The sequence below is a fragment of the Coregonus lavaretus genome, assembly GCF_964263955.1.
Source record: "Coregonus lavaretus genome assembly, chromosome: 14".
Taxonomy (NCBI): domain Eukaryota; kingdom Metazoa; phylum Chordata; class Actinopteri; order Salmoniformes; family Salmonidae; genus Coregonus; species Coregonus lavaretus.
The window spans coordinates 30,881,277-31,129,975 of NC_140001.1; the positions used below are offsets into that span (position 1 = coordinate 30,881,277).

The 248,699-nt window shown below is 43.3% G+C and overlaps 7 protein-coding genes and 2 pseudogenes across 20 annotated transcripts in view; 5 read left to right on the plus strand and 4 right to left on the minus strand.

Annotated features, from left to right (window-relative positions):
* LOC311141411 (ceramide transfer protein-like) overlaps positions 1 to 24,994 on the minus strand; it is a 42,392-nt gene extending 17,398 nt beyond the window's left edge. The window contains exons 1-7 of one of the 7 annotated variants that reach the window (XM_084176733.1): positions 24,522 to 24,994; positions 22,399 to 22,533; positions 14,052 to 14,298; positions 5,407 to 5,514; positions 4,286 to 4,421; positions 4,035 to 4,121; positions 1,854 to 2,011 (exon numbers count right to left, since the gene is read on the minus strand). In XM_084176733.1, coding sequence (XP_084032859.1) covers positions 1,854 to 2,011; positions 4,035 to 4,121; positions 4,286 to 4,421; positions 5,407 to 5,514; positions 14,052 to 14,054 — 492 coding nt within the window. In that variant the 5' untranslated portion in view covers positions 14,055 to 14,298; positions 22,399 to 22,533; positions 24,522 to 24,994. Of the gene's footprint in view, positions 1 to 1,853; positions 2,012 to 4,034; positions 4,122 to 4,285; positions 4,425 to 5,406; positions 5,515 to 14,051; positions 14,299 to 22,398; positions 22,534 to 24,521 lie in introns of those variants that run through there. The other 6 variants (XM_084176729.1, XM_084176728.1, XM_084176731.1 and 3 more) reach the window with 6 other exon arrangements.
* A 6,007-nt stretch (positions 24,995 to 31,001) lies between these two features.
* Positions 31,002 to 43,207, plus strand: LOC311141414 (DNA polymerase kappa-like). The gene is made up of 15 exons (XM_084176737.1): positions 31,002 to 31,067; positions 31,255 to 31,406; positions 31,612 to 31,731; positions 33,851 to 34,003; positions 34,457 to 34,588; positions 34,687 to 34,849; positions 35,393 to 35,596; positions 35,866 to 35,990; positions 36,123 to 36,289; positions 36,411 to 36,443; positions 36,547 to 36,643; positions 37,607 to 37,778; positions 39,445 to 40,719; positions 41,882 to 41,930; positions 42,108 to 43,207. Exons 2-15 carry the CDS (start codon positions 31,275 to 31,277, stop codon positions 42,190 to 42,192), a joined length of 2,907 nt encoding a protein of 968 aa, XP_084032863.1. The 5' UTR covers positions 31,002 to 31,067; positions 31,255 to 31,274; the 3' UTR covers positions 42,193 to 43,207.
* Positions 43,208 to 44,637: 1,430 nt separating this feature from the next.
* On the plus strand, positions 44,638 to 50,391 carry LOC311140979 (uncharacterized protein). The gene is made up of 15 exons (XM_084176243.1): positions 44,638 to 45,062; positions 45,775 to 45,875; positions 46,244 to 46,342; positions 46,516 to 46,614; positions 46,858 to 46,962; positions 47,094 to 47,198; positions 47,316 to 47,414; positions 47,548 to 47,646; positions 47,836 to 47,934; positions 48,083 to 48,181; positions 48,418 to 48,516; positions 48,626 to 48,721; positions 49,255 to 49,456; positions 49,738 to 49,869; positions 49,967 to 50,391. Exons 1-15 carry the CDS (start codon positions 44,783 to 44,785, stop codon positions 50,020 to 50,022), a joined length of 1,770 nt encoding a protein of 589 aa, XP_084032369.1. The 5' UTR covers positions 44,638 to 44,782; the 3' UTR covers positions 50,023 to 50,391.
* Positions 50,392 to 50,521: 130 nt separating this feature from the next.
* Positions 50,522 to 78,350, minus strand: poc5 (POC5 centriolar protein homolog (Chlamydomonas)). Of its 3 annotated transcripts, XM_084176240.1 has the most exons (14): positions 78,184 to 78,350; positions 60,562 to 60,671; positions 59,016 to 59,099; positions 58,304 to 58,457; positions 57,292 to 57,399; positions 56,886 to 57,112; positions 55,907 to 56,083; positions 55,608 to 55,712; positions 54,839 to 55,018; positions 53,543 to 53,714; positions 52,065 to 52,201; positions 51,577 to 51,678; positions 51,091 to 51,273; positions 50,522 to 50,951 (listed from the first exon to the last, which is right to left on the minus strand). In XM_084176240.1, exons 2-14 carry the CDS (start codon positions 60,622 to 60,624, stop codon positions 50,814 to 50,816), a joined length of 1,830 nt encoding a protein of 609 aa, XP_084032366.1. In that variant the 5' UTR covers positions 60,625 to 60,671; positions 78,184 to 78,350; the 3' UTR covers positions 50,522 to 50,813. The 3 variants fall into 3 exon arrangements, with proteins under 3 accessions (XP_084032366.1, XP_084032367.1, XP_084032368.1); XM_084176241.1 differs by lacking the exon at positions 60,562 to 60,671 and having other exon boundaries at positions 78,078 to 78,340; XM_084176242.1 differs by lacking the exons at positions 60,562 to 60,671; positions 78,184 to 78,350 and adding an exon at positions 59,798 to 59,912.
* A 9,531-nt stretch (positions 78,351 to 87,881) lies between these two features.
* On the plus strand, positions 87,882 to 113,719 carry LOC311141556 (synaptic vesicle glycoprotein 2C-like; the record flags this gene model as incomplete). Its single annotated transcript, XM_084176918.1, has 12 exons — positions 87,882 to 88,488; positions 101,904 to 102,084; positions 103,890 to 104,041; positions 108,877 to 109,010; positions 109,759 to 109,848; positions 110,475 to 110,585; positions 110,706 to 110,794; positions 111,288 to 111,452; positions 111,749 to 111,882; positions 112,105 to 112,311; positions 113,226 to 113,385; positions 113,536 to 113,719. The coding sequence occupies 12 exons, from the start codon at positions 87,882 to 87,884 to the stop codon at positions 113,717 to 113,719; spliced, it is 2,214 nt and encodes a 737-aa protein (XP_084033044.1).
* A 16,093-nt stretch (positions 113,720 to 129,812) lies between these two features.
* LOC311141553 (ras GTPase-activating-like protein IQGAP2) lies at positions 129,813 to 222,784 on the plus strand (the record flags this gene model as incomplete). 4 transcript variants are annotated; one of them, XM_084176913.1, is made up of 39 exons in its annotated part: positions 129,813 to 130,095; positions 141,767 to 141,866; positions 169,629 to 169,785; positions 170,325 to 170,402; positions 171,330 to 171,406; positions 175,374 to 175,441; positions 176,285 to 176,398; positions 176,663 to 176,841; positions 177,534 to 177,621; positions 177,967 to 178,130; positions 178,367 to 178,454; positions 178,596 to 178,759; positions 178,993 to 179,153; positions 192,328 to 192,452; positions 192,887 to 193,050; positions 198,971 to 199,061; positions 199,979 to 200,146; positions 201,008 to 201,153; positions 201,374 to 201,544; positions 201,688 to 201,771; positions 201,939 to 202,010; positions 202,242 to 202,311; positions 202,475 to 202,683; positions 203,005 to 203,145; positions 203,232 to 203,395; positions 203,730 to 203,954; positions 206,818 to 206,958; positions 207,904 to 207,988; positions 208,226 to 208,458; positions 209,088 to 209,220; positions 210,382 to 210,484; positions 210,718 to 210,859; positions 211,195 to 211,282; positions 211,495 to 211,707; positions 211,832 to 211,992; positions 212,259 to 212,402; positions 213,937 to 214,045; positions 214,313 to 214,447; positions 222,701 to 222,784. In XM_084176913.1, exons 1-38 carry the CDS (start codon positions 130,050 to 130,052, stop codon positions 214,424 to 214,426), a joined length of 4,980 nt encoding a protein of 1,659 aa, XP_084033039.1. In that variant the 5' UTR covers positions 129,813 to 130,049. The 4 variants fall into 4 exon arrangements, with proteins under 4 accessions (XP_084033039.1, XP_084033038.1, XP_084033040.1 ...); XM_084176912.1 differs by lacking the exon at positions 222,701 to 222,784 and having other exon boundaries at positions 214,313 to 216,796; XM_084176914.1 differs by lacking the exon at positions 222,701 to 222,784 and having other exon boundaries at positions 201,011 to 201,153; positions 214,313 to 216,796.
* On the minus strand, positions 194,431 to 195,995 carry LOC311141563 (proteinase-activated receptor 3-like; annotated as a pseudogene). Its single transcript has 2 exons — positions 195,908 to 195,995; positions 194,431 to 195,496 (listed from the first exon to the last, which is right to left on the minus strand). The product of its transcript is annotated as a proteinase-activated receptor 3-like (transcript).
* Positions 222,602 to 223,767, plus strand: LOC311141115 (proteinase-activated receptor 1-like; annotated as a pseudogene). Its single transcript has 2 exons — positions 222,602 to 222,606; positions 222,701 to 223,767. The product of its transcript is annotated as a proteinase-activated receptor 1-like (transcript).
* A 17-nt stretch (positions 223,768 to 223,784) lies between these two features.
* Positions 223,785 to 233,153, minus strand: LOC311141568 (uncharacterized protein). The gene is made up of 6 exons (XM_084176936.1): positions 232,964 to 233,153; positions 230,997 to 231,139; positions 230,726 to 230,790; positions 230,040 to 230,150; positions 229,453 to 229,554; positions 223,785 to 224,523 (listed from the first exon to the last, which is right to left on the minus strand). The coding sequence occupies exons 1-6, from the start codon at positions 233,072 to 233,074 to the stop codon at positions 224,180 to 224,182; spliced, it is 876 nt and encodes a 291-aa protein (XP_084033062.1). The 5' UTR covers positions 233,075 to 233,153; the 3' UTR covers positions 223,785 to 224,179.
* Positions 233,154 to 248,699: the final 15,546 nt, after the last annotated feature.

A 248,699-nucleotide genomic window follows, 5' to 3' on the forward strand; every position in this document is an offset into this window, starting at 1 on the left:
ATTAAATTGAGCGCCTACGAAGAGACCGTAATGTCAAATAAAATAAAATTTTATTTGCCACATGCGCCAAATACAACAGGTGTAGACATTACCGTGAAATGCTTACTTAACCAACAATGCATTTATTTCTTAATAAAAAAGTAAAATAAAACAACAACAAAAAAGTGTTGAGAAAAAAAGAGCAGAAGTAAAATAAAATAACAGTAGGGAGGCTATATATACAGGGGGGTGCCGGTGCACAGTCAATGTGCAGGGGCACCGGCTAGTTGAGGTAGTTGAGGTAATATGTACATGTGGGTAGTGTGAGAGATTTATTATTTTCATAATTGATGGGATGACTAACTTAGAAAGAATGCATTCTTGACTGGGCTAATGTAGGTTGTGACACCTGGCAAGCTGTGATTGATGTGAAGAGCTGTTTTAGGGGGTAAAGGGAGATAGGGATTTGTGTCTCCAGATGCTGGAATATACTGGTTCTTTGTGATCTGTGAACCTTCCTTGGACGTAGGAATGGTGTCTAAGGGAGCTGGCTCTTCTCACTATGACAGGTTGTTATGATATGGACATATGCCTGGTAACAGAGATGCATCAACGGATTGGCTGAGTAAGTCTAAACCACGCTCAAGTCTACTCTAATTGGTCAGCAGAGAGGTGGGAAACTCTCTGTCAGAGTATTTGAGTATTGAATCTGAAACAATGGGTTAGTTCTCTGGGGTGCCCTGCGAGGTATTTCAGAGAGCCCGTATATACGAAACATCATATTTACCATTGAAGGTTTTTGCATTAATTAAAATAACTAGTATATCTTAGAAGTCGTGTTGACCTCTTTTGTTCCTAATGCCAGATTTGAATTGACGCAACTTTGACAGTAGAGTAATATGTATGGCTAGCGGTGTTTTTGTACTGTACAATGTAGCCTACATGTGATGGCAGAGTTTTCTAAACAAATGCCCTGCGATTGATACAAATCATCAAGATATCATTCTGCCAGATAGGCCTACTTTGCTGTCTATATTTAATTGGGAAGGTTTTCTTGGGAAAGACTTTAGAAATGTTCATTCAAACAGTGCATGACTGAATTTCGCATCGCAAAGATTTAACCAAGACATCGGACCAAACTTTTTGAATAACTGGTCTGCATACTCATCGTTGCATACCCATTGCTGTTTGAATAAATCTTGATAATAAAACTTTAAAAAGTAAATTGTGAACCAAAAACTAATGTGACCAGCTACATTTCTTCACTGGCACCCTATCGACCAATAAAAAATTGGTGTCGCACTGCCAAGTCAAAGGCTCAAAATGCGAGTGTTTTTGTCGCAGTTTTGAGCCTTGGCAGCTGAAGTGTGGTTTATTTCATGCATTGTCTAAATAAACAGTCAAACTCTACCTTCAAAAGCAGGAGTGTCTTGAAAGGTGTTTAACAAGTGCCTTCACTACAAAGTGCTTTCAGACAGAATGTCAATCTGGCCATGTTTTGGTCATTCAGTGTGGCCAATCAAGACGGGGTGGGGCATTGAGGGGATCCACCAATCACATCCAGTTACAGACAGAAAAGGCTCTTGAAGCAACCATTTGAGAGACCACACCCACAATAGACTGGATCTGCCACCTCAGGTTAGACAACGCCTCCGCTGTACCTTGGCAGGAGTTGTGTACGGTCTGCTCCCTGGCTAAAACCATAAACACACCAGTCCACTTCTATTTTACCCGCCATGTTGATTGACAATGAGAATGCATACTCTTCGGCAACAACAACCTGACTGGGGAAGAGTTTCCATGAGAGGTGGGGTTGAATGCTTCCAAGGCCCCAGTGACCTTGGCTAAAGAAGACGTGATTGGCTGTGACATACCTTGTCCAGCCTCTTCTGCCAGCTGTCCTCCCTCTTCACCATAAGCTCGATGCAGTGGGACAGGGTGGACAGGATCCCAGCTGTAGTGGCCTTAAACGTGATGGCCTCACCCTTAAAATCAATCCCATTAACGCCCTTAGGACTGGCAGGGAGAAACACTGAGAAAGAAAGAGCGAGAGAGAGACTGTTAGATGGAGAAAAATACCTGATGAAAATATTTTGATGCACAACACACACATACATTTGGGACAAGCACAGGGTCATCCACAGTGCAGCATCCCTAGAGCTATATTAGGGGTCAAGAGCCATCAAGGGAACTGCTACGTGTAGTATCAACTCCAGTAGTAGTTACTATGAGTGTGATTATATACCAGGTAGTTTGGTTCCTGAGTGCTGATTGGCTGAAAGCTGTGCTATATCAAACAACATACCATGGATATGATGCAAAACGACTTGTTTACTGTTCAAATTATGTTGGTAACCAGTTTATAATAGCAATAAGGCACCTCAGGGTTTGTGGTATATGGCCAATATACCACGGCTGTATCCAGGCACTCCATGTTGCGTCATGCACAAGAACTACCCTAAGCCGTGGTATATTGGCCATATACAGTGCATTCGGAAAGTATTCAGACCCCTTCACTTTTTTTTGTTACGTTACAACCGTATTCTAAAATTGATTGTTTTTTTTCCATCATCAATCTACACAATGACAAAGCAAAAACAGGTTTTTTGACATTTTCAAAAATGAAATATGACCTTTACATAAGAATTCACACCCTTTACTCAGTACTTTGTTGAAGCACCTTTGGCAGCGATTACAGCCTCAAATGTTCTTGGGTATGACGCACCAAGCTTGGCACACCTGTATTTGGGGAGTTTCTCCCATTCTTCTCTGCAGATCCTCTCAAGCTCTGTCAGGCTGGATGGATGGAGAGTGTCGCTGCACAGCTATTTTCAGGTCTCTCCAGAGATGTTTGATCAGGTTCAAGTCCGGGCTCTGGCTGGGCCACTCAAGGACATTGAGACTTGTCCCGAAGCCACTCCTGCGTTGTCTTGGCTGTGTGCTTAGGCTGTTGGAAGGTGAACCTTCACCCCAGTCTGAGGTCCTGAGCGCTCTGTAGTAGGTTTTATCAAGGATCTCTCTGTAATTTGCGCCGTTCATCTTTCCCTCGATCCTGACTAGTCTCCCAGTCCCTGCCGCTGAAATACATCTCCACAGCATGATGCTTCCACCATGCTTCACCGTAGGGATGATGCCAAGTTTCCTCCAGACGTGACACTTGGCATTCAGGCCAAAGAGTTCAATCTTGGTTTCATCAGATCAGAGAATCTTGTTTCTCATGGTCTGAGAGTCTTTTAGGTGCCTTTTGGCAAACTCCAAGCGGGCTGTTATGTGCCTTTTACTGAGGAGTGGCTTCCGTCCTGACACTCTACCATAAAGGCCTGATTGGTGGAGTGCTGCAGAGATGGTTGTCCTTCTGGAAGGTTCTCCCATCTCCACAGAGGATCTCTGGAGCTCTGTTAGAGTGACCATCGGGTTCTTGGTCACCTCCCTGACCAAGGCTCTTCTCGCCCGATTGCTCAGTTTGGCCGGGCGGCCAGCTCTAGGAAGAGTCTTGGTAGTTCCAAACTTCTTCCATTTAAGAATTATGGAGGCCACTGTGTTCTTGAGGACCTTCAATGCTGCAGAAACTTTTTGGTACCCTTCCCCAGCTCTGTGCCTCAACACAATCCTGTCTCTGAGCTCTACAGACAATTCCTTCGACCTCATGGCTTGGTTTTTGCTCTGACATGCACTGTCAACTGTGGGACCTTAAATAGACAGGTGTGTGCCTTTCCAAATCATGTCCAATCAATTAACTTTACCACAGGTGGACTCCAATCCAGTCATAGAAACATCTCAAGGATGTTCAATGGAAACTGGATGCACCGGAGCTCAATTTCGAGTCTCATAGCAAAGGTTCTGAATACTTATGTAAACAAGGTATCTGTTTTATATATTTTTTTTTATGTGCAAAAATGTCTAAAAACCTGTTTTTCGCTTTGTCATTATGGGGTATTGTGTGTAGATTGAGGCTGTAACGTAACAACATGTGGAAAAAGTGAAGGGGTCTGAATATTTTCCGAATGCACTGTACCTCCTCGGGCCTTATTGCTTAAATCTACACTGTTACTCACGCTTCTCTTTGCTGCCGTTGTTGTTGTGAAGGCAGTCACCATTGGGACGCGTGCTTGTGGGAAAGTCATCTTCATCCTCCTCCACTACTGGAAATGACAAACAAGACTCCATCATTGATCTACCACCTGGGTAGCCACTAGTCAGTTGTGGTATTTACACCATAGAAATACGGAGCAAATGTATATATGTGTCAGTTTTAATGTTCACGTACAAGAATTATCATTGAGCAGATATTGAAATCCATTTGTACCTCTGTCCCTCTGGAACTCGTCCTTGGAGACGCCGTCTGCGCAGCCGTCAAAGTACTTCTGTAGCGTGTCCACCTGTCTGCACAGGATGTCTCTGAATGTCTCCATCTCCGCCAGCTTCTCCCGCAGGCTGTGGCCCTTCTGGTCCAACACCACACACACACACACACAAACACAGGGGTTCACCGTTAAACGTGAACATAATTATACAATCATGCATTGGGAATGAACGGGAGGGCTGTCTGCACTAAATTAAGATTTGGCCTTTGGTCATTAATTAATGAATAAATTCAGCAGCCTACATCAGTGCTTCCTAATCCTGGGCCTGTAGTGATTAGGATAGTTTTGATCCCACTGGAAGGGTAGATTCAGGGTGGATTTAGAAAGGTGAAAGGCTCTACAACCAAGAAATGTCAACGTAACTAAGGTGAGGTTTAAAAAACGTTCTTACAATTGAAAAACCAAAGGTTTTGACTGCAATATAGGGATGTGGTCAGTTGTTATCTTGAGAAGTGTCAAATAAATGCATCTACCTAGTTATAAGTGATATGCAGGCTCTATTATTTGTAATTAAGGTAGCTTTATTCATGTAGTTTACTCATCTCTGTTTCCCTATGACAGTGTAGAAGTACTACCACAACCTGTCCAGTAGATTGCAAGGTGTAGGCCTGTTCAAAGCACTGAAAATCCGGATTCTGTGATCTTGATATTGTGGTATCTGGATCAGAATGATCTTATCCGTTTATTTTCTGAAAAACTTGCTCAAAAATAGCCAGATCGATCTGATACTGGATAGCAAAAAAGGAGGATTACAGAATCCGGATCATTCTGATCCGATTAAACTTTTTGAAAAACTGGACCCAGGGGACCCAAAGGGTTGTACATTTTAGTTTTTGCCCTAGCGCTACACACCTAATCCACTAATTTAAGGTTTGATGATTAGTTGATTAGTGGAACCAGGTGTGTAGTGCTATAGTGGAATCAGGTGTGTAGTGCTAGGGCAAAAACTAAAATGTGCCCCCCTTTGGGTCCCCAGGACCAGGATTAAGAAACACTGGCATAGACCTTTCCAGGGGCTGTAATTTTCAAACAACAGATTGAAAGTGTTGTGGTGGTAGTTTACCTTGAAGGAGGAGGTGGAGGTGGCGGAGATGCCACTGGCAGCGGACGTGAGAGACAGCATGGAGCCATGACGCCTCAGACTTGACTCTGAACCATACCCCGACTCCGCCTGGAGAAAGGAGGGGAGGGAGGGAGAGATAGGATAATACCTCAGATCAGTCTGCAGAGTAATGAGAAACAGAGGGGAGTAAATCAAACCCAGAGAAACAGTATGTGTACAGAGACAAATAGGCCTACATGAAAGAAGAATGGCTTTTAGTCCATTAGGGAGTAGAGACATGGGGATCTATTGAAGGGGGGGGACAGGAACACCCGACTATGCCTAACCCGTGACCCAATAGGTTTGGAGCAGGCTTTCCGTTAGGAAAACCTGGCGCCGGACAACGTGACCGGCAAGATTTTAATTTACGGGCATTTGAGAAATGTATCAGACATCCATATGTATTGGGTGCATAACGCATTAGGGTGCCCACCCACGGTGCTCAAAATCCTATTTAGATTATTGTAATTTATTTTAACAGAATAGAAATTAGCCTGTAAAGTTAGAATGATGTTCTTATACCAACATGACAGATTTTATTGAAAAGCAAAACATTGCTCGTTGTGTCTTAATCCCTGCTATAAATCATAAATGAATATAATAATTTAAAAAATACAAAAAACATTTTGCCTAGAAGAACAACAGTAATAAAACAACTTCAAAATATAATATTTGCATAATATAATTTGCGAACGACTGGTCCTATGGGCTATTTGTATTAATGTTTTTATTAATAAATAACAAAACACAGCTGTTTTCAAAACTAGGCCTCTCTAAGTTAATTTAGCCTAGGCATGAGTATTTGAATTAGGCCTAATAAATAACTAAACATGGCTGTCTACGAACACCAGGTCGGCAGGTCATGGCTAGAACGGATTCAGCTATTGTTAAATTAATGTCCGATTTGACTTTTCGTAGCAGGTTAGGAGAACATATGCAGCAGGTTAGGAGAATTAGGTTAAGGTTAGGAAAAGGGTTACGGTTAGCTAAAATGCAAAAGAAAATAAATCTACTTTTGGTATGTTCATTTGACAAAAGCTCGATCCCTTCTAGCCATGACCGGGCCGGCCCGTTTAATGTTATGTTTATTGTAATTTGAACTATCGTGAGGTCGTGAATTGTGTCATGTTTGATATCCGTGGCTTATTGATAACTCTGTTTCCTACTATAGGCACTGTGTAGCTCAGTTGGTAGAGCATGGAGCTTGCAACGCCAGGGTTGTGGGTTCGATTCCCACGGGGGGCCAGTATGAAAAAATAATGTATGCACTCACTAACTGTATGTCGCTCTGGATAAGAGTGTCTGCAAACGACAAAGAAAATGAAAAAATGTTTTTTTTATTTTTTTTTAAAATAGGCAGTTGGCTGCCTAGTGATTGCAACACTAACTCTCCGATGTGAATAGTTGGCAACGATGCTTCGTTTCCAATTGCTACTGAATAAGCTCAACTGAAACGCACCAATTGTGCATGGTACACATCATTACTCTAGTCGATCAATCCATTCCAAATCTTTATACTATACATGACACAGGAGTGGCATATGTTGATCTTGCCTAGGGCGGCAGCAGAACTGCTAGGACCGGGCCTGACGAGTACAATAATTTGCCTCCAATTTACTTGCGTTTGCGGCAGACCTTGCCTGCTCAAAGTGAGCCGCTGCTGTTGGGAAGTCAAAACTGTCCAACTACTTGGAGAAGCTTGCGATGAGCATCAGCCTCCTTACTTTGTCCTCAAGAAGGCACGATCTTGAGGCCATCTGTTTTGGAGAAAGAATCCCCTCTCGGCGGGCACACTGGAAATGGGGATAGGTCTAATCAACACAATCGTCGCCAATTTTGCCCAGTCGGGGTACACTTAGCTGAAGTCCCTTATGAGGACCTCCCGTCTTTTGCGTGAGTACAAATAGAAACAAACACCCGACACTAATGTCCAATCAGCTTGAGGATTTAGCCTATGAAGTATATTTGCCTTTGAAGTTGGAGCACGTCGACTGATATTTTTCTTTTCTCCCAGACAATTTGGCCGGCAACAATTTTATTGATCTGCTTTTCATATTATTTTCTAATCAATCAAAAGCCGGCATTTACGAGCTAATGGAAACCCTGGTTTGGAGGCCTATAGGAGGCTTGGTCAGGTGCATTGTATGCCTTGAAGAGGAAGATGACACACACCTCAAGTTTTTCCTGTTTGTTCAACCGTTTTCATCCGTTACACTCATCAACAGTCAGGATGCAACATGTCAATGCCTGTCCTGACTGTAGACTAGAGCACAGTTCAGCTCAGCGGAGTGAGGAGTTGAATAATAGCACATTCCTTCAACTTCAACAGTACTTCATTTCTCTCTGCTGTGATGGAAAGTCTTCTTCTGCTCTGCTCCCAACCCCTTGTTTGTTTGTGAAGAGTACAAGGTCAGTCAGCCACAGTAGAACACTCCTGAAGCTATTTTAGGGGTTAATTGCCTTGCTCAAGGGCACTACGACAGGGGATGGTAGCCTGCAATACATGGGATCTGAAAGCAGCAGCCTTCCGGTTGCCACTTCATCTCCTGCTTGTTAGTATTTCTTGGCCCTGGACTTGAACCAGCAACCTTCTGGCTACTGGTCGGCCTCTCACCCATTACCAGCAGGTGTCACACGAGCATATGACAGCAGCTAACACATTCCTCTGATGGAATCTACAGTAAGGTGACGTACATGGGAGAAACATGTAGCCTGGCTTACACGCAGACCCACATGATAAACAGCGACAGGAGTCAGTTGCTTTTGCCAGACAAAGCAACAGCTACACAACAGCAGGGAAAGAATATCAAACTCAGGTATTCAGGAAGTTGAGCGAATGCACATTACCATGTTCACAGAGAAGTGCATCATCAATCTTATCATGACAATATCCTTTGATGGGAGTAAATGGCATGCAGCCCTGTAGGACTCTCATACCATGACTAAATTAGAGTAAACTTTCACCTAACTATTCAAAAGCACTCCTCTCTATTTGTCATTTATGTTCTATTCCCCTATGCCGGAGTTTGGTCCTGGAAGTAGTAACATGTTACAGGTATAATCCATATGGAACAAAAAGTCAAGAACCCATAGAAAGGTCAGACAGTGGCAGAGAGAGCTGACAGAAGTGTCCACACCACTGGAACATTGGTTACATAATGGTATATTATGGTTTTATACAGCATTAGAATTAACTTATAAACTAACATACTGAGAAAAAAGACAAATGTGTAAAACAAAGGCTTGAAATTAGGCATTCAATATTTCCTTCTCCACATTTATCTATGATATTTACATTTAGCCTTATATCTTTAAAAAGATTACATAAAAAGCACAGTCACAAGAAGGCATTATCTCAACTATAAACCCATTCAGTCTGAATAATAGTTTTGCATTAACCACAGCCCTCCCCCTCTATACAATGACTATACACACACGGACCAATGAGACAATGTGCTTGATAATGAGGAGTAGCATGCAGCAGGCTAGCATAGCATGCTTATGCCGACACCAATGTACAGTTGGTCCATCATGAACCATTAAGCTAGTAGCTAGTGCTGTGGCTAGTGCGATAGCATGCTAACATCACACATAGTATGCATGTGAAGAAGAGATGAGAAAGTTTTGGATCTGAAGCAGCCATCATGCTAACAAAGCTCCATTGATGAAGTTATTGATTGATTTGCTGGCAGCATGCTATACATCGTGCCCACCATTCGGCCATTCCAGCAGCCAAAGCAGAACAGGACTCTTCTGCTGCAGTAGTCCTGCCGGCCGGACGGCCTCATCATGGCCCCGCCTGCTGCACCTTCACACAACGCTCCCCCTCTTCCTGCTATTCCTAGGATTGTATCCAGTATTCCCAGACAGTGCCCTGCAGACAGGTTTCACTGTGGCACAGAGAGGAAGAGGAAGAGATTGAAGAAGATGAGAAAAGCAGCAGCTCAGCTCATAGAGCAAATGAGAGGAGGAGCAGCAGGAACAAAGGAAAAGAAGAGGGAGGGGGAAAAGGCTAAAAGAGTTGTTCCTGAGGAGGACTAAAGAGAGGAGCGAGGCGCTGGTTTCTCCTGCTTGATAAGCAGACGGAGTGAGAGAGAGTGGCGAGAGAGAGTGGCGAGAGAGGGTGAGCAGAGGAAGAGACCAGCCATGCCCAGATTGTGTATAAGTGAAAGTGGAATCGTTCAAACACACCAGGGTTTTCTGTTAGCCGGCTTTTCGCCCATAAAAACGTTTAAAAGCCGATAAATAAAAATCGATGCTGGCCAATTGTCCGGGAGAAGAAAAATCCCATTGCGAAATAATGCTTTTTAGCCTATTCATGATGGAAACACATTTGACTGGTCATGCTTATCAGTCTAGGCAATTTGCATAATTTAGTGGAATGAAATTGTATATTAGTTTGTATCTTATTCATTACAAGCATACAGCATACAGATACACAGCCTTTGAATGGAAAATATGTCAGACAGCATGATAGCTGCAGCATCTCAAACATAGGCAACGGAAGGCAGGCTTCATCAGCACGTCACACACCACTTTGCAATGAGCTGGAGGCAGTACGCATTTTGAAAACATATACTTCATTGATTGAAACCTGAACATTTTACTACATATTATGAGGCATGTCTTACCTTGCTTCAAAGTAGCCTAGCCAAACTCAAACCATATCTGTGGAGGAAATTCTTTTATAACTTTCGTTCATTGTCCAGTAGCCAAAGGCACAATCCTAGTCATATTAGCCACCCATGCTAGTTGTTGCATATTAGATCTCCCCTCTTTCTTCATTTCAAAAGGATATTTTCATCTCTCACATGAAACCACTCACATGTGTGGTGCCCTTTTGACAAGGTATTGTCCAGCTAATTGCATTATGGAACGAACATATGCAGGTAGACTACTGCCTTGTGCTCATTGCTGTACTTATAATGTTAAGAAATAGCTTAGCAACATTTTAAGCTAAACGTTCTGATCTGTTGCATCAGACTCATTGCTTTTTAACTATTTGTTTTTTATGTAGCCTAGGCCTACTGGTTGTATGAATTTGTGATCCATCATTCCACAACTGTCCCAGAGTCTGTTTGGAATAGGCCATTTCTTTCTCGACAAGCTGACCAATACAACAATAGGGTAAAGGTTTCTATTATGGGGGATAGTAGATTGACAGGGATTTTGCTGCTCGCTACTATCAAATCAAATCAAATTTTATTGGTCACATGCGCCGAATACAACAGGTGCAGACATTACAGTGAAATGCTTACTTACAGCCCTTAACCAACAGTGCATTTATTTTAAACAAAAAAAGTAAGAATAAAACAACAACAAAAAAGTGTTGAGAAAAAAAAGAGCAGAAGTAAAATAAAGTGACAGTAGGGAGGCTATATATACAGGGGGGTACCGTTGCATAGTCAATGTGCGGGGGCACCGGCTAGTTGAGGTAGTTGAGGTAATATGTACATGTGGGTAGAGTTAAAGTGACTATGCATAAATACTTAACAGAGTAGCAGCAGCGTAAAAAGGATGGGGTGGGGGGGCAGTGCAAATATTCCGGGTAGCCATGATTAGCTGTTCAGGAGTCTTATGGCTTGGGGGTAGAAGCTGTTGAGAAGTCTTTTGGACCTAGACTTGGCACTCCGGTACCGCTTGCCGTGCGGTAGCAGAGAGAACAGTCTATGACTAGGGTGGCTGGAGTCTTTGACAATTTTGAGGGCCTTCCTCTTTTGAGGGCCTTCCTACTAGTCTTGTTGGCTGAGGAAAAGTACATGTGGACAGTTATTCTAACATCTTCAAAGTGCACATCAGAATTCGGTAAGAAGGACTGCACATTGTTGCATCCTCAACTTGCATATTCTGTTAATATGAATTACCATAATCAAAATGTGATTTCTGTCATTCTGTGCATCCTGGGTGGACACCCTAATCAGGTTACACACCCAATGCATATGGCCGGTCAATTTCTCAAATGTCCGATAAATTAAAATGCTGCCGGTAAGATGTCCAGCGCCACATTCTCCTAACGGAAACCCTGAAACACACCGCGTCTATCTGGCCAATCAGACCACACACTGACATGAGAATCCTTCTCTTCCTGCTGTCTGCACCGCTGAACAGCATCCATCTCTGCCGAAAGACAAGCTAACGTGTGTGTGTGGAGTGAGAGAGCGATAGAGTGAGTTACTGGGTTAGAGGGGCATGGCTATAACAGGGTGTGTGTGTGTGTGTGTTAAGAGTTTTAGCAAAGCAGAGTGCCAGGTGAGTAAGCGTACACGTGTGTGTGTGTGTGTGTGTGTGTGTGTGTGTGTGTGTGTGTGTGTGTGTGTGTGTGTGTGTGTGTGTGTGTGTGTGTGTCAAAAGCAGGTTGTTAGCAGGGCGGGGTGGGAACAGCAGCATCCTCCTGGAGCTCAATGTTGTCTCTGGCTCCTCCTCCTCCTACTAGGCTACACCTCTCTTCCCCCCTTCCCTCTCTCTGTCTTTTTCTCCTTCTTTCCTTCTGCTTGTTATGCTTCATCTGGGGCAGGACTGTGCTAACAACCTGTCTAGATGAGGGGTGGTGTGTTTCCGCACCCTTTCCACCCCCTATCCAGTGCCTGCAATTGGAATAGTCCTGTCAGTGAAAGCACTGCTAGGCTCAAAGTGTAGCCCTGACTATGTTGTGTGCGGTACCTCTTGATATCTGCGATTGTGTCGGATGGCTGACTACAACACATGCATTATTCATCAAGAACTGCAATTCAGAGTAGTAAAATGTCCGCCCAGGACCATACACACCTTTAATGCTATGCAAATGAGGTGTCCTTGGTGTTGTTGGTCACTATGGACTTTTCAAAGCTGACAACACTTGTTCTTCCCAGAATGCAAATTAAAAGTGCTTAAACAAAAAACCTCGTCCACCAAATGGAAAGATGTGACCAGAAGAGTTGAACAATGTCCATGTTGACAACTAAGAAAGGGTATAGGCCCTACAAGTTTGGTCAAATGAATGACATAACCTAACTCTTCTGTTGAAGTACAGTGGTTTCAATATAGCATGACCCACAGAGACAACAATGACAGTGGTCTCTGTAGGTAATTTAGTTAGTACCGGAATGTATTAGTCATCACCCCAAATGACTCTAGTCACCACTACCAAAGAGCTCCTGCAAAGCAAACACCTTGTATTAGCCCCCACCCAGCGGAGAAGCTGACACAGCACAACAACCCTTTTAAATGGCTGTCTAGTATCTACTGTTACAATATATTACTCATCCTTTGTGTCCGTGGGGTGATGATGTAGAGCGTAGCATAAGCTACACCCAGGATCTGTCTGAAATCTGGATCAATCCCACCACACTGAACCATCACCACACACACCACAAGAGAGTCAAACAGCCTCTGCAGAAGTCAGGGCATTTCTACTTCTTGCGCTTCACTGAGCAGAGCTGTTGTGAAGGAAGTTGTCAAGGAAGTGAGTTTGTGTTTATACAGGGCATCCCGCCCTCACCTACCGTCAACCAATCATGTCAATGCGGAACCCTCTGCATTGTTACAACATTTGGGAGGCGCACGACGATGCGGTACGGAGCTCATTTTGGCCTCTGCATGCCTCTGGAGGCTCAGCGATTGTGTCACACCCTCCATACGGAGCCGCTGACCACATTTTCGGATCAAGCATAAATTAGCTTTTACTGTTGGTTAGAGACCAGGCATAAACCCTCTACTACACAGTCTCTAAGACACACTTAACCAGTTCCTGTTGTCACTCACACTCAGTTTCACACCACCTACACCAGCAACCAAATGCACAGGCAGATGGTTGCAGATACACGATGCAGGCCTCGCTCTGTTTGTCTCTAGCATCACTTCACAGTGTTACTGCTACTTCACTGTCTGTACCAACCTGAGGTCTAATACTTTCCTTGTAGGATTTCTGCTCCTACCTGAGCATTCAAGACACACTCCTTAAACAAACAGACCAAAGGTAGCTGATATAAGGTCAAGGACTAGATTACATTGAATGGATTCTTGGTAGTCTACAGTTGATTGTGGTTCATTCACTTCCATTTGGCCATGTGGAGAGCACTGCTGAAATGAACCCCACAGTCCTCTTGTCCTAACCAGGAGATCCCTTCACACAGACAGTGTTTAATGTGTCACAGCCTGTGGATCGTCTGGTCTCTGCCCATATACTGCACACAACACGTGTCAGTGTTAAGACAGTTTGTCAGCATAGTGCTGGCCATGCAGCTCAACTCGAATACACACACAATGCATACACACTAAACAAGAACTCTTGACACACACACACACCCCCAGCAATGGGACTCACCCTACGTCAGGTGGTCATGCCATCAGTGTGTGAACAGCATGCTCCCCCCTTTGGCCACTCCCAAGATTCCCTGCATTCCCAGGATGATGGGTTGTGACCCCCCACATTCCCCGACTCCCCTCCCTTTCTGTTCACCTCACTGAGGGATACCAGGCCCTTCTGTTGTTCTATTCTAAATCAACCCCTAGGCTAGTACATTCTACCCCCAGTACTAGTCAATCCCACTTATTGTGTAGATCTGAAAGTAATATGGCCAAAATCAGATCAGAGCAACAAGGACCGTATAGACGCAATGGAACATTACCATCTAACCTGCTGCACTCCCTAGACATGTCAGTTGACTTCCGTCCAAGCCCCAGCACATGACAAGGGGAATACCTCTGGTATATCTCAGTTCTGTGGAAGACAGAGAAAGAGAGATCATTTAGTCTTACCTTGTGTAGTTCGATGGAGTCAATCCATTGGAGCCGGTGCTCCGGGTCCTCTGCCCGTAGGTACCACACACTGTCGTTCACACTGATGTCAATACGACACTCATCAAACTCATGGGGCTGCGGAGAGAGAGAGAGAGAGGACACTTGAGGGACTAGGCTTACACTAGGAGACCTCAAACCCTACAGCAGAAATGACTGAAAAGTGAAGTGTGTTTCCCATTACCATTTTAAAACAAACATGAGTGGTCAATAGCATGTCAATAGATATGTTCACTCTTTCAGAATCAACTCAAGGTCAAAAATAGCCAACGATAGACTATATTATTAGTCCCTTCTCATCACTCTCCTCCTCCTCATCCTCCTACTCCGATCCCCACCCCTCCCCGGCTTCAGGAATCCAAGCACGTGCACCAGGAATTCCACAGCTTCCTTTGGGATTGGGTCCGTTTTCTGTTTTCAAAATTACACCTCCTCCAATAGAAATGGCCCGCTGATGCTAGCTGATGTTGCCCTTGTTTAATCAACTTTACTAATTAAGCTCCCTGTTTAATTTTCTGTAACCTTTGTCAACAAACTGCAGTGCCCCCACACCACTGTCTCTGGAACACACATGTAATGCCCACATAATTTAACGCAACATTGAGCTTGTTAAATCATAAAGCTAAAACAATCCCCATATATGTTTAATTTCATATGTTAAGCTCAACTTCTGACGTGGTGATGACGAGGGAGGGCTGCTAGTTTCTCTTTAACCTCCTGTACCAACCAGTGCCGGGTAGAAGTACCCAAGCACAGATCTGTAATCAGATTGCCCCTCCCCCAAACAATATCAACCACTGGAGGGAATAAGACAAATCTGACTCTAGATCAGTATCTAGGAGGCAACTATCTGCATTGACCCTTTTTGCACTAACTCTTGACTCATCACATATGCTGATGTTACTGTTTATTATCTATCCTGTTGCCTAGTCACTTTATCCCTACCTATATGTACATATCTACCTCAATTACCTCGTACCCCCGCACATGGACTCGGTACTGGCACCCCGTGTATACAGCCAAGTTATCATTACTCATTGTGGATTTATTCCTCGCGTTATTCTTCTTCCATTTTTCTATTATTTCTCTGCATTGTAGTGCTGAGCGATTAACCGAAATGTCGGTTATTTTTCATTTTTTAAACAACTGATTGATCAACATGTTCAATTATTTGATATCCATTTCGTTCGTTTTTTTCCTGTGAGCTCCATGCTCAGTTTCTGTAGAGATAAATCAGATCAAGTCCGAACTGTGCGATGTAGTAGGGAGGGTGTACTTTCAAACAGGCCAACATTCTACACAGTTTAGTGCAGAAAATGTGGTAATTAACCACAATGACCATAATCCATTGGGCGCCCGCTTACTTGTCCGGTCTGTGTGGAGCAGACAGAGACCTCGTTGAAAGAGAGAAGAGAGAACGTGCGAGAGGGATAGAAATGAGTTGCTTTGCGAGGTATCTCTCCCTGAAAATCCATGATCTAAGACTGATAGTTGGTATTCAGCAGTCATAAAAGTAGGCCTTATTTACTTTGAAGGAAGCGCAGGCAGCAGCTCGATAGAGATGATGACTTGGAATAAAATAATAAAGTCATCAAATTAAACAAATGGAATTTAGACAAAATATTTTATAAAATGTAAAGTAATGTGAATAAATGATGGTTAATAAGTGATAAGCAGTAATGGACAGTCACTACCATCATGGGACTTTTATTAATTGTTTATTCTGTGTTAAAGCATTCAACCCACATAATGCATAGCGTATGTAATGTCCCCCCCCAAAAATAGTCAAAACCGAAATCAAAAACAGTGATTATTTTTTAATAATCGAACAGACCTCAAAAAGCACTAATCGCTCAGCACTACTGCATTGTTGGGAAGGGCCCGTTAGCGTTTCACTGTTAATCTACAGCTGTTTTTTACAAAGAATGTGACAAATAAACATTTTATGACTTCTCCACCCTACTCCAATCAAGCATTCCTTTAAGAATCTCTGTTGTCTGTGTGACTCATAGGAAGCATTAAGTCCACTGGCAGCAGGCTGTATCAGACATGGCCCATAAAGCCTGGCTTTATTGTCTCTCCTTTAAAACTGTTCCTTCCCAAGGAGCACAGTGTATTGCCATCCATCGCTCTGGGTTTGTGTGTGTGGAGATCTGATTTAGAACACTATAGCTGCCAATACTGCAGTTGCTTCGCTTGTTGGTTCTTTGGTTGTTTTGAAAACATTGTTAGTATTGTTGACATTATCAATAGTAGTTCATAATATAATATTATAATAATATAATAATATGCCATTTAGCAGACGCTTTTATCCAAAGCGACTTACAGTCATGCGTGCATACATTTTTTGTATTTTGTTCATCATTAACATCATTATCAACTCTTTAATGTGAAAATATTTTACATTGTACTTGAATATAAAAGTAACAGAGAATACAAATCAAAATACATGTACTGCATGAAAAGAGCTTTGCTAGAAGCACAAGATACTGAACAACTGCAGAAGATATTTGGGAGAGCAATGTTTAAACAGTAGCCTGCAGTGCCATGTCACAGCATGAGGTTGAGCCATAGCCTGAGGCACAATCATCTGACTGTTGCATTTCCATGTGTGTGAGGTCAGCATACTGTACCGAGTCTATGGTGTATGACCTAACTGTGATGTTGGTTTCTATTGAGCAAGATATTAACCAATGGATAGTTTCCGCATTCCTCAGACCTCACATACCACTGATAGAGGAGTCTGTCAACAGAGAGCTCAGGCTTTGGGATATTTGGAAAGAGGGCAGAAGGGGATTGCGTCTCTCTGATATTCCTTTCATACGAAGACGTTTTTCCGCCAACTTTACCATACCGGCAACTTTTTTCAGGCTTTTCCTTATATCTGAAAGGGATTGCCGGTATCAAAGTCGAAACTTTTATTTACGCCTAACGACTTAGTAATCATCTCGTAAGCTTCTGCCTATGGTTTAGTATGAAACGTAGCCGTAATGCTGAGGCGGCTTTTGGCACGCACTACACTCAAACTCTTGATGGTTGCTAGGCAGTGCCAGTTAACTATCCTCCTGGCAGTTGTAAACTTTGCGAGGCATGTCACTTCTCCCATCTCTTCACATAGCCCACCACTAAGCATGCATGTTTTCTTAAGCACAATTGGATGGATCCATAAAGAATTACTGTGGGATTAAATATTAATGAATGACGAAAATATTGTAAGAAAGTAGGCTAATGCAGTTGAAGGCATTCTGTTGCTTACTGAAACTCCCAAAGTCATCCAATCGTTGTAATAATTTTGAAGCAATAGCCTACCTGCGTGTGGTCAACTAGATTATAATTTCAACACCGTTTTGGGACAGCGCCATCGCGCTGCTTTGAGACAAGTGTGGGGACTCGTCTTGATAAAATCAATCATGTCCGATTTTTGTTTTCACTGAATCTCTGTTTGGATATTGGTTAGGCTACAATTAGGCTGGGGAAATGTTAGCTAAGTTGAGGTGAGTGCTACTCATAATCATCTTGTCTAGTTGTTGGCTCATTTATTAGAACATTTTGCCAGCATGTTATCTTTATTTAACTAGGCAAGTCAGTTAAGAACAAATTCTTTATTTACAATGACGGCCTACACTGGCCAAACCCGGACGACGCTGGGCCAATTGTGCGCCGCCCTATGGGACTCCCAATCATGGCGGGTTGTGATACAGCCTGGAATCGAACCAGGGGGTCTGTAGTGGCGCCTCAAGCACTGAGATGCAGTGCCTTAGACCACTGTGTTAGTTTAACAAGTGGATGATGTTGCTCTTCACTCGCAGTCGTTAAGTAGCCTAGGCCTACTCCAGACCAAAAGCCTGACTTTGTTTCCCTGAATCTCCGTCTGTATAGGCTATTTGGTTCATTGGTTTCTGGTTGGGCAAATACGTGGAGGTGGTATAGCTCATCTATCACTGATCAGAAACATTTAGCGCAATAATGTAGGCTAAATCAAGTGTAGGTCTATTATTTTGCTTGATCGCGTATAGGCATCTCCAAAAGCCGGTGGAGGTTGTGAAATATGTATATGAGACTCGCATATTTTAGAAAATAGGATTGCTATTATTTTCTAAATCGGTATCATGAAGAATATACTTTCAATGTAAGACCCTACGCCTGCTCCCTAAAAGTGGAGTGAGTGTAGGAAAGAGATGAAACTTGGATTTTAAAAAAGCATGGGCTTCGTTTCAAAATATCACTTTTTTATGACAGCGGTTCCACACGTTCCCGTGACAAGCTGTGTGGAATAAATATTATTTGTATTTTATTCTGTTATATTCCATTATATTGTTACTACAAAATATGTGTTTTAACTGTGATATCTTCTCTGTTTAATTGACAAAATAATGAACTATTCATTTCATTCATTTGGAGGTAACATAATTATACACAAAATATGCCATTCTATTGTTTTGAAAATACATTTTATTAGTCTTAAGTTTCTTAGGACCTGCCTAAACGAATTAATAATGGATTTCTTTTTGATGGTGTATGTTCAATGGCTTTATTGAAATAGAGGCCCACCCACATCAGCACACCACCACCACCACTACTAGTCAACAGCATGCAGCTATGTGCACGGGAGGTATAAAAGGCATATGCAGGCAATAATGTGGTAAAAATTGGCTTGTTTGTAAGGGGTCATATAAACATTGCCCCAAAATACTGTAAATCCTATGTGAAAGCAGTAGGAGTCATTATTACAGACTGAATGCCACCGACTGGGTGGGTGTGCTGCTAGTATTAAAACCTTGTAGTCCTCAGAGTTTCATTTACCTAGAAAAAAGGAACTAATGCTCTCTCAAGAGCACAAAGACACCTTTGCAACTTCCTTCAAACTGCATGCAGAATTCATCTCACTCTGGGGAAGTAGATACAGGGCCTCATTACCAAAATCCAGAAGTATCCCTTTAAGGGAAATTGCAACAACCCATATTGTAGTGTTAATCCGACTTGATCCTTTAATCCTATTGCACAAATAGCAGTAATACCATTTGTTTGGCCTTTGTATTGAACCATGGTATTTTCTGAGAGAAAATAAAATGTTTAACCAGGGTGTTGGATTTCAGCTTATCTGACCAACAGGAGGCCTGCCTGAGGGAAATAAAGTGTCAAATGGCAAGAAACAGAACCTGTCCCATAAATGATAAAGAGTCCAAATGAGGATGTGTCCAGCATGGTTGATATGAGTGTTCAGGCTATGGGTGACACAATAGAGAATTACATTTCCCACAGAACGAATACCCCTTTTCGAGCCAAATCCACCTTTTGTCCATCCAGATACAGAAATCCCTCCCTAGAAACATACTGCAGATTGGTGGGAAAAGATGTCTCAGATTCTGAATAAGAAATTAGAATACAGATTCTACAAAAATCTCCCTAAAGAACAGAGACAAGTATTGGATGATTAAAAAAATTATTTTTACTTTGATAGTGCGTAATGCTGACAAGGGTGGAGCTGTGGTGTTGTTAAACCGTGATGACTATGTGAATGAGATCCGGGGTCAATTGAACACCACCACTTTCTATCAGAAATTGTCACGTGACCCCACACCACTGTTCAAAGATGAGATTCACTGCAAGCTGAAGTGTCTTGTGGAAAGTGGAGACATTATGCAAAAATAAGAGTTCATGAAAGTAGACAATCCAATCAGGATCGTTATTCATGCCTTACCAAAAATCCACAAACGATTGGATAAGTCACCAGGGAGACCTAATGTGGCCTCCATTGGCTCAATGACTGAAAATATTTCTGCTTTTGTAGATTCTATGGACATGATTAACACCCTCAAGACAATGCACAATATCAATGGGGAGATGCTTATGGCTTGCTTTGATGTTGAATCCCTGTATACTAATATCCCCCACCAGGGAGGCCTAGAAGCCATGGCACACTATCTTAGTCAAAGACCCACTCCCTACCACTAACTGTGTTGTTGAACTTGCTGAGATTGTTCTCACTAAGAACTTTTTCATGTTTAAAAATGACATGTTCATTCAACAGAAGGGAACTGCTATGGGTAGTAAAATGGCACCGAATTACAGCAATCTGTATGTGGGGTTGTTTGAGAATAATGTGATTTTCAGCCCTAACAATCCATTCTTGCGCCATATCAAGCTCTGGAAATGCTTAATTGATGACGTATTCCTTCCATTTCAGGGCACAGCAGAGTAACTTCATCGATTCCACTCCATCAATACAAGCAGTGAACATTTGAAATTCACCCTCACCTTTGATGCGCATGAAACAAGTTTTCTTGACATTTTGATTAAGAAGGGCTTAAACATGGACCTATGCAGGAAGCCAACGGACAGGAATTCCCTGTTTCACAGAGACAGCTTCCACCCTACACCTCTAAAAAAAGAGCCTCCCCATCAGCCAATACAGTCGCATACGCAGGATTTGTAGTACACAGAGGGACTATGAGAAACAAGCCGACAATCTGGATGAGCGATTCAGACACCGGGGTTACCCAGAGGAATGGCTGCATGACGCAAGGGAACGTTATAAAAATATGAGCCAGGATGACAGCCACACGCCCAAACCTCCCCGCCCTCCTGACCAACGCGTTCAATGCTTCCTTCATTACTCCTCATTGGTAAACAGGTTGACCACATCATTAAAAAACACTGGCACATCTTGAGCACTGATCCACAACTGGAAAATCTGTTTAAAGAACCCCCGCGGGTAGTCTTCAGACGCGCCCCCAACATCAGTCAAATGGTGGTGAGGTCTGATCTTCCACCAGTGCCACGTAGTACCTTTCTAGACAATGTGCTGGAGGGTAACTATAGATGTGGCGGATGTACCCAGTGTAACTTTACGAACAAATGAACAATGTTCAATCACCCTATTACGGGCAAGGCCATTAAGATTAAGGGCATCATTACATGTTCCACAAAAAACGTGATATACCTGATCAAGTGTATTTGTGGTCTATGCTATGTAGGAAAAATGAAACGAGCTCTGAAAACAACGATAGCAGAACACTGAAGTAATATCAGGACCCTTGACCAGAGATCCCCCTGTGGCTGCGCATTTCATGGAGGCTCGTCACAACATTAGCTCTCTGAGATACATTGGTAACGAACATGTTAACACTCCTAGGAGGAGGGGGGGGGGGGGGATAGTGATAATCTATTATTGAGAAGAGAATTGTATTGGATTCACCGTTTGTGTACCATGTCTCCTAGAGGTCTGAACCAAGAGTTTGATATCAGACCATTTCTTACATGAACATGTCACTTTGATTTGTCTTGCCTTCCAGGTCTCCTACTTGGTCATTTTGTACATATATATTATTTTCTGGAACTACTACATGTGCCCATCTCATTGATATCAAATTATTAGATACACAAATTGTTTTGGCAATTTGTGTATCTCATTGATATCAAATTATTAGATACACAAATTGTTTTTGCAATTTGTGTATCTATGCGTCATGTGAGGTGAAATGTGTATATTTTGGGATGTGAACACTCAGTTTGTTTGTTTGACCTGACGAAGATCCGTTTCGGATCTATATGTTTTCAATAAAGCGGTGAATTGGGAGCTTTAACAGTGTGCCGGCCTTCTTGTTCTATACTAGTATTCTTTATTAGCCCAGCACCTATGTTTTTAAGGATGTGCGTATGACCACAAACATTTCTATAGAAGAAACAGAAGCATGGCATACAAAGGCTAACAGTATGTGGCCAAAGATTACATTTCAAGACGAAATCAGGATTTCAGTTGCCTAATAAAGGACTATGTATGTGTGTTTACAAATGGTTCTCCTTGTAGTGTCAGTATGCCCTTGTCTGATAAAATACTGCTCTCTATCCCCTACTGTGCACTAACAGCCTCATTACTGGTTAATGTTTAGCTCTCTGGGTCAGAAAAATGTGGACCCAAGGAATGACACGTTATTGCTCAAAGTAATGATAGAGAACATCCTAACATTGTCTGCATTTTAGGCAAGCATTTCACTAGGACATTTTCACCTAATCTTTAAAACCAGTAGAACGGGACTGAGATAGTCTTTTGAGATAACCTTTACTTTCCCTGCTGGTATGATGGAAGTCTTGAAGTCCATTTTGTTGTGACAGGTGCCATAATAATGTGCCATAACGCTGCTTTCTGAGAATAAATGAACCTTTACTCTAACTTACTGTGATGAAAGCCTTGCTGAGACACAGAGAGCCCCTGCAGCCGTACTCCCGTTCATCCTCTGACTTATAGTAGCTCAGAGTGTTGTTCTTCAACACTACCCACCGGTTCTGCCATCCATGAATGTAGTTTGTCCACTGTCAACAAACATAAAGGCAGATAGTCAAGGCTACAATTCTCCTAGCAGTGCATTTACAGTAGGAAGGTAATGTATTTAGTTTCACACTTAAGTTTCAAACAATCACTAAAGATGATGATGATTAGTTTAATAATTAATTGAAAGAGAAGTGGGTGTTGGTGGCCCACAAAGATGCCATACAAAGCAACTGGGCCCACCTTGTTATTAGTAGCTGGGGCAGTTTGTTTGTGGTACCTATTGTCTGATAGTAGGCCTAATTGAGATTGATCAAACATTTTCAACCTAATCCAACCATTGTCCACAATAGGGAAGTGCCCACCATAGGGAAGTGTAAAACAATTGACTATCAATCAGTCTCCTGAGTGGCGCAGTGGTCTAAGGCACTGCATCGCAGTGCTAACTGTGCCACTAGAGATCCTGGTTCGAATCCAGGCTCTGTCGCAGCCGGCCGCGACCGGGAGACTCATGGGCGGCGCACAATTGGCCCAGCGTCGTCCAGGGTAGGGGAGGGCATGGCCGGCAGGGATGTAGCTCAGTTGATAGAGCATGGCGTTTGCAACGCCAGGGTTGTGGGTTTGATTCCCACGGGGGGCCAGTATAAAAAATATATATATATATTTATTCACTAACTGTAAGTCGCTCTGGATAAGAGCGTCTGCTAAATGACTGAAATGTAAATCACAACTCATACACCAGCTTGAGTGCTTTGAATCAAAAACTAGCAGCTAGCTATCTACACTGAACAAAAAATAGAAACGCAACAATTTCAAAGATTTTACTGAGTTACAGTTCATATAAGGAAATCAGTCAATTGAAATAAATTCATTATAAAAATCTATAGATTTCACATGACTGGGAATATAGATATGCATCTGTTGGTCACAGATACCTTAAAAAAGGGTAGGGGCATAGATAAAAAAAAACAGTCAGTATCTGGTGTGACCAACATTTGCCTCATGCAGCGCAACAAATCTGCACATAGATTTGATCAGACTGTTGATTGTGGCCTGTGGAATGTTGTCCCACTCCTCTTCAATGGCAATGTTAAGTTGCTGGATATTGGCGGGAACTGGAACGCGCTGTCGTACACGTCGATACAGAGCATCCAAACATGCTCAATGGGTGACATGTCTGGTGAGTATCCAGGAACTGGGACATTTTCAGCTTCCAGGAATTGTGTACAAATCCTTGCAACACTGTGCATTATCGTGCTGAAACATGAGCTGATGGCGGCGGATGAATGGCACGACAATGGCCCTAAGGATCGCATCACGGTATCTCTGTGCATTCAAATTGCCATCGATAAAACGCAGTTGTATTCGGTATCCTTAGCTTATGACTGCCCATACCATAAACCCACCGCAAACCATGGGACACTGTTCACAACGTTGACGTCAGAAAACCGCTCGCTCACACAACGCAATACACGTGGTCTGCGGTTGTGAGGCCTGTTGGACGTACTACAAATTCTCTAAAAATAAGTTGAAGGCGGCTTAGAGAAATTAACATTATATTCTCTGGCAACAGTTGGTGGACATTCCTACAGTCAGCATGCCAATTGCACCCTCCCTCAACTTGTTACATTTGTGGCATTGTCTTGTGTCACAAAACTGCACATTTTAGAGTGACCGTTTGTCCCCAACACAAGGTGCACCTGTGTAATGATCATGTTGTTTAATCAGTTTCTTGATATGCCACACCTGTCAGGTGGATGGATTATCTTGGCAAAGAGGAAATGCTCACTAACAGGGATGTAAACAAATTTGTGCACAACATTTGAGAGAAATAAGCTTTTTGTACGCATGGAACATTTCTGGGATCTTTTAATTCAACTCATGAAACATTGGACCAACACTTTACAGGTTGCGTTTACATTTTCGTTCAGTGTAGTTATTCTAGTTGTATCCTAGCAGTGTTTTTGAGAGGATCAAGCCCTCATTAGCCATTTTAATAAAGATCCAATGTTGTTTGTTTTTTAGGACTTACCTTGCTTAGGACGCCACCGAGTTCAACAAGATGCCCAGATTCGGGATCAACATCTTCATCGGAGCCCGACGAGTTCGAACTCTTCTCCGACATTTAGCAACCAAGTTGTTGGGTAACGTTAGCTAGGTAGAGGCTAGCGTTTCTCACGAGAAAATTAAAATACACAAATTGATAAAGACGTGGCGAAGCGAGTATTGCCAAATCGATACGACTGCAAACGTTGTGGCAAAACATGAAACAATCAGGAGTGGCTTGCTTAGCTGCCGTAGCTAGTTAAGACTCTGGCATGCAATCTAAATCCACAATCTCTTGCGGGATGTGTGTTTCGATAAGCAACACGACAAACGTTAGGTAGAAATAGGCTCTGCAATGCAATTAGCTAAAGCTAGTTAGCTGGCTAGCAATCCAGTAAAATGCAGCAGACAAAACAGTCCTGTTCAAATGCGCCATATCCTCTACGATCAAATACACATAATCCTTTCAAATGGCTCAGAAACTACGATAGCTAGCTAGCTACCCCCCTAGCGCCCTCTGGCGGACCTTGCAGCTTGCGACCATAGAGATGTATACATTTCGCCTTTGTAGTATTTGTCCCATTAGTTTCAGTTTCAAGATTTAATGTCAGATGCACAAGTACAGTGAAATGCCTTTCTAGCAAGCTCTAACCCCAACAATGCAGTAATCAATAACAATGTAATACTAAAAATAACAAGGTAGAACAAAAACACACAAGATATAAAGTAAAAAAGAAGAACACGATAAAGTAAGTAAGCATACCATATTCAGGGTCAGTTCCAGTACCCTATTTACAATGTGTAGGGATACTGGATCGATAGAGGTACATAAGTATAGGGGAAAGGTGACTAGGCATCAGGATATACACTACATGACCAAAAGTATGTGGACACCTGCTTGTCGAACATTCCAATTCATCCCAAAGGTGTTCGATGGGGTTGAGGTCAAGGCTCTGTGCAGGCCAGTCAAGTTCTTCCACACCGATCTCGACAAACCATTTCTGTATGGACCTCGCTTTGTGCATGGGGGCATTGTCATGCTGAAACAGGAAAGGGCATTCCCAAAACTGTTGCCACAAAGTTGGAAGCACAGAATCGTCTAGAATGTTATTGTATGCTGTAGCATTAAGATTTCTCTTCACTGGATCTTAGAGGCCTAGCCTGAACCATGAAAAACAGCCCCAGTCCATTATTCCTCCTCCACCAAACGTTACAGTTGGCACTATGCATTGGGGCAGGTAGCGTTCTCCTGGCATCCGCCAAAACCAGATTAGTCCGTCGGACTGCCAGATGGTGAAGGGTGATTTATCACTCCAGAGTCACTCCAGCCGACGCTTGGCATTGCGCATGGTGATTTTAGGCATGTGTGCGGCTGCTCGGCCATGGAAACCCATTTCATGAAGCTCCCGACTAACAGTTCTTGTGCTGACGTTGCTTCCAGTGGCAGTTTGGAACTCGGTAGTGAGTGTTGCAACCGAGGACAGATGAGTTTTACGCGCTATGCACTTCAGCACTCCGCGGTCCCGTTCTGTGAGCTTGTGTGGCCTACAACTTCTCGGCTGAGCCGTTGTTGCTCCTTGACGTTTCCACTTCACAATAACAGCACTTACAGTTGACCGGGGCAGCTCTAGCAGAGAAGAAATTTGACAAACTGACTTGTTGGAAAGGTGGCATCCAGTGGAGGCTGCTGAGGGGAGGACGGCTTATAATAATGGCTGGAATGGAATGGTTTCCATGTGTTTGATGTATTTGATACCATTCCACGTGCCCGTCCTCCCCAATTAAGCTGCCACCAACCTCTTGTGGTGGCATCCTATGACGGTGCCACGTTGAAAGTCACTGACCTCTTCAGTAAGGCCATTCTACTGCCAATGTTTGTCTATGGAGATTGCATGGCTGTGTGCTCGATTTTATACACCTGTCAGCAACGGGTGTGGCTGAAATAGCCGAATCCACTAATTTGACGGGGTGTCCAGATACTTTTGTATATATAGTGTATGATAAACAGAGTAGCAGCAGCGTATGTGAAGATTGTATGTGAGTGGGTGTGAGTAGAGTCAGTAGTAATGTATGTGCATATTATTTGTGTGTGAGCAAATTATGGAGTGAGTGTTTGTTAGTGTGTTGGAGTATCAGTCTGCGTAGTGTGTAGGGCCCTGTGAGTGTGCATAGAGACAGTGCAAACAATAATAAAATACAACAGGTTTTTTTTGGCTTCTGTGAGCGCACAGGCAGCGCCATTGTGGCCATCTCCATTTTTAAGTAGTCCATTTTTTTTCTTTATTTTTATTATTATTATCCACCACCCCCCCTCTTCGGAGGACACATATCTTGTTTGTTTTTTACAGCTTTTCTGCTACATATACATACATTTTACATAGACATTTTACATAGACATTTTACATAGACATTTTACATAGACATTTTGCAAACACATTTGACATACATACTTTAATCCCACCCCTCAGCCACTCTCAGCCCATCCCACCTATCACCATAGACCATCCTCATTTGGTTTCCATGTGCCATATATTTTTCAATTGTGCTGTGATGTTTTACATAAATGTTGAACCTTTCTAATCGTATAGTATCCACAAATTGTGAGCTAAAGTTGAAAACCATTCCTACGAGTATTATTACATTATTTATTGACTGACTATAGCTTTCCAAATCGCCCAATACTGCTATTTGTAAGGATAATTATTCCTGAACCTGTGACCAGAAACAAGCTACAGTGAGGGAAAAAAGTTTTTGATCCCCTGCTGATTTTGTACGTTTGTCCACTGACAAAGAAATGATCAGTCTATAATTTTAATGGTAGGTTTATTTGAACAGTGAGAAACAGAATAACAACAAAAAAATCCAGAAAAACGCATGTCAAAAATGTTATAAATTGTTTTGCATTTTAATGAGGGAAATAAGTATTTGACCCCCCTCTCAATCAGAAAGATTTCTGGCTCCCAGGTGTCTTTTATACAGGTAACGAGCTGAGATTAGGAGCACACTCTTAAAGGGAGTGCTCCTAATCTCAGCTTGTTACCTGTATAAAAGACACCTGTCCACAGAAGCAATCAATCAATCAGATTCCAAACTCTCCACCATGGCCAAGACCAAAGAGCTCTCCAAGGATGTCAGGGACAAGATTGTAGACCTACACAAGGCTGGAATGGGCTACAAGACAATCGCCAAGCAGCTTGGTGAGAAGGTGACAACAGTTGGAAGAAACACAAAAAAACTGTCAATCTCCCTCGGCCTGGGGCTCCATGCAAGATCTCACCTCGTGGAGTTGCAATGATCATGAGAACGGTGAGGAATCAGCCCAGAACTACACGGGAGGATCTTGTCAATGATCTCAAGGCAGCTGGGACCATAGTCACCAAGAAAACAATTGGTAACACACTATGCCGTGAAGGACTGAAATCCTGCAGCGCCTGCAAGGTCCCCCTGCTCAAGAAAGCACATATACAGGCCCGTCTGAAGTTTGCCAATGAACATCTGAATGATTCAGAGGAGAACTGGGTGAAAGTGTTGTGGTCAGATGAGACCAAAATGGAGCTATTTGGCATCAACTCAACTCGCCGTGTTTGGAGGAGGAGGAATGCTGCCTATGACCCCAAGAACACCATCCCCACCGTCAAACATGGAGGTGGAAACATTATGCTTTGGGGGTGCTTTTCTGCTAAGGGGACAGGACAACTTCACCGCATCAAAGGGACGATGGACGGGGCCATGTACCGTCAAATATTGGGTGAGAACCTCCTTCCCTCAGCCAGGGCATTGAAAATGGGTCGTGGATGGGTATTCCAGCATGACATGACCCAAAACACACGGCCAAGGCAACAAAGGAGTGGCTCAAGAAGAAGCACATTAAGGTCCTGGAGTGGCCTAGCCAGTCTCCAGACCTTAATCCCATAGAAAATCTGTGGAGGGAGCTGAAGGTTCGAGTTGCCAAACATCAGCCTCGAAACCTTAATGACTTGGAGAAGATCTGCAAAGAGGAGTGGAACAAAATCCCTCTTGAGATGTGTACAAACCTGGTGGCCAACTACAAGAAACGTCTGACCTCTGTGATTGCCAACAAGAGTTTTGCCACCAAGTACTAAGTCATGTTTTGCAGAGTGGTCAAATACTTATTTCCCTCATTAAAATGCAAATCAATGTATTTTATTTTTGACATGGGTTTTTCTGGATTTTTTTGTTGTTATTCTGTCTCTCACTGTTCAAATAAACCTAACATTAAAATGATAGACTGATCATGTCTTTGTCAGTGGGCAAACGTACATAAACAGCAGGGGATCAAATACTTTTTTCCATCACTGTAGGGGCAATACCAGAATAAATGATCTAGGGATTCTGTCTCTTCGCAGAAAGATCTACAGAGCTGAGATTGTTATATACCCCATATTTATAGCATTCTGTTGGTGGCAAGAATATTGTATAACAATTTAAATTGAAAAACTCAAAGTATTGAATCAAGTGTTTTTTGTACCAGTTCATAAACCACGTGCAATGAAATCGGTATATCGAAAATCTCTTCCCATTTATTTTGCAACCTGTATGGCGCAGCTGTCAACATTTTTGTCCTCAAATGAAACTGGTATATTTATCTATTTATGCCAATTCCTTTCAGCCAATTTGTATCTTTAATATATGGCAGACAAACAAGTTCCCTACCTTCTCCCTTTTCCACAAGCCTCCTCCATTTTTGTGGTAATGCTGCAATCAGTTGGTTATAAGTTTGGATTGAGCAGACATTCCCATATATTTTTGATAGCTGCATATGTGACATAACTCCACCGTTTATATTCATAATATCATTAATAAATATAATACCTTTTTTATTTGTATCCATAAAGAATGGTTTTTTATTCATCAGTATATTTGAGTTTAACCATAACATTTGTTGTAATATTTGTTCTCTCTTTTCTGGAGGATAAAACTGAAATTGTAACCAGCTTTGTATGGCTTGTTTAAGAAAGGGCGATACTTTAAACAACATTTCATTTTCAATTAGTTGGAAATGAGAAGTTGTAATCTGTATAAAGGCAAAAAGGCAATTTTTGAACAAAGGATGAGCCTTTCTTAATAATCTACTGTAGAACCATTTTGGGTTTAAGTATAACTTATGTATGAGTGAAGCTTTTAGTGAGAGGTTTAAAGCTTTAATATTTAATATGTTTAGCCCCCCAAACTCATATTCATTATATAAATAGGCACGTTTAATTTTGTCTGGCTTAGCATTCCAAATAAAATGAAATATTTTTTGCTCATATGATTTAAAAAACGAGTCGTCTGGAGTAGGCAGCGCCATTAGTAAGTAAGTAAACTGTGATAGGACCAAAGAGTTATTCAATGGGATTTTTCCATAAATAGACAAGTATTTAGCTCTCCATGGTTGCAGAATCGTATCTATTTTTGCAAACTTTCTATTGAAATTGATTGTGGTAAATTAATTTATATTTTTTGAGATGTGAATACCAAGTATGTCTACTTCACCATCCTCCCATTTTATTGGTAAACTACAAGGTAGTGTAAATACTGTGTCTTTTAACGATCCAATACGTAATATGGTACACTTGTCATAATTAGGTTTTAGTCCAGAGAGGCTAAAAAAGTGATCAAGATCTTCGATATTCTTCTTACTACTGCTATGAGTTGGTTAACAAACTAAAAGGGTGCTTACTGCCACCTGGAATGTGTTGTTTGAAAATGTATAAAGCCATGGTTGGTGATTTACTGCCACCTGCAGTTATGGAATGTTTGCTCAAGAGTATAATTAATTGACTGATCCCTCCTGATGACCTGGATGGAATGATGTGATCCTTCCTTAACCCGTAGGAAGTCCCACCCAGTTGACTACTTAAAAATTGTGAAAGTCCTCAATGACGCTGCTCATGCTAAATAAGGTTTTGGGCACAAGAGTCCTCTATACATCTCTATGGGGACGACACAAACCTTGGCCTGTGGTTGTTAGGTCAGAGATGGTAGAGAAAGGAAGAAAATTCCTTCATTATCTCTGGATAGGACATCGCAGCTATGCAGAAACTGCGCAAAATACCTGATGTCTATATCAAAATCCCTTGATACGGTTTGTGATATTTAATTGTTTTAATAAATTAATTACATCTACATTTTTGTCATTTAGCAGACGCTCTTATCCAGAGCGACTTACAGTTAGTGAGTGCATATATTTTCATACTGGACCCCCGTGGGAATCGAACCCACAACCGCCATGCTCTACCAACTGAGCTACACGGGACCTGGATTAATATCACGTTACGTAGATCATATTCATGAATCATAAAACATTGGCTCACTTGTTTGTCAAGAACATATTAATAAATCAACAACATTGGCTCACCTGTTAAACGTTTGTAGCTGCATTTGTTTCATCAAGGTTTTGTTTATCTGCGCCGTGCGTGGTCTACATCTGTAAACAAGGAAACTGCACCTCCTCCAAATTGACGTAGAATGCGGAAGCAAATTCAGAACTCAAGACTGAAGAGGCATAGGCAAAGAAGATACTTTTACCGTAAACAAACAAAATATTATTTATTCTTGGCATAGACAGTTGGAAACTAGTGTTACTAGCTGTTAAGCTTACTTTACATTGTGGAACCAACTTGTATGGATGAATACATATTTTGCTAGCTAGCAAGCTAGTTCACTTACCATAATTATTCGTAGCAAATTTTGCTTGGTTTATGTATTCAATGCAGGGTCTCACTTGAGGTGAAGGATGGCGACAGGGGGGACCTCCTCTTCCAGTGGGGAGGGCTTCCTCTCCAGAATGGCCCTCAATGACAACAAGGCTGGAATGAAGGGCCTTGACAGGGACAAGATAAACAAGATCATCATGGAGTCCTCCAAGGTACAGGTTGAGAACTTCTGTCTGTTTATTCAAACACCTAAACTAACATCCTAGACTCTGAGTCAATACCCTAGCTAGTTACCTTACTCTAATTGCACAGGAACTGACAAACCCACTTGTGTTGAGGTCTAGTGGGTTCTCTTCTCAGTGTTCCATGACCTGATACTGGAGGTCATCCGCCTCTCTGTTTCCCTCTCTCCTGCAGGGCTCCAGGTTCTATGAGAACGAGCTGAAGAAGGAACAGCAGGTGAACCAGCGCATTGAGAGGATGAGGCTGCAGAAAGCACACATCACTGAGCAACAGCTGAGCAAAGCTCAAGCACAGGTACAGGGCTATACTCTCTGACACACAGATACAGTATAACTTATACAGTATACAGTACCAGTCAAAAGTTTGGACACACCTACTCATTCCAGGGTTTTTCTTTATTTTTGCGATTTTCTACATTGTAGAATAATAGTGAAGACATCAACACTATGAAATAACACATGGAATCATGTAGTAACCAAAAAAGTGTTAAACAAATCTAAATATATGTTATATTTGAGATTCATCAAAGTAGCCACCCTTTGGCTTGATGACAACTTTGCACACTCTTGGCATTCTCTCAACCAGCTTCATGAGGTAGTCACCTGGAATGCATTTAAATTAACAGGGGTGCCTTGTTAAAAGTTAATTTGTGGAATTTATTTCCTTCTTAATGCATTTGAGCCAATCAGTTGTATTGTGACAAGGTAAGGGTGGTATACAGAAGATAGCCCTATTTGGTAAAAGACCAAGTCCATATTATGGCAAGAACAGCTCAAATAAGCAAAGAGAAATGACAGTCCATCATTACTTTAAGACATGAAGGTCAGTGAATCCGGAAAATTTCTTAAAGTGCAGTCGCAAAAACCATCAAGCGCTATGATGAAACTGGCTCTCATCAGGACCGCCACAGGAAAGGAAGACCCAGAGTTACCTCTGCTATTAGTCACTTTAATAATGTTTACATATTTTTGCTTTACTCATCTCATATGTATATACTGTATTCTATTCTACTTTATTTTAGTCTATGCCACTTTGACATTGCTCGTCCTAATATTTATATATTTCTTAATTCCATTCTTTTACTTTTAGATTGTGTGTATTATGAGTATTGTTATGATTTGTTAGATATACTGCGCTGTTGGAGCTAGAAACACAAGCATTTCGCTACACCAGCAATAACATCTGCTAAACATGTATATGTGACCAATAACATTTGATTTGATTTGCAGAGGATAAGTTCATTAGAGTTAACTCCACTTCAGATTACAGCCCAAATAAATGCGTCAACGTCAACTGTTCAGAGGAGACTGCGTGAATCAGGCCTTCATGGTCGGATTGCTGCAAAGAAACCACTACTAAAGGACACCAATAAGAAGAAGAGACTTGCTTGGGCCAAGAAACACGATCAATGGACATTAGACCGGTGGAAATCTGTCCTTTGGTCTGATGAGTCCAAATGGGAGATTTCTGGTTCCAACCGCCGTGTCTTTGTGAGACGTAGGTGAATGGATGATCTCCGAATGTGTGGTTCCCACCATGAAGCATGGAGGAGGAGGTGTGATGTTATGGGGGTGCTTTGCTGGTGACACTGTCGGTGATTTATTTACATATTTACATTTTAGTCATTTAGCAGACGCTCTTATCCAGAGCGACTTACAGTTAGTGAGTGCATACATTATTTATTTTTATTTTTTCATACTGGCCCCCCATGGGAATCGAACCCACAACCCTGGCATTGCAAACACCATGCTCTACCAGCTGAGCTACATCCCTGCCGGCCATTCCCTCCCCTGTGCCACTCGGGAGGTTAGAATTTAGAATTCAATTAACCAGCATGGCTATCACAGCATTCTGCAGCGATATGCCATCCCATCTGGTTTGCGCTTAGTGGGACTATCATTTGTTTTTCAACAGGACAATGACCCAAAACACACCTCCAGGTTGTGTAAGGGTGATGGAGTGCTGCATCAGATGACCTGGCCTCCACAATCACCCGACCTCAACCCAATTGAGATGGTTTGGGATGAGTTGGACCACAGAGTGAAGGAAAAGCAGCCAACAAGTGCTAAGCATATGTGGGAACTCCTTCAAGACTGTTGGAAAAGCATTCCAGGTGAAGCTGGTTGAGAGAATGCCAATAGTGTGCAAAGCTGTCATCAAGCCAAAGGGTGGCTATTTGAAGAATCTCAAATATAAAATATATTTTGATTTGTTTAACACTTTTTTGGTTACTACATGATTCCATATGTGTTATTTCATAGTTTTGATGTCTTCACTATTATTCTACAATGTAGAAAATAGTAAAAAATCAAGAAAAACCCTGGAATGAGTAGGTGTGTCCAAACCTTTGACTGGTACTGTATATTTAGTTATTATTTGATTGAAGCTGTCACCTCTTAACGTCTTGTTGTAGGTGGAGAAGATGACCTCTGACCTGGAGAGGGGTCGTGACCTGAGCCGTGTCATTGTGCACGTGGATATGGATGCCTTCTACGCTGCGGTGGAGACGAGAGACTGTCCTGACCTGATGGACAAACCCATGGCTGTGGGCTCCATGAGCATGTTGGTGAGATTCTATAAGCCATGAACAGGACTGTTCATTTGCTAGCAAAGTATATAGTGACCAACAGTCTCAGAAGCCAAGGCTTCTCGTGAACGAGACAGGATTTAGAAGGCTGGCCACGCAAGACTATGACCAACAAGACCTGCTAGAGACTAGACAAATAATGTAGATAAGTGTAGTGGTTGTTTTGTTTGATTGTCATTCATTCGTGATACCAATTGTCTCCAGTTATCATGTGATGTCAAAATAAGAAAGGCAAGTCTGTTGAATTTCTCATCATTGCTACCCAGAGGGAGGTTCATATCTGGGGATCTTTCTCCTTCACATATGAACTGGTTTATGTTCTTCTAACTGGATCTGAAAGATGTCCTTTTATTGCACTACAACACATATCCCATATTGAACCCCAGGTTATGTATCTCTACAAATTGTATGTGTTTTGTCCACTCTCTTCAGTCAACATCCAACTACCATGCCAGGAAGTTTGGGGTCCGTGCCGCCATGCCTGGCTTCATCGCAAAGAAGCTCTGCCCAAACCTGGTTATTGTTCCAACCAACTTTGACAAATACAGAGCAGTGAGCGCTGAAGTAAGGATCTGACACACACACACACACACACACACACACACACACACTATATGTATAAATACTCCCCAAAGAGACAAATCATCCAAAATCTCTGCTAGGTCCGGGAGGTCTTTGCAGACTATGACCCTCACTTCCTGCCCATGAGTCTCGACGAAGCATTCCTGGACATCAGTGAGCACCTTGAGCAGAGGAGGGGCTGGCCAGAGGCCCTCCGTACCCACCGTCTCCGTCTCCACACCAACAACACTGGGGCAGCTAGAGGTAGCTAGATCCATGCCAGTGCTAGGTCAGGAGTCAGTGTCTAAATACAGTGGATTATTGTGTAATAACTGAGAGTTATGGTCGTTTGTTACACTGTTGGATAGCTTTTTTTTTAAACCAATATTGCAGTTGTAGTTTACGGACTGTGATAAAGTTGTCATTTGTAAGACAACTTTGAGAGTAGACTGTAAGTAGTTTGAATGTAATATAAAGGCAGATAAATGTTATATGGAAGATGTAACAAAAGGAGAGAGGGTTACTAAGAGCTTAATAGCAAAAGCCTCATGTAATTCTTCCTCTATTTTCTGCCTGACAGAGAAAGTGAATTAGAAGGGTTTAGAACTATGTCTGTGTATTCCCTGTCTCTTTCTCTTATCTAGTTCACTTTTGCCACCTGTCAAGCATAACGAGTGACAAGGGGAGCAGAAGATAAGAGACATGGACAATCAGCTGTGAATCATCTCTCATTATCTCACACCTTCTCTCCACTTCTATTTCTGTCTCCCTCCATCTCTCTCTCTCTCTCTCTCTCTCTCTCTCTAGTTGAAGAGCATGGTGATGGCCTACCTGAGACAGTAGGGGTAGAGGGTAGGTCTCCTGTCCTGTTTGAGGACAGCCCCAGCTCCTCCCCCTGTCTGCAGGATGCTGCTGGGGGAGACGTGGTGGTGTTTGGGACCTGTGCCGAGGAGGCGGTGAGAGAGATGCGCTTCCGCATCGAGCAGAAGACCTCACTAACTGCCAGCGCAGGTGAGAGAGACGCTGTGTGTTCATGTTCCTTGGAGGACACATTGTCTGAGTCCCAAATGGCACCTTATTCTCTATGCATTCTTTTTTACCAGGGCCCATAGGCGAATAGGGTGCCTTTTTGGACACAACTGAGAGTTACATAGTTAGTTGTGTTAAAATACCTCAGGGAGCCTAACTTTATAATCATATTCTGTGTGTAGTCACATCAAGCATGTAACACATTTGCCATGGGTTTCTTTTTTTATATATATATATTTTTTTTCTTCTAGGCATTGCCCCAAACATGATGCTGGCCAAGGTGTGTAGTGATAAGAACAAACCCAACGGCCAGTACAGACTCCCCTCTAACCGACAGGCTGTCATAGACTTCATACAAGACCTGCCAGTCCGGAAGGTAGGCTGCTGTACGCCTACCCATAAACCTAGACAGCCTATCTTAAGGGATGCATACTCTAGGAGATTGTTTATGGACCAGGTTGCTGGCTGATGACCTACAAATAAAGATGATGGTCTTTTGGTGTGCCAGGTCTCAGGCATTGGGAAGGTGACAGAGAAGATGCTGGGAGTTCTTGGTATCACCAGCTGTTCCCATCTTGGCCAGGAGATGGCGATGCTGACCCTGCTGTTCTCTGAGACGTCTTGGCATCACTTCCTCCACATCTCCCTGGGCCTGGGCTCCACACACATCGAGAGGTTCTGGCCGGGCAAGCAGAGGGGGGTGGGCAGAGAGGAGAGGCGTAACTATACAGAAGATTAATCCTTAAAATTAGTTCAAGTCATCTGACTGAGTCTCTGTTTTTGTATTTACTTACAGGGACGGAGAGAGAAAAAGCATGAGTACAGAGAGGTGGTTGTTTTTCTTTTCTGACAACATATATGTGAAATACATAGATAAATAATGGTACATACTCCCCATATCCAACATCTCAATCTCCCTCATTCTCTGTTAGGACGTTTGGAGAGATGAGTGCATTAGAGGAGCAGTTCTCTCTGTGCAGGGAGCTGTGCCAAGACCTGGCTCAGGACCTGCAGAAGGAGGCTCTTAAGGTACTCTACAGCACAGTTGATTACAGTACACTATTAGTAATAGTATAGGTCATTACTAGCATAGATTCCAGTTGTATAGCACATTTCTCTTCCTTAGAGTATATTCTTAAACACAAAATCACTGTCTGATAAGCTATTGGCAGGTAGCTTAGTGGTTAAGAGCGTTGTGCCAGTAACTGAAAGGTCGCTGGTTCTAATCCCCGAGCCGACTAGGTGAAAAATCTGTCGATGTGCCCTTGAGCAAGGCACTTAACCCTAATGGCTCCTGTAAGTCGCTCTGGATAAGAGCGTCTGCTAAATGAAAAAAAAAATCAGACAACGATTCTCTAGGATTTGTATTTTTGTGGCTATTGTGTGAAATGCAGAGCTGTTCGACAGTACATAACGCATGGAACTGTTTGTTGTGGCTGGTGTTAGTATTCAGCACCATTGTGAACAGCCATTGCCTGACTGCCTGCCTCTTGCTCTGTGCAGTGAGATTGCCTCAGATTACTCTTTCCTCTGGGGAAGAGAGAGCAGAAAAGGGTTATTGAACAGAAAGTATATTTCTATAGAGAGGGTATTTTGGGGTCTTAAAACATTGCAGCGCTAGTGTTGGCTCCCATACTCAATCTGTCTCTAACCAGCATCTCACACAATTACCAGAGCATCTGTTCCCGTCCCAATCGATAGAGAGAGCTGGCTTGGCAGGGCCATCACCCCCTGACTGTGCCCTAATATACTTTTGATACCTGGAGGAAATGGAGAGCCATTATGGAGACTACCAGGGACCAGTGTGAGCCTCAGCCTGCCTGTGGAATAGGCTGCTTGGGAATGATCATCACTCTCCTAGGAAAATGCCTTTGACCCTTCTTCACTTAGTGTCATCTATCAGTCAAATCAATGTCTGTTCTGTCCTTTGACTCCTTCCCCAGGTCCAACCAGATTTATTCTGTACTTGTCATTTGCTCTGTGTTCTTCCAGGGCAAGACGGTGACGTTGAAGCTGAAAAATGTCAACTTTGAGGTGAAAACCAGAGCGTGGACGTTGCCGTGTGCTGTTGCTACGATGGAAGAGCTCTTTGCTGTCGCTAAGAACTTGCTGAAGACTGAGATCGACAACGTCAGCCCCCAGCCACTGAGACTGAGGCTCATGGGTAATCTTACCTTACCTTCTCTCACTGGTTTAAATGTGGTGTCCCATTGGCAAAAAAATACATTAATAATATCACCTTTCATATACACTGCTCAAAAAAATTAAGGGAACACTTAAACAACACAATGTAACTCCAAGTCAATCACACTTCTGTGAAATCAAACTGTCCACTTAGGAAGCAACACTGATTGACAATAAATTTCACATGCTGTTGTGCAAATGGAATAGACAACAGGTGGAAATTATAAGCAAATAGCAAGACACTCCCAATAAAGGACTGGTTTTGCAGGTGGTGACCACAGACCACTTCTCAGTTCCTATGCTTCCTGGCTGATGTTTTGGTCACTTTTGAATGCTGGCAGTGCTTTCACTCTAGTGGTAGCATGAGACGGAGTCTACAACCCACACAAGTGGCTCAGGTAGTGCAGCTCACCCAGGATGGCACTGCGAGCTGTGGCAAGAAGGTTTGCTGTGTCTGTCAGCGTAGTGTCCAGAGCATGGAGGCGCTACCAGGAGACAGGCCAGTACATCAGGAGACGTGGAGGAGGCCGTAGGAGGGCAACAACCCAGCAGCAGGACTGCTACCTCCGCCTTTGTGCAAGGAGGAGCAGGAGGAGCACTGCCAGAGCCCTGCAAAATGACCTCCAGCAGGCCACAAATGTGCATGTGTCTGCTCAAACGGTCAGAAACAGACTCCATGAGAGTGGTATGAGGGCCCGACGTCCACAGGTGGGGGTTGTGCTTACAGCCCAACACCGTGCAGGACGTTTTGGCATTTGCCAGAGAACACCAAGATTGGCAAATTCGCCACTGGCGCCCTGTGCTCTTCACAGATGAAAGCAGGTTCATTTGGGGGGCCGCACAGCCCTCCATGTGCTCGCCAGAGGTAGCCTGACTGCCATTAGGTACCGAGATGAGATCCTCAGACCCCTTGTGAGACCATATGCTGGTGCGGTTGGCCCTGGGTTCCTCCTAATGCAAGACAATGCTAGACCTCATGTGGCTGGAGTGTGTCAGCAGTTCCTGCAAGAGGAAGGCATTGATGCTATGGACTGGCCCGTCCGTTCCCCAGACCTGAATCCAATTGAGCACATCTGGGACATCATGTCTCACTCCATCCACCAACGCCACGTTGCACCACAGACTGTCCAGGAGGTGGCGGATGCTTTAGTCCAGGTCTGGGAGGAGATCCCTCAGGAGACCATCCGCCACCTCATCAGGAGCATGCCCAGGCGTTGTAGGGAGGTCATACAGGCCCGTTGAGGCCACACACACTACTGAGCCTCATTTTGACTTGTTTTAAGGACATTACATCAAAGTTGGATCAGCCTGTAGTGTGGTTTTCCACTTTAATGTTTGAGGGTGACTCCAAATCCAGACCTCCATGGGTTGATACATTTGATTTCCATTGATAATTTTTGTGTGATTTTGTTGTCAACACATTCAACTATGTAAAGAAAAAAGTATTTAATAAGATTATTTCATTCATTCAGATCTAGGATGTGTTATTTTAGTGTTCCCTTTATTTTTTTGAGCAGTGTATGTTGTATATAAGAATAATATATGAAGTACATTCTACTGATTCTGTTAATAATTAATATATTTGAACTTGAAGCTTGATTAAAACAATTGACTGCAGTTTTAAATCAACGCTTGCGTGTCTGCAGGCGTTCGAGTTTCCAGCTTCGCCAGCGCTGATGACAAGAAACCCCGGCAGAAGAGCATTGTGGGATTTCTCCAAAAAAATGGGGCTGACTCAAGTAGCCCCTTCCAGATCTCCTCCCACAAGCCTGTGATAGAGCATCAACCTAAGCCTCCAGGCCAGACCAAGCCCTCTGCCTGCCCTTCCCTGGTACAGCAGAGGCAGGGGCAGGAGGGTCACTCCTGGGTACCCAGCCGGGGAGGGGTGGAGGTTGGGAGGACTGGGGAGACCTTCCAGCAGTCCTTCTTGCAGAGAGCTCACACCCAGAGGCAGCGGCTGCAAGTTGAGAGAGAGGACCCACCAGAGAATGGAGATTGGAATGGCTTAGAGACCAGACGGGGCCCAGCCTCATCGGCCACCAACACCAAAGACACACAGACACATACTCAGAAGAATACAAATACATCAGCAGAGACACACATCTCTATGAGTGCATTGACAGCTTCTGACAAAATGACACATGCACCTACAGCCAGCACCACAGAGGCCCATGCATCTACTTCATCATGCTGTTCAACAGAGCCAGAGTCAGGGACAGACAGTCTGACCTGCCCTGTGTGCTTCAGGGCTGTAAACACCACAGACCTGACAGTCTTCAACAGACATGTTGACCAGTGTCTCGGTGGGGTTACTATGGGGCAAAACAACCACACAGACACAGAAATAGAGAGAGGCCCCAGTGTCTGTGAGGAGGAGGTGGAGAGAGAGATAACTGTAGGGGAGAGGAAGCGGGAGGAGGGGGTGATGGAGAAAGGTAGGGAGCTACTCCGTAGGTGCATGTTGGACTCAGTGGGCCTTCGATTGGACTCTAGTGCAGGTGATCATATAGAGGACACTACAGGACTACTTCTATATGAGACTAGTACAGCTAATATTTCACTAAACACTGTGGGCCTGAACCCTGTCTGCCTTAACACTTGTCCAAATGGAGGTGTATCTATATGTAGAGGTACAGACCCTAACACCCTGAATGGTTCGTCTCAAAGTGACCCTCATGTTCGGGTTTGTCTGTTGTCCCCCGGTGGCCCTCGGCCAATGACTACGCCCAAGCCTGAGTCACATGACCACAGAGGCCCCACCCTCACCTGTCCAGTTTGTCTGGAGACCCAGGACACCAATGACCTCATCCTTTTTAACCGACACGTTGACCTCTGTCTGAACCAGGAAGTCCTGCATGAGCTTGGGGGACTGGCGTCTATGGACCGCACCCCCCACAATGCACCACCTGCTGCCCACAAAGGTCAGTGTTTCAGATATGTTTTATTTACTGTATGATCATGCATTACTGCCATTGTCATTAAAATAGACCAGGGACTTTTCCACCCTGTTTTTCTTATGTGCTGCCAATACCAGTCTCATCCCCAGTGCTTGCATGGGTCCTGTTTCTGCCTCTATTCCTACTCAATATGTAATCCAGGAGATTGTAAATTGAGGTGGAGTATATTTTCTCCAAAGAAAGAGTAAAACTCAGGGTTTTTTTCTAGATCAAAAAGAGACCGGTGGTGGGTGTGTCGGGGTGCATAGAGATTCTACACATTTTGGTTGCCTCTGCCAGGAGGCTGACATTTTCCGCAAATGGATCTTCCAGCAAGACAATAACTCCAAGCACACATCAAAATCCACAAAGAAATGGTTAATTGACCACAAAAGCAACATTTTGCAATGATCTTCTCAGTCTCCGGAATTGAACCCCATTGAAAACCTGTGGTTTTAATTGAAAAGGGCCGTCCATAAGTGCAGATAAAGGATATCAAAGATCTGGAAAGATTCTGTATGGGAAATGGTCTAAGATCCCTCCCAATGTGTTCTCCAATCTCATAAAACATTTTAGAAAAAGGCTCTATGTCATTATCCTCACAAGGGGAGGGTGAAAGAGTATTGAAAACGGGTGCAGTCTTTTTTACTCATCTTTATCAAGGGTGCCAATAATTATGGACCTGACTGTAGGCCAGTTATCTTTTCTACATACTTCCTGTCTGGTTATATTCATTTAAGTTTACACTGAAAGCCATTTTCCATCCCGAAAATGAATTACACTGTTTGGACTTGAAAAAACACTGTCCTGAAGTCTTATAGTTAAAACTTGAAGGATTTGTTTGGTCAGTGTGAGGTCAGTGCTGTCTGTGTATTGATTCCCTTTGAGAGAAAGAAGACAACTCATTTCACCCTGTGGGGGCTGTCCTGCCATGCTCTCTGCCACTGGTAAATCACTTCTTCACCCATTCAATCCTGACAATGGAAAGACGGTCTCTCCCAGTTTCTCCTTAACTATCCTGCCTGGGAAATTAGTCTTTATAGCTTTGAAATTAACACAAATGACATGCCGGACCTAGACAGTCGTCATTCTGTTTTTAGCGGCAGGTAGGATAATCTGATGGAGTTTTTCCTGTTTCCCTCCACAGAGAGAGAGCAGCCCCTGCAGAGAGCGCCACAGAAAGGCAAGAGCAAAAGGTGAGACTACATCTCCTTACACATATAAGAGAGCGAGAGATTAGTTTGAAAGTCAGCACATTCACAAATGAGTTAAACGTTGTGTGGTACGTCAAAATAAGATGGTTGCAGATACTGGTGCAGACAGTGAGAATCCTGCAGTAAAATGTGCTGTGTTTTGTTCTGCTACACTTCCAGGAGAGGCTTGTCTCCCCCACCCCCCTCTAAGAAGGCCAAAGCCCTTGGCCCAGCTAGGAACACCATTGACAAGTTCTTCAGGTGACGCACCTCAGGTGACAACACACACAACTCCCAGAGGATCCCGTGTATGACGTCTTATGCTCAGACAGTGATAATGACTGACTGTTACCTGGATCTCAGGTGAATGGAATGCTGGTGACCTCACTAGCAACCATCCCTACCTACCTAGTACTTCTGGGATTGCTGGAAATTTGGATTGCTTACCACAAGCATTGAAGATGCACTTTCTTCTTTCAATAATATGAGTTTTTATGTCTTTTGTGCCGTCTTTAAAGTCATAATGGTCATAAGTTTGCAGGCAAAACCTTTGCAGTGGTTTTAGTGAAGGTAGTTGATGCAAACTAACCACTTGCAAAATGCACTCATTAAAAATAACCTCTGTGATCACCATCTTGCTAGCTACTATTTTTGTTTTTATTCAAACGGATAAGGTAGTGACCTAGGCAGTGACATAGTTCCTCTATGCCAAACTGACCTTCTATTACTTACAGAGGTGTTAAACCGGAACATTGAAACCACAGGCAGCAGGTGGCACCTTAATTGGGGTGGAGGGGCTCATAGTAATCACTGGAACAGAATAAATGGAATGGTGTCAAACACATCAAACATGGTTTCCATGTGTTTGATACCATTCCATTTACACCATTCCAGCCATTATTATGAGCCGTCCTCCTGTGATTTGAAACATTGTGGGAGGCAACCCTGGTGTCTAGAGAGACTACTACCTTCTGCTAAATGAGGGAACTCTGTGTTTTTGCATCTTGTGTTTTGCACCATTTTAAATGAAAAGAATAATAAGCATTAATAGAGTTGATCCTCAGTCTTTTAAACACATACTGTGCAGTATGGATGTGAAGAAGAGGGTTGTGAATAGAATACCAGTATGAGATTGCATTATTTTTGCATAAGTTAACTGAAGTATAGGCTATTTAGTAGTTTTTTAAATATTGTATTCAAATATGTATTTCATAGGCTATTTTTCTTATGGAAAATAAAAGTTGCCACCACTGTAAATGTGGCTCAATGAACGAGTAAGCAATACATTATTCTCCTTGTGTCATTGTGATGAGTATTTAATGTGTACAGTACAAATTAGGATATTACGATAGAATCGTCTATCGATGATGATTGGCGGCCATCGTCAATGGTGACAACATCATGATGTGACAGACGATGGTTTAGCCTATTTGAACTTGACTGACGCTGCGCGTCAGGGCAGCACACGAGATATTCTGAGTAATCTGCCTATTCCTATTTGCTATAGCCTATTTCAGCGCAAAATGTACAGTCAGAAAATATTCTCTCTGTCTCTCTCGCTGTCAGATGCATGGGCCTTATAGTCTAAACCTATTCATTTTTTATAACGGACACTCCTTAACTATATTGTGTCTAGCTGTTTAAAAAAAACGTAGGCTATATTCCCTTGTCTCTCCATTCTATATGACTATGAGTTTGGGGTATAGTACGCTTTCATCATTTTATGCATGCATTCTCTACCGATCAAACAATGAGTTCCATCTCAAAAACCTGTTTAAATGGCCTAAAAATGTAAGGTAGCCAGGGGACTAATAAAGAGAGCGAACAAACAATATCAATGGCCTATAGAAAAATATAATGACAAGTTTAAGCTTATTAATTAAGAAATAAATTATCCATGTGGGCAGAAAAATCCATCCATGCGAGGTAATTAACCAAATGACCAATAATATATCCTCCTACTAGGCCTATCATGATTTATAACCTAACTCACTATGGTAAGAAAGCCTGTTCCTTATCAGTTGACTGTCCATCATGTGCGCGAGACACACACACACACACACACACACACACACACCTGTTCCGTGGCATGCTGAAACTCTAGCGCCGTCAAACTTAACTCTGGACCTCGAAGCCAGTTCCACTGCATTTTTTCATTGTTCCCCTCTAATCAGGGACTGATTTAGACCTGGGACACCAGGTGTGTGCAATTAATTATCAGGTAGAACAGAAACCCAGCAGGCTCCGTCTGGACCTCGTAGTGTAAGAGTTGAATACCCCTGGGGGTGGGGGGGGCAGGACCGAGTTTGGGAAACCCTGAGTTAGTCTACATCTGACATCGCCCAACCCTAGCTAGTACAAATCCATTTAAACACATATATGGCCTAGACTACTGTTGTAGTTTAGATTGGAGCTTAGATTCATAATTATATAATGATCGTCTACTTTACAAACATATAGGCCCTTAGTCACTAATCAAATAAATGAATGACAAGATGGGATTAATTAATCTGCACTCATACAGTTTATTCCAATCTTAGACTGCAGGTGCAGGTAGAGCATTACATAATATTTATCATGCACTCACTGTGAGTGTCTGTGAAGGGTGTGAGCTTCTAGAGTAAACAGACGTCAGCCCTCCTGCCCGGGGAATGTACATACATTGCTCCATTCCCACACCAATTTGTATTCCTTATGCAGGAAGAGCTTCAGTGTATGATATGCACAGAGAAAGGGTTACTAGACTGTTGTGTATTTGACAGTGCTGAGTTCTCTTTAGGTTCCTCAGTATCGACTGCTCCAGTGAAAAGGTCCAGTTCCTGACCAGACTGTCTGCATTTATTCAGTAATTCTACATGGTTGTTTGGCAAGGCAAGTATAAAGCAGAGAAGCAGAGGTTGTATAAAGCAGAGACAGACTGGGACCCAGGAAGAAGTCACCAGATATTCACTATGGAGAGAAGGTCCTTGAAGGAGATAAAGTTTCTGAAGGAGAGGATGGGGGCGCAGCTGAAGGAGCTAAACCTGAACCCTAAAACACGAGAAAACACGAAAAAAGCAGTGAAGGGATTCACAGACTTTATACAGAACAAGGAGACGGAGGAGACAGACAACAGCTACGATAACAAAGAGATGTGTGAGTACCAGGTTTGTGTGTGTGCTTACGCATGCGTGTGTGTGGGCACGTACATGTAAATGGATGAGTGACTGAAAGCCTGTTTAGATCATTTGAGTAAACACTGACAACTAAGGTGGTAGGTTAAGGTCAAAATCAAAAGTAAGAATTATAGCCTGAGGCAACAGAGCCTGGCAATTGCCCTGTTTGACAGGATTGTAAAGTGTGTTCTTGTAATTATGGTATCACATGTTAAGAAACATTTTGTGAATATTCAATGCTAGCAAATTCTTATATAGACCAAAGCAAGCAATGAATATCCTTATCCTCTTGATTATAATGACCAAGCATGGAATCTGTTTTGATAATATACTGTAGAAATGATGATTGCTCATGACCAAACCCCTGATCATTCCTATGGTTGAATCCATGTTGGAAAACCTTTCTAAGGTGTGTTAGGCATACCCTATATGCTCTTTGCACACTGGGTGTTCACATCCAGTCAAATCATTACCCATGACAGATAAATGCTCTACAAACACAGCAAAGAGCTGTGTTTGTATAGGGCACACACACAGACACACACACACACACACACAACTCATTCCACCCTCATATTATTCAAAGTAACTCCAATTTCACACGCTCTGAAGAAAAACATTTTCTCTGAAGAAAAACATGCATATTGATGTCTTATTGTGAAGCACCTTGTGTGTCTGTTGTGTGTTTGTAGTGTTGGCGCTAGAGAAGGAGTACATTGACGCAGCAAAAATAAATGATGTACAGACCATGAAGCTTCTGGGGAGGGCGGTCAATGTCGACGCAAAGAACTTGGTGAGTCAGTCCTCATATCCATGGAACACCAAAGGTCAAATAGGGGGTGCTTATATTTGTCCTGTTTCACCCATGTGTGTAGTATGAAATGGAAATGTGTTTTTTGCATATCCCCCTGAGAGTGGGGTCACAGCCAGGGATCAGCCATTAGTGACCATGGAGCAATTAGGATTAAGTCCCTTGCTCAAGGGCAGATCAACAGACTTTTGACCTAGTCGGCTCAGGGATTCGAACTAGCAAAATTGTTGTTACTGGCCCAACACTCTAACCGCTAGGCTACATGCAGCTAGCCACACTGCAGTTAATATAACCATATATTCTGTTCTGTGTCACTTGTTTGAATAACTTGTCCCATGCATTGATCTCAGCATGATCGTACTGCCCTGCACTATGCAGTAGCTGGAAAAAACATAGAGGCCGTCCAAGTCATTCTACAGCGCAGAGCAAATCTCAATCAAGCGGACAAGGTAGGAAGACAACACTTTTTCATTGTTACTGATGGTGAAATTTTAAGCTTGTCCTCTTCAACAAACAATCAGACATGTGAAGAGATTGGCCATGGTTTGTGAAAATGAAACAGCTCCACTCTCTCTATATATCTTTCTCTCTCCCCCTATTTCTTCCATACATACTCACATAGCATGGAGTGACAGCCATCCACCTGGCTGCCTGGTTTGGGAGTGTACCCATCCTGAAGTTGCTTGTGCAGGGTGGTGCTGACCCAGGTGTTCAGAATGTGGTAGGGAGCCTCTGTTAAAAACATTCTCTTTGAATCCAGAAGGCCTTGAATGTGTCTCAGAAATCCCTTTCCTTGTCCCGCTGGTCAGACCTAAGTTGTTCTCTGACATCTCAGACATCTGGGATGTCAATTACAATAAACAACCATCGAGCCAATTTCTACATAGCCAATGGAGAATCCAATATGTCAAATTGTCTTGAGGTGTCATGTATGGAGATGGTGAGTTGTATTATCTGTTCTCAGGTGGGAATGAACATCCTGCACTGTGCTGCTATCAACAACCACACCGACATAGTGACGTTCATTATCTACGACTTGATGATGAAAGAGCTGGACAAAGAGGACCTGGTAACTACATAGACATACAGTATCAGTAACCATTACATCCATTTCAAATGTTGGTTGGGCTGCCTTTGTTCAGTAAGCTGACCTTTTTTCATCCTCTCCTCTTCTCTTCCTCCGCCTTCTCTCTTTCTCAGTCTGGACACAGGGCGTTTGCGTTGGCAGCAGAGCATGGCTCTGTAGAGATGCTGCAGATGTTGATGGAGGAGGCATACAATATGGCCACCATGGAGGAAGACCAGGTGTGTGTGTAGGAGGCTGTATGACTGTTCCACTGTTTCTCTATCTCCCCTTCCCGTTTACTGTGTTTCTCTCCTTTCCTCCCAACCTCCTGCTTTTCCTCTTTCTCTAAATGCTAGAATGGGGACACACCTCTGCACTTGGCTGCCAGCAATGGCCATTTGGACACCGTTCAGCTACTGTTGAAGAGCTTTGATACCCGTGATGAAGTCAATATGGTAGAGTCCCACTGGAAACACTGTCTGAAGCTGTTTGATTGCCAGCATGTGTGACTGTGTTTGCTCAATGACTCCACCATACTGTAGCTGCTTTAGGTCAATAGCTGATCAATGAGTGATGTATCTGGGGCAGGTTGGGGAGACAGCTCTGTACCTGGCTGCTGACGCTGCCCATGAGGACTGTGTCCAGGCTCTGTTGGAGGCAGGCTGTGACCTAAACATTGTCACCATGGTACGCCAGCAAACCACACCAACCTCACACTCCAACCAGTCATTAAAATGGACACCACTAGGCATAGTTACTAAATCATTAAAGGAAGGATCCCTCCAGACCCAGTTTGGAGGGGACCCCCCACCACACCACCACCACACACACACACACACCCACCATTCAATGGGAACCTCTCCACTCCTCTCTTAGAGCCAAGGCTCTGCTCTACACCCTGTCTCAGAGAAGGGCCACACGTCATTGGTGAAACTCCTCATAGAGAACTCGGCCCAGATGGACTTACAAAACCAGGTGAGAGTGAGCATAGAGAACTCGTACTAAGTCTTGGTCAACCATGAATACAGCCAACATGTTATCCTAGTAATTACTCAGTAGTAAGTGACCTGACATCAGAGAGTTTCTATCTAATGGTCCATGTTGGTTGTGTCTCTGTTGGCAGCACCTCCAGGCTCCTCTCTACCTGGCAGTGAAGAACTGTCACATCCCTGTCATCCACACACTGCTGGAGGCTGGCTGCAACATCAACATCACTGATCACGTATGTACAACGCATGTGCACTCAGTCCACATCAATGTTGTAATCATAACTAATGCTATTTTGAAATCATCAGTGCATCCCAAATGGCACCCTATCCTCTGCTGAATAGGGTGCATTTGGGATGCAACTAATGATTTAGAGACATTGTAATGGTTATGGGTTTGAGTTTGGTAATCTGACTCTAGATCTGTGGTTAAGGGCAACTTGTACCTTGAGCTCCTGTCTGTCCTCCTTAGAGGTCCCAGACTGTCCTGCATGTAGCAGCAGAGCTGGCCAGAGTGGACATTGTTGACATGCTTCTGAAAGCTGGGATGGACCTGACCCTCCTTGACAAGGTGAAACATGGACAACCACAACTATGATCTAAACCTGAATTGGCTAATTTGACCCCTCTCCTCTTCACTGCAACTTCCCACTCAGTATTTTCTGCCTTGTTTTGAGCAGCAGGGTAAGACGGCACTGGGTGTGGCAGCCCGAGCAGACGAGGTCATCATCGTGGACATGATCATCAAGGCAGAGAGATATTTCACATGGAGGAGGGTAATAAAGGACCATAATGGAAATAAATCACTTCATTGTGTGTTTATCTTATATAATTGTGAAAGAATATAGACCGTGTACTGTTATATGTGAGTCCTCCCTATAAGTGATATGGCTGTATGTGTGTTTTTAAATGATCAAATGCGGTACATTCAATCAATCAATGAGACTAATACGTTGCGGTAGTGGATGCACTGTCCATGCACTGTCCAATCCATGCACTGTAGTGGAGCTGGAAATCAATGATTACATTCATCACAGATTATTAATTTCCTATCACAACTCCAGATGAATCCCTGTAATACCATTAATGCTGGCTGTGGAAAAAGGATTTGTGCTGAAATGCTTGACAACCAATTTCAGTGTCAATTTGATTATGTTTCTTCCATCCCCAACCTTACCTGACAGTCAAAACAAGTGGCTCTGGCATTCAATAAGCATGGGCCTGCGTGTGCTTGTCTCTGGACACTGTGCTCAGTGTGTGAAGCTTGTGTCCTTTCTCAGGAGGTGACTTAATGTGATTACCCTTCCAGGCCAACACTGAGCTTAATGAGAACCTTCACAGCCAGTGTCCGCTGACGTTTAAAATAGACCATCGCGCGGAGAGCAAACAGGTCCGCGGTAAGGCCTGGCACCTGGCCTACCACCTGCTGGAGCCGGGTGACTGGAAGAGGCTGGCGCTGCACTGGAACTTCACTGAGCAGCAGGTGGCTGCCATCGAGGTGCAGTGGACAGGTGACACAACACCGCTGGCTCAGTGTTGCCCAGGGGTTAATTGTTCACAGGAATATCAGAAAATATGAGAACTCATTAACTGATTACAAATACAACATTTAAATATATGGTAAGAGGGATTCTGATGTATTTGTTCTGTAGTTACTTGGCATTGTGTCCCAAAAACAATCCACTTAACAAGGAAAGCTTTAACTACACTAACTTTATTTGATTAATGTTTCCCTTATTTTACCAGGTAAGTGGACACATTCTCATTTAGTCTGTTCACTGTTTGTGTGTAGGGAAGCGGAGCTACCAGGACCATGGGAACAGGATGCTGTTGATCTGGCTCCATGGGTCAGAGCTGGCCCAGAGGAATCCAGCTAAAGAGCTCTACCAGGGCCTGCTTGCCATAGGCAAAAAGACTATAGCAGGTATGGGGTGTCCATGACCATTACCCCATAGAAAAATATTACATTAATGTTGAAGCCATAACAGAGAATTATAGATGGCTGTTTGGTTGTTTTGCAGATAAAATACGAATGGACACAGAGGAAGGAGACATTAAGAAATGCATCCTTTCATAAAGGGTGTTGAAAGTGTCTACATGTACGGACAGACGTTCAGTCAACGAGATTCTATATTTTTCCAAAGGAGAGCATTTGTGTGGTTATTTTTCAATGGATCTGTAGTAGTACAGTACACATTTCCATTTATATCTATTTAGTGAATGGTTTATTATTCTGAGAACATTTGCAATTCATGTTTTATTCATGTTCCATCAATTTACCGTAAAGGTTTATAGTGCAGATTTTGGCCAAAACCTTAACATATGGTCTTGATACAGTCCTGGAAACTTGACCACAAGTGTTGTTCTCAACACAACATCATCAATGCAATATTATTTAAAATATGCGATTTCACACAACAGTCAAAGACTTGACTTTCCATAATTTAAAAACAACAAATAAAAAAATTGAAGCAAATACAAAAAGAGTTCAGTCATTCACAATTTGAGAAGTAAAACTAGTGAAAAAGTAATTATCCAAATGCTCTGAAAAGACAAGACGGTTCCATCAGTCGCCATTCTACCTTCCATTCCAGAGTGTTATATCAGGTTTATTGATTGCATTTAAAAAATAATTTTCTGTAATCCTAAACTTAGTTCTCACAGAAATGGTTCAGGTCCTTCATAGATCTCTCACAGTGTGTGTGTGTGAGTGAGGTGTAGCGTATATGTAGAATATTTGGGAATATTCAATTGTGCATGTGTATCAGCTTGACTAAGTTATGTATGGGAAGACTACTTGTATTTGCATATAAGGTAGTGGAATTGTCCTATGTGAACCATACGTGATATGGTTTTGCGTGTGTGTGTTTACTCAACCACTTTGATAGAGTGTATGTGGTAGGCGGAGTGTGTTCTGGAGGAACTCTTGCTGCTGGAGGGGCCCTGGCCCTGTTGAGAGGAGGAGGAGCGGGGGAACTTAGCTGCTGTGGCCTGACCCACCGTGAGCTAGGAGAGAGAAAGAGAGTGATAAGTGAGACAGGTTGAGGCCTGCTCAGCGAAGGTGTTTCTACAGATCATAAATCAACTTGTTGTTTGGTTATTTTGGTTAATCGTAAAATAGACATGTTTGGTGATGATGGTGTACCTGTGTGACGGGGTGATGGCGCTCCACGATGACAGAGCTCATGGGAGGAGCCACACCCATGACCTGGAGGTTGCTGGGAGCACGGACGGAGCTGGGAGCGCGGAGGTCGGCACGTGCCGTGATGCGAGCGGTCACGGTTTTGGAGGCTTTCTGTTGACCCGATGTGATCACCCGTGTACTGACCTGATACAAATGATGATCATTAAGGAACAGTCAATAAATACACGTGACCTTTCACATTGTTTGATAAAGGGTGAGAAAAGGTAACAGTAACCAGACAGTAGTTGACACCCTTTTCTCAAACACTTCCCATCATGGATTTAACAATGGCTGAAACTCCCTCTAACCAATGATTACACCAATCTAATGATTGTACATCCATGACAGAAAGTGTGCAAGTGCACACTTTAGGAGCGGGGTAGAGAATCAGGACATAGCCATGATAAGCTCCCAGTGCAATAGACCATCATCAACGCTAGTACTAACCTGTCTGTGGGAGCTTGCAGTGCCCCCTGGTGGTAGGGTGCTGTGGACCACCGTGGTGGAGGGGAACACCCCAGCCCTGGAGACTGGAGCACTGGAACCCACCTGACGGAGAGAGTGAGTGAGTGGGCAGATATTAAGAGTGCGGGCAGAAGCCCATACACAGGAAAGGAGATGAAGGAATTAGACAAACTGAAGCCCTGTAAATATAACAGGTCTATCCATTGTATCACACAGTGGCCTCGTGTGTGTTTGAGGAGTCAGCAGTCATAAACCAGTAACTCCAGACAGGCTGTGACTGAACATTGTGTAGAGGTAATTATGAAATACTGTTAGTGAGAAAATGTTTAGTCTTGAGAAAGAATAAATACAATGGCAGCAACTGATGTGACAATATGATGTTTAATGATGGTGGAACCTGATCCATAGTAGTAGTGAAAACCATTGCATATATAGACTGTAACCAGGGTGTGTGTGTGTCAGCGTCTCACTGTCTCCTCTGCATCACTCTGGGACGGTGGAACAGGGGGGTCAAAGTGGACCGGGCTGAACCGAGTGGAGGAGGCAGGCCTTGGCTGGAGACGGGCCAATGAGCCGGTGCCAGGATCATCCCGAGGGGGTGGAGCATCTACAGAGGAAAGACCAATAAAAACAGTAATATAATAATCTGTACACAGGCTTATGTTCTGAAGCCAGACCAGCTTCATGACTGGACACCAGAAAGCTGCTAATCAAATAAACCCAGTAGAATCACATCTGACCAACATAAATCACATTCTGTCATTTGCAGACAGTGGCCCTGTCAGTTGTAAAATAAGAGACAAATTACCGTATGACATTCCAGATTATTCCGATGAGAAAATGTGAATTAGATTACCCCCCCAAAAATGACAAAACTCAATTAATACACAGATAAATGTATGTGTTGAAACAGAAACTAGAACCACTCTTTTAGTTCAAGCGGAATCCCTAAAATCTCATACATGCATTTGTGGACGACGACCGCCACACCAAGGTTACAACCTCCACAGAGCACCACTCAGTCAGCATTTTCTAAGATTTACCATCATCACGCAAGGAGCCAAAGTGTCAATAACAGCAGACTGCACAACTAGTGTCTGTGTTTTAGGGTAACAGAGCCTAACCAATAGGCTAATAAACTGAATGTGTGGCTTGATCAGATACAACTGGGGGAGGTGATATAATATAGGGGTGGGCATTAGACATTTATGGACTGTTCGAGTACTCGAATGGGGAAAAAATATATTTTTATAACACAAGGCCCGCACTGGAAGAAAATGTGTGCATTTATCTATATGCCAACAGTGGGCAACAATGCCTAGTTAGATCATAACCATTACAGATAAATCCTAATTGCTAAATGCTCTGCAGCAGAGGTAACTCTGGGTCTTCCATTCCTGTCACGGTCCTCATGAGAGCCAGTTTCATCATAGCGCTTGATGGTTTTTGCGACTGCACTTGAAGAAACTTTAAAAGTTCTTGAAATGTTCCATATTTACTGACCTTCATGTCTTAAAGTAATGATGGACTGTCGGGGTGGTATAATGCATTAAGAAGGAAATAAATTCCACAAATTAACTTTTAACAAGGCACACCTGTTAATTGAAATGCATTCCCGGTGACTACCTCATGAAGCTGGTTGAGAGAATGCCAAGAGTGTGCAAAGCTGTCATCAAGGCAAAGGGTGGCTACTTTGAAGAATCTAAAATACATTTTGATTTGTTTAACACTTTTTTGGTTACTACATGATTCCATATGTGTTATTTCATAGTTTTGAAAAAAAAAAATCATAATCTCTGGTTAAAGATTGAGTTTTGACGTCCGTTCGGGTACTGGATTACTCTTGCCCATCCCTAGTATAATTAACTTATTTTAACAATCTGTTCTATGAATTAAAGTGTCAGGAACATAGTTTTTGTTGACAGAGCCGTGTGTGCGTGTTACTAACCGTGCAGGTCGTGCTCCGTGCGTCCCTCTCCAGTGTGGAACATGCTGAGGGCCTCCATGTTGAGGGCACACACGCCCCTCATAAAGGCCTTCTTCATGGACTCCTCATAACGCTCCTTCTCTGAGTGCAGCCTCTGGATCTCAGCCTGGGCAGCATCCACCGCTGCCACGTGCTACACAGAGGGCGAGGGAAAGGAAGGAGAGAGAGGGAAGGAGAGAGGAGGGGGGGAGAGAAGGAGAGAGAGGGATTCATTAATTTATCATCACTGTTAACCGTACTTTAATTAAAATGCAAAGGTCACATTGGGGAAAACATAATTAAGAGGACTGGCTAGATTGTAACTGAGGAATGAGGTTGAATGGAAGCTTGTTTCACATCTCTAACTCTAAACAGACCACCTACTCTCTCTGCTCCTCTAAGCTGCAATTCCTCTCTCTCACTGTAATAACCATCTATCTCTCTCTGTGCTGAGATAGGCTGTGTTCTGTTCTAGCTCTACTCTTTCTCTGCACGTCTACAGTTCTGCCAATAACTCTATGCCATTCCTCTCTCCCACTCCAGTATCCCTCTCTTTATCCCCTCTCTCTTTTTGCTAGGCCTATGAGCCTTTCCTACACTGTCTCTACACCACAGGAGGTTGGTGGCACCTTAACTGTGGAGAACGGGCTCGTGGTAATGGCTGGAGCGGAATTGATGGAATGGTATCAAATACATCAAAACCCATGGTTTCCATGTGTTTGATACCATTCCATTTGCTCCGTGCCAGTCCTTATTATGAGCTGTTCTCCCCTCAGCAGCCTCCACTGCTCTACACATCTATGGAACTGTCGATATTCCTCCCTCTCCCTCCATCCCTACCTCCCCCCTCTCTCTCTGCGTGCTAGGCCCACTCGCTGCTCTAGCTCCTCTCTTTCACTGGGCTTTAACTGCAGCCTCCATCAATCAGGCTCACTCACTGCTTTAGTGCTGCAATTATTCATCATTATTAAAATCTCTTCACACAGCCCGACTTCCAGAAAAAACTTCAAAAAGGTATATTTGCCATTTAAAATGCTGAAAGGTGTCAGGTCTGCAGAACTATGCAGTATAGTGAATGACACTATTTATGTAAGACAATGTTTATTCCGTTTCTCGGTTGTCCAGTAAGTGTAGCTAGCTACTGTTCTGTGCTCATGTGAAACTGTCTTCTTCTTTTCAGAGTGCTGGAACCAGAGATCATATGTAATTGTATGGTTGGAACTGTATAGGCCTACTCTATGTAGTAACCTGTGTGTGTAGCTCTTCCTTCCTCCTTACCTCTGCCATCTTGTCCTCATAGTCAGCTGACAGGCGCACACAGACCTCCTCTGCCCGGGAGCGGCACGCCTTCTCCACCTTGTCCTTCCAGCTCCCCTGGACCAGGGCGTGCCAGCCTGCCCACACCTTCCTCTTCAGCTGCAGACGGTAGTGCTGCTCTGCCAGCTGGGCACTGTGGGCCTGGAGAGAGGGGGGGGGGACGGGACACATGGGACAGCAGGACAGACAAGGGACAGGAGGAGGAATGCTTAGAATGACTCTGCTACACACAGGAATCAAACCTACACATTTTAACAGGAAAGAACTTGGGATTTTCTACACTTTAGATATTTAGTGAAAAACGATGTATTAAATACTGTCACATGGATGCAAATATCACTTATTTAACCCATGAATATCAGGCACCGGACCAATAATACTACACGGAATAAAGAATCATAAGTGGAAAATCTACGTGTGAAAACGTAATGTATGCATGTTCAATGTGATATGACATGGTAATGCATGTGTCAGTTAACCATGCAGAGATTCAGGATTTGCATAACCCTGCTAGAGTACTGTCAACGCTTAAAGGTACAGTTCACCAAGGATGCTATGACATTCATTTCACAGATAAGATATGTGTAACTAATTCCGTGGTTAAAGTAAAGGGGTGAAAATAGACATTAAGATGCAGTGTGCCGTATACGTGTGTCCCGTACCCACTGCTCCCCATCTCATCTACCCCCTAGTATCCTATGAGGGAGAACCCTCTCCCCCTGTCTCTCACCTCCTCCCTGGCTTCGCTGTGCTGCAGTCTCCAGTGGGTGAAGGTCCTCATCAGCTCCAGCCTCTCCCTCTGTCTGTCCACCGCCTGGCTCAGGTTCACTATCACCTACAAGCAAAACAATAGAAGTCACACACACACACGATGCCTCACACACTCAATTCATCATAACACACCAACACTGTTGAAGACAATTGTATGACTGTCTTTACATAGGTAAGACCCTACCTGTAGTGTGTGTGTGGTGCAGAAGTGAGTGTGGTATGATATGTGTGTGATGCGTGTCTGTGTAGACTGCGTACCTCGTCCTTCCTGTGGTTGGAGGTCTCGTAGGTGTGGAGCAGTTCCTTCAGGCTGTCCATTTCTGCAGTGAGGCCTGCTATACAGGCAGCATGCTTCTCCCTCTCCTTCCTCACCTCCAGCTTGTGCTGCTCCATGAAGGCCAGCTTCCACTTCCTCAGCTCCATCAGCACGTTGGCCTGGGGAGGAGACAGGGATGGAATGGTTTAACAAAGAGTATCACGAAACATACCAGTCCACTTCAATGACACAATACAGATACTGAATCACAAATGACAAATCAAGAATCAGATGAGGAATTCCTGTTCATTTAGGAAACACATCACTGATAGGGACATGACATCTGATACGCACTATAGATGCGGTAACGAGGTCAATGGAACGCAGACCGTGGGGGATAGAAGGATGGCGGATTGGCGCACATTCAACAAATCTGATCTAACAGTGGATATTCGTCATGATTGATGTATTGTTACAGGCCCACAATATGGTTACTAAAGTCAAATTTTGATATATTTGGCTGTTTTCGCTGCATAACCCTTTTCAGGTTTAGAAGTGACTGCTAAATTCTACCTCCAGTTTGTACAAGTGGGCAGCATAGCTAGCATAGAGAAATCGGTGATGGTAGTCTGTGTTTTTTAACTGTAATGCAGTTGATTGGTGACGATGACATGAACATGTTATTGGGGTTGACATCAATACAAGTATTATACTCCAATTTATACCTCAACATAGTGTGAAATACACATATAAACACTAGCCTAAATGTAGGCTAATTTTGCTGGAGGGAAATTAGGAGATTCGGGATCTTTCCCCCATGTGTTTCCATTGTTTTGGTCGAGTACCATTGACCTCTTTACCGCATCTATCAGGCCAACAAAATATAATCCTAGAACACAGCCTCATAAGGATCTATTCTCGCCAAGCTAAAATACATCTCCAGACATTAAATAGACAGACAAAGAGGCAGGGCAGGCTAACTTTGAGCTTGTCACTCCAGGTGTCCAGGATGTTCTCCATCTTGTTCATGTTCTCCTCAGAGATAAACATCTCTGTCACCATGGTGACCAGGGGGTCTGGGCTGCTGTGTCTGGAGCTCTCAGACGGCGTCTGCAGTCTGTCCGAGTGTCTGTCTGAGTGAGCGTCTGAGACAACAGATGACCTGCCAGCCATCTCTTCATTACCTGGTTTATTTTCTGCACACAAACCTGATAAAGAACCACAGTTGTCAAAATAATGTTTGATGCTCTGGGAGCATCAAAATAGTATACTATCATTTTATATATCCCATGCCTGTTCAGTCTCATGGTCTTTATAATAATGCTTTTTATTGGACTAAGTATAGTTACAAAGCATATGGCCCTCTGTGTTGGCTGTGTGTATTTACCCTCAAACGTGTGTGAGTGTGCCCTGGGCTCCACTATAAAAGGGGAGGCCCGTGCTGACCTCACTCCCCTGCTAGAGCGTCTCCCATCTTCAGCTTCAGAAACGGAGCCTGAGAGGCAGAGAGAGCCAGAGATAGAAAGAGTGAGAGAGAAACAGAGAGAGAGAGATAGAGAGAGTGTGTGATGGTAAGAATGCTAAATAAGAAAACTCTGTCTCTTCATCCAGGAATGCATTTATGTCAATATCTTAATTAAATCCTGCAGAGAGAAGAAAAAAAGTCTGCACTCTAAAGAGCAGTTTGGGCAGGATGCCAGCATGTCATTACCAATCAGGCACACAACATCCTGCCTGCTTTTCCATCCCAGTGCACTACTCCATGACAGTTTAAGCTCTACAACTGAGAATGCCGTGGTCTGGAGAAAAGACAGATAGACTGTTTGTAAGCTGGGTGTACGCTTGCTTGCGGAAGAGAACGAATGGTTCTTCTGATCTTAAATAGAGTACCTAGTACATTTTACATTTTAGTCATTTAGCAGACGCTCTTATCCAGAGCGACTTACAATTAGTGAGTGCATACATTTTCATACTTTTGTCATACTGCCCCCCCGTGGGGATTGAACCCACAACCCTGGCGTTGCAAACGCCATGCTCTACCAACTGAGCTACATAGGGCCGTAGTAGTGTCAATGCCTCTCAGTCTGTGTTTTGGGACAGGTCTTGGCTATCATCAAGCAGTTCATCTCTCCATGTCAAGTGTTTGGGTACTTGTGAAATACACATGGAACATTCAACAGCTTGTTGGGCTTGGTGCAATCGAGGCTATGTGTGCTCGGGTTAAAAGACTGCGACAGAGAGAGGAGCATTTCTTAACAGAAAGACGTAAAGCACGACAGAACCCAAATCCTTTATGACAGTTGATCATTTGAAGGGAGCAATGTGGAGTGCCTCAAGCTGTGTGTCTGTCAGAGCGGCTTAGTGTAACGAGTGTGTGGGTGAGCAGCGGCCCACTGTACCTGCTGAGGGATGGAACCTTGCGTCATCATTTCCACGGGAACTCTGTCCATCCGCAGACAGTTGTGAGGCGCTCAGAAGCTGCAGTTGAGCGGCGGGCTGCGGGTCATACTTAGGAGTGACCACTGCGTAGCGGAGAAGTTCTTCATATTCATCCTGTCCATAATATGCAAAGAGACATTGAATTGTGAATAAAGTGCTCCTTGCATAGGTTGTCACTAGTTACCACAGCCACAAAGTCATAATTATCGCTAAACATTTTACATTTACATTCTAGTAATTTAGCAGACGCTCTTATCCAGAGCGACTTACAGTTTAGTGAGTGCATAAATTTTTTCATACTGGCCCCCCGTGGGAAACGAACCCACAACCCTGGCGTTGCAAATGCCATGCCCTACCAACTGAGCTACACGGGGCCACCTATTTCAACAATTTATCTTCTTAAAATCTGATTTTGAACCTACCTTAACCACACTGCTTACTTTATTGCCTAACCATAACCTTCAATTAAGACCAAAAAGCTAATTTTAGTTTTCATGCATTTTTACGATATTGACTTTGTGGCTGTGGTAACTAGTGACAACCGTGTATATACTGCATGTTTCCATTGCAACCTCATCAAAACAGTCGACTGATGAGTTTTTAAACATGAAGTCCTGTATTTCCCTTTATGAACACCTCTCCATAAATCTGTAAAAGGAAGTGCTTTGTTACCTGCAGCTCAGAGGAGACCGAGCTGCCCTGATCTGAGTCCCCTGGCAGAACTGGACTGCTCGGATCCCCTTCATCTGAGGACATCTGAGGAAAGATTAATTAAAATGCAACTGGTTGTTTTAACAGGAACAGCACTTGGAATGGTCCTGTTCTGATGAAGTCAGATAGCATGATGACAAATACTACCTAGCTCATTGACATGTAAAACAACTAGATAACTATTGTACTACATTCAAAGATTCAGCCTAGAAGGGGCAGGAACAACATAAAGGTAGCTAAGGTGAGGGTAGTCTCGCGAGGACAGCCTACAAAATCTCGTTTGGTGATTGTCAGGGTCCGTGCTATTCGGAATTCTTGTAAGGAAGTCCCTACCCGTTGAAATGTAAATGGTTACAGTACGGATATGGGTTGGGTAAGGCAGGGTTTCCCAAACTCGGTCCTGGGTCACGTTTGGGTTTTTACCCTAGCACTACGGTCCGTGCTATTCTTGGGACGTTACCCAATTGAAGTCGACATTTTAAATGGTTAAGGTTAGGTAAGGTTTACGGTAGGGACGTCCCAAGGATCCCTGATAGCTCAGACCATGTTTAATTTGATCAACAGTTTTTTAGGCTAGCTAGCTGGCGTTAATTTAGCTAGCCAGTAACAGTTCGCTAATTTAGCTAGCTAACGTTAGCGTAGTAAACATAGCTAGCTAACATTAGCAAATTAGCGTGTCCACACACGATGCAGCTTTGGAACGAATTTGTCTTATATCATGTCCACATTTGCAAAATTGTTACCTTAGTGCTTTAGAGTATCTCGAACTGGCTTCGTCTTGCGTTTGTTTTGTGTTATCAACTTGTTGATCTTGACAGTTTCAAATCGCTTGCCTTGGTTTGTATTTCAAACTGGTCTACTTTACAACAAGGCGGAATTAGATTGGTTACTGAGTCGAAGGTCCACACTAAACTACTTTTGATTGGGCAGCGTGTTTCTCTGGTAACAGTAAACGGAAACAACGTTGAACTCGATGTCGTCAAAGATGATGGTCATGTATTTTTGCGTGTCATGTTGTAATAATCGGATTTAAATAGCTAGCTCACTAGCTAGCTGTAGTAGCGGCATACGTTTACAATACTAGCTAGCTAGTAGGTTATGATCTCGCTGTATCGAGCCAGATTATTTGATGACTATTTTCAATGGATTTTACTCCATATTATTGGGATTATCTGCCTAATCTCCTGCGAGATTTGGAGCCAAGTGGCCATGCTGTAACGTTAGCTAGCTAGCTGCTGGTATTATTAACTGATCAGATGTAGGCTACTGTAATATTTAACTCCAGCTAGTGAACATCTTGTACTGTAACGTTAGCTGTGTTGCCAGTTGAAATTAATCTGTCAATGTTCATTTGGCATTAAGCAGGGCAAAACACCTTGCGTGTGTGTCCATTCTTTGATAGTATATGGCAGTGGTGGTAGCAGCACTGGTTACTGCTGGTTTGTTAGCCTGCAGACCATTGCCTTGGTTAATGCATTAATTAAAACAATTAATCAGTCCCACTTACCTGTCTGAAGTAGGTATACGTCTTTGGTGAATACCACCACCCTGAGAACCTGCCTGTTGACATTGTTGTGTCTGTCAGTCGGGCAACTACTGACTCATAGCTAGGTTCACCTGTACAAACGAAGACGAAAACGCCTTTGAGGTCATAAACCTCATGCTTAATGGCATTAAGCCCCATATGTTGCAGAGGCCTGGCAGACTGGAATGGAGGCGGGACAGACTCAAGACAGCAGAGACATATGGTCCCTCTTGGCCATGGCAGAAATTCCTGTTACTCTTGGACTAGGACCTCCTTACCACCTGGATTTGCAGTGAATAGGCTGCTATGGCACTGTCAGACACAATGCTGGCAGCATTGATATGATACTTGTGGCATTTATTTGAATTAGATGCATTAGGGAAAACACTGTGTAATGCCATACAGTTGAAGTCGGAAGTTTACATACACTTAGGTTGGAGTCATTAAAACTCATTTTTCAACCACTCCACACAATTCTTGTTAACAAACTATAGTTTTGGCAAGTCGGTTAGGACATCTACTTTGTGCATGACACAAGTAATTTTTCCAACAATTGTTTACAGACAGATTATTTCACTTATAATTCACTGTATCACAATTCCAGTGGGTCAGAAGTTTACATACACTAAGTTGACTGTTCCTTTAAACAGCTTGGAAAATTCCGGAAAATGATGTCATGGCTTTAGAAGCTTCTGATAGGCTAATTGACATCATTTGAGTAAATTGGAGGTGTACCTGTGGATGTGTTTCAAGGCCTACCTTCAAACTCAGTGCCTCTTTGCTTGACATCATGGGAAAATCAAAAGAAATCAGCCAAGACCTCCGAAAAAAATTGTACACCTCAACAAGTCTGGTTCATCCTTGGGAGCAATTTCCAAACGCCTGAAGGTACCACGTTCATCTGTACAAACAATAGTACGCAAGTATAAACACCATGGGACCACGCAGCCGTCATACCGCTCAGGAAGGAGACGTGTTCTGTCTCCTAGAGATGAACGTACTTTGGTGCGAAAAGTGCAACTCAATCCCAGAACAACAGCAAAGGACCCTGTGAAGATGCTGGAGGAAACTGGTACAAAAGTATCTATATCCACAGTAAAACAAGTCCTATATCGACATAACCTGAAAGGCCGCTCAGCAAGGAAGAAGCCACTGCTCCAAAACTGCCATAAAAAAGCCAGACTACGGTTTGCAACTACACATGGGGACAAAGATTGTACTTTTTGGAGAAATGTCCTCTGGTCTGATGAAACAAAAATAGAACTGTTTGGCCATAATGACCATCGTTATGTTTGGAGGAAAAAGGGGTAACTTGCAAGCCGAAGAACACCATCCCAACCGTGAAGCACGTGGGTGGCATCATCAGGCTGTGGGGGTGCTTTGCTGCAGGAGGGACTGGTGCACTTCACAAAATAGATGGCATCTTGAGGAAGGAAAATTATGTGGATATATTGAAGCAACATCTCAAGACATCAGTCAGGAAGTTAAAGCTTGGTCGCAAATGGGTCTTCCAAATGGACAATGACCCCAAGCATACTTCCAAAGTTGTGGCAAAATGGCTTAAGGACAACAAAGTCAAGGTATTGGAGTGGCCATCACAAAGCCCTGTCCTCAATCCTATAGAACATTTGTGGGCAAAACTGAAAAAGCATGTGTGAGCAAGGAGGCCTACAAACCTGACTCAGTTACACCAGCTCTGTCAGGAGGAATGGGCCAAAATTCACCCAACTTATTGTAGGAAGCTTGTGGAAGGCTACCGGAAACATTTGACCCAAGTTAAACAATTTAAAGGCAATGCTACCAAATACTAATTGAGTGTATGTAAACTTCTGACCGACTGGGAATGTGATGAAAGAAATAAAAGCTAACTGACCTAAGACAGGGAATTTTTACGAGGATTAAATGTCAGGAATTGTAAAAAAAAACAAAAAAAACTGAGTTTAAATGTATTTGGCTAAGGTGTATGTAAACTTCAGGCTTCAACTGTATGTGTCTGTGTCATTGAGATTAAACTGACAAAGCATCTAGACTATTCTGCCAAGGAGGAACAGTAGTGCCAAAAAGGAGCTTGACAACTGATCCCCTAAGTGGCTGAAAAGGAAGTGTGGATATCAGGTCACTATAACATATGGTCCAGAAAACAAGTCGATAAGACATGATAAAGTATGCAATGAAACCACATAGATCAGATTTCTATGAACAGTTAATCAAATAGTGACCCGGACTATTGCAATTACCCCCTTTTTTTTCTCACTTGCACTGGCTCTATGCAAACCCACACACTCACACATACTACACTGACACTCCAACACAAACATAAACACACACATGCATATTGACGCCACACACACTCACACAACCTCTCTGATTCAGAGGGGTTAGGTTAAATATGGAAGACACGTTTCGGTTGAATGCGTTCAGTAGGGGTCCCCTGTAGCTCAGTTGGTAGAGCATGGCGCTTGCAACACCAGGGTTGTGGGTTCGTTTCCCACGGGGGGCCAGTATGGAAAATGTATGCACTCACTAACTGTAAGTCGCTCTGGATAAGAGTGTCTGCTAAATGACTAAAATGTAAATGTAGGGCAACTGACTAGATATCCCCTTTCCCCCTTTTCACACTCTTCACATACGCTGCTGCTACTCTGTTTATTATCTATATTGATTGCCTATTTACTTTTACCCCTACCTACATGTACATATTACCTCAACTACCTTGTACCCCTGCACATTGATTCGGTATTGTTATATTATTGTGTTCATATTTTCTATTTTTATTGAGCACATTTTTCTTACTTTTTAACTCAGCATTGTTGGGAAAGGGTTCGTAAGTAAGCACTTCACGGTAAAGTCTACAGCCGTTTTATTCGGCAAATGTGACAGATACAATTTTATTTTATTTTATTTCATCATTTTGCATCTTGTTCTGATGACAGAATTCAGTAGCTTCACACAGATTACCTACAGTGAGGGAAAAAAGTATTTGATCCCCTGCTGATTTTGTACGTTTGCCCACTGACAAAGAAATGATCAGTCTATAATTTTAATGGTAGGTTTATTTGAACAGTGAGAGACAGAATAACAACCAAAAAATCCAGAAAAACGCATGTCAAAAATGTTATAAATTGATTTGCATTTTAATGAGGGAAATAAGTATTTGACCCCTCTGCAAAACATGACTTAGTACTTGGTGGCAAAACCCTTGTTGGCAATCACAGAGGTCAGATGTTTCTTGTAGTTGGCCACCAGGTTTGCACACATCTCAGGAGGGATTTTGTCCCACTCCTCTTTGCAGATCTTCTCCAAGTCGTTAAGGTTTCAGCCTGACGTTTGGCAACTCGAACCTTCAGCTCCCTCCACAGATTTTCTATGGGATTAAGGTCTGGAGACTGGCTAGGCCACTCCAGGACCTTAATGTGCTTCTTCTTGAGCCACTCCTTTGTTGCCTTGGCCGTGTGTTTTGGGTCATTGTCATTGTGGAATACCCATCCACGACCCATTTTCAATGCCCTGGCTGAGGGAAGGAGGTTCTCACCCAAGATTTGACAGTACATGGCCCCGTCCATCGTCCCTTTGATGCGATGAAGTTGTCCTATCCCCTTAGCAGAAAAACACCCCCAAAGCATAATGTTTCCACCTCCATGTTTGACGGTGGGGATGGTGTTCTTGGGGTCATAGGCAGCATTCCTCCTCCTCCAAACACGGCGAGTTGAGTTGATGCCAAAGAGCTCGATTTTGGTCTCATCTGACCACAACACTTTCACCCAGTTCTCCTCTGAATCATTCAGATGTTCATTGGCAAACTTCAGACGGGCATGTATATGTGCTTTCTTGAGCAGGGGGACCTTGTGGGCGCTGCAGGATTTCAGTCCTTCACGGCGTAGTGTGTTACCAATTGTTTTCTTGGTGACTATGGTCCCAGCTGCCTTGAGATCATTGACAAGATCCTCCTGTGTAGTTCTGGGCTGATCCCTCACCGTTCTCATGATCATTGCAACTCCACGAGGTGAGATCTTGCATGGAGCCCCAGGCTGAGGGAGATTGACAGTTCTTTTGTGTTTCTTCCATTTGCGAATAATCGCACCAACTGTTGTCACCTTCTCACCAAGCTGCTTGGCGATGGTCTTGTAGCCCATTCCAGCCTTGTGTAGGTCTACAATCTTGTCCCTGACATCCTTGGAGAGCTCTTTGGTCTTGGCCATGGTGGAGAGTTTGGAATCTGATTGATTGATTGCTTCTGTGGACAGGTGTCTTTTATACAGGTAACAAACTGAGATTAGGAGCACTCCCTTTAAGAGTGTGCTCCTAATCTCAGCTCGTTACCTGTATAAAAGACACCTGGGAGCCAGAAATCTTTCTGATTGAGAGGGGGTCAAATACTTATTTCCCTCATTAAAATGCAAATCAATTTATAAAATTTTTGACATGCGTTTTTCTGGATTTTGTTGTTGTTATTCTGTCTCTCACTGTTCAAATAAACCTACCATTAAAATTATAGACTGATCATTTCTTTGTCAGTGGGAAAACGTACAAAATCAGCAGGGGATCAAATACTTTTTTCCCTCACTGTATTTCCGTTTTACAGATGCACCATGTTTATAAAGCTTAAAAGGATATGTTTCTCACGATGTCTCTTTGAAGATGATTTTGTCATCAGAGCTTGCTGTGGCAGCTTCCCTGCCCTTTATGATACCATTAGTGAGCAACTGCTCATTTGGTATGCTGGTCTGCAGTGGTAAAATATAACAAAACAAGGCATGGGTACATAAATAATCATTACACAGTGTGTGTGTGACAGGAGTGAACTAAGGAAAAGAAACCGTCACAATGACAAGAGACATGAAGCCGGAAATGCACCTCCACCCCCAATCCAAGACTGTATGTCCTGTTTCCAACCGACGATGTGGTTCAGGGATTAGAATCTACAGCCACACTATGACACTCATGTCATCATCGGATACGATGGATTACTAGTAAGCAAGTGTGTGTTTGTGGGTCAAACAATATCACTATTATTCACTGTTCCTATGGTACACATTCATTTCTACACATGGAATAGCTGATATATTTTCCCTGTGGTAATTGCTGTGTTTTGATCCTTAGAGGCATATCAAATCCAATTGTATTTGTCACATGCGCCAAATACAAAGGTGTAGACCTTACAGTGAAATGCTTACTTACAAGCCCTTAACCAACAATGCAGTTTTAAGAAAAATAAGTGTTAAGTAAAAAATAGATAAGTAAAGTGACTATGCATAGATAGTAAACAGAGAGTAGCAGCAGTGTAAAAAGAGGGGGGGACAATGCAAATAGTCCGGGTAGCCATTTGATTAGCTGTTCAGGAGACTTATGGCTTGGGGGTAGAAGCTGTTGAGAAGCCTTTTGGACCTAGACTTGGCGCTCTGGTACCGCTTGCTGTGCGGTAGCAGAGAGAACAGTCTATGACTAGGGTGGCTGGAGTCTTTTACAATTTTGAGGGCCTTCCTCTGACACCGCCTGGTATAGAGGTCCTGGATGGCAGGAAGCTTGGCCCCAGTGATGTACTAGGCCGTACGCACTACCCTCTTTAGTGCCAGGCGGTGATGCAACCAGTCAGGATGCTCTCGATGGTGCAGCTGTATAACTTTTTGAGGATCTGAGGACCCATGCCAAATATTTTCAGTCTCCTGAGGGGGAATAGGCTTTGTCGTACCCTCTTCATGACTGTCTTGGTGTGTTTGGACCATGATAGTTTGTTGGTTATGTGGACACCAAGGAACTTGAAGCTCTCAACCTGTTCCACTACAGCCCCGTCGATGAGAATGGGGGCGTGCTCAGTCCTCTTTTTTTTCCTGTAGTCCACAATCATCTCCTTTGTCTTGATCACGTTGAGGGAGAGGTTGTTATCCTGGCACCACACGGCCAGGTCTCTGACCTCCTCCCTATAGGCTGTCTCATCGTTGTCGGTGATCAGGCCTACCACTGTTGTGTCGTCAGCAAACTTAATGATGGTGTTGGAGTCGTGCTTGGCCTTGCAGTCATGGGTGAACAGGGAGTACAGGAGGGGACTGAGCACCCACCCCTGAGGGGCCCCCGTGTTGAGGATCAGTGTGGCAGATGTGTTGTTACCTACCCTTACCACCTGGGGGCGGCCCGTCAGGAAGTCCAGGATCCAGTTGCAGAGGGAGGTGTTTAGTCCCAGGATCCTTAGCTTATTGATGAGCTTTGAGGGCACTGTGGTGTTGAACGCAGAGCTGTAATCAATGAATAGCATTCTCACGTAGGTGTTCCTCTTGTCCAGATGGGAAAGGGCAGTGTGGAGTGCAATAGAGATTGCATGATCTGTGGATCTGTTGGGGCGGTATGCAAATTGGAGTGGGTCTAGTGTTTCTAGGATAATGGTGTTGATGTGAGCCATGACCAGCCTTTCAAAGCACTTCATGGCTACAGACGTGAGTGCTACGGGTCGGTAGTCATTTAGGCAGGTTATCTTAGTGTCCCTGGGCACATGGACTATGGTGGTCTGCTTGAAACATGTTGGTATTACAGACTCAGTCAGGGACATGTTGAAAATGTCAGTGAAGACACTTGCCAGTTGGTCAGCACATGCTCGGAGTACACGTCCTGGTAATCCGTCTGGCCCTGTGGCCTTGTGAATGTTGACCTGCTTAAAAGTCGAAAATGTATGCACTCACCAACTGTAAGTCGCTCTGGATAAGAGCGTCTGCTAAATGACTAAAATGTAAGTCTTACTCACATCGGCTACGTTGAGTGTGATCACATAGTCATCCGGAACAGCTGGTGCTCTCATGCATGCTTCAGTGTTGCTTGCCTCGAAGCGAGCATAGAAGTGATTTAGCTCATCTGGTAGGCTTGTGTCACTGGGCAGCTCGTGGCTGTGCTTCCCTTTGTAGTCCGTAATAAACTCAGCAAAAAAGAAACATCCCTTTTTCAGGACCCTGTCTTTCAAAGATAATTTGTAAAAATCCAAATAACTTCACAGATCTTCATTGTATAGGGTTTAAACACTGTTTCCCATGCTTGTTCAATGTCATTAAGACACTAACAGCTTACAGATGGTAGGCAATTAAGGTCACAGTTATGAAAACTTAGGACACTAAAAGAGGCCTTTCTACTGACTCTGAAAAACACCAAAAGAAAGATGCCCAGGGTCCCTGCTCATCTGCGTGAACATGCCTTAGGCATGCTGTAAGGAGGCATGAGGACTGCAGATGTGGCCAGGGCAATAAATTGCAATGTCCGTACTGTGAGACGCCTAAGACAGCACTACAGGGAGACAGGACGGACAGCTGATCGTCCTCGCAGTGGCAGACCACGTGTAACAACCCATGCACAGGATCGGTACATCCGAACATCACACCTGCGGGACAGGTACAGGATGGCAACAACAACTGCCCGAGTTACACCAGGAACGCACAATCCCTCCATCAGTGCTCAGACTGTCCGCAATAGGCTGAGAGAGGCTGGACTGAGGGCTTGTAGGCCTGTTGTAAGGCAGGTCCTCACCAGACATCACCGGCAACAACGTTGCCTATGGGCACAAACCCACCGTCGCTGGACCAGACAGGACTGGCAAAAAGTGCTCTCACTGACGAGTCGCGGTTTTGTCTCACCAGGGGTGATGGTCGGATTCGCGTTTATCGTCGAAGGAATGAGCGTTACACCAAGGCATGTACTCTGGAGCGGGATCGATTTGGAGATGGAGGGTCCGTCATGGTCTGGGGCGGTGTGTCACAGCATCATCGGATTGAGCTTGTTGTCATTGCAGGCAACCTCAACGCTGTGCGTTACAGGGAAGACATCCTCCTCCCTCATGTGGTACCCTTCCTGTAGGCTCATCCTGACATGACCCTCCAGCATGACAATGCCACCAGCCATACTGCTCGTTCTGTGCGTGATTTCCTGCAAGACAGGAATGTCAGTGTTCTGCCATGGCCAGCGAAGAGCCCGGATCTCAATCCCATTAAGCACATCTGGGACCTGTTGGATCGGAGTGTGAGGGCTACGGCCATTCCCCCCCAGAAATGTCCGGGAACTTGCAGGTGCCTTGGTGGAAGAGTGGGGTAACATCTCACAGCAAGAACTGCCAAATCTGGTGCAGTCCATGAGGAGGAGATGCACTGCAGTACTTAATGCAGCTGGTGGCCACACCAGATACTGACTGTTACTTTAGATTTTGACCCCCCCTTTGTTCAGGGACACATTATTCCATTTCTGTTAGTCACATGTCTGTGGAACTTGTTCAGTTTATGTCTCAGTTGTTGAATCTTGTTATGTTCATACATATATTTACACATGTTAGGTTTGCTGGAAATAAACGCAGTTGACAGTGAGAGGATGTTTATTTTGTTGCTGAGTTTAGTTTGCAAGTACTGCCACATCCGACAAGCGTCGGAGCCGTTGTAGTGCGATTCAATCTTAGTCCTGTATTGACGCTTTGCCTGTTTGATGGTTCGTCGGAGGGCATAGCGGGATTTCTTATAAGCGTCCGGGTTAGCGTCCTGCTCCTTGAAAGCGGCAGCTCTACCCTTTAGCTCAGTGCAGATGTTGCCTGTAATCCATGGCTTCTGGTTGGGGTATGTACGTACGGTCACTGTGGGTCGACGTCATCGATGCACTTATTGATGAAGCCAGTGACTGATGTGGTGTACTCCTCAATGCCATCGGAAGAATCCCGGAACATATTCCAGTCTGTGCTAGCAAAACAGTCCTGTATCTTAGCATCTGCGTCATCTGACAACTTCTGTATTGAGCGAGTCACTGGTACTTCCTGCTTAGTTTTTGCTTGTAAGCAGGAATCAGGAGGATAAAATTATGGTCAGATTTGCCAAATGGAGGGCGAGGGAGAGCTTTGTACGCGGCTCTGTGTGTGGAGTAAAGGTGGTCTAGAGTTTTTTTAACATGCTGGTAGAAATTAGGTAAAATGGATTTAAGTTTCCCTGCATTAAAGAGAAAGAGTTAGCACAGCTATAGCCTGAGAAGATAATGCTTACCACAAGCATACAGTGCCCTTTCTCAAAACACTCATTATTGTAGTGGAAAGAGGTTATAAACGACTGTTGATAGGGCTGAGATTAAACTGTGTATTACTGCCCAACCCCCTCACTAGATCCCGTTTGTAAATACCACCTTCATTTGAGAAAGGAAATGCACCTGGGCCTGTGTTGAAATGGGATGCAGCTCACATCCTTCTCTTCTAGCCTGTACGAGGTTCAATCTGTTCCAGGACAATAATCACAATCCATTTGACTTTCCTCCCCCTGGTATTTTAGCTCAGGTACGTAAGACTATTCAGGACCTTGAAATGGTAGACAGTAGAGAAATTAGAGAATAATGTTCTGGGCTAAAGCTGATTGAAAAAGTATTATTCAGGTTTTGGCAGTTTATTGCTGATGTTTGATTGTTTAATTCTGTATGTTGACAAAAAATACATACCTTTGTTTATACCTTAGGCAGATACCAAGAACCAATGTAGATAGAATGAGCTGGAGAAGACTTCTCAGAACAGAGTGCCATGGAGAAGAGTCATCGATGGCCTATGCTCCCAAATGAGCGATGGGCCTAAGTAAGTAAGTACGTTTGTTTATACCTTTCGCATACCTGATGCATGTACGTATCTGTACAATGTACAGCATTTAGGTCCTATAATTACATTTGTTATACTACTGTAATAAACGGTAAAATAACATAACTTTCTACAAAATTGCTGCTGCTGCTGCCTACAATCGATTTTCAGCAGACTCCTGACAACAACAACAATGTGCTATCTTCAATCATAATGATATCAACCCATTTTCTGCTCAAATCCGACAGTGATGACCTCTCATACAAGACAATGGTGATAATAGTCAGGGGAGCGCTTTTCTTAGCTTCCTGCTGTTTTCATGTTAGTTTTGATTACATGTTGGCGATATTGGACATCCCACTCAGGCTACAGTCATCTATCACATCACTACGGCAATAACACCAGTGTCTTTTTGCATTCGTGATGCTCCTTTCCCATATAATCACTGGGGTTGGCTTCACGGTCTTGTGCCTGTAAATATGACAACGCTGTCTCCATTCATATAATGTAAGTATACACTCCCTGGCAACTGTGTAAGAGAGGGCTAAAGGTCAGCTGACCAATAACTAAGGTAGGAGAAGAAGAGAGGAAATGAGGGAGTGGAGAGGGGGGAGCTAAGTCAGTTACTTCTACCACTAGGCAAAAACTATTATCATCAATGTCTAAATTGCTGTCTGTACAAAGATAAGGCACTTTATGACTAGACTCCTGCACTAGTCCACCCCCACTATAACTCTTGATTCGCAGATAATGGCTGCTAATGTGCATCTCTGTGTATCTACGTGTATGGGCATGTTTTGCGTAAGTAGGATTCTTTGAAATATGAATACATATGTGATAAGATGATGTGTGTGTGTGTGTGTGGCCAATGGCCATGTGCGTCAGAGCGTGTGTGTGTGTGTGTGTGAGGGTCATGCTGCTCACCCGTACATTAAGCTAAGTGCTCCTTGGCTCTCCAGCAGTAGTAAATGGAGTCTTATGGCCCGAGGAGGTTTTGTCTTCCAGCTCTGAATGAAAAGCAGAGACTGTCCCCAGCCTCAGGTCACCACTCCTGTGAATCATCCAAATCAGAGGACAAAGAGAGATGCCTCTCTTTTGTAAGTGTGTGAGTGAATGTGTCTGTGCCAGTATGTATGCATGTGAGTGCATCTGTGTGTATAAATGCCTTTCTGCATGTGGGGTCTTTCTGTGATGGTATTTAATGCACGTACAGGATATAACCTGTGTCAGCACTCTTTACATTTCTTGTCATTCAAACCAAAGAAATAAGAAATATATCAACATAATACCACCAATTCCTGGCAGTATTACCATTCCAGTGCTACCATCTACACCTCTGCATTTAGCTCAAACTGCTGGAATCCATTTTAAATGCAATTCCTTTGATAATCATATCTTACAGTGGCTTAAATCTCATATACAACAAGAGGTAAACCCCACAGAGGAATATAAAATGGGATGTTTTGTGCAGATAATCATCTCTCTGCAGTGGATCTTGTTCCTCTGTGGTACTGCTGCAACGGTTTGCGGTCTTTAATGATGTGAGTACTGTATGGCTGAGTGTGCTGCCGCTTGCATCAGTCCCTCACTTTACTCTCTGACCATCTCTCTCCACAGCTTGTGGGTTTGAGAAGCGCTAGGATTTGACATAACAAGCCCAGCACTCACTGTCTCACACTTCATCTGAAGAGCCTACTTATCTCTGGTTATGTAATTATATAGCAGTATTATATAATCTTTGTGTGATATTCTGTCATATGTAAGAATTAGAATCTGTGTGATACTGTATTGTGTGTATAGAAAGAAAGAAAATAAGCTCTTAGCTACTTTTGAAGTGTCTCTTTCTTTTCATGACTAGACTGATTGCAGTCACTTTCATCAGCTAAAAATATACTGTATAGTCAACTGTATTATTCATATTCAATGCTGAAAGGGAAACACCTTACAAAACTGTAAACATTGATCACTATGCCCTCAATGTTATTGTTCTGAGAAGAAGGTGCAATGACCTGGGAGCGGTGATAGACCAGGATGATACTTTGAAACACTTTGACTAAATTAATCACATTCATTCAATGTTCTGCCAAGTAATTATGGGTGCCATCATTATAGATATGGAAGCATGAGACACGCATGGCATCATGTTTATTGATTATCAGTCAGTATTCTTCTGGTGACTAACACCAGATTTGGGTCATGGACTCCCCTGCATTAGGTTGCATGACATTACTTGGTGCAGGTGCAACCTACAGTGTATGTTTGCAGAAAGGGAGGAACTGGTATTAATATCTCAATTAAAATTCTGTGTTGGCGTGTAGTGAAAGCAAATCCCATGCTTCTCACTAAATGCCAACACAGAATTTAAATTCTCCATTATGCTGATTTAATCTATTTGAATGATCTTCTCACTGTTTGTCTTAGATTATACTTGAGCAAAAGCCTGATCTATGGTTAAGAATGGTTACTCCAAGAATGGACCAGACAGAACGCTTCACTGAGACACAAAAGGAAATGGATGTAACCTACTAAGGTAAGGCTTAAATAAGTAGGTAAGTATACATATACACTGAGTATACCAAACATTAGGAACAATAATAATGAGTTGCACCCCCCCCCTTTTGCCCTCAGAACATGGACTCTAGGTGTCGGAAGCGTTCCACAGGGATGCTGGCCCATGTTGACTCCAATGCTTCCCACAGTTGTGTCATGTTGGCTGGATGTCCTTTGGGTGGTAGACCATTCTTGATACACACAGGAAACTGTTGAGCTTAAAAAACCCAGCAGCGTTGCAGTTCTTGACACAATCCAGTGTGCCTGGCCCTTACTACCATACCCCGTTCAAAGGCACTTCAATCTTTTGTCTTGCCCATTCACCCTCTGAATGCCACACACACACAATCCATGTCTCAATTGTCTCAAGGCTTGAAAATCCTTCTTTAACCTGTGTCCTCCACTTCATCTACACTGATTGAAGTGGATTTAACAAGTGACATCAATAAGGGATCATAGCTTTCACCTGGATTCACCTGGTCAGTCTATGTCATGGAAAGAGCACGTGTTCTTAATGTTTTGTATACTCAGTGTATATATATTTTTACTTGGGTCAACTTGATGAATGCATACTTGTAACTAAGCAAGCACAAAACAATGTTACTTGTAATGTATTTAGTGGAAGTTAAGATGTTAAGGACTGTATCTCATCATGATTCAGCCATTTATTTTATTGAGAGAAAGTGTGTTGTGGCCTAATTCACTGAATTGTCTGAAGACTGCCTGCAATAGAAAGGTAATCAATAATGCATGTATCCAGTGTGTCATATCCACCAACAGGTATGTAGCCTAGCCTACCAGTGCTGGTAGTAGTAAACCGTGTTGCACGTAACAGTACCATTTTGGACCTGCAGAAAACTGTTGGAGTAAGTAAGTAGGCTATTCTTCATTCTATAGTAGACTAGTAGCCGGCGCTGAGCTAGGGAAAATAAATGTATTACGCTGGATATAAGGTGTTCCTCACCCACACAATATAAATTAGCACAAATCAGTGCATTTAAACCAGCAATGCGCCTGAGAATGTACACACACACACACACACACACACACACACACGGTAATAAATGGATTGTTAAGGCGCAAGTTCAGCCCTGAAATAATTTCAGGACCGTGGACAGCGGCCATTCGCCGAGAATGGCTTTCAAGGCCATGGACAGCGCCGTATGAAAATCTGTTGTCGCCTAGTTGGCTTTACGTGGTTACAAACAATTTACACAGAGCCTAACGCACTGCCGCTGGAAAGACTAGCCTACTTTGTTTTCAACATTATACCAGCCATGGTCTACATATGTTTTCAAATATTTAAGAAAGATAATTACTCCTTTTTGTCAAGTGAACGTGAAACATTGCCGTAGTGTTAATTGTGTTTTCTTTAGCCTACACTTCACGCTGTTGGAGACTAGCGGGAATTATAATTTGGCACAATGGTTTGCAACTGGTCGAGCTGTTGGAATTTGGAACGATGCCGGATAGAACAAAGCTGACTCCATTAAACACCAATGAGCAAGACACTGCAACATAAACACAAGGCTATACTGCACAAACGTTAAAGCACATACAATACGTTTTACAGCACCATTCATTTGCCTTTCAAATGGAGCCATTTATCTTCAGCCTGTCATCTGAAAGATATGACATTTATAAAATGCATTTGAAGAATAACATGAGTTCTTAAATCTGTAGAAAATGTGTTTGTTTAGAGTCATCTAAGAACTGTCTGTTACAGAGTCCTGCTCTGGAAATCAAAACCTAGTATCATATCGCAATAGTGATTTCTTATCAGAAGCATAGCATTGCCTATATAGGCAGTGCTTGACTTAGGATGAAAGTGCACGAGCTGTCTTTTTCCAAGTCGGTCCATTAGACCATGTTCACCGAAATTCACATATGACATAATGCTATAGAGACCTCTGATTATTCACTGTTAAGGGTTCATACACATTTTACATGACTTCTCCATGACTTTTAACCACATTTTCATGACTATTATTATAGCCTACATTAAAAAGTAAGCATTATTGACACTGGAAGGTTGCTGTGTCTGATCCCATGAAGGCCTACCATCTCCTGCCATTGTGCCCTTGATCAAGGCACTTAACCCCCCACAAAGTAGAACTGCACTGTTAGTCACATGTTGTCAACCCTTCATCTGGAGAGCTCCTGGGTGTGCAGGCTTGGCTTTTGAGCCAGCCCTGAAAAGTCTGATTATCAAGGTCCTGTTGAGCAGCTGCTGTTTAAGCTACAATGTGGTTGGACCAGGGCTTGAACAAAAGCCTGCACACCAAGTAGCAATCCTGGGGGATGGTTGGCCACCCTTGATATAAAATATTTCAACATTACAACCAATTACTTTTGTCTTTATAAAATGATTAACTAATTCAATGAATCAGGGATCAAATAGATACGGTAGGCTACTTCAAAGCAAGGTATCTAACTAGACATGTTAATATATAAGGCTAAAATATTCATATTTCAGGGGAGATCAATGCACAGCAAGTTATTTGTCAATTAGGCTATTCTTATAATATTTGTAACGTTATTGCAATTACATGACTACTGGGGCGGCAGGTAGCTTAGTGGTTAAGAGCGTTGTGCCAGTAGCCGAAAGGTCGCTGGTTCTAATACCGAGCCGACAAGGTGAAAAATCTGTCGATGTGCCCTTGAGCAAGGCACTTAACCCTAATTGCTCCTGTAAGTCGCTCTGGATAAGAGCGTCTGCTAAATGACTAAAATGTTAATAGAGGGGAATCCTAGTTTTCCAACGGTGCAGATTTATTTAGGCTATCTACAGTCCCGGTGGAAAGGCGACAACTACTCTAATGTTGAGCTATATCTATAGTTAAATAGCGAGATAACTGCTACAAGTTTTGTTTTGGATATCTAATTAGTCTGTCTGTCTTGTAATTATTTTATACTTGCTGCTGAAATGTCGCTCTCTCCTCCGGCAACGGCCCACTCGCACTGGCACACACGCAGCACACACAGACAAGCACTGAAGGGTCATTCCGATAATGGCTGATATGTAGAATTGTAAGTGATTGATAATTTAAAAAAGTGTGCCTTCATGAATTACATTAACAAAAAATATTTAATTTATTTCCATGACTTTTCATGACCGTACAAACCCTCATTTGACATTTTGGAACAGTACATCATGTGCATTCAGGTTGGCGCATTTTTTATCTGCACAATCTCGAACAGCCTGCTGTCACTTACAGATTCACAGACAAGCGACAAATAAACTTGAACAAAGTGGGAACAGGAAATGAATGCCCATTCCCTATTGCTATTCAATGCAGATCCGGTACGCAATCCCCCCCCCCCCCCCCCCCCCCCCCCCCCCAAATAGAAGTGCCGGTACGGCGCTCCCGACAGCTCCGGCCAAAGTCAAGCGCTCCAGTCCGTCGCAGTGTTTCACGTCATGCTCCCTCTAACTACATTTTTCCATTTCACGGAATTGCCGGCACCACTCAATGAAATACAATTATTGATTGCACTCTCTCCTAGCGCTCCCCTGTCCCTCCTACTTCTCTCTCTCTCTCTCTCTCTCTCTCTCTCTCTCTCTCTCTCTCTCTCTCTCGCTCTCTCTCTCTTTTCTTTCCTGAAGTACTGCAGAGAGAGAACAGCAACTACCTCAGTTCTACAGCGGGATACCAGCACATTTAGATTCATAAGACACAAGCAACTCGCCTGGTGCAATGGCTAACAACCAGCGCAATCCACTTTTCCTCTCTCCTTAAACAACGGTAAGCGGTTTGATTTCTTGAGGGAAAGCTGAGATTGGTATTTTTCAAGAAGGCTAGCCTACAGTGTTTCCTTTATTGTTTCATATAGACTTTCTAGGAATGCAGAATAATTTTCATTATAGGCTAAGTGCAACGTAGGCTAATGTAGCAAAATACACTTTTTGATATTGTTAAATGCAAAGTTCCATTGCGTAATTCTAGGCTGCAGTGCAACTGTGAGGAGGATGTTGGCAGGGATCCCCACTTTATTAATAATAAAAAGCTACTGCTTAATCTCATTCATAGCCTACGTCTGAAGTTGACCAGTTTTTTCAGTTGCATTGCCTTTGAAACTATACTGACAAAAAAAATTGTGCTCGATGTTTTTGGACGAATGGAGTGTTTATGCTTTTCTTTAGGCTATGCATAGTCCGTGCAATAAATGTGCTTCAAACCATCCAGATACATTACTATAATGTAGGTTAACATCAAAGAGAAAAGTTTGGTTTTAGTCATGTAACATTGCGGCTACACCTTTACAGACCCACCAAGTAAAGTCATGATGTCCATGATATATGTTTTTTATTACATTTTATTTAAATTGAAGTCGATAGTTGTTACAGTGTCAAATCTCTGCAAGTCTGACAGGAGCTCTCGGCTGCGGTGAATGAGCAGGCTATCACATGGCTGGTTGCCCCGAGCGCTTAAAGCACTCTGCATTACCGCCAAAAAGAGCGTGAGGCAGCGTGTACAGTAGCGTGCTGGGTACTGAGTCATCCGTGGACTGCACCTCAGAAAAGGCAACGATTGATAGGCAGGCTACCGAAGATCATGGCCAGTGAACCGGAAATCTGCATCAAAGTCCTTTGTAGGAGAAACATAGGCAGGCTTGCTTGGCAACATTTCAAAGGTAGGGAGCATACACCTAACCACATGTAACATATGGATTTGCATTAGTATATGCATCAAAAGTCCCAATGCAAAGTTACACCTCACTTTTCTATTTTTCGACTTATTACAGAAAACTGATCAGAGTTCCTAAGAATACCTAAGTCATGTCAGGGTGTGATGTAATATGGAGGACCCGGCAAGCAAGCCTATTCCCTATAATGTAAACTCCAACAGAAATAACTTCAAATGTGTAATTTCAAATTAAACCAAATTGTTTGCACTCATGACTACTGGTTTCAATAAAAATTTCAGCCAATTTACAAGCAAATACTTTATGAATGTATTGTTACAAATCAGCTTGCAAGGTTGCTAGCAAACTAGCCTGCTAATGTTAGCCCTACTAGCCTGCTAAAGTTAGCCCTACCAGCCTGCTAATGTTACTTTAGCACTGCATTAGTCAGCCAGTTGCTATCAACACCTAGCTTACAGCTACATTGAAGTAAAGTAACCAGTTATCAAATAATGTTACCGGTATTTGCAGTTATCTTAGTCAAAAAGCCAGACAGCTAAAGTTAGTTATTTTAGCCTGCTAGCTAGCCTAGACAGCTAACTACCCTAGCTAACCAACCACCACGGTCAACATAGCTAAGTAGTAGGCCAGAGAACAACTAGTCTAGCACAGGTAGGAACCCACAAAACACACACAAATAAGCCACCATATACAATGTAGAGAGAGTGGAGAAATACCGATTGACGGCTGATTTAGCTACCAAAGAAGAGCAAGAGAGGCCTTCAGAGGGAGTGGCCATTTCACCGGCCGAGGGAGAGTCAGCTAATCCAATGCGATATAATGAGGTAAATCCACATTGAATTTACCCAGTTCATCTACATCACTGCTGAAACTCGCGATGTACCGGTAGGTCGGTAGGAAACAGGTTGCAGGCTTCACATTCACGCATGGCACAGCACCTGGTTTCAGTCAGTCTCATTCTGAATCCTGCCTTCCACTGGTTAAACTAAGCCATCGAAGTCCTCCGGGGTGAAATGAGCACTGCATACAGTAGACATGCGCACGGTTCCCTTACTTCAATCTGCACACTTCAACCGGACAAACCAGTCCCACTTCAAAGCTAGCTTCTCATTTTTGGGCCACAAATTAGTCGTAACCCCGCCCGTGTGGGTATTACTGCACTATGTGGGTATTACTGCACTAGCTACGGATGACAGAAAACGAAATCAACACTCGCTAGCTCGACCACTGCCAAACGCACAGAACAAGAGGAGATGCAGTTTTTTGCATGCATTTACAGTGCATTTGGAAAGTATTCAGACCCCTTGACCTTTTCCGCATTTTGTTACGTTACAGCCTTATTCTAAAATTGATTAAACCTTTTTTACCCCCTCATCAATCTACACACAACACCCCATAATGACAAAGCGAAAACAGGTTTTTAGAAATGTTTGCAAATTCATAAAAAATGGAAATATTACATTTACATAAGTATTCAGACCCTTTACTCAGTACTTTGTTGAAGCACCTTTGGCAGTGATTACAGCCTCGAGTCTTCTTGGGTATGACGCTACAAGCTTGCCACACCTGTATTTGGGAAGTTTCTCCCATTCTTCTCTGCAGTTGCTCTCAAGCTCTGTCAGGTTGGATGTGGAGCGTCACTGCACAGCTATTTTCAGGTCTCTCCAGAGATGTTAGATCGGGTTCAAGTCCGGGCTCTGGCTGGGCCACTCAAGGACATTCAGAGACTTGTCCTGAAGCCACTCCTTCATTGTCTTGGCTGTGTGCTTAGGGTTGTTGTCCTGTTGAAATGTGAACCTTCGCCCCCGTCTGAGGCCCTGAGCACTCTGGAGCAGGTTTTCATCAAGGATCTCTATGTACTTTTCTCAGTTCATCTTTCCCTCGATCCTGACTAGTCTCCCAGTCCCTGCCACTGAAATACATCCCCACAGCATGATGCTGCCACCACCATGCTTCCCCGTAGGGATGGTGCCAGATTTCCTCCAGACGTGACGCTTGGCATTCAGGCCAAAGAGTTCAATCTTGGTTTCATCAGACCAGAGAATCTTGTTTCTCATGGTCTGAGTCCTTTAGGTGCCTTTTGGCAAACTCCAAGTGGGCTGTCATGTGCCTTTTACTGAGGAGTGGCTTCCGTCTGGCCACTCTACCATAAAGGCCTGATTGGTGGAGTGCTGCAGAGATGGTTGTCCTTGTGGAAGGTTCTCCCATCTCCACAGAGGAACTCTGGAGCGCTGTCAGAGTGACCATCGGGTTTTTGGTCACCTCCCTGACCAAGGCCCTTCTCCCCAGATTGCTCAGTTTGGCCTCGCGGCCAGCTCGAGGAAGAGTCTTGGTGGCTCCAAACTTCTTCCATTTAAGAATGATGGAGGCCACTGTGTTCTTGGAGACCTTCAATGCTGCAGAATTGTTTTGGTACCCTTCCCTAGATCTGTGCCTCGACACAATAATGTCTCGGAGCTCTACGGACAATTCCTTCGACCTCGGTTTTTGCTCTGACATGCACTGTCAACTGTGGGACCTTATATAGACAGGTGTGTGCCTTTCCAAATCATGTCCAATCAATTGAATGTACCACAGGTGGACTCCAATCAAGTTGTAGAAACATCTCAAGGATGATCAATGGAAACAGGATGCATCTGAGCTCAATTTCGAGTCTCATAGCAAAGGGTCTGAATACTTATGTAAATAAGGTATTTATTTTCATAAATTTGCAAAAATGTAGAAAAACCTGTTTTCACTTTGCATTATGGGGTATTGTGTGTGAGGAAAAAAATGTATTTAATCCATTTTAGAAAAAGGCTGTAACGTAACAAAATGTGAAAAAACTCAAGGGGTCTGAATACTTTCCGAATGCACTGTATTTGGTTTCTTCTTCGTGGATGTACATAGTATCTCACCAATGCCAACAGTTGGTCTTGAATGCAATAACATTCTAGCATTGCTAGTAGCTAACCGGTTCGCCATATGACGAAGATATCCGAAAATAAGTTCATAAATATTTAAAAACCCCAAAACATAACAATTTTTGGAGTTATTGTTAACCACACCGTGACTACAACTAAGTTACTAAGTCTTTGACCATACTACTTTGTTACTTTGGTGAGTAAAAACACATGCTGCCTACCCTTTACGTTGTCTTCAAAACAGCTTGACAGATTTTAATGGGCGGTGTTGTCTGTCTGGAGTCAGTTGGTGGAAAACAAGAGACTATTTTGTTTTATCCTCACTTGACTTTTAATGGTGTTGACAGCTATATTAAGCCATGTGTAAGCTATGGCTTTCAGATTCAGGAAAAAGCTCCTGGAAGAGGAAAGGGAATCACCAATCAGTTAACCTATCAATCACCAATCAGTTAACCTATCAATCACCAATCAGTTAACCTATCAATCACCAATCAGTTAACCTATCAATCACCAATCAGTTAACCTATCAATCACCAATCAGTTAACCTATCAATCACCAATCAGTTAACCTATCAATCACCAATCAGTTAACCTATCAATCACCAATCAGTTAACCTATCAATCACCAATCAGTTAACCTATCAATCACCAATCAGTTAACCTATCAATCACCAATCAGTTAACCAATCAATCACCAATCAGTTAACCTATCAATCACCAATCAGTTAACCTATCAATCACCAATCAGTTAACCTATCAATCACCAATCAATCCCGAACGTTATAGTTTTGTCACTCAAATCTAAACCCATATAGTTTTCTCCCAGGTGGACCATACACTCTAGCAACCCCTCTCGACTCAAAGCTACATCATTGAGAGAGGTAGTTCATTGACACTGGCCCAATGACAATGCAGTAAAAGTGGATGCCTCCAAATAGACCCAGTGCGTCAGCCATGCAATAACCCTGTCTAAGCACTAAGCAAATGAACAATTTGCAGATAAATCATTTGTATATCTGGGATGATTGAACCTGGTAATGTAATTACTTGGCATCGTACAATAATGTTATTCAGCCACGGCCTTTGAACTCCACTTTCTATCTGCAATTAACATTTGAACCACAGAATTTCCCCCTTGTTTTTCGTATTACTATTTTTCTTGGGATACCCACAGTATTATTCTTTATCAGAGCAAGATTGTTCTGCATAAATTCTTTAATCTCTTCACACATAAATGTACATGTGTCTCCATTTTCACAATTTTCTCTCTTGATGTAATTTGTGGTGGTACAAAGAAGAGTCAGGCTGGTGAATCACTGCCAAAGACTATAGTGTAAAAGCCGCATCCAGCAGCGAGTGGCGTGCTCTCCGTCTTCTCTGTTAGAGCTCTCTGTGTTTCCTAGCTCTGCAGTGAGGGGCTGGCATGGCTGGGTGACCATATGTCCACCGCTCAGATCAAACAGGAACCAGTGTGTGTCCACTGGGAGCCAAGAGACAACACATACAGTACACTCTGTTTGGATCCTCCCTCTCTCCCTGACTCAAATGTGACTCTGTTAACTATAATGTGACATAGTAATAGTAAACGGGAACTAGGTGATGTTGTAATACAAATCCCAAAGATGAACAGGGTGCAGTTATCTGATATCCCATTGGCCATTATACCCAATATCCTTGTGAAGGTTGACTCTGCACTACAGAGCACTATTGAAGCAGGTTTCTTCCAGGTGTAATCTGTGTACCCACATGACTATTTTGCCTTAGCGCTCTTCCATTCCTCTCACACTTTATTTACTCTCCTTTAATCTCTCTCACTCATCCCTCTCATCTCTCCCTTTAACCCTCTCTCTTTCTTTCCTGCAATCCCCTCTCCTCTTTCATCTCAACTCTCTTTCCCCCTCTCCTTCTCTCCCCATCTCACCTCCATATCTCTCCTCGCATCCTCCTGTCTCCATACCACTCCCTTTTCCTATCCCTCTTTATACATCCCTCTTTTCTCTGTATTCCACCATTCTGCCCTCTCTCTCTCTCTCTCGCTCTCTCTCTCTCTCTCTCCCGTCTCTCCAACCCCTCTCCCCCCTCCACTCTCAGTAATGGCATCAGTGTCTGATGAAATCTCCTAACTGAAGACATCCCAGTCCCAGGCTCTGTCTTGCAGATGAGGTCATGCGCTCTCCGTTTTGATGCTGATGGAACAAACCAACTGCCAAACCGTCCATCCACGCTTGTCTTTCAAAGGGTAGGACACTCACAAGTCAAACATGACTAAGACTGAATATAATGAATAATTTCAGTTTAAATAGATTGCCTCCCCTACATTGCTATCATATCCACCATAGGATGTTATGATCTCATGAAAATATATGAGGTGTTTACAGTAGGTGTGGGTCAGGAAACCTGTAAACTCCTCCTGTAACAAGGTAGCTTTTGTTTTTCATTCTAACCACCTGCTTGTAAAGGTAAAATGGCCTTGTGATCTGTGTCAGGAATTCAGGCCAAGTAAGCAATATATTGTGATATACAGTGGGGGAAAAAAGTATTTAGTCAGCCACCAATTGTGCAAGTTCTCCCACTTAAAAAGATGAGAGAGGCCTGTAATTTTCATCATAGGTGCACGTCAACTATGACAGACAAATTGAGAAAAAAAATCCAGAAAATCACATTGTAGGATTTTTAATGAATTTATTTGCAAATTATGGTGGAAAATAAGTATTTGGTCACCTACAAACAAGCAAGATTTCTGGCTCTCACAGACCTGTAACTTCTTCTTTAAGAGGCTCCTCTGTCCTCCACTCGTTACCTGTATTAATGGCACCTGTTTGAACTTGTTATCAGTATAAAAGACACCTGTCCACAACCTCAAACAGTCACACTCCAAACTCCACAATGGCCAAGACCAAAGAGCTGTCAAAGGACACCAGAAACAAAATTGTAGACCTGCACCAGGCTGGGAAGACTGAATCTGCAATAGGTAAGCAGCTTGGTTTGAAGAAATCAACTGTGGGAGCAATTATTAGGAAATGGAAGACATACAAGACCACTGATAATCTCCCTCGATCTGGGGCTCCACGCAAGATCTCACCCCGTGGGGTCAAAATGATCACAAGAACGGTGAGCAGAAATCCCAGAACCACACGGGGGGACCTAGTGAATGACCTGCAGAGAGCTGGGACCAAAGTAACAAAGCCTACCATCAGTAACACACTACGCCGCCAGGGATTCAAATCCTACAGTGCTAGACGTGTCCCCCTGCTTAAGCCAATACATGTCCACGCCCGTCTGAAGTTTGCTAGACTGCATTTGGATGATCCAGAAGAGGATTGGGAGAATGTCATATGGTCAGATGAAACCAAAATAGAACTTTTTGGTAAAAACTCAACTCGTCGTGTTTGGAGGACAAATAATGCTGAGTTGCATCCAAAGAACACCATACCTACTGTGAAGCATGGGGGTGGAAACATCATGCTTTGGGGCTGTTTTTCTGCAAAGGGACCAGGACGACTGATCCGTGTAAAGGAAAGAATGAATGGGGCCATGTATCGTGAGATTCTGAGTGAAAACCTCCTTCCATCAGCAAGGGCATTGAAGATGAAACGTGGCTGGGTCTTTCAGCATGACAATGATCCCAAACACACCGCCTGGGCAACGAAGGCGTGGCTTCTTAAGAAGCATTTCAAGGTCCTGGAGTGGCCTAGCCAGTCTCCAGATCTCAACCCCATAGAAAATCTTTGGAGGGAATTGAAAGTCCGTGTTGCCCAGCGACAGCCCCAAAACATCACTGCTCTAGAGGAGATCTGCATGGAGGAATGGGCCAAAATACCAGCAACAGTGTGTGAAAACCTTGTGAAGACTTACAGAAAACGTTTGACCTGTGTCATTGCCAACAAAGGGTATATAACAAAGTATTGAGAAACTTTTGTTATTGACCAAATATTTATTTTCCACCATCATTTGCAAATAAATTCATAAAAAATCCTACAATGTGATTTTCGGGATTATTTTTTCTCATTTTGTCTGTCATAGTTGACGTGTACCTATGATGAAAATTACAGGCCTCTCTCATCTTTTTAAGTGGGAGAACTTGCACAATTGGTGGCTGACTAAATACTTTTTTCCCCCACTGTAAACTAACTGTGGGGCACTAAGATCCATTTGCATGCAACACTCCTGATGACACACATGGCCAACGCTATACATTGAATGTAAAACAAATGTTGTGAGCTAGTAGCTATATCTCTTGAGTCTTGACTCCGATGGAATGGAGTGCAGGAACTCCTGACTCCGTGATATACTCATCTAATCATGGTCCCAATGGATCTGTAGCTCTTAGCATTGTTGATCTCAGCCAACCCAAAGTCTTCATTAACACCAACAGTTATAAAATGGTGATTTAAACACTTTTTTCCATTTGTGAAAACTTTTGTATAAGTGTCAGAAGCCATGTCCTGAAAGCACATCTTTAATCTGGTCACTTATCTGTGGATTAATGCAAGGAGAAGTTAGGGCCCACGCAGTAGTTGACCTGGAGTTTTTCCCCCAGTCTAAAGAGGCTAAAGGAAAGCAGAGGCACCACCAGAGGGCCTAATTCCAGCCATCCTTCAGTTCACAGTAATGGTAGCTACACACCTTGTGTTAACCCCTCTGTATGCCAGTCCACACTCTCCCGTGACAGAGGTACCCCACTAGGGCAATCTCTGGGGGTCGATTGCCTTGTCAGGCCTGGTGCAGGATGACATCACAGTATGAACTGAACTGGGTTTGGTAGGAATGGAGGAGATGGAGAATTGATTGGGGTGGGGGTGGAGATGGGGCGTTACAACCAAGTAGAGACTTATTTTTCTGGTTGATAAAAGAACTTGTAAAAACGTCCTTTTTCAATCAGTACACAACATGTTCATGACGTCACAAATAACTAGGTAGGAAGGTACATAGGGCCTGGTTTGGTGAAATGCCTTACCTACTGTATATAGTTAGGGCAATTAGGTATGTTTGAAGGAGACTAGGTAGAGGTTTGGAGTGATAGCTAGTTAGTTAGTTTGACAGGTGGATACGAGGGGATGGTGGAGGGAGAGGTTGAATGGAAGGGTGTAAATGAACGGAAGAAAGTGGTGCGAGGTATAATGGATAGAAAGGGGAATAGAGTAAGGGAGTGATAAACAGATCAGATGTGAGGAGAGGGACGTAGGAATGGTATGATAGATGGCAGTGTGACTGCCCCTGTTGGTCTGGCTGTCTGTGCTGTCTCAGTCTCATCAGTGGTGGTCAGGTGAGGTGGACTGTGAGGACCTTGGTATGCACACAGGTCTTCACTGATCCTCATCACCACTGACAGGGGGGCTTAGACTCCGCTCCACAGACTCTCTGACAGACAGATGTTGGACACACACACACAACCCACTGTGTGTGTGTGTGATCGGTGTGTGTGTGTGTGAGAGAGAGTGCATGAGAGAGAGAGAGTGCATGAGAGAGAAAGTGTGCATGAGAGAGTGTGTGCGTCTGTGTGTGTGAGTGTTTGTGTGCTCGCTTACTTTGCATTTAGAGGTGTGTGATCACCCAACTCATGACCTGCATGAAACACTAGGATGCGTCAATGTCTTGAGAGTCTGTCAGGAGTCTTGACAAGCCACTGGCAGCGCCTGACTCTGAGTTCACATAACAGAAGCATTAAAAGTGCAAGCTTCGCTGTCAAGAGTTCTAAAACATAAACTGCAGAATGGGCTCCAATAGGAGAGTAGTACAGTATAACAGTGGGGTTGAGAGAGACTGGTTTCCATATTAAATCCCTGAAGATGGTTATTTAACTAAACCTAACCTGAGTATCCTCTGTAATACAGCTCAGCGATGTTCATCAAACTAAGGTTCTCTGCAAAAAAAGCATCCCAATAACGACAACGACAAAGCAGTAACACACAGAACCCTGCTACTAGTCACAATGATGAATAACACAGGCAATAGGGGAGTCAATTGTACTGAAAAATGAACAGTACATATAAAAGGAGTGTTGGTCTTAACCGCAGAAGCCAGCCAATGAGACAGAAAGGATTAGCAGAGTCACCTTGAATCAGCAGTGTCATTTTGCCCAGTAAAATTGTATTATGGGAGCTGGAGCCTGGGCGGTGATTTGTGGCCTCCTGACAGAGCTTCAGTGTTCATTAGGCCCTGTGGAGAGCAGCTCAGAGACACACTGGACGGACACAGAGACACACACACACACACACACACACACACACTTGTTAATCAAAAATACGAAAAAATATACAATTTCAGCATTTATAATTTTACAAAATAAGGACACACCTCTCAGTCCACCAGAATCAGAGCCTTCTTCCATTGGATAATTTAGTAAATCCTTGCTTGACAGTTCCCAATTAACTTTTTTCTTCCCTCCAATCGGCAATGTATATTTTATGCAGCTGTATTATGAAAGAGTGCAGCCAGGGCGATTAAGTAAATCCGTGATATACTGTAGGTCTTGGTTTACACTTTGATCATTCACAATAAATCACTGCAGGGTTATGTTGGGGTCACATTCCTGCTAACCTAATGTAGCAGGCGTAAAAGAAACGCCTGAGCGGAAATTCTTTATTTCTGATCCTGATGAGAGGGGAGGTTCTCTTCTGCACTATTCAACCAATCCAGTAAATGTGGAGGAGGAGTTAAGATGGAGTGTCGCCTTGTTAAAGTCCAAAAGCGTAAGTCGCGTCACAGGCTCTTTTTTCCATTCGGTTGTTTCCACCCTGCTGAGGGTGCCCTCTTGCCAACCCAGGCCTCCTCTGACTGGGAGGGTTTCCCCCTGTCCATTGTGTGTGTGTGTGTCCTAATTCATGTGTATGAAATCAGTGACCATGCCAAATCAATTTCCTTCGAACACACAGTGTGTGTGTGCGTGTGTGTGTACATTATGCTGGTGACACAGAGGCCATTTGCCTTCAGTGTTTCCCATGGATCCTCCTCATGCATGGATTTAAGGATGACACTACGGTTCTGCTTGGGTCACCACACCTGTTCTTATATACTAGCGCTTTATTTAAAGACAAATAGATTTTGTCCAGAACCTTGTTAATTAGCTTCTTCTCCAAGAGAATGATCATGAGCACATTTCCTGTCTCTGTTTAAGGCCTGAGACTGAAGGAGACTCATGAAATGTAGAACAGGGTAGCTCTCCTGGAAATGTAATATACTTTGTGAATATAAATTGTGTAATACGGCCAAAGCCATTTTCTTTACATCACTCAAGCAAATGTTTAAAAGGAAAAGGAGCAGGCATGCAGGACAGCGAGCGAATGTTTAAGAGAGTTTGGTGTCTGTGCTGTTTTTCTGCAATACCTGTTTGTCTGGTTATGAATGCAGCTGTGGAAACTATCTGAGTTATTCACCTTATCTGACTGGAACCTCTCTCTCTCTCTTTCGCTCTTTCTCTCCCACCCCCTCTCTCTTTCTTCCACAGCTTGACCAATGAACACCACAGCTAGTGAGGGTAACTTCCTGTGGTGACTGCAGACTTCAGGGTTTTCCCTGTTGCATCTCCAGACCCACCACTCTGCTCTGCTCCCAAACCTCTCTGCCGGATTCCATCCATCCCCCTCCGCCCCCTTCCTACCCCCCTGTACTCCCACCCCTGAACCTCCATCAGAGCTAAAATGGACGACAGCTACGAAAACAGGACTTCCTTAGTGAAGGGGGCCAAGGACATCGCCAAGGAGGCCAAGCGGCACGCTGTGAAAAACGTCAACAAGGTCGTGGACAGCGCCACAGACGAGTACTCCCAGCGCAAATACAGCCGTTTCGAGGACGAGGTGGACGAGGGGGATGACTTTTACCGTAACCCTCCCAGGCAGGACGGAGGCTACAATGACAACGACCAGGCCAGTGACGCCAGCGACGCCACAGAGGGCCATGATGATGAAGATGAGATCTACGAAGGGGAGTACCAGGGAATCCCAGCGGCCGAAGACAGGAGGGCCAGGGAGGGGCAGGTGGCTCTGGGGCAGCCCGTCACAGACAGCCTGAAAGACCGTAAGGAGCTGGAGCAGGAGAGGCAGGCGGACCAGGAGGAACTGGCCCAGCAGTATGAGCTGATCATCCAGGAGTGTGGCCACGGCAGGTTCCAGTGGCAGCTGTTCCTGGTGCTGGGCCTGGCCCTCATGTCGGACGGGGTGGAGGTGTTCGTGGTGGGGTTCGTTCTGCCCAGCGCCGAGACGGACATGTGTGCTCTGGGTGGCTCCAACTCCAGATCTGGATGGCTAGGTAAGCGGTTAGGGGTGTGTGTGCGTGTGTTTAAAACAGTAGTGCTTAGCAGTTTCTGTAAGCTTCTGTAAAATCACAACAGGATTAAATTACTGTTGTCCACAGAGTACAGTGTAACGGTACGTTGGTTTCTGTGTCTGTGTTGAGGGACTAGTTTTCCCAATGTGTTCACTTGGAGTCACAATAGTCCAGATGGCTGCAGATCTGTAATCCATCACTACCAAGTCTGACATGACACATGTGTCCAGGGGCTGCCTGTGTTAATGTCACACATGGAATCAGTCAGCCGCCAACCCCCTGCACAGTGAGACATGGCACTACTACTTTCACTGCTCCATGCTCTGCTTCCCCTTATTAATGTCCCTCTCTCTCTCTCTCTCTCTCTCTCTCTCTCTCTCTCTCTCTCTCTCTCTCTCTCTCTCTCTCTCTCTCTCTCTCTCTCTCTCTCTCTCTCTCTCTCTCTCTCTCTCTCTCTCTCTCTCTCTCTCTCTCTCTCTCTCTCTCTCTCTCTCTCTCTCTCTCTCTCTCTCTCTCTCTCTCTCTCTCTCTCTCTCTCTCTCTCTCTCTCCTCTCCTCTCATCTCCTCTCCTGATGAGGTGACCCAGGCTGAATGTGAGTTTGTCTGTGTGAGTGTATGTGTATTGTGGAGTTACTTTGACCTTGTTGGAGTCCAATTGGGCTTTTCCAGGATAATTATACTTAATTACAGCCAACAAACAGTGAAGTATGAACTTTACAGGTGCCATGGCAATGCTGTATCCATTCGACATTAAAAACACTACAAGTAACTTAACTGCTGTTGTGTTGTTGAGTTGAGCTCAGTTGTCCAAGTATAGGTGATCATCATCAGATGTGTTTCTTTTTATTTCGTTTTGTCATTTTTATTTTTCAGAGCGGGGTTACAGCTACAAAAACATTACAATAAATGCATACAAAGATAACCCCAACCCATTTCTCCCCTCAGTCCTCCCTCCCACCCGGAAACCATGATTTTCTGTGAAATATTTACATTTTATTCATTTAGCAGACGCTCTTATCCAGAGCGACTTACAGTTAGTGAGTGCATACATTATTAATTTTTCATACTGTGGGAATCGAACCCACAACCCTGGCATTGCAAGCGCCATGCTCTACCAACTGAGCTACATATCTGTGCATTTTGTAAAAAAAACAACACAGGTGTCAGTGCTTTGATGGTTAGTTAGTTCAACCTGAGCTGACTTAGTTTCCATGCAGACCCATCGCAGGGAAACATTAATAACATCCCAGAGACTGATGCTTTATTCTGATTAAATTACAGAATAAAATTAGGACCTAACAGGATCCCACAGGAATCTTAACTGCTTCATGGGAACGAGAGAGGAATGAGAGGGTCATGATGGGAGGAGAGGATAGAGAGAACAGTGAGGAAAAAGAGAAGGATAAAGGGGAGAGGCAAGGAAGGGCAGAGAGTGACGAGAGAGTGACGAGAGAGTGACGAGAGAGTGAAGAGAGAGTGAAGAGAGAGTGAAGAGCGAGTGAAGAGAGAGTGACGAGAGAGTGAAGAGAGAGTGACGAGAGAGTGAAGAGAGAGTGACGAGAGAGTGAAGAGAGAGTGACGAGAGAGTGACGAGAGAGTGACGAGAGAGTGAAGAGAGAGTGACGAGAGAGTGACGAGAGAGTGACGAGAGAGTGACGAGAGAGTGACGAGAGAGTGACGAGAGAGTGAAGAGAGAGTGACGAGAGAGTGACGAGAGAGTGACGAGAGAGTGAAGAGAGAGTCACGAGAGAGTGAAGAGAGAGTGAAGAAATAAATATACAGTACCAGTCAAAAGTTTGGACACACCTACTCATTCAAGGGTTTTTCTTTATTTTTACTATTTTCTACATTGTACATATGGAATCATGTAGTAACCAAAAAAGTGTTAAACAACTCAAAAAATATTTTAGATTTTAGATTCTTCAAAGTAGCCACCCTTTGCCTTGATGACAGCTTTGCACACTCTTGGCATTCTCTCAGCAAACTTCACCTGGAATGCTTTTCCAACAGTCTTGAAGGAGTTCCCACATATGCTGAGCACTTGTTGGCTGCTTTTCCTTCACTCTGCGGTCCAACTCATCCCAAACCATCTCAATTGGGTTGAGGTTGGGTGATTGTGGAGGCCAGGTCATCTGATGCAGCACTACATCACTCTCCTTCTTGGTCAAATAGCCCTTACACAGCCTGGAGTAATGATCTGGCGCCGACGAAGATGGCGGCCTCGCGACTAGCTCTTAGGAAACTTTGCAGTATTTTGTTTTTTTATGCATTATTTTTTACATTATTAGCTTAGAAAGTGTTTTGCATCATTACATACAGCCGGGAAAAGCTATTGGATATCAGAGCAGCGGTAACTCCCCAGCATTACGACCAGGAATGCGACTTTCCCGAAGCAAATCCTTTGTTTGCTCTCCCCAGGGCAACTGAACTGATTCCAGCGGCTGACCCAAAACATCGCCGGCGGAGGAGAGGCACTCGGAGCGGCCTGCTGGTCCGACTTAGGAGGCGTGCACACCACCCACCGCTTCCAAGTATTCTACTCGCTAATGTTCAATCTTTGGTTAACAAAGTTGACGAACTACGGGCAAGGATTTCTTTCCAGAGAGACATCAAGGCCTGTAACATACTCTGTTTCATGGAAACATGGCTCTCTTGGGATATTCTGTCAGAATCGGTCCAGCCAGATGGGTTCTCAGTTCATCGCGCAGACAGGAATAAATATCTCTCCGGGAAGCAGAAGGGCGGAGGTGTGTGTTTCATGATTTCATGATTCATGACTTGTGGTGTAATTGTAGTAACATAGAGGAACTCGAGTCCTTCTGTTCAACCGACCTAGAATATCTCACAATCAAATGCTCCCAAGATAATTTTCTTCGGTTATAGTCACGGCCGTGTATATCCCCCCTCAAGCCGATACCACGACGGCCCTCAAAGAACTTAACTGGACCTTATGCCAACTGGAAAGCTGAAATCCTGAGGCTGCATTTATTGTAGCCGGGGATTTTAACAAAGCAAATTTGAGGACTAGGCTGCCGAAGACCATTGCTATTCAAACTTCCGGAATGGTTATAAGGCCCTCCCCCGCCCTCCTTTCGGCAAATCTGACCACGACTCCATTTTGCTTCTCCCTTCCTATAGGCAGAAACTCAAACAGGAAGTACCCGTGCTAAGGACTATTCAACGCTGGTCTGACCAATCTGAAAATAATTTTGACATATACACTGAAACAGTGACTGAGTTTATCAGGAAGTGTATAAGTGATGTTGTGCCCACTGTGACTATTAAAACCTACCCTATCCAGAAACCGTGGATAGGCGGCAGCATTCGTGCAAATCTGAAAGCGCGAACCACCGCATTCAACCATGGCAAGGTGACTGGAAATATGGCAGAATACAAACAGTGTAGCTACTCACTCCGCAAGGCAATTCAACAGGCAAAACATCAGTATAGAGACAAAGTGGAGTCGCAATTCAACGGCTCAGACACAAGACGTATGTGGCAGTCACGGACTACAAAAAGATAACCAGCCACGTCGCAGAGACAGACATCTCGCTTCCAGACAAGCTAAACACCTTCTTCGCCCGCTTTGAGGATAACACAGTGCCACTGACGAGGCCCACTACCAAGGACGGTGGCCTCTCCTTCTCCATGGCCGACGTGATTAAGACATTTAAGCATGTTAACCCCCTCAAGGCTGCTGGCCTGAGAGCATGCGCAGACCAGCTGGCTGGTGTGTTCATGGACATATTCAATCTCTCCCATTTCCAGTCTGCTGTTCCCAAATGCTTCAAGAGGGCCACCATTGTTCCTGTACCCAAGAAAGCAAAGGTAACTGAACTAAATGACTATCGCCCTGTAGCACTCACCTCTGTCATCATGAAGTGCTTTGAGAGACTAGTCAAGGATCATATCACCTCTACCTTACCTGTCACCCTAGACCCACTTCAATTTGCTTACCGCCCCAATAGATCCACAGACGATGCAATTGCCATCACACTGCACACTGCCCTGTCCCATCTGGACAACAGGAATACCTATGTAAGAATGCTGTTCATTGACTATAGCTCTGACTATAGCATTCAACACCATAGTACCCTCCAAGCTCATCATTAAGCTCGAGGCCCTGGGTCTGAACCCCGCCCTGTGCAACTGGGTCCTGGACTTCCTGACGGGCCACCCCAGGTGGTGAAGGTTGGAAACAACATCTCCACTTCGCTGATCCTCAACACTGGGGCCCCACAAGGGTGCGTGCTCAGCCCCCTCCTGTACTCCCTGTTCACCCATGACTGCGTGGCCAAGCACGCCTCCAACTCAATCATCAAGTTTGCAGACGACACAACAGTAGTAGGCTTGATTACCAACAATGACGAGACCGCCTACAGGGAGGAGGTGAGGGCTCTGGGAGTGTGGTGCCAGGAAAATAACCTCTCACTCAACATCAACAAAACAAAGGAGATGGTCGTGGACTTCAGGAAACAGCAGAGGGTGCACCCCCCTATCCACATCGACGGGACCGCAGTGGAGCTTCAAGTTCCTTGGCATACACATCACCGACAAACTGAAATGGTCCACCCACACAGACAGTGTGGTGAAGAAGGTGCAACAGAGCCTCTTCAAACTCAGGAGGCTGAAGAAATTTGGCTTATCACCTAAAACCCTCACAAACTTTTACAGATGCACAATTGAGAGCATCCTGTCGGGCTGTATCACCGCCTGGTAGGGCAACTGCACCGCCCACAACCGCAGGGCTCTCCAGAGGGTGGTGCGGTCTGCCAAACACATTACCGGGGGCAAACTACCCGCCCTCCAAGACACATACAGCACCCGATGTCACAGGAAGGCCAAAAAGATAATCAAGGACATCAACCACCCGAGCCACTGCATGTTCACCCCGCTATCATCCAGAAGGCGAGGTCAGTACAGTTGCATCAAAGCTGGACCGAGAGAATGAAACACAGCTTCTATCTCAAGTTCATCAGACTGTTAAATAGCTATCACTAGCACATTAGAGGCTGCTGCTGCCTGTTGAAATCACTGGCCACTTTAAGAAATGGAACACTAGTCACTTTAATAATGTTTACATATTTACATTTACATTTTAGTCATTTAGCAGACGCTCTTATCCAGAGCGACTTACAGTTAGTGAGTGCATACATTTTTCATACTGGCCCCCCGTGGGAAACGAACCCACAACCCTGGCGTTGCAAGCGCCATGCTCTACCAACTGAGCTACATTTCTATAATATTCTATAATATTCTATAATATTATTCTGTATCTTAGTCCATGCCGCTCTGTCATTGCTTGTCCATATATGTATATATTCTTAAATCCCATTCCTTACTTTTTTTGTGTGTATTGGGTATATGTTGTGAAATTGTTAGATATTCCTGCACTGTCGGAGCTAGAAGCACAAGCATTTTGCTGCACCCGCTATACCATCTGCTAAACACGTGTATGTGACAAATAAAATTTGATTTGATTTGATTTGGAGGTGTGTTGGGTCATTGTCCTGTTGAAAAACAAATGATAGTCCTACTAAGCGCAAACCAGATGGGATGGCATATCGCTGCAGAATGCTGTGGTAGCCATGCTGGTTAAGTGTGCCTTGAATTCTAAATATATCACTGACAGTGTCACCAGCAAAGCACCATCACACCTCCTCCTCCATGCTTCACGGTGGGAACCACACATGCAGAGATCATCCGTTTAGCTACTCTGCTTCTCACAAAGACACGGCGGTCGAAACCAAAAATCTCAAATTTGGACTCATCAGACCAAAGGACAGATTTCTACCGGTCTAATGTCCATTGCTCGTGTTTCTTGGCCCAAGCAAGTCTCTTCTTATTATTGGTGTCCTTTAGTAGTGGTTTCTTTGCAGCAATTCGACCATGAAGGCCTGATTCACGCAGTCTCCTCTGAACAGTTGATGTTGAGATGTGTCTGTTACTTGAACTCTGTGAAGCATTTATTTGGGCTGCAATTTCTGAGGCTGGTAACTCTAATGAACTTAACCTCTACAGCAGAGGTAAGTCTGGGTCTCCCTTTCCTGTGGCGGTCCTCATGAGCGCCAGTTTCATCATAGCGCTTGATGGTTTTTGCGACTGCACTTGAAGAAACGTTCAAAGTTCTTGAAATGTTCTGGATTGACTGACCTTCATGTCTTAAAGTAATGATGGACTGTCGTTTCTCGTTTCGTTTCTCTTTGAGCAGTTATTGCCATAATATGGACTTGGTCTTTTGCCAAATAGGGCTATATTCTGTATACCAACCCTACCTTGTCACAACACAACTGATTGGCTCAAACGCATTAAGAAGGAAAGAAATTCCACAAATGAACTTTTAACAAGGCACACCTGTTAATTGAAATGCATTCCAGGTGACTACCTCATGAAGCTGGTTGAGAGAATGCCAAGAGTATGCAACGCTGTCATTAAGGTAAAGGGTGGCTACTTTGAAGAATCTCAAATAAATCTCAAATAAAACACTTTTGTGGTTACTACATGATTCCATATGTGTTATTTCATAGTTTTGATGTCTTCACTATTATTCTACAATGTAGAAAATAAAGAAAAACCCTGGAATGAGTAGGTGTGTCCAAACTTTGACTGATACTGTATGTGGGAAGAGAAGGGGAGAGGGATAGATGAGATGAAGGGAGGAAAAGGACTGATTAGTAATGATATAGCAGAGGGAGTGGAGGGGGATGTAGGAGGAGAGGGAGCAGAGAGGGAGAGCAAGATGGAAGGAAAGACTTATCTTCTCAGACTCAACAGACAAAGAAAGTACCTCACCCTATCACTTTCCACTTCCTCTGTTGTCTTACTTTTCTCTTTCTGTAACTCTCTTTCCCTTTCCATTCTCAGTCTCTCTCCCTTTTGTTCTCCCTCCTCTTTTTTGTCTCCTTCATTCTCTCTTTACATCTCTCCCTCCATCCTCCTTTCTACCACTTTCTTCCTTCCTCCCCTCCCCTCCCTATCCCTCTCTCTCTCTCTCTTCCTCCCTCCCCCTGTCTCTCTCTCTGTCTATGGTAGCCAGCTGGCAGGCTGTGAGTATCTGCGTGGTACAGGCCAGGGGCAGCTGAGCATGGCTAAACTGCAGTGAGATCGCAGTGCCACTGCAGAGATTACACTACTCACTGCTACCGCAGTGTTGTAGAGTGCTGTGGGGTGGGAGAGCGTGTAAGTGTGTGTAGTGTGTCTGTGTGTGTAGTGTGTGTGTGTGTGGGGGGGGGCGCTCTTATCGAGCACTCATTGTATCAAAATACTTCACGCCTATCTGTTCATTACCCTTAATGCAAGGGAGCTTAGAAGCATTACTTAGCTGAAAGAGTCATTCCATTGTGCTTGCACCCCTGGCCCCAAGATAAGTATACTTTCATAAAGATTTCATTGAAATCTTTGCTACCCCCACCAACCAAAAATATGACAAAGAGACCCAATCTTTTTTCTGCAGAGGTGGTGGTTTCCTTACAGCAAAAGCGGGGGCATGAATCCCATCAAGCCTGACCTGATGTAGTACAAATGTGATTACACGTTGCTCAGTGTAAAGGAGCTGAACAGAAGAGAGGAGAGGAGGGGAAAGGAAAGAAGAAGAAAGATATAGGAAAGAAGATAGGAAAGGAGAGGAGAGGAGGACACAAGCAGAGCAAGAAGAGCAGGGAGAGATCAGCACAGTGGGAAAGAAAGCGGAGAAGAAATAAAAGAAGATCAGAAGAGAGGAGAAAAGAGAGGAGAGGTAAAGAGAGAGTATGAAAACAGTAAAAATAAATAAATACAGGGAATCGACACACCGTTGTTTACAGTGACAGAGTTTGCTCCAGACAGGCATGCCGTACGCCCCTATATGCAGTATGAATAAAACAGGGCAAGCGTTTTGTTTGGCGCTGAAACAGTTTGCCCCTCTAAGAGTGAAGAGCATCAAAGCGTGAAATCGGAAAAGAGACCATGATGCAGCTGAGTGCTCTCACTACTCTTAGGGGGCTCCTCAGGATCTGACAGCACAAAAAACACCACCACCACGCCCCCCTCTCTCTCTCTCTCTCTCTCTCTCTCTCTCTCTCTCTCTCTCTCTCTCTCTCTTCACTTCCTCTCACACACTCTTTCTCTGAACTCCCTTTCCTCTCTCTTTCTTTCTCTTTCTTTATCTCTCACTCTCTTATTCTTCACTCCTTTCATATTTTTCCGAACTTCTCTCCCTCGTTCTCCTCTCACTATCCTAATTTTCTCTGCCCTTTTCTATTTGCTTATATCCTTCTCCTTCTCTATTTGCTATTTTCTCCTCCCCTTTACTATTCTTATTTTATTATCTCTCTCTTTTTGCCCTTCATTGTCAAGTTTACAAGATCTCAGGAGCTGCTGAATCATGATACTTAACTGGGTGTATGTGTGTGTTCTGCCGCGCTGTTCAGCTCCAGCACCTCTACCTTTATGGTTTGTGTCGTGGTGTGTGTCTGACTGTTTGCTGAATATTTCGGTGTTTTGGAGATGTGTTTTGACATATCTATGCTTTGGGACAGTTGTGTCTGAGAATTCTGATGCAGGGTGTTTTTTATGGGACGATGTAGAGTTTCATTGCCATGCAGTTAACCAGTCCCAATAAAAATACAGTATATTCGCTTCACTTTTGGGACCAGCAGCATCCCACCCTGCATCCCACTGCTGGCTAGCCTCAGAAGCTAAGCAGGGTTGGTCCTGGTCAGTCCCTGGATGGGAGACCAGATGTTGCTGAAAGTGGTGTTGGAGGGCCAATTGGAGGCACTCTTTCCTCTGGTCTAAAAAACATATCCCAGAGTAGTGTGTCTGTTTTGCTGTCAAAGATTCAGCCTCGTTGCACCCTGTTGAGAAAACACAATCACCCAGACAGTCATGTTGTTTCAGAGAGACCCTCTTCTATCACCACCTCCTGCTTGGCCACAGATCACCTCATCATCACAACTCTCCTCTCTCACAGCTTCTCAACCCTCCAGGGAATAGAAACACACTTTCACCCTGCCATTCCCCAGCTGTTCTACCAATCTCTCCCTCCACCAGCCTTCTGGGCCATAGCCTATAGAACTAGACGTTTTACACGTGAATAGACTCGGACACCCAGGCTTTGCTCACATGGTTTCTATACGGAAGGTGAGGTGAAAGCCTGTGACAGAGGATAACATGAAATGACTTGACCCTCTGTTGGCCTGCAGCTTTGAATGAAGCTGCATTCACACACAGCCAAGCTAAATCAACACAACAACAACTATCAGCGGTTGATAGTGCAGGAGCCCCCCCTACCCCCCATCTCTCTCCAATGTCCCCTCTCTCTCGCATCCCATCCAGTGAATCAGCCATGACAGGACAGGGAGTGGCTACAGATAATGGGGAGCACTGAGCCACTCTGACAAACGGGCTGTCTGTCTCTAGGCTGGCCTTAACTGAAGGGTGAATGTCTATTTGGCCATATCTATTCCTGTATGTCATTTAGACTAGCAGTACTGTATGTATTTAGTAACCATGTGTAATATGTGTAGAATGAACATTTCTATATGCACTAGTATTATACTCCTTAGAAAGTGCTCTGTCAACTGCTGATCCCTTCTGCAGAACAGTTTGAGCAGCCTAATAATTGCTTGGGTTCTACGGGAGCAAACTAACGCCTAGCAAAGTGCCTGGTCATAAAAAGAGGAGCAGGGGGAGTGGGACTATAGTCTGTAGACTAGAAGCTGCACAGTTAAAGAGAAATATATTGTCTGAAGTCATACAGCTTTTATGGGTACTTGTGTGGCTGAATAGCATATAGAGGATGCTAGCATATAAATATAGGTTTTGCAGAATCAGTACAGCACTCAACCATGTGTAGCTGGCTAAATGCTTCTAGACAGTTGGTGAATGGGACGCTAGAGTATTTCAACCTAGTGATACTGTAGATGTCTTTCCCCCCGTGATTCACATGAGTTCCTGGCGCCAGCGCTGAGATAATCACACCCTCAGATGCTGTGCAGTAAAACACACAGCAATCAATACATGAATGAGGTAATTGGACATCCTCTAGGGGCTATTAGACAGTATGATCATGGTTCAACTGTTTCACTGTTTTATAAGATATCTATAAGGCTCCTCTCCATCATTTTGAGCCAGAAGGGTTATTTGCGGGGGAAAGGGTTCTTCCTAGAACCATAAAGAGTTCCCTTATGGGTAGGGCTGGGAATTGCTAGGGACCTCATCATACAATATTATCACGATACTTAGGTGCCGACATGATATGAATTGCGATTCTCACAATTCTAGAAGTATTACGATTAGATACCATGATTTTATTGAAAATTGATGTTCCAAACATATTGCATATATGTCTGCTGCAGAGAGACAAGAGAGAGCATGAGAAAATGAGTTTTGATCAGTCATGGAGTAAAAGTGCTGAAAACATGTTGGCTCACTATTAAAGAAGATGGAGAACAAGCTATATGATACAGGTACAGCCGACTAGCGCTAGCTAACGCTAACTAGCAAAAAATAAATGTACATATTTATAAATTTTTTACAAATCAATACTTAGTCAAAGTATCAATATTATATCGTCCAAAAAACAATAAGCGATATGTAACTGTATAGATTTTTTGATTCTGTAATGGCTGGCTTCAGGGCTGTTTCAAGATGGCCGAATGGCTTGCTGACTGTCCCCAAATCCTAATCTCAACCATTAGATCATAAGAAATTACCTCAGATCAGTGACTACGGCAAAGTGTGAATGACCCCAGTTTGACCCCTGCAGTAAGAGAGTTAAGTCAGATCCCCATCTATCCACAACAGTGGGGAGATGAGACCTGAATTAAGTCATAAAACAAATGAGGTGTATCTTGCTATACCCTGAATTGAAATGATTTGGACCAGACATCATCGCCTCAGGCTAAATTGTATCACACCATGTGTAATCAGAATATGGCCTAATCTATCTGCAATCTGTTGTTTATTGTCATAGCGACTGACATCTAGAATACAAATGACAGTGCTATTGTAATGAGAGAGCTATCCTTTTGACTCCATTTTCTGTTTACTCGTCGGTTTCTTATGAAAAATTAAGTATTTAGATGGTGTCTGAGTCCTCTTAAGGAATCATGTTTGACGAAAAAGCATCTTTATACCAGTCTCTTGACCAGGTTTTCACAGCATTCATTCTATCAATGCATGAAATAATTAAATCCTAGAAAGATTCAAAATGGATTTGTAGGCCATACCAGGACTATGGCTAAAGGTGGGTACTGTGAAGACTTGAGAAGATGAATATCTTCCTTAGATTAGAGAAGAGCAGGGTACAGTAACAGTACTTTGGCATTAATAATAGAGAACAATGTCTCACAGTGTTCCAGTCAATGACCAAGATCATGATCATCAGTGGGTGAAATCGATGCTGTTTTGTTGGAAGATTGATTCCTCTCCAGATGAGAGAGATTAAAGGGGAGCAGAGATAATGTCACCCTGTACAATGCCTTCAGAAAGTATTCACACCCCTTGACTTTTTACACATTTTGTTGTGTTACAGCATGAATTTAAAATGGATTAAATTGAGATTTTGTGTCACTGATCTAAACAATATACCCCATAATGTCAAAGTGGAATTATGTATTTAGAAATGTTTACAAATTAATAAAAAATGAAAAGCGGAAATGTCTTGAGTCAATAAGTATTCAACCCTTTTGTTATGGCAAGCCTAAATAAGTGGTCCTCTGTAGCTCAGCTGGTAGAGCACAGCGCTTGTAACGCCAAGGTAGTGGGTTCGATCCCCGGGACCACCCATACACAAAAATGTATGCACGCATGACTGTAAGTCGCTTTGGATAAAAGCGTCTGCTAAATGGCATATTATATTATTATTATTATTATTATAAGTTCAGGAGTAAAAATGAGCTTAACATGTCACATAATAAGTTGCATGGACTCACTCTGTGTGCAATAATAGTGTTTAACCTCTTAAGGATCTGACCTTTTTTTCAATTTTCACCTAAAATGACATACCCAAATCTAACTGCCTGTAGCTCAGGACCAAGGATATGCATATTCTTGATACCATTTGAAAGGAAACACTTTGAAGTTTGTGGAAATGTGAAATAAATGTAGGAGAATATAACACATTAGATCTGGTAAAAGATAATACAAAAACAAATGTGTTATTTTTTACATCATCTTTGAAATGCAAGAGAAAAGCTACAATATAATATTGCAGTTTAGGCGCAATTTAGATTTTGGCCACATTCTTCATCCCATTGATTCATGTTACACTAGTGGGTCCAGGTCTATTCCATTCTGTATTTACTCATCACATCACAGTGGGAGTGAGAATGGGCTGTGTTTTACGGTAGGGACTTCATCCCATAAATCTTAGTTATATTGTATAACTCCTTATCATTCTGACACGTAACAGGAATGTAATAGTTCTTGGTGAATGTAAGAGTTCTTGGTGAAACTATGTATGAAGTGTTCCCTTGGGATGTGCAAATAATTAAACACAAACTGAAAGAAAAGTGGAATCTACAGTATAATTTGGGTTATGGTTGGGGCAGCAAGGCAAGAGAGATACTTTGTTATTCCTGCATGAGATATGGTTTTAACAGTCAAAAGATGACATGATAGAGCAGGATTTATCAAGTTGTTATTCTACCAAGCCATCTCCACTCTCAGGAGAAGTGGAATTTATTATACAACACAGAGTCATTCAACAGATTTGGTGATTACATTTTCCTATTGATGAACGATCATCGGCACTAATGGGCCTTCATGCTGCTCCATACTTTACTGTGACAATCTTATACCCTTTACTTTAGCAGCTAGAGCCCACGGAGTGGCCATCAATCCTAATGGTTGAGTCCCAAATGGCACCCTGTTCCATAGATAGTGCACTACTTTTGACCAGAGCCGTAAGGGCCCTGGTCAAAAGTAGTGCACTAGAAAGGGAATAAGGTGCCATTTAGGAAGCACAAAATGTCTCCTGGCAGCAATGTGACGTCAGTTAGAGAGGGACTAGAGGTGATTATGACATTGCATATTAAAATAGCATGGGATATATATAAAATAAATGTACCAGTAATGTCCACTGTGTTCTGCTGAAGATGATGTGAATCTACCATTAAGATTAGCTTTAAGAGTTATCCACCAGTAAACAACTCTTATCTACACAGTCAAATTCACACAGTATTTGTTGATTTGTTTGAAGGGCCGAAGACAATTGGTTTGATAATTGCTTTGTGCTGTGAAATAGATATGGTTTAAATCTAAAGTCTCTCTCTGTCTCTTTATCTCTCTCTTTATCTCTCTCTCTCTCTCTCTCTCTCTCTCTCTCTCTCTCTCTCTCTCTCTCTCTCTCTCTCTCTCTCTCTCTCTCTCTCTCTCTCTCTCTCTCTCTCTCTCTCTCTCTCTCTCTCTGCAGGCAGTATTGTGTACCTGGGAATGATGGTGGGGGCGTTCTTCTGGGGGGGCATGTCGGACAAGGTGGGCCGCAGACAGTGTCTGCTCATCTGCATGTGTGTGAACGGCTTCTTCGCCTTCCTGTCCTCCTTCGTTCAGGGTTACGGCATCTTCCTGCTCTGCCGCGTGATCGCAGGCTTCGGGTGAGTTTGTCTGACTGGGGTTACAATGGCAAGCAACATCAATGTGTTATTTTTCTTAAAGAATGGGGTACTGAATTATCATAATAATCCACACTAAACAAACAATTAGAAAAGCGAATTCCAAATTATACTGGAGATTAAAACATTTATTGTGAGTTGTGACATGAACAAGAGACTAATGACACTTGACTCAGTTTGGTCCAATTTACATAGCTAGCTACAACCATGATGAATCCTTTCAACTTCTTCATCAAATGGCCCTGCAGTTCTATGTCGTTAACTCCTTCATTCCCATAGAGACTGCTTTTCACAGTAGATAGTCATGAATTCATTATCTTTTGTTGTAAATAATCTCTTTTGGTTTCTTGAATGAATATCCAGTTGTAGACCCCTCTGTTAACATAGACTAACTCTGATATTTCACCCACGTAAACCCTAAAGGTTTTACTCACTCCTATCTATATCCAAAATAATAATAATGTGTGACTAGTAGTGAATGTGTCAATCACTCTCCTGTCAGTATGGCAGTATGCACCTAACATCCATCATGAAAGTATTTAGTTTAGACCAACTAGGCTATATCAGTGATAACAGGGGATTTAATATAGGGGATGTGAGTATTTTGTAAACATGTCTGTGCATCTTCTACTTGGAGTGGATTAATGCTTTTAACATTGCTGGTAAAATGCTTTACAAGTCTCAAAAACAAAACAATTAGCCGAAAATAATTCCTCTCATTCGTCAAATTCATTTTAAAACAAAGAAAAAGTGCACAAGAATTATAAAAGCAATATCTCAACAAACAACCTTCAGTCCTTTCTTTCAGTCTTGCACTCTCTGATTCTGGTGTCTCATTCAATCAGAGGTTTCCCCTGGCTTGACAAATCCTAGGGATGTTTCCTTAGCCATCACCATCGTCATGCCACACTGGCTTTTGGTCTGCATTTAGTGAAAGGCTCTGTGACAAATGATTGTCTGAAATGTGCTACTGGGGCAGTTAAAGGCAGCTTTATGATGGACAAGTGACATTTTATTTGGAAACTACTGTACTAGCCCCATACAACCTTCCTGATCTCGTGAGCTTACTTTCTATTTCGCTACACAATGAAAGGAAACCAAAGCGCAGCAGTCAGGATAGTGGATCAGGCTACTACTTTACAGCCCCATTTCTGAATGTCCATATTGTTATTCACTGGCTGCATGGCCTCTAGCCTCACATGTCTAGGAATGTAAGAATAGAACATTGATTTATAGAGAGAAATCATTGGAGGGGTGTAACGGTCCCTGTCAAGAGCTAATTTACTAATTGCATCCCGCCCCTCTCCCCAGAGGGACTCAATGTAATTGAAAAGGCTTGCCAGCCAAACTGCCTTCTGTTGGAGTCATGGAGGACTGGCTCCAAGCCTAATGGTTAACTGGAAAGCCAAGGAAATGCCCTTTTGGCAAAGTTGGCTTATTTTGAGGAACATTGTTACAGTATTTGTTTCTATTGTCTACTTTTACAGTAGTAAAAACTGTTCCAGCTGCGTCACATCTGAAAAATACAAAAGGTTCCTCAGAGAAAATAGAGGCGCCACTAAATCTTTTTTTTAAATAACAAAATAACAACCGTTTTTTTGTTGTTGCAGCAATGTACTATAGTTATAGTTAATTTACATGGGTCAAATAATTTGTAGGTGTTAAGAAAATGTTACCTTCCGCAGAATCCGTGTGGCTCTACTCGTTGTCCTATGGCATGTCATCTTCTGGTGCATTGCGCCACCAAGTAATCAAGCAACTCATTGTCCTGTCCTTGTCTCCTTCAGAACAGGGGGAGTTGTACCCATAGTCTTCTCCTTATTTGCGGAGGTGCTGTCCAGAGAGAAGAGAGGGGAGCACCTGAGCTGGCTCTGCATGTTCTGGATGATTGGAGAGATCTATGCTTCAGCCATGGCCTGGGCCATTATACCACACTACGGTGAGTAGTACACTGTAATACCACACTACATTGAGTAGTACACTGTAATACCACACTACATTGAGTAGTACACTGTAATACCACACTACATTGAGTAGTCCACTGTAATACCACACTACATTGAGTAGTACACTGTTATACCACACTACATTGAGTAGTACACTGTAATACCACACTACATTGAGTAGTACACTGTTATACCACACTACATTGAGTAGTACACTGTAATACCACACTACATTGAGTAGTACACTGTTATACCACACTACATTGAGTAGTACACTGTAATACCACACTACATTGAGTAGTACACTGTAATACCACACTACATTGAGTAGTACACTGTAATACCACACTACATTGAGTAGTACACTGTAATACCACACTACTGCACTACGGTGAATCACCAGGACTAGTTATAATAATAATAATATGCCATTTAGCAGACTCACACAGACAGAATGAACACATCATAGGCATTTTAGTAACAAAACCTTCTTGGTTAGATGGTTATGATGCCCCTGAATGTGGTAGAATTGTTTGACATTGTATAGTTTGCAAAGTAAAAAAAAATCTACAAATGGGACACAAATGTTAAAACTTACTGCACAAATCCAGGTTGGCAGAGTATAACCAGCGGATGTGAACGTTTAGCTGTAACCGTGGGTGAAGGTGCCAGTTTGCCCTGCTGGCACATGAACTAATGTAATCTAAGTGGCTGCAGACTGGGAGAGGGACAGTTTAAGTGATTAATGTAGGCCTGGAAACCATGGGGATACACACACAGGCACACATAGGGATATTTAAAGGATGAAGTCGTGCCAGTGGGAGATAGAAGGCTGTGATTTACGACTGCTACACTGGAAACAAGCTGCACTCATCAATAAAGAAAAGAAGGGAAAGGCTTGAAAATGTTATTTCCTCTCTCTCTTCCTCACACTATATACATCTCTCTCTACACCCGTCTCTCTCTCTGAGCCTATTTCTCTCTGTTCATCTTCTCTTTCCCTCTCACTCTTATTTCTGTCCCTCTCTTTCCTCCCCCTCTTTCGCTGTCTCCCAATGTCTCTTCCAACCACCTCTTACTGTCCCTCCCTCTCCCTCCTCTCCTTCTCTCTGTCTGGGAATGTTCTTCTTGATCAAGCATAATTAGGTTTTTCTTCTTGCTCCAACTTAATGGGACAAAGCTGCAGCTAACCATGATTTATGGTGGAGTGGTGTTTTAGTCCAGCCCTGGGTGACGTCAGTGAGGGGCTTCTGAAAAGGCAGCATGGAGGATATTTCACTGTGCCGGCCGCGCTGAGCCACTGAAACGCCTGTTTGTACAAATACTGACTGCACTGTAGATATTGAAGGCAATGATACGTGAAACAGTGGGGGTTCATTTAAGATTTCAGATCATTGAGCTGCTTTTAGGAAAATCCACTGTTTCTCTCTATTGTGCAGCGTCTATAGAGGAGGGCTACACACACACAAACACACACACACACACACACACACACAATCTGATAAACCTAGCGAGTCTCACTGAGAAAGCTCTGCTGTCAGGTCTGCAGATATCTCTTTGAAGGCATGGTAGTAAACCCACTCTGCTCTCATTCTTCCTGACACACACTCTCTCTTTCCTCTCTCACTCTACCTCTCTCCATATCCCCTCTCTTTCTATGCTTTATCTCCCTCCCCTTTATCTCCCCCCCTCTCTCCCTCCCCCTCTCTCTCAGCGTGCCTTGCATACTCCAGCACTTTTGGATGGTTTTTATGTTCTCTCAAACTGCCGCAGTGCCCGCCAACAGCGATATGGCCGAGGAGCCTGAGGAGTAGTCTTTTGTCTAATACAGAAACAGATAATGATGGATTACCACACATCTACCACCTCATTGGTGTTTAATACTCCATTAAAGCTCTTTATACACCTCCTCATTTGTCTTCAACACTCTGCAGCTCCTAATGTCTTCTAAAGCCCCATGACAAAGACACAGATGGAGACCCCAGAAGCCTGAAACCTGAATCAGCCTGCAGAGATCTCTGTCATACTGCAGCCTTTAGTTACACAACTAGTGCTCTGGTAGGAGGTAGACATTGTCTGTGTCCTAAATGGCACCCTATTCCCTTTAGTGCACTACTTTTGACCAGAGCCCTATGGGGGCTCCCTACAGGTCCTGGTCAAAGGTAGTGCACTAGGAAATAGAGGGGATGAAGACAATCTCACTCTGTATCAACTTCAACATATTCTATGATATAACACCTTTATAATATGGAAGTTATAATCACATGACCTTGTTATTACATGCCATGACTGTTAATATGAACCACACCTTTTACTTATGGTAAATTACATAATGCTGTGGGAATGCATGAAAGTTGCTATGAACTGTTATGGCTTGTTATGACAGGTTCATATTGACATCCATATGAAGGCAATGCACTTAATCAACATTTTGGATAGAAAATTGTCTTGAAAAAGACTGCAGTGTGCCTCCTGCAGATGTTTTTCAGGTTCACTTTCTTCAGCCAATGGAGACAGACAGAGGGAACAGCAAGGAGGCATTCTTTGATTTCCCATTAAGGAGGGAGAGTTTGAAGACAGAGCGAGAGAGCTACACACTCCTGTTGTTCCCAGCTGTTACACTTTCCCTCATTCCTAGTTCCTTTAAGAGCTGCCTCCTCATGATTGCGGTCAGTCGATTCGTTTTCATGCTGATATTTGGAATCTCTCTCTCTCTCTCTCTCTCTCTCTCTCTCTCTCTCTCTCTCTCTCTCTCACACTGCATCCATACACTTAGTCAATTATGTACATAATCCCATAATGACAGCCTTTCTTCCTGCTTTGAACATAGTTGGCTTGATTTCCACAGTGGTTGATAAGCGGTGGTATCAATCTGCCATTAGATTAATTTCTAGCAGTAATTTCCTTGCAATAACATTAACATCCCACCCACCTCCTCACTTCCCACTCCTGTTGATGGATAATGGTGTTATTCCCTCAAATCGTGTTCAAACGGAAAAGGCATGATCCAGAGGAAGAGACATGGGAGGTCACGACTAACATGACAAACACCCCTCTTCTCCCTCCTTCCCCAAATAGGAACAGGGAACATAAGCACACACACACATTGCATTAACCCTCTTACACCAACGTACACCCACACACAGAAGGTTTTCAGTAAGAATATACCTCCTCATTGTTTTGGATTCACCCTGTTACTGTAGTTCTCAGCTACAGTGTTCATAGTGTACATACCGCATGTGGATTTGTGTTAATTCTGCTTCTATTACGTTGTCTGTATATCCTGCTTATCGTCTGAATATCCTGTTTATCGTCTGTCTGTATATCCTGCTTATCGTCTGTCTGTATATCCTGCTTATCGTCTGTCTGTATATCCTGTTTATCATCTGTCTGTATATCCTGCTTATCATCTGTCTGTATATCATGCTTATCGTCTGTCTGTATATCCTGCTTATCGTCTGTATATCCTGCTTATCGTCTGTCTGTATATCCTGTTTATCATCTGTCTGTATATCATGCTTATCGTCTGTCTGTATATCCTGCTTATCGTCTGTATATCCTGCTTATCGTCTGTATATCCTGCTTATCGTCTGTATATCCTGTTTATTGTGGCAGCACCATTTCACCGAGTCAAATTCCAAATTCCTGTACATACAAATGTATTTGGCGAATAAAGGTGATTCTGAAAAGATTTTGACTTTCTCGATGTTCCATCACATTTTCAGTAAGATCCATTAAAGTGGGCAACAATTTATATATTTATAAACCATTTCACAGAATGTATGAAACATACATTTAAGGGTTTGAAGGGTTCTACTCTGCCTAAGGGAAAGCACCATGAAATTACAGTGCTGTACATGGGTAGTTCAGTGTTGAGGCTAAGATTATTTACATGGCTGTGTACTATTACAATGATTGAGGATAGATATAGTTGAAGGCTTTAGCAGCCGTTTCCAGCTCGAGGACATAATTAGTCCGGCACGTTCCTCTCCAATGGCGAAGGTGCATAAAGATGGAGGAATTCAGAGATTACATTGTTTTTACCACAGAGTTCTTAAACTACGGTGCACAACATGGTCCAATGTGTCAGTAAATTAGCACAATCTTGTTTTTAGTTTTTTCAAATTGCCGCCGTCTTGGAGCTAGAATTGGGATCATGTATACTGTGATAATGCCGATACAAAAAAAGAGTAACGAAGAGCAATGTACAATACGGCGAATATAGCAAACGAGGCATTTGTGGTAAGTACATGGGGACCGCCATCTTTATGCTCCTTCGCTATTGAATAGTCCAGAAAATGACTGTGCTGAGATGTGTCATTTAGAGAGGGGAAATGGAAATTGGTTGTGTGTGTGCGTGCGTGTGTTTATGTATGTGAGAATACGTGTGTGTATGCGTGTGTGTGTTGCTGCTATGAAGATTAATGGGACATAGTCTCTACCTGTGGGATGAGATCAGGTACAACATGATTTAAATGTCCTTTCCTTCCCTTTTCTTTGTGTGTTGCACTTCCCTCTGTGTGTGGTCTTCTGGAATGAACACCATATAAATTGTGCAAATAGAACAGATGTCACATCACCCAGGGAAGCAACAATCAGTTGACCACAAGTAACTTAAAAGACCCACTCCTGTGACATTTCTGAACTACTATGAATGGAGACCGAAAACAAGCTAAATACTGTATGAATTGAAAAATCTAAGCTCCCTCTCTTGAGAATATGACCATTATGTAAAATACGCTGATGTGTTCTCTTGTGTCTGATTGTTTGATGATGTATTGTGTGTGATTGGTTGCTGATGGGTTATCTTGTGTGTGATTGGTTGCAGGCTGGAGTTTCAGTATGGGTTCTGCCTACCAGTTCCACAGTTGGAGGGTGTTTGTGGTCGTCTGCGCCCTGCCCTGCGTCTGTGCTGTCGTGGCTCTCACCTTCATGCCCGAGAGCCCCAGGTTTTACTTAGAGGTAAAGTAAAGCATTATGGGAAATTGGGTTTTAGGGAGAATGTCTGCCACTCACAGGCTATGTCAGTGTATGTGGGCATGCATGGCCAGCTTTTCAATTAAATAGTTCCAGTTCTGAACAGTATAGGCAACTAATAGAATGTAGACCAATCCCAGATAGGCATATAGCCTAGTTAATCAGTTATTTAAGTCTGATGATAGTGCAAGGATTGGTTATCATTAGCCTAGGGCCCTATAGCATCTCTTTCCTCAGAAAACCATTGAACAGAGTGCATTATCCTAGGTTACTATCATGTTTAAGCGTGTTTGTGACAGGGGGTGCTGAAGAGTATTTATTTATAATAATGTGGGCCTGTGTCCACCCAGGCCCACACATGCCTATGCCCCTGGTTTGTGAAAGTTGGAAATGCTTTGTTCTTCAACAGAAAGGTCTATGTGGCAAACAGTGAGTCAGCCTATAGCTTCAGCAGCAGAGGCCTGGGCTACACATTGCACCCCATTTCGCATGTTTTGTCTGCGATGGCAAATAATAAGCTAATAATAAGCTAAAGGTCCATGACAGTATGCTACGCCTGTTACTGTAGGATAATAACCCTTTGAAGTAAAATGAGTCATCTTTGTCGTGACTCCTGTCATCTCAGCCCATCTCAGCCCATCTCCTCCTGTGTGAGCATGGCTGTCACGGAGGAGCGCTCCCGGTTCTCTCTCCATTAATCCCGTTAATTCCCCCCCGTTTCTCCTCCTGTCAGGTGGGGAAGCACGACGAGGCTTGGATGATCCTCAAACAGATCCATGACACCAACATGCGAGCGCGTGGGCAGCCGGAGAAAGTCTTCACCGTGAGTATTTTCCTGCCTCGGCTCATGCTTTCTCCTCACAGTAAAAAACTAATCGGTTTATAACCGCCAGCGCTGCGACATGTTTAAATCTGTGCGGAGGATCATATCTGTGATATGAAAAGGTTTTGTAAGGTATTTTGTGTCGTTCAAATACCCGATGCCCGAGGCGCGCCTGGAAACAGCACCCCAGTCAATCCACATTTAGAGCTTTACATTTGGAGTCAGATTTCCTGTCTCTGAAAGTGAACTAAAGCCCTTGCAAACCTCATGATATAACTAGCCTATATTTTCAGATGCAGGTTTTTGCTGCTAATGCAATAGCATAAGGGCTCAATAAATCTTGCATTGCAAAACTTGCCTATCAATTTGCCTAGCTTACCTTTTTCCATGGGAAAATCTAATTGCAATGCAGAATAGATGTGGATACTGTAAGAGAACCAGGTAAATTCCAATTCCTCAAGGTGCTTCCAGGGTCCAATGAATGGATGATACACCACAGGCACAGACCACCTTCCAGTTACATTTCTCCACCAGCAGTAGCCTACAAGAAAGAAACAGCATAAACATTACTTTTGATGTAATTATGTTTTTATTAAAAACTCAATTTCCCATAATTCCCATCCCAGGTGAACAGAATCAAGATCCCCAAGCATCTGGATGAGTTGGTGGAGATGAAATCAGAGTCGGGGAACCCAGTCTCCAAGGCCCTCTTCAGGTCCAAGACAGAGCTATGTGGGGTGGGTTCTCTCTGCCTCTCCTTCTGTTGGCTCGCTAGATGGTCATGATAGAAGTGGCAATATCCTGCACTGCACTCTCACAAATCATTATTGATGTGTCTCTCTTGTTTCTCCACACAGATATGGGTTAACTTTATGAAGTGTTTCGACTACCCTCTGAAAGAAAGCACTATCAAGCTAGCTATTGTGTGGTTTACGCTGTCATTTGGGTAAGCTTTTCATTGTAATGTTATAGGCTCCCACTCCCTCCCTCTCTCCTGATAGAAAGTTCTGGTTCTGCATTTAGAGATGTAGGAGTCAGAATAGGCTAACTTCCTTCGTCAGGAAATGGCATAGACTTTTGCGCTTGCAGCCACATTGCATTTCTGTCAGCTGTCCAATGCGGTAGCAGAGGTAGCAGCTCCCTGCTCTCAGGAGAACTACTGAATCAATATACTTTCATTGGCCTCTCCTCTGTGTGACAGGATGGGAATTCAAGCAGCCTGAGAAGAAAAAAAACCACTCCTGGAAACCCAACAGAAACGTTGTATTCTACCCCTATAGTTCCAATACATTTCAACTGTCTCCAATGTATAAACATCTATTTCTTTCCATTTGTTAACTGATATCCACTAAAGTGACTCCTTACGCCAAATTCCCTGTGGTATGTACATAAACTAACCTTTATGTTTGTGACGCCACTGTGTGTGTCTGTGGATGCAGGTACTACGGCCTGTCTGTGTGGTTCCCTGACGTCATCAAGCACCTCCAGGCAGATGACTACGCCTCCAAGGTGAAGATCCACAGCAACGAACGCATCGAGGACTTCACCTTCAATTTCACCCTGGAGAACCAGATCCACACCAATGGGGTCTTCATCAATGACAGGTAGGAAAGAAGGAGAAAACGCTTCCACATTAATGATGGACAAGCAGTTATAACTGCATCCTCAATGAAAATGGGACTTGTGGACTAAAATGGAGTATGGATGAAAATGTGAAATTACTATGGCGCTTTTATATTCATCTGGCATGTTGATTTATCTGCATTGTCTCTGTCAGCTATGAGATGAATAAACGTTGAATACAGAATAGCCAAGGATTTCTCTGTAAAATGAATTTGACATGTAGGCATTAGTAACTAACCAAGTCCACACATACACTTTCCTCTGTTGATCCTTCCAGATTTGTTAATATGAAGTTGAAGTCCATCACCTTCATTGACTCAACTTTCCGTAACTGCTACTTTGACGACGTGACGTCGGTGGGATCCTACTTCCGGAACTGTACCTTCTTCGAGGTGTTCTTCTACAACACTGGTAAGACAGACAAACAGAACCAGAAAGAGAACAAGAGCATTTCTGGGCCAACGTGAAGAATCTAGATGGATCTTTGTCAGGCTTGACCTCTTCTCCTTTCTTTTGTACTTCCTTTTTTGTAAGGATATAGTGTCGATGGGCTGAAACATTTTCTCTAGGTATTGTCCTTTCTCAGCTATAGTCCTGTCTCAGTCATGCCTATATCCCTGTTTGTGATGGCAGACATCGATGACTCCAAACTGATAGACGGCACAGAGGTGATCAACAGTACGTTCCACCACAACAAGACGGGCTGTCAGATGACGTTTGACGACGACTACAGCGCCTACTGGGTCTACTTCATCAATTTCCTGGGAACTCTGGCTGTTCTACCTGGCAACATCGTCTCGGCACTGCTCATGGATAAAATCGGACGCCTTTCCATGTTAGGTATGTACGGGGATGTCACGTTGTATACTGATAGAAGACAGGCACAGGAATACGTAATGTTTTTTTTATTATTCAACCCAACATATGGTACATCATGGAAAACGACGTGGACGAAGCCCAAAACAAACACATATATATATATATATATATATATAACACAGGGATGTAACCCAAACAAAAGAGCGATGTGTAAACCTTTAAATAATACACGGGACGAGACCTGTAATAACAAGTGCACTATTATTCGGCATGTAAACTGTAATACAATGTACTCACGAGACCAATGGACATGGGACAATAATAGACAAGGACAATGGGGAACAGAGGGCACATATATACACATACTAATCAGGGGGAATGGGAACCAGGTGTGCGTAATGAGACAAGACAGTTCGGGGTTGGTGGTAATGAACCAGGTCAGTGACGCCTAGAAGGCCGGTGACGTAGACCTCCGGAGCTGGTGAATGGAATGAGCAGCAGTACCAGGGGGATCCATGACAGGGGATAGTTTGTATAGTCCTTTCTGAGGGCTACCTTTGTTATGAGCACGACTGTAGTAGGGTGTTCAAATAAAAAAGTGTGTGTGTGTGTGTGTGTGTGTGTGTGTGTGTGTGTGTGTGTGTGTGTGTGTGTGTGCCTGCGTCTGTGTGTGTGTGTGTGTCTGCGTTTGTGTGTGTGTATGTGTGTGTGTGTGTGTGTATGTGTGTGTGTGTGTCTGTGTTTGTGTGTGTGTGTGTGTGTGTGTGTGTGTGTGTGTGTGTGTGTGTGTGTGTGCGTGCCTGCGTCTGTGTGTGTCTGCGTTTGTGTGTGTGTATGTGTGTGTGTGTGTGTGTGTGTGTGTGTGTGTGCCTGCGTCTGTGTGTGTGTGTGTGTGTGTGTGTGTGTGTGTGTGTGTATGTGTGTGTGTGGTAAAGGTGGCTCCATGGTTCTGTCAGGGATCAGTTGTTTCTTCCTGTGGTTCGGCACCAGTGAGTCGATGATGATCTTCATGCTGTGCCTTTACAACGGCCTGAGCATATCAGCCTGGAACTCACTGGACGTGGTCACCACAGAGTCCTTCCCTACAGACAGGAGGTATAGTTAGCAAGAAAATATAAATGATCCATTCCTATCTCCACACACAACAAGCATGAACAAATAAACAAACATACAAAACGCCTGTAAATCACTAAAATACATTCTAACCCCCCCCTCCCTCTGTCTCTCTCTCTCTCTCTGTCTCAGAGGGACGGGTTTTGGTTTCTGTAATGCTTTGTGTAAGCTGGCTGCAGTGTTGGGGAACATGATCTTTGGTTCTCTGGTTGGCATCACCAAGGGCATCCCCATCCTCCTGGCCTCATCTGTGCTGCTGTGTGGAGGCCTGGTGGGGCTCCGGCTGCCTGATACCAGGGCCAACGTCCTCATGTAGCCCCAGGAGGACCACCTGGCCTGGGGAAGACCTGGGCCAAACCTGGTGCAAAGGGTTTGCTTTAAACATGTCCTATGGATGTTTGAGATTTTATTACTTTATTGCCGCTTGTGGTCTCATAGGGGGTTCAATTGCATAACCCCCCACCCCATATCGCTATGAAACAGTATATCTACTTTCAAGTTATCCATTTATTGATGTACAAGACACGACCCAAGCTCCAGACCCTCTGCATAATTCCCTGGTGACAAAGGGAAACTCCTATTTATTAGTGAATGTAATATTTGGGGATGTCACGACGCCCCTTCCAGGATGGTATGATGTCACTCTCAATATTTTCATGGTATTTCATCATGATATAATCATAATAGTTAGTGGTAGATATTTTAGTGAAGCTTGTGGTGAGCATTGTTCAGGGGAATGTATGGTTAGTTGTTTAGCTTTATGACTTATTGATGCCTGTGGATTATGTCCTTCCATCCACTTATAGTACTGGCTGTGAAAGGAACTAAGTGGGTCCTGTAGTTGGTTGAAGTAGAGTCTAGATTAGTGGTTTATATGTGAGAAGATATCAGTGTCAATGGCTGTCTGCTATGAGTTGGCTGGTGAAATCAGTTCTGAGTTAGTGCTATGTGAGTTATGTAGATGTCAGTAGCACCTGTTGCGTTGTACTGTATGAGTACACGCTTCCAGGCATGTTTGTCTGGAGTCATTGCAGGGGCAGGGTTAGTGCTGTAAATATGAATGTGTTCTTATTAGGCCAGGACAGATGGAGGAGAGAGGGGAAAACAAGCTGTTCTGAGCACAGCCACCCTGCAGTGGAAGAGAAGGGGGAATATATGATCAGAAAGACTAGAGACCACACAGCTGCAACACAGCTGGCCTAGACAGACAGACAGACAGACAGGTCATCCAGACAGACAGAACCAGAGAGAGAACAAGGGTATTTCTGGGCCATCGAGTGTAGATGGATCTTTGTCAGGCTTGACGTGTTCTCACATAATGTTTCACTTGTATGCACATACCCTGAACTTTCAACCATGGAGAGTCATGGTGATGGACATGTCGTAACCCACAGTAGCTGGTTTGAAGCTTCTCCCAGATAACATCTGAAACTATAATAACGTGCTTGTTGTCAGTTGTGGATATTTGTTTATTAGTTTTCACTGACAGATGCATAAAGATGTGTTTTTATTACAGTGTTCTGCCCCACACTACCACAGTCATATATAAACACTCAATGTCAAAGCCCTTTGCACCAGCTCTCTACCCAAGAATAAAAAGGCCATATTGAATAACTTTAATTGTTGTTATTTGAAGTGTACATACTAAATGTATCTATGTTAATATGTATGTTATTTGGGGGTATGTATCTGCAGCTGTTCTAAAGAATTTGTTGGGGAAAATGTAAGAATCCTATTTTGGTTTATATGTATCAACTCTTGTTCTCCACTTCTCCTATTTGTTGTATTGTAAGGTATTGTATGCAGGCTCTCAGATAGGGCTTTGTTTATGTTCAGCCTTTGATTTGGCGTTTCTCTTCGGCACTGACTTTATAATGACATGTCAGGCTGCTTCCTTTTCAAGATACTGAATGGCCTTTTTTTAAATGTGCCTCTTCTTCACCGGAGCGTTCTCCTCATAGACAACATAACAGGAGACTGAAGGGTACAGGAGGTAAACAGGAAGTGAACTCTCTCTGTGTATTTGTGTGTGTGTGTGTGTGTGTGTGTGTGTGTGCGATGTCCCTTCTCACTTCAGTCAACATTTTCAAGTACTCTACATTTACATTTTAGTCATTTAGCAGATGCTCTTATCCAGAGCGACTTACAGTTAGTGAGTGCATGCATCTTCATACTGGCCCCCCGTGGGAAACGAACCCACAACCCTGGCGTTGCAAGTGCCATGCTCTACCAACTGAGCTACATCATCACATTGGTGTGACAGTGACGTGTAAAGGTACAACATCCAACCTATCAGTTTTAAAAAAGATGCCCTCCCCTCAGATGAAAGATAATATTCGTTTTAAACTGGATTGGAAAATATCAAATGTTATTTAGAGCAATAAGATATTTAGTAACTGCTTGCATAAGAGTGACCCCACTGGGCACATACGTAATTTAATTGAAATGACGTGGAAACAACGTTGATTCAACCAGTGTGTGCCCAGTGGGAGTGCAATTGCTTGCATATTTTAAGCAATGTTTAAAAAGTTTTACAACATTGAGTAAACTATTCCAGTGCTTGTTATAAAAAAATAAAAAATGTATTTTTCAAAAGGCTTTTTGCCAACTGTCTGTACACACAATTCAATACACAGCACATTTATAAATCTGTGCACTGTATAATGGCATTTCATTAGTGCTGTATACTGCATAACGTTTCATTCTGTAAATTGTCACCCAAAGTTGACAAATGCATCTGATGTTTATAAGGCATCCTGCAGATATCTGTTGGTGTTACTGTAAGCAGTATGATCACCAGACCTCATTCACAGGTCTACATCTCTACATGGCTCTTTAGTATTTTCTGTGGCTTACTGCCAGTGTAGCTCTCCTGTTCCTGTATGTGTTGTATCTGTGAGTATATTGTAGTGTTAGTAGCCCACTGGATCAAAACTGCTGTCTGCTTGCCCCCTCCTCATTTATAAAGAAAAAGACAGGCTTCCAATAATGGGTGGTGTTAGCTTTACATCATCTTGGATATGTTAAAGTCTGTTTGCTGATTGTTTGTTTCTTGGTATGCACTACAAATGAACAACAGCTGACTTATTATTAACAGTTATTATGTATGTATGTTATGTGTGTGTGTGGGTGTGGGTGGGTGGTTTGGTTTCACTATCATTGTGGGGACCAGAAGTCCTCACAAGGATAGTAAAACAAGGAAAATTCGGACAGGTGGGGACATTTTGCCGGTCCCCACAAGGAAAGTTGCTATTTTAGGTTTAGGGATTAGGTTTAAGGATAGGAGTTAGGCTTAGTTTTAGGGTTAGGGGTTTGGGGTTAAGGTTAGCGTTAGGTTAAGGGTTAGGGAACATAGGATTTTGAATGGGAATAAATTGTTTGGTCCCCACAAGGATAGTAAAACAAACGTGTGTGTGTAAATATTGTATATCAACGCTGTAGTTGGTGGACTTCTGAGTTAAATCTGTATGCTTTTTGATTGACTGATGCATCTCCAGCTTTGTTCAAGCGCTAAATCCATCTATCCATGTTGGACATCTGTGTGTCCTTGGCTTAAAGCCACATGGCCTCTGCTACTGTGTGTATGTACAAACTTGCATGTGTGTATGAAACTTCTCTTTTTTTGTGCTCAACTTTGTGTTCTTAATGTATTCTTCTACTAGAAGAAGAGAAAATATAGATTTTTGGAAGAAAGAAAAAAAGTGAATGTATCACTCTTGTCAGTTTTTGTTTGGCCATTTTTTAAAAGTGAACAATGGTGTGGGCTCAGATTAACAAAGGTGTTGGCTCAGATTAACACAGGTGTGGGCTCAGATTAACAAAGGTGTTGGCTCAGATTAACACAGGTGTGGGCTCAGATTAACAAAGATGTGTACATTATTGTGAAGGGCATGCCAATCGTGGGATGACTGTATGTACAGAGGTCTATAAATATGAAGCTGTATAGAGAAATATTTGCCAAATGATGCCCTGTGAATATTGTTTTAATTAAAGGGGAATGGCTGGAATTGCAAATAGTGCTGCTTATGAGCGTCAAGTATATGAAATAAAGATTTATGTTCTCTAGCAAATTCAATCATGTGTTTATTAAACTCCTGAGGATATAAAGCTTGAGTGCATTGCATCTTATATAGGTCTGCTGCAGGTAATTTTGGAGACAATATTATATCAGATAGAGTGCATGCAGACTGCAGAGCATTGGGCCAAAAACCTTATTACACTTCAATAATAATAGCTTTTGTTTAGCCCTGCACTCTCACAATCAGACCTCTAAGAATTGTATGAGTTACCTTGCCTTCAAGTCAGAATATATTATCAATTGTTGTCAGGAATGAAAAATGCAGATTTTCAATTAGTATAGACTACTATAATTCCAGTCCTATAAAGTTGGAAAAGATGATGCGGCTGAACTAAAGTGAGGGCTTGTGGTATTAGTTTTAAAACAACAACACAAACAGCGACAATAAAGACATCAAAATGCTAATCCACATTTCTATATTCATTGCCTTATTGTCGTAACTATTGGGCATTATGCAAGCCAAGTAAAGTAATTACATCTACCCCGGGCTTTTCCCTTTTAATAAAAAAAACTAACATTCCAACAAAACTAACAGATAAAATGTAAAGTGACATTTTACGTGGAATTTGGAGTTCTAGCCTTCTCTCACACACACCCTGCAACACCAGGAACCGCTGGGACAGGATTGCTCTCACCGCAACGTCTGAAGCATCCACCTCCACAATGAATGGCAGGGACGGATCAGGATGCCCGAGGACCGGGGCCGATGTAAAGCGGCGGTTCAGCGCATCAAATGCATTCCCCGCTTCCGGGGTCCAGGCGAAGGAGCGCACGCTCGTCTGGGTGAGGGCTGTCAGGGGAGCTGCCAGGGAGCTAAAATTGCGAACCCTAAAAACCGCTGTAGTTGCTTGAGGGATGAGGGCTGGGGCCAATCCAGTACCGCGCTGACCTTGGCTGGGTCCATCTGTAGGTCCCCCTGGGTGACGATGAACCCCAGGAAGGAGACTGTCTCTGTGTGGAACATGCACTTCTCCGCCTTGACGTAGAGCTGGTGACGGAGAAGGCGTTGGAGGACCTGCCGAACATGCTGCTGGTGTTCACTCATGTCCTTTGAGAATATTAGGATGTTATCCAAATACACGAAGACGCTGTAGTCGAGGAGGTCCCGGAGCACGTCATTGACCAACGCCTGGAACACCGCAGGCGCGTTGGCTAGACCGAATGGCATGACTTGGTACTCGTAATGCCCACTGGGTGTGTTAAAAGCCGCCTTCCACTCGTCCCCCTCCTGAATCCTCACCAGGTTGTAGGCATTGCGTAATCCAGCTTGGTGAAGACCCGGGCTCCATGCAACGACTCGAATGCCGTCGTTATCAGGGGGAGTGGATAGCGGTTCTTAACCGTGATGTCGTTGAGCGCCCGGTAATCAATGCACGGCCGCTGCCCACCGTCCTTTTTCCCCACGAAGAAGAAGCCCGCGCCCGCAGGTGAGATAGAGGGACAGATGTGACCCTCGATGAGTGCCTCGTCGATATACTCCCTCATGGCCAGCGTCTCCGGCCAGGACAAGGAAAACAATCGCCCTCGTGTGGGCATGGCGCCCGGCAGGAGATTGATAGCGCAGTCGTATGGCCTGTGAGGAGGTAGGCCCTTGGCATGCCTCTTACTAAACACCTCCCCCAGATCCCAATACTCCCAGGGAATGCCTGCCAGGTCTGGGCCGGTGACGGAGTCTGTAGCTGCCGTCCTCCCGGTGGCAACCGCCGCTAGCGCGGTAGGTGGTTCGGAGTGGGGGACCTTGGGAAGAGGTGAGGACTGGTAGGTGGTCTAGGACGGTGGTTTGGGCTGATAAGTGGTCGGTGGAGACCGGAACAGGATGGGGCGGAGCCTCCCTCCAGGATGAGCAGCCCCGTGGACCAGTCTATCTGGGGTTTGTGGGTGACCAGCCAGGGGTGCCCGAGGACGAGGGGACACTCCGGAGAGTCCACAATGAAAAACTGGATATCCTCACATAGCCCCCCCCGCCACCCGGACACGAACGGGGACAGAGCGCCGGGTGATGAAGCCCGACCCCAACGGCCGGCCGTCCAGGCCCATGATCGGAACTGGCTCGGAGAGGGAGAGTAACGGAATCCTCCACCCTTGGGCCAGACCCGCATCCATCAGGTTTCCCGCGGCCCCAGAATCCACCAGTGCATGCGCCCGACGCGCAGCGCGGGCCCACTGAACCCTGAGAAAAGTCTGGGAGTCTCTGGAGTTTCCGGCTCGCTAGCACCCCTCCCAATACTAGCGAGCCCTCCCGTTTCCCGACTTCTCCGGGCATGAGTCGCAGTGGTGACCTGCCTGGCCGCAGTACAGGCAACGTCCCTGGCGCAGACGCCTCTGCCTCTCCATCCTGGACAAGTGCACCGCCCCCAGCTGCATAGTCTCCTCCTGAGGCATCTCCTCCCTGAATCGGCGGAAAGCCTCCTGGTTGATAGGGGACGTGGAGGCGTCTACCCGCACCGAGAGTTTTACGAGGCCGTCCAGTCGCTCAGGCAGCTCCCTGAAGGAGAGTTTGTCCTTCATCCCCTCCGATAGCCCCTGCGCGTCGGGAAGGAGGAGGGTTGTAGGCTGAATACCAGGGAACACTGGGTGATGAATTCCCTGCAGCTCTCTGGACGTCCGTCATACCTCTCCGGAGGTGGTAGGCGGGGTTCCCGCGATGTCGCAGGCGAATCTGGAGATGCCGCTGCCACGGCTTCCTCTCCGCCGGCTGCCGGGGCTGGTCTGGTGTCCACCCGGCTCTGTACGGCGATCGTCAGCTGGCGGAGATTCTCGATGATCTGCTGCAGGCTGCGGTTGTGTTGGTTCAGCATAGCTCCCTGTGTTGCCAATGCGCTCCGATACTGTGCTGCCTCCGCTGGGTCCATATTGGCTCAGTTTTCTGTAAGGGTTGGTGTGAGGTGTGAACCAGGTGCGGTGCAGGATATACAGTAGGCAGTAGGCAGAGATAGTAAAACAAGGATCTTTACTGGTGGTCCCAAAGCCAAAATACAAAATAACGGACTTATCGCGATAAAAGAAAGGCGGAGCAAAAAAGTATCCAAAAACCGTCTGACAGCCAAAATACGAAATACTACCTACGACTGAAACAAATAACGAAACAGGGAGAACACTTTGTCAAGTACCTGTACATAGGTCTCCGATCAGACACTGAGTAGTACTGCTGGACATAGAGAAACTAACAGAGAAAACTGAGCAAGGGAACACATGGACGTGAGGGCATAAATACACAGGTGAACAGGTAGACACAGGTGACACCAATAGGATACTGATTAGTCCAGACTGTGAGTGAGGAGGAGCCTAAGGTTGTCAGAGGATGACACCTAGTCGGTCGCTCCAGAACTGTGACCCCCTCCTGTAACACATCAGCACAGCAGAGACAAGAAAAAACTTGGACAACACAATAAATTGCTACAGGCAGGTATGCCAAGCTGCACTGCACTGGCCTGGTTACATGTCATGGCGGCAGGTGGCCTAGCGTTAAGGGTGTTGGGCCATTAACCGAACGGTCGCTAGTTTGAATCCCTGAGCAAGGTGAAAAATCTGCCGAGGTGCCCTTGAGCAAGGCACGTAACCCTTATTGCTTGTGGGTCACCATTGATAATGGCATTTCTAATTCACATATGCATATTAATACACACTTGTACATGTGTGAAACAGGACATTTATGTAATCCACCATTGCTGGGACAGTGCTTGAATGGAAAATAAAATATCTGAAGAAGTACAGTTCAGGTTGGCATGATAGTGTGTAGCCAGCATGAATTTCTCATCCCTGTCCATAAACCCATTCTATCAGGAACTGAAAAGCATGGCTGTCAGCATTAGGCTTCAGAGGTGGTCAGACTAGCACGAAGTGAGCTATAGGAACTTGAGTTATCAGAAGGGCCCTCTTTCCCCTTTATACAGTAGTGCACTACTTTTGACCAGAGCCCTATGGGCCCTTATTAGGACTAGGCGATTTGGCCAAAATATCATACCACAATATGTTGTCAAATTTTTTATGGTATGGTGACCATAGTACTTGTTTTATACTCAAACAAACTAGGACAAAACTGACAGTGAAGTAGCCCAATTTGTAGAACTTTTAATTTATTTAGCACTGTATCAACATATTGTCGATACCGGTATACCTTAAGATACAATATATCGCCCAGGCGTAGCCCTTATAGTGCACTACTTTTGACCAGAGCTTTATTGGTCATGGTCCAAAGTAGTGCACTCTAGGGGATAGGGAGCCACATGGGACTCAGAACCTCTTCCACCTGGCTGACTTCAAGCTTAGTGTGTAAAGTGAACCTCTGTGATGTCCAGAGGTGGGACCAAGTCACTATGATTCGAGTCACAAGTAAGTCTCAAGTCAAAAGATCCTAGTCTCAAGTCGAGTCCTAAGTTGACTCGAGTCAAGTCCAAGTCGTGCATTCTAAGAGCAAGTCAAGTTGAGTCCAGTGGCGACCCGTCATTCAGGGTGGGTGGGGCAGAGCCCCACCTGTTTTGAGCCCCATCTGTTTAGCTAAAACAATGTATATATACACTACCGTTCAAAAGTTTGGGGTCACTTAGACATTTACTTCTTTTTGAAAGAAAAGCAATTTTTTTGTCCATTAAAATAACATCAAATTGATCAGAAATACAGTGTAGACATTGTTAATGTTGTAAATGGCTATTGTAGCTGGAAATGGCTGATCTTTAATGGAATATTGTCACGCCCTGGCTCTGGGGACACTGTTATGTTGAGCCAGGGTGTGTAATTCTATGTTTGTATTTCTATGTTGGCCTGAGTGACTCCCAATCAGAGGCAACGAGTGTCAGCTGGTTGTCTCTGATTGGGAGCCATATTTAACTGTCTGTCTTTCACTTTGTGTTTGTGGTTTCTTGTTCTGATTTGGTTTGTGTTATACCGTAGACGTCACGTTATCGTTTTGATCGTGTGATCATTCTAAATAAATAATATGTTCACCTTCAACGCTGCGCCTTGGTCCTCCTCCTTAGACGAGCGTGACAAATATCTACATAGGCGTACAGAGGCCCATTATCAGCAACCATCAGTCCTGTGTTCCAATGGCACGTTGTGTTTGCTAATCCAAGTTTATCATTTTAAAAGGCTAATTGATCATTAGAAAACCCTTTTGCAATTATGTTAGCACAGCTGAAAACTGTTATGCTGATTAAAGAAGCAATAAAACTGGCCTTCTTGAGACTAGTTGAGTATCTGGAGCATCAGCAATTGTGGGTTCGATTACAGGCTCAAAATGGCCAGAAACAAATAACTTTCTTCTGAAAGTCGTCAGTCTATTCTTGTTCTGAGAAATGAAGGATATTCCATGCGAGAAATTGCCAAGAAACTGAAGATCTCGTACAACGCTGAGTAGTACTCCCTTCACAGAACAGCGCAAACTGGCTCTAACCAGAATATAAAGAGGAGTGGGAGGACCCGGTGCACAACTGAGCAAGAGGACAAATACATTAGAATGTCTAGTTTGAGAAACAAGCGCCTCACAGATCCTCAACAGACAGCTTCATTAAATAGTACACGCAAAAGACAAGTCTCAACGTCAACAGTGAAGAGGCGACTCCGGGATGCTGACCTTCTAGGCAGAGTTGCAAAGAAAAAGCCATATCTCAGACTGCCCATCTTAATCTTTTATTTTTATTGGCCAGTCTGAGATATGGCTTTTTCTTTGCAACTCTGCCTAGAAGGTCAGCATCCCGGAGTCGCCTCTTCACTGTTGACGTTGAGACTGGTGTTTTGCGGGTACTATTTAATGAAGCTGCCATAATTGCAAAAGGGTTTTCTAATGATCAATTAGCCATTTAAAATGATAAACTTGGATTAGCAAACACAACGTGCCATTGGAACACAGGACTGATGGTTGCTGATAATGGGCCTCTGTACGCCTATGTAGATATTCCATTAAAAATCAGCCGTTTCCAGCTACAATAGCTATTTACAACATTAACAATGTCTACACTGTATTTCTGATCAATTTGATGTTATTTTAATAGACAAAAACATTGCTTTTCTTTCGAAAACAAGGACATTTCTAAGTGACCCCAAACTTTTGAACAGTAGTGTACAGTTGAAGTCGGAAGTTTATATACATCTTAGCCAAATACATTTAAACTCAGTTTTTCACAATTCCTGACATTTAATCCTAGTAAAAATTCCCTGTTTTAGGTCAGTTAGGATTACCACTTTATTTTAAGAATGTGAAATGTCAGAATAATAGTAGAGAGAATGATTTATTTCAGCTTTTATTTCTTTCATCACATTCCCAGTGGGTCAGAAGTTTACATACACTCAATTAGTATTTGGTAGCATTGCCTTTAAATTGTTTAACTTGGGTCAAACGTTTCGGGTAGCCTTCCAAAAGCTTCCGACAATAAGTTGGGTGAATTTTGGCCCATTCCTCCTGACAGAGTCAGGTTTGTAGGCCTCCTTGCTCGAACACGCTTTTTCAGTTCTGCCCACAGATTTTCTATAGGATTGAGGTCAGGGCTTTGGGATGGCCACTCCAATACCTTGACTTTGTTGTCCTTAAGCCATTTTGCCACAACTTTGGAAGTATGCTTGGGGTCATTGTCCATTTGGAAGACCCATTTGCGGCCAAGCTTTAACTTCCTGACTGATGTCTTGAGATGTTGTGCACCAGTCCCTCCTGCTGCAAAGCACCCCCACAGCATGATGCTGCCACCCCTGTACTTTATGGTTAGGATGGTGTTCTTTGGCTTGCAAGCGTCCCCCGTTTTCCTCCAAACACAACGATGGTCATTATGGCCAAACAGTTATATTTTTGTTTCCTCAGACCAGAGGACATTTCTCCAAAAATGTGCAGTTGCAAACCGTAGTCTGGCTTTTTTATGGCAGTTTTGGAGCAGTGGCTTCTTCCTTGCTGAGCGACCTTTCAGGCTTTGTCGATATAGGACTCATTTTACTGTGGATATAGATACTTGTGTACCTGTTTCCTCCAGCATCTTCACAAGGTCCTTTGCTGTTGTTCTGGGATTGATTTGCACTTTTCGCACCAAAGTACGTTCATCTCTAGGAGACAGAACGTGTCTCCTTCCTGAGCGGTATGATGGCTGCGTGGTCCCATGGTGTTATACTTGTGTACTATTGTTTGTACAGATGAACGTGGTACCTTCAGGCATTTGGAAATCACTTCCAAGGATGAACTAGACTTGGCTGATTTCTTTTGATTTTCCCATGATGTCAAGCAAAGAGGCACTGAGTTTGAAGGTAGGCCTTGAAATACATCCACAGGTACACCTCCAATTGACTCAAATGATGTAAATTAGCCTGTCAGAAGCTTCTAAAGCCATGACATCATTTTCTGTAATTTTCCAAGCTGTTTAAAGGCACAGTCAACTTAGTGTATGTAAACTTCTGACCCACTGGAATTGTGATACAGTGAATTATAAGTGAAATAATCTGTCTGTAAACAATTGTTGGAAAAATTACTTGTCACGCACAAAGTAGATCTCCTAACCGACTTGCCAAAACTATAGTTTGTTAACAAGAAATGTGTTGAGTGGTTGAAAAACAAGTTTTAATGACTCCAACCTAAGTGTATGTAAACTTCCGACTTCAACTGTATATACACTACCGGTAAAAAGTTTTAGAACATCTACTCATTCAAGGGTTTTTCTTTATTTTTTCTATATTTTACATTGTAGAATAATAGTGAAGATATCACAACTATGAAATAGCACAAATGGAATCATGTAGTAACCAAAAAAGTGTTAAACAAATCAAAATATATTTTATATTTGAGATTCTTCAAAGTAGCCACCCTTTGCCTTGATGACAGCTTTGCACACTCTTGGCATTCTCTCAACCAGCTTCACCTGGAATGCTTTTCCAACAGTCTTGAAGGAGTTCCCACATATGCTGAGCACTTGTTGGCTGCTTTTCCTTCACTCTGCGGTCCGACTCATCCCAAACCATCTCAATTTGGTTGAGGTCGGGGGATTGCGGAGGCCAGGTCATCTGATGCAGCACTCCATCACTCTCCTTCTTGGTAAAATAGCCCTTACACAGCCTGGAGGTGTGTTAGGTCATTGTCCTGTTGAAAAACAAATGATAGTCCCACTAAGCCCAAACCAGATGGGATGGCGTATCGCTGCAGAATGCTGTGGTAGCCATGCTGGTTAAGTGTACCTTGAATTCTAAATAAATCACAGACAGTGTCACCAGCAAAGCACCCCCACACCATAACACCTCCTCCTCCATGCTTTACGGTGGGAAATTCACATGCAGAGATCATCCGTTCACCCACACCGCGTCTCACAAAGACACGGCGGTTCGTACCAAAAATCTCAAATTTGGACTCCAGACCAAAGGACAAATTTCCACCGGTCTAATGTCCATTGCTCGTCTTTCTTGGCCCAAGCAAGTCTCTTCTTCTTACTGGTGGCCTTTAGTAGTGGTTTCTTTGCAGCAATTCGACCATGAAGGCCTGATTCACAGTCTCAGTCTCCTCTGAACAGTTGATGTTGAGATGTGTCTGTTACTTGAATTCTGTGAAGCATTTATTTGGGCTGCAATTTCTGAGGCTGGTAACTCTATTAAACGTATCCTCTGCAGCAGAGGTAACTCTGGGTCTTCCATTCCTGTGGCGGTCCTCATGAGAGCCAGTTTCATCATAGCACTTGATGGTTTTTGCAACTGCACTTGAAGAAACTTTCAAAGTTCTTGAAATGTTCCATATTGACTGACCTTCATGTCTTAAAGTAATGATGGAGTGTAATTTCTCTTTACTTATTTGAGCTGTTCTTGGCATAATATGGACTTGGTCTTTTACCAAATATTGCTGTCTTCTGTATATCCCCCGTACCTTGTCACAACACAACTGATTGGCTCAAACGCATGAAGAGGAAAGAAATTCCACAAATTAACTTTTAAGAAGGCACACCTGTTAATTGAAATGCATTCCAGGTGACTACCTCGAAGCTGGTTGAGAGAATGCCAAGAGTGTGCAAAGCTGTCATCAAGGCAAAGGGTGGCTATTTGAGGAATCTCACATATAAAATATATTGCTTGGAGTCAATGCTTGGAGTTTGTCAGAATTTGTGGGTTTGACCACAAGTTCTCAATGGGATTAAGGTCTGGGGAGTTTCCTGGCCATGGACCCAAAATGTCAATGTTTTGTTCCCCGAGCCACTTAGTTATGACTTTTGCCTTATGGCAAGGTGCTCCATCATGCTGGAAAAGGCATTGTTCGTCACCAAACTGTTCTTGGATGGTTGGGAGAAGTTGCTCTCGGAGGATGTGTTGGTACCAATCTTTATTCATGGCTGTGTTCTTAGGCAAAATTGTGAGTGAGCCCACTCCCTTGGCTGAGAAGCAACCCCACACATGAATGGTCTCAGGATGCTTTACTGTTGGCATGGCACAGGAATGATGGTAGCGCTCACCTTGTCTTCTCTGGACAAGCTTTTTTCTGGATGCCCCAAACAATCGGAAAGGGGATTCATCAGAGAAAATGACTTTACCCCAGTCCTGAGCAGTCCAATCCCTGTACCTTTTGCAGAATATCAGTCTGTCCCTGATGTTTTTCCTGGAGAGAAGTGTCTTCTTTGCTGCCCTTCTTGACACCAGGCCATCCTCCAAAAGTCTTCGCCTCACTGTGCGTGCAGATGCACTCACACCTGCCTGCTGCCATTCCTGAGCAAGCTCTGCACTGGTGGTGCCCCGATCCCGTAGCTGAATCAACTTTAGGAGACGGTCCTGGCGCTTGCTGGACTTTCTTGGGCGCCCTGAAGCCTTCTTCACAACAATTGAACCTCTCTCCTTGAAGTTCTTGATGATCCGATAAATGGTTGATTTAGGTGCAATCTTACTAGCAGCAATATCATTGCCTGTGAAGCCCTTTTTGTGCAAAGCAATGATGACGGCACGTGTTTCCTTGCAGGTAACCATGGTGAACAGAGGAAGAACAATGATTTCAAGCACCACCCTCCTTTTAAAGCTTACAGTCTGTTATTCTAACTCAATTAGCATGACAGAGTGATCTCCTGCCTTGTCCTCGTCAACACTCTCACCTGTGTTAATGAGAGAATCACTGACATGATGTCAGCTGGTCCTTTCGTGGCAGGGCTGAAATGCAGTGGAAATGTTTTTGGGGATTAAGTTCATTTTCATGGCAAATAGGGATTTTGCAATGAATTGCAATTCATCTGATCACTCTTCATAACATTCTGGAGTATATGCAAATTGCCATCATAAAAACTGAGGCAGCAGACTTTGTGAAAATTAATATTTGTGTCATTCTCAAAACTTTTGACCATGACTGTATGTTGTGTAGTAACCTGTTAGTAGCCCATGTGCCTCACCCTAATAATATGACCCTAATAATATGGTCCTTTTCCCCTCATAACTTAGCCTATTGTTCTGACTTGGTGGTGCACATGTAGCCTATAGCCTGTTTTAGAGAAATGTAATCATCAAATATTGTAAGAGCTTTCATTGTCTGCTTATATGCCCCCTTTATTTATCCTACGGTTCTGACTTGGTGTACAGGGAGAATACTGTAAGAACGCTCCATGTTCTGAATTCTGTCGCTGTACATTTCAAAAGTGCTGAACAAATAGTTATATTGACTACGTCCGTCCTAGCTTGCTCATGAATGTCTTAATCTAAATTACGGATTGCCTCTTATCCGCTCGTCGTCCCCTTATGACATAGTTTGTACATCTCAAATGTCAGTAGAAACCACATTTGTTTAAATAAGTCAGCCATATCAGCTATGTTTTTTTTAAAGGCAGTAAATGAGGCTGAATGAACTGTTTCGCTGCCAGACAAGGTTCTGCTGATAGCCAGGTGTAGCAGTGGTAAGGTGTTGGGACTCTGCTGTTGGCACAGCTTTATGTAGGCCCTAACAGTTTGTGGGCACCGTTTGTCCCGTTATAGTGCAATTAATGTATTGTTTAGTGTGATGTTGTGTACTGGCTTTGCTGGCATGCATCAACAACAAAAAATGGCGGAATTTGCCCCACCAAGATTTACATTTAAAAAATCTATACATGCAACAACTTTTTCAACTACAAATCTTTGTCTATTATTGAGCCTACCAGACAGCCCATTTCATTATTTTGTCTACCATATCATACAAAATATACAAGTAGATTTACCAAATATACACGGGTAATAGCCCAAAAGAAATAGCCTCTGTATCAGACTTAACCTGTCCTATCTGAACGGACACAGGTAGAGGGCAAGACTGTATAGCCTCCCCTTAAGAAACCAAATCGAATCTGTCTAACAGGAGCTCAAACAGGTAGGCCTACCTGCCTCAACAAGAGAAAAAAAGCACTCTCCACTGGTGGGAGTTTGGAGAGCGCAAGTAAAGAGCCGCGCCTATGGTGCGTCTTCGCCACAGTAATAATTCATTTGAAACAAATTCCAAATGCAAGCTTCATAAGTAAATGATCAATTTCAAGAAATTGTTACATACCAAAATACCAGTAGACCTATGCTAGTAATTGTTGCCCCATTGCTGATGAGCTTGCAAAGTAAACAGTTAGTATTCTTAATCAGCAAACCATTTTTGGAGCTGCACATTTATTTATTATGGCAATCCTCTCTTCCTATAATTTGATGTTTGCGCTGCACACGATCATATATCTCACAGCAAATCAACAATCTGTTCGCTAGCTCGCCCCCGACCTGTATTGATTGACAGTTTTCTAGTCCAATCAGAGTGTCGAGTGTGCGTTTCACTAGCCAATCTGTTGCAGTTTTTTTTGCAAATTCAGTGCTGCGGCGACTGTCTCTGGCTCCGTGTAGAGTCATCCACAAAATGAGTGACAAAACATTACAAAACCTGGCCAGATAAATTGAAGCCATCAGTCTTCAATCAAAGTCGAATGCCGAGTCTTGAGGCTCCAAGTCCAAGTCAAGTCTCAAGTTATTTTATTTTCTATCAAGTCGAGTCTCAAATCATAACATTTGTGACTGGAGTCAGACTCGAGTCCATGTCATGTGACTCGAGTCCACAACTCTTCTGATGTCTGCAAGTCAAGCGTAATGTCATCCCAAACTATCCATGCATTTCTTCATATACCAACTACATCAACTTTAAAAAACGACCCTTTTATTCTAATGATTCCATAGACAATATAGCCACCACATCTTCACCCATTCATTTGCCATCTTGAAGCTATTTTGTCGCCCCTATTCTACCAGCAAGAGATGGACAACTGTCATGATAAATTGGCCACCAGGTGGTGCTAGAGACAGCTAAATAATTAGTGCGGTCTTATCAGTTCAGAGCGCGCCCACTGAACACTTACACCCGACCAGAGGAAAATTGAATGACAAGCACTTTCTGACATGATTCCAGCAAAGGTGAACGCAATGGGAGTTCTGTTGAGCGAGTGACAAGAGGCATGCGGTGCATTTCGGCGGAAAGGAACTTTAGAAAACGGTTTAGCCGCTGCTATTGATAGTGTCACTACTACAAATTAGCTTATTTTTTTTATTGAACTTAAAACTCAAGGCGCGGTGTATGGTTTGCTGCTAGCTAGCGTTGGTTTGACTGGGCTACATTCATACAGTTTATAACCGAAGGAACCGAGGCAGGATGAACTATGAAGAAAAAGCAAATTCACACAAGCCACGTTATGGAAGTAAGTAAAAGTGACATAATCCACCATTTTGCAAATCAATTCACTAGACATTTTTTGTTGTTGTAGCCTACATGTTTGTTAAATGAAACAAGTGGTTTTGTAAAGGCTGTTTTGGTAAGGCGAACCTCACGCGCTTATGTACCGCGGAATGTTCGATGATGAGCAGTGCACGGTAGAAAATAGATGAAATAGAATATGGTTTTAAAACAAATCGAATTAACTTTTCACTCTGAATTTGATTCTGCATTTCAGAAAGCTATCAAACTTTGATGTTATCGAACTTGGAGTTTAAATAAATGCAATCTGACTATTGTCAGACAATTTGTGTGTCCTGCCCCTCATCCCCATGTCCCTCAGACAGACACATTGCCCATCATAAACAACTAAACTTTGCCATTCAGTCCATACAGCTGTAAAATATAACCTTACAGTAATAGGACTAGTCCTAGTACACAATGAATGTAGTCGACAGTCCAAGGCCTCCGACAGAAGGCATTTCCCCAGTGGTTAAATATTAACTTTTTTCTATTACTGTTAAGAAATACACACCTGACTTCTACATGGTATTACAGCAATTTAACAAAGTCAATAAATCTCCTAAGGTTTCAAACTACAATAACATGTTTACCTGTTTGTCACTTTAGGCCTGTGTGTTATTGACAAGCTTTCAGCCTATGCTCACACAGATCTGAGAGCAATGGCAAAGTGCAATGGTGAGAGATATTCAATCAGTCAATCAAGCAATACGGTCAATAGTCAGTGTATAGCTTAGCTGCATTGTCAGCCATAGTGGAATTGCCTCAACCTGTTTGTTGGCCTGACATTGTTGTTTTCTGGTTTAACATTAACTCTGACTCCATGGGTCCAAACAGGAAAGGTATTGTTTGCAGTGTATGTGTCATTAACACAAAATGAGGAGTTTATTATTGGAAGGGCAGAGGTGGTCCTTACTCCTTAGAGGCCTTCACGGGTCCAGAAAGTTGGACCCGTTCCGAAATGGACCTGGAGCTTTCCCATCCGAACCCAATATGCATAAATTAATTTTTCAAATATAGAGACCCGTTCGGAAAGGACCCGAGGACAACTACACCCGTTCCGTATAGACCTGGTCAGACCCGATCCGAGTGAGAGAAGCAGCAGAAAAGTCAATTTAAGCTACTTTATTAACCGGAGCTGATGAAGCACGAGGTAGAGCGCTGATGCTGTAGCAGGGGCCTTGCTGTGTGTAAGCTACGGTGAGTGAGTGACACGGGGAGGAGAGAGCCCCACACCGAGGCTCTATGACTGTAGCCTATTGCCGCTTTGATGACTAATGTTTGGCCAACAACAAGCTACACGCGCCACTCTTGTGAAAAACAAAGAACAGCAGCATAAATTATACAATTTCTCTCTCTACTGCAGCAGTCGCGTTCGGATCTGTATGGGTCCTTCCGGACAAGTCAGTTAAGATTACACATACCCAAGACCCGTGACAAACAAATCAGATCAGACCCATTACATTATTTAGAATTCTGGATCCGGATCCGCTCGAGTCCCGGATCGAGTCTCGGGTATTCGGGTACAGGTGGATCCGTGAAGACCTCTACATTACCTTAGGTCCAGGGCCAGCTCTGTATTGTTTCCTTTGGGTCAGAGAGCCCAAGCAGATTATTATGTTCAGATGGTGATTGAAACAAATATACAAAAAGGAAAACTATTAACAGGCATGCCTAAACTAAAGATTCAAAATCAAAATGAAAGGCCTCATTGCCACCAAACAAACCAACAGCCTCACGGTTTGCAAGCTGACTGGCGATCCCATTAATCTTCTTCGATGAGGTTTAATGGCGGTTGGCATCCAATGAATGTTGCATTACCGCCACCTACTAGACTGAAGTGTCACTCCCTTATACTTTGCAAGAATAGTTTTTATTTATTTATCAACAAATACCCTACCATCTAACCCTACACTCACTCGTCTCGTACACCCAAATACCTCTCTGCAGCTGCCACCACAACCTCAATTTTCTGCGACTTACGTTCCATCCCTGCAGTACAGTTGATAGCCATTACTATAAATGCAAAAAATCCAATCTTACTGAAGCATATATCACTTGTTGGTATATCCCTCTGTACAGGTACAGATCTACTACTCACACCACTCAGGATCCCTCCCCCTTGACCCATTTTCCTCTACTTTCTTCACCTACATTAATTTCACATTTCCACAAACTTAAAAGTGTTTCCTTTCAAATGGTATCAAGAATATGCATATCCTTGCTTCAGGTCCTGAGCTACAGGCAGTTAGATTTGGGTATGTCATTTTAGGTGGAATGGGAAAAAAGGGTCTGATCCTTAAGAGATTAAAAAAAAAAACATCTCTTTTTCCCACCATTTTTAACTGATTCCAGTTCCTCCCTCTCTCTTTGACCTCCTATGCCTCACTTTTTCCCTCCATTCCTCCTCCGTATTCCAAGAATACGTCTCCTTATGATAATACTGCACTTCTCCTGACATACATCTTGTTCTCGCCCTCTAAAGGGACGGCATTTTCCTTTGACGATCCCCTTAATTGCCATCACCTGTCCTTATCATGGCTTTGCAGCACAGCACTTGGACATGATTACTGCTGCCCCCTGGGGGAATGGAGTTTGGTAGTGAGATGTAGTGTGCTGTCTAAACTACCAAACCTATTCCATAACAATAGGCTTAGGCTACATAATCAATCTGATTAGTGATGCACACCTCTGGTCTTGGAGGGCTACACTGTAAGCTGTTTTTTTTGTCAAGGCCTTTTAATCAGAGACTGATTTAAGACCTTGTTAAGCAGGTGTATGTGTTCTCTAGCCAATCAGTAAACTGTAATTGATCTATTAAGGAGCAGGGAGAAACTAACGCTAGCAGGACTGTGGCCCTCTGTGACTGGACTTACACACCCCAGAGCAAAGTGGTACTGTGTCTCTAGGTTACACCTGGAGCCCTTTCTCCATATTTGTAATACTATGGCATGGGCTCTTAACTATCAACTCAATGATTTGATAGGCAGAGCAGTTTAGTCTGTGGATTCACATGATTTGTCACTCCCTCAGGATAGAAAAACATTACCTTAACAAAGGAATGAGTCATCAAGTCTATAAATCATGTCCAGTGGTGTTTAGGGCTGGGAATTGCCAGGGACGTCACAATATGACGTTATCGTGATACTTCGGTGCCGATACGATATGTATTGCGATTCTCAATGTATTGCGATTAGATACTGTGATTTTATTGCAATTCGATGTTCCTAACATATTACTCACCATATGTCTGCTGCAGAGGGACAAGAGGGAGCCATGATAAAATGAATAAAAGTGCTGAAAACAAATTGTCTCCCTATTTAAAAAGAAGATGGAGAACAAGCTATGAAGGAAAAATACTGTTTTGGTGCAGGTACAGCCAACTAGTGCAACATTTTTTTTTCGATATTGTCAAAGCACTACGATATATCGTCAGAAATAATATCTCGATATTTAACTGTATAGATTTCCCCCCCCCCCCCATCACTAGTGGTGTTTTGACGGATGAAGGAAGCGACAAATTAAATATAGCCCAGCTCAGCCAACAGGCAGGCAGGCCTTCCATGAAGTGAGTGTGTAACGGATGTGCTGGGGATCCCACGCCTCTGGGGTGAGAGTATACCAACAATCTGGTCCTCCAATAACACAGCTGGCCCAGTGGCCTTCAGACTGATGGATCCTATGGTCATAGATCTCACCCTGGGCCTTCTGTAAACATTGCCTTGTGCGTTGAAATTTCATTACCAAAAACCCCATATCTTTAAGATATTTTCAAATTTCTCTCCCTCATGAGGATGGAGGATAATGAAAGTTCACAGAAGTAACAAGGAAAGGTGGACCTATCAAATAGTTAGTTTTTTTTTACTGATATACTTAAAAAAAAAAAAATGAATTAAGTGATTAAAACTTGAAATTCCGTAAAACTAAATTGGTAACGGAGTTTCCGAAAATCAGTGAAGGAATTTCTGCAGTTGAATTGGCTACAATGGGAAATCATAGTAGTCACAAACCACAGTTGGATTCACAAGTTTGGACATCACAGTGGAGTACAGTTCAATAAAGAAAAGTAGAGTATAGTTCAGTACACGGTATAATAGCCAGTGTGTAGAATAATACCCATAAATGCAAAGGAGGATATTGTATATTTATTTGTGTACCTATTCAGGATATATCACCAGGAAGAGAATGACATTTTATATCCATAACTATGCATTAATGTGTAGTACAGATCAGGGACCCGAGATGAAATTATATTACCACAATTCCGTTACCGGATGTAAACCCACTTCATTTACTGTAGTTCAATAACCAAAATATATATTTTTCAAAGTCAATGTGTCATGTCATAGTTGACACCCCATTTGTTCTGCAGACATCGTTGAAGCTTAATTCGGAGCAGATATTTTAGTTTTTGGAAAACGTGGACATAAAATACTGAGGGAGATTGTACTGAAATTCGAAAATCTGACTCTCAGCTAGGGCTGTTGCGGTGACCATATTTCTGCCACACTGAGTCATGACTGCAGTAAAATTCCACGTGACCGTTGAGTCTCTGTAATCTTCTCTTATGCACTCTGGACATGCGTTGGTAGTACCCAACTTGCTAATGACCATCAGGTCCTAATGGCCTGGTACTCAGGGCTCTATTGTCCCTCTAACCACTCTGATATCAATGCAAATGAAATCACACCAAACACTTGTCATGAAAACAGTATGTGCTTTCAAAATTCACCTCACTGTGATTGATCATTTTGAAGAAAGAAGTTCAACAGCAGGTTGAAACTGAGTGGAAAACATGGTCGTTGTGGATGTTGTTTCAAAGCCTAACACAACAAAATGGACAGCGCTTTCTAAGGTGATGATTCATTGTAAACACCCATACACGTTAGAGCTTATGCATACGTATAGGCTTATGAGGCCAAGCCCCCCCCCCCCAAAAAAAACTGAATTAAAATTATAATATGCCTACCGCATATTACCCATAGCAGAAAAACATAAAACAAAACAGTGCATTCGGAAAATATTCAGACCCCTTGACTTTTTCCACATTTTGTTACGTTACAGGCTTATTCTAAAATTGATTAAATAGTTAGTTTTTTCTCATCAACAGTAAAGCATCCTGAGACCATTCATGTGTGGGGTTGCTTCTCAGCCAAGGGAGTGGGCTCACTCACAATTTTGCCTAAGAACACAGCCATGAATAAAGAATGGTACCAACACATCCTCCGAGAGCAACTTCTCCTAACCATCCAAGAACAGTTTGGTGACGAACAATCAAAAAGTCATAACTAAGTGGCTCGGGGAACAAAACATCGACATTTTGGGTCCATGGCCAGGAAACTCCCCAGACCTTAATCCCAGTGGTGGTCAAAGGTTTTGAGAATGACACAAGTATTGGTCTTCACAAAGTTTGCTGCTTCAATGTTTTTATATATTTTTGTCAGATGTTTCTATGGTATACTGAAGTATAATTACAAGCATTCCATAAGTGTCAAAGGCTTTTATTGACAATTCCATTAAGTTTATGCAAAGAGTCAATATTTGCAGTGTTGACCCTTCTTTTTCAAGAACTCTGCAATCCGTCCTGGCATGCTGTCAATTAACTTCTGGGCCACATCCTGACTGATGGCAGCCCATTCTTGCATAATCAATGCTTGGAGTTTGTCAGAATTTGTGGGTTTTTGTTTGTCCACCTGCCTCTTGAGGATTGACCACAAGTTCTCAATGGGATTAAGGTCTGGGGAGTTTCCTGGCCATGGACCCAAAATGTCGATGTTTTGTTCCCCGAGCCACTTAGTTATGACTTTTTGATTGTTCGTCACCAAACTGTTCTTGGATGGTTAGGAGAAGTTGCTCTCGGAGGATGTGTTGGTACCATTCTTTATTCATGGCTGTGTTCTTAGGCAAAATTGTGAGTGAGCCCACTCCCTTGGCTGAGAAGCAACCCCACACATGAATGGTCTCAGGATGCTTTACTGTTGGCATGACTGATGGTAGTGCTCACCTTGTCTTCTCCGGACAAGCTTTTTTCCAGATGCCCCAAACAATCGGAAAGGGGATTCATCAGAGAAAATGACTTTACCCCAGTCCTCAGCAGTCCAATCCCTGTACCTTTTGCCCAATATCAGTCTGTCCCTGATGTTTTTCCTGGAGAGAAGTGGCTTCCTCGCTGCCCTTCTTGACACCAGGCCATCCTCCAAAAGTATTCGCCTCACTGTGCGTGCAGATGCACTCACACCTGCCTGCTGCCATTCCTGAGCAAGCTCTGTACTGGTGGTGCCCCGATCCCGCAGCTGAATCAAGTTTAGGAGACGGTCCTGGCACTTGCTGGACTTTCTTGGGTGCCCTGAAGCCTTCTTCACAACAATTGAACCTCTCTCCTTGAAGTTCTTGATGATCCAATAAATGGTTGATTTAGGTGCAATCTTACTAGCAGCAATATCCTTGCCTGTGAAGCCCTTTTTGTGCAAAGCAATGATGACGGCACGTGTTTCCTTGCAAGTAACCATGGTTAACAGAGGAAGAACAATGATTTCAAGCACCACCCTCCTTTTAAAGCTTCCAGTCTGTTATTCTAACTCAATCAGCATGACTGAGTGATCTCCAGCCTTGTCCTCGTCAACACTCTCACCTGTGTTAACGAGAGAATCACTGACATGATGTCAGCTGGTCCTTTTGTGGCAGGGCTGAAATGCAGTGGAAATATTGTTTGGGGAGTAAGTTCATTTTCATGGCAAAAGGGGACTTTGCAATTAATTGCAATTCATCTGATCACTCTTCATAACATTCTGAAGTATATGCAAATTGACATCATAATGGTGCCAGGTTTCCTCCAGACGTGACGCTTGGCATTCAGGCCAAAGAGTTCAATCTTGGTTTCATCAGACCAGAGAATCTTGTTTCTCATGGTCTGAGAGTCCTTTATGTGCCTTTTGGCAAACTCCAAGCGGGCTGTCATGTGGCTTTTACTGAGGAGTGGCTTCCGTCTGGCCACTCTACAATAAAGGCCTGATTGGTGGAGTGCTTCGGAGATGGTTGTCCTTCTGGAAGGTTCTCCCATCTCCACAGAGGAACTGTGGCGCTCTGTCAGTGACCATCAGGTTCTTGGTCACCTCCCTGACCAAGGCCCATCTCCCCCGATTGCTCAGTTTGGCCGTGCGGCCAGCTCTAGGAAGAGTATTGGTGGTTCCAAACTTTTTCCATTTAAGAATGATGCAGGCCACTGTGTTCTTGGGGACCTTCAATGCTGCAGACATGTTTTGGTACCCTTCCCCAGATCTGTGCCTGGACACAATCCTGTCTCGGAGCTCTACGGACAATTCCTTTGACCTCATGGCTTGGTTTTTGCTCTGACATGCACTGTCAACTGTGGAACCTTTTTATATAGACATTTTTTAAAATCCATTTTAGAATAAGGCTGTAACGAAACAAAATGTGGAAAAAGTCAAGGGATCTGAATACATTCCGGTTGCACTGTATACTCCATAATTTGAGTGTGGAATGTATTATTATGCATACTGGATGGACTGGTTACCTAATGCTATTCTCCAAAATATGTTTAGTTGCGAAAACATGTTACTATCGATGCTCCTGAACAGATTTCCCAAATTAAGCACTGGGTAGCTGCAGGAACAGGGTTGGAGAGTCCATGGCATACAGAGTTTGGCCGGAATATCACCTGTCGTGCAGCGAGAGCATGCTTCTCAAACAGTGGTTCATGCGTGGAGTGAAATAAGTGTTCTTATATTTATTTCTCAGTTGCTCATATTAAGCACAGCTCCGCTATTAAACTGAAGTAGCCTACCGGGCATCATTGAAAAACGGACCGGCGGGTAAGTGTGCGGCCTCCATTCGCGTTTCGAATGCATACAGATGACATTAGATCATGGGCCATTCTAAATCAAAACTAATTTGACATATTAGTAAAGACTAGATTAAATTGTGAATAGTCTGATGGGTGAAAATATGATCACTTGATGAGAGAACAGCTGTGCAGCCTGAGGCAAGGAACAGAGCGCAAGCTGTTTTTGCGACTTTCTCAAATCATCAATAGCCTATAGTCGCATCATGCAGCTCATATATATTTAGATTTCTAAGACATTATAAGGTTTCACAACTAAAGTTTGGCAACTAAAGTTGCCAAATAACTCTAAATCTAGCATATAGGACATGTTTCAAATGGTCACTTTTACTCTCAGCATAGCCACTTCAAATGTGCACTCGCTCCGGAATGGTAAAAATGGGCGTTCTATTTTTTCAGCTAAGTTCAATTATATTTTTCTTACTATAAAATCATATAATATAAAATAATGGCACGGGATTTATAAGCATATCTTGTCAGCTAAATGAACAAGCCTATAGCTTGGAGCGTAGCCAGATAACATAGATTAGGCCAGCTCATTCTGTTCTTCTGAAATACATTTTCTTCATATCATAATGTTTCTTTAGACCTGACTAAAATAAATAATGGATTTATTGTGATAGTGTATATTAAATTGATTTATTATACTTTTTTAAATGTAGATGTTCCAAAGGCACACATCAGCAGGTTGAATGCAGCTTGTATGCTTGGAGGCCTGGAGAGGCTAAACTTGTTTATGTTAATTAACAGTCAATTACCGTGAGACCAGTAGGCTTTTGCATGACAATAACCGGCTGAAAAAATGTCATGACAGCCCTAGTCTCATCGCAATTCCGTTACCGTGGAATTCCTCTGTACTGTCCTGTGTCACAATCCTCTCTTGTCTCTCCGTTCCCCCCCACCCCACCTCACATATTTTGGTTTTTTAGCATAATAATTTCAGGTTAAACAGACCCTTTTATTAATTGACCCCTAAACTAGAAGTTAAATTGCTTGTCCAATTAAGTTATGTTTCAAGCAGACCCTTGCATCACGATTTGCCCCTCAGTGAGACTGAAGAGGTGAGTGTTGCAGTTTTTGGGTGAGCTCATCTTTGTCACCTGCCTCAGTGAGAGTAGGTTACAAGAGCTACAGGGCTATATGTCAATGATAAGGCCCAATAAAGGTGCACAAATTAGGCCTGATATCTGCTGGGATTTGTTAACAAGATTTCTAGGCCTGACTTGCAATGCTCACCAAGGTGTGTGTAGTGTCAGCAGTATACTCCGTTATTCTGAATGAATGGGCTTTGCAGAAATGTAGCCTAGCCTACTCAGTCAGCTGAATGGGCTTGTCTCTGAGCCTGCCAGGGCCCGCTACTCCACTTTGGGTCTTGAGGGTACTTTCAGTCAGTCGCCCCAGTAACTTAGTGGTCTGCAGATTTAACCAGCTATGCCCTTTAATAATGGTCCATCTACTACATACTCACCCACTACACGCATACTACTGGCTGAGTTGCAGCATAGACATGCACTCATCAGATGTAGAATACATGTGTGTATATACTCACACTCTCCATGTACTATACTCCCTCAGTAACTGCTGCTTGGGCCAACTAGTTCAATCCTCCCTGTTATGAGGCCCGATCTCAGGGGCTGGACGGTATTTGGTATTTTATTAGGATCCCCATTAGCTGTTGCGAAAGCAGCAGCTACTCTTCCTGGGGTCCACACAAAACATGACATACAGAACATTAATAGACAAGAATAGCTCAAGGACATGACTACATACATATCAGTACATATCTAGGCGTTGTGCTGTGAGGTGTTGCTTTATCTGTTTTTTAAACCAGGTTTGCTGTTAATTTGGAAGGGAGATGGGAGTTCCATGCAATCATGGCTCTATATAATACTGTACGTTTTCTGGAATTTATTCTGGATAACCAAAATGTTGGTTATTTTTCGGTTTAAAAAAACTAATTGACCAACTTTGGTTCAGTTATTTGAATTGCATTTCGTTCTGTTTTTTACTGTGAGCTCAATGCTGCGCTGCAGTTTCTCTAGAGATAATTCCGATCATGCCCGAACTGTGCGATTGTATTAGGGAGTTGTAGTTTCCAACAGGCCAATGCTGCAGAAAATGTGTTAACTACAATGACCATAATCCTTTGCGTGGCTACTTGTCCGGTCTGTTTCCTTTACGCCTGCTACGTAAGATACAGAAGAATGCGTGATCAAGAGGGGATACACAGAGAGCAGTTGCTTTGCAAGGTATTGGTATTCAACAGTCATAAAAGTATGCCCTACTTACTTTGAAGAACTAGTAAAATAGTGATTTTGTCAGACAGCATAGGCAGCAGCTCTATAGAGATTAGATGATGACTTGGAAATAATAAAGTCAAATAAAACAAATGTAATAAACACAACAACTGAAATATTTTATTAAAGTAATGTGAATAACTGATGGTTAATATGTGATAAGCAGTCATAGGCAGTCACTACCATCATGGGACTTTCATTAATTGTTTTATTTTGTGTTACAGCATTCAACCCACATAATGCATAGTTCATTTTGTGTTTTTAAAAATTACCGAAATCGAAAACTGTGATAAAAATAAATAAAAAATATCATCCGAAACCGAACCGACCTCAAAAAGCAATAATCGCTCAGCACTAGGATTTGAGGACTTTGAAAAGACCCCCGGTGGCATGTCTAGTGGGGTAAGTGTGTGTGTCAGAGCTGTGTGTAAGTTGACTGCAAACAATTTTGAATTTTCAACACATTAATGTTTCTTTATAAAAAGAAGTGATGCTTTTAGCCAAGAGATATTAGCCCTCTGATTACAGTGAAGAGCAAGACGTGTCGCTCTGTTCTGGGCCAGCTGCAGTTTTTCTAGGTCCTCTTTGCAGCACCTGACCATATGACTGGGAAATAATAAAGATGAAACTAGAGACAATGTTCCAATCAGTGTGTTCCAATCAGCCAGAAATAAAGGGATTTCATTGGATTAAGCAGTGTTTTGGAGCGTCAGGGGGAGGGGATCTCATTAGTGGGCAGGTAAAGGTCAACTGTGGCACAGTGGTCTAAGGCACTGCATCGCAGTGCTAACTGTGCCACTAGAGATCCTGGTTCGAATCCAGGCTCTGTCGCAGCCGGCCGTGACCGGGAGACTCATGGGCGGCGCACAATTGGCCCAGCGTCGTCCAGGGTAGGGGAGGGAATGGCCGGCAGGGATGTAGCTCAGTTGATAGAGCATGGCGTTTGCAACGCCAGGGTTGTGGGTTTGATTCCCACGGGGGGCCAGTATATAAAAAAAAAAAAAAAATGTATTCACTAACTGTAAGTCGCTCTGGATAAGAGCGTCTGCTAAATGACTAAAATGTAAATGTAAATGTAACTCTCAGCTGAATCACTTGCTCCTCTGACTTCCTCCGACTGCCTGTTTAAGTGGCTCACAGGCTGCCTGCTAACTCCTCTGTTCACATGCAGCTCTCAGAGAGACCCAGTAGACCATGTGATTTAATGTAAGCTCTGTCTGAATACTGAGGTAGTAGTAGGAGGAGAGAGTCAAGTAATGCAGACCTCTCTTTGGAATATTACAGTGTAAGGTAATACTGTCCCAAGTATTATACTACTAGGCAGGTTTTTGATGTTGTCGAGGATTTTTGTTTATGTCAAACCCAACAATTAATTAGTTAAAACACCAGATAATCCCCTCCATCTCCCCACTGGCCCGTGTGCATCATGCTGTAACTGTACATTGTTTGTTTAATGTTTGTTTTGTTTCTGTCTGCAGCCATTCAGGACGATGAGAGGATCTCGGCGGAGGAGATGGACGAGAGGAGACGACAGAACATCGCCTACGAGTACCTCTGTCACCTGGAGGAGGCCAAACAGTAAGAGTTGAGGAGGAGAGTCATGAGGCATGACATGAGAAGGGGCAGTAGATTGTGATATATTGAGTGCCTTTTTGGTGCGCATGTGTGCTCTCATCAGATGACAGCAGACTGTAATGCGGCTCATTGAAGTGTGTGAGAAATGAAGTGTGTGTGATAAGCAGTTGAGTATATTACTCAAAAGACAGACTAGCGCTCCTGCTGACAGCTACTGATTCTGCTGGGGATTCAGGTAAACTAATTGACATCTAAGAGAGCTTGGTTCCCATTGGACTAAAGGAAGAATGAAACTCATGCATGAGAGGACAGCTATTGTAATCACATTCACACTTTAGAGCCCACAATGTCTACATGGGGCCACCAATGTAGTATATATATATTTTTAAAGATTAGTGTGAAGGATTCTTAATACAGTTGGTTGATGAAATACAGTAATAAAAGATTGATTGATTTAAAAAATATATGTGATTGGTTGTGATAAAACAAGGTAGACTTTTCCTGAGAGCTCTGAGCATACCTGATACTGAACCACTTCCTGTCCTTTGTGTGAAGGCACCTAACAGGAAGCGTCCCCTCTCGTGTTCTGGCGTGCTGTTTTTAGGACTTCCCCACCACACCTCTGTAAGCAACCCAGAATAATCATACCCAAATTCAACCTGCTATATCTGTACCATGGTTACATCACCAATCAGTGGGTGGTTTGAACACTTCTAGCCTATATGTGTTGAGGTCTGAGTTTGCTGTGCGCTGGTATGACTGCATTGGCTCCCTGGTGAGATTTTGGATTAGAGTTTGACTGCAGATGATGGACTTTGCTTTGGTAGAGAACAGAGAATTGGTGCAGATGTAGGATCTTAATTTGATGCAATGCAGGAAATGTAAAACTTGTAGTGTATTTGAGGTTTATAAAGGCTTCTGAAGTTTGGAAATTCCACTTTTTTCCTTACGAAAAATGTATCAGCCCCTACAAAAATGTCAATTCATTATAACCCACATAATAATTCACATTTTCTTTTGTGCAGGATTATTTTTCTGCTGTAGAAAACTGGCTCAAATTAAGATCCTACATCTGTAGTGGTATCATTTGTGACTTTATTGGTGTCATGGATCTGTGTCTGTCTGTCAAAATGTAATATGGAGTCTGGTGACAAACTACTCTGCCCTGTTAACCTGAAACAGACCGCCCTCTCACCTCCCACCTAGGCAGTAGGAGGAAGGGTTGGATAGGTTACTTTCTAAACGTAATCAGTTACAGTTGTTACTGGTTACCTTTCCAAAATTGAAATCAGTAACGTAACTTTTGGATAACCCAAACTCAGTACTTTTAGATTACTTTCCCCTTAAAGGGCAATTCCGCCACTTTTCAATCTCATATTCATTATCTCCAGCACAATACCAGTGTTTACATATGTGAAAACGGCGCGTTTCTATGATCTGTGGTTAAAAAGATATGAAAAGGTCCTAAAAAATGCTTCTGTGACATCACAGGGTAGGATTAAAAGTAAGAAAAACAGTGGTTTTCAAAACCTGCAATGAGTTTCTAGCCAGAGGGAGGGCATTTTCTTATAATAATAATAATAAGCCATTTAGCAGACGCTTTTATCCAAAGCGACTTACAGTCATGCGTGCGTACATTTTTGTGTATGGGTGGTCCCGGGGATCGAACCCACTACCTTGGCGTTACAAGCGCCGTGCTCTACCAGCTGAGCTACAGAGGACCACATTCTTGCTCCCCACGTCACCGAGAATCTCATAGTGTTTGAAAATCACTATTTTTCAAATGTTTTGATGATGTCATCGGGTAGAACTTTTTAACTTCTACAAAATGTAGAAATGCCCCAATTTCACATATGTAGACACTGATATTGTGCTGGGGATGTTGAAAAGTGGTGGGACTTGCCCTTTAAGAGGCATTTGAAGAAGACACATGAATATTACCAATTGAACAACATCTATTGCAGGATAAATCAATATTAAGAGTTTACATAGCTGGCCATAAATGGATGTTGCATTTTACTTTATGGGTTGGTTATGTAGGCTTCTTCTAACTCATTGCTTTCTACTAAAGATACTAATACGATTAGGCTATATTTTTATATTAAAAACCAAAGTCTCAAATTTCCAGTCATTCTAGGCTTGGGCAATATCCAGGTTGCCATACTTTTATACCGACCTTGTACCATACTGAAATATTCGGTTATACCAGCACTGAACACAAGGGGAGCTATTTTCAAATCCCACTGAGCCTTTGTAATCCGAAGGTTAACAATGCTAACAGGTAAATGTAAAATCCCATAGAGAATGCTAACTAAATGCTAACGAGCTCATTGCAAACGTTTTATACAGTCTCTGACCTAAACTATTTTCAGGACAGACATCCCAGTTCATAAAGTTATACAAGTAACTTCAAAATGCTACTCACAGTTTGCTGTATGCACAAAACAAATATTAGACAGCAAGGCTCTTGATCCAGGAGGGGGTTCTCTGCTGTTACTGGCAAGCGAAGCTTGATTTTGGAAGAAGCTAACATTTACATTTTAGTCATTTAGCAGACGCTCTTATCCAGAGCGACTTACAGTTAGCTAACTAGCTACTAAATTAGCAAACCAAATGCACAACTGCAGAGCTTTTAGCACATTTTAGACAGTTAACTTAATAGTTATGAGATACTGTGGGGGGAAAAAAGTATTTAGTCAGCCACCAATTGTGCAAGTTCTCTTCACTTAAAAAGATGAGAGAGGCCTGTCATTTTCATCATAGGTACACGTCAACTATGACAGACAAAATGAGAAAAAAAATTCCAGAAAATCACATTGTAGGATTTTTTATGAATTTATTTTCAAATTATGGTGGAAAATAAGTATTTGGTCAATAACAAAAGTTTCTCAATACTTTGTTATATACCCTTTGTTGGCAATGGGTATATAACTAGAGCAGTGATGTTTTGGGGCTGTCGCTGGGCAACACAGACTTTCAACTCCCTCCAAAGATTTTCTATGGGGTTGAGATCTGGAGACTGGCTAGGCCACTCCAGGACCTTAATGCTTCTTACGAAGCCACTCCTTCGTTGCCCGGGCGGTGTGTTTGGGATCATTGTCATGCTGAAAGACCCAGCCACGTTTCATCTTCAATGCCCTTGCTGATGGAAGGAGGTTTTCACTCAAAATCTCACGATACATGGCCCCATTCATTCTTTCCTTTACACGGATCAGTCGTCCTGGTCCCTTTGCAGAAAAACAGCCCCAAAGCATGATGTTTCCACCCCCATGCTTCACAGTAGGTATGGTGTTCTTTGGATGCAACTCAGCATTCTTTGTCCTCCAAACACGACGAGTTGAGTTTTTACCAAAAAGTTCTATTTTGGTTTCATCTGACCATATGACATTCTCCCAATCCTCTTCTGGATCATCCAAATGCACTCTAGCAAACTTCAGACGGGCCTGGACATGTACTGGCTTAAGCAGGGGGACACGTCTGGCACTGCAGGATTTGAGTCCCTGGCGGCGTAGTGTGTTACTGATGGTAGGCTTTGTTACTTTGGTCCCAGCTCTCTGCAGGTCATTCACTAGGTCCCCCCGTGTGGTTCTGGGATTTTTGCTCACCGTTCTTTTGATCTTGCGTGGAGCCCCAGATCGAGGGAGATTATCAGTGGTCTTGTATGTCTTCCATTTCCTAATAATTGCTCGAACAGTTGATTTCTTCAAACCAAGCTGCTTACCTATTGCAGATTCAGTCTTCCCAGCCTGGTGCAGGTCTACAATTTTGTTTCTGGTGTCCTTTGACAGCTCTTTGGTCTTGGCCATAGTGGAGTTTGGAGTGTGACTGTTTGAGGTTGTGGACAGGTGTCTTTTATACTGATAACAAGTTCAAATAGGTGCCATTAATACAGGTAACGAGTGGAGGACAGAGGAGCCTCTTAAAGAAGTTGTTACAGGTCTGTGAGAGCCAGAAATCTTGCTTGTTTGTAAGTGACCAAATACTTATTTTCCACCATAATTTGCAAATAAATTCATTACAAATCCTACAATGCGATTTTCTGAATTTCTTTCTCCTCAATTTGTCTGTCATAGTTGACGTGTACCTATGATGAAAATTACAGGCCTCTCATCTTTTTAAGTGGGAGAACTTGCACAATTGGTGGCTGACTAAATACTTTTTTCCCCACTGTATCTAGCTGGCAAACATTTAGTTGTGAATTCCATACTGTAACTAGATCACTTGGCGCGTGCTGCACAACAGTGAGTGACTCACAAGGCTCCGGGTCTCTTGTCGTTGTGTGCTGGTAACCAAACACCATGTGACTGACTACTACCCGGTAAGCTTCATAATGAAAAATGATGACAGGTGAAATGAAGAACGCTATCTTCTTTATCTTCTAACATATTGCACAAGTTGACTGCAGGTATTTACTTAAAAAGTAACAAAATATTCAATTTTTAAAAATAACTCCAAATAAATAGTTACAACTATTGACTGTATTGAAAAACCATCCCTTGGCTATTTCCAAATACCCCAAGCCTAAGTCATTCCAATTAATTTAATACCCCTTGATCTTCAAGAATATGACTTGGAAATATAGATTAGCTCAATTGTTTTACCTGAGCATAACCCATAAACTAAGGACTTATTAGCCTATAGTATACTCTGTTTATGATTGTGTTGTCATGGATGACTGATTGGGCTCATTGCTTCGAGTTGAAAAAGAGATGCTGCTCTCATGGAATGGCATGCTTTGAGCACTACCGGAAAGTGCTAATTGCATGTGAAAAATGAATGCCATATGCTGCGTTTGGTATAGGCCTATTGTTTATGTTTTTGTTGGTGACACTTTGATATCTTGATAATTTGCAGCTGTTTAAGTAAGCACCCGTGCGTCAATCTAAGTAACATAATTAAAAATTCCCCTTCAAAATCCGTCAGTTTAAGGCAGAGATATCAGTTTTTTTTTTGCATGGGCTGCGTCTCAATCCACCACATCCGCCTATGTCGGCCTTCCGCATCTGCGGTGGAAGGTGGCCGAGCTACAGCGGTGTTTGTCAGACCATGAGACATCCCGAAAATCTGTCTTCTCACGAAAACGTCTGTAGCGTCTGAATGGTTTTGACTGCTCTATGGAAAGGGCAGACTCTCACAAACATGATGGTGTTCTCCGTTTTCCTCTATAACCCCCACAAGTGTCACGGGACTCGTCTGAAGGTATCCCATTACAAACGAATGGAAGTATGGAGGTAGTTTTGTGCCAACAAAAATAAGGGGTTAAATATGTGTCCCAAAAATGTCCTGCGCTTTCTTATCTTCTAGATATAGAACAGACACTATTCCTTAAGATGTATTTTTGGACTGTCTTTTTTTTTGTCATTTATGAATGTGTTACTCAATGCGTTTCTATGGGCTGTAGTAGTAAAGGCCAAATTCAATATTTTATCAAATCATTAAGTATAAAACATGTTTATTTTATTTTTAAGGGGTCCTAAATCAAATAGCTAAATGATTAATGGTATGACCATATTAAAACAACCATATGTTAGCTTAGTACCTATTGGGTTAAAATACACACATACAGTGTATTCAGAAAGTATTCAGACCCCTTCCCTTTTTCCACATTTTGTTACGTTACAGCCTTATTCTAAAATGGATTAAATACAAAATGTTCCTCATCAATCTACACACAATACCCCATAATGACAAAGCAAAAACAAGTTTTTATAAATGTTTGCAAAAAAAAAAAAAAAAAAACGTATTTACATAAGTATTCATAAGTATTGCGATGAGACTCGAAATTGAGCTCCGGTGCATTCTGTTTCCATTGATCATCCTTGAGATGTTTCTACAACTTGATTGGAGTCCACCTGTGGTAAATTCAATTGATTGGACGTGATTTGGAAAGGCACACACCTGTCTATATAAGGTCCCACAGTTGACAGTGCATGTCAGAGCAAAAACCAAGCTATGAGGTCAAAGGAATTGTCCGTAGAGCTCCGAGACAGGATTGTATCCAGGCACAGATCTGGGGAAGGGTACCAAAAAATGTCTGCAGCATTGAAGGTCCCCAAGAACACAGTGGCCTCCATCATTCTTAAATGGAAGAAGTTTGGAACCACCAAGACTCTTCCTAGAGCTGTCCGCCTGGCCAAACTGAGCAATCGGGGGAGAAGGGCCTTGGTCAGGGAAGTGACCAAGAGCCCGATGGTCACTCTGACCGAGCTCTAGAGTTCAACCATCTCTGCAGCACTCCACCAATCAGGCCTATATGGTAGAGTGGCCAGACGGAAGCCACTCCTCAGTAAAAGCCACATGACAGCCCGCTTGGAGTTTGCCAAAAGTCACCTAAAGGACTCAGACCATGAGAAACAAGATTCTCTGGTCTGATGAAACCAAGATTGAACTCTTTGGCCTGAATGCCAAGCGTCACGTTTTCAGCGGCAGGGACTGGGAGACTAGTCAGGATCGAGGGAAAGATGAACAGAGGAAAGTACAGTGAGATCCTTCATGAAAACCTGCTCCAGAGTGCTCAGAACCTCAGACTGGGGCGATGGTTCACCTTCCAACAGGACAACGACCCTAAGCACACAGCCAAGACAATGCATGAGTGGCTTTGGGACAAGTCTCTGAATGTCCTTGAGTGGCCCAGTCAGAGCCCAGACTTGAACCCGATCTAACATCTCTGGAGACACCTGAAAATAGCTGTGCAGCGACGCTCCCCATCCAACCTGACAGCGCTTGAGAGGATCTGCAAAGAAGAATGGGAGAAACTCCCCAAATACAGGTGTGCCAAGCTTGTAGCGTCATACCCAAGAGGACTCGAGGCTGTAATCGTTGCCAAAGGTGCTTCAACAAAGTAAAGGGTCTGAATACTTATGTAAATGTGATATTTCAGTTTTTTTTATTTATACATTTGCAAAAAATTATAAAAACCTGTTTTTGCTTTGTCATTATGGGGTATTGTGTGTAGATTGATGAGAAAAAACTAACTATTTAATCAATTTTAGAATAAGGCTGTAACGTAACAAAATGTGGAAAAAATCAAGGGGTCTGAATACTTTCCAAATGCACTGTACATTTGTGAACAGCCATCCACAACGACCACAATTCGTAAGGCACAAATAGCTAAATGAGAGAGCAGCAGTATGATTCACATCAATGCGCTATGTAGATTCTCCAGGCCTGTTGTCCTTACCGCCAAGCGTTTATTCAAGTTTGATATTCTTTGGATGCCGACAGTAGTCGCACCTTTGGAAGACATAGCTTGGACTGTAGCCTACAAAAGCCTATTCCTGCTCTTTTCCCACAATCCATCAAACACATTTTGTGTGTTAGTGGTCTCTGACTTGTGGTCGGACTCAACTTAACCCAACTTAAACGTGCGCTTTTTTTCAGTACTGGTTTGAATCATTGAGAAAACAGAAAGGTGTCAAATATTGTTTTCGAAATCAGATTACAATATTTTTGCTGGTAACGGATTACAGTTAGTTTTTTTGGGTAATCCGTTACTCCTCAACCTGGTAGCAGGACATACACCTCCTCACCCTAACCCCACCACACACACCTTACTTCCTGTGGCGTTTCGTTTGGCAGCACGGCTGATGTCCCATCTCTCTCCTTCATCGCTGGCAAAGCCTCTATTCTGGGAAGCCTGTCATCTAGGATTAGAGTTCTGCCTGCTAATCAGGCTATTAGTGGCTATTAGTGACTGAGTCAGGCAGCGGGATTAGGGCCTGTCTAACCATGCTCTGCTCTGCCTCCATTCTGAGGTCAGGAGTCACAGGCACAGGGCAGGCATGCAGCCCTGGCCCATCAACCTCACCCATGAGAATGTCTTGATTATAACAACTAAACAATGGTGCTTTTGTCTTCTCTGTTAAATGAGGTTAATGTGGCTTACAGGTATGATAACTAAGATCATACAGTGGTAGCTCACACGTTACAATCATAACAGCCTTGCAAAAGGGCTTACTAACAAAGACCAGACGTTAGACATTCATTTACAGAATGTATGCCTACCTCAGTCTGTTTAACCAAAACTGTAGTGCAGTGACGGCACTGCACTGATACCAGCCTTGTAGAGCACATAGCTGCTGATATAGGCTAGGCATAAGCCTAGACATTCTTTTACAGACTCATAGGCTGTCAGCTGAGAGACACACCCACTCTCTCTCTCTTTATTTCTCTCACACATAAACCCCACACACACACCCCTGTGGTAAAGGGGGACTTTGTACCTGTAGTGCTGAGTAAACAATCTGTCAGTTTGCACATGATGTGGGTTTTTTGATAGGGAGTCTTTTTTTACCCTTAGTACCCTTCACTTCATCAATTACATTTTAGTTACATTTTTACAAGTGGGGCAAGAAATGGGCCTATCAACTATAGAACTTCTAAGAAAAATTGTAATCTACCATTTGTCTGATCTTTGATAATTTATTTAGTCAAAACATAATTTAGGCCTAACTTAGCTAAAGTAGCATGGAGCTGTCTAATCAGACATGCAAAAATACCCTCCGTGCCACTAGTATCACACATAAAATAACAACATGAGAGGGGAGGCTTACGGCGCATAGTACAGTAGCACATATTGTACACATACAATTGCTGTAGTAGCGGTTGGATAAACAGTTTAGGCTAATGTGGACTGGTGTGGGATGTCTCCTTTTGTCCAAGAGAGCAGTAGGCAATATGTTATTTAGCCTGGCCACAGGTCTGACAGTAACAATGACAGGAAAGAGTGGCTGGGGAGTTGTAAACACTGCTGTTGGACCTGTGCTCCATGCAGCTGTATACAACCAACCAACCACATTGTTTCACTCCAGGAAGTGTAGCTTCAGAGGCTGGAGGGCTTTGTTACTGACTGAGCCAGGATGCTCCTCTCTTTCACTTCAACTTACCCTGTTTCTCTTTTTCTTGCTCTGTTGTCCCCAACGATTAAATCGGGGAGGGGACTGTGGATCTGTCTCCGTCTGGCTGTTCGTACGTTAGTCACGCGCGATATCTCAGACAGCGCTGGCCCGATTTCTATGAAACTTGAATTAATTTTGCGTCTTGTCATAGAGATCCGCCATTTAGAAAATTACACTTATTAGCCAGATGGTGGTGCTATAACAAGATTGAAGATGCAAACTTTGAAAGGTCACGCCCCTCACCCTGTTTGACCTAAAGTCATCAAATTCAGTACATAGGTCCCTCTCCTGACAAGGAACAAATTTGCATCAGGGATCCATAAGGTCCGCCATGATGGATCTTCCACCATTTAGAATTTTGTGAAAAACACTTAAAACGCTACTCTTCTGGCACCGAATGACCGATCTGCACGAAACTTGATATGTTGCAGCTGTGGACAAAGGTCTCTGAATGCAATATTTTCCAGACTAATACCTAAAACAATATGGCCGCTATTGACCAATAAACATTCACGTGGGCTTGGTCTCACACACAAATGCATAGAAATCTGTCAATGATATTCGTATTGTAACAATTTACTACACATGTTGCAAACACTTTCAAGACTCAACATATGCAAGAACAATCATATCGAATACACGGTGGCACTATAACGGGCACATGTTTATATCTTTTGATCTATTTGACTCAGTGCTTAAATTTGGCACACATGCTCAGCGATATGAGTCTAGCTAACCCACGTGATATTCAGACACCACTGGCCCGATTTTGACACAACTTATGTGAATGATGCGTCTTGCCATAGAGATCCATCATTTACAAAATTACACTGATTGGCCCATTGGCATCATTCATGGGAGACGACATGTTTACTGTTGCCTTGTTTATCTCTTTCTTTCCATCTCGCTCTCTTCTTATTCATTATGCATTAATACACTCTTCCTGACCTTTACATCTGTGAACTAAAACACCCACATGTGTCACTATAACCTTGCCAGCGTTGTATATGTATCTATACCCTCTTAAATTTCCCCTCTCCTCCACTACATCAGCTCTAGCCAGTGCACAGTACAGTAGGCCGGCCCTCTTTCCAACCAGCCACGCAACCAACTCTCATCAAGTGTTCACTGTCATCAGATGGACATAGTATGGTGTGCTGCTATCTCTTTCAGCCACCCACACAAAGCCCTCTGTGCCTCCAGTCATGCCTCCTCTATTCCTGATGAGGATTTGTTATTGTGGTTCTTTTGGCGAGGGCCGACCTGGTTGTGTTTTTCCTTTAGTCCCCTGGGCCAGTTCTGTAGCCACCGTACTGCAGTGTGTGGAAAGTGGCCGTGGCCTCGGCCCCGTTCCAATATGCTAGATTTACATTGGGTAGCGTTAGTGTGGAAGTGTGCCGATCTAACACAGCGCATAACTCACAGACCAGACACTGTGTGTGTGTTACCCATTCCACAACAAATGTGGTAGAAACAGGCTACAATATGCTGTAAGTGAAGAGTAAGTTATCTTGTTAGTTTATCAGTAACAGTGTAACTCTTGTTACTGATTGAAAATGACTTGCTTCATGGGATGCATGAGGCACCAGTCATTCTCCAGGGCTGTTGTCCTAATTCCCCACTTTCCCAGGCCATTATGGCTCAGCATGGACCAACTAATATCTGGGCCTGTATTCACAGTGTCTCAGAATAGCAGTGCTGATCTAGGATTATGTTCCCCCTGTCCATATAATATTATCCATTATGGTTTTAAAGGCTAATCTGATCTTCGATCAGCACTGCTACTCTGAGACGCTTTAAGAATACAGGCCCAGGTTTCACTGAATGGTACTGGACTTAACTGGTGTTGGTTACTGTACCCTCAAAGGTGTTGATGTTCCTGTTATTTTAGCCCAGGCCAAGAGGCAAGCCTATCCTTGTCACCTACATGTTCTGTTTTGCTGATCGTTTTCTCATTCTATTTAGGAAGAGTTGCTTTTTCTGTGTCCGTCACCATCCTCTCACGTTTCCTTTCATATCAGAAAGCCATTGAATTGCCATAATACAATTTGCTGTAATAATAGGTCCCCATGAACTCCATTTTGGCATTCGCCAGCAGGGTTTTGGTGAAGAATCACAGAATATTATCACTTTAGCAAATCCCCTTTAGCAAGATTGTAGGACTAACAAAGGACTTTACAATGATAGGCAGATACAATGAACCTTTCATTCTGCAATGAAACTCTACAATGCACAATGAAGTTAAATGTATAAATCAATCAACATGATAGGGTACCATTGCACGGAATGGGCTAACTCGCTATAATAACATCATCTCTCCCCAACTGTTTGTTGTGGTTGTCCATTAAGAACCACACGCTCAGATGAGTTAGTGCTGACAGAGGAGCGGGGATGGTGTGTTGCTTGTGTTCAGTGTGCTGACACGTTTTTGGGCAGAGTGTTGTCTTTGCTGTGGTGGTTTAGCCTACACGCACATACCTTTAATTAAAGGAGGCTAAGGAGGGATGTTCTCATAAAAGGTTGGATGGAGGAGGGCAGGCCTGATGGAGTGAGCAGGATGGAGGGGGGTAGGCCTGATGGAGTGAGCAGGATGGAGGGGGGTAGGCCTGATGGAGTGAGCAGGATGGAGGGGGGTAGGCCTGATGGAGTGAGGAGGATGGAGGGGGGTAGGCCTGATGGAGTGAGCAGGATGGAGGGGGGTAGGCCTGATGGAGTGAGCAGGATGGAGGGGGGTAGGCCTGATGGAGTGAGGAGGATGGAGGGGGGTAGGCCTGATGGAGTGAGCAGGATGGAGGGGGGTAGGCTGGATTAGGGATGGGCATTTGAAATTTTTTGACTGTTCGAGTACTCAAAAGAAATATGTGCACATTTATCTTTAGGCCTATGCCAACAATGCGCAACAATGCCTAATTTATGATAACCATTACAGATAACAAATCCTGATTGCTAAATTGCCCCATATATATTCAGTTAATAAAAAGCAAGTGTCATTTAAGATTAATTTATTGAAGCCGTAATATCAACTGATTATATTATATCGTGGAACACAATCTTTAAAAAGGCAGTAACTTCAGCAGTGGCGCTTGCTTGTAGAAGTCTATGGTTTTGCAATGGCATAGACAAGACACTCTTATTTCCTGAGCCCTTATCACAGTCAAGACACCTGTTTTATAGTTTAAAAAAACATGTAATATAACAGAATAAAATATAATATTTTTCCAAATGAAAAAAGTTGCCAGTGCGAAGTAATGCGTATCTCACGTCTGAAACAGTAATTCTCAAAGCGTGATCATTGGAAATGGGGCTCAATTTGGCGAGTTGAAAGACAATTTTCAATTCCACATTGAACACTGCATGGTGATGAATTACGGCCACGACATCTGTTTGGTGAGTAGGCCTATGCTTAATGATTCTGATAAATATGCTCTTTGTCTTTATCAAGCTAATGTTTTGGGGTATTTTCAGTGTGGAACCTGTCTATGTTTAGGGGGGTTATAGCCTAGGCTAACCAATTCTAAATGGCACTAGCAGTTCGCAAAGTAGCCTAAGCGGGAAACAGACTGGATGCAATTATTACAAAACTGAATTTTGAATTTGTCATAAAACTGTCATCATTTGGCAAGGAATGTAGCTTTTATCTTTTTTGTTGTGCCCCGCAAATGCACATGTACAAATGGAACACTATAATTTATTAATATTTTTATGTGGGACAAAATGTCACTTGCCTGTTCGGGCAGCCACAAAGCACATTCCACCAAATAGTTTTACAGTATTTTATATTTTTTGTTATCTCTGGTTAAAGGTTGAGTTTTGACGTTTGTTCGAGTACTCAATTACTCATGCCCATCCCTAGGGCTGATGCAGTGAGCATGATGGAGAAGGGTAGGCCTGATGGAGTGAGCAGCTGTGGACTTTGATGTGGCAGGGCTTCAGACTAACATTTTCCCCTGGTGCCACTTACTTTTTCAGTTGATGGCACCAGCCCATGATTTGGTGGCACCCCCCCCCCCCCCACAAATTGTTTTGCAGCGTCACACAATAGAATACATTTGAGTCATCATCTTAAAGTCATAAAGTAATTCACAATGCTTTATTAAGAAGTTTAATATACTACTGAGATAATAACGATATATTATTATATATGTAAAGTGCTTTTCATTATACAGAATACTCTCAAAGTGCATAAAATAAAAACCAAATAAGAAAAAAAAAAATGACACAACCTCACAGGGCAACTGACACAAAGAACACAGCTGACGCTACAAGGGACAAGGACACCAAGGAGCACATCTATCAACAGAAAGCCTTTCTAAAGTGTACAGTCTTTAGGCCTGTTTTAATGAAATGTTATTCATAATAAGATGTTACATCTTACATGTCCAAGCAGGAATGCATGATTCAAAATATTTTGATATGCAGCCTTATCCAGTGATTGTCATGAATTTTGGGTTGACTTCGTTTTTTGTTATATTTTACTGTCAAAATAGGGCTCCAGAATGTTCCGATTTTTTTGTTCAATTGAGAGGAATTTGTCTTCATCTTTATGTGGAATAATATTATGCACTGAGTATACAAAACATTAAGGACACCTGCTCTTTCCATGACAGACTGACCAGGTGAAAGCTATGATCCCTTATTGATGTCACTTGTTAAATCCACATCAATCAGTGTAGATGAAGGGGAGGAGACAGGTTAATGAAGGATTTTTAAGCCTTGAGACAATTGAGACATGGATTGTGTATGTGTGCCATTCAGAGGGTGAATGGACAAGACAAAAGATTTACAGAAAGTGCCTTTGAACGGTGTATGATGGTAGGTGCCAGGCGCACCAGTTTGTATCAAGAACTGCAACGCTGCTGTTTTTTTTAATGCTCAACAGTTTCCTGTTTGTATCAAGAATGGTCCACCACCCAAAGGACATCCAGCCAACTTGACACAACTGTGGGAAGCATTGGCGTCAACATGGGCCTGTGGAATGCTTTCGACACCTTAGAGTCCATGCCCTGACGAATTGAAGCTGTTCTGAGGGCAAAATGGGGGGGGGGGGGGCAACTCAATATTAGGAAAGTGTTCCAAATGTTTGGTATACTCAGCCTAACTTAGTTGGTGCGAATTCACCACCTGAGGAAGTGGAAACTCAAAACACATTAGCTAGATCGCTAACTCTAAATATAACACCTACTGCTAGTAGCCATGTATTAATCTAACAGTAAATGTAATGTCCCCCAAAATTTTTTGTTTTGCGCGCTCTGTATTTCAAAGCCATATCAGATATCTTGATAGTAGAACAGTGTGCTTTGAACTCAATGAGCCTACAGAAAGCTCAGACCCTCCTCTCTTCTAATATGGTCAACTACAGTAGTTGCTTCTAAATTTTATTTATTTCCCCAATTGCATTTTGAAATGTTATACAATCACAAGGGGCACACAAGGGGGGTGAGAGCGTGTGGGAGGCTCGCTCGTTACAGCAGCCGTCCCCAGCGAAACGGGCAGGCACAGCAGAAGGGCAGACACTTTTATTACAGGAGTCATGAGGATAATGCACTTTACTGTTTAACCAATTTATGGTTTGATCCGCCCCAAAATTAGGACGTTTTGATTGAGGTGACCAGGTAAAATGTGCAGCTCGCAACAGTGCGACCAATTACAAATGTTACTCTCACAGCCAAGTCAAAGGGTCACAAGATGCAACTAAATGGTCGCAGTCTGGAGCCATGTGTGGCTTTGGTAATAATAACCTCTAATCCCCTGTGTGTTAAACATACACCCCCCATATATTACAAGGAAATTAGTTTGTGAAACAAATCTTACCTTTACATTTTACAGGGAACTTAACATTGTTCTGAACTGAAACACTTGCTACAAGGTTCAACATCTAAATTGGCGGTTTCAGTCCAGCTTTCAAGGGGTTTGTGCAATGATTTATATATATAGTGCATTCGGAAAGTATTCAGACGCCTTGACTTTTTCCACATTTTGTTAAAATTGATTAAATCGTTTTTTCCCCTCATCAATCTACACACAATACCTCATAATGACGAAGCAAAAACAGGTTTTTAGACATTTTTGCAAATGTTTTACAAATAAAAAAACAAGTCTGGGCTTTGGCTGGGCCACTCAAGGACATTCAGAGACTTGTCCCGAAGGCACTCCTGCATTGTCTTGGCTGTGTGCTTAGGGTCGTTGTGCTGTTGGAAGGTGAACCTTCGCCCCCAGTCAGAGGTCCTGAGCGCTCTGGAGCAGGTTTTCATCAAGGATCTCTCTGTACTTTGCTCCGTTCATGTTTCCCTCGATCCTGACTAGTCTCCCAGTCCCTGCCGCTGAAAAACATCCCCACAGCATGATGTTGCCACCACCATGCTTCACCGTAGGCATGGTGCCAGGTTTCCTCCAGACGTGATGCTTGGCATTCAGGCCAAAGAGTTCAATCTTGGTTTCATCAGACCAGAGAATCTAGTTTCTCATGGTCTGAGAGTCTTTAGGTGCCTTTTGGCAAACTCCAAGCAGGCTGTCATTTTGCCTTTTACTGAGGAGTGGCTTCCGTCTGACCACTCTACCATAAAGGCCTGATTGGTGGAGTGCTGCAGAGATGGTTGTCCTTCTGGAATGTTCTCCCATCTCTACAGAGGAACTCTGGAGCTCTGTCAGAGTGACCATCGGGTTCTTGGTGACCATGTTTTGGTACCCTTTCCCAGATCTGTGCCTTCGACACAATCCTGTCTCGGCGCTCTACGGACAATTCCTTCGACCTCATGGCTTGGTTTTTGCTCTGACATGCACTGTCAATTGTCCAATCAATTGAATTTACCACAGGGGGACTCCAAGTTGTAGAAACATCTCAAGGATGATCAATGGAAACAGGATGCACCTGAGCTCAATTTCGAGTGTCATAGCAAAGGGTCTAGCAAAGGTATAGAAATGCATTTTTTGTCTGTATTTTTTATTATTATTTAAAACATTTACCTCCTTTTTCTCCCCAATTTCGTGATATCCAATTGCGATCCAAGTAAGATCTTGTCTCATCGCTGCAACTCCCCAACGGGCTCAGGAGAGGTGAAGGTCGAGTCATGTGTCCGCTTCTTAACACCCGCCCGCTTATAATATAATAATAATATGCCATTTAGCAGACGCTTTTATCCAAAGCGACTTAGTCATGTGCGCATACATTTTTACGTATGGGTGGTCCCGGGGATCGAACCCACTACCCTGACGTTACAAGCGCCATGCTCTACCAATTGAGCTACAGAGGACCACGAAACGAAAGCCAGCTGCACCAATGTATCGGAGGAAACACTGTTCAACTGACAACCGAAGTCAGCCTGCAGGCGCCCGGCCTGCCACAAGGAGTCGCTATTGTGCGGTGAGCCAAGTAAATCCCACCACGGCCAAACCCTCCCCTAACCCGGACAACGCTGGGCCAATTGTGCGATGCCCTATGGGACTCCCGGTCATGGCCGTTTGTGACAGCCTGGGATCAAACCCGGGTTTGTTTTTGCCACGTTTATTCTATTACAGACACCTTAATGCATACTTTTAAATTATATGTGAGCTAAACATAAAAAAATGACTTTTTCTCTAGCCCTTTACACTTGTACCCATATACGGGTTGAAAATGGCAGATTTGGGCACTAATAAGCGCCTAAATTGGAATGTAGTGGCTGTACAGTAACATACTATACATGATGTCAGAGCTCTGGCTCTGCGCTTCACAGTGATGTATGGGTTTTTTGACGGACAGCCGTTCTGAACTTGAGCACCTCACGCGACAAGAAGTTGCCCCCATCCCTCCCGGTAATTGGGCAACTTTTGGAGTGAGGGAAATGCTGAAAATGTATGACTCTATGTATTTTGAAAGATGAGATGTTTTGAGGATTGTAATAAATACCGCTTTGATGTCATACTAGCATAAAACTCATTTCATATACAGTGTCAACATTTATGATCACTATGTTTGATGTACAGTTACAAGATGACGTGGCGTCATACCCTGGGTTGTTCTGAACAGAATGAGCCTAGTGAGTGTTTGTTTATTGTGAAGAACATTTGCAGCAGAACACGCACCTGAATGCACTCATGACTCCTTTCAATGCACACAAAAATTACGATCTGTTTCTCTGAATTGCCTTTTGAAAGCCTAACACTGTAAGATCGTATTTTATATCTTAGCTAGTCATGTTGGCAATAGAACAAGCTTTCAAATCATGCCCACCAGACCCAGATTGCGATTTAAAATGGACCGTTTTTGGATTGCGTAAACAACAACAGTAATTGTGTGATGGCGGGGATGCAGGGGTGTGTTCGAAACGACTACAAGTGTGCTTGCTTTAGTTCCTCAACGGCACAGCTAGGAGAGCTTAAAAAAAGTACCTTATAGTTAGACTCTTCTTTGAGTCATAAAAGTGCATTGAAATTGCTTAGGAACTGTGCACACACCATTTTCCAGGAATAGTCTTATCATGTTACTGAATGTATCCAGAGTATTTTCAGATTTCATTATCAACAAATGCGGCGAAAAGTACAGTAAATGTAAAATGCATATAAAATTAACAGTGTAATGTTTGGATTCAGTCTTGTCAGGTGAACTGTTGTGTACTCCCTTTTGGTCTAATAATTTCCCCATAATCTCCAAACTGTTCCATTTCAATTGCTACCATGATTATGCATATTATTTTCATATTTATTCTGTAAGAAACATTTCAATTTAGCCCTGTCCGTATAGGCCAATTCTCAAGGGTTAAAGGGTTAAAGAATAAATATATTTTTGAAAGTTTTAATGTCTAAGTGATTTAAAAATAAATATTGACGCCACTGAGTCAATACATGTTAGAAACACCTTTGGCAGCAATTACAGCTGTGAGTCTTCTTGGGTAAGTCTCATAAGAGCTTTGCACACCTGTATTGTGCAATATTTGCCCATTATTCTTTTCAAAATTCTTCAAACTCTGTGAAGGTGTTGGATCATGGCTAGACAGCAATTTTCAAGTCTTGCCATAGCTATTTAAGCAGATGCAAGTTAAAACTGTAACTTGGCCACTCGGGAACATTCACTCTCTTCTTGGTAAGCAACTCCAGTGTAGATTTGGCTTTGTGTTGTAGGTTATTGTCCTGCTGAAATGTGAATTCCCCTCCCAATGTCTGGTGTAAAGCAGACTGTAGCAGGTTTTCCTGTAGGATTTTGCCTGTGCTTGGCTCCATCCCATTTATTTTCATCCTGAAATACTCCCCATTCTAATGTGTTGCCTAAGGTGTTGGTTCCAAAAAGCCTTGTCTTTCCACCCCCCCTCCTTACACGGGAATGCTGGACAGTGAGTGTGGGAGCTGGAACAATAGCCTCTTCTCTCTGGTTCCACTGGGTCAGTACCAGTCTATTAATGCCACAGACAGAGAGGGTTTATCATCACCAAGCATGTCAGTCCATTTATAGACACACTGACATGTGATGTGTTATGTCAATGTATGTAAGTAGCTGGTGGTATACAGTGCTGTGAAAAAGTATTTACCCCTTTCTAATTTTGCATATTTTTTTATATTGAATGTTATCAGATCTTCAACCAAAACCTAAGATTAGTTAAAAGGAACCTGAGTGAACAAATAACACAACAATTACATGCTTATTTTATAAATAAAGTTATGCAACACCCAATGCCCCTGTGTGAAAACATTTAATTGCCCCCTTACACTCAATAACTGGTTGTGCAACCTTTAGCTGCATTGACTCCAACTAAATGCTTCCTGTAGTTGTTGATCAGTCTCTCAAGTCGCTGTGGAGGAATTTTGGCCCACTCTTCCATTCAGAACTGTTGTAACTCAGCGGCATTTGTGGGTTTTTAAGTATGAACTGCTAGTTTCAAGTCCTGCCACAATATCTCAATTGGGATTAGGGATGGACTTTGACAAGGCCATTCCAAAACATCAAATTTGTTGCTTTTTAGCCATTTTCATGTAGACTTGATTGTGTGTTTTGGATCATTGTCTTGCTGCGGTTCAGCTTCAGTTCACAGACAGATGGCCTGACATTCTCCTGTAGAATTCTCTGATACAGAGCAGAATTCATGGTTCCTTCTATTAAGGCAAGTCGTCCAGGTCCTGAGGCAGCAAAGCATCCCCAAACCGTCACACTACCACCACCATGCTTGACCGTTGGTATGAGGTTCTTACAGTGGCTGCAGTATTTGGTTTTCGCCAGGCATAATGGGACTCATGTTGTCCAAAAAGTTGTACTTTTGAATCATCTGTCCATAGAACATTCTTCCAAGAGTCTTGATGATCATCCAGGTGCTTTTTGGCAAACTTGATTCAACTTTTTAGACGACATTGTTCTTGGACCGTGGCATCCCCGCGGCCTCAGACCAGTGTCTCGTGTGCCATGAAAATGATATGTGTGTGTGTGTGACTGCTCGACAAAATACATTATTGGTTGACCAACAGCTTATCGACCAAACAATCGACCAGTCAACTAAATGGGGTCAGCCCTAGTAAAAAGACAGGTGCTGCTGATAATACTGCCATCGTCGTCGAGGCAGAGGATGTGTAGGCCATGTATATGATGCTGTCTGGCTAAGAATATTATGGCAGCATCAGAGACATGGGCTACATATAGTAAGACAGAGGGGCGCTGTTTTACTAGCTCGGATGCTTTCTCCGATGAGGTAGTTTCAGCCACTTGCAAATTGACGGAAAGTTGACGGGTGCACAGTGGACTGTTCTGATGCTGGAATTATTTTGGATGAATGTGTGAACTACTGTTTGAAGTGATTTGTTTGACAATCAGATGAAAACATCAATGCTGGTTGTGTTCATTGCACATTAAAAGGTAATAAATTTTTACAGTTTAATGATTTTTTCATACTGGCCCCCCGTGGGAAACAAACCCACAACCCTGGCGTTGCAAACGCCATGCTCTACCAACTGAGCTACATCCCTGCCGGCCATTCCCTCCCCTACCCTGGACGACGCAGGGCCAATTGTGCGCCGCCCCATGGGTCTCCCGGTCGCGGCCGGCTACGACAGAGCCTGGATACGAACCAGGATATCTAGTGGCACAGCTAGCACTGCGATGCAGTGCCTTAGACCACTGCGCCACTCGGGAGACTGTATCATCTAAATTACACTATAGTGTCCTGGAAAAACGATGTCATTGCTAAATTAGGCAAATATTTAGTAGGAAACAACTTTGCAATCATTATCCTGTTGTCAAATTCCTACTTTAGACAGATGGCAATGTTGTCATTAGCTAGCAAAGTTTGTCATAAATAGCTAGCAATGCTAACGTTAGCTTGCAAAAATCTGGTGGTCTCCCCTCAATCTTAGCTAGCTAACGTTATACTGCATCTAAAGTCAACATCAAAATGATGACAAAAGCTTTTCCTACTAATTATTTGCCCCGTTTTGAAATGTCATTGTATTTCCAAGACACTGTAATGCACTTTTGATGAAGTCTTCATCAGCGCTCATTGACAATGCATTGAGTAGAATGCTCAGTCGGTCATCAGTCCAAAACGAATGTTCAAAAAAATATTGTGACAAAACTTGCAATCCATGAATAGTTTCAAATAGTCTGGCTTTGGTCCAAACATTGTATTTTGTTATGGGAAATTCCACGGTAACGAACTTACGCTGAGACTAGGGCTGTAATGGTAATTGAATAACCGTGTAACTGATGGTTATGGATGAAGACTGTTGAAGACCGGCATGAAAATAAAACAAAATAACTGTAAAAAATGTTTAAATAGGCCTACATTCATTTTTGTAGATAAACTACATAAATTGTTTGTGTGGACTTTGTTATACAATGCACGTTTTCATTGCTTGCTAGTAAATAAATAAATCAGTCTTTTAAAAATTGTTAGATGTGTCTGACTATTCATTAATCATTCAACAGCAGTCGAAAAGGTTGTTCTGGGTCTGAGGCCTATAATGCACTAATGTTGTGTCAAATGGACAACGCTCCAATCCTCTCCAACCTGGCATGGTACAGTACCTTGCAAAAATGTTCAGACCCCTTGGATTTCTTCACATTTGATTGTATTACAAAGTGGGATTAAAATGGATTTAATTGTCTCTTTTAGTCAACAATCTACAGAAAATACTCGAATGTCAAAGTGGAATATTTGTATATATATATTTTTTTAGCTAAATAAAGAATGTATTACTAAAATATAGGGAGGGGCATTTGACGTTTTCTGACTGTCTGAGTACTCCCATTATAATTATTTTGTACTCGAATGACATCCAGTCATTGCACTAACGCTAGTTAACTTTGGCTCGCGAAATTACTTCTAACTTCATACCGGACACCGAGACTTAAAAATGGTATCCACAAGTTCATCTGACTCTGGCGGAGTAGATAAAGGGCCTCATTGTCAAAAGCCCAAAGTATCCCTTTAATTTGTAGATTATTATTTATGAGTAATAACCTGAATAAGAATAATTAAATGCCATGATGATAATGAATTGTGATGGCTTGTTTCAAATTGGTTTTTATTAAGAAACATATCCATGTAAACAAGTGTACAAACAGAATTGTGACCACCCCTTTTTACCATGGCCTTATAGAGTCATAATACCCATAAAACCTAGCGGTCAAACAAGGAAATAGTTTGAATCGTTTTTCCACCATTCATGTTTCCCGTAGGGGATTTTAGAAACACTTAAAATAAGGCTGTGTTTTGTGTAGGCTTACCCTGGCGTGACGTTTCAATAACTGTGTAAATCTCTCTCTCTGGGACAAGGTGACTTATATCAATATATTCGCCTGTATTTACCCCCCAAAATGAAATGCTATTTAGCTGCTAATGTGGCTAACATAAAGAACTACAAATGCCATGATGATCTAAACGAGACTGCCGAATCAAGGCAAAAGTACGAATCTGTGGATTAACTATCTAATGTTAGCTAAATGTAGTAATGAATAAATTGGCTACATTTCTTTAAATTGACAATTCTGTGAACTGTCTTGTGCAAGTTTTAAATTGTCACAATACTTGTTAGCAAAGGTGCCAGCTAGAGATGACGTGCAGGAGCTTGCAGGGATTTGTAGCCTTGCATGATGTCTACTTTGATGCTAATTAGCATTTTAGAATCTGAGAGTAAATAGAGCCAAAATTTATTGATAAAAGTCACCTTGTCTCGATTTACACAATTATCAAAACATCACGCCAGGGTAAGCCTACACGAAACACAGCCCTTATTTTAAGTGTTTCTAAATTTCCCTATGGGGAAAAACAATTGGAACCATTTCCCTGTTTGACCTCTAGGGTTTATGGGTATTATGACACCTCCACTGTGTGGCTCTATAGGCCTAAGACAACAGTAATATACATTTTAAACAAATTGGACAAATATGAAAAATAAATGAAAAGGGAAAGAAAAGCCTTAAAGAAGTGTAATGCAGTAGTGAAATTACAAGTTTCTTTTGAGTCTGATAGCCTATATGTTAAGTCAATATCAAAATGTGACAATCCTCTCCAATCTGACATTTCTTCATTGGTATAATAGACTAATATTTAGAGGTAATAACTTGAATAATAATAATTAAATGCTACTAATAATAATGAAGTGTAATGCTAATAGTGAAGTTGCAGAGAAAAGCCATGTGTATCATTTGATTCTAATATATGCCAATCCTCCCTTTATGCGACCAAGTCTTCCCAAAATGCAGAAAGAATGGGGTGTCAGCTATGACATGACACCTTGAGTTTGAAAAAAGCTATTTTGGTTATTGAACTACAGTAAGTGAAGTGGATTTATACCTGGTAACAGAATTACATCTCGGGTCTCTGATCTGTACTACACATAAATGCATAATTATGGATATTAATGTCATTCTCTTCATGGTGATAAATCCTGAATAGGTACGAAAAAGTAAAAATACACAATATCATCCTTTACATATACAGTGCATTCGGAAAGTATTCAGACCCCTTCCCCTTTTCCACATTTTGTTACGTTACAGCCTTATTCTAAAATTGATTAAATAAATGTTTTTCCTCATCAATCTACACACAATACCCCATAATGACGAAGCAAAAACATTTTTAAAATATTTATATATTCCTTATTTACGTAACTATTTAGACCCTTTGCATTGAGACTCGAAATTGAGCTCAGGTGCATCCTGTTTCCATTGATCATCCTTGATGTTTCTACAACTTGGAGTCCACCTGTGGTAAATTAAATTGATTGGACATGATTTGGCACACCGGTCTATATAAGGTCCCACAGTTGACAGTGCATGTCAGAGCAAAAACCAAGCCATGAGGTTGAAGGAATTGTCCATAGAGCTCCGAGACAGGATTGTGTCGAGGCACAGATCTGGGGAAGGGTACCAAAATATTTCTACAGCGTTGAAGGTCCCCAAGAACACAGTGCCCTGCATTATTCTTAAATGGAAAATGTTTGGCCGCCCAGCCAAACTGAGCAATCGGGGGAGAAGGGCCTTGGTCAGGAAGGTGACCAAGAACCCAATGGTCACTCTAACAGAGCTCCAGAGTTCCTCCGTGGAGATGGGAGAACCTTCCAGAAGGACAACCATCTCTGCAGCACTCCACCAATCAGGCCTATATGGTAGAGTGGTCAGACGGAAGGTACTTCACAGTAAAAGGCACATGGCAGCCTGCTTGGATTTTGTAGAGATTTTTTTTTTGAGGGGTAGATCAGATTTAATATTGCAGATAGATTGTAGCTTCAATCAATGTAATTGTCTGCATCATTTCCAATCCCCCATATATTTTTATTGTAATTATACAGTTGAAGTCGGAAGTTTACATACACCTTAGCCAAATACATTTAAACTCAGTTTTTCACAATTCCTGACATTTAATCCTAGTAAAAATTCCCTGTATTAGGTCAGTTAGGATTACTACTTTATTTTAAGAATGTGAAATGTCAGAATAATAGTAGAGATTTATTTCAGCTTTTATTTCTTTCATCACATTCCCAGTGGGTCAGAAGTTTACATACACTCAATTAGTATTTGGTAGCATTGCCTTTAAATTGTTTAACTTGGGTCAAACGTTTCGGGTAGCCTTCCACAAGCTTCTCACAATAAATTGGGTGAATTTTGGCCCATTCCTCCTGACAGAGCTGGTGTAACGGAGTCAGGTTTGTAGGCCTCCTTACTCGTACACGCTTTTTCAGTTCTGCCCTCAAATTTTCTATAGGATTGAGGTCAGGGCTTTGTGATGGTCACTCCAATACCTTGACTTTGTTGTCCTTAAGCCATTTTGCCACAACTTTGGAAGTATGCTTGGGGTCATTGTCCATTTGGAAGACCCATTTGCGACCAAGCTTTAACTTCCTGACTGATGTCTTGAGATGTTGCTTCAATATAGCCACATCATTTTCCTTCCTCATGATGCCATCTATTTTGTGAAGTGCACCAGGCCCTCCTTCAGCAAAGCACCCCCACAGCATGATGCTGTCACCCCTGTGCTTCACGGTTGGGATGGTGTTCTTCGGCTTGCAAGCTACCACCTTTTTCCTCCAAACATAACGATGGTCATTATGGCCAAACTGTTCTATTTTTGTTTCATCAGACCAGAGGACATTTCTCCAAAAAGTATGATATTTGTCCCCATGTGCAGTTGCAAACCGTAGTCTGGCTTTTTTATGGTGGTTTTGGAGCAGTGGCTTCTTCCTTGCTGAGCGGCCTTTCAGGTTATGTCGATATAGGACTCGTTTTTGGAATATAATGACCACTGGCTTCCAGTTGAGGCTCGCATCTACTACAAGACCATGGTGCTTGCCTACGGAGCTGTGAGGGGAACGGCACCTCCTTACCTTCAGGCTCTGATCAGACCCTACACCCAAACGAGGGCAGTACGTTCATCCACCTCTGGCCTGCTAGCTCCCCTACCTCTACAGAAGCACAGTTCCCGCTCAGCCCAGTCAAAGCTATTTGCTGCTCTTGCACCCCAATGGTGGAACAAGCTCCCCCACGATGCCAGGACAGCGGAGTCACTGACCACCTTCCGGAGACACTTGAAACCCTACCTCTTTAAGGAATACCTGGAATAGTATAAAGTAATCCTTCTGATTGACCATCATCTTGAACTTCTTCCATTTTCTAATAATTGCGCCAACAGTTGTTGCCTTCTCACCAAGCTGCTTGCCTATTGTCCTGTAGCCCATCCCAGCCTTGTGCAGGTCTACAATTTTATCCCTGATGTCCTTACACAGCTCTCTGGTCTTGTCTTGCCAAAACTATAGTTTGTTAAAAAGAAATTTGTGGAGTGGTTGAAAAACGAGTTTTAATGACTCCAACCTAAGTGTATGTAAACATCCGACTTCAACTGTGGATACACTACCAGTCAAAGTTTTGGACACACCTACTCATTCAAGGGTTTTTCTTTATTTTTACTATTTTTTACATTGTATAATAATAGTGAAGACATCAAAACTATGAAATAACACATGGAGTCATGTAGTAACCAAAAAAGTGTTAAATAAATAAAAATATATGTTTATATTTGACATTCTTCAAATAGCCACCCTTTGCCTTGATGACAGCTTTGCACACTCTTGGCATTCTCTCAACCAGCTTCACCTCGAATGCTTTTCCAACAGTCTTCAATGAGTTCCCACATATGCTGAGCACTTGTTGGCTGCTTTTCCTTCACTCTGCGGTCATCCCAAACCATCTCAATAAAAAAACAAAAATTTAACTTATGAAGCTGGTTGAGAGAATGCCAAGACTGTGCAAAGCTGTCATCAATTTAAAGAGTGGCTATTTTTATATACACTACTGGTCAAAAGTTTTAGAACACCTACTCATTCCAGGGTTTTTCTTTATTTTTACTATTTTCTACATTGTAGAATAATAGTGAAAACATCAAAGCTATGAAATAACACATATGGAATCATGTAGTAACCTAAAAAGTGTTAAACAAATCAAAATATATTTTATATTTGAGATTCTTCAAATAGCCACCCTTTGCTCCCCATCCAACCTGACAGAGCTTGAGAGGATCTGCAGAGAAGAATGGGAGAAACTCCCCAAAAACAGGTGTGCCAAACTTGTAGCGTCATACCCAAGTAGACTCGAGGCTGTAATCGCTGCCAAAGGTGCTTCAACAAAGTACTGCGTAAAGGGTCTGAATACTTATGTAAATGTGATATTTCAGTTTTTTTATATACATTTGCACAAATTTCTACAAACCTGTTTTTGCTTTGTCATTCTGGGGTATTGTGTGTAGATTAATGAGGAAAAAACCCAATTTAATCTATTTTAGAATAAGGCTATAACGTAAAATGTGGATATAGTCAAGGGGTCTGAATACTTTCCGAATGCACTATACGAGTATTATTCTACACACTGGCTATTATTCTAATGAGCTTCGCCCCTAAACAAGACCAAAACTGACCCAATCATGGACGTCTATGTTTCACAAGTTTGGACTTCACAGGACAGTAGAGTACAGTACATCACAGTAGAGTACAGTACTGTACGGTAGAGTACATTATACTGTACTCTACTCTAGTGTGCTGTACTGTACTGCACTCTACTATAGGCCTACTGTACTGAACTGTACTCTACTTTTCTTTACTGTACTCTACTGTGCTGTGCTTCACTGTGCTGTAATGTGCTGTCTAAACCTGTGAAACATGGACATCTATGACTGGTTCAGATGTCAGATCATGGATGTCTATGTTTGGGCCAAATCAAGGCCTTTCCGGACCGGCCCAAAAACAACGTCTATGGACATTGAAATCAAGGCCAGTGCGGACTGACCGACCTTCAACTACTTTTCAACGTCCATGAACGTCCGGTGTCTGTCGGTGTTCAGTGGGTGCAGATGCTGGTTTACACTAAATGAAAAGAGAGGGGGCTCATGGGTAGGTGTCATTAAGAGCCGGGAGAGGTAACATTAACTGGAGAGATAGAGTAGAGCGAGGCAGAGTCAGAGAGCGAGGGAGAGTGTTTTTACACTCTTGCTTTTACCACCAGATGACAGAAAGAGAAAGAAAACAGTTATGAGCTGAACAACAGTATGCCAGTGGAAGGGAGGACAGTAGCAGGTGACCAACTGTGTTTTGTGACTACAATGATTTCCTATTGTAGCCAATTAAATCGCATTAATTCCAATTTGGAAACAGAACTATGAGTTATAATCATTTATATCAGTAAAAACACAAACTAATTGGTAGGCCTGTGTGTGGGTTTTTGGTAACGGAATTACAAGGCACAAGGCAATGATTCTTAAACTTACAGAAATAATTGATCCAAAACGAAATATAAGTGTTGATATTAGTGTGTTTTGTAAATGTCTAATTCCTTTTAAGGCTTTTTCTAGTAGATGTTTTCTAAGTCCTCTTTTCCATATGTTTGACCAGAAATCAAAGCCATTACTTGGGCCTTATTTTTAGGATTGAAAATGTATCTTTGCTTTCATTTCCCAAAAATATAGATTCTTAGCCTTCATTTGACACCCAATTTGATATGCACCTATGAACTTCACATGTTGGTGCTCATGGGTCCTTTTACATGGAAATGACCTTATCCATAAGCTCCTCAAAGCTGTGATAGTTAAATGAACCTATGCAGTTCTTAGGCCCGTGTTTCTAGAAAAATAACAGTATTATTCTGTTGTGATATCAGTGTCTCTTCCCTATTGCTCCATATGAATGACTCGAGAGATGTGGCCATTTTGTTGTGGGATCAGTTTTTGTTCCAATCGTCTCCATATAAATGACTGAACAGATGATGCCGTCATAGAATTAGTAGAACGGGCATCCCCAGGTCAATTATGCCATAATGGTTGGACTGGCAGCCATTATGAGTGCCCCCAAAGGAGCAAAGCAGGAAGTATTATTTTTATTTCCATGGTTGCCATTCTGTTCTGAGATCAGTGTTTGTGCGTATCCCCAGGTGGATGGAGGCGTGCGTAGAGGAGGAGCTGCCCCCCACCACAGAGCTAGAGGAAGGTCTGAGGAACGGAGTCTACCTTGGAAAACTGGCCAAGTTCTTCGCCCCCAAGATGGTGTCTGAGAAGAAGATCTACGACAGGGACCAGGCCCGCTACAAGGTGACCTTTGTCCTCATACCATGGGATACTCTTACACTTCAGAGATTACTAGGATACTGAATAAAACTGTCACACACACACAGGTCCACAAATCTGGGCAGCAGTGGGCGCCATCTAGTTCCTACCCTCTCCCCACACCTCCTCCCCTCTATCTAGCTCCTCTCTTGCCCCACACCTCGTCTCATCTAGTTCCTCCCCGCTCCCCCACACCTCCTACCCTCTATCTAGTTCCTCCCCTCTCCCCCATACCTACTCCCCTCTATCTAGTCCCCCCCCCCCACCTCCATGGAGTAAGACAGGAAGTGTCTAATCCCAGATCCATCGCAGACATTTCCACTTCCTGTCAACCATCTCCCATGGGACAGAGAGATAGCAACCCCCCCTACAGCCAGCAGCTGTGCTGACACAACACACTCACACACTCTCCCTCATCTTTTCGTGCGCGTGCGTTTCCAACCAAAAACATGCTATTTGTGATATACACAACAGACTCCGTTGCTGGTATCTAATGTTTCTCTTTTGTCTGATTTTGTCTCCAGCACACAGGACTTCACTTCAGACACACAGACAACACGGTGCAGTGGCTACGGGCCATGGAATCTGTAGGGCTGCCCAAGGTAAGACTAACACACACACTGCCCAAGTCCCTCCTACCAGTGGCATACAGTATCATAACCTGGTAGTAACTGGTGATATCACAAGGTTGATTTGCCTGTTTTATGACAGAGTTTACTAAGTCAAATGACACACACACATACACATACACCTTTATGAGACTTTCACTGGGCCAGGTAAATAAAGCACGCCACTCTACTGCTTTCTTATGAGAGGCCTGAGACCCACGCTAGGAGGGTGTAGCTATGGTGGCTGTACTACTATTGCTACCACTAATAGTGTTATCAGCACCAATGTATCTTTTATGAGTAGGGACAAAAGGTGTTTCCTCTGGAGATGATATGGAGAATGCTAACACCTTATTGTCATGCCATGTGATGGTAACACTGGAACCGCTCTGGAGATACTTGTTTGATGATCAATTCCTCTGTTTTGGGGGAAGCAGAATCTTTAGGAGTAGACAGACAACTAATGAATATGAGACATTGTTTATTCATATGGTTATTATGGGCTCTTGTCATTATTGATGGATTAAAATGTTTCTCTAATCATTTTAATTCACAAGAATGATCAGGGCAGGGGAATAGGTTGCTTCACTGTTGTTCCCTTCACTGTTGTTCAGCAGTGCTGTTCCCTTTTGAGAAAACACATGCACATACACAGCAGCCAGATGTACTGAATGTATAGTGAGAAAGGAAGCACACACTGTAATACACCCAAAGGCAAGTATTACACCAACTAAAGGTGTGTGGCAGTGGCCAGGAGGAAACAGAGGAATCGTGTCAGACTGCCACAGCTTGAAAATGAAACTGACAGCCTGAAAGATGTAGTGTGCTCACTATGCCTCCTTGGCTGCTGCACTAAACAAGGTATCAGAAGACACTAATGAAAGATCCATGACTAATGCCTCCTATGGTTTCTACTTTCAGATATTCTATCCCGAAACGACAGATGTGTACGATCGCAAAAACATGCCCAAGGTAGTGTACTGCATACACGCATTAAGGTAAGACAGAGAATTCCAACACAAGGTGTTTTTTGTCTCTGACTGACCATCCCCCCCTCTCCCCCTTTAGGCTTACTGCTTACATCATGTGTCTTACTCTTTGTATCTACCACACAATAGTCTATTTCTTGTTTCTGTTTCTTGACTGCACTTTATATTGTGGAGATCTACAGTGCATTCAGAAAGTATTCAGACCCCTTGACTTTTTCCACATTTTGTTACGTTACAGCCTTATTCTAAAATTGATTAAATAAAAAAAATGTCCTCATCAATCTACACACAATACCCCATAATGACAGTGAAACAGGTTTTAGAAATATCTTATTTACAAAAATTACAAAGAGATCCTTGATGAAAACATGCTCCAGAGCGCTCAGGACCTCCGACTGGGGCGAAGGTTCACCTTCCAACAGGACAATGACCCTAAGCACCCAGCCAAGACAACGCAAGAGTTGCTTCGGGACAAGTCTCTGAATGTCCTTGAGTGGCCCAGCCAGAGCCCGGACTTGAACCCGATCTAACATCTCTGGAGAGACCTGAAAATAGCTGTGTAGCGACGCTCCCCAACCAACCTGACAGAGCTTGAGAAGATCTACAGAGAAGAATGGGAGAAACTACCCAAATACAGGTGTGCCAAGCTTGTAGTGTCATACGCAAAAGACTCGAGGCTGTAATCTGGTGCTTCAACAAAGTACTGAGTAAAGGGTCTGAATACTTATGTAAAAGTGGTATTTGTTTTTATTTTTATTTGCAAACATTTCTAAAAACGTGTTTTTGCTTTGTCATTATGGGGTATTGTGTGTAGATTAATGAGGAACATAATTAAAAAATAAAAATAATTAGAATAAGGCTGTAACGTAACAAAATTTGGAAAAAGTCAAGGGGTCTGAATACTTTCCGAATGCACTGTACGTTTTTATCTCATCTTCTGAGGTTTGAAGAGTCCTAAAAGCAGATCACATGATATCACTGTCTATAGGGGACTTCAGGATCATTTGAAAAAGATTGTGTGAACCAAGAGACGTGAAAAAGGCTGGATGAAAATGGTAAAACTTGACCTGAAACTATTCTAGGCTGTGGTGCTTTTGGTTTCAGTTTGTGGTTAAAACGTGCCATCTTCAACATTTTAGTAACAAAGGTGTGGCAATATGCAGTCATTTCACACACGTACTGTTGTTTTTGTATGTTAGCATGGATATGCGTGTGCAACGCTAGATACACCCTCGGAACTGATGAGGTGACTTCCTGTACACATTGAGTAATTTCCTGTCTACAGACAGTTTCAATATATAGGCCTAGGCTGTCTCAAGCCATTTAGTGTCTCCTTTGATAATATTGTCCAGGTCTACAAGTGATGGCAATGATGTCATTCTCACACATGATATCATTAGGCTCTAGAAGGAAAGCCTGATGTTGTTTTGGAAGCTGGGGTAGAAGGGCATGTCTCTCACTCAGCTTTTTAGTTTTTTAATTAATAGGCCTAGTGCCATCTTTATCTGAAGCCTATTTTCTTTTCATGTGCAATCCTAACTTGCAAAGAGAACAAGTGAATATTACTTGTTAGATATTACTGCACTGTCGGAGCTAGAAGCACAAGCATTTCGCTACACCCGCAATAACATCTGCTAAACACGTGTATGTGACCAATACAATTTGATTTGATTATATAAAAGAGGAACTGGAAATGGTCATCCTGATCAGAGGGATTTAACTCCACGTCCTCCAGATTTCTTCTCTATATGCATCACACACACATTATATAGCATAATGTTATATAACGTAATGTTGTTATGGCAACATAATGTTGTTATTGCAGGTTCACACCTGTTTGACACTCACTGGCCTTGGATTATTATACTAAGAGGCATAACTGTTGAAAAACTTCATTCATGGTATAAAAGTGTGTTGAAGGTCATGATTGATTCATGTCCTGATTATTGACTGTGCGATCATAAACATCACACAGGCTTGACAGAGGGCTAAGGTCCAGCAATGTACTGTAACTAACGGCTGTCTGTCCCGTGCTTTTGAACACTGAATAACTGATATCCCTGCATACTGTGGTAGACACACCCTGTTAACATGTTCAGAAAATAAACAGGCAAGCCTACACTCAGGGTGCATCCCAAATGGAAACCTTTTCCCTATTTAGTGCACTACTTTTGATCAGGGCCCATAGGGCCATTTGAGACCACCGCAGTCTCCAGTCTGCTGTCATAGTGTGGTGGTGGTAGTAGTAGAAAGTAACAGCTCTGTAGTGACATTTTGTCATTGTGTGATGTCAATGGTGTCACTATTAGTAGGTGGTTTTGTACTGACAGTTTTCTTTAACCGGGCTCTGCTTTCTGTGCCCACACTGACTGTCATGTATACAGCTATGTCATGTACACTGTCATGTGTACAGAAAAGGGTGGCTCGTATATGCATCTGAATGTGACAGAGAATTGGAGTGAATGTGTTAGCTAGTTGGCTTGTTTTTGGTCAGGGCCCATGAGGATCAGCTTCCTTCCCTGCCTGTGCGCGCACACACACACACACACACACACACACACACACACACACACACACACACACACACACACACACGTGATCTTCCTTCCTGGCAGGCCGGTCTAACCCCCACTGGGAGCCAGGGAATACACTAGCTCTGAGGAGAAGTAGACACACTGGGCTAGTGGGTCTTTTGTCTTTGTTGAGAATTCAATACAGTGGAAAAATTGAAAGGTACCACAATAGAATGGAAACTGAACATAAATATTCACTCTGGATCTGATGGGATTGGTTGGGCATGCATGGGTACCCGTGTGTATGTTGGTGATGGTGTCACATTTTGTGTATGCGTGTGTGTGAAGAGAGGGGGAGTGTGTGTTTGTGTGGAGGGAAAGGAAGGAGGATGTTGTTGTTCCTTGTCTTTCCTACCTGCCTTATCGGCCAAGTCAGCAGGATGATCTAATAAAGTCTCCATCATTAGCCTCAGTCTCAATCAGCTGTTTATCTCACTGCAGGGCTGAGTTAGCCAGCCAGCCAGTCAGCCAGTCATGGTTAACAACGTATTAAGCCCTAAGGAAGAGACCTGTGTCCCTGTTTACACACACACAAACTCAGAGTTTAGAGGCTAGCATAGCACTATCATAGCCTCCTCATACACACAGTTACAGGCACTAGCCCAATATAATGAATGCCAACTTATCAGGAACCTGCTGGCAGATAAAAGATGCAGTTTCCAGCCACCTGTTTGTTTCAGGCCAACCTTAGTTAGTGGCGTTGGCAGAAAGCGGATATTTCTGGTTTTCAGGGATACAGTATTTTCAACCGAACTTCCATTTCAAATGGGGACTCCGCTCAGGTGTCTTTCTACGCCTGCTACGTTAGGTTAGTTTCAGGCTGACTGGGCTCAGGACAGTGCAGTTTGCATGTCATGATTCTGGCAGCTGCTTTCTCTGAGCACGCAATGCCTCCCTGTGGGGAGAAGGGGACATTGCAGTTTATTTGGCCGATGCTCTCCTAGTTCGGTCTGGAGCAGATGGCTGTTTCAAGTTCATTTTGGGAGTCATCCTTCCTTCCTCATTTCCTTGAAGTCATCACTGATCAGATTGACATGCTTTCAACAATATGATAGATTCCTTGCTAACCCAAGGCAAGAGGAAGGATGCATTTCCAAAGTATTCAAGCTCGGCAGAAGTGTAGATGGATGCAGATGTATAGATGTTTGTAAATTATGTTTCCCCTGCCTCTGTGAGTTATTGAATATACATAGCCACATCTTAGCTTCAGCTTGCTACCCTTTCTTCCTAACCATTTAAATCTAGATCAGTTAATTCATTGAAGTTTGGAGCTTCATACCTTTCCTTCCCTAAACCCCCAGGCAGATATTCTCCAGGATACTTGAAGCATAACCTGAATAGAACTAGCTCTGCTGAATGTCCAAAATGTAATTTAAATGTAACATAACCTCCCCCCCCCTCAGCTTATACCTGTTCAAACTGGGCATTGCACCACAGATCCAGGACCTGCTGGGGAAAGTGGCCTTCACAGGTAAGACCAGGCTACACCACCTCTACTAGTCTATCATGATAGTTAGAGGGATCATAAGAGCCATAGCTGGAGTTCATCCTGTACTCTAAAGTCAACCCATGGTGTTCTTCCCTGCCTGGCACCAGCCAGGTTTGAACTGGAGGCTGGGTCCTTGAACCTGTAGGAACATGTTGCTGTATAGTGGTATTATAGTATAATGAGCATGTTGCATTTAGCTAACTGCTCCAGAATGAACACTAACATAACATACAGCGTTGTAGTGAAGGAGGAACCGCTCTAGTGATTACTACCTCCCTTTTTGAAACTAAAGGAAAACATGAGCCTCAGGGCTTTTCTGAAGACTCATTTAAATTGGCTTGGCTTGCACGTGTGGGTGGTAATGACACATAATTGGTGCTCATGTTTGGTTTTTATTGAAACAGATTGTCATCACTCACACCCAGCTGCGTGTTCAATTCAATAAGCACTGTGGAGATCAGTATGATTGTACCGTGGTTGATATGAGTGAAGTGTGAAGGACCAAACATCTCTTTACCATTCTGTTTTACAATCTCCAGTGTGTCTTGATGTTATATAGGTTGCTAGTGAATGAGCAGTCCCTCTCCTGGGCACAGGAGGCTGCTAACGGCTCATAATAATGGCCGGAATGGAGCAAATGGGATGGAATCAAACACCATGTGTTTGATGTATTTGAGACCATTGCACCTATTCCGCTCCAGCCATTACCACGAGCCTGTTCTCCCAAGTTAAGGTGCCACCAACCTCCTGTGCTCCTAGGGTATAGAGTTTCCTGCTGTGCCAGTTTGGCTGACCTGTTGTAATGTGTTCCTGTCTGTCCCACAGAGGAGGAGATCAGTAACATGCGGAGTGAGCTGGAGAAGTACGGCATCCAGATGCCAACCTTCAGTAAGATAGGAGGCATCCTGGCCAACGAGCTCTCAGTGGACGAGGCAGCCTGTGAGTAGTACAGTACACTGTTCCATCCACTGGATTACCTCTGGAGACCACTGGTCTTCTATTCTGCTCCTGAATAGACCCATAGGGTGTGCAGGGTTTGGTTCCAGCCCAGCATTAAAATACCTGATTTGAGCTAATCCAGGCCTTGATGATTAATTGAATATGTTGTGTTAGTGCTGGGCTTCAACAAAAGTATGATAGACAGACATAGATAGACAGACATGTTTGCTGCTGAGTGGGACTTATTCTTGCCTCTGTCCCCAGTGCATGCTGCTGTGTTTGCCATCAACGAGGCGGTGGATAAGGGTGAGGCGTCAGTGACCATGGGGGCTTTGAAGAACCCCAACGCCATGCTGAGGAACACTGGGGAAGAGCTGGCCCAGGACTACCAGGTTACACTGAGCCGGGCCAAGGCCAGCAAGGAGGACCAGGCCTCAGGCAGGGTGAGGAACTCTCAGACAAGGTTGTGTCCCAAATGGCATCCTATTCCCTTTCAAGATCACTGCTTTTGAACAGAGACCTATGGGCCCTGATTCCGGGTAGAATTTTCTAAACTGACCTTGGATCAGCAACTTGATCCTGTTCTGAACAGAAACCTCTTAGACCAGGCAGAGATGTAGTGAGAATTGGTAGTATATGAGTCTTGTATGCAGTGACTACCACCTGAAACACTTGCCATGACATTCCAGTGGCTGCAGCGTCAGCGGAACTCCCACTACAACACTCGTCTTCCCACACAAACTGGCATCTCTCCTCCCATCCTCCTCACTAACTCTGTTAATTTACAATTTTTTTCAGCAAAGTCATGAAATCTAAAGTTAATATGATGGCCAGATGATCAACAATTTTAGCATTACAGATTTAGTTTCAATATGCACAACATTTTTAAAAAACGTAAAGGGATAGTGCGATATGAACTCATGGATAACATCTTTATGTCTTTCCATGCAGTGTGAAGGAAGTAACTAGCATTAGAGCAATGACTGGAAGTCTACCGATATAGCTAGCATGCAAAAAAAATGGTATCCATGAGATCATCTGACTCTGGTTAAGTAGAAAAACGGCTTGATTGCCAGAATCTCGCATTATCCTTAGTCCGTCTAACACAATGCTTTTCTCTTGTCTCCCTGCTCAGCGCTCATCTGTAGCCACAGAGGAGAGAGATGTTTATGAGGAGCTGCTGACCCAGCAGGAGATCCAGAGCTGCATTGACCTCGTTAACAGTAACAACAGTTCCTGTCTTATGACCTCAGTTCTATTCTGAACATCTCTAGGATAGGCCTTCAGAATGTCTAGAGCAGGGGTGTCAAACTCAATTCCTGTAGGGCCATGTGCTTTTTGTTATTTTTTCTCAATTTGTGTCCAATTAAGACCTAGACAACCAGGTGAGAGGAGTTCCTAACTAATCAATGACCTTAATCAATCAAGTACAAGGGAGGAGTGAAAATCCGCAGACTCTCGGCCCTCCACCCATGGTCAAGAGGTAGTGGCCGGGGGGGGGGGTAATTTATTTGGGATGTGGCCAGTGTCTCCATCCAACCCCTGCTCCCTCCTGTCTGTCTCTCCAGCCCAGGTGGCGGTGCGGCAGGTGAACCAGGCCATCTCTGCCCAGGACGAGGCTGCTCTGCTGGCTGGGCTCAGGGTGCCCGCACTGGGGATGCTGGGGGTCCAGGAGGCCAACTCCCACTGGTACCTGGAGCACTTAACCTCCTACTGCCAAGTCAAGGCTCGGGTCAGTAAGGCCAGTGGTCAAAGTAGGGGACGCATGTCTAGTAGGTTTTACAGGTGTCGGGTATAGAAGGTATCCTGTCAAAAGAAAGGAGAATACTAACACACTGTGTAGATGTGTTTTTGCCTTCAACAGTGTATGATGGCAGACTTTATTCGTTGATTAAAGTTACATTAGTGTTACAGAACCAGGATTTTTCTATTGAATTGTCACCCAAACACTTTCTCCTTGGACCTCAGGATGCTGGAGGTGCAGTGATGCTGCAGAGGGAGGAGATTCAGAGGGTGGTCAGCTCCAGTAACGACTTTGCTGAGGCAGAGAAACGAAGTAAGCACCCCTCACCTCCCATTCCAGTAATTTATATGAATTACATCAGAATAAATGTGTTTGTTGGGTATTTGTAGGTTGCTAATCCTTTGCAATCTGCATTATAAAAAGATTGATGAGTATGATGGTTTTCCTGTTCAGAACTGGAGGCCATTGCATTGATCAACGCGGCCATTCGTCATGGCGTAGCAGCAGAGACGGTGGAGGTGCTGATGAACCCAGAGGCCCAGCTTCCTATTGTCTACCAGACAGCTGCCAACCTCTACCAGACCGAACTATTCAGCCTGCAGATACAGGGGGCAAAGGTGACGCACGCAGGCATACACACACTAACACACACACATTTGAGTTCAAATTACACTTTCCTATTTTAAGCTATGATATAATGCTGTATTGTTGTGAGCGGGTGCTGATTGACACAACAAAGTAGTAATAGATTTCCCTATCTTGGTTGGCCGGTGTGCAGACAGTTGTGTGTCTGTCCAGGTGTGTATGCCGTATATGGTCACTGAGCCTTCTGTCTGATTGTATTGAGTAGGCAGGACTGGGGCATGAGGAGCTGTGTGTGGCAGTAGAGATGCTGTCTGCGGTGGCCGTGCTCAACGAGGTCCTGGACACAAAGGACCCCCAGGCTGTCACTGAACAGCTGACTGACTCTCCTCTGGGCTTCAGCAACATGGATCAGGACAACCTTCACAGGTAGCTTACACCACAACCATCTCAACCTACACAGGTAGCCAACACCACAACTATCCCAACCTGCACAGGTATCCAACACCACAACCATCACAACATGCACAGGTAGCTAACACCACAACTATCACAACCTGCACAGGTATCCAACACCACAACTATCACAACCTGCACAGGTAGCTAACACCACAACCTGCACAGGTAGCCAACACCACAACTATCACAACCTGCACAGGTAGCCAACACCACAACTATCACAACCTGCACAGGTATCCAACACCACAACCTGCACAGGTATCCAACACCACAACTATCACAACCTGCACAGGTAGCTAACACCACAACCTGCACAGGTAGCCAACACCACAACTAGCACAACCTGCACAGGTAGCCAACACCACAACCTGCACAGGTAGCCAACACCACAACCTGCACAGGTAGCCAACACCACAACTAGCACAACCTGCACAGGTAGCCAACACCACAACCTGCACAGGTAGCCAACACCACAACCTGCACAGGTAGCCAACACTACAGTTGAGGAACAATGGGAAAGTAATTCTGCTTTGAAAGTTGATAAACTTGTAACCTCACTTTTGAGAAAATGGCTTTTGAATGTTTTGGTACACCTACTGGAGACCTCTTCTTTGTCTACTCCCATTCAGCATCGTTCACACCCTCTTAAGCTTTAGCCCCACCCATCTCATTTTAAGGGTTGATCCGAGCGTTCTGTCCTAACAACAGCAGTCAAGCACCCAAGCTAATTGGCTAATGTTGGCTAGCTTGCTAGTTACTTCCAGACACAAATGAGAGAACAGCTCACTCTGACCATTTGCTGTTTTTATGTTATCCAGAGTGTTGGTGACTGCAACTGTGCTGCTGGCAACAATTTACGCTTTTTTGCCAACGTTTACTGACACCGGCCATATTCAACAGGTGTTGAGGTCGGGTGAATGTGGAGGCCAGGTCATCTAATGCAGCACTCTATCACTCTCCTTGGTCAAATAGCCCTTACACAGCCTGGAGCTGTGTTTTGGGTCATTGTCCTGTTGAAAAACAAATGATAGCCCCACTTAGCGCAAACCAGATGGGATGGCGTATCACTGCAGAATGCTGTGGTAGCCATGCTGGTTAAGTGTGCCTTGAATTCTAAATAAATCACCGACAGTGTCACCAGCAAAGCACCATCATACCTCCTCCTCCATGCTTCACTGTGGGAACCACACATGCAGAGATCATCTGTTCACCTACTCTGCGTCTCACAAAGACACGGCGGTTGGAACCAAAAATCTCACATTTGGACTCATCAGACCAAAGGACAGATTTCCACCAGTCTAATGTCCATTGCTTGTGTTTCTTGGCCCAAGCAAGTCTCTTCTTCTTAGTGGTGTCCTTTAGTAATGGTTTATTTGCAGCAATTCGACCATGAAGGCCTGATTCACACAGTCTCCTCTGAACAGTTGATGTTGAGATGTGTCTGTTACTTGAACTTTGAAGCAGTTATTTGGGCTGCAATCTGAGGTGCAGTTAACTCTAATGAACTTATCCTCTGCAGCAGAGGTAACTCTGGGTCTTCCATTCCTGTGGCGGTCCTAATGAGAGCCAGTTTCATCATAGCGCTTGATGGTTTTTGCGACTGCACTTTAAGAAATGTTCCGGATTCACTGACCTTCATGTCTTAAAGTAATGATGGACTGTCATTTCTCTTTGCTTATTTGAGCTGTTCTTGCCATAATATTGACTTGGTCTTTTACCAAATAGGGCTATCTTCTGTATAACACCCCTACCTTGTCACAACACAACTGATTGGCCAAACACATTAAGAAGGAAAAAATAAATAAAAAACAATTGTAAAGTATAAAAATGCGCTGCAATTTTTCAATAAAATAAACTGCTGTTCCAATTGCGTCCACTGGATGGCGCAATAGCAATTGTGTTACATTTACATTACATTTACGTCATTTAGCAGACGCTCTTATCCAGAGCGACTTACATGAGCAATTAGGGTTAAGTGCCTTGCTCAAGGGCACATCGGCAGATTTTTCACCTAGTCGGCTCGGGGATTAGAACCAGCGACCTTTCGATTACTGGCACAACGCTCTTAACCACTAAGCTACCTGCCGCCCCGTTAAGCAAGCAAACTGTTTATACCGGGGCAGAGCAAGTAGGTCAAGCACGTGCAGCCAATGAGCTACTTTGTTTTGCCCGCGATATTTATTACGGCTTCTACTTTTAACATTATGTGCTTTGGCACCCTCATTGCCCCAATATGTCTCTGTCAAAAAATAGAAAAGTGGACGCAGAGTGCAGAGTGTTCCAAGAAAAATGGTCATCCTATGGGAAAGCTGTATGTTTGGTGTGTTCAGAGCATGTTGCAGTGCTGAAAGAATATAACCTTCGTCGCCACTATGTGAGTCTTCATGCCGACAAATATGACAACTTTCAAGGACAGCGGAGATGAGAGAAGGTGAATGAACTGTTGGTGGGTCTGAAGAAACAGCAGTCTGTGTTTACTCACAGCCGAGACATCAGTGACGCTGCAGTGAAAGCTAGCTACCTCATTGCTAATGAAATCGCAGTGGCTTCAAAACCATTTAGTGAGGGTGAATTTGTAAAAACATGCATGATGAAGGCAGCGGCGATTGTGTGCCCTGAAAAGCGGCAGGCTTTTGCTAATATCAGCCTGACAAGAAACACAGTTGCAGACAGGATTTCCGATCTTTCAGTGGATTTGGACAGCCAGTTGAAGCAAAAAGTAAAGTCATTTATTGCGTTTTCGGTGTCAATTGATGAAAGCACGGACATTACAGATGTTGCACAACTGGCCATTTTTTCATCCGCGGAGTTGATGACACATTGACCGTCACCGAGGAGTTCGTGGAGTTGGTGCCGATGACAGATACAACGACAGCAGCTGATATTTTTACCGCACTCGTCGGCGCGCTGGACAGGGTCGGAGTGGACTGGTCCCGCGCTGTCAGCCTGGCTACAGATGGTGCGCCCTCAATGATCGGGAAAAAAGCAGGCGTTGTGACAAAGTTCAGAGAGAAAGTGCAATCTGCAAATGGAGGACGTGATTTTTTGACTTTTCACTGTATTTTGCACCAGGAGGCTTTGTGTTGCAAGTCATTAAAGATGGATAACGTCATGAAGGTGGTCATCCAAACTGTTAATTTCATCCGATCCAGAAGCCTGAATCACCGTCAGTTTGACAGCCTTCTCAGAGAGAAAGACCACATCTATGGCCTGCCATACCACACTGAGGTAAGATGGTTAAGCCGAGGTGCTGCGCTGAGGCGTTTCTTTGATTTACGAGAAGAAATTGAACAGTTCATGGAAGAAAAGGGCAAACCAGTGTTAGAATTTCATTCCGCAGAATGGATGCCGGACCTTGCATTTATGGTGGATGTTACAGAGCACCTGAATAACTTGAACAAACAGCTGCAAGGGCGCAACAAAGTTGTCACGCAGTATTATGACAGCATACGTTCTTTCAAGTTGAAGCTGTCATTGTGGGAGACGCAACTTGCCGGTGGTGATGCAGCTCACTTCCCCTGTCTGAAAAATGTGTGCGCGACCCAACATGTGGCAGACATGAAGCGGTTCAAAGATAAAATAAATGGACTGTTACGGGAGTTTGAGCAACGCTTTCAGATTTATGTTTATATGTTTTTATGTTGATGTGCTATTGTTTTTAATTGATTTTATTTTATTTGTATATTTAACCTATTCTTGACTATGTGGTTCTTGCACTTGTTTGGGGAACAGGATTTCATTATTTTTATCTACATTTCTGCCTGAGAAATGACACCCTGATATAGTTCTGTGATCTGTGATATACTTCTGTGAATCACTGAGGCATTGTGTGTTTGTGTGTTCTTTGTCCTCAGAACTTTCAAATAACTTGAGGTGTTTTATGATTAATAGTGATGTTGTGCTTTTGGACACTGTCCTCAGGCTCCAGCTTTATGTTTATATGTTTTTATGTTGATGTGCTATTGTTTTTAATTGTTTTTATTTTATTTGTATATTTAACCTATTCTTGACTCTGTGGTTCTTGCACTTGTTTGGGGAACAGGATTTCATTATTTTTATCTACATTTCTGCCTGAGAAATGACACCCTGATATAGTTCTGTGATCTGTGAAACAGTTCTGTTAATCACTGAGGCATTGTGTGTTTGTGTGTTCTTTTTCTTTAGAATTTTCAAATAAACTTGACGTGTTTTATGATTAATAGTGATGTTGTGCTTGTACTATTTTGGACACACTGTCCTCAGGCTCCAGCTTTATGTTGTATGTTGATCGTATTAAAACAAAGAAAACAATCTGAAGTTGTTGTTTTTAAGTTATATATATACCATGATTTTTCCGGTCCGGCCCACTTGGGAATAGATTTTCCTCCATGTGGCCCCTGAGCTAAAATGAGTTTGACACCCCTGACATAGACCTTAGCCAAATACATTTAAACTCACTTTTTCACAATTCCTGACATTTAATCCTAGTAAAAATTCATTGTCTTAGGTCAGTTAGGATCACCACTTTATTTTAAGAATGTGAAATGTCAGAATAATAGTAGAGATTTATTTCAGCTTTTATTTCTTTCATCACATTCCCAGTGGGTCAGAAGTTTACATACACTCAATTAGTATTTGGTAGCATTGCCTTTAAATTGTTTAACTTGGGTCAAACGTTTCGGGTAGCCTTCCACAAACTTCCCACAAGAAGTTGGATGAATTTTGGCCCATTCCTCCTGACAGAGCTGGTGTAACTGAGTCAGGTTTGTAGGCCTCCTTGCTCGCACACGATTTTTCAGTTCTGCCCACACATTTTCTATAGGATTGAGGTCAGGGCTTTGTGAAAGCCACTCCAATACCTTGACTTTGTTGTCCTTAAGCCATTTTGCCACAACTTTGGAAGTATGCTTGGGGTCATTGTCCATTTGGAAGACCCATTTGTGACCAAGCTTTAACTTCCTGACTGATGTCTTGAGATGTTGCTTCAATATATCCACATACATTTCCTTCCTCATGATGCCATCTATTTTGTTAAGTGCACCAGGCCCTCCTGCAGCAAAGCACCCCCACAGCATGATGCTGCCACCCCCGTGCTTCACGGTTGGGATGGTGTTCTTCAGCTTGCAAGCCAGCCCCCTTTTCCTCCAAACATAACAATGGTCATTATGGCCAAACAGTTCTATTTTTGTTTCATCAGACCAGAGGACATTTCTCTAAAAAGTACGATCTTTGTCCCCTTGTGCAGTTGCAAACCATAGTCTGGCCTTTTATTGGCGGTTTTGGAGCAGTGGCTTCTTCCTTGCTGAGCGGCCTTTCAGGTTATGTCGATATAGGACTCGTTTTACTGTGGGATATAGATACTTTTGTACCTGTTTCCTCCAGCATCTTCACATTTACATTTACATTTAAGTGATTTAGCAGATGCTCTTATCCAGAGCGACTTACAAATTGGTGCATTCAACTTAGGATAGCCAGTGGGACAAGGAAACGTATGATCTCTGTAATTGCAAACAAAGGTTTCTGTACCAAATATTAAGTTCTGCTTTTCTGATGTATCAAATACTTATGTCATGCAGTAAAATGCAAATTAATTACTTAAAAATCATACAATGTGATTTTCTGGATTTTTGTTTTAGATTCCGTCTCTCACAGTTGAAGTGTACCTATGATAAAAATTACAGACCTCTACATGCTTTGTAAGTAGGAAAACCTGCAAAATCGGCAGTGTATCAAATACTTGTTCTCCCCACTGTATATCCACAGTAAAACATTTACATTTACAGCATTTAGCAGACGCTCTTATCCAGAGCGACTTACAAATTGGTGCATTCAACTTATGATAGCAAGTAGGACAACCACTTTGTCATTTTTTTATTTTTTAGGGGGGGGGGGGGGGTTAGAAGGATTACTGTTATACTATTCCAGGTATTCCTTAAAGAGGTAGGGTTTCAAGTGTCTCCGGAAGGTGGTCAGTGACTCCGCTGTCCTGGCGTCGTGGGGGAGCTTGTTCCACCATTGGGGTGCCATAGCAGCGAATAGCTTTGACTGGGCTGAGCGGGAACTGTGCTTCCGTAGAGGTAGGGGGGCTAGCAGGCCAGAGGTGGATGAACGTAGTGCCCTTGTTTGGGTGTAGGGTCAGATCAGAGCCTGAAGGTAAGGAGGTGCCGTTCCCCTCATAGCTCTGTAGGCAAGCACCATGGTTTTGTAGTAGATGCGAGCTTCAACTGGAAGCCAGTGGAGTGTGCGGAGGAGCGGGGTGACATGAGAGAACTTGGGAAGGTTGAACACCAGACGGGCTGCAGCATTCTGGATAAGTTGTAGGGGTTTAATGGCACAGGCAGGGAGCCCAGCCAACTGCGAGTTGCAGTAGTCCAGACGGGAGATGACAAGTGCCTGGATTCACAAGGTCCTTTGCTGCTGTTCTGGGATTGATTTGAACTTTTCGCACAAAAGTACGTTCATCTCTAGGAGACAGAACGCGTCTCCTTCCTGAGCCGTATGACGGCTGCGTGGTCCCATGGTGTTTATACTTGCATACTATTGTTTTTTTTGTACAGATGAACGTGGTACCTTCAGGCATTTGGAAATTTCTCCCAAGGATGAACCAGACTTGTGGAGGTCTACAATCTTTTTTCTGAGGTCTTGGCTTATTTCTTTTCATTTTCCCATGATGTCAAGCAAAGAGGCACTGAGTTTGAAGGTAGGCCTTGAAATACATCCACAGGTACACTTCCAATTGACTCAAATTATGTCAATTAGCCTATCAGAAGATTCTAAAGCCATGATATCATTTTCTGGAATTTTCCAAGCTGTTTAAAGGCACAGTCAACTTAGTGTATGTAAACTTCTGACCCACTGGAACTGTGATACAGTGAATTAATTAAGTGAAATTAAGTGAAATAATCTGTCTGTAAACAATTTTTTGAAAAATTACTTGTGTCATGCACAAAGTAGATCTCCTAACCGACTTGCCAAAACTATAGTTTGTTAACAAGAAATTTGTGGAGTGGTTGAAAAACGAGTTTTAATGACTCCAACCTAAGTGTATGTAAACTTCCGACTTCAACTGTGTATGTATATATATATATATATATATATATACACACATATAAATACATATAAATAAATATAAATAAATAAATAAATAAATACATAAATATATACATAAATATATGTACATATACATATCCTTTAAAAATATATATTTTTTACTTTAAATATATTATAAATATATGTATTACTTTCCAACCCCACCACCCCTTCCCTAATTGGAGTAAACTAGTCAACAACAATGCTTAGGCCTCTACTTCCAGCTTATACATACTATATACATTTTATGGAGACAGTCAATTTTACAATAATTCTATTTTTATTGTTTTTACTCCTGAACGTCCTCTACCCTCAACCTCTCCGATCATTTTCATGATGTCCATCCGGTTTGCTTCTATATGCCTTATCTTTCTAACTGTGCTCTTTCACAAAAGCTCTCAACCTATAACCTATATACTTATTATGGACACAGTATGCTTTACATTAGTTATCTTGTTGTTGTTAGTTGTTATTAGTCCCATCCTTCAGCTCCATTCAACACCTCCCATCTATCTCTTAACACCATCCATATTGGATTTCTATTTGCCATATATTTTTCAACTGTACTGTGATGTTTCACAAAAGTTCTGAACCCTTCTATTCTCATTGTTTCTTCAGATTGTAAATTGAAAATAAACGTTTTTGCTAAAAGTATTATTATATTATTGATCGATTGACTATGACTTTTCAGATCACCCAGTAGTGCTATCTGCAGGGTTAGCTCCAGGTAAATATTGCAATCCTTCAGCCATTCCTGGACCTGTGACCAAAAACAAGCTACAAATGGACAGTACCAAAACAAATGATCTAATGATTCTGTCTCTTCACAGCAAAATCTGCAGAGCTGGGAAGATTGTATCCCCCATATTAATAACATTATATTGGTAGCAAGAATTTTGTATAATAATTTAAATTGAAAAGTTTTGAATCCGGTGTCATTTTGCGTGTCAGTTCATAAACACTATGCCATGGAATCGGTACGTCTAAAATCTCTTCCCAACTATTTTGCAATCTATATGGGACGGCTGTCAATCCTTTGGTCCTTAAATGAAACTGGTATACTTTTTTTATATTTATCACTATTTCCTTTGACCAATTATGTTCTTTAATGCAGGGCCGACAGACAAGTTCCTTACTTTTTCCCCCTTCCACTTTCCTCTTCCATTTTTGCGGTAATGCTGCAATTATTTGGTTGTAATTTTGGGTAGAGCAGACATGCGGTGTCTGATACTTGTGAGATTTGTTTATGAAAGTTTGCGGCGGAACACATGAAAAAAGCATGTACTTTCAGAAATGTTTGGCGAACTACTGGTAGCTCGCGATCGTCCTGTTGGAGACCCCTGCTCCAGAGAAAACTCTCTCCACAGCTCACCATTTACTCATACACACAGGTAACACCTAGAAGAAGAACCGTCTGTCTGCCTGATTTCTAACCTTCCTGGCCCTGCCCCTCTCCCCACTCTAAGATGGCGTAGCAGTGCGGTCGCTTTTATTCATTGTCCCTGTGTAAATATCCCGTTTCTTGTTTTTTTGTCTATTTTGTATATATTTCTCAATTTTTACTTTTCATTCTTTAACTAAATATACTTTCCTGCAACCCGCCTCACCCACCGTGGAAAGGATTCTATTATTTCTTTATAACTTTCATCAAGAACCGTAAGCTGAAAATAGTCTAGCTGCAACTGAATGGCTACTTGTTATTAGTCACCGTTAGCGTCTTCACCACTGTCGGTGGCCTACACTATCCACCAGCCAGCTCTAGCTCTAGCCTGGACAATTCGTCGGCCAGTCTGCACAGCGTGCTATCGACCCAGCGTGCTATCGACCCAGAGCTTATTGGACTTTCTGCCGGAATCACTGGACCCTAGCGCCGGATCATCGCAACCAGCTAGCTAGCTGCAACCTGTTGTTGGCTGATTACCATTGCCCTATAGCAAGCACCAGTTAGCCTTGAGCTAGCCTCAGGCCCATCTCCCGGCTATCTACCTCGCTGTCAACCGGACGGGACCTCCTAGTGTTGACACTGAGCCCCGCCGATCCAACACGACTGGTCTGCCGAGTAAATAGTCTGATGTGGTTTCAACAGGCTTCCCGTTGCGACGACCACGAAGATCCATCTGCCAGCCCCGGCCCGCTAGCACACGCAAACTACAACTGTGCTCCCTGCTAGCTGTGCTGAAGCACCAATTTGAACTGCTCTCGGACTCACATATTGCTGTTCACTGGACCTTATGATCACTCAGCTGCACAGCTGATGCCTGCTGGACTGTTCCTTTACACGGTACCCTGTCCTGTTTATTCTGTTTAGCCTTAGCCCAAACGTTATCGCTATTTCCAGTTGTTGTTTTAGCTCTCTCTAATAACACCTGTGACTGATTTATGCCTCTCTCCCATGTCAATTATGCCTTGCCTATTGCTGTTTGGGTTAGTTCTTATTATACAATTTCACTGTAGAACCCCTAGTCCCTCTCAAACTGCCTCAAATAGTTCCTTTGTTCCACCTCCCATACACGCCGAGACCGGCTCAATTGGTGGCTCCAGTGACGCTATCTCTTTCATTGTTACCCAACGCTTAGGGTTACCTGAACTGTACTCATATCCTTCCATATCCTTTTCTGTACATAATGCCCTGAATCTTTTCTACAACGCCCGGAGAACTGCCCCCTTTATTCTATGTACCCAACGCACTAGAAGACCAGTTCTTAAAGCCTTTAGTCGTATCCTTATTCTAGTCCTCCTCTGTTCCTCTGGTGATGTAGAGGCTAACCCAGGCCCTGCAGCCCCCAGTATCACTCCTACTCCCCAGGAGCTATCATTTGTTGACTTCTGTAACCGTAAAAGTCTTGGTTTTCTGCACGTAAATATCAGAAGCCTCCTTCCTAAGTTTGAGTTATTCACTGCGTTAGCACACTCCGCCAACCCTGATGTTCTAGCAGTGTCTGAATCCTGGCTTAGGAAGGCCACCAAAAATTCTGAAATGTCCATCCCCAACTATAACATTTTCCGTCTAGATAGAACTGCCAAAGGGGGTGGAGTTGCAATCTACTGTAGAGATAGCCTGCAGAGCTCTATCATACTATCCAGGTCTGTGCCCAAACAGTTTGAGCTTCTACTTCTAAAAATCCACCTTTCCAGAAATAAATCTCTCACTGTTGCCGCTTGCTACAGACTCCCCTCAGCCCCCAGCTGTGCCCTGGACACCATATGTGAATTGATTGCCCCCCATCTATCCTCAGAGTTCATACTGCTTGGTGACCTAAATTGGGATATGCTTAACACCCCGGCCATCCTACAATCTAAACTAGATGCCCTCAATCTCACACAAATTATCAACGAACCTACCAGGTACAACCCTAAATCCGTAAACATGGGTACCCTCATAGATATCATCCTGACTAACTTACCCTCTAAATACACCTCCGCTGTCTTCAACCAGGATCTCAGCGATCACTGCCTTATTGCCTGCGTCCGTAACGGGTCCGCGGTCAAACGACCACCCCTCATCACTGTCAAACGCTCCCAAAAACACTTCAGCGAGCAGGCCTTCCTAATTGACCTGGCCCAGGTATCCTGGATGGATATAGATCTCATTCCGTCAGTAGAGGATGCCTGGTTGTTCTTTAAAAGTAATTTCCTCTCAATCTTAAATAAACATGCCCCATTCAAAAAATACAGAACTAAGAACAGATATAGCCCCTGGTTCTCCTCAGACTTGACTGCCCTTGACCAGCACAAAAACATCCTGTGGCGTACTGCATTAGCATCAAATAGCCCCCGCGATATGCAACTTTTCAGGGAAGTTAGGAACCAATATACACAAGCAGTTAGGAAAGCAAAGGCTAACTTTTTCAAACAGAAATTTGCATCCTGTAGCACTAACTCCAAAAAGTTTTGGGACACTGTAAAGTCCATGGAAAATAAGAGCACTTCCTCCCAGCTGCCCACTGCACTGAGGCTAGGAAACACTATCACCACCGATAAATCTACAATAATCGAGAATTTCAACAAGCATTTTGCTACGGCTGGCCATGCTTTCCACCTGGCTACCACTACCCTGGCCACCAGCTCTGCACCCTCCGCTGCAACTTGCCCATGCCCCCCCCCGCTTCTCCTTCACACAAATCCAGACAGCTGATGTTCTGAAAGAGCTGCAAAATCTGGACCCCTACAAATCATCTGGGCTAGACAATCTGGACCCTTTCTTTCTAAAACTAGCCGCCGAAATTGTCGCAACCCCTATTACTAGCCTGTTCAACCTCTCTTTCGTAACGTCTGAGATCCCCAGAGATTGGAAAGCTGCCGCGGTCATCCCCCTCTTCAAAGGGGGTGACACTCTAGATCCAAACGGTTACAGACCCATATCCATCCTGCCCTGCCTTTCAAAAGTTTTTGAAAGCCAAGTCAACAAACAGATCACCGACCATTTCGAATCCCACCGTACCTTCTCCGCTATGCAATCCGGTTTCCGAGCTGGTCATGGGTGCACTTCAGCCACGCTCAAGGTCCTAAACGATATTATAACTGCGATCGATAATAGACAGTACTGTGCAGCCGTTTTCATTGACCTGGCCAAGGCTTTCGACTCTGTCAACCACCGCATTCTTATTGGCAGACTAAATAGCCTTGGTTTCTCAAATGACTGCCTCGCCTGGTTCACCAACTACTTCTCAGATAGAGTTCAATGTGTCAAATCGGAGGGCCTGTTGTCTGGACCTATGGCAGTCTCTATGGGGGTGCCACAGGGTTCAATTCTTGGGCCGACTCTTTTCTCTGTGTATATCAATGACGTCGCTCTTGCTGCTGGTGACTCTCAGATCCACCTCTACGCAGACGACACCATTTTGTATACATCTGGCCCTTCATTGGACACTGTGTTAACAAACCTCCAAACGAGCTTCAATGCCATAAAACACTCCTTCAGTAGCCTCCAACTGCTCTTAAACACTAGTAAAACTAAATGCATGCTCTTCAACCGAACGCTGCTTGCACCCGCCCACCCGACTAGAATCACTACTCTCGACGGGTCTGACCTAGAGTATGTGGACAACTACAAATATCTAGGTGTCTGGTTAGACTGTAAACTCTCCTTCCAGACTCACATTAAGAATCTCCAATCCAAAGTTAAATCTAGAATCGGTTTCCTATTTCGCAACAAAGCCTCCTTCACTCATGCTGCCAAACATGCCCTCGTAAAACTGACTATCCTACCGATCCTTGACTTCGGCGATGTCATTTACAAAATAGCCTCCAACACTCTACTCAGCAAATTGGATGTAGTCTATCACAGTGCCATCCGTTTTGTCTCCAAAGCCCCATATAATACCCACCACTGTGACCTGTACGCTCTTGTTGGCTGGTCCTCACTACATATTCGTCGCCAAACCCACTGGCTCCAGGCCATCTATAAATCACTGCTAGGCAAATCCCCGCCTTATCTTAGCTCATTGGTCACCATAGCAACACCCACCCGTAGTCTGCGCTCCAGCAGGTATATCTCACTGGTCATCCCCAAAGCCAACACCTCCTTTGGCCGCAATTCCTTCCAGTTCTCTGCTGCCAATGACTGGAACAAATTGCAAAAATCTCTGAAGCTGGAGATTCTTATCTCCCTCACTAACTTTAAGCATCAGTTGTCAGAGCACCTTACCGATCACTGCACCTGTACACAGCCCATCTGAAATTAGCCCGCCCAACTACCTCATCCCTATATTGTTATTTATTTTGCTCATTTGTACCCCAGTATCTCTATTTGCACATCATCTCTTGCACATCTATCATTCCAGTGTTAATACTAATTGTAATTATTTTGCACTATAGCCTATTTATTGCCTTACCTCCATAACTTGCTACATTTGCACACACTGTATATATATATGTATTTCTGTTGTATTTTTGACTTTGTTTTGTTTTACCCCATATGTAACTCTGTGTTGTTTTTATCGCACTGCTTTGCTTTATCTTGGCCAGGTCGCAGTTGTAAATGAGAACTTGTTCTCAACTGGTTTACCTGGTTAAATAAAGGTGAAATAAAAAAAATAAAAAAAACTCTCTGTCCCTCTCTCCCTCTGTCTCTCAGGTATGCAGACACTCTAATCAGTCTCCGAGCCGAGAGCCTGTCCCAAGGCCTGGAGTTCCTCACCTGGAATGATGTTCAGAAGACCATCGACGCTGTCAACCTGCAGGTCCATGAAGAACACGAGCGTAAGTCAAGTCCTCTAACGGTCTCAACACTGACTACATCCCAAATGCCACCCTATTCCCTATTTAATGCACTACTTTTGATCAGGGCCCATAGGGCTCTGGTCAAAGTAGTGCACTATATAGTCAGCAGTGTCTTGAATAATCAGCAGTGTCTTGACAAAATAAATACACACATTATTAATAATAATACAATGTTTTATTGTCACATACACCGGATAGGTGCAGAGGATGTTGTTTTACAGGGTTAGCCATACAGTAGTAGTACGGCACCCCTGGAGCCAATTAGGATTAAGTGCCTTGCTCAAGGGCACATCGATGATAAAGTAGCCCTGAGGTCAGTGTCATTAGGGCTGTTTCCCTGCTGCTTGGTGCAGTTCAACTCCCCCTGACTGTCAGTGTCATTACACATGCTGTCTGTCTCAACTCCCCTCCAGGTATTATCGCTATAGCTGAGATCAATGAGGCGCTGAGCTCTGGTGAGCCTGAACAGACCCTCTCTGCTCTGCTCCTGCCCACGGCCAAACTGCAGGGGGTCAACCCAGCCACAGCCAAACACTACCATGACGTCCTGCAGAACACCAAGCTACTCCTCTGTAAGGTACTGGACTGTCAGCTATTATGAGATCCTATATATGTCTTCCCTCAAGAGCAGAGAAGCCTCCATCTTTATAAATCTCATGTACAGAAAAGGCATTAGTACCCAGAGGCTGGGGATCACAGCTGTTGATCAGATCTAGGTTACAGATCCAGGCTACAGATCTAGGTTGCCATATGTCCTATATAGTGCATTACTTTTGACTAGCGCCCAGTGCTCTGGTCAAAAGTAGTGCACTATATAGGGAATAGGGTGCCATTTGGAAAGACTCTAGATCTGTAACCTAGACCTAATAAGGCATTTAGTTGAGAAGGATAGGGACAGTGACTGAAAGATGAATGAGATGTTCCGTGATTAATGGGAGCATGTTAAAACAGGTCTGTCTGGAGCCAAGAACATCATCGGTATGAACCCTGCTCCTTCTATGACATGTATTGTATCCACCACAATGGTGGAATCAGCTTCTCCCTGAAGCTAGGACAGCAGTCCCTGCCCATCTTCCCAAAACATCTGAAACCCTACCTCTTCAAAGAATATCTTAAATAATCCCACAGCACCCCCCCGTAATAAAAAAAAAATATATATATATATATATATATATACTGTAATCCCACAGCACCTGTTGTATTCGGCGCATGTGGCAAATAACATTTGATTTGATATAAAAAAAAATGCCTTTCGTGAACTAACACTCGCACTTGACTTTTTTTCCTGCTTACTAGCACTGACTTTGCTGCTACTAAAATTGAGGAAAGTGTACTTACTATGACTAAGATATGTGGTTTCCCACCTAGCTATTGTAAGATGAATGCGCTTAACTGTAAGTCACTCTGGATAAGAGCGTCTGCTAAATGACTAAAATGAAAGACGTGTGCGGTCTACACCGATCGATGTGGAAAATAGAAAATACTTAGTAAAATGGGAATGAACATTATAAATGAATGTATGGTAATACATGAATATACGTCATTTGTATTGCAAGGGTTTTATATTTACAAACTGTCCTTGTGAACAAGTCAAAACAGTACATAATGATAACTTTGAAGTAAGCATGTCCTTCCTTGGCACTTCCAACACAGTCTGGTTTCTCAACATCCTCTCTGGGAGAATTGTTTTTGTCGTCGGCTGGTTTTTCAGGACATCCTTGCTGATACTGTACACAAATTAAACCATTTGAGAAACCGGCAACTTAGTAGCTCTGACAGTGTCCCACGGGGGAGAACGCATAACATAACATTGTGTTCAGATTACAAGCAGAACTGTACCCTGTTCACTTGTTTACAGCATATAGTAGTTTGCTTGTCCACTCTCTGGGTTCCCCCACTGCGCTCTGACAGTGGGAGATCTACGGGAAGGGACGGTGGGCGCACACACACACAGTCTCTACACCAGAACAGCAGATCTCTGCTGCCTCCTCCTGAGCGAGGCGAAGCGTAGTTTGGAGGCGGTTGTCATGGACATGAGAATACACAGGAAGGGGTCCAGACAGCTGTGGAAGCAGCACAGACACACTGTAGTGCTGGAGTACACATACAGCTGTCCTCTCCACTGGTTGACAGCCTCACGTAATGGGCGATATGGAGGACGCCGCTGGGAGCGAAATACACAGTGAAGATGAGGAAGACCAGTGTACTGACCCTGATGAAGGGAGTCCAGTCAAGGCCCGAGCGACCCAGATGCAGCACCACCGCCACATGGGTCCAGGCACAGACCACAAAGGGCACGCAGAACCCTAAACAGGCCAGTCTTTAGGGCACCAGCAGGGCGTGGGAGTCCTCCTCCAGGGGCAGTATGTCGTGGCAAGTGGTGAAGCCCAGACTAGGCAGCAGGAAGCTCTCTCTCACAAGGAGCTCTGGCACCACAGCCACCCCAAACAGGCCCCACACCCCCAGGCTTGCCTCTACCGCCCAGGCTGTCTTGGGCAGCCGCCTGTACAGGAAGGGCCTCACCACGGCCAGGTAGAGCTTGAGGCTGACACACACGATGGTGTGGGCAGAGCAGTAGATGTTGCTTTAGAAACAGGCGGTGACGACACGGCAGGCAGCTTCGCCAAACACCCAGTTGTTTCCGTTGAGGTGGTAGTGGACGCGGAGGACCAGGGAGAGCAGGAGGAGCAGGTCAGAGAGGGCCAGGCTCAGGTAGAGGACAGCCGTGGAGAAGGACCTGGCCCGGAGCCTCAGGAAGGCCAGGATATAAGCGTTGGAAGGGACGCCCACTGCCGTGGCCAGGAGGTAGGCTGAGGGGATGAGCCGGGTGCTGAGGAGCCCTGTGGTGTAGGCTACTGCAGGGTCCTCCAGCCTCACGTCCAGCCCAGGGGCCCCAGGGGACAGGTGGACCAAGCTGGGGGGCCCAGCCTCAGCCGTACAGTTGGTCTGGACTCTCCTGCCGTTGAACGTCCTTGGGTCCAACACAGCTAAGACGGTTGTTTTTGTCTTGTTGACTTTCTCCTCTGTGGTGAAATGGGGGGAAGAACATAGATTTTAATTCCGATGTGAGGTTTTCTACTTTGAATGCAGCTATTCACCTTTGACACACAGTATTGAATATAAATGTCATTATAATAATATATATAGATATTTTTAAAGTTAGTTGGCTTGAAATGCTGTTTAAAACATGCATGATGTTTTACACAACTTATACAAGATGTGTGACAACCTTATACTAGCTATTGTGGAGCTGATTTACTGGCAAACATTTAGGCATAACAAGCATGTTGTTGATGGAGGGGAAACAGAACTGGTGAAGCCCTACCAATAGGCAAAGTGGATACAAAGTCCCAATTGTAATATGAAATCCCAAGGCTTAAGAATTTTGTCCTCTCTAAAATCCTATGGAGAAATGTAAAAAGAAAGTGACTTACCATTGTCCTGGAGAGACAGTCCTACCATCAGACAGAAGAGAATCCCAGACAGTATATTGGTCATGTCTCTCTCCTGTCTCCTCCACATTGTTGTTATTATTATCCCTGTATTATTCCAACTCAAAGTCCTCTAGTGTTTCTATAGACTTGCTATAGGCTAGTTGTCCACTATCAGGATCAACTAGCGAAACTAGCCATCCAGACCGCTGGTTCACATGGTCAGGCAGCCTACTGTACTGGAAGTCCTTGCTGCACTGGTGTTGGCGCTGGACCGTGAGGCTGTGTGCATAGTGTGTGTGTATGCTGTGTGTGTATACTGTGTGTGTTTCCTGTCCAGGCTTGAAACTGAATTCCTACTCTCTACGTCTGACGCTATCTACTGATTCAGCCGAGTGGGAGGAGATGGTCCTAATAGTTTACTTTTTACAGTTTGTTGTCATTCCTCAAATGTTTTTTTTGTGCAGGTTTCTGAAGTCTTTCAGTTTTCTGTGACTGAAAATGTGGCTTGTCTAATGCAAAATTACTAATGTTAGAGTAAAAAGATTGTCAGCTTGAGTAACATCAAACATACAGTTGTAGCAGTATGATGATTTCAAAACCCAAGCTTCCTGGAACAGTTTCCATTAACCTACTTTGACCTTCAGTATTCCTCTTGAGTCACACACATTTTGATTACACATAATCAGAACTAAACTCAGCAAAAAAATAAACGTACTCTCACTGTCAACTGCGTTTATTTTCAGCAAATTTAACATGTGTAAATATTTGTATGAACATAACAAGATTTAACAACTGAGACATAAACTGAACAAGTTCCACAGACATGTGACTAACAGAAATTGAATAATGTGTCCCTGAACAAAGGGGGGGGGGGTCAAAATCAAAAGTAACAGTCAGTATCTGGTGTGGCCACCAGCTGCATTAAGTACTACAGTGCATCTCCTCCTCATGGACTGCACCAGATTTGCCAGTTCTTGCTGTGAGATGTTACCCCACTCTTCCACCAAGGCACCTACAAGTTCCCAGACATTTCTAGGGGGAATGGCCCTAGCCCTCACCCTCCGATCCAACAGGTCCCAGACGTGCTCAATGGGATTGAGATCCGGGCTCTTCGCTGGCCATGGCAGAACACTGACATTCCTGTCTTGCAGGAAATCACGCACAGAACGAGCAGTATGGCTGGTGGCTTTGTCATGTCAGGATGAGCCTGCAGGAAGGGACCACATGAGGGAGGAGGATGTCTTCCCTGTAACGCACAGCGTTGAGATTGCCTGCAATGACAACAAGCTCAGTCTGATGATGCTGTGACACACCGCCCCAGACCATGACGGACCCTCCACCTCCAAATCGATCCCACTCCAGAGTACAGGTCTCCGTGTAACTCATTCCTTTGACGATAAACGCGAATCCGACCATCATCCCTGGAGAGACAAAACCGCAACTCGTCAGTGAAGAGCACTTTTTGCCAGTCCTGTCTGGTCCAGCGACGGTGGGTTTGTGCCCATAGGCAACGTTGTTGCCGGTTGTGTCTGGTGAGGACCTGCCTTATAACAGGCCTACAAGCCCTCAGTCCAGCCTCTCTCAGCCTATTGCGGACAGTCTGAGCACTGATGGAGGGATTGTGCATTCCTGGTGTAACTCGGGCAGTTGTTGTTGCCATCCTGTACCTGTCCCGCCATCCTGTACCTGTCCCGCAGGTGTGATGTTCGGATGTACCGATCCTGTGCAGGTGTTGTTACACGTGGTCTGCCACTGCGAGGACGATCAGCTGTCCATCCTGTCTCCCTGTAGCGCTGTCTTAGGCGTCTCACAGTACGGACATTGCAATTTATTGCCCTTCCACATCAGCAGTCCTTATGCCTCCTTGCAGCATGCCTAAGGCACGTTCATGCAGATGAGTAGGGACCCTGGGCATCTTTCTTTTGGTGTTTTTCAGAGTCAGTAGAAAGGCCTCTTTTAGTGTCCTAAGTTTTCATAACTGTGACCTTAATTGCCTACCGTCTGTAAGCTGTTAGTGTCTTTAACGACCGTTCCACAGGTGCATGTTCATGAATTGTTTATGGTTCATTGAACAAGCATGGGAAACAGTGTTTAAACCCTTTACAATGAAGATCTGTGAAGTTATTTGGATTTTTACGAATTACCTTTGAAAGAAAAAGGGATGTTTCTTTTTTTGCTGAGTTTACAATTTTCAAGTTAAAAGTATGGTAACAGAAGTTCCTATTTAGCGTTGGTCTGTATGTTATGTTTGTGCTTGTACAAGTTCTTGCTTGTCTTATGCATGTCTTAAAAGTATTGAAATACTGTATGGTCAGTGGGGAATTCACTGGTCAAAAGCAGATCCACTTCCTGACAGAAACCAAGGGGGCCTGTTTTCTCTTGACTTCCTTCCTGCCTTTTGTGTCATTTGGGAGACAACCTCTCTGCTCCCAAAGGTCTCCATAATTAGTCTGTGAAGGAAAGAGTTGGTCAGGCAGGCTGAATACATGTTCAGTGTGGTTTCTCTCCTGTTTTTGGTGGTATTTGTGTTTGAGCCATGGACCCATGACCAATGGTGTGGACTGAGCTGAGGATGTTTTGGCCATTAACTAACAATCAGTGTTTTTACATTTTCCCTCAGGTCTTACCTCTGGACACAGATGAAATGGTAGAGCTTCTTGTTCATGCTGGCGCTGTCTTTGTAGCTGTTTAAGTGCTTCATACCTGGGTTTCAAAAACTTACAATCTTTACAAAAACATTATCTGTGCCTGTTTGAGCTTGCCTGTCTTAATAAATCAATAGAAAATATCCCAAAATGCGAAGTATTTGAACCCAGGCATTTTTTGTTGTTTTTGTTTTTAAATGTGCTGTCTTGGTTAGTGCTTGGAAGAAGAGCATTCAGTTAGGGCTCAATCCTGACTTGAGATCTGTGGTCGTAGCTCAAATGCTTGATTTACCAGAAAGTTCAAATTCTGTGTGTACATCTCAAGCTGCCAATGTATTTGTCTCTGTGGTCTACCACTCTGAAAAGTAGAGGTTGACTCTGTGTGTCTGTCTGTGTTTGTGTTTGTCTGTGACTCCAGAGCTCGGGGGATGAGTCTGCTGTGCTGTGGCTCGACCAGATTCAAGAAGGGATACACACAGCCAACCAAGATGAAGAGGAGGCTCTCACATGTAGGCACACCATGCTCACTCCCAACCATTCACTCAAAGCCAAGAACAAATAATGTATTAGTAGTTCTTCACATCACCATTCAAATGTCATAACTTCAACCACTGGATAAGCGCGACTGCTAAATGACCAAAAGAGTACGACCCTGCCTTACACAGGAAGCGGCACAGGTCCTAATCCAGGCACTTGTCATCTCCCGTCTGGACTACTGCAACTCGCTGTTGGCTGGCCTCCCTGCCTGTGCCATTAAACCCCTACAACTCATCCAGAATGCCGCAGCCCGTCTGGTGTTCAACCTTCCCAAGTTCTCTCACGTCACCCCCCTCCTCCGCACACTCCACTGGCTTCCAGTTGAAGCTCGCATCCGCTACAAGACCATGGTGCTTGCCTATGGAGCAGTGAGGGGAACGGCACCTCTGTACCTTCGGGCTCTGATCAGTCCCTACACCCAAACGAGGGCATTGCGTTCATCCACCTCTGGCCTGCTGGCTCCCCTTCCTCTGCGGAAGCATAGTTCCCGCTCAGCCCAGTCAAAACTGTTCGCTGCTCTGGCACCCCAATGGTGGAACAAGCTCCCTCACGACGCCAGGACAGCGGAGTCACTCACCACCTTCCGGAGACATTTGAAACCCCACCTCTTTAAGGAATACCTGGGATAGGATAAAGTAATCCTTCTACCCCCCCCCCCAAAAAAATTGTAAAGTGGTTATCCCACTGGCTATAGGGTGAACGCACCAATTGGTGAGTCGCTCTGGATAAGAGCGTCTGCTAAATGACGTAAATGTGCCCCTGAGCAAGGCACTTAACCCTAATTGCTCCTGTAAGTCGCTCTGGATAAGAGCGTCTGCTAAATGACTAAAATGTAAATGTAAAATGTAAAATGTCATAACTGTTCCTGTGTCTGTTTCGTCTGTGGCAGTGGCTGGAGCAGTGGCGGACATCAACAGGGAGGTGGCGGAGGGGGACTCCCAGACCACCCTACAGGCCCTCCAGTCTCCCCTGGCAGGGCTGAGAGGGGTTCTGTCTGAGTGTGCAGACACCTACCAAACACAGCTGGCCCAGTGCCAGGACCTCAACACTACCACTGGTAACCTGGCATACAGTCAGTTTATTTATGGATATTTGTTCTCTTGTCAACACACCCCCTCTCACACAAATCAATACATTACCCTCCCAACTTCTAATGTGTAACTTACATTTTAGTCATTTAGCAGACGCTCTTATCCAGAGCGACTTACAGTTAGTGCTTTCATCTTAAGATAGCTAGGTGGGACAACCACGTATTACAGTCAACTTATCACAGTCATATATCACAGTCAACTTTTGTGTAAATCATGCATTTGGCGGTTAGTGAATGATGTTCAGGTGTTTCCTCTAGCAGGCAGCAGTGAGAGTGTGATGTTCAGGTGTTGTTTCCTCTAGCAGGCAGCAGTGAGAGTGATGTTCAGGTGTTGTTTCCTCTAGCAGGCAGCAGTGAGAGTGTGATGTTCAGGTGTTGTTTCCTCTAGCAGGCAGCAGTGAGAGTGTGATGTTCAGGTGTTGTTTCCTCTAGCAGGCAGCAGTGAGAGTGTGATGTTCAGGTGTTGTTTCCTCTAGCAGGCAGCAGTGAGAGTGTGATGTTCAGGTGTTGTTTCCTCTAGCAGGCAGCAGTGAGAGTGTGATGTTCAGGTGTTGTTTCCTCTAGCAGGCAGCAGTGAGAGTAAGATGTTCAGGTGTTGTTTCCTCTAGCAGGCAGCAGTGAGAGTGTGATGTTCAGGTGTTGTTTCCTCTAGCAGGCAGCAGTGAGAGTGTGATGTTCAGGTGTTGTTTCCTCTAGCAGGCAGCAGTGAGAGTGTGATGTTCAGGTGTTGTTTCCTCTAGCAGGCAGCAGTGAGAGTGTGATGTTCAGGTGTTGTTTCCTCTAGCAGGCAGCAGTGAGAGTGTGATGTTCAGGTGTTGTTTCCTCTAGCAGGCAGCAGTGAGAGTGTGTGGGTGAAACACCGTATCAAGGACAGTTATGACTACTACTACAACCTGGAGAGCAGAGAGGGGACCTGGGAGGAGCCAGAGGACTTCAAACACAACAGCACACAGCTCAACAGAGAGGAGATACAGGTTCCTATCATATATATGTTGGATACATTAATATTATTATTTCTATATAAAAATATATGTATTATTCTTGGTGCATGGCACAGACAACTAAATATGTAAGACAGAAGTTGGCAGAATAACATTCTCCATCCATAGCACAAAGAACACTTCACCATTAAAATAAATGTATAATGCATTACAACAATAGATTAGTTTTAATGTGTATGTGTCTTCTGGTCAGAGTGTGGTTGGAGGTGTGACAGCGGAGTATAACAGGGAACAGTTATGGTTGGCCAACGAGGCCCTGGTAACCCAGCTACAGGCCAGGATCAGAGGTTACCTGGTGAGGAGAGCTCACGCCCAGAGACTGGACTACTTACTACAACAAGAACCACACGTGGTCCGACTACAGGTACTATACTTACTCATATGTTCTACACCAACTGGTTTATTAAGTCAAACAAGAATTTCATATCTACAGTTAAGATTCACATACTGTTTTTGTAGTTTACTCACACACATGGATGATTTTAATTTCCTCATGTTTGTGTCTAGGCCTCCTGGAAGGGCTACAAACAGAGGAAGGTATACAAAGACAGACTCAACGTGCTGCAAAGCAACGTGGGGACTGTCGTCAAGGTAACAAGTTAGACTTGGAACTGTGAGCCTTATTTGAAAAGAGAACATTAGTTTGAAACGGTGAGAAATAAAGAATGTCAATAATTAGGAGAGAAGTCACATAGTTTCACCTCAACAGAAACACACAGCTACGAGTTGCTAACATTGTTTTATTCCTCCCGGTCCAGCTTCAGTCATTTGTTAAGATGTGGAGAGCTAAACGTAAATACTCTCAAAGACTGCAGTATTTCAAAGACCATGTGAGTAACACAACACCTACATTAAAAATGAGGATTTATGTCATTGAGATGTAGTCATATAATGACTCCTATTATTCCTCAGTGATATTTACTGAAGATTGATTCCCTTCTGTCTTCTTTGTATGTTTTACATTTTAGTAATTTAGCAGACGCTCTTATCCAGAGCGACTTACAGTTAGTGAGTGCATACATTTTTATTTATTTTTGTTTCATACTGTTCATTATGTTCAGGAAAAAGAAATTGTGAAGATCCAGGCTTTCCTCAAGGCTAACAAAGCCAGAGACGACTACAGAACACTCAGTGAGTTTAGACAACATTTAATACGTCACACAGTTTTAAAGTTACGATTTTAAAGAGAGATGGAACTACTTGAACTTCTCTGATGCAATGCTAAACCAATGTGTGTGTGTGTGTGTGTGTCTGTCTACCTGTCTACCTGTGTCTGTCTCTCTCTGCCCTGTAGCCGGGGCCCAGGACCCTCCTCTTTCGGTGGTGCGTAAGTTCGTCCACCTACTGGAACAGAGCAGCCTGGACCTGCTGGAGGAACAGGAAGTGACACGGCTCAGGGAGGAAGTGGTCACGAAGATCCGCTCCAATCAGCAGATGGAGAAAGACCTCAACCTGATGGACATTAAGATCGGCTTACTGGTCAAGAACAGGATCACCCTACAGGTGACATTTATAGTTTTACACACCGAGGGAACACAACTGACAAACAGTGCTTTTCAACTCAACTGAGAAACTATGCTTTTAAACAACAGACCTGCTACAGTTTCCCAAACCATTTGCCTTATGTTGCTGATAACAACTGCTTCTGGAGACAGCACTTTATTGTCTACAATAGTCATAGGCCTGCTGCTCAGATACTTTGATAATGCATCCCCCTTCCTGTCTTCCTTAAAGCTATCACTGATCAAACACAACTGGATAGGTGAGAAGGGCCTTTTCCATGCTGCTGCTTCTGTTTAACATGGGTACTGTCCGTCTTCCCAGGATGTGGTGTCTCACAGTAAGAAGCTGAAGAAGAAGAGTAAAGAGGAGCTGGCTGCAGGGAACAGTCAGGGCATCAAGGGCCTGAGCAAAGGCAAAAGGAAGAAACTAGAGGCCTACCAGCATCTCTTCTACCTGCTGCAGGTGAGTTCTAAACACACACACTTAGACATGCGCACACACACATACACACAAACTCTTTTACCCCTATGTCCTCTCCTGCTCTACAGACCAACCCTTCATACTTGGCCAAGCTGATCTTCCAGATGCCACAGAACAAGTCCACTAAGTTCATGGACACAGTGATCTTCACCCTGTATAACTATGCCTCCAACCAGAGAGAGGAGTACCTGCTTCTCAAACTCTTCAAGACCGCTCTGGAGGAGGAGATCAAGTGAGTGGAACTCTCCACCTGTCCCAAATCGTACACATCCCTTATACAGTTACTATAGATGGTCTCGCCTGGGTGCCTTTGTTTCTCTATGCTAATTTTTGCTAGCTCATTTGGTCAGATAAGGCAACGATGTACAGTAGCACTGTTTAATGCAACAGTCAACCAGGCTACTAGGGAATCCACTGTCCCCCTTGTTCATAACTCAAGGACCCTCTCCAATCATATACAGTATTATATATAATTTGTTCTTAAATTGGTGTCTGATGTTTGCTGATTGAATATGAATATAAAGGAATAATAAAGTTGTATGATAAAAAGTATCTCTCCCCCTCAGGTCCAAGGTGGACCAGATCCAGGACATCGTGACCGGGAACCCCACGGTCATCAAGATGGTGGTGAGCTTCAACCGCGGAGCCCGCGGTCACAACACACTGAGGCAGCTGCTGGCGCCTGTCATCAAGGAGATCATCGAGGACAAGGGCCTGGGCATCAACACCAACCCAGTGGATGTGTACAAGGCCTGGGTCAACCAGCTGGAGACCAACACTGGAGAGGCCAGGTGGGGGGCACACACACACTAGTGCTGAGTGATTAACCAACATTTCGGTTTATTTTCGGTTTTTAAATAACTAAACTCAGCAAAAAAAGAAACGTCCTCTCACTGTCAACTGCGTTTATTTTCAGCAAGCCTAACGTGTAAATATTTGTATGAACATAACAAGATTCAACAACTGAGACATAAACTGAACAAGTTCCACAGACATGTGACTAACAGAAATTGAATAATGTGTCCCTGAACAAAGGGGGGGTCAAAATCTAAAGTAACAGTCAGTATCTGGTGTGGCCACCAGCTGCATTAAGTACTGCAGTGCATCTACTCCTCATGGACTGCACCAGATTTGCCAGTTCTTGCTGTGAGATGTTACCCCACTCTTCCACCAAGGCACCTGCAAGTTCCCGGACATTACTGGGGAGAATGGCCCTAGCCCTCACCCTCCGATCCAACAGGTCCCAGACGTGCTCAATGGGATTGAGATCCAGGCTCTTCGCTGGCCATGGCAGAACACTGACATTCCTGTCTTGCAGGAAATCACGCACAGAACGAGCATTATGGCTGGTGGCATTGTCATGCTGGAGGGTCATGTCAGGATGAGCCTGCAGGAAGGGTACCACATGAGGGAGGAGGATGTCTTCCCTGTAACGCACAGCATTGAGATTGCCTGCAATGGCAACAAGCTCAGTCCGATGATGCTGTGACACACCGCCCCAGACCATGACGGACCCTCCACCTCCAAATCGATCCTGCTCCTGAGTACAGGCCTCGGTGTAACGCTCATTCCTTCGACGATAAACGCGAATCCGACCATCACCCCTGGTGAGACAAAACCGCAACTCGTCATTGAAGAGCACTTTTTGCCAGTCCTGTCTGGTCCAGCGACGGTGGGTTTGTGCCCATAGGCGACGTTGTTGCCGTGATGTCTGGTGAGGACCTGCCTTACAACAGGCCTACAAGCCCTCAGTCCAGCCTTTCTCAGCCTATTGCGGACAGTCTGAGCACTGATGGAGGGATTGTGCGTTCCTGGTGTAACTCGGGCAGTTGTTGCCATCCTGTACCTGTCCCGCAGGTGTGATGTTCGGATGTACCGATCCTGTGCAGCTGTTGTTACACGTGGTCTGCCACTGCGAGGACAATCAACTGTCCGTCCTGTCTCCCTGTAGCGCTGTCTTAGGCGTCTCACAGTACGGACATTGCAATTTATTGCTCTGGCCACATCTGCAGTCCTCATGCCTCCTTGCAGCATGCCTAAGGCACGTTCAAGCAGATGAGCAGGGACCCTGGGCATCTTTCTTTTGGTGTTTTTCAGAGTCAGTAGAAAGGCCTCTTTAGTGTCCTACATTTTCATAACTGTGACCTTAATTGCCTACCGTCTGTAAGCTGTTAGTGTCTTAACGCCCGTTCCACAGGTGCATGTTCATGAATTGTTTATGGTTCATTGAACAAGCATGGGAAACAGTGTTTAAACCCTTTACAATGAAGATCTGTGAAGTAATTTGGATTTTCACGAATTACCTTTGAAAGACAGTGTCCTGAAAAAGGGACGTTTCTTTTTTTGCTGAGTTTAGTTGACTGACGTCGGTTCAATTGTTATTTTTCTGTGCGCTCAACGCGCCGTGTGCCGTTTCTCTAGAGAGATTTCGCTCTGGGACATGTTGTCCAACTCATCATAGTTAAGTGCAGAAAATGTGGCAATTAACTACAATGACCAGAATCCATTGGGGGCCGGCAGATGTGTTCTTATTATACCTCAGTGCCGCAGACAGACACGGAGAGGAAGAGCGATGGACACGAGAGGGATAGAGAGCGGTTGCTTAGGTGTTTCTCTACCCGAAAATACATCTAATTGATTGATAGTTGTTGTTTGGCAGTCTTAAAAGTATGCCTTACCTACTTTGAAGAACTACTGAAATAGAGATTTCGTAAGGCAGCTAGCCAGCTAGGCTAGCCTACCAGCCTGAAGGATGACTCTTTGGGGAGCACAGAGATAGATAGATGGCTGGCTGCTACTGCCTGAGCAGAGATGAGATGATGACTAGGAATAAAATAATAAGTCATCAAATAAAAAATGTAATATACACAAGAACTGAAATATTTTACCAAAGTAATGTATAGCTCAATTGGTAGAGCATGGCGCTTGTAACGCCAGGGTAGTGGGTTCGATCCCCGGGACCACCCATACCTAAACATTTATGCCCCATACCTAAACAGTTATGCGCACATGACTGTAAGTCGCTTTGGATAAAAGCGTCTGCTAAATGGCATATTATTATATTATATTATTATTAACAAGTGATATGCAGTAATGGGCAGTCACTACCATCATTGTGGTTTTATAAATAAAATAATAAAGTCGTCGTCATACTAAAAACATATGTAATATACACAACTAAAATATTTTCATTTGGTAAAGCAATGTGAATAAATTAGGCCTAATAAGTGATAGTAATGGGAAGTCACTACCATCAATTGTTTTACAGCATTGAACCCACATAGTGCATTTATTGTTAGCCCTGGGTTCAAATACTATTTAGGGTATTTCAATAACTTTCAAAGACATTTGGAAGTAAGTATTTAGATATGTTTTATTTGAAAATACACTTACTCAAATACACTCCCATGCATTTAACCCAGGCATTTGAAAATAGTATTTGAAAATACTTCAAATAGTAGGCTATTTATAGGAAATTATTTGAAAATACTTCCAATAGTCGGGCCACGTTATTTGAAAGTACTCAAATACACAGAAAATAAGTATTTTAAATAATCAAATACAATGAAGTACTGTATTTGAACCCAGGTCTGACACACACATGCACACACACACATACACACATTGACCTCACTGTTGTCCTGCCTCTCTCAGTAAACTGCCCTACGAGGTGACCCCGGACCAGGCCATGTCACACAAGGAAGTGCGCGCCAGGCTGGAGTCCTCCAGTCAGGCGCTGCGGACGGCCACAGACAAAGTGCTCAACTCCATCGTGTCATCACTGGATAACATCCCGTAAGTCTCAGGCCTTTTTGGAATTCTTTAAAAATGCACACGCCTTTCTTTCCTTCCTTTTCTCTCTTGATGCAATCACTGATCTGACATCAGTAGTTCTGTAAAAGCTATGTAGCAGAACTCCAATAGTGATAGATCAGTGATCACTCCAAGGGAGGATGGAAGGATGCATTTTGAAGGTGAAGCTGTATGGGAACAGGACTAGACAACATCCTGTCAGTCTGGGCCAGGGCAGAAACCCAAACTGTCAGTGTGCGCCCCAAATGGCACCCTATGCACTATAAAGGGGACAGGGTGCCATTTGGTCTAAGGGGCAGTGGTCTAAGGCACTGCATCGCAGTGCTAGCTGTGCCACTAGAGATCCTGGTTCGAATCCAGGCTCTGTCGTAGCCGGCCGCGACCGGGAGATCCATGGGGCGGTGCACAATTGGCCCAGCGTCGTCCAGGGTAGGAGAGGGAATGGCCGGCAGGGATGTAGCTCAGTTGGTAGAGCATGGCGTTTGCAACGCCAGGGTTGTGGGTTCGATTCCCACGGGGGGCCAGTATGAAAAAATAAAAAAATAATGTATGCACTCACTAACTGTAAGTCGCTCAGGATAAAAGCGTCTGCTAAAATGACTAAAATGTAAATTTGGGAGGCAACCATGTGGTGTGTTTATGGAAGGGTAAACAAAACCATGCTTATAGAGGGTTAGAAACCATCCATGTTGCTGGTTTAGACAACTGTTGACTCCACACTCTGCAGTGCTCAATTTACTCCATAGTGGGTCAACCATGGTATTATGTTATACAACAGACCAAACTACACCCCTCATTCTGAAATGGTCATGGTCCCCTGCATTTTATGTTATTGCTTCCTATCATTTGTGCATCAATTTACTGTGTTGTGTATCTATGTAATGCCTGTCAATTTTACATCATTTCCATGTTTTGTTTTGCATGTAGCTATGGCATGAGATACATTGCAAAGGTCCTGAAGCATTCCCTTCATGAAAAGTTCCCTGATGCTACAGAGGATGAGTTGTTGAAGGTATAAGACCTGAGTGTTACATGTTACATTAGATATTTCCTTTGCCGTTCATATACCTTCCATGCATATTGCTGATATTGTTGTGGATATTGTTATGGTTCCTCTAGTGTTCACTGACACAATCGTCCCCATACATATCATCCAGCTCCAGTTTGCACTGGTTAATACAGGTCCTTAGATATAACAGCCCTTTGGGAATCTATACAGCCACGTTTAACGGAGTGTGTCGGCTGTCAGATTATAGGGAACCTGCTCTACTACCGCTACATGAACCCAGCCATAGTGGCTCCGGACGGCTTCGACATCATCGACATGTCAGCCGGAGGTCAGCTCCACTCTGACCAGCGTCGAAACCTGGGCTCCGTGGCCAAGATGCTGCAGCATGCCGCCGCCAACAAGCTGTTCGAGGGAGAGAATGCCCACATGACCTCCATGAATAACTACATCTCCCAGACCTACCAGAAGTTCAGGTGATAGTAAAGAACTACAACTCCCAAGCCAATTGGCTAACGTTCACTTTCACTCCGGATAGAACTGCTCATAGAGAGAAATGTTCCATCTAATAAAGCAGAAGGGAATCAGATAAGAAAAAGAGAGGGCTGTAGCGGTAAATGCTTGGGAGGTCACAGGAAGGTCAGAACAGGGTTAAGTTGACATGTGAGCGGAGGTGAGCCAGAGGTGAGCCAGGAGAAAGAGTCTGTGTGATAGTGCAGTGTCGGCAAGGAAAATGGGGTAGTGTGTCTTCACTCAAACTCAACATTAGAGACACACACACACACACACACACACACAGAGAAAGGGACACAGGGTTGCGTTCCCAGAGTTCTCTGCCCCTCCCTCCAATCAGAGTTGACTCATCTTTACTTGAAATCAGTTAGAACTCCAGTCACTGAAAACCACAACTGTCAATTTTCTTGAAGAAACCCTGATTCAACAGGATATGTTTAGTCTTTAAGCCGTTATGTTGATTTCAATATTATTTGTTGTTTTGGGCTAGATATCAGAAATATCTGGTTCCTTGTAAACTGATGATATTACTATTACCCATGTGTCCAGTTATTTTCGAAAATAACCAGAATGCTTTGATCCTGTCTTGCAGGGTGTTTTTCCAGGCTGCGTGTGACGTCCCCGAGCCAGAGGAGAAGTTTAACGTGGATGAGTACTCTGATATGGTGACTCTGAGCAAGCCTGTCATCTACATCTCTATAGATGAGATCATCAACACACACTCGGTACGCCCAGGCTATGGCTGCATCCCAAATGGCACCCCATTTCCTATATAGTGCACTAACTTTGACCAGAGCTCTATGGGCCCTGGTCAAAGGTAGTGCACTATATATGGAATAAGGTGCCATTTGGGATGTGACCTAGGACTCTACTGCCCCTCTCTGGAACCAAAGGAACTTTCTCCCTCCTTTTTTCTCCTTGTCTCCTTCATCTTCCCCTCTTTCTCCCCTTCTCTTATCTCCATATCCTGGGTAAGGGAGTGGTAATGGTGACAGATCTCTCGTGTAGAACGGAGGACATCAGAGGTTCTAGACGCCTCAGATGAGAGGTCTTTATCTGTCTACCGATAAAGAGAGGGATGGAGGGCTGAGCGTGATCTAGAAAAACAGGGCTGACCTCATAAACTGTTATCTCACACTGAGCTTACATACATCTTGAGCTGGAGAGGCCTAGGGTTGGAGAAGAGCGTGTCTAGTAGATAACACAAAAGTGTTGTGTGTGTGTCCTAGCTAGTGTTAACCATGTGTGTGTCCTAGCTAGTGTTAACCATGTTGTGTGTGTGTCCTAGCTAGTGTTAACCATGTTGTGTGTGTCCTAGCTAGTGTTAACCATGTTGTGTGTCCTAGCTAGTGTTAATGATGTTGTGTGTGTCCTAGCTAGTGTTAACCATGTTGTGTGTGTGTGTGTCCTAGCTAGTGTTAACCATGTTGTGTGTGTGTCCTAGCTAGTGTTAACCATGTTGTGTGTGTGTCCTAGCTAGTGTTAACCATGTTGTGTGTGTGTCCTAGCTAGTGTTAACCGTGTTGTGTGTGTGTGTGTCCTAGCTAGTGTTAACCATGTTGTGTGTGTGTGTCCTAGCTAGTGTTAACCATGTTGTGTGTGTGTCCTAGCTAGTGTTAACCATGTTGTGTGTGTGTCCTAGCTAGTGTTAACCATGTTGTGTGTGTGTGTGTCCTAGCTAGTGTTAACCATGTTGTGTGTGTGTGTGTGTCCTAGCTAGTGTTAACCATGTTGTGTGTGTGTGTGTGTGTGTGTGTGTCCTAGCTAGTGTTAACCATGTTGTGTGTGTCCTAGCTAGTGTTAACCATGTTGTGTGTGTGTCCTAGCTAGTGTTAACCATGTTGTGTGTGTGTCCTAGCTAGTGTTAACCATGTTGTGTGTCCTAGCTGGTGTTGGAGCACCTGGAGGCCATCTCCCCCGACCACAATGACCTGCTGCATGAGCTGCTGGAGGACCTGGGGGACGCGCCTGATGTGGAGGCACTGCTGGGTACCACAGACACCACCACACTATACCTCTTGCACTCCACAGTTCCTCCCAAACATTAAGAAACACCAGGCATTATAAGTTACAAGATCCATTTACAGGGCAGAATCCTAATTTGTGATACGCATGTTTTACAAAAACGTCTGTATAAATCATGTAAGGTTTCTACAAACAGTCTCAGAATGAGTCCGGAAGCTGCCTGCAGGGAGAGCTAAGCATGTTTGTCTTTTCTCCAGGTGAAGGAGCCGTGGATCCTAACAATCCCAACAAGGAGAGCACCCTGAGTCAGCTGGCTAAGACGGAGATCTCCCTCACACTCACCAACAAGTTTGAGCTGCTGGAGGGAGATGACAAGGACACGAAAGGCCTGATGATGAAGTAAGACATTGGATGAGTCCCAAATGGTCCACAATGCACTGGGGCAGAAAACAGGAAGTGTGTTTGAGTGGTGTCATGCCCTACTGCAGGGTCAGGGAATGGGACAACGGGACAGTGGCATGTCCATTGTGTGTGTGTTAACATAGCAAGATGTTTGCTCTCCCCCTGAGCCCAGTGCAAAGCAGAGGCCAGAGCTCAACACTGCCATTTTATTTTCAAACCAAATCAACAACACTTAAATGTTTGAGGAGAGCTACGCTGTTTAGTTGAAATTTCATTAAAATCCTGTTTAGTTGAAATTACATTATAATCCTCTCTCTCTCGCTCTCTCTCAGGACTAAGAAGCTGATAGTAGATGTGATCAGGATGCAGCCAGGAGACACTCTCCCAGACACCCTGGAGACCCCAGCCTCTGCCCTCCAGGTGATGTCATCATCATGACCCCTATACCAGCCCAGCCAACCACACACCTCAAATAGCCTACTTCTCTATCAAAGTGGTTTTATTTTCATGCTTTTCCCTTTGTGCCGTGCCGGGGTGGGAAAGACTAGTCATGCTAACTTTCCTTTCTGTTTTTGTGTGTCTGCCTCTCTTCCTACCTGTGCTGTCCTGTGCTGTCCTGTGCTGTGGTGCAGGAGTGTGAGCATGCTAAGTTGGTGGCACTGCGTGCGGTGCAGGACGCCCAGACCCCAGAGGGGCTGAAGAGCAGCCAGGCGGTGCTGGAGGACAGACAGCTGCCTCTAGAGCAGAAGAAGAGGAAGATCCTCCGCAACCTCCGAACCCTGGAGCAGGCTGGCCTCGTCACCGCTAGCAACAAGTACCAGGACCTCATCAATGACATCTCCAAGGTACGAACACACACGCGCGCAAACACACACAAGCACAGAGACACATGCACACTGATGCCCTTCAGAGTTTGTGTCGTAGATAACCAATTTAACCAATCATGTCCCTTCTGTGTGTGATTGACAGGACATTCGTTACCAGAGACGCTACAGACAGAGGAGGAAGGCGGAGCTGGTGAAGCTCCAGCAGACACTGAGTGCGCTCAACTCCAAGACAGCCTTCTATCAGGACCAGACCAACTACTACGATACTTACATCAAGACCTGCCTCGACAACCTCAACAGGAAGTGAGTGTTCCCTACAAAACCCATCCCTCGCCGCTAATCATAAGTCGAAGTTCATCTGAACTTCAAGTCAACAAGGATCTAGAGATAGAAAGGAGGGATTGGTTTGGAATTGGGCCATATAGGCTAGTTTTGAAATACATTGTCATTGCTGTTGTCATTGAAGTTTGATCATGGCCCCATTCAAAACATGATGTGTGAGGTATGTATGTTTGTGTGACTTCCATGGATGTGTCTTATCTGGTGTGTGTGTGTGTGTGTGTCCATAGGAACGCGCGGCGGTCCATCAAGCTAGACAGGAAAGTGGAGGAGAAGGGCAGTAAGAAGTGGAAGCATCAGTCTCTGAAGTACACGGCGGCCCGACTGCACGAGAAGGGAGTGATCCTGGAGATAGAGGGGCTGCAGACCAACCAGTGAGTGGCTGGTCCTAGCTAGCTTAGCATTGTGCAGTGACATCAGCTTTCCGAAACCGGAGTAGTATTCATTTGTACACACTATTTCAAACCGTAGCAAAATGTTATGCAACGGGGAAACTTTTTACAACAAACAGCCATGGTTTTGTGATTTGAGGTAGTGTGTGGTTGACTTGGAGTATAGACGGGTGTGTTGTTTAGCAACAAAACTGATGCGTGCACATCTTCGGGGCGAAACAGAGGAGGTTGCCTTAGAATCATAGGACTATATTGTAAACTATATTTCGTATGCAAATGTTTATTGAAAACATACTGTAAAACATTTGCACAATAAGCATTTGTTGTCTCTCAAATATATTGTTACAGTTGTTAGTTAGCTAGCTAGCAAATTCTTGCCATATTATCATAGACATGACATCAGTCAAAACACCTCAAAACAAGACATGGTATCAAGAACAAGATACAACTGAAACAAGCGACCTACGATTCCCCACATGGCAGCTTCTTGTCATTGTTGCTAGCGATCTGACCGTTTAGAATCATAACAGCAGATGTCCTTCCTGAAGTGAGTTGGTACCATACTAGGTCTCGGGTATTGTGGTAGTCAAGGGAACATTCTCCAATACTTACACAAAGGCATGAGTCTTTCATAGCTTTCACCAATCAGATCAGTGATATCTGGAAATAAAGGGAGGAAGGAAGGATGCATTGGTAAAGTATTGGGATGCGGACAAGGGCAGGTGTTTGATGTGAGGAGTGAGCTGTGTCAGCTCTGTGTGAGATAGGGAGGAAGGAACAACCTCATTAAGGGACATTGTCCATACAGACGCCCACCGTGTTCTGTGTCTCTCTCTGTCTTTTTTGCTCTATTCCCCACTCTCTTCTTCACTTTCTCTCTCCCTCTCTCCCTCTCTCTCTCCATCTCTCTGAACACTTGCTCCTGTCCTTCCTGTTTTGGCCAGGCTGTTCAAGCTAGAGTGGCGCTGAGGAGAGCCAAAGTCAGCTCCTGTGGCTCATCACTGCTCTGGGAGTTCCAGGCCATGTCAAAGAGGAAACCGAGAGCTAGTATCTAGAAGACATCGCTATGTCCTCTTTAAAGCCAGTTAAACACACAACACTATGGCCCAATATCGTCAAAGCATTTCAGAAAATAAACAAGGTGGAAACTTTTTGAGAAAATTGGATATCTAAGCTTTATATTTCTGATCAAAAATCAAGTCTGTCTGACATTGTGACCTGCAGACAATAGCAGGACTAGAGTTGATCATTATTTTACATTTACATTTTACATTTTAGTCATTTAGCAGACGCTCTTATCCAGAGCGATTTACAGGAGCAATTAGGGTTAAGTGCCTTGCTCAAGGGCACATTGACAGATTTTTCACCTAGTCGGCTCGGGGATTAGAACCAGCGACCTTTCGGTTACTGGCACTACGCTCTTAACGACTAAGCTACGCCCTCCGCCCATCTGTCTGTATCCTGTCTTTTCATTTGACTCATTAATTCAATCCCATGTTTTTGTCTTTTCTCTCAGGTTAAAAAATGTCATGTTTGACATCTCTCCCAGTGAGGAAGTTGGGGACTTTGAGGTGAAGGCCAAGTTTATGGGAGTTGAGATGGAAAAGGTCCAACTCCATTTCCAGGTGATGCTTTTCCCCAAAATTATGACGACTCATGGTTTTCAAGGCTCCTCACTCAGTCATGCTGACAGACTGATAGTTCCCTGTCCCTGTCTGTTGACTGTTTGTGTCTCTGTCTGTTGTCTCTGTCCCCGTCTAGGACCTCCTCCAGCCATAGTTCCAGAATTATTTAAAAATATATATATTTTATCTATGACCGTAGTACCATAGTTGACTGTCTGATGTCTCTGTCCCTGTCTGTTGACTATCTGTGTCACTGTCCCTGTCTAGGACCTGCTCCAGCTGCAGTACGAGGGAGTGGCGGTGATGAAGATGTTTGACAAGGCCAAAGTCAACGTCAACCTGCTCATCTTCCTCCTCAACAAGAAGTTCTATGGAAAATGAGGGATTATTAAACCAAAGATGGTGGGCATACGTGTGAAAGGATTGTGTGCCTTGTGACAAAGCAACAATTGGGATAGGACGTTTGAATGGTGCGTAACGTGTTCTGTATGTCTGACTGACCATCCTCAGGCTGGTGAGCCACACACACTGATTTGATTAATCACTTTATACCAAAATGAAGGTCACATTGAAATGGGTTTGTTGCTTGTATTGTCATGTTACATCTGTTGCTTAATTATTTTTTATTTTTTTATGTTCAGTTTTCCACTGGGTAATTAATTGTACATGGAATATATTTTTCAAAAGTATATTATAATGACATTTACATTTGATATGTAGAAGTTATATACAGTGCATTCAGAAAGTATTCAGACCCTTGACTTTTTCCACATTTTGTTACTTTACAGCCTTATTCTAAAATTGATTAAATTGTTTTTTCCCCCTCATCAATCTACACACAACAGCCCGTAATGACAAAGCAAAAACAGGTTTTTAGAAATGTTTGCTAATTTATAAAAAATGTTTTAACTGAAATAAACATTTACATAAATATTCAGACTCTTTACTCAGTACTTTGTTGAAGCACCTTTGGCAGTGATTACAGCCTCGAGTCTTCTTGGGTATGTATACACCTGTATTTGGCCACTCAAGGACATTGAGACTTGTCCTGAAGCAACTCCTGTGTTGCCTTGGCTGTGTGCTTAGGGTCGTTGACCTGTTGGAAGGTGACCCTTCGCCCTAGTCTGAGGTCCTGAGAACTCTTGAGCAGTTTTTTTTTTTAGTCATTTAGCAGACGCTCTTATCCAGATCGACTTACAGGAGCAATTAGGGTTAAGTGCCTTGCTCAAGGGCACATCGTCAGATATTTCACCTAGTCGGCTCAGGGATTAGAAGCAGCGACCTTTCGGTTACTGGCACAACGCTCTTAACCACTAAGCTACCTGCCGCCCCTTTTCATCAAGGATCTCTCTGTACTTTGCTCTGTTCATCTTTCCCTCGATCCTGACTAGTCTCCCAGTCCCTTCCGCTGAAAAACATCCCCGCAGCACGATGCTGCCACCACCATGCTTCACCGTAGGGATGGTGCCAGGTTTCCTCCAGACGTGACACTTAGCATTCAGGCCAAAGAGTTCAATTGTTGATTTCATTAGACCAGAAAATCTTGTTTCTCATGGTCTGAGAGTCTTTAGGTGCCTTTTGGCAAACTCCAAGCGGGCTGTCATGTTTATTTTCCTGAGGAAGTGGCTTCCGTCTGGCCACTTTACCACTAAGCCCTGATTGGTGGAGTGCTGCAGAGATGGTTGTCCTTCTGGAAGGTTCTCCCATCTCCACTGAGGAGCTCTGTCAGAGTGACCATCGGGTTCATGGTCACCTCCCTGACCAAGGCCCTTCTCCCCAGATTGCCCAGTTTGGCCGGGCGGCCAGCTCTAGGAAGAGTCTTGGTGGTTCCAAACTTCCATTTAAGAATGATGGAGGCCACTGTGTTCTTCGGTACCTTCAATGCTGCAGGCATTTTTTGGTACCCTTCCCCAGATCTGTGCCTCAACACAATCCTGTCTCTGAGTTCTATGGACAATTTTGCTCTGACATGCACTGTCAACTGTGGGACCTTGTATAGACAGGTGTGTGCCTTTCCAAATCATGTCCAATCAATTGAATTTACCACAGGTGGACTCCAATCAAATTGTAGAAACATCAAGGATGATCAATGGAAACAGAATGCACCTGAGCGCAATTTCGAGTCTCATAGCAAAGTGTCTGAAAACTTATGCAAGTAAGGTATTTCTGTTTTCTAAAAACCTGTTTTCGTTTTATCATTATGGGGTATTGTGTGTAGATTGATGAGGAAAACATAACATTTTAGGCTGTAAAGTAACAAAATGTGGAAAAAGACAAGGGGTCTGAATACTTTACGAATGCACTGTAAGGAAACACCACATTGTTATTGTCAAAAAAGAAAGTATGTTTTTTTGTTTAAAAAAAGTATGTTTGGACAATGCACTACTGCCTAATGGTCAGAATGGGAGTTTAGACCGCAACATTCCATGTCCAGCTATAGCCAGCATGGATTTAAGTAGTTAACCAGTGCCTTTTTAATCCACATACAGTACATTGGGAAGCTGTGCCTCTTTTAAAGACTATTAATTAACAGTTATTCGTCCTAGTTTCACTGCTTTTTAAACAGATTGTACTGTCAAGTATAAATTAAAATAATTTCAAATGTTTTAATGAGGTTAAATCAAAATATCTGTATATGATTTGCTTGTTTGTTATAACAACTAACACTCAGTACTATAAGAAAATTATTTTAAAAGATAATTGTTTGGTCATTATAAATAATAAAGAATGATTCGTTTTTTAACTGTCAAACCCAACATGTATTTTAATTGGTTCTAAACGCTGACCATTAAGAAGGCCGACTGGAGTTTCCCCTCACACTTTTGCCTGCATAGTCAATTTAGGAGAACAGTAAATTACAGCCATGGTTTATTGGTTGTTAGACGTTTTGCTCTCCAAACTTCAGCCTATGCCACACAATGATATGTAAAATGTCTTTAGTTGTTTTGCTTCAGTGTTTATTTCCATAGAGCAGTTAAACATTGAAGTTATGATACAAAAAAATTACATGAGGAAAATATTGACCCTTATGCTGATGCATTTAAACTGTTTTACGCAGCACTTTGGGTTTTGAAATGTGACATGGAATTTGCATTATGCATTGTCTGGAAAATAACACTTCACGGATAATGTGTTTTATGCGCAAACGAAAACAGATTTTCTGTTCCGAGTTGTCAACATGAACAACGCTGTTTCATACGTTGTCGCATCGATGTACAGAATTTAGAAAAAAAAAGTTTGTATATTGTCAACATATGAACTAATCCTCGGACTCAAACTGCTACTTGCAGGCTATATCCACGGGTTTTCCAATGCCGTTTTCCCGCAGAGGGCGCATAGACAGCAGCGGCAATGAGTTATGACCAGTGGTGTAAAGTATTTGAAGTGTTTTTACTTAAAGTACTACTTAAGTAGTTTTGGGTGGTATCTGTACTTTACTATTGATATTTTTGACAACTTTTACTTCACTACATTCCTATAGAAAATGTACATTTTACTCGATACATTTTCCCTGAGACCCGAAAGTACTCAATACATTAGGAACTAGCAGGACAGGAAACTGGTCCAATTAAAGCACTCCTCAAGAGATGATCCCTGTTCACTCTACTGCCTCTGATCTGGCGGATCAACTCGCTAAACACATACTCATTTGTAAATGATGTCTGTGTTGGAGTGTGCCCCTGGCTATCCATAAATTAAAATAACAAGGAAATTGTGCTGTCATTTTGCTTAATATAAGGAATGTGAAATGATTTATATTTTTATACTACAGTATATTTTAGCAATTACATTTTATTTTGATACATACAATACCGGTCAAGTTTTAGAACACCTACTCATTCAAGGGTTTTTCTTTATTTTTACTATTTTCTATATTGTAGAATAATAGTGAAGACATCAAAACTATGAAATAACACATATGGAATCATGCAGTAACCAAAAAAAGTGTTAAACAAATATATTTTATATTTGAGTTTCTTCAAATAGCCACCCTTTGCCTTGATGACAGCTTTGCACACTCTTGGCATTCTCTCAACCAGCTTCACCTGGAATGTTTTTCTAACAGTCTTGAATGAGTTTCCACATATGCTTAGCACTTGTTGGCTGCTTTTCCTTCACTCTGTGGTCCGACTCATCCCAAACCATCTCAATTTGGTTGAGGTCGGGGGATTGTGGAGGTCAGGTCATCTGATGCAGCACTCCATCACTCTCCTTCTTGGTAAAATAGAATGTGTTGGGTCATTGTCCTGTTGAAAAACAAGTGATAGTCCCGCTAAGCCCAAACCAGATGGGATGGCGTATCGCTGCAGAATGCTGTGGTAGCCATGCTGGTTAAGTGTACCTTGAATTCGAAATAAATCAGACAGTGTCATCAGCAAAGCACCCCCACACCATAACACCTCCTCCTCCATGCTTTACGGTGGGAAATACACATGCGGAGATCAGCTGTTCACCCACATCGCGTCTCACAAGGACAACGGCGGTTGGAACCAGAAATCTCCAATTTGGACTCCAGACCAAAGGACAGATTTCCACCAGTCTAATGTCCATTGCTTGTGTTTCTTGGCCCAAGCAAGTCTCTTCTTCTTATTGGTGTCCTTTAGTAGTGGTTTCTTTGCGGCAATTCAACCATGAAGGCCTGATTCACACAGTCCCCTCTGAACAGTTGATGTTGAGATGTGTCTGTTACTTGAACTCTGTGAAGCATTTATTTGGGCTGCAATTTCTGAGGCTGGTAACTAATGAACTTATCCTCTGCAGCAGAGGTAACTGTGTCTTCCATTCCTGTGGCGGTCCTCATGAGAGCCAGTTTCATCATAGTGCTTGATGGTTTTTGTGACTGCACTTGAAGAAACTTTCAAAGTTCTTGAAATGTTCTGTATTGACTGACCTTCATGTCTTAAAGTAATGATGGACTGTCGTTTCTCTTTGCTTATTTGAGCTGTTCTTGCCATAATATGGACTTGGTCTTTTACCAAATAGCATACAGCCATGCAATCTCCATAGACAAACATTGGCAGTAGAATGGCCCGTACTGAAGAGGTCAGTGACTTTCAATGTGGCACCGTCATAGAATGCCACCTTTCCAACAAGTCAGTTCATCACATTTCTGCCCTGCTAGAGCTGCCCTGGTCAACGCGAAGTGGTAGGCCACAGAAGCTCACAGAACGGGACCGCCGAGTGCTGAAGCGCGTAAAAATCTTCTTCTGTCCTCGGTTGCAACACTCACTACAGAGTTACAAACTGCATTTGGATATAGCAGCAAAGTTGGGACCAACTCCATATTAATGCCCATGATTTTGGAATGAAATGTTTGATGAGCAGGTGTTTTGAAAACATAACGTCCAAAAAAAGTGGTCTCTTGGACCAGCACAATCACCACAGGACACCATTATATACTTTGCGCATAGGGACAGGGTAAGTTGTGCTGCCTTGGGGTAAGTGGGTAATGGTGCTGGTAGGTTTAATTAATGGAATGGGGGTGTGGTATATTGTATATCTTAAATGCATGCTTACATTCAAATATAGACTGTTCAATATCACTTACCCTTCCAATTGTCTGGGACCGGGATGTTGTTTGGATGTGCAAATTCATAGGCAAGTTCTCTGCATTTGAAGCCCATGAAACTGTTCCTCTAACTTCTTGATATGTTTAGCAAGCTCAGATTCCATGTCATCAGATAAGACCTTGTGTGCCTCTCCTACTCTAAGCCTCTCTTTCACACAGTTACATGTTCGTTAGATTTTTTTGGTCAATGAAGAGTGTCAAAAAAAAAATCATCCCTTGCTTCTGCGCAAATGGACTTCTTCCCTTCTCACACTTCCTAGGCTGCTCTCTCAAGAACCTTAAGGGGGGCTAGAGACCCCTGCTTGTTTTACATTTGTATACACGGGACATGAGGATGTATTCTCAGTAACAATACAAATGAACAAAATTGGGTTCATATGCATGTCACATAGCAAAAATACTATGAATATTAGGCATAAAACAGACTAAATGTGATCATCCATTGTACAGTGAGGGAAAAAAGTATTTGATCCCCTGCTGATTTTGTACGTTTTCCCACTGACAAAGAAATGATCAGTCTATAATTTTAATGGTAGGTTTATTTGAACTGTGAGAGACAGAATAACAACACAAAAATCCAGAAAAACGCATGTCAAAAATGTTATAAATTGATTTGCATTTTAATGAGGGAAATAAGTATTTGACCCCCTCTCAATCAGAAAGATGTCTGGCTCCCAGTTGTCTTTTATACAGGTAACGAGCTGAGATTAGGAGCACACTCTTAAAGGGAGTGCTCCTAATCTCAACGTGTTACCTGTATAAAATACACCTGTCCACAGAAGCAATCAATCAATCAGATTCCAAACTCTCCACCATGGCCAATACCAAAGAGCTCTCCAAGGATGTCAGGGACAAGATTGTAGACCTACACAAGGCTGGAATGGGCTACAAGACCCTCGCCAAGCAGCTTGGTGAGAAGGTGACAACAGTTGGTGCGATTATTCGCAAATGGAAGAAACACAAAATAACTGTCAATCATCCTCGGCCTGGGGCTCCATGCAAGATCTCACCTCGTGGAGTTGCAATGATCATGAGAACGGTGAGGAATCAGCCCAGAACTATACGGGAGGATCTTGTCAATGATCTCAAGGCAGCTGGGACCATAGTCACCAAGAAAACAATTGGTAACACACTACACCGCGAAGGACTGAAATCCTGCAGCGCCCGCAAGGTCCCCCTGCTCAAGAAAGCACATATACAGGCCCGTCTGAAGTTTGCCAATGAACATCTGAATGATTCAGAGGAGAACTGGGTGAAAGTGTTGTGGTCAGATGAGACCAAAATCGAGCTCTTTGGCATCAACTCAACTTGCCGTGTTTGGAGGAGGAGGAATGCTGCCTATGACCCCAAGAACACCATCCCCACCGTCAAACATGGAGGTGGAAACATTATGCTTTGGGGGTGTTTTTCTGCTAAGGGGACAGGACAACTTCACCGCATCAAAGGGACGATGGACGGGGCCATGTACCGTCAAATCTTGGGTGTGAACCTCCTTCCCTCAGCCAGGGCATTGAAAATGGGTCGTGGATGGGTATTCCAGCATGACAATGACCCAAAACACACGGCCAAGGCAACAAAGGAGTGGCTCAAGAAGAAGCACATTAAGGTCCTGGAGTGGCCTAGCCAGTCTCCAGACCTTAATCCCATAGAAAATCTGTGGAGGGAGCTGAAGGTTCGAGTTGCCAAACGTCAGCCTCAAAACCTTAATGACTTGGAGAAGATCTGCAAAGAGGAGTGGGACAAAATCTCTCCCGAGATGTGTGCAAACCTGGTGGCCAACTACATTTACATTTAAGTCATTTAGCAGACGCTCTTATCCAGAGCGACTTACAGTTAGTGCATACATTTTTATACTGGCCCCCCGTGGGAATCGAACCCACAACCCTGGTGTTGCAAGCGCCATGCTCTACCAACTGAGCTACAGGAGGCCTACTACAAGAAACGTCTGCCAACAAGGGTTTTCCCACCAAGTACTAAGTCATGTTTTGCAGAGGGGTCAAATACTTATTTCCCTCATTAAAATGCAAATCAATTTATAACAACATTTTTAATGTGTTTTTCTGGATTTTTTTGTTGTTATTCTGTCTCTCACTGTTCAAATAAACCTACCATTAAAATTATAGACTGATCATGTCTTTGTCAGTGGGCAAACGTACAAAATCAGCAGGGGATCAAATACTTTTTTCCCTCACTGTATGGTGGCCATTGGCTCAACTTACATTTTTACATTTTAGTCATTTAGCAGACGCTCTTATCCAGAGCGTCCATACATTATTTTTATTTTTAATGTTATTTTTTATTTTTTCATACCCCCCGTGGGAATCGAACCCACAACCCTGGCGTTGCAAACGCCATGCTCTACGAACTGAGCTACATCCCCTGCCAGCCATTCCCTCCCCTACCCTAGACGACGCTGTGCCAATTGTGCGCCGCCCCATGGGTCTCCCGGTCGCGGCCGGCTACGACAGAGCCTGGATTCGAACCAGGATCTCTAGTGGCACAGCTAGCACTGCGATGCAGTGGCTTAGACCACTACGCCACTCACCCCACGCCACTCACCACTGCGCCACTTACCCCATGGCAAACATTTTGACTATGTTACCCAACACAGCTTGGATGCACTTTGCTAAGTTTAGGATGCACTTTGCTAGGTTTAGGACCTCATGTTGTAGCTTATAGAACAATCTTAAAAGTATCTACTTTGGTTTAGATACAAGCATCATGAAACCTATAACACATTCATTTCACTTTGTACAAATATTTTTTTGGGGACCTAACTTTACAAACTCCATGAAATGATGACCGCTTCTTAAATATTTGGTCACATGATTCATTTTGTGTATGGTTTCCTAGAAACAAGGGGTGGCTAAACTAACGCTTTGGCTCAACTTACCCCACTCTCCCCCTACACTTAATTGTCTGCTGTGGCTTGCTTGCTATATCACTACCAGCTTTAAATGTTTACAGTGAGGCGTGTGTTGCACACCATGAAGTTACGGTTTCTCATCCAGCCATTAATTAGGCACTTTGTACACATGTTTACGTAATGTAATATGTTACTCAGCTCCCATTGTCTGTCTCCTCAGACTCAACCTGAGGCCGTTTGCAGCGTTCTTCCTTTCGGTGGCTGACAACCCCATCGACTACCCAGGGCTGAACTTACAGGAGGGCAGTGGCTCAGGGATGGGCCAGGAGCCTATGAGGAAGCAAGAGCACGGCCCTCGCCGCTCCACGAAGATCATCATCTCCCCGAGGAGACCCGCAGCTTCCTCCAGGAAGCCGGCGGTGATCTACATCCTGAACCTGGCCAGTGCCGACCTGCTCTTCGCCCTGCTGCTCCCATTCAGGATCTCCTACCATTTCCATGGCAACGACTGGCTCTACGCTGCCTTCATGTGTCGTCTGGTGACGGCAGCCTTATACTGCAACATGTACTGCTCAGTCCTACTCATGATGTGCATCAGCATCAACCGCTTCCCGGCCGTGGTCTACCCCATGGACTCTCTTACCTGGCATAGTCCTCAGACGGCCGTTGTGATCTGTGGGGTCATGCGGCTATTGGCAATGGGAGGAGTGACCCCCACCTACTCTCCAGACAGACCATCCACCTCCCGGACATGGGCATCACCACCTGCCACGACATGCAGGACTTAGACAAGCTCCGTGCCTACTACCTCTACTTCGTCCCCATCTACTCCTCCATCTTCTTCTTCATCCCTCTGGTGTTCACCGCCGTGTGCTACGTCCGCATCATGCAGGCCCTGACCGTGGCCAACATGGAGAACCACTCCAGGAAGACGCGGGCGGTGGTGATGGCAGTGACGGTGCTGGTGGTGTTTGGCCTGCTTCACCCCCACCAATGTCCCTCTCCTGGTGCACTACCTCAAGCTGGCCCATGGACACAGCGGCAGCTCCTACCAGGCCTACCTGTCCGTGTGTGGGCAGCCTCAGCTGCTGCCTGGACCCCTCATCTACTACTTTGGTTCATGCCAGAGACAGGCGGCAGCCCCTATTTTGAAAGTTATATATCTTGAAAACTTGATTGCTGACATGCAAAACATTTTGGGACCGTATCAACTGTGGACTAATGAAACACATTTTTTAGTGGAATTTTCCTTTAACTCACTTCTCAATATAGCCCAAGTAACCTAGATGTGTACAGGAAGTTTTCCATTGTACAGCCAGTGTTACATTTTATTCAGATCTTATAACTTCAAAGGAAAAAAGTTACAAGGTTGAATGTCTTTATTTAAATGTATTTGTTTGAACAGTCATATTTTGTTATATAAGATACCTTGAACTGTTATCAAATAAACAGTAAAAAGACATGAAAACAGTTCATTGGTTAAAACATTAGCATTTTTTAACATTACATGGTAATATCACAGCACATAGAACTTGTCATGTGTATGTAAGACATTATTTAAAGACGCATATACAGTATATGTAAGACATCATTTAAAGTGCATGGAAGTACGAGTGGTATTTGGTTAGTGGTTATGGGATCAAAGTTCCACTAAAGGGAGGTTTCGTTGGGCAACACAGTGAGGATCTGGTTCTCTTGTTCACTTCGTCGTCTTCTCTTCCTCTGTAGTCTTCTCTTCCTCCGTAGTCTTCTCTTCCTCCGTAGTCTTCTCTTCCTCTGTAGTCTTCTCTTCCTCTGTAGCCTTCTCTTCCTCCGTAGCCTTCTCTTCCTCCGTAGCCTTCTCTTCCTCTGTAGTCTTCTCTTCCTCTGTAGTCTTCTCTTCCTCTGTAGTCTTCTCTTCCTCTGTAGCCTTCTCTTCCTCTGTAGCCTTCTCTTCCTCTGTAGTCTTCGCCTCCTCTGTAGTCTTCGCCTCCTCCGTAGCCTGCTTCTCCTCCATAATCTCCTCCTCCACCACCTTCTCCTCCTTGTCATCAGGGCACAGCTCTGAAATACAGAGAGAAAGTGTGAGGATATTCAGTGGCGACCCATCATTCAGGGCAAAAAAAGTAAAATTGCATGTTATTTGGCCATTAATACATGTCACACATCAGTTTGCAAACAATGTAAAAAAAAAAATATATATATATATATATATATATATATATATATATATATATATGTCATTGAATTAATAAAGCCGCATACAAACATGGTCTCTTTTTTGCTTTCTCATGTAAGGCAGCTCCAAAATGCAGGTGTTTCAGCCTAGCTCAGTGCTTTCTGTGGTGGTGGGGCAGCCAGTGGAAAATACGGAGCACAGGGGTTGGTAATGTTCTCTATTTGCGCCGTGATTGGCTCTGTTCTGTCACTCATGGGGACAATACGTCACCGCAAAACCTACGGGAGAGCTCGAAAATTCAAGGCCCTTGGGAGCTGCCATAGAGTTACATTAGAAGTGCCCATCCAAGAAGGCTCAAGGTCATTGGCCACAGATAAAATGACGTCAAATCACATATCTACCGTAGCTTTGATTGGACTGATCATGTCAACATCATACTTTCAAAATCTTAGCTAGCAAGATAGACAAGTCATTTTCATGAATCAAGTCGACAATCTACTGGCAAATCCTTTTCAATCCTTGTCATATGAAGATAAATTGAACATAAACATTACACAACAAGTTGGAAATCGCAAATTCAACAATGAGTGGTTTGGAAGGAATCAGTGGCTAACTGCAAGCGTTGCAAAGCAATCACTAGTCTGCTATTCAGTGGAGTGTATGTGGGGACCAAGTCTGCGTTTAAAAGTCTATTTTCCAAGCTTAAAAGGATAAACATTCAACACCATGGGCCAGAAAAGGTTGAAAACATTGGCCATGCTGTCAATCCAGCATGACTTCTGCCGCGTTCAAAACAACTGGAAACTCGGAACTGGGAAATCTCAGACTTCAGTGAGTTCAAGACAAAAAAACGAGCTCCGACTGGGAAAATACGTTTTGAACGGTCATCCAACTCGGAATTCCAAGTCGGGAACACTGGCCTCTTCCTAGAGCTCCGACCTGAAGATCACTGACGTCATCATGATTCAACCTTGTTTTTTTCCAGAGTTCCCAGTCGTCTTGAAAGCACCATAAATCCAGAGAATGCCAGACTTTGATGCCAAAGTTTGATGACAAAATTTGCCAACGAAGGACCGCCGCGCTACCTTCCTGTTCAAGTGAGCACAACAAGGTGAGTCCAAAAATGTATTGTATGCTGCTGCATAAATGATGTAATATGCCAGGAAGATATGTATACTGTAGCTAAGAAAGTAATACTAAGTGTTGTGTAGTAAGCTGTTAGTAGCCCATGTGCCTCACCCTAATAATTTGGTCCCTTTTCCACTCATAATTTAGCCTACTGTTCTGACTTGGTGGTGCACATGTAGCCTATAGCCTGTTTTAGAGAAATGTAAACATCGAATATTGTAAGAGCTTTCATTGTCTGCTTATATGCCCCCTTTATTTATCCTACGGTTGTGACTTGGTGTACAGGGAGAATACTGTGAGAACGGCCCATGTTCTGAATTCTGTCGCTGTACATTTCAAAAGTGCTGAACAAATAGTTATATTGACTATGTCCGTCCTAGCTCGCTCATTAATGTCTTAATCAAAATTACCGATGGCCTCTTATCTGCTCGTCGTCCCCTTATGCCATAGTTTGTACATCTCAATTGTCAGTAAAAACCACATTTGTTTAAGCAAGTCAACCGTATCAGCTATGTTTTTTTTAAAAGGCAGTAAATTAGGCTGAATTAACTGTTTTGCTGCCAGACAACGCTCTACTGAGAGCCAGGTGTAGCAGTGGTAAGGATTCACTCCATGGTGCTGAAAAGAAAGCTCTGCTGTTGGGACAGCTTTATGTAGGCCCTAACAGTTTGTGGGCACCGTTTGTCACCGTTAAGCTGCCGCGGTCATCCCCCTCTTCAAAGGGGGTGACACTCTAGATCCAAACTGTTACAGACCTATATCCATCCTGCCCTGCCTTTCGAAAGTATTTGAAAGCCAAGTTAACAAACAGATCACTGACCATTTCGAATCCCACCGTACCTTCTCCGCCATGCAATCTGGTTTCCGAGCTGGTCATGGGGTGCACCTCAGCCATGCTCAAGGTCCTAAACGATATTATAACCGCAATCGATAAAAGACAGTACTGTGCAGCCGTCTTCATCGACCTGGCCAAGGCATTCGACTCCGTCAATCACCGCATTCTTATTGGCAGACTAAATAGCCTTGGTTTCTCAAATGACTGCCTCGCCTGGTTCACCAACTACTTCTCAGATAGAGTTCAATGTGTCAAATCGGAGGGCCTGATATCTGGAACTCTGGCAGTCTCTATGGGGGTGCCACAGGGTTCAATTCTCGAGCCGACTCTATTCTCTGTGTATATCAATGATGTCGCTCTTGCTGCTGGTGACTCTCAGATCCACCTCTACGCAGATGACACCATTTTGTATACATCTGGCCCTTCATTGGACACTGTGTTAACAAACCTCCAAACGAGCTTCAATGCCATACAACACTCCTTCCGTGGCCTCCAACTGCTCTTAAATGCTAGTAAAACTAAATGCATGCTCTTCAATCGAACGCTGCGTGCACCCGCCCACCCAACTAGAATCACTACTCTCTGCGGGTCTGACATAGAATATGTGGACAACTACAAATACCTAGGTGTCTGGTTAGACCGTAAACTCTCCTTCCAGACTCACATTAAGCATCTCCAATCCAAAGTTAAATCTAGAATCGGCTTCCTATTTCGCAAACAAAGCCTCCTTCACTCATGCTGCCAAACATGCCCTCGTAAAACTGACTATCCTACCGATCCTTGTCTATCACAGTGCCATCCGTTTTGTCACCAAAGCCCCATATACTACCCACCACTGTGACCTGTACGCTCTCGTTGGCTGGCCCTCACTACATATTCGTCGCCAAACCCACTGGCTCCAGGTCATCTATAAATCACTGCTAGGCAAATCCCCGCCTTATTTTAGCTCATTGGTCACCATAGCAACACCCACTCATAGTATGCGCTCCAGCAGGTATATCTCACTGGTCATCCCCAAAGCCAACACCTCCTTTGGCCGCCATTCCTTCCAGTTCTCTGCTGCCAATGACTGGAACGAACTGCAAACATCTCTGAAGCTGGAGATTCTTATCTCCCTCACTATCTTTAAGCATCAGTTGTCAGAGCAGCTTACCAATCACTGCACCTGTACACAGCCCATCTGTAATTAGCCCACCCAACTACCTCATCCCCATATTGTTATTTATTTTGCTAATTTGCACCCCAGTATCTCTATTTGCACATCATCTTCTGCACATCTATCATTCCAGTGTTAATACTAAATTGTAATTATTTTGCACTATGGCCTATTTATTGCCTTACCTCCATAACTTACTACATTTGCACACACTATATATAGATGTTCTATTGTGTTATTGACTGTACGTTTCGTTTACCCCATATGTAACTCTGTGTTGTTTTTATCGCACTGCTTTGCTTTATCTTGGCCAGGTCGCAGTTGTAAATGAGAACTTGTTCTCAACTGGCTTACCTGGTTAAATAAATAATAAATTAATTAACATTAAAATAGTGCAATTAATGTATTGTTTAGTGTTGTGTAGTGGCTTTGCTGGCATGCATCTACATGTTTTGGGATAAGACTGAGGATATTATGGATGTACCACTTCTCAGTGTCACAGGGATGCTGGCCTGTGTTTACTTCAATGCTTCCCACAGTTGTGTCAAGTTGGCTGGATGTCCTTTGGGTGGTGGACCATTCTTGATACACACGGGAAACTGTTGAGCATGAAAAACCCAGCAGCGTTGCAGTTCTTGACACAAACCGGTATGCCTGGCCTGGCACCTAATGCCATACCTAGTTCAAAGGCACTTACATTTTTTGTCTTGCCCATTCACCCTCTGAATGGCACACATACACAATCCATGTCTCAGTTGTCTCAAGGCTTACAAATCCTTCTTTAACCTGTCTCCTCCCCTTCATCTACACTGATTTGAAGTGGATTTAACAAGTGACATCAATAAGGGATCATAGCTTTCACCTGGCCAATCTATGTCATGGAAGTGATTTATATGCTCAGTGTATATTATGCTAGTGATGTCTCCCCCTTGTGGTTTTGCATGATTCTGTCACAGTGAAGCAGTAGTCCATGGTTGGCCTGTGATAACGGCCATTGTCATTGGTCTTTGCAGTAGGCCTAATTGCAACTCAGCTCTTAAAGGCCCAATGCAGCCATCGTTATCTCAATATTAAAATAATTTCTGGGTAACAATTAAGAACCTTGCTGTAATAGTGTTCCATTACAATGGTAAAAAATAAAGTCAAATATTTCTCAAGCAATATTTTAGCTAGGACTGTCTGGGAGTGGTCTGACTGGGATGGGGGGGGGGGGGGGGGGGGTGATATGTAATCTGAAAACTAGCTGTTATTGGCAGAGAGGTTTGGAACTCTTTGTTATTGGTTTATATTAACAAAACTCCACCCATGCAAAACCTGCTGATAAGAAAGCCCTTTGTAAATTGTATTTTCAACCAGCAACTATCAGGAAATAACACTGTTCAAATTTCTTCACACTTTTACAGTGTTAGTTTCATCAGCTGTTGTACAATATTATACAAAACACAGAAAGAACTGAATTTTGACTGCATTGGGCCTTTAAAGATGCTGAAAACAATATGAGCCTGTATTTCTATGGAACTAGATCCTGACAATGGAATGGCCATCGTTTTCTCTGTCTGCACAAGATACATTTAAATAGGAACTTGTGACTGCTCATATGATTTAACTTCCCTCAAACACACAAGTTTCACCTTTTGTAGATTTTTCAGCATCTATAAAAGATGAGGAGGAGGAGGAGCAAAGAGAACCCCTGACCTGTTTTTCCATCGTAGGTCTGATGTTTCTCTGGGAAGTTCAGACACTCTGCCTGTTTCTTATAGGTGTCCAGGTATGTGGGATCCATTTTCCCTGTCCTTGCTGAGAGTCGAGAGAGAGAGAGAGAGAGAGAGAGAGGCTGATGAGCTGACCTACAGTATCTTGCTTGTGTAATCTTTTAGGGCTACTAACAGACAACAGATGGCTCATCTTCCATTAAGTCTTCCAAAGCAATGCATATATCTCACTGGTTCTGAAATAGTGACTGATCCCTTTGACAGAAAGATACTGTTTCAACACCTTATTGATGTAGGGTCAACTCCAGGCTTTCACAATGCTTTGTCTGTAGTATAGCATGCCTAAACTGCTACTATTTATCAACGTCAATAAGTGGGGGGTAGCCTGATCCCAGATCTGTATGTGCTTAAGCCAACTCCTCTGACTATCGTTGTCATGCCATACATTTTGCACATGACACTGAACCAAACCAGCAGTTAGGAGTTGGTTAAAGCACATCCAGATGGGTCCAGACAATTTTGGGGATGGACTTACTCAAATCAATTGATTGATTGATTGATTGGACTTACTGAACAGGAGCAGGTATCTGCCAGTGATGTCTCCATTACGAGATGTGTCTGACCATAGCAGGCAGTTAGGGCAGGTCTCCAGGTACTGGCCTTTGTGTTCAGACAAATGAACTGTGGGAGCCACAAAATAAAATAGAATGCCTTATTATCCATTATGATTAGGACATTTGGTAACGCTTTTTTTTTGTCCTGCTTCAAATGTTACAGTACATGCATACTACCATGAATTCAACACACTTGGTAAGTACCTTCTACCAAATGGCAGGTTACTTTTTGGTGCTTGTTTCAGTGACTACCAAATAAATTATTAGGCAATTATAATGTTGCTACATGTTTACCATGTCATTTCCAAGTACCAGAAAAATGTCGGACTGTAAAATAAAGTAACAGTACATTTTATTTGTATCTTTACAGGCACATGATGACATACAGGGAAGACATAACATGGCATAATGACAAGGCAATACACACAATAAATAGGAAAGTGGATAAAGCCCCTCTCTTATTGAGCAGCTAATGTTTTCATCACTTAGATGTAGAGCACTAGCCAGGTTGCCAGATTGTTTCTGCTTCAGCCAACTTGCTCCTTTGTCGATGTCCTATTTTGCATAACAACGCCAGAGGAGGGTGTTGGCTAAAGCACAGACAAATATGGCAACCAGGCTAGTAGAGCACAAGTCACTTACTGTGAACTGTGGAAGTGGTGCCGGAGATGGTAGCATGTGTTTTACCCACGACGCATTTGCCATCACTGATGGATATTTAGGAAAACGTGTTAGCATATAGTATGATTAATTGCTTAGGTGCCAATTTGAAACATTGTCTTTGCTTTCAGAGAAAGGTGAAATTAAATGTCTACCATTGCACATACTTTCCTGATATTTACTAAAGCCAATTCCAAATTACTATGACATTCATTAAAGTCTGCATTCATATCCACAACATAGCCAGACTTACATGCGGTCTCCCCATCTTAGGGTGACTACTTTATGGTCAGATGTAGCCGACAGGTCTATCCAGGAGCTTTTCAGAGTCCCCAAAGCATTTTGGAAGAATAAATGATCTGCAGACCCCATCACATACACCCATTTGCCATAGAGCTGCCAGTCACAGACAAGGAAAAACACATGAGTTTCATACCATCTAATTGCAGCATCCTTAACCCAATTTGGACCATTTGAAGTTGGAAGAAACACATGGGTAGTATAGTAAAAAAAACAAAAAAAAACATAGGTGTTATGGATTAACATCCTCTGCCTTATCATGGATGTACAGTTACCTATACAACAGAACACACAGGGTTTTCTTTAATGGAAGCCTCTTTAATACAAATTTGGTTGATCGTGGAGTACCACAGGGCAGCCGGCTTGGACCATTATTATTTTCGGTGTTTACTAATGACCTTCCACTGACCTTGAATAAAGCCTGTGTGTCTATGTACGCTGATGACTCAACAGTATACACGTCGGTTGCAACAGTAAAATAAATAACTGACACCGTTAACATAGCGCTCCAGTCAGTTTTAGAATGGGTAACTAGCAATAAGCTGGTGCTAAATATCTTAAAAACTAAAAGCATACTTTTTGGGATAAATCACTCACACAACCCTAGTCCTCATCTGGATCTATTATTGAATAATGTGGCTATTGAGGAAGTTGAAGAGACTAAACTGCTGGGTGTCACCCTAGATGACAAGCTATCATGGTCAAAACATATCGACTCAACGGTTACTAAAATGGGATGAGGTCTGTCTATGATAAGGCGTTGCTCTGCTTTCTTTATCTCTCGAGTGGCGCAGCGGTCTAAGGCACTGCATCTCAGTGTTTGAGGCGTCACTACAGACCCCCTGGTTCGATTCCAGGCTGTATCACAACCGGCCGTGATTGGGAGTCCCATAGGGTGGCGCACAATTGGCCCAGTGTCGTCCGGATTTGGCCGGTGTAGGCGTCATTGTAAATTAGAATTTGTTCTTAACTGACTTGCCTAGTTAAATAAAGGTTAAAAATAAAATAAAAAATGATCTCAGTCAACCAGACCCTAGTTTTGTCACACCTGGACTACTGTCCAGTTGTGTAGTCAGGTGCGGCAAAGACGGATATAGGCAAATTGCAGTTGGTCCAAAACAGAGGAGCACGTATTGCACTTAGATGTACACGGAGGACGAATGACATGCATGTCAATCTCTCCTGGCTCAAAGTTGAGGAGAGATCGACTGCATCACTATTGGTCTTTGTGCGAGGTGTTGAAGGTACCGAACTGTTTGTTCAAGCAGTTGGCACACAGTTCAGACACTCATCGGTATCACACAAGACATGCAACCAGAGGTCTCTTCACAGTCCCCAGGTCCAGAACAGAGGCTGGGAAACACACAGTATTAATAGAGTCGTGACTACATGGAACTCTCTGCCACCCCAGGTAACTCAAGATAGCAATAAAACCTGATTCAAAGAACAGATAAAATAACACTTTACGGCACGACGAGAACTGTGAAGAGACACAGACATTATTATGCATTTTGTACTGTATTTTGCATTGCATTATGTATGTGATACGTGGTTGGGATATGACTGTGATATGTGGTTGTCTCGCCTGGCTATCTTAAGATGAATGCACTAACTGTGGGTCGCTCTGGATGGGAGCGTCTGCTGAATGGTTCAATTGAAATGTAAATGTAGTGCTATGTATGTTCTTTATTTTATTTGTTGCGTTTCCTGTTTTGGACCCCAGGAAGAGTAATTGGGGATTCTAATAAATACAAAAATACTGTCCAAAACAGTGAAAAATAAATGGCTGTGTCTTAGGCACCCTATTCCCCAGTCTTTGGCTCCGGCCAAAGTAGTTTTGCCGGATAGGGAGTAGGGTGTCATCTGAGAAAAATGTATTAGGTTCAAAATATAATATTTAGTATTATGATCACAACTTACCTCGGTATGGTCCTCCAGTACCAGGGGTTTGACCAGTTCTTTACAGTCCGGTGCAGATGCCGCACTTAGAGAGGCTAGAGCCAGGAGAGCTACAACCAGCTGAACAGCCATCGAGAGAGATGGAGCAGAGACACTGAGGACGATCGTACAGTACAACCAGAGCAGAACACCTCTACTGCTGGGGCATATGCCTCCCAGAGGCTTAGACAAAAACACTGTTGCATAAGGGGCAATGTGGAGGAGGAGGAGGAGGAGGAGGAGGAGGAGGAGGAGGAGGAGGAGGAAGAGGGGAGGTTTTAAACATGCTTCAATGGGTAAATGGAGGGCTAAATCAGCATTCATATCCAGACTTGTCTTATATAACTCTGAATAGATGTCCCCTCCCTGACTGAGTAGGCACCATCTATTAGCTAGGGACCAGAGCACTCTAAATAGAAGCTTCTGTTTGGGACTATTGTCCTTGAATGAATTCAAAGCCTGGATACCAGCTAAATGATAACATCCACAGTATGGTGAAAAGGGCCTCTCTCACTTGCTTTTGTTTGAAGTAACTTTTGTTGCAACAAGTAGGAACAAGCTAAATAATTAATTAAATTATCAATAGCATGTACATTGTGTCTGGTTTGGAATAGGACTACAGTAAAAACAACATAGCAGGATGAAGAGGGAGGCAGCCCTTGGTTTGGTGTATGTGCACATGGATTCTGTGCATATGAGGTCTTACACTTTCTCATGAGTTACCTGGCAACCAACTGCCTTAATCCCAAAACAAAAGAGCTTCTCTTTGAAATGTTTTGTTGTGCCCTAGCTTTTGTCTCATTTGGCATAAAGATGTAACAATATGCTGACCACTAGGAACCAATAAATAAATGCAGGGTGAGGGCTACATGGAAACTTTGAATGAAATACTGAAACAGGTAGCAAGTAAACAAATATATATTTCCTCCAGTTCCAATTTATTTTCCAATTTTCCATTTCAATGAAAGAGGCCCCAGATTATGACATACAGAGCCTTCGGAAATTATTCAGACCCCTTGACTTTTTCTGCATTTTTTTACGTTTCAGACTTATTCCTGGTCCTCTGTAGCTCAGCTGGTAGAGCACGGCGCTTGTAACGCCAAGGTAGTGGGTTCGATCCCCGGGACCACCCATACACAAAAATGTATGCCGGCATGACTGTAAGTTGCTTTGGATAAAAGCGTCTGCTAAGTGGCATATTATGTTATTATTATTATGTAATTCTAAAATGGATTAAATAAAACAATTTCCTCAGTAATCTACACACAATACCCCATAATGACAAAGCAAAAACAGGTTTGTAGAAATGTTTGCAAATGTATTAAAAATAAAAAACAGATACCTTATTTACATAAGTATTCAGACCCTTTGCTTTGAGACTCAACATTTTCTGGGGAGGGGTACCAAAGAATTTCTGCAGTATTAAAGGTCCCCAAGAACACAGTGTCCTCCATCATTCTTAAATAGAAAATGTTTGGAACCACCAAGACTCTTCCTAGAGCTGGCCGCACGGCCTAACTGAGCAATCAGGTGAGAAGGGCCTTGATCAGGGAGGTGACCAAGAACCCGATGGTCACTCTGACAGAGCTCCAGAGTTCATATATGGAGATGGGTGAACCTTCCAGAAGGACAACCATCTCTGCAGCACTCCACCAATCAGGCCTTTATGGTAGAGTGGCCAGACGGAAGCCACACGCTTAGAATTAGCCAAAAGGCACCTAAAGGACTCAAAACAAGATAAACAAGATTCTCTGGTCTGATGAAACCAAGATTGAACTCTTTGGCCTGAATGCCAAGCGTCACATCTGGAGGAAACCTGGCACCATCCCTACGGTGAAGCATGGTGGTGGCAGCATCATGCTGTTGGGATGGTTTTCAGCGGCAGGGACTGGGAGACTAGTCAGGATCGAGGGAAAGATGAACGGAGCAAAGTACAGAGAGATCCTTGATGAAAACCTGCTCCAGAGCGCTCAGGACCTCAGACAGGGACGAAGGTTCACCTTCCAACAGGACAACAACCCTAAGCACACAGCCAAGACAACGCAGGTGTGGCTTCGGGACTCTGAATGTCCTTGAGTCGCCCAGCCAGAGCCCGGACTTGAACCCGATCGAACATCTCTGGAGACACCTGAAAATAGCTGTGCAGCGACGCTCCCCATCCAACCTGACAGAGCTTGAGAGGATCTGCAGAGAAGAATGGGAGAAACTCCCCAAATACAGGTGTGCCAAGCTTGTAGTGTCATACCCAAGTAGACTCTAGACTGTAATCGCTGCCAAAGGTGCTTCAACAAAGTACTGAGGAAAGGCTCTGAATACTTATGTAAATGTCAAATTTCCGTTTTTTATATTTAATAAACCTATTTTTGCTTTGTCATTATGGGTTATTGTGTGTAGATTGATGAGTAATAAAAACAATTTAATCCATTTTAGAATAAGGCTGTAATGTAACAAAATGTGGAAAAAGTCAAGGGATCTGAATACTTTCCGAATGCAGTATATGTGAGAATGCTGTTCATCGACTATAGCTCAGCTTTTAACACCATAGTGCTCTCCAAGCTCATCACTAAATTCAGGGCCTTGGATCTGAACTCTTCCCTGTGCAACTGGGTCCTAGATTTACTGACGAGACGACCCCAGGTGGTGAGGGAAGGCAACAACACATCTGCCATGCAAATCCTCAACACGGGAGCCCCCCAGGGGTGCATGCTCAGCCCCCTCCTGTACTCCCTGTTCACCCATGACTGCTTGGCCACGCACGACTCCAACTCAATCATCAAGTTTGTTGGTGACACGAAAGTGGTAGGCCTGATTACCAACAATGACGAAACAGCCTACAAGAAGGCATAAGTGTCAAAGGCTTTTATTGACAATTACATTAAGTTTATGCAAAGAGTCAATATTTGCAGTGTTGACCCTTCTTTTTCAAGACCACTGCAATCCGCCCTGGTATGCTGTCAATTAACTTCTGGTCCACATCCTGACTGATGGCAGCCCATTCTTGCATAATCAATGCTTGGAGTTTGTCAGAATTTGTGTGTTTTTGTTTGTCCACCCGCCTCTTGAGGATCGACCACAAGTTCTCAATGGGATTAAGGTCTTGGGAGTTTCCTGGCCATGGACCCAAAAATGCAATGTTTTGTTCCCTGAGCCACTTAGTTATGACTTTTGCCTCATGGCAAGGTGCTCCATCATGCTGGAAAAGGCATTGGTCGTCACCAAACTGTTCTAGCATGGTTGGGAGAAATTGCTCTCGGAGGATGTGTTAGTACCATTCTTTATTCATGGCTGTGTTCTTAGGCAAAAATTGTGAGTGAGCCCACTCCCTTGGCTGAGAAGCAACCCCACACATGAATGGTCTCAGGATGCTTTACTATTGGCATGACACAGGACTGATGGTAGCACTCACCTTGTCTTCTCCGGACAAGGTGTTTTCCAGATGCCCCGAACAATCGGAAAGGGGATTCATCAGAGAAAATGACTTTACCCCAGTCCTCAGCAGTCCAATCCCTGTACCTTTTGCAGAATATCAGTCTGTCCCTGATGTTTTTCCTGGAGAGAAGTGGCTTCTTTGCTGCCCTTCTTGACACCAGGCCATCATCCAAAAGTCTTCGCCTCACTGTGCGTGCAGATGCACTCACACCTGCCTGCTGCAATTCCTGAGCAAGCTCTGCACTGGTGGTGCCCCGATCCTGCAGCTGAATCAACTTTAGGAGACGGTCCTGGCGCTTCCTGGACTTTCTATACTCACTTGAGTAGCATCAATGCCAGCTATAGTTATTCTAGTGTATACTGAACATCTCCTTTACTTATATCTATGAGAGACAAAGATTATACAAACAGTGTCCGTTTTAATGCTTATCTGGCTGTAGGAGGGACACAAACTGTGGGAATTCAGTTTAAAGGTGAACCTGAACTGAAAACATTACACAACTTCTGTTGATAATTGGTACTGCTTTGTAAACCCTGTCCCTACTGACTGAGATCGTCCTATTCTAGCACAGTATTTCAGCTGCATATAATTGTGCACTTGATTTACATGATCCCCTTGACAATGATCATCATTCAAGCTTTATTAACCAGAGCACTTACTGAGCTGCGGTCCTCCAGGGGTTTGACCAGTTCATTACAGTCAGGTACACTCAGAGAGGCTAGAGCCAGGAGAGCTACCACCAGCTGGACAGCCATAGTGAATGATATACAGTGTGTATATACACTATATATACAAAAGTATGTGGATACCCCTTCAAATGAGTGGATTCAGCTATTTCAGCCACACCCATTGCTGACAGGTGTATAAAATCGAGCACACCGCCATGCAATCTCCATAGACAAACATTGGCAGTAGAATGGCCTTACTGATGAGCTCAGTGACTTTCAACGTGGCACCGTGCAACAAGTCAGTTCATCAAATTTCTGCCCTGCTAGAGCTGCCCCGGTCAACTGAATGTGCCGTTATTGTGAAGGGGAAACTGTAAGTGCTTTTATTGTGAAGTGGAAACGTCTAGAAGCAACAATGGCTCAGCCGTGAAGTGGTAGGCCACACAAGCTCACAGAATGGGTTCCAACACTCACTACCAGTGAGTAAAAGTAAAGATACCGTAACAGAAAATGACTCAAGTAAAAGTGAAAGTTACCCAGTAAAATCCTACTTGAGTAAAAGTCTAAAAGTATCTGGTTTTAAATGTACTTAAATACAGTGGTAGAAATAGTACTCAATTGTCATACTTGAGTAAAAGTACAAAGTAAAAGCTATACATCAAATTCCTTATATTAAGCAAACCAGACTGCACGATTTTCGTATTATTTGTTATTACGGACAGACAGGGGCACACTCGAACACTGTATGGAGTAAAAAGTACATTATTTTCTTTAGGAATGTAGTGGAGTAAAAGTAAAAGTTATCAACAATATAAATAGTAAAGTACAGATACCCCAAAAAACTACTTAAGTAGTACTTAAAAGTATTTTTACTTAAGTACTTTACACCGCTGCTCACTACCGAGTTCCAAACTGCCTCTGGAAGCACGTTAGCACAATAACTGTTCGTCGGGAGCTTAATGAAATGGGTTTCCATGGCCGAGCAGCCGCACACAAGCTTAAGATCACCATGCGCAATGCCAAGCGTCAGCTGAAGTGGTGTAAAGCTCGCCGACATTAGACTCTGGAGCAGTGGAAACGCGTTCTCTGGAGTGATGAATCACGCTTTACTATCCGGCAGTCCGATGGACAAATCTGGGTTTGGCGGATGCCAGGAGAACGCTACCTGCCCCAATGCATAGTGCCAACTGTAAAGTTTGATGGAGGAGGAATAATGGTCTGGGGCTGTTTTTCATGGTTTGGGCTAGGCCATTTAGTTACAGTGAAGGGAAATCTTAACGCTGAATGGAAGCAAGTCCCCGCAGCAATGTTCCAACATGTAGTGGAAAGCCTTCCCAGAAGAGTGGAGGCTGTTATAGTAGCAAAGGGGGGACCAACTTTATATTAATGGCAATGATTTTGGAATGAGATGTTCGACGAGCAAGTGTCCACATACTTTTGGTCTTGTAGTGTATATAGAGAAAAAGCAGAGACACTGTGAATGGTACTACAGCCACAGCAGACCACCTCTTCATGGGGGGGATGGTGAAGAGGGATTATGGAATAGAGGGAAGGTGGTTGTGTTGGGAAGGGTCAGCTCTGTATAGATCTAGAGCTGCTCTCTATCTTATGTAATACCCAGGGGATTCCCCCATGAAAAACAACAGGTTGTATAATGTATTCAATTTCAAATGACTATTAAAGCGCACAGCATAGTGAGACAGCTTAGATGGTTAAAAGTCTTGACTGGAGTTTGAAATGTATCTTTTTTCCTATCAACTTTGGCTTTCTTTAAAGATGAAAAGTCCCCTAAATATAACTCTTAAGGGAAAAATATTTTTGGTGGTGTCTCTCATTCACCATAAACAGTTGCCATGAAACATGAGTTACTGTTTGAAGACTTTTATTAATTGTAAAAAAAAATTAAGCAAAATGACATACAGTAACAGATATATACAGTACCAGTCAAAAGTTTGGACACACCTACTCATTCAAGGGTTTTCTTTATTTTTACTATTTTCTACATTGTAGAATAATAGTGAAGACATCAAAATTATGAAATAACACATATGGAATCATGTAGTAACCAAAAAAGTGTTAAACAAATTAAATATATTTGAAATTCTTCAAAGTAGCCACCCTTTGCCTTGATGACAGCTTTGCACACTCTTGGCATTCTCTCAACCAGCTTCACCTGGAACGCTTTTCCAACAGTCTTAAAGGAGTTCTCACATATGCTTAGCACTTGTTGGCTGCTTTTCCTTCACTCTGCCGTCCGACTCATCCCAAACCATCTCAATTGGGTTGAGGTCAGGGGATTGTGGAGGCCAGGTCATCTGATGCAGCACTCCATCACTCTCATTCTTGGTAAAATAGCCCTTACACAGCCTGGAGGTTTGTTGGGTCATTGTCCTGTTGAAAAACAAATGATAGTCCCACTAAGCCCAAACCAGATGGGATGGCGTATCGCTGCAGAATGCTGTGGTAGCCATGCTGGTTAAGTGTGCCTTGAATTCTAAATAAATCACAGACCGTGTCACCAGCAAAGCACCCCCACACCATAACACCTCCTCCTCCATGCTTTACAGTGGGAACTACATATGTGGAGATCATCCGTTCACCCACACCGCGTCTCACAAAGACACGGCGGTTGGAACCAAAAATCTCAAATTTGTACTCCAGACCAAAGGACAAATTTCCACCGGTCTAATGTCCATTGATCATGTTTCTTGGCCCAAGCAGGTCTCTTCTTCTTATTGGTGTCGTTTAGGAGTGGTTTCCTTGCAGCAATTCGACCATAAAGGCCTGATTCACACAGTCCCCTCTGAACAGTTGATGTTGAGATGTGTCTGTGACATGAACTCTGTGAAGCATTTATTTGGGCTGCAATTTCTGAGGCTGGTAACTCTAATGAACTTATCCTCTGCAGCAGAGGTAACTCTGGGTCTTCCATTCCTGTGGCGGTCCTCATGAGAGCCAGTTTCATCATTGCGCTTGATGGTTTTTGTGACTGCACTTGAAGAAACCTTCAAAGTTCTTGAAATTTTCCGGATAGACTGAAATTCATGTCTTAAAGTAATGATGGACTGTTGTTTCTCTTTGCTTATTTGAGCTGTTCTTGCCATAATATGGACTTGGTCTTTTACCAAATACGGCTATCTTCAGTATACCCCCTCTACCTTGTCACAACGCAACTGATTGGCTCAAACGCATTAAGAAGGAAAGAAATTCCACAAATTAACTTTTAAGGCACACCTGTTAATTGAAATGCATTCCATGTGACTACCTCATGAAGCTGGTTGATAGAATGCCAAGAGTGTGCAAAGCTGTCATCAAGGCAAAGGGTGGCTATTTGAAGAATCTCAAATCTCAAATATATCTTTATTTGTTTAACACTTTTTTGGTTACTACATGATTCCAAATGTGGTTATTTCATAGTTTTGATGTCTTCACTATTATTCTACAATGTAGAAATTTTATATATATATATATATATATATACACACACAGTACCAGTCAAAAGTTTGGAAATGGTACAGTGCATTCGGAAAGTATTCAGACCCCTTGACTTTTTCCACATTTTCTTACGTTACAGCCTTATTCTAAAATTGATTAAATCGTTTTTTACCCCTTATCAATCTACACACAATACCCCATAATGACAAAGCAAAAACTAGGTTTTAGACATTTTTGCAAATTTATTAAAAATAAACAACTGAAATATCACATTTACATAAGTATTGAAGCACCTTTGGCAGTGATTACAGCCTCGAGTCTTCTTGGGTATGACATTACAAGCTTGGCGCACCTGTATTTGGGGTGTTTCTCCCATTCTTCTCTGCAGATCCTCTCAAGCTGGTTGGATGGTGAGCGTCGCTGCACAGCTATTTTCAAATCAAATCAAATCCAGAGATGTTCCATCGGGTTCAAGTCCGGGCTCTGGCTGGGCCACTCAAGGACATTCAGAGACTTGTCCCGAAGCCACTCCTGCGTTGTCTTGGCTGTGTGCTTAGGGTCGTTGTCCTGTTGGAAGGTGAATCTTCGCCCCAGTCTGAGGTCCTCAGAGCTCTGGAGCAGGTTTTCATCAAGGATCTCTCTGTACTGTTCCATTCACCTTTGCCTCGATCTTGACTAGTCTCCCAGTCCCTGCCGCTGAAAAACATCCCCACAGCATGATGCTGCCACCACCATGCTTCACCGTAGGGATGGTGCCAGGTTTCCTCCAGACGTGACGCTTGGAATTCAGGCCAAGGAGTTGAATCTTGGTTTCATCAGACCAGACAATCTTGTTTCTCATGGTCTGAGAGTCTTTAGGTGCCTTTTGGCAAACTCCAAGCAGGCTGTCATGTGCTGAGGAGTGGCTTCTGTCTGGCCACTCTACCATAAAGGCCTGATTGGTGGAGTGCTGCAGAGATGGTTGTCCTTCTGGAAGGTTCTCCCATCTCCATTGAGGAACTCTGGAGCTCTGTCAGAGTGACCATCGGTTTCTTGGTCACCTCCCTGACCAAGGCCCTTCTCCCCCGATTGCTCAGTTTGGCCGGATGGCCAGCTCTAGGAAGAGTCTTGATGGTTCCAAACTTCTTCCATTTAAGAATGATGGAGGCCACTGTGTTCTTGGGGACCTTCAATGCTGCAGAAATGTTTTGGTACCCTTCCCCAGATCTGTGCCTCGACACAATCCTGTCTCGGAGCTCTACGGACAGTTCCATCAACCTCATGGCTTGTTTTTTTCTTTGACATGCACTGTCAACTGAGGGACCTTATATAGACATGTGTGTGCCTTTCCAAATCATGTCCAATCAATTGAATTTACTACGGGTGGACTCCAGCCAAGTTGTAGAAACATCTCCAGGATGATCAATGGAAACAGGATGCACCTGAGCTCAATTTCGAGTCTCATAGCAAAGGGTCTGAATACTTTAAAAAAAAATACATTTGCAAACATTTCTAAAAACCTGTAATCGCTTTGTCATTATGTGTGTAGATTGCTGAGGAATTTTATTTATTTAATCCATTTTAAAATAAGGATGTAACGTCAAGGGGTCTGAATACTTTCCGAAGGCACTGTATATCACATTTCTTTGTTTAAAAAAAATTGGTATTTCATCACCTGCCGAATAAAAACCTAAAATGGCCCTACTCCTATAAAAGTTAATCGGGCCGGATAAGCTGAAGTGGACTCGGCCCGAGTACCATTATCCGGAGCCCAGAGTAATATAATTCTGCAAGAGCTCGGCCCGGTCTCAAACGGAATAGGCCCGAGCCCAGTGTGTTGACTGGGTACAGTATGCCACGAGACCCTAACCCGCTTTGGTGCGCTCTGCCAGCTGTTGTTTGCCAAGTGTGCTAAGCTGAATCATGCCAACCCTGCTGAAAAATGAATGGACGTTTTAATAATTGTAATGGTTCTAGTGTCTTAAATGCATTGGGTACATGGCCCACGAACACTACGCACATGTTTATATAGATTGGTTTCTATTAATTGAGTAGCATTTAGATAACTGGTCAGTAGTTTAATTAGATTTCAACCAAAAAACAGATATCAACCAAAATAAGACTTATTTTTCATGACGTCAAAAGGACGTCATGAAGAAGATGTCTTAATCTGGTTGTGATCTGGTTATATGACGTCCCGACCAGATTTCATCCAGTAAAAGACGTCTTCATCACATCGTATGCCCACTGGGAATTGGCTTCCGCAAACCGGAACGGCTCATAGGGCAGGAACCTATCTCCTGTTTCTGTAGCGTGAGGCAGCTTGATGTACAAGTACACCCCCTGGACAGGATGCTAGTCTATCACAGGGCCTTATACCCAATCGATCTCCTTAGTAGGCATAAACCACCTGAATATTGATATTCATGAGACTTTTCATGAAGCTTGGATGATTTTGAGAAATCATTGTTATAACAATAACATTTTCAATCACCCAGCACTTGGGAAACATAGATCAGGGGTGGCCAACCCTCATGGAGAGCAAGCAGGATTTTCTTCCATCCCTATTTTAAAAGAGAGTTCACCCAAATTACAAAATGTTTGTGTCCTTACCTTGAAAGCAGTCTATGGACAAGGAGACTGCAATCTATGATTTGGTTACCCACTGCCATCAACATTAAAATGTCCTGTGCAGAGCCTTGGTGTAGTGGTAACACTCCCCAGCACGTGTTGCATACAACTTTCCACCTGAGAACAGCGATCAATCCCTGCTTCCATCCTTCCCACTGTTTCTAGCACTGGCCTGTCTCCCTATCTTATTGCATTACTGTATGAATAGTGTCAAACCACATTAAAAAAAAAATCTTAGCATTCTTTAAAATATAATCCCCCCCAAATCACAAAGTAACAAAGTCGTCGAATTTTGAGTGTTAATTTAATGTTCAAAGCATCCTGAATACACCTGACCTGTGGTTTTAATTTTTTAAAATGTCCACCCTGGTCATAAACCTAAGCCATGTCAAAACATGTAGAATTGCAGGAAATTAGCTTTAAAACAGTCCCCCGTCTAGGGGTTGTGCCAGGGGGCAATGAAATTCACATAGCAAATCTCTCTCCAAGCTTTCTTCAAAAGTTGGCAGCCCTGCAAAGTTCAAAGGTCTGGAAAGAATATCTTGTGTGTGATTCAAATCAATAAAGGTACAAAAAGATGTGCAGTCAGACCAATTACTTACTTTTTAAGGCTGTGGTTAGACAGGCAGCCCAATTCCAATGTTTTTTCCACTAATTGGTCTTGTGACCAATCAGATCAGCTCTGAAAAAAGACCAATTAGTGGAAAAAAATATCAGAATTTGGCAGCCTGTGTGAATGCAACCAAACAATTTAGGCTTCTAAATGAAAAATTAACCAGATAATTTCACAACACAAACCTCTGTGAAATTATGTTGTACAAAAGACAATACCTTAGCGGAGTGTTTCACAAACCTCTCCTCGAGTACCAGCCTGTTCCACTTACTTGATGTACTGTATTCCAGAACTAGCACACCTGATTCAACTAATAAAGGGCTTAATGATTACTTGAATAATTAAAAAAGGTGTGCTTGTACTGAAATACATCAAATAAGTGACACTGACTGGGGGTAGGGGAGGCCTACTCAAGGAGAGGTTTGGGAAACTGCCTAAAAGTGTAAAAAATGTATCTTGCTGACACTCACAGTGTTGCGAAGGAGAACTGCATGCATGATGAACAGGTTGAGGAAAGGTTTTATTGAACAATCAGTTCCATACTGGACAGCAATCATGATTCACACACAAACACACCTGCCCTGGCCACTTCACTAATTTCCCCCTATCAACACAGGCCCAGATATGGAATACTGCTCAAGGTCAATGCAAGTCTAAAAACAAATACAGATACCATTATTATGGAATGAAACTGTTGCTTTCGTTGTCCTGAGACTAGATGGCTGTCAAGGGGTATACCCAGGCAACGACACAGCAAGAATAAAAATTGTCTTTAAAAATGGGTAGTGTAATAACACAGCAATGCTTTCAGGATGAGTCACCTGGTCTTGTCCGAGTGGTTGGTTCCCATAAATCCAAGTTGATATTCTATAGAACAGACATTCTTTAGATAGAGCATAACAGAATGGAACAGGGTTAGGGTCAGTACACATGGAGCGGCACAAAGCTATGCTAGTGCACCCTGGTGCAACTAAATTACTGTACAGTATCTGCTTGCATGAAAAGTTCTACATAGTAGTGACCACATCTACATTTTAGCCATGTCCCATGATTAAGCCGGAGAGAAATAAAAGTACATTCTTTTTTTCAGTGAGCTGTGTGTACGGACCCTTTGATCATATTTTTATTTTAAGTAAACCATTAAACATTGTGCCTCTGACACTTCACAGTTCCATTTTAAAAAGGGTCAATCGGAGAGGAATCCAGCCAATAAACTGCAAGGAAAGGGAATTGGGATCAGTAGCGGTTCGTGGCTAAAATCACTGGGGAAGCCAAACCCCCCCCCCATCCCCCCCAAAAAACACATTGCAACATACAGTACCAGTCAAAAGTTTGGACACACCTACTCATTCAAGGGTTTTCTTTATTTTTACTATTTTCTACATTGTAGAATAATAGTGAAGACATCAAAATTATGAAATAACACATATGGAATCATGTAGTAACCAAACAAGTGTTAAACAAATAATTTATATTTGAGATTTGAGATTCTTCAAAGTAGCCACCCTTTGCCTTGATGACAGCTTTGCACACTCTTGGCATTCTCTCAACCAGCTTCATGAGGTAGTCACCTGGAATGCATTTAAATTAAAAGGTGTGCCTTGTTAAAAGTTAATTTGTGGAATTTCTTTCCTTCTTAATGAGTTTGAGCCAATCAGTTGTGTTGTGACAAGGTAGGGGTGTTATACAGAAGATAGCCCTATTTGGTAAAATATCAAGTCCATATTATGGCAAGAACAGCTCAAATAAGTAAAGAGAAACGACAGTCCATCATTACTTACAGACATGAAGGTTAGTCAATATGGAAAATGTCAAGAACTTTGAAAGTTTCTTCATGTGCAGTTGCAAAAACCATCAAGCGCTATGATGAGGACCGCCACAGGAAAGGAAGACCCAGAGTTACCTCTGCTGCAGAGGATAAGTTCATTAGAGTTAACTGCACCTCAGATTGCAGCCCAAATAAATGCTTCACAGAGTTCAAGTAACAGACACATCTCAACATCAACTGTTCAGAGGAGACTGCGTGAATCAGGCCTTCATGGTAGAATTGCTGCAAAGAAACCACTACTAAAGGACACCAATAAGAAGAGACCTGCTTGGGCCAAGAAACACGAGCAATGGACATTAGACCGGTAAAAGTTGGTAGAGCATGGTGCTTGCAACGCCAGGGTTGTGGGTTCGATTCCCACGGGGGCCAGTATGAAAAAAAAAAATGTATGCACTCACTAACTGTAAAGTCGATCTGGATAAGAGCGTCTGCTAAATGACTAAAATGTAAATGTAAAATAAAATTAAAAAAAGACAATTTAATGGTCACATACACATGGTTAGCAGATGTTATTGCAAGTGTAGCGAAATGCTTGTGCTTCTAGTTCCGACAGTGCAGCAATATCTAGCAAGTAATATCTAACAATTCCACAACAAATACCTAATACACACCAATCTAAGTAAAGGAATGGAATAAGAATATATAAATATATGGATGAGCATTGTCAGATAGTATAGAATACAGTTTATACATATGAGATGGGTAATGCAAGATATGTAAACGTTATGAAAGGGGCATTATTAAAGTGACTAGTGTTCCATTTATTAAAGTGGCCAGTGATTTTCAAGTCTGTATGGAGGCAGCAGCCTCTCTGTGCTAGTGATGGCTGTTTAACAGTCTGATGGCCTTGAGATAGAAGCTGTTTTTCAGTCTCTCGGTCCCAGCCTTGATGCATCTGTACTGACCTCGCCTTCTGGATGATAGCGGGGTGAAAAGGCAGTGGCTCGGGTGGTAGTTGTCCTTGATTATCTTTTTGGCCTTCCTGTGACATCGGGTGCTGTAGGTGTCCTGGAGGGCAGGTAGTTTGTCCCCCGGTGATGCGTTGTGCGGACCGCACCACCCGCTGGAGAGCCCTGCGGTTGTGGGCGGTGCAGTTGCCGTACCAGGCGGTGATACAGCCAGACAGGATGCTCTCAATTGTGCATCTGTAAAAGTTTGTGAGGGTTTTAGGTGACAGGCCAAATTTCTTCAGCCTCCTGAGGTTGAAGAGACGCTGTTGCGCCTTCTTCACCACACTGTCTGTGTGGGTGGACCATTTCAGTTTGTCAGTGATATGTATGCCGAGGAACTTTCCACCTTCTCCACTGCTGTCCCATCGATGTGGATAGGGGGGTACTCCCTCTGCTGTCCACGATCATCTCCTTCATTTTGTTGATGTTGAGCGAGAGGTTATTTTCCTGACACCACACTCCGAGAGCCCTCACCTCCTCCCTGTAGGCTGTCTCATTGTTGTTGGTAATCAAGCCTACTACTGTTGTGTCGTCTGCAAACTTGATGATTGAGTTGGAGGCGTGCATGGCTACGCAGTCATGGGTGAACAGGGAGTACAGGAGGAGGCTGAGCACACACCCTTGTGGGGCCCCAGTGTTGAGGATCAGTGGAGATGTTGTTTCCTACCTTCACCACCTGGGGGCGGCCCGTCAGGAAGTCCAGCACCTGTCCTTTGGTCTGATGTGTCCAAATTTGAGATTTTTGGTTCCAACAGCTGTATCTTTGTGAGACGCAGAGTAGGTGAACGGATGATCTCTGCATGTGTAGTTCCCACTGTGAAGCATGGAGGAGGTGGTGTGATGGTGCTTTGCTGGTGACACTGTCACTGATTTATTTAGAATTCAAGGCACACTTAACCAGCATGGCTACCTCAGCATTCTGCAGCGATACGCCATCCCATCTGGTTTGCGCTTAGTGGGACTATCATTTGTTTTGACTCAAAACACACCTCCAGGCTGTGTAAGGGCTATTTGACAAAGGAGAGTGATGGAGGGCTGCATCAGATGACCTCCACAATCACCCGACCTCAACCCAACTGAGATGGTTCGGGATGAGTTGGACTGCAGAGTGAAGGAAAAGCAGCCAACAAGTGCTCAGCATATGTGGGAACTCCTGTTGGAAAAGCATTCCTCATGAAGCAGGTTGAGAGAATGCCAAGTGTGCAACGCTGTCATCAAGTCAAAGGGTGGCTACTTTGAAGAATCTCAAATATAAAATATATTTTGATTTGTTTAACACTTTTTTGGTTACTACATGATTCCATGTGTTATTTCATAGTTTTGATGTCTTCACTATTATTCTACAATGTAGAAAATAGTAAAAATACATTAAAGCCCTTGAATGAGTAGGTGTGTTCAAACTTTTGACTGGTAGTGTATGTGTTGTGATAATAGCGTTGTTTGCTCTATTAACCTGTTAATGTATATGCCTTGCGACCGTGATATATAGGCCTAAAGGCAGAGACAATAAGACGACAGTGGCATAATAAATTCAACCACACCTTTGTTTTATCACAAAACCAGATGGCAACCTCTGTCCAGTGAAGTCCACAAAGTATATTGCATGTACATTAACAGACAGTTCATGACCTACAGCATGGTCAAGCAAGTTAATGTTTCTGACATTTTCGGACCACTAAACAACTATTGATTTAGAACCACAGAGAGTTACCGCAAGTCGCAAAGAAAACAAGAGCTGCCTCCACTATTCCAGCACCATTTCAACATCATCAAATCACCTCTGCTTAGTCTAATACAGTGACAACTAAAAGATAGTCCAATCAATGTAAACTAAATATGATGTGGCTGTCCATGGTTCTGATTTCTGTGTTTGTGCAAGTAGAAAAACATGTTGACACCACCCTACTTATAGAGAAACACCAATGCCATCCTCCTCTCTTTCATGTTGACGAAACGGTCTATGACTATCATTTTTATTTGTCCTAGGCTACCAGTTTGGAGAATTAAGTAAAACCACAAGTCCAAATCCCTATCTCCATCAAACCACAAGTCCAAATCCCTATCTCCATCCATGGCCAATTTAGGAAAGGGCCAATTTTAGCTAGCTAGCTAGCCACCGGAGGACAACAACACAACGAGATGCAACAATTCAAGTTTTCCTGTCAATGACGTATGCTCTCAAAG

Coding starts and splice junctions, on each gene's coding strand:
- LOC311141414 (XM_084176737.1), top strand. CDS start 31,275: ATGGCGACAGGGGGGACCTCCTCTTCCAGTGGGGAGGGCTTCCTCTCC. Junction 34,850..35,392: donor CAACACTGGGGCAGCTAGAG/GTAGCTAGATCC, acceptor CTCTCTCTCTAG/TTGAAGAGCATGGTGATGGC. Junction 35,991..36,122: donor AAGACCTGCCAGTCCGGAAG/GTAGGCTGCTGT, acceptor TTGGTGTGCCAG/GTCTCAGGCATTGGGAAGGT.
- LOC311140979 (XM_084176243.1), top strand. CDS start 44,783: ATGGTTGTTTGGCAAGGCAAGTATAAAGCAGAGAAGCAGAGGTTGTAT. Junction 46,615..46,857: donor ACCCAGGTGTTCAGAATGTG/GTAGGGAGCCTC, acceptor ATCTGTTCTCAG/GTGGGAATGAACATCCTGCA. Junction 49,870..49,966: donor AGGCAAAAAGACTATAGCAG/GTATGGGGTGTC, acceptor GTTGTTTTGCAG/ATAAAATACGAATGGACACA.
- poc5 (XM_084176240.1), bottom strand. CDS start 60,624: ATGTCAACAGGCAGGTTCTCAGGGTGGTGGTATTCACCAAAGACGTAT. Junction 52,202..53,542: donor CACGGAGCACGACCTGCACG/GTTAGTAACACG, acceptor TTTCCTCTGTAG/ATGCTCCACCCCCTCGGGAT. Junction 51,679..52,064: donor AGAGTGATGCAGAGGAGACA/GTGAGACGCTGA, acceptor TCTCTCCGTCAG/GTGGGTTCCAGTGCTCCAGT.
- LOC311141568 (XM_084176936.1), bottom strand. CDS start 233,074: ATGGCTGTTCAGCTGGTTGTAGCTCTCCTGGCTCTAGCCTCTCTAAGT. Junction 230,151..230,725: donor CACCACTTCCACAGTTCACA/GTAAGTGACTTG, acceptor TGGCTCCCACAG/TTCATTTGTCTGAACACAAA. Junction 224,524..229,452: donor GACCTACGATGGAAAAACAG/GTCAGGGGTTCT, acceptor TCTGTATTTCAG/AGCTGTGCCCTGATGACAAG.